At 48.6% G+C, this 222942-nt stretch overlaps 2 protein-coding genes across 4 annotated transcripts; one reads left to right on the top strand and one right to left on the bottom strand.

Annotated features, from left to right (window-relative positions):
- Positions 1-411: 411 nt before the first annotated feature.
- LOC133341281 (ADP-ribose glycohydrolase MACROD2-like) lies at positions 412-183243 on the top strand. Of its 3 annotated transcripts, none has more exons than XM_061549788.1 (13): positions 412-1278; positions 25266-25409; positions 26950-27069; positions 104236-104265; positions 137193-137309; positions 147896-148020; positions 149142-149172; positions 161153-161226; positions 162336-162426; positions 165194-165259; positions 171814-171903; positions 172055-172083; positions 175393-183243. In XM_061549788.1, the coding sequence occupies exons 1-12, from the start codon at positions 579-581 to the stop codon at positions 172078-172080; spliced, it is 1614 nt and encodes a 537-aa protein (XP_061405772.1). In that variant the 5' UTR covers positions 412-578; the 3' UTR covers positions 172081-172083; positions 175393-183243. The 3 variants fall into 3 exon arrangements, with proteins under 3 accessions (XP_061405772.1, XP_061405774.1, XP_061405773.1); XM_061549790.1 differs by having other exon boundaries at positions 26971-27069; XM_061549789.1 differs by lacking the exon at positions 172055-172083.
- LOC133341276 (leucine-rich repeat transmembrane protein FLRT2-like) lies at positions 46461-67068 on the bottom strand. Its single transcript, XM_061549781.1, is given in 3 exon segments — positions 46461-51343; positions 51345-53205; positions 66521-67068. Coding segments are annotated over 2 exon segments (1971 nt in total). The 5' UTR covers positions 53154-53205; positions 66521-67068; the 3' UTR covers positions 46461-51181.
- Positions 183244-222942: the final 39699 nt, after the last annotated feature.

A 222942-nucleotide genomic window follows, 5' to 3' on the forward strand; every position in this document is an offset into this window, starting at 1 on the left:
CCCTAACCCCCACCCCCTCGTCACCCCGCCCCCCCTCGTCACCCCCCCCCTCACTCCCGACCCCCTCCTCACCTCCCCCCTCTCACCCCCCTAACCCCACCCCCTCGTCACCCCCCCCCCACTCACCCCCCCCTCACCCCCGACCCCCTCCTCACCTCCCCCCTTCACCCCACCCCCTCCCTAAGCCCCGCCCCCCCCTCACTCCCGACCCCCTCCTCACCCCCCTAACCCCCGTCCGCCCCGCCCCTTAACCCAACCCCCCCCTCCCTCCCCCCTCCCCACTCGCGCCCTTCCAATGGGCAGGCGCGAGCGCAAAACCATTGGCGCGCGGCTCGCGATTGGCCCCGCGGTGCGCCACGTGACCGCGCGCGCGAGCGACCAATCAGGCGGCGCCCCGCCGCTCATCCGCGTTAGAAAATACAAATCGGGGGTGGGGGCGTGTACAGTGCGGCCAGTCGACAGCGGTACCAACAACAACAACAACAACCACCGCGGCGATTAGCAACAACAACAGCAGCGACAACAGCGGCTCGCGAACGAACTCATTCCTTCGTCTGGTCTGCGCGCTGAGTAAATTAATGATTGCCAATTTGCTGGGGGCTCTGGCAGTGAGACGCGTCCCCTGGCTCCGCGCGACACCCGGCCCGGGCCCGCGACGCCTCCTGCTGCTGCTGCTGCTGCCCCCGCAGCTTCACCGCAGCGCCGGCTACAGCAGCAGAAGCTACAGCAGCTGCAGCAGCTACAGCAGCAGAAGCAGTAACGACGAGGAGAGCTGCAATAGCGGCAGTAAAGGGAGCTACAGCAACAGCAGCAGCAGCTACAGCAGTCGCAGTAACGCGACCGATAACAGCGGAAGCTTCAACAGCAGCAGCAGCAGCAGCAGCAGCAATAACAACAGCAGTAATAGCGATAGCAGCAGTGGTAGTCGATACGACAACGTTAGCTGCGACATTAACAGCTGCAGCAGCAGGAGCAGCTTCGGTGACGACGGCGGCACTGACATCAACAGCAGCAACAGTTGCAGCAGCAGCAGCGGGAGTGGCAGTGACGGCAGAAGCAGCAGCAGTTGCAGCATCAGTAGCAAGAGCATCAGTAGCAGCAGCAGCAGTAACATCATCATCAGCAGTAACATCAGCAGCAGGCGAAGCGGCGTCTCGTTGTCACGACGAGGCGGTCCTGCAGAATCTCCCTCCGTCCCCGTCTGCCGCCGTCAGCTGTTGAGTAGCATGGCCGCGAACCAAAGTAAGATCGACTGGAATTCGTGGGAGAAAGCCAAGGGTGAGTTTTTACGTTGCGGCACCGGCATTTTAATGTTTGTTGGTGATGCCACTGGCTTTTTTGAAGGCCTCTGATTGGTCTGGTTTCTCCTTTTTTTGTGTGCGTTTGGGGAAAGTTGCGAGGGTTTTAAACGCGAAAATGTTCACGAGCCGTTGATGTTACAAAGGCGGAAGTGGTTTTCGCATTTCAGACCCAGTCGCATTGGCCGCATTAGCACCTAAAGAGGAATTGAAAGTGGATATCAACCAAGAGTTTTTGCGTCGCTTGAGTGCGGAGAGTTGGCTATCGCCCATGCGGTACATTTATTACCGCAACATCTGCGTAATTATCGGCTTTTATTGCCATTAACGACGTGACATCATTGGTAGGAAGAAGGTCATCGCGTGCCGCTGTTAAAACAAACAAAAACCCTGAGTCTAGTATCTTGGCACATGCTTTTGCAGCTATCGTGCTGTGACTGTTCCACTTTTATAATTTGAATTTTTTACCTACGTGACTTTACCGAAAAAACCTAAGAATATGAATACATGCTTTTGCATTGCTCACCCAGGACTGGCCGTCAATTCTGCGCGTGTGATTTTTTTGTATATCTCAGCGGGGATGTGACCGCACGTTTAATTTAAGGAAATTGTCCTTCAGTGCTGCACAGGTAAAGCCACTTTAATTAGCGATGAACCGGAGTGGGCATGCATTTGTGTGTGTGTGTGCACGCCACGACTCCACTCTCCAGCAGCGTGGCCCTGCCAGAGATTCGCGTGAACTATAATGGGAATCCCACCCACATCAACGTGCCGTTCTGCGCAAATTACGCAGTTGAATTTTTTTTTACGGTCCGGTAAAACTGCCCCCTCTTTCTCCTTTGACGTATTTTTTCTTCTTCTTCTTCCTATTTTCATTGTGTTCTGTATTGATGATGACACAGCTGACAACAATGTGTTGTTGTTCACTGCGGGTCCCCCCCGGGGGGGGTGGGGATGCAGCGTGGCTAATTAACGCGCGCACTTTAATTGGCGATGTCCACGACACGTAATTGACTGGGCAGTGAACGAGTTAAAGCGATTAAATCTGCCCTCGTGACAAGCGGAGTTTCAATAGTTAACGTCTCTCTCTCTCTCCATCCCTCCGCAGTGTGGGCCTGAACACACAACCTCCCCGACATGATTTAAATTCACGACTAGCTTGTCAAGAAAGCGTGGCTCTCTTTTGAAAGCGCGTATCTTTCGTTTTTACACAAATAAAAAAAAAAGCCTAATGAATGTTGAATGCATTTTCATTGACGGGGGGCCGTTTGCTGCGACTTACCTTTTGACAATGGCTTATTGGATTTGTAGTTCTGTTTGAAAGGAAATGTCAAGGTCACACACTGGCTGTAAAGCACACCCCCCCCACCCAATGAGGTGTTTACCGGAGTGAGAGCGAGCAGCGTTCTGCATTCTCACCAGTTCGGCGTCGAGTTGTGCCAGTTGTATGACAATTACACGACTTAATGTCACGAGTACAATTATACAATCATATACAATCATGGACTGCCAGTGGCTTCCGCCCCGCAAAGAAGTAAAACGCAAGCTGCCTTCTGCTTGCTTGAGAGAGGATTTGTAGTCGAAAGGGTGCGAGTTTAAATCCTGGTTGGGGGCTGACTCGGCCCATCATCACTCCAGGGTTGCTAAAATATGGTACTTGGTGTAAAAGTCAACGGCTGTCAGCCACTGGATAGACTACTTATGTCATCCTTGCCAGAGGATTGTTGAATTTCCACCACTTGTTTAGGGCTGTCATCGGGAAACGGGCAAACCGGCTCAATGAGCCAAGTAATCGCGTTGACAAATCTGACGGAAATAATGCACTTTGATGAAGCTATAAGTCTTTTCCTTTCGTTGGGCGAATTAAATGAAAGACTTTAGGGACTGTGTCAAATTTTTGCACTGCCCCCGCTGTTCCCCGTCTCTCACTGGCAAGAGTGACCTCTGCTTGCTCTTAAGCAATTAATATAATCACGGGCCATGTCAAAAGCATTACTTAAAATTGTGTTTTTAAAGTGGTGATTGCTCTGTGTTTATGGTTCGTGGTCAAGGGTTGCACGAGTGGGCAGAGTGACGGTGCTTTTTTCTTCCCTCATCTGTCATCTTCTGTATCGATACAAACTCTTGGGCATCCTAGGGTGACGGATGGAGCCCGTGATTCCCTGCGCCAAGATCAAGGGCTACGTCATGGCTGATGTCGTTGACGCTACCCGCACCTCTCGCCTTTGGCCCCTTCTGCCAAGATCGGCACAACTCTAGTTATGCCCCATGTGGTTTGATGGCTCTTCCTCTTGGCCGCCCCCTCTTCTGAGTGCGATCCGCACGCCTTTCTAGGTGATCGGCCCTTCGACGCATGTGTTACACTCATCACCCCCCCCCCTCCTCTTCAAGCAAGAGTCAACGATTCGCATTTGCTTCGATTTTGTAATTTAAAACTTTTGTTGCTTACACTCCGTCTTGTCTCAAAATGTACAGTGCATAGCCAAACCGTGCTAATCGTAGGTGCGGGAAATATATCTCGCCCTTCTGCATGCACCTGCATTGAAAGGTCATACGCATATACAAGCTTGTTTAATAGTTTTCTTGATAAGTTGGACTGACACAAGTCACAAAAACCACAGTGTCTAATTGCGGTGTCCAGCCTCGGTATAAATTGTCATTATGCAGGGGACAGTTTTCATTCCAGATAACAGGATGAAATCACTACTTCCAACACCTGCCTCTGAACACACGAAAGTTGACCTTTCTCCTCTGGTGGAGTGGGTCATGTGACCTCGCACCGAGCCTCCCTTCTCATGCAACACACTTCTTAACCCTCTGCTTACGTCCCTAGGTATGACGGACACTTACAACCCAAATGTACAAAGACATCTAATATCTCCGCGTTTTCCCCTCGCTGCAGATGCTCGTGATAGACTTAAGGCGCTGGAGCCCCCCCCCTGGGATTTTTGCTTTCTGTGGTGGGCATCTCCGACTAAGTAAAACAACAAGGAGGAGGTTCTTCACTGCAATAACACAAGCGAGCGTTGAGTTGCCGCTCAAATCTGTTGGGTGGTCTTGAGCCAGTCGTGAACCGTCTTCGTGTGACCGCCACTTGGCTTCCCGCGTCCGGTGCAGCTTCGGCAGGCGCTGCGTGTTTTAATGATGACAACGATACCGAGTTTGACTGATGGCCTCCTGTCCCAAGAACTGGGCCTATACGCTGGCCATTAATTAAACCACAACAGCAGTAATGCGTGAATCGTTTTTACATCGCATCTTTTATGCAACCGCATCGCATACGATCGGTTACCAGTTTACCTGGTGCCGTTTATCAACTCTGGATGAAACAATGGTGCAATTGTATAAATCCCTCCACCTCTGTCCAACGATCAGTATGAGAGGGCCCTTCCACCAGCAGTGGCATGAGCAAGTAATTTCAAGGCTGCACCTTTAGGAATGTATCGGTGCAGTACAATTGAAATTGCTCCAGCTGGGGGAGCATCCAACTGGCAGCAGCTCGGCAGGTTTGACGACAATATGCTACTGACGCTTGGTCAGGTCGGGAGGGGGGTCCCCCTGGCAGGTGGCAGCTTTGCCCCGCAGGCGGGGACTGATACCTGGGCGTATGCACGTGAATTGAGACGGTGAAACTGCCCTCGCGCGTTCCCGCCACAGTGCTGGGCAAGAGTCCAAGCTGGAAAGTGGCCCATGTGGTTGTTTTTTTCTTCTTCTGCACCCGATGGTAGTGTTCAATTAAACGTGCACTTCATTATTCACTCCCCCCGTGTCATGTGAAAACGAATGCGCAGTGCCACGCTTCGCCCCTTAGCAGTATCCGCTTTGATTTCAGAGACATTTCCTCTCAATGCAGACTGCATGAAGGACATTGTTTTGCAGTGAGAGCGGCGATGATGATTGTTTACGGTAGATCTTTTGGTTTTTAATTTTGCATCTAAATATGTCACGTTTCAAAAAGGCGATTGGTGAGTCTCGCTCGATCCTTACCCCGTGGCATTTCCTGGCGTTTGTCTGTATGCGATTGGGTTAAATGTCATTAGAGAACTCGATTATGCATTTATGCGAAAGACATGTTTGGTCACTCTTGTCTTTTGGCAGAATTAGCCTGGGGGAGGTCGCTTCCAATGTATGCACCATGTATGCAGCTGCTCTCTGTTTTGTTGATTCCAGCAGGGAGATGTGGATAAGTGTCTTTTATGAAGTCGAGGCAGCGCTTAAGTAATTGGAACGGCTCCTTGAAGAGAACTAACGGCATGCCACAGTTGGGGAATGTGGGCAAACATCACATTGTATGTATGTATGTACGTTGCACTTCTTGGGCGCCGTACGAAGCCAACCGTGGTAATCACAGGTCCCCGGGGGGGTAAGGAAATCAAAATTCTGAATGAAGTGCGTTTAAAACTGCTCCTTTTAAAACATGCATTGTCTACGCGCTTGTAATTATTTCATGGTGCCGATACCGAATGGTCATGTACAAAGTAGTTTTATTTACCAGCTGTGCTGTCAGCATCTGTGTAAAGTGCAACTTATTTTCCCCCTGTTAGATCCCCCCCCTTACCTGCTCGCCACATTTATGTTTTACATATTTTTTTGAGCACTCATTGCTGAGACCGTTAACGCCACCACACCTGGCCACCTGGATTTGAACCTAGGGTCACCGCTCTGACCCCTGAGCTGCATGGCCTACTTTCCTCGCAGGGCTTTTTATTGCATGGATTCAAGGGCGTCTTCACCCCAATACCGGTCTGAACCTATACCCCGCCGCAGGGATGTACGAATTATTCGGCGCCCCGGTCTGTAAGCCCAGGATGTGCCCTAGGAGAAATGCTAAACAATAATTAACAATGGATATTGGTGACAGGGGCTAAAACCATGAAAGGCAGCACACTTGAAAACTAGTTTTTTGTATTGGCTGGCTGCCCAAAACTTCGGAGAAAGTAGCTCAATTTTATCACAAAGGTGAAATAAATCATTCTGAAGGTGTCTGTTAATCAGCGTCTGGCTAAGAGGCTTCCACTCTGCAGTGGCATCACGGTTGTGCACTCAGAGGCTGCTCTGTGAGCGTGTGTGTGCGCGTGTTAGACACTTCTCGTGGCCTTGAAGTGCACATAGCCTGGCACAAACGCCGTGGTGACGTCAACGCCACTTAGTGGCGAATGGCGGTTGTTTGTTGTGCATGGTGCACCGGTGTGCCGAGCTCTACCAGTGCTGTGTGGGTAGCAGTCGCACGGTCACGAGCGCATTACGAACTCGGCGAACATCGGTGATGAATATCTGGTCCTGTGCCTCCCCTTGGTCGACTCTGCCTTAAATTAGTACTTGGTGCGGTGCGTATACATCAGTGTTCGGGATACGGACGGCTCGGCGTGGTGGCAGAGGTCGCAATCGGGTACCCGATACCCGTACCCTACCCGATACCCGGCTACCCGTACCCGGCTGGGTACGGGTACCCGTTTGCGACCCTGGTGCGGCCGGATACGGGTACGGGTAGGCCGTGAGTCACTGGTGAGTAACCGTTTGTCACTCATTTCCCAACGTCTTGTCTCTTCTCACAATTTAAGTTCCTAGAATCAACCCACCCGTGCCTGCAACATGGCTTCATCCCAGAGGTCGCAATCGGGTACCCGATATCCGTACCCGGCCAGGTACGGGTAGTCTGGTATCGGGTAGGGTATGGGTACCCGTTTGCGACCCTGGTGCGGCCGGGTACGGGTAAGGAATCAAACCCCGTTTGCGACCTCTGCGTGGTGGTGACCACCCAGCGTGCCGTGCCAGCCTTAATAGGTCCTCGCTGACAGCACTCGCCCCAACGGTGTGTTGAGGCTATACGGGGGATCATTGTCTTTCCGCGTGTGTGTAAGTGGAGCTCTGTTCGTGACCTCGCATTGTCATGCATATCTGCCTGATGGGGCAGCTGCATTCATTATGTTCATATATTAATCCTGCAAGTAATTTATCTCTCGGTGTAGGAAATTTCCAGTCCTTTTCAAACATGGTAAAACTAATCCCCCTCCCCAGTTGCTGTGCTTCGGGAGATATGCGGCATTTAAGCGTGAGAGGGTGTGTTGGCTGGCCTGTTTGATGTATCCGAGACTGCTGTAGTTATACAGTGACAGAGTTTATTTAAATTAGGCCAGAAGCCACTGAAGTAAAATTTTTCTGAGGGGGACCCTGGTAATCATAGTTACATGGCGGGTGGCTGTTTTGAACAATTTACTGAAAAAAAATCCGTGAATGACGAGACACAACCCATAGCAACAGAACTTTCGATGGTGACTTAAGACAAGGTGACCACAATGCATTTCGTCAGGAACTCGCAGAATTCTCAGTAGCTCTTTGCACAAAGTGCGCGTTTACGTTTCAACAATTTTATTTTCTTGAGAGGGCTCTTTCAGCAAGTGCCTAATTAAGGCCATCATAGCACAGCAGTGATTTGACCAGAACCGTACACAACTGGCCCACCTCGTATCTTCTCGGTGTCAGTGTTCACACACCAAGGGAGGGTTAGGGTTTGGGGTTCACATACTACGCGAGGTATTTGTTTTTTTAGGAAATTCTGCTGGCAATATCGTGGGACTCCTCTTATCCTGCAGTACCCACCATCCCTGTTGTCCTCATATGCATCCTTCCTGTTCGCCACATTAGGAAGCCACCGAAACTGGGCACTTTTTACAATTTTTAAAAACTCTTTTCTTTAGAACTGCTTTTTGTGTGTTTGTTTGTCTGTCCCCCGCACGTCTGATTAACATTGTTGGCTACGTACGGTGCTAAAGAACTTCAACATACTTACACTCGCGTACGGATAACAGAAGTAACTCAAGTGGTGGAATCGTCATCCTTTTTTACAAATTAATAAATAATACATTTCGATTTAAAGCTTTCGTGACTGCAGGGATTCATCTTCTTGGTTCTTTCGGTAAAGTCACGTAGAAGGGAAAAAATAAAAAAATAACATAAAAATAAGAAATAAATTTTGTGATGTTTTATTTGTTATTATTTTATTATTTCCCTTCTACGTGACTTTACCGAAAGAACCAAGAAGATAATACATAATAATACAGGAAAAAGGATCTGCCCATAATGCCAGCCCCCTCCCCTCCATATCAGCATGGATAATAAGAGGAGCTTCACTCTTGTGTACAGGGTCAGGAATCGAACCTATTTTGGTGGGATCGTAGTGCGGCGTGCAAAACCACCGTCACCATTTCCCGCGTATGCACACGAAGGCACGTTTCCTTCCAGAAGATTTTCCTCGAGTTATGAGTTCATCTCAATCGTTAACATTTTGATGCATTTACCTGCCAGTGTGATAGCAGCTTCAATTTCCCAGCAGCATGCACATTTTACGGTTGATCGTCAGTTACCGCATGGAGTGCGGTGTGCTTATCATTTCCCACTCGAGCCATTGAGCAGGTTTTTTTTTTTGGTCAAATATAGCATGCCAGATTCTAAAATGAAGCGCCAAAGCAAGAGGCAACCGGGATTTACAATCCAACCGTCTGCTTTCTGAGAAAAATGTATATTTAATCCGTATTTAGTTAAAGCCTCTGGGGCTTAATTCACGCGTGTCTCTGCATGTCTTGAGCCGAGCGGTGGCCGAGAGACGCGTGCCCCGGATGACGCGCACGTCACGCACCGGCAAGGCCCTGGGACACTTAAGCCGTGGCGTCTTGCCTCTTTCCGACGGTGTTCAAGAATAAGATTTGTTGTCGGCGTGCAGTCGTGGCAGCGAGCTAGTGTCGAGATGCTCTCCTGCGGTTTAGGATGAATCCGCGGTCGCGGTGAAGACAAGTTTATACTTGCATTGTCAAGCATTACCTCTCTGGCATTTTAATAAGTTTTTTTTGTTTTAACATTGCTGGCTGAGCGCTGCTTGCGGAGTGTAGACCTGTGGTTTGCTCGGTGCCTTTGAATTCCGTGAAGGGGGGCAGGGGGGAGGGAATGTCACGTGCAACTCGAAGGTCATTCACGTAAGGAAGTGTTTTTTTTTTGTGACTAGGTGAGAACTCGCGAGAGCGAGGGGTGGTCTCATTTGCGAGGGTGACCCTGCGGCATTTAGCCCGCCGGTCTGGGGGGGGGGGGGGGGGGTGCTTTCTATAATCTCAATTAAACAGTTTGCAGGTCATTTTCGAATTTGGTAAAAATGTGGACTCTGATTCCGGGACACAAGTGCCCTATTTTTTGTGAATAACGTCAGGGGATCTTTAACATCCAGACATTGCATATCGTTCCGGTTATTGCACCGGCAGTAATAACCAGGGCGTCCTCTGGATTCGAACCACGACTGCTAGGCGTGTCCCCAACCGGCTAGAAGCTGTCATTTGGGAAATGGATATTGTTGCTACATGATCTTAACTTATTTTCTGGTCAGTCTGAACCATTCTCAACCTCATTGTAATTCTAGATTTGTAATTGTATGTCATCATAGCTGCTTGTCTGTAGACCCATTTAAAACCGTGGTCGAATTTTCTGCGTTTCCATGAGCGCTGGCCACCACGAAAAAAAATTAGGTTGCAAAAATGTGTACCCACCGATCGAGAGGGGGGTGGGGGGCGGGGGGCTGTGGCATTCACAAAAGAGTGTCAATTGGGTGATGTGCCATAGACCCAGATTTCTGAGGTACCTGACCTGGTAACCATACTCATTAAAGGTTAACCACTCTTATGTTAAAAAAAATCCCATTCTCCCTTTCGCAATCCGGTAGATTATGAATGTCAATGGACTTCCACCTGGTGAAGTAAAGGACGTTGAATATAAGGGGTTGAATTAATCCGTGAAAACTATTTTGTAACGGTGCTGGCCTCATTTAGTTACGGCCACTCTCTGATGCAGATGAGTTATTACATCTCACGTAGGCTGTAACATCTTTCCTCATGAAATACATCTACTTGAACGTCTAAAACGTGTACGAAAAAAAAGGATTTTTCAAATTGTCGAGCGTAAAAAAAGATGCGTGAAAAATGACACGCGTTACCACAATTTGTTTTTTCACGCGTATGTAGTTTGGGCAAAGACCATGATCCTGGGATTAAAGTGGCTTAGAGAAAATAAATTTTGGTTTACGTGTATCTCAGACTATGAGCTTTATAATAAATCCTAGTGGAATTGGTTATAACGCTAAAAATCTTGCTAATATAAATGCATCTATCCCTATGAACAGCTCAGAATCTGGGACACCCTCCAACAGTTAACAGAAATTATTTAATTATTAATAATTTCCCTTATTCTTTTGTACAGGTATAGCTACTGTTAATTATTCGATTTAAAGCTTTCGTGACTGCAGGGATTCATCTTCTTGGTTCTTTCGGTAAAGTCACGTAGAAGGGAAGTAATAAAATAATAAAAATAAAACATAATAAAACAATTCTCACGACGTTTCGGCCACAACGCAAGCAGCCGTCCTCAGGTGAAGAATGAGACAATGCCAAGCTAGGAGCTTATATATAAGCTGCGTTGGAGGTGGAAGAAAGAGCGCCTTAACAAAAGAATGTGCATATGAAGAGGAATTTAGCATATACATGGAAAATGCGTAGGAGGTGGGCGGGGGGGTTTCAAAGTCATATTATGCCCATGCATTATGCAGGATCAACAGGACCAAGGGGGGGTGCAGGGATTAGCAGTAACAAAGGAAAGGAATGTTAATGATATGTAGCTGCAGTTACTCAACAACCACGTAGAAAACTAAAGTATAAACTATGTAGTTTATATAAACTACGGGGCCACCCAGTGGGATTGTGAAGTACGTACTACGTACTTCACAATCCCACTGGGTGGCCCCGTCGGTTTGAGTGCTTGACTCACAATCTGCAGCGCCAGAGTTCGCATCCACATTGGAGGGGTCGATTCAGCCCCATCATTTCTCAAGAAGTCGATGCAACGGGCAGGCACTGTACCGACTTGTGACGAGTCAAGAAAGGGGTTATCATTTGGAGTGACTGACACCCATGAAAGGAATGTGGAATTACCACGCTTGGCTTAGGACCAGAGAGACTCATTGACGATCTTTTTTTGACTTGACAATTTTACTTTCGGTTTCATTAAACTAAACGTTTCACGACGGAAACTTGCGTTTAATTATTTTAAATTCCATAAGCTGCCTTAGCAAAGTGGCCTTTACCGATTGCCTCTGTTAGAATACTCGCGTATATGTTGCTGTATTTATTGTAATAATGTGAAAGCTACCTTAGGCATGGTACGTACGTTCCCAGAGATGGTCACGTGTATTTTATTAAATCTCACAGCATTTTCATAATGCAGTAATATTGGGGCTGGCTTGGCGCATAAATAATCCCCGTTTATTATACCTGTTCGGTTGAAGAAATGGAAGTGGCTATGATGAAACATTCTACATTCATAAAAGAGAATGTATCAATGCACTTGCTTACATGCACTTTAATCAAGTGACTTGCCAGTGTAAAAATGTACCCATGTGCCAAATGTACATCTCAGCTTGAAAATGATTATCATGTGTAGTGGATTTTGTGGCGGCACTTCTGAGATGGTCTTTTTTGAAAGATAGATCTCTTGTTTCCTTAGATATGTTTTTATGTCTCATGTTTGTGGCTCTGACATGCAGCGGACTACTTAAAATATCTTGCGGTGATGTCTCAAGGACCTTTAACATCTACTTTAGAGCACATTCAGAACACTGTTAATTGTCTGCAAAACATGTGAGCGAGTCCTCCCTTTGACGGTTTTAGTCTCCGCGATGAATGTCGCAGATACCTGGGTCGTAGTCGTTATCATCCATCATCATCAGCCATGATTAATCCACTGCTGGGTGAAGGTTCTCCCCGAGCCCGTCATTATCTGTCAGGGTCCTGCATTGTTAACGATTCACCCGGCACCTCCACACACAGCTGATTTCATCGCTCCATCTACACAGCGAACGTGCTCCGGGGTTCCATGGCTTTCTTGCCGAGTATACCGACGCTTTACGAATCACAACAACCGCCATTCGGCACAAAGTGGCCGTGATGTCACCACGGCGCTTGTGCAGTTTAAGGCCACGTGAAGTGTCGAGTGACCCGCTGGCAGGAGGTCACGGGACAGACTCGGATGCCATGGGTCGACTGAGTGAGATGACTGGTCGATGCGCCACGAATCTCATTACGCGCAGTACGCACACTCGCGCACACAGAGCCACGAAGCGAAAGCCCCGGCGTTGAGTGAAATCTCGGTTCGGGTTGTTAATTTGGAATGCGTGCGCGTGTCCCGTCCTGCGTATGGAGACCCACTCCGCCCCGCCGCCAGTGACGCGATGATCACGCCGCACGACGCGCTTCTCGGCTCGGCAACCTGTACGAGGGCTGAACGATTGATCGATTTCAAATCGAAATTACAGTTTGAAACCATGCGATTAGCAAATCGCAAAGGCTGCGATTTTTTGAGATTTGAAAAGTCCTATTACGTTCGTATTGGAATTGTTTAATTTTATTATAATTATTATAACGTTACTTATTGAACTTGATTGTTTGATTGTTCTATTTCAATAAAAAACATTTTAATGAATACATGTTGGAAGCAATTCATATGTTTGAAGGTCTCATCCTTGCATTAGAATATATAGAGCAGTTCATATTTTGATAGTATCATGTGGTAATGCTCCATCACATGTTTTTAATTTTTTACAGAGTGAATATTGAACTGAAGCTTGACTTACATTTATTTTTTATCGCAAATCAAATGGCAATATCTGTCAGAAAAATCGCAATTAGATATTTTCCCCAAATCGTTCAACCCGAAGGGGCCTTCCATAAATGACGTTACACACCTGGGGGGGGGGGGGGTCAGACATTTGTGACGATGTGTGACGAGGGGGGGGGGGTTGAGAAATGTGACGTCACATAAAAATGCGCAACTTTAAATAAATATAGACACGTTCTACTTAATTAAATAGACGTTTTAATAAATGTTCTCTCCTACAACATCAGAGTGCAGCGCCACATTAAATACGCACTACAATGACAATAGTTTAAAGCGATTTGAAGCATGTTTTTTGGTTTTTTGGGGGGGGGGGGCAGAGCTTTGTAACGTCATATTTGAGGTGGGGTCTGATTTTTTGTGACGCCGTGTGACGAGGAAGGGGGGGGGGGGGGTCAAAATCGTCCAAAATCGCGTGACGTCATTTATGGACGGCCCCTTAACACCTGTACGCGGACGGCTGTGCCATTGCTGTGCCGCTACTGGCTACTGGCTACTGGCTACTGGCTACTGGCTACTGGCTACTGGCTACTGGCTACTGGCTCCTGGCTCCTGGCTCCTGGCTCCTGGCTACTGGCTACTGGCTACTGGCTACTGGCTCCTGGCTACTGGCTACTGGCTACTGGCTACTGGCTCCTGGCTCCTGGCTCCTGGCTCCTGGCTACTGGCTACTGGCTCCTGGCTCCTGGCTCGCGTTACGCTCCTGTTTGTCCTTTGTCTTCTCTTACGATGAGCCAGGCCTACATGGGTTTGATTTCATGGTTTCTTTCAAGGGCATTGCCAAAAAGCCTTTTATGAGAAGAAAAATAATAATAAGAAATACGCTGCAACGTAATTGTAAGTTTCGTAATAGTATGCAGCTCTGTGCTATTTGTTCTGGCACGTGGCAATAAACTTCGGTTACAAAAAAATGCCGGACCGAATCTTCCTTAATGCAGTTCTGCCACGTCAAATTGTTTTCCATGTCGAATTGTACTCGGAACGTTGCCGAGGTTTGACCGGCGAAGTTTATTTTGCTTCTTCACATCTGCAAATGGGGAAACCACTTGATGTCATTTCAAATCTGTTCACATGTTTCACTTTCTGCAAATTCTCCCCCACCCCTCCCGAAGGCATGACCTTTTTCGGCTCCGAGGAGGAAAGGCCATTGGCAGAAAATGTTAGCATATCTCCATCTCCATGTATATGAAAGGCAAAGTTGTGAATATGTGTGTCTGTTCAAAATGTTTAGCGTATCTCCATCTCCATATGTATAAAAGGCAAAGTTGTGAATATGTGTCTGTTCAAAATGTTTAGCGTACTTCCCGACATGCAACAAACTCGAAATTTGCCATGTGGGTACTTTCCAGACTGTACGCCATGCACAAATTATAAAAATACACTTTTGTATTTTTTTAGGGTGGGGGGAGCTCAATAATGCATATTTTTTTTTGTACGGCAAGTGAGCTGTGACGTCAAATCTGTCACGTGACCCGCGCACGTGGAAGCGTAACGCGTTGTAGTGTAGCGGTTAGCTCGCTTCGCTACGAACCCGGCGACCCGAGTTCGATTCCCGCTCACGGCCACCACCTGTGGCGATTATTTTAACTGGTCCTGGGCCTCCCCTAGGTCGACTCAGCCTCAAACGAGTAACTGGTGTGGTGTGTGACTGGGGGGACAAAGGCGGCCGGGCGTGGTGAATCCAATTCCCGGGCGAAGCCGGGTAGTAAAGCTGGTCAATAATATACGTTTCTTTAAGCGAGGCAGCGCTAATGACGTTGATTTATTTGTGGTGCTTTTGATTTACACTTGCACGCTCTACACTAACGACAGTACCTTGAATGTGTTTTTTTATTGTAGTGGTCCCTCTGAAATTATCGTGAATGGGGTATAGTGTTTAAGAGAGCCGTTTCCATAAGCAACGCACAATCCAACATTGAAAATCTAGCAGCCAGTTGCTCTCTAAACGCTCACAAAAGGGCGCCTCCGATTGGCTGAGGTCTGCTGCCGAGTCCACTTAGGAGGGCTCTGATTGGCCGAAATTGTTGGGTCCGCGTGACATCGTCAGAACGTATCGTTAATCGAAACAATGGCGGGATGAGGGCACCCTATGGGATGCGGATCTTTAATCTAAATAGCGTTAATCGATGGTATCGTACACCAAGGGACCACTGCATTTGTATTATTATTAAGTACAGTACGTGTGTTAATTCTTTTTTTTAGTCTTCCCTGAATAATAGATAATTGTGTCTCGGTATGGCTTTCTTCAGGTTTTCCAGTTATTGTTAAAATATGGGGTGATTTTAAAATGTATTTTACCTGACGTAATGGGCCACGATTGCTCGTATGAATATCCTGCGGTGCAATTTAAGCTGGAAATTATGCCGGTGCTGACAAGTTTTGCCTGCATCCCCCCGGTGGGGTGAATATTTAAACGTTTGCCAGAAGCCAGAATAATTGACATTCCCTGTGGAGTGAAACGATCAAAGATCATTGTTGTGGTGCAGATGTGAGAGGGCTCTTGAGTTTGCAGTCAGAAAGTTGAGAAGGTCGAAACCGTGTGTGTTGTTGGCCCAGCATAAACTATTACACGGCATAATACATTTTTGGACTTTAACTTTGGCCGTGTTTTCGATCTTCATAACAGATTCAACACATTCCTACGGAGGGAGCTGTTAGGAACGTTGGGTTGCTCGGTCAATGACCAGGGTCAACGGCGGCGTGGTGTATTCCGCAAATATGCCCGACTGTGAGGGTGGACACAAGCCGGCGTGAGTAGGTTAAACGTTGAGTTTTATAAGGGCACCACGGGGTGACCAGCCCCTCTCCACCCTCCCGTCCCCCCCAGCCCCTCCCCTCCCCTCCCCACCCAGTCCCACCCCTCCCACCCCCCACCCAGCCCCACTCTCCCCACCCAGCCCCACCCAGCCCCACCCATCCCTTCCCCACCCAGCCCCTCCCTGCACGACGGACGGACACAATAATCCCCTGTGGGCTGGTGTAACCAGGAGGTTCATTCCAGTATAAGCATATGCTATACTTTAGGCACATTTGTATGGCTGATGATAATGATGGTCGGTAGTTGTTTTATTGTGCCAGTGATCAGTAACACTGAGCTGGTATGTTCTAGGGGGGGTGGGGAGGCGAGACCATGAAGATGAAGTTTGAAGTTTATTTTTTGTTACCACGCGGCGAGAACTCAAGGAGACCAGGACGAGTTTCATTTTCAAGAGTGACCTGGGTCGCCCAACATTACAAAAGTAAAAAAAAAACATAAAATTAAAGGACAGCAATGAAGTCAATATCAATCGTAACAAAGAAATTGAAAATGTTGCAAAAAACCACGAATCAAAGTTTAAAGAATAAATTGGCTGGAGCGCGAGTCTGTTCGCCCAGGTATCAGGTGTCGACTGTGATGGATCTAGAAAAGTGAAGCAGAATTATTAATTGCGTATTTATGCGCCTCACATACAACCGTCACTCCCCATCATTCAAGGAGCTGAAGAGCGCACAGTTTCGTGGTGGGTTGAAGATGGGCCATTTGAAGGCAAATGTCACAAGCCACCGGCGTCGTCGTTTACGCAACGGGACGTAGATTTAACGACGAGCATGGGCGTGCGTTGCATGCACGTATGTATGAATGTGTTTATTGAGCTACTTTGTGACCGTGCATCGCCAACTGTGATTATCGGAGGTGGGGGGGGGGGACAACAACTAAACGTAAAAATCTGTTCCAAAAAAAGTGAGTTTTTAATCTAGATAGCTATTGTGCGAATGGCGTGTGCAACAGCCTTGTCCACACCACCAGCTCAAAATAACTGAACGTTGTGACCATTTTGTCATCCAAATTACCGACTGAAAAAATTGAGGAAATGTGTGCCAGCCCCATCAGGCAGCAGTGAAACAGACACAACTGTTGACCAGTTTCATTCTCTGTAGGACTCATCGGTACGGCTACCAATCAGTTTAACACGTAGGCTTTTGCGACCAATATTATTCATAATCAACGTTTTTGGGTTAGATCGCGTTATTTATAAATGTATCGTAACCCTCCACCACCCGACACGGCCAATCAGCAAAAAAGTGTCATGTTGACAAAAGACAAATAGTTCACTACTTTAGCCCACCGGTGTGTTGAAGCGTGAAACCACAACATTTACCATTTTTTTTGAGTATGACAGAATTCTGGTGAATTGCCAGATGATGCTGGATGCAATTACCAGCGAAACGTCGTACTCAAAAATTTGTAAATGTTGTGGTTTCACGCTTCAACACACCGGTGGGCTAAAGCAGTGAACTATTTGTCTTTTGTCAACGTGACACTTTTTTCCTGATTGGCCGTGTCGGGTGGTGGAGGGTTACGACACATTTATAAATAACGCGATCTAACCCAGAAACATTTATTATGAACAACTACAAATGTCTGCTGCTGCAATTTTCCTCCTCGTTTACAGATTTGAAGAGTGAGACGCGTCGGGTTTTCTTTCTTTTCTAAAAAAAAAAATCGCAGTTGCTGAGCACAGGTCCATTTACGCTGTAAAATATAAGCATTGATGCATTGCTTGAATTGAGCAAGGTCGTAAGAACGTTTGTGAAAGAGGAGGGAAATGGAGAGTCGAGGAGTACCAGGACGGACGTAGAAGTCACCTGTCAGTCGCTTGAGATTCTGGAATGGGGAGACGTTATTTTTCTGTTTGTCTGTGCCATTCGCACAATTGGTATCGAAGTGGCGAATAATGCGATGTAGACGATTGATAGCGCGACGAGTGGTGCGATATCTTTGGGTGTCGTTTCCCGTCTAAGTCGCGTTACTCATTTTAGCCTCTTGCCCCGTTATTCGCAGCTTTGGCGTCTTTCCACGTCGTGTTGTGCAAATCACCGTCGGGGATGATTTACACCGTGGCACTTGCAAGGAAATTATAGTGAATCATAACTTACATTCACATGCACATAAATCAAAAGGTTAAGATAAGTGCGGCCTGCATTGCCTTGCATGCACAAGCGATCATATTGGTGAACGCAAAGGTTGAACACGAAGGTGTACATTACGGGCTTTGTTATGAAAGGCCCACTTTAATATGAATCGTTGTTGGCAGATGTTATTTTTTGGGGGGCGTGGGTGGGAGCTTTTTCTCAAGTATTGGTTATGGTGGGAGAAATGATTTATGTTAAAACACAATGCCTGTTCATGCCAACAAGCTTGTTTACATCGCTATTATTACCATTTTCTAGTTGGTTTCTGAATGCATTTGTTCAACAGCAGATGTTTTGCAAGTGCCCAGAGGCCCAAATCCAGCAGCTCTGTTGAATATTTACTCGAGAAATTGTTTAATTTACATGTTCGCAGTTGTAAGCTCTTGCATGAATTATTGTAGTGCGCTGCTTTTTTAAATGTTACGCTCTTTTTTTTCACTTCTGAAATGTGTTCTTGTTATATTTTACATTTTAATACATTTTTCCACCCAGATTAATATTTGATTTTACAATTTAAAAAGCCATGAATTAACAAGGCGCTGGTTCGTTGCCATTTGCTGGCGTATACAATCCGAAACATTCTTTTTCTTGGTTCTTTCGGTAAATTCACGTAGAAGGGAAATAATAAAATAATAAAAATAAAACATAATAAAGTAATTCTCACGACGTTTCGGCCACAACACAAGCAGCCGTCCTCAGGTGAAGAACAGGTCTGTCGGAAAGACAGCGTCTGAATGAGACGCTGTCTTTCTGACAGACCTGTTCTTCACAGCGTCTGAATGAGACGCTGTCTTTCCGACAGACCTGTTCTTCACCTGAGGACGGCTGCTTGCGTTGTGGCCGAAACGTCGTGAGAATTATTTTATTATGTTTTATATTTATTATTTCCCTTCTACGTGATGACTTTACCGAAAGAACCAAGAAGATGAATCCCTGCAGTCACAAAAGCTTTAAATCGAAACCGAAACATTCTCTCGATTTTTTAGAATCTACATGGCGTACAATTTTTGTTACTTTGAAATGAGGTGGAAAACACGTTTTGCGATATTGTTTACAAGTGTAGTGCTCATACTCACGTGATCTGAGCGGGAGAGCTACTGAGGCAGAAAAAAAAAATTATTGGATAATTTTTTTTCCTGCCTCGGGTAGATCTCTCCCGCAATTTTTTCACCTGATGACGATTGCTTGTGTTGCGATCGATACGTCGTGATATTTTATTATTTGTTATTATTATTTTTCTATCTACGTAGCTTTACCGAAAGACCCAAAGAATACACCTTTCGGCCTTAATTTTTCACAGGCCAGTTTTTCATTGAATTACCAATAACATAATCACTCTTTACCAGAGGTGTGGACTCGAGTCATGTGACTTGGACTCGAGTCAGACTCGAGTCATGAATTTGATGACTTCAGACTCGACTTGGACTTGCATAACAATGACTTTGTCCCACCTCTGCTCTTTACCCCAAAGTGAAGATGACGTGACGTTATTTGCGAAAAAGTCGGTTTTTGTATCTTTTATGATGCGATATCTAAAATGTAGACATTACCCGCAACGATATTGTCCAAACACCGTATAATTACTGTGCTTCTTTACCATAAAATCAGGAATTGGTCTCACCTGCACAAACACAAAGTTTATGAATATAAGAGCCCTTGCCTGGTTAAATTACAGAATGTTAAACTGCTGTATATACAGTGGTCCAAAAGTCAGGATCTATTGAGACGAAACATAATTTTTGAATGTTCAAATATTGCACCTGTAATCCTAAAAAGTTCTAGATGAATGTTAATGAAGGTTAGTTGGAACATTTTAAATAGATTAAATATCCCTATGTGGTTTGTTATAGTAATTATAATTAACCCTGTGTGCCCTGGCTTTTGTGCCACCCTATACAATAATAACCCGACGTGTCCTGGCTTTTGTGCCACCCTGTACAATGAGACCTCCTGCGCAGAGGTCGCAACCGGGTACCCGATACTCGTACCCTACCCGATACCCGGCTACCCGTACCCGGCGAGGTACGGGTACCCGTTTGCGACCCTAGTGCGGCCGGGTACTGGTACGGGTAGGCCGTGAGTCACTGGTGAGTAACCGTTTGTCACTCATTTCGGGTAGGGTACGGGTAGGGAACGGGTACCCGTACCCAGCCGGGTACGGGTACGGTACCCATTTGCGACCCTGGTGCGGCCGGGAACGGGTAAGAAATCAAAACCCGTTTGCGACCTCTGCTCCTGCGACACTAAAACAATTCTTAACTAGGCTTCCTGGTGCCCTCTCGTGGAGAACTTGGGCACCGATTAGATTTTCTTCCGATTGTATTTTTTTTGGTGTGTGTGGTTACTTTGAGAAGCAAGCAGAGAGAGGAGATGGGGAAAGGCGCCCTTATCAAATTATATATTTATAGAGCGCCATCACTCAATGTGCTTAACGTAGTAAAAAAAACGGTGACAAGATATGATTTTGATTGGCAGGGGCATGCAAGGGCTGAGGAATGACTGACTACGATAGAGGGGGCTTAGGAGTACTGAAAGGGAGGGACGGGAAGGAGTTGGGGGGGGGGGTATGGGGAGAGGCGAGGGGATGGAAGTGGGGAGCGGTGGTGCAGCAGTTAGCGCCGCTGCGCCATGAACCCGGCGACCCTAGTTAGATTTCCGCTCACGGCCAACACCGGTGATAAATATTTTAACCTGTCCTGGGCCTCCCCTAGGTTGACTCGGCCTCAAATTAGTACCTGGTGCCATGTGTAAAGACATTGCCACTGGGGAGACAAAGGCGGCTGGGCATGTTGCTGGCCAACCACAACCCCCTTGTGTGCCTTGGTGACCTTCATAGGTGCTACTCGCTAACAGCACTTACCCCAACAGTTTATTGAGGCTATACGGGGGATCTTTGTCTTTGGGGATGGAAGAGAGACATCCCTTCGGAAGATTGCGACCTTAACTTTTAAACTTTGGAGCTGGAAAGCAATTCCAGGCCAGATAATGTGTCCCATGGACCAGTTATGAGAGTTGTGTGTTACAATTTGTCAAGGGAGAGATTTATCTTGGTGGGGACTAGGGCCGTGGATGTTTCTGGTTGGCAAGAGAGGCCAGCTAATTGGCTGAGTCGGGACACTGAGCTGGTGCCTCAAGAGATTCTGAGCCGAGAGCTTTAGGTCAGACACCGGAGACAGTTTAATAATAATAAGTGCGCACATGCACCTGCATTCCAGTCGATAACCGAAACGGAATTGGCCACTCGTTGAAATATAATCCTTCATTAGGCTCAGACTGAGAAAATTGCAGAAGCTGAAATAACTGACGGACACTTTTTTTTACATTTCTGCTTTAATCTTGCATTGTGGGGGATTGCTGCCAAAGCGGTGTCGTGGTCGGCATACTCGACTTGCAGTCCACAGGTCGCCGGTTCGATTCCATCTCCCCTGGCACGACAGTTGAAATAACGGTGCAAATGTATGAAACTACCCCCTCCCCACCGTCTCTGTCCAACCCGCAGTGTGCATGGGTGCACCACGGTTATTCGAGTGGCAGGTCGCGCGTGGAGGGGTAACGCGTGGGTGCCTCCCGTCTCTTTCAGAATGTCTGACCCAAATGGAAGAGTAGGCCAAATATCCTCTAGATGAGTGGTGGCCAACCTGTAACAGACCCAGAGCCAAAAAGTACCTGTGAGTTCTGCAAAGATCCAAGTGTATATATTATATATCATCCACATCATACAACTTTAATTCATTATCTATTTGCTACTGCTGTGATAGTCGTATGTTCTACGTTATGCCCCTTCGATAGAGCCGCACGGGGTGCCTGGAGACGCCAGTTGGCCACTACGGCTCTAGAAAATCTTCTTACGAGATCCGTCTAGTCGAGGCTCTTTCCCCAGCAGTGGGTAAGCAATTGGGGGGCTGCACCTCTACCTTTGTCCTTGCATTGCGTAGGATGTTGAGTGGTCCGATCAGATGTGCGATATCTGCATGCGGTTGACAACACTGATTTGTTCCTCGCAAGTCGTGGCCTTTCCGCTTGACTACAGCAGAGAATCCGAAAATGTATTGATACTGGAGGAATACTAAGAGCTACAAAGCTATTTTTTTCTCTGATGTCCAGTAGGGGCGGGTCAGAACGTTACAGCAAACAATACAAAAACACGATAGAAGTGGAAAGTATAGGAAAGGTAAACAAATCGCTTAAAAATATACAAATAAAACTAAATAAATGTTTTCATCTTACCAGGTAAAGCCCACCTGAGGTATTAATTTATTTTTCAGAAGAGACCTTGTCACAAACGGTAGAGAGGTAAACGCAACATGGGCCGTTACATTCATGATAAAACTAGAATTTAAAATTACGTGGAACGAAGCAGAGATTTGAACTGAAGAAAAGCTAAACGAAAATTGTTTAACCCAAGACGACAGATGTAAATTAACAGTTTTATTACAACTTAAACTCTGAATCATGTAAAACGTAGATGATGACATGTGTCGCGCGGGTCTAATAAAGCGGCCAAAGAGATCTCATGCCACACTGAAGGCACTTAGCGGCGTGAGACAGTAGTGGTCACTGGTCGCTGCTATGTTGAAACAACTCATACTGGTAGGAACCTCCTGGTTACACCAGCCCACAGGGGATTATTGTGTCCGTCCGTCGTGCAGGGAGGGGCTGGGTGGGGAGGTAGGGGCTGGGTGGGGAGGGGCTGGGTGGGGAGGGTGGAGAGGGGCTGGGTGGGGGGTGGGAGGGGTGGGGCTGGGTGGGGGGTGGGAGGGGTGGGGCTGGGTGGGGAGGGGCTGGTCACCCCGTGGTGCCCTTATAAAACTTAACGTTTAACCTACTCACGCCGGCTTGTGCCCGCCCTCACAGTCGGGCATAATTGCGGAATACACTACGCCGCCGTTGACCCTGGCCATTGACCGAGCAACCCAACGTTCCTACCAGCTCCCTCCGCAGGAATGTGTTAAATTAGTCCATAATAGATGTTTTTGGGTTAGATCGCGTAAATATAAAAGTGTCATTTGAACTCGCCACCACCCGGCACAGCCATTTGGTGATGTTTGTCACGCAAATAGAAGATGCCAATTCGTCACTATTGCAGCACACCGGTGTATTGGAGAGTAAAACCACAACATTTACAATTCGAGTACGACGTTTTGCCAGTAATTACAACCAGCATCATCAGGCGACAGCCAGATTTGTGGGGAAACCCTCCTGTTTCTTTCTTAAATAGAGGGATGAATGTGATGTCATCACTTGTAAATAAATATGAGAGTTCATATTCTTTGTTTCTTTCGGTAAAGTCACGTAGATAGAAAAAAATTAATAAAAAATTAAGTGAATACAAATAAAATAAAATAAAACTAAAAGTGTTCATGTTATGTAACATCTATTTGGCGCGCCTTGCAGCCATCAACCTAAGGAATGTAGTGATTTACCTCCCTACAATTTTTAATGGATATTTTCCCAATCCGTGGTCAATTCTATTCAATAATCAATTATTGTCTGACTCGTATGTGTTGCCAGTGTCTGAATCGTTTAGCCGTGTTTTGTTTACACAGTCTCGCTCAGCTTGCCTAAGTCCACCAGCGTGCAATTGACTTCTTAATTGCATAACTACAAAGAACCAATTCTTGTACGTGTTGCGAGCAAAACAATTGACTGTTATTCATTAATCTATGGATCGTTACATGTGTCGTGACATAGCGCCGACTGCTGTACAGCAGTGCAACTGCGTTTGCCAGTTGGCGCACACGCCGTTGAGCATATACACGGGTGTGCCGGCAGGGCGGAGGAACTGGGGCAAGGGTCACCAAAGACCTTATCGGGAAGCCCCTGGAACCCACTAGTGGGTTAGAGAAGGGAGCCAGGCCGCGCCGAGGAGGATAAAAGCAGCGGAGAGTGAGAGTTCTGGGCTGCCGGTTCTGGGAGGGCACTCATCTCGCCGTCGCTGTCGTCTTAGCCGCCATCGTCGCTGCCACCTTCACTCGATAATTGCACGGCCGGACAGTTGTTGGCTGTCTCGGTCGACGCGTCGGTGTAACGCGGTTAGGGTTTGTGTCTAGGCTGGGCTGTACGACAACGAGAAGGAAGGAGGCGAGCCTGTTGAACCTAAAGAGAGTTATACTCTTTGTTTTTTTCGGTAAAGTCACGTAGGTAAAACAATCAATAAAATAAAATAAATGAAAACAACTAAATTAAATCACGATGTTTCGGAGGCAACACAAGCTTCCTTCATCAGGTGTAAAAAAGGCTACAGTTATTTTGCTGTGCCTTTTTTACACCTGATGAAGGAAGCTTGTGTTGCCTCCGAAACGTCGTGATTTAATTTAGTTGTTTTCATTTATTTTATTTTATTGATTGTTTTACCTACGTGACTTTACCGAAAAAAACAGAGTATGAATCCTTGCAGTCACGAAAGCTTCAAAGCTAGAACTAAAGAGAGTTGTGATAAAGAAGGTGCCTCCTGCAACTACCTCGTCTCCGACTTGTGCTACACTACACATGTATGGCGGTGACAAGTCAACAGATGGCAACCTTTTCACAAGCAGCGATGCAATCTTAATGTCACTGTGTATTTCCGCGTACTTCTACATCGCAGTGAAAAATATTCCCCGCGTTTGAAGCGGTTTGCGTTTCAGTTTTGTCCAGAAACCTCTGTGCATGGTGGCAAGATGTTAACTCCCTCGCCTGGTATGCAGGTGGTCGTGGGCTTAATCTCGACCCAGACGCCTGCTGTATGTTTTGAGTGTGCATGTTCTTTCTGTGGTCGTATGGATTTTTCTCCGGGTCCTCCGGTTTTTCCCTCCAAATTTAGAATCGACGTGCATTTAGAGTTTTTGGCTGCTATGAATTTCCACTGGATGATAAGCCACTTTGTTGAGCTTCTGAAAAAGAGCTTTAGCTTTTAGTGGGCCTAACCTGGTAAAATAACAAAACATCCTTCAATAGTTTTTGTAAGGTCCGCTTATACTTTAGTCCCTAGCGAGTCAGATCTGCGACGTACCTTCCACAAGGCCCTCTACGCTATTAAAATAATCATGAATAATTGACAGCCCTTTGTCAATTCACTTTTCTGTGAAGTTCCCCCCACGTGATGGTGGTGACGGGTGTTGTTTGACCATACTTGGGTGCTGCTCAGTGCGGCTTGGTGAATGTGGTGGAGAGCTGAGATGGCTGGTAAATTCGGGTACAACAATTCCCGCGCCTCCGTTTAGCACGGTTGGCTTCGTGCGGCGCAAAAGGAGTTGAGCATGCGTCTCGCAGTGGATTTGTCTGCAGCACCCCCCTTTAGCCGCTAAAAACCCATGTTTGTGACATCCACAGACCAGCTGACAAAGCTGAAGGACTTGGAGGAGAGGCGGAAGTACTACAAGTGCAGTAGCAACTACATCATGCTCAAGTCTCTGGACAAGTGGTCGGAAAAGGAGCTCCACTCCCAAGACAAACTTACAGAGCTGGAAAAGCCAGGTAAAGTGCCGGTGGTTGTTGAGCGAACGCGAGACTCTGCGTCGGAAGCCATATCCCACAGCTGGGTCACGTGACCAGCGAGGCCCGTTGGCTGGCGTGCATCCAAAGCGTGCAAACTTCAGCGACGGATAATTTGTTAGGTTATTGATTGGGGGCAGAGGAAACTTGGGTAGATTGTAGATTCATTTTTTATTTTTTTGAAACGATTTTTCCATACCGAGAGCTTTGTCAAGCGACCAGATTTAACAAAGCGTTACCGGTATATTCACAACGACAAAGAAACAAAGCTAAGCACACCCCCAAAAAGCCGACAAAATCCCATTTTGTTTCAATGCGATATGTGCGGCGGTTGAAATTAGCCGGCACGCAGCATTGTACGCCACAGTGGAACTTGTCGCAGCGCCAGACACGCATATCTGAACCCTTCAGAACGGCTCCTATTGCTATGCCGCGTTGATTTTTACAGAGGGGGGAAGTGGGCTGCGAACCCGAGCTGTGGGAAGGAACCGGCTTCATGCAGGGAAGACTCCACATTTCCCTCGCGACCACTGACAATAGGCGAATAGAAAAAAACGTTGTGTTGCCTCTCCAATGTACGCTCCAATGTACACACCTGCTGGTTCAAGGATGGTGTGCAACCCAATATGCAAGTAGCTATCTTGTGTATACATAAGCCTCAGGCTGCGTGTGTTCCGGGCTGCCCAGGACACGTTAGAACCCTTAATTCGTGACGAAAAAACACTTTCAAGGTTTGGCCAAGCATTGGATCACAGCGCCCCAGTGGCTTCACTGCATTATCTATATAGAGACAGCTTTCTAACACCGTTTGAGACGAGGCTCAAAAGAAAGCTGTCTCTGGTATGGACCAATCAGTTTCAAGGACAATGCATATATTATCAGTGTTTTTTTTGCATTCTGACCACAAGCATTGTGGTTAATGTAGACATGATTCCTTGTAAAAGGTTTCAGTTTGGTGTTTTAACATCTTAACACCTGTTTTGTTGCCAGATAAAAGGGGAAAAACGTATTATCATATTTTGGTACTGGCAAAGGAGGTCCCATGATGTAGAAACAACAACATGTCACGTTTTTCATGAACGCTGCCTCACAAAAGGAAAATGTTTATCGGAGAGCGCTTCAGGTGAATGACCGTTTTACGGAGGACTTGCCCTAATTTATACTTTTGCTGATTAGAAGTGCCTTTTTACCTGGGATTAATCTTTCGTATAAAATTTTCATGACCTTAATGACGCTTTAGTAACTTAGCTTTAACTCGACTTCCATTCGTCTTCGGTGAAATGAAGTGGTACTCGTTATTTGGGCACTGATGCTCCTGACCGGATGCTGGATCGTTGCTCCCCGCACTGCCACCGATTGGTTAAGGCTCCGTGGTCTGTCTGGGCCTGCCACAGCAGCAGCAGCAGGCCTTGCCTAAACACGTTAACGGATACAGGGGTGGCCGCTCCCACTCTCTGCCCATGCCTGACCACCGGTTTACGCGTGCGCGCGGATTTGATTTCGATGAAATGTGCTCTATCAGAAACGTGTGCTTCAACTGTAGGTGGAAGGGAGTACGAGGTGAACCATCAGATCAACGACAAGGTCTCGCTCTTCAAGGGCGACATCACCCTGCTGGAAATCGACGCCATCGTGAATGCGGGTGAGTGCCGGGGACGCGCTGCCACACGTTTGGGGGCTTCGCGGAACGGTCCACGCTTTTGAGGCTGGTTACCGCGCTCGCGCTCTCGACTGTTTCGTAACCCCCTTTCCCCGTTCTCAGACGTCCGCAAGTTGCAGGGTGGGTGTTGTCCCCCCGTTCACCAGTGGACCTCGGAACGCGCGAGCGGTTCGACCTTAATTTTATTTGGAGAGATGTAGAGCCGTTGTTTTTAAATAAATTGAACTCGCCGCATAGAACTGTAGCGACACGACCGCACACTACGGTAGCTGGTGCAAAACTGCGCCACAGGCCCTCCCGCCTGGCCTCGGCGTGCCGATGAAGTTGTTTCATTGAAAGTTTTCCTTCCGATTCAGTACACGGACGTCATCAGAATGGGAAAGGGTTAATTGTCCGGCGGGTGTCTTGAGGAGGTGGCCGAGTCTGCCGTGTGGCGATAGAGTGGCCGACCGCGTGGCACGACTGTGAGAATGTTCCGTCGCGGTTTTAATTCGCTGTGGCTCTGTGGTGCACCGCGATTACCTGTCAATCCTAGTGACCCCCATGATCCACTGTTGGCCGTTGGGCCCACGTCAGATGTCGCGTCCGTCTCCGTTTGTACCGCCTCGGTTGTGCTGTTCTCATCTGCATTGTCCGTAATGTCTCTGCTTTGTTTTTACTGCCCGCAGCGTCTCGGCTACACCATCTCGCTTTTGCAGTTTGTATTCGCCGTTTTCTCTGTAGCGGCTGGTTTTCGCGTGCGAATTATCTCATTGGTTAAGCGACTCATTTGTGCTGTTATCTCATCCGTCTCCGGCTCAATTGTACCGCCCCGGCCGATCGGTCACGTTTGTCCTGACCATTGGCTTAAGGAGAAACTGCCCGTAAGTCTTGGGTGAATTGAAAATAATCCCTTCTTACACGCATGGTAAGGCAGCATGCATTCCGAGTATAAATAACGTGTAGTAATCGAGGAATTAATCACTGCTTGGGGACTAGCTGTGTGCACAAGACGGGTGGAAATTAAAATGTAAAACTGGCGTGGGCCTCTTCTAGGTAAGTTCAGCCTGAGATGAGCACCTGGTGCCCGTGTGTAAGCATTTGTAGCTGCAGAGACAAAGGCAGCTGGGCTTGGTGTTGATTCTGCTATTGGCGCAAATGTTTAAATTGCAGTAATTTTGTAAGAGATTTTAGGGCCTATTAATGTTGCCCACAAGGTGGCAGCATTTCACTATGAAGGTAACTTATTTGTAATGTTGGTAGATTCTGTTACCATTTAATGTGGTTATTGTATTGATTTAGTTATTAATTCACACACATGGGGTTCATTATGTGTACACTGCTTTTTGTTTCAAGGTTCTCAGAGTCCATGGGTATAATTTCTAAGTTGGTCTAAGCTGAGTTGACTGTTAAAATTATATTTATTTTAACATTCGTCCGCTAATTATATTCAGGACGCAGACACAGTAGCATCTGCGCGTGGATTAGAACTTGTTTCGCTGCTGTTCTGAAACTCCACGTTATAGCAGAGCCATGCTGAAAACAACAAGACGCAGTCTGTCTTGGGGATTGTGTTCCTGACTTTTTGAATCTATACAAATGAATTTGATTAATTTAAATCGGGCCTAGATACGAAAGTTCGCCCGATATGACAGTTTTGGTTTTATTCAGACTGTTCCGAAAGTATGACATCACAGGAAATGACGTTACACAAGTTACATTACTCCCCCCCCCCTTCCAACAGGGGAGCAAGTGGCAACCTGGTGACGTCACGTTTGTTAGCGTGAAACGGCGTTGGATCGTTACGTCGTGCGACTGATCCGACGATACAAAATCGTCGTTAAATATACAAATATCCAAACTTTTCAAATCTGACACTTGCCCTTTGCGTATGATGGCAAAATGTTCATGAGCTGAATGACAACGTCCGTGGTCTGCTCACTACAAGAGGGCTTCAGGAGAGAATTTGCGTAGTTTTTCTACTCCGTTGAAGAAAGCCAGTCAGACTACAGTGCTTCACTGTGTGATCTATCATTGGCGTTACATGGCTGCAGTCGCGCTGCTTGGGGCTTGTGTCTTTAAGTTTTAATTCAAGGAGGAGATTTACGCATCGGGCTGTTGATGTTTTGACGCGGTTGATGGAGCACCATTGTCTTCAAAGCCATGAGGTGCGATGTTTGGGTCCTTTTATTTGGGACGTGACATTGTAGACGGCGAAGACATTTGCCTACAACATCATCTGTCACTGGTCCGTGTTACGCAACCACTGCTGCTCTACCGCCATTGGGACCACCTGAAGGCCAGCGGCCTTTAGACCGTGTCGTCTGAGCTGGGCTTGACACAATTGAATGTGAAACTATTCTTACAACTATGAGGGACAGGAGCATTGCTCAACCACTGGTGACAGAGCTGAGGCTATCAAACTGAATTGTCTCGGTCCAGTCTTATTTATTTTTGGTCGTAGCCTTGTGCACAAATCGTGTCATGTGCTGTGTGAAACGAATACAGCAAAGGATGCACAAACACAGCCATGAAATAATAATTTACTCTATTTATCCAGGGAAATGTCACGGAGTATCGTGGCTTTTTCAGGGGTGGCTCTCACTGGCGGCTGTTTTTCCATTCTATTCGTGAGTGCTTTGCTTGTAATAGGAAACCAGAGAGCCCAGAGAAAGCCCCTTGGATGCAAAGGGTTTGCTCAAATCTCCGTACGGATTGATTCAAGAAAACATTAGCCGCATCTCCGGTCTACAGAACTTCAATGTAAAGGGATGAGACGGATGATGCGTTGCTTAGGTGTGGCACTGAGGTTATTCACTAGAAAAGATATCATCTGGTTTTAAGAGTTACACAAATTAGCAGTGCATATAGGTAGGTAAATTGCTAAATAAATCATGTGGAGTAGCAAAGGACAACAGCTGATGCCTGCAGCCTCTTGACCCAACTCATTGTGCATGTATGTGTGTGCGCGTGAACTTTTTTCACACCGTACGTAGCCAACCGTGCTTAATCGGAGGTGCTGGGGAACGACAACGCAACAAGCAGTTCTAAAGAAATTGGTTTTCAATCGAGATTTAAAAGTGCATGGCTCTAGCGGCTGTGCACTTGAGTTTTCAATCCGCAGAGTGTCCCCTTCGCCTCTCTCGCGATGATGCGGCGGGTAAATAAAGAAAATAATTCTCGAATGACCCTCGGTGGAAAGAACACAAGCGCGTACATCTGAGGCACCAGCTGCATCCTGGAATTACTGAGTCTGCTCAAGAGTTTGGAAAATGTCTTCACTGCCAAAGCAGCCCTCCTACATTCAAAAGAGGGAAAACATTCTTCCATTAGAGTTCTATTGTGTGTTTTTTTGTGTTTGCCTTGCATGAAAAGAACACATGGGGTACATTTTTTACATTTTTTTGAATGCTTGTCTGCGATGTATGATTGTATATGGGAAATGGTCAACATTTATGGTGTTGCAGTTCGTGTGGCTTTTAAATAATAATTTTTTGTTCAAATTGAACGCCTGTGTGCGCTTGTGACGATCTTTTCCACCGCTTGCCATCGCAGGTAATTCACTCTCGCTCCAGAAAATGCAAATACAATATTCACACGGCGGTGAAGGTAGCGTTGGCTTAGCGACCAAAGCTAATTTTGGGTGACTTCAGCGTTTGCTTTGCTATCGTCCGTGCTGGCGACGACTTGATGCGCAATTGAGCCGCGCCGCCGCTGGAGAGAGATGGATCGGTGGTGTTCGTCGAATTGCCACGGCCATCCAGCTGTGAATTTTAAGTGGCTGGAGTGATTTTGTACGTGTGCATTTCGGCGCCGCCACAACTGCTCTACGTGTCGCGGCGGCTGATTGAAAACGCACGCGCATGCGCCGGAGTTACGCCGATCACTTCCCGTTTGTTTCGCCAGACCGAGGAGAGTGGCGCCTTGGCACATGTCATCATCGATACACGCATGTCCCTTGTACTTCTCCTTACGTCTCCGTGGATTGGGTCCAGAATTTGATTACACGATGCTTTTTAGAATATATATACCGACAGGACGATAAGAAATTGGCCTTTTGCTGGGTTGTTATGTACGTATGTAATAAAAAAAAAACTCGAGAATAAACGCGCGCACCTCTCAATCATGCCGAGGATTTTTTGTTTCTAATCCTCGTTTTCAACAGCTCCGAAGTCGGCACGGGTATTTCATTACTCTGTACGAAAGTAACTCTGACAATGAGATGTTAAATTATAATTAAAGTATCGAAGCGATTCTCTAAAAGTGCCTGACAGGCATTACCGGCAGCAGCAGCAGCGGTGTGCCGCTACAGCCCAGCTGGCAGCACAATTATCTTAATTCTTCTTGCTTGGGGGGGGGGGGAGGTTGCTAATTAGGAGCACGCCAAGATAGTTATCATTGCACCTGCACAACACCCAACACATGTCGGTGCATGAGCCCTGAAACGCGCGAGGCCCTGAGGCCCCACACACGAAACCAGCGTTGCGTTGCAGCGTTTGGTCTGGGTTCGGTGCAAAACGTGTGCCTGTTTGTAATGGTGACGCCACGGTGGTGAGATGTTAACTGCCTCTCCTGGTATGCAGGAGGTCGTTGGTTCGATCCCCATCCTGACGCCTGCTCTTTATTTGGAGGTTGCGTCTCTCTCTCTCCCCGTCGTCGCGTGGATTTTTCTCCGGATCCTCTGGTTTTCCCCCCCCCCACATTTAGAAACATGCGTTTGAGAGCATTTGGCTTTGATACATTTCCATGTGGATAAGCCACTTTGTTGAGCTATAATTTGTGGGCAGGTGGCTTATGAAAGATACCTATATAGCTCAGTGGGCCTTACCTGGTAAAAGAAAAGTAGTTTAGTTGAGATATGCGGGGTGATATTGGCAGATCGCTGCTATCTGTCTGTATCCGCATCTGCACAGATGACTACCCTTTGGCTGTGAGGTTTGCTCCCACTTGTGAGTTACTTCTCTTCAGAATAGTTTCTTCTGGATAATCCAGTGATTTACTTATTTTGGAGAAACCACTTTTCGGTCAGATGGTGTCAAAGACAAACCCCCACACCCCCCACCTCCCCCGTCGTGCAGATAAGAGGATAAATGTGCTGTGGCTTCCACTTTTGTTATTATGTGCCTGAGTGCAGATAATAGGATGAGCACGCACGGATAATGGAAGGGGGGCGTATAGGAGGACTTTCACTCTATTCTTTAACGTTCTTGTGACAGCTGAGCCAACACTTTGTGGAAACGTCTGAAAGTTATATCACTCGCCTTCACCTGTCATCTTTGAATGATACGTTTTTTGCCGACCACTAGACTAGTCTTATAGCCTTTATATATATTTGTATAGCGGTGAAACTTTTGCCACTTTTCTGCTGCTTGCCCCTCCGCAAATGGAGTCCTGAGTGCGCGTGACTACGAGCCGTGCATGTTGGGATTTTTGCTCATGCGTGCGCGAATGAAAAGTGCGAACCCCCGTCGTTTTGTCCACGAGAATCGACTTTTACCTTGTGCAGGAAATTGCTACTTTGGGCCCAGCGTCTGGCTGATGCTGACCCCCCCCCTCCGCCCGATATTCTTCATGTGCGACGTCGCGGTAATGGTTCGCAGGGTGGAGCCTGCCTTCATGTTAGTGTTTGGAAGTCATTAGCCCGTATTGATCTACACACGACGACGCCGTGCAGCCATGAACTGCCCGTTTCAATTAAGGGTTGTAACGATGCTTCAATTCGTCAATCGATATCGATTCAATTGGCGTCCGTAGCCTTGGTTGATTTGCTCTTTAGCTGCTGCGTGCAGCGCCGGCCGTGCGTGGGTGCGGGAAAAGGACGGTGCCCACTCCGGCTTCCGCTCGGCTGCCCGCACTCCGTGGGCAGCAGACCTCCCTTCTTGCCCGAGTGCGCCACTTCCTGTGCATTTCAGTGCCAGTTCTGGCTGCGTGGAATCGGTCTGGATCGCCACGCTGCGCTGCTGACACTGCGTGTGTTTAGCTAAGTTAAGCACATTAAAAGCTTAGCGAAACCAGCTTGGCAACAGAGTCGCTGTGGAATTCCATTCCATTGTATGATTCTTCCGTAGCTGTGTTTTTAATGCCAGTCAATTAATTCCAGAATTGGCTCTGGTGGAATCGTCGGGATTGAATATGAATCCTGCAGAATTCACCCGGATTACTTATCCCTCCTCCTGAATCTATCCATGTAAACTCCTATGATTTGCACGTACATTCTTCCTGTTGGCAGTTTTTGAACCGACAGCAGGAGTTTCTCCTCTCCTTCCTACGCGCGTGGGTGGGTATCACAACACTCCCCATGGCTCATTCTTTGCGCGATTCTCAAAAGCCTGCGTCCAAAAGCAGCACCGTTGTGAGGGCACTGAGAACTGCCACGTCGGAGGCCGTCGATTTTCATCGTGCTTTTATTGTTGTTGTTGCTGCAAAACATCGCCGCTGTCTTCCACCACCGTCAACGACAGGGCGAATCGCCAACGGGATGTGTTTCTCTCATTTTCGTCATCATCGTCGTGTGTATCTGGCGCTTGATGAGAAACCTCCAAAGCAAGTCTCCAAACTGGCCGAGCCCCTTCGGCCGCACTGGTTCTCTCAACCTTTTTAGGCGTGGCGGCCCCCCAATCAAGGCCACTGGTACCCGCGTGCCCCCCCCCCACCCCTGGCGCCCTACTCCACCCCGCCCCCCCGTGTTACTAAAACCCAGTTCAAAGAAGATCCCATCCGTGTCCACGCTTCTAGTGAATGCGGCGTTCGTAAGCCGTCCCCTTCACGTTGTGTACGATCGTGTTTTTTTGCGGCCACATCGCGCGGCGCTGACGCTGCCCGCGCAGGTACGAAAATGTCTCCCGCATCGGTGTCCGTGCCGCAGCTAGAATTGTGGGCATGGCAGCCCGGCGTTGCCGTGTGTCGGAGACACACGGCAACGCTGTCAGAGACACGGCAGGAAGCGTCCGAATTGCTTCGTGGTTGGGGGGGGGGAAGGCAGTGCCGTTTCCTCCGCTGGAGGAAAACGAGAGAAGCGGGGTCCTCCTGCAAACTCGTGCGCCGGTCCCAGATTAATCGCGCGGCGTCTGATGCCCATTGGCGGCATGATTCACTTGCAACAGCGGGTGGGGGAAGATCACGTGGCAGCAGCAGCGTCTGTAATGGACACAGAGGCAGGAAGGCTTTAATTGTTTGAGAGTTCCAGGGGGGTCACAAAGACACACCCTGGCCTTCCTGTGTAATTGACTAAAAAACAGGATGTGGCCAGGACATGTTTATTGCCTGTAATTTTGTTCGATGTGCTGTAGCGCACAGCATTACCCATCTACTCCCCTCCCCTCCAAAAATAAATATGACAATGGAGATTTATTTCATTCCTTAGTTAAAAATGGCCATTGCCACTTATTCTGTAATTTGGGGGGTGGTTTTTACAACTCGGTTATTAGTCCATTAGCTCGCGGTTAAGTACTTAGGGCCAATTGCGTTGCTCTTCTTTTTCAATTTGTTTGCTTTTCGCGGGGGCGGGCATGGGTAATGCAGTGGTTGATAGCACACGGCCTCTCTCACAACAGCATGTGTGTCCTTATCGCCGTCTTCAAACTTGCGTGTGACGACGGCCCAAGACAGACGCGGCCTCTCTGGCTATCTGCGAAAAACGAGAGCTATTTTCTTTGTGGGTTGCGTCTTCCTGGTCTTCCTGTACGGAAGGCTTGTGCTGGTCATATCAGGTTAGCGATCCCTTTGGTGTCTACGGTGCAATGGTGGGGGGCAGTCTCGCTTGTTTTGTCTTAAATTTTAACGAACACGGAAAGACTACATTTCCAAATGCGTTATTCCTCCGGGAGTTTTTCTTTCTTTCTTGCAAAGTGAGCACACACTTGAAATTGATACTCTGAACACTGTTGGTTGTTACTTTTATTAACGCTGATGGGTTGGGACATCAGCAGAGATGGACCCACAGGTCTCCCCGCTGTGCCCAGGCAGTGGGTCTGAAACCTGGTCTCCTGAAAGAGTTTCAAGACCCAAGTGACTCCGTGCTCCCTTAACCTCCGCAGTGTTGCATTACCCATGTTGCCCCTCTTTTATAGCACCCGCTCTCTCTTGCGTTCGTGAGAATTTGCACGGGCAAATTGGTGAGCATGATTGCAGTTGGCAATGGGGCTGTGTCTGTGTCCTGTAGCCTCCGTGATGCATAACAGGTGGCGGTGGTGGTGGTGCGAGCGAGTGCAGGCGTTTCTCTCTGTGTAACGCCGGGTGTAGGGAACAACAACAACATAAAAAAACACTCCTCTGGTCACAAGCTCTGTGCCGAACGTGCCACGGATAATTTGCAAAGCCAACGATGGAATTCCGATTCTGAGTAAAAGTGAGAACTGATGGCCCTGCTTATATGGTGTGTCTCATGCTCTCTGCGCAGTGGGGGGGAACTGTACACCTATACACGTAGGCGTTTATTATATTTCAACAACTGTGAATTGTTCGGGCAACCTATATGACCAAGTGTTCTTGCGTGTAATTGGCGAATGGAACGGCATCTGCAACAAATAATGCGGAAAATAATATTCGGCCCTTTGCCAATCCTCTGTTGGATGAAGGCCTCCTCCCAATGAAGTGTGGTTAGTCATGGGTCTCGTTTGACCATGCTTCGACTGTCAGGGTACTCGGGACCGTTTCAGACATTGCTCACCCACTCTCATGGTAGCCGTGGCCGTCAGCAATGGAGCTCGCGTTGTCGGGTTGTACGTATGTTGAACTTCTTTCGCACCGTATGTAGCCAACCGTGCTAATCGGAGGTGCGTGGGAGGGGGGGACAAGAAACTAAACGCACAAAAAAATCAACCACTCTACCACAATGGCTTATGTGTATTTTTTTCTAAATTGAAATGTCTTAAATGAAATCTTGATTTGAAGCTTTCGTGACTGCAGGAATCCTTACTCTTTGGTTCTTTCGGTAAAGTCATGTAGGTAGAAAAAAATAATAGATGACGACGTTTTGATCGCAACACAAGCAGTCGTCATCAGGTGAGACAACTACAGCAGGAAAACTGTAGTTTTAAAAAAAAATTAACTTTGTACTCAATTAAAATCCCACGTGAATCGAAACGATTCACATTCCCACGGATTGATCCTTGGCTGGATAAAGTCTCTTCCCCACGTCGTGTCAGTCATGGGGGTTGTTCGACCATACTTCACACCGTGCTCATCAGTTGGTGAATGGTGTAGGAGAGCCCATGACCCAGTTCAGATATTACTCGCCATAGCTGGGAATGGAACACGCGCTTATGGGTTCACAACGCGCCACTGCTCTGTCTTCATCTGTCAGTCCGTACCGCCAAACCTGTATGCCAAAACAGATTATAATAATGTATTTTTTTGAAAGAAGAAAAAAGTAAATGTTAGTCTTGTAAGTTCAAGAGAAATCTTTCAAGGAAATCGGTATTATTTGTCTAGGGATATAGATATTTCGGAGGCCTGCTGCAGTATGTTGTGACACAAACTCCGGAATGTTTTGTTAAATATCTGCTATTGTAATTTGTCAGTAACCTTATCATGTGATGAAAAAGCAAGCTGGGCAAGACCCAACCATTTTGTGAGCGTACAGATTTGAACAGTATCGCCTACAAAGCACAACGGAACCACATCTCAGAGGCATGAGAATGAAGAATGGGATGGTAATTTAGCGTTTGAAATTACAGTCGGTAACAACGGGGACTAACAAGCACTTAACCGTGTGTAACATCCTCTCCGGATGATATTCCAGCGACTCGATTGGCAGTGGGTGTATACTTTACAACAATTATTCAAAAGTACTGCTTTATATTGTGAACAATATACTGCATAACAAGTTTAATCTATAGGCCGGAGTTGAATAACCGTTACCCAAACAATTACCGTGTTACGATACTTTTCACTTTCAAGAGGCGCTGGGGGAGGAGGGGAGTAGTGGCATAATGGTTCACGCACGGCGCTACACACTCGGCCAGCGGAGTTTGATTCTCGTCCACAGCTAACATCGGTGGCGAGTGATCTGCAACGTTCCAGGGCCCCAATTTTTAGAAACCCCAAACTGAGCGGAACCGTGAAGTTCAGTCAAACAAGCCCCGTGACCACCACGGAATCGGGACGCCTTGATGCAGCATTGGATTGACAAGGAGCTGGACATTATTCACTATTATACTGGTAGGAACCACCTGGTTCCTCCAGCCCACAGGGGATTATTGTGTCCGTCCGTCGTGCATCAAAAAATGGGAGGGGTGGGGCTGGGTCGAGAGGGGAGGGTGGGGTGGGGCTGGGTGGGGAGGGAGGGGCTGATCATCCCGTGGTGCCCTTATAAAACTCAACGTTTAACCTACTCACGCCGGCTTGTGCCCGCCCTCACAGTCGGCCATATTTGCGGAATACACCACGCCGCCGTTGACCCTGGCCATTGACCGAGCAACCCAACGTTCCTACCAGCTCCCTCCGCAGGAATGTGTTTATTCAGAGGGGTTGTTTGTGAACGGTGACTGTAACATTAATGCACAGCTGTACATCCTCGCCGAGCCGTTCTTCTAGAGAGATTTTGATGTACACACGCCGCGTGTGGATCACCCTCTGGCCGTGATTCTCAATCCCCCACTGCTCAGGACGGATTTACCCACGAGCCACGTGTGCACATCCAAAAGAGGGTTCCGCATGACTCCGCGCGTGGCGCTAATACATCCGTGGGCTATGCCTGGTAGGTTGGGGATTGTATCGTTTTATTTGCATGTTTTTGAGTGATTTGTTTTTTCCTGTCCTGTACTTTGCACTGCCTGTCGTGTTTTTGCACTCGTTGTCGTTGTCACGTTCTTACACCGTGACCCTACTGGAGATGTGTGGGAAAAGCGCCTTATAGCTCTTCGGATTCCTCCTGCAGTATATATATATATATAAAACACATACTGATTCTGATAATCATGAGATGTCCACTCGCTGTGCAGTGAATGGATTCACATGTTTTTAAACGCGATAATATAAACCAAACATTCGCACAGACGGACGATTCTTGCACTTTGTTCACCGCTTTCTCCCCATATGGTGCCATGTGCCTGCACCGCACAAAAACGCTGGAATCGCACGTAGGCAAATGAACACTTTAATAACCGCTTTCTACCGGGTCTTGTATGAAAGACAAAATTGTATGATCGGGGATTGTGAGTTTACGTTAAATTTTTGACTTGCCTGTTTGTATTAAAGATAATGTTTTCAGAATGTTACGTAACAAGACTGCCACATTATCTAAAGTTCATTTATATTTGAGTCACCGACTCCTCGTGTGTGCCCAGGGAACACACTGCATGCAGTTTAATTTCAGAATGGAACATGACTTAATTAGGATTCATTATTCATTAGGAGTCATTCATTAGGAGCCATTTACAAACTCGTTAGAACATTTAGGCCTTAATATAGCGTACATTAATTAATGTGTTCTAGTGGCGCGCACACACACACACGCAGGATGCTTTTGGTGTGTGTGTGTTTCCAGCTGCAGTTCTTCATATTAGAAACTAGTTTTTCAAGATTTGGCAGTTTTAAATTGAAGTGTAATTAGTGGTAAAGCACAGATTCTAGATTGGTTCCTGGTATCAGGTGATCATGTTTACACATTCCCAAAAGAGGCCGCATTGATTTCATGGATTTGCATAATGAGTCCCTCCCCCCTCCTGCTTTGATGATAAATATCAAGTTAAGCAAGATTGAGTAGATATTTTTTTTCAGTCACGAAAAGAAAAATTCGACTAATTCCATGCATTTCGTTGCTTTGTAATGCAACATAATTTCCGACGGTGTAAACAATCAAGTATATCGGGTGTGGCATGGCCCTTCTGCCAGGGCATCACACGATGGCACTTCCACGCATCGCCGATCACACAGGCCCAACCTTCCACCAGAACGTGGCAGAGTGTGATGGCCTCCGTCCGTCGCTTCGTAAGTTTTGCTCCCCTTTGATTTGTCAGCCAGGCTGACCTTCGGGGAAGAAGGTGGTGGTACAGAGCGAGGGGGGAGGGTCGGTCGAATGTGCTTGAGTGAGTGAGCGAGAGGGTAGGAGGGGGGGGATGGGCCGTGCTGTGTTGGTCGAACACTAATCGCCGTGCCAGCGCGAGGTTGAAGGCGATGTCATTGGATGGAGGTGAAAGGTTGGAGATGTTATCCATCTTCACCCGACGGGTATCGGAATCCCAGTGCCTGCCGAGGACTGAAAGTTAACGCTCAGGAGTTTAAATATCTAAGACCGATATTATCACAATGGCTGGTTGTGGAAGTTCAATTAGTGGAAATTACCGAGTCAATAGGTGTGTCTAATCGTGTTGACCGTGCATGCATTCCTGCTTACAGTGGGCATGGGTGTACAAACTTAGCAATTCTTCTTTGTTCTGAGACGATGTTTGCTTTGCTCTGCAACCTGCTGTGTTGCGTTCCGAACGTTATTGTTTACGAGGTCTTACCCATTGCGACCGGGAGTGGAGTGGTGAGGCTGTGGTTACAAACCCGATTTAACGGAGTATTTGCTGGCCACAGTTGACATCAGTGGTGAGTGATGGCTGAACTGGTCCTGGGCCCCATTTTCACGGAACCTGCACTGACCTGCGTGACAAAGTATGGCGAAACAACCCCGCCCGTTACCCGGAATGGTGTTGGAAGACCTTCATCCAGCAGCGGAATGTATGTAGGATCCTGTGTTGACTTTCTTTCGCACCGTACGTAGCCAGCCGTGCTAATCGGAGGTGCTGGGGAAGGATTGGGAAAGTGACGCAATTATTAATATATTTTACCCATTGTCATCGTTTAAAATTATTGGTCGCAGGATATCCAGCCCTCGGGGATGAGGTTATGGATAGTAAATAGATATGGGGCTTTGGGTGAGTGGGTATGTATGTGGGCAGACTGACAAACAGATGGATGGACGAACAGGCAGATGAAACGGACAAGAAATCAATTCCCTGACGTATGGAAGCACGCTAACACAATTTTACAATTGTAAAATGTTGTTTAGGACTGGCATGATCGATGGGCCGCTGTTTTACACGGTAGTGTGGAGCCTGGGCCAGATCTGTGCGTCGTAGGTCAGACTTTATCTTTGGAACAAAGTGTGTACTTTCGCTGCACTTTTGACGACTTTAGATTGCTTTATGGCACAGTGAATCCGTTAAGGTCTCTCTGCGGGTTCCTCTAACTGTGGCACTTTAAAAAGGGTCGTGAGGCTCCTAACGAGCAAAGTATGATGATATTGCCCGCACTTGACGCTGGTTTTCGCGTGCATACATCTGGAATGGAACCACTGTGGATGGAGGGTGCTCAGTCCGAGCAATCCCCGTGGCCATGGGGGGGGGGGGACCCCTGCATCGAAGTGAGGGGCATCTTGGTGGTGGCCACCCATCGCCGAGGCTCTCTGCCGGTCTATCCCACGAATCGCTGTGGCCGCCTCGTCCCCTTCATCTTCACACACACACACCCTAATCACAGGTCACCCGGTCATACGTGCATGTCACCCCGGATGTGTCCATCCCTACCCTCCACTCCCTCCACTTACTCTCTCCCTCACCTCCACTCCCTCCACTCCCTCCCTCCCTCCCACTCCACTCCCTCCCTCCCCTGCACTCCGCTCCCTACACTCCCCTCCACTCCGCTCCCTCCCTCCCTCCCCTCCACTCCCTCTCTCCACTCCCTCCCCTCCACTCCCTCTACTCCCTCCCCTCCACTCCCTCCACTCCCTCCACTCCCTCCACTCCCTCCCTCCCCTCCACTCCTCTTACCTCCACCAGAAGTCAATAGCGGCTCCTTTTGCTTGCCACGTTAATTGTGTGCTAATACCATGCTCGGGGTCATTGCTATGGTGCTGCGTGACCTTGTTTTTCAAAGCATGTTTGCGCTGTCGTGAGCATGCTGGAACTGCGCTGGTCAGAAATACTCTTGTGAACCCTCATGCCGTGCCGCCACTGCCTTTTACCCCGACTGCCCTCGGTGACAGTTCCACGATCATCACCTTGTGTGAAAAACGGAGATTTTTCAATCAAAACAAAGCATTAAAAAATGTTGTATCTCAAACCACCTCTCAGGCTACCACTTCGTAGGCGAGATGCCGTGGGTTGGAGGGCCATGGACCTCCAATGCTCGCCCAATCCTCCCCAGGATAATGCGTCGCCCTCCTTCCCGTACATGTGGAGGTTTTTTAAAAGAAAATGTTTGGTCTTTGCACCGTCATCTCGGGTCAGACTCGAATGACACCAAGGCTGCGGGTGGTGAAAGCAGGAGGGATGAGGGGGAGGGGAGTGCGCGGGGGAGTTGGGAAACGCACAGGACGAGGGGTTCATGCGACCGGGCCCGGCTCTGAGTTCGGCGCCGGTACGCGCCCCGGGCCTGGCCTCGATCTTAACCGACCGCTGAAACGTGGGCTAAGCAGCCCCCCCCTCCCCCCCTCATGTTCTCTACGTGTCCGCGCCGATTGGCGATGCAGCCTTCGGCTTGTGACACTTTCTCCGTAGAACCAGTTCTCGTGATGCATCGTCCGTTGGGTTCTCGTCAGAGGTCGCAACCGGGTACCCGATACCTGTACCCTACCCGATACCCGGCTAACCGTACCCGGCCGGGTTCGGGTAGCCGTTTGCGACCCTGGTGCGGCCGGGTACGGGTAGGCCGTGAGTCACTGGTGAGTAACCGTTTGTCACTCATTTCCCAACGTCTTGTCTCTTCTCACAATTCAAGTTCCTAGAATCAATCCACCCGCGCCTGCAATATGGCTTTATCCCAGAGGTCGCAATCGGGTACCCGATACCCGTACCCTACCCGATACCGGTACGGGTAGCCTGGTATCGGGTAGGGTACGGGTACCCGTTTGCGACCCTGGTGCGGCCGGGTACGGGTAAGGAATCAAAACCCGTTTGCGACCTCAGGTTCTCGTGCGTGTGAGAATTGCTAAAGGTGTTTTGAGACTGTAATTCGTGGTTTTCGCGACCCCTGCGGCGGCCACTGGAGGGCGCTACACTCACTGGGACGGAGCGCAAAAGAATCGATTTATTTTCATCGAATCGTGATCCGAATTGGTTGCACTCTTTTCAGCCTATCATCGCTGACAACATGATTAGAATCCTTTTGATCGTTAACTTCTTGTCCATTCTGGCACCCCCAAGAGTTTGGCCTTCTGCATCGATTGACGGCATCAAAACACAATTTTGTGTTGAGTGACACGCACGCGCGATTTGCCAATGCAGTGGGTTTTGAAGACGATCCAAGGGTCTGACATTTTGTTACGCTGCACATGCTTTGGATGGCACATTTTCACGATGCATGCGCGCAGTTAAAGCGTGCTATGCTTGCGTGGCAAATAGCATTCCATGCCATGGCCACACACGGAAATCAATTTGAAAATAATGTGTTTGTTCCCAGTAGAAAAAGAGGCTGCACTTGTTTATCCAAAAGACTGAACTCACTATACATTGTTTAGCAAAATAGAGCCAAAGCCAAATGCATGGCTCTTTGACTAAGTACACTGTGAGTCTCTCTAAAATTTTAATCAGACCAAGCCACAATCTCCCTGGCCCTCTCGTTGCTTGTGGCTTTCGTGTTAAGCCCAACACACTGGCAGCCTTTCCCTGGAACTGCGCACATTACAAATGTATACAACGAACCACATTGAATCTGTAGTAACGATGATAATGATGATGTTCTTTATGTAACCAAGGCAAGCCACACTCACTCTCAAGGCTTTCTCAGAAGGGTTTTAGCTCTGGCGTGTTTTGCCAATTCCACTCTTGAGAAGAATTGCTTTGTGCCACAGTGGCAAGATGTTAACTTCTTCGCCTGGTATACAGAAGGTCATGGGTTCGATCTTGACCCTGATGCCTTCTGTATATTTGGAGTTTGCATCTCTCTCCCTCCCGTGGTCACGGGGATTTTTCTCCGGGTCATCCGTGTTTTTCCTTCCAGATTTCGAATCAATATAATGCGTTTAGAGTATTTGGTTGCGATGAAATGTCCACATTATATACATGTATAGCTCAGTGGGCCTTACCTGGTAAAATAAAAATATTTTAATAGTTTAAAAGAATATTGGTCTCTTCCCCCACTGCCTTTTCTCCTTCACTTTTGTTTCTCTTCCCTCGCCTTTCCTTCCCCATGTAAAACCCTACACTCCTACTTCTCGTAGTCCCTAGATTAGCGGGGTTAGCGAGCCCACGCTTCACCCCTTCCCAGAAGCCAGGAAGCACTGAGTTCGGGTTTCGGCCCGTGGAATTCTGTACCCTCCCTCCCCTCCTGTGGTTCGTGCCTTTTACCGGGCTCTTGTCAAATAAATTAAATAAATACAGAGTATTTTGCACGTGGGAGAAAGGAAGAAGACCGGGAGAAAGCCCACACACACATGGGGGAGTGTGGGGAGGGTTTAATAATTAATTGCTGCAATTCCATTGAAATGGCTTATTGCTAAGTGTACACTCCCTATCTTGGTTTTTGTACATCTCAATGTTATTGCAGTTGTTGAATACGAGTAAGTAATATCTCATCTGGTCCTGGGTGCACCCCCTCCACCAGCCCTTCACCACCCCTTCACCACTCCTTCACCACCCTCTCCACCACCCCTTCACCAGCCCGCACTGACCGGCTTGGTGAAGTATGGTCAAACGACCCCCATGAACCTGCGTGCTGTGGGGGAGGCCTTTATCTAGCAGTGGATTGATTAAAGGTCTGTAATTCAACATTGGACAGTTGCAAATACTTAGTTACTTACAGTTTATCACGTTTCAAAGTCAAAGTGCCACGCTGCTCTAAAGAGCAATGGGGTGGTGGTGGTACACACCGCTCTTGGCAGCCCTTTGAAGCGAAATTCCACATTTCCATGGCGAGGGCCACTCTCGTCGTAAGACAATCGCTGTTGACTTCCCGTGAAGTGGGAACTCATTTTTAAATCCTTTATATTAAGTTCGCTTGCTTGCTTAGGACCGTGCAAATCTTTCGGTCGTTTTTTAACCCACTTCCCGTGATCCAATCGAGCTGACATTTTCCACACAAACTCGTTGTGCGTGACAATTAATGTTCGTGAAAATTTTTTTCCAAAATTTTACACTTTTTAGGACAAAAATATTATATTTAATTACCAATTGCTTAATGGTGCAATGCAATCATCTGACCCATAGGTGGCAGCCATCTCAAGCCAGAGGACGAGAGGACTCTAGCCGCCACGCATATAAAGGATTTATAGTGAAAAACTTTGTTTTTACGGGTTATACTTGTTTTCCCCCCCATCAACCGTCACGCAAGTGAACGTTCGCTCCTATAGCTGCATCTGCAGTGCAAGTATTTCTGGGACTGGCAGCGAGCGTGTTAAAGAGAGAGGAAGGAAATCGGTTGGGCCCCATTCCCTTGGGGCATCTTTGGAATGAACAAGTTTTTAAATAGCCGCTCGTAAGATAATACAATCCGATCTCATTGTTACTTGTGTATTTCGTTGGCTCGCGATTGTGTTATGCTGGGGATGATACTAGCCCGGAGCCTTCGGCGTTTCCATTTAAAGCGTTCTGCCACGGGGGAACACGGTGCCAACGTTTGTGCCCGCGCTTTCTCGAAACTCGGGTCTCGGGGGGGGGGGAGGGGGGGGCGCGGCGTGGGCTCGCAAATGGAGGTGCAGGACTGATTCAGATGTCAACTCGCCACTGATATCAGCCCTGGCCAGGAATTAAACTTGCGTCGGTGGGTTCATAGCGCAGTGCATCAACCACTGCATTGCCCACTCCACCCCAGATGTTATAAGAATATTAATCTAATCTTCAATGTCGTTGCAATGTACAAAAACAAATCTGTACATTTTCAATCAGAAAAATGCCACATTTCTGTGTTTTCTGTAAAGCTAAATTTAAAGCCACTGATGCAGGAAAATATTCCTCTTTCCTCCCCCAGGGCTCTAGAGTCACGTCGAATACCATTTACGGAAGCTCACGAGTTGTATTAAATAAATGCACCTAGTTTTTGGGGATGAATGGAATGTTGTTATTCGGCTCCATATTAATTTGCAATAATAATACATCTCATAAATGGGTGCACACGCACTGTACACAAACAAATCTCAAAAGTGAAATCGTCTTCATAAGCATTGAAGCTTATGTTGATCTCACTTGTGCCACCCTTGAGCTGGTGGTCGAATTTCTTTGTGCCTATGGTGGGTGGGTCGGTGGGGAGATGGGTGTGTGGCTAAGAGAGATGGTTTGGGGATATTAATTATTTGGGTGTTTAATTACTAAATATTTGGGCTTTCTGCCCAGTTGAACTCAGAATATTTTGTACAATGTCGTGATCCGGCTGGTTAATTGGAGGAACACCTGCTGCTTGTGTTGGGTGAATTTTTTTTTTCAATTTGAATTTCGAATGTGGAATTTGGGCCATGGAACAGTCATGCAATGACTTGCGCCGATAGATTAAGTTTGCCGTTTGAGCCAGTTACCCAACCAAATGATTTCGTGGTGTGTTTAACTTCCCTTTGCGACAGCGACCGGCTCTGTAGTTGCAACAGAACGTAGGTGTATTTTAACGTGCCGTGTATAAATGCCGTGTAATTTAAACGACACGTTAAATTGTTCTTGCGTCATTGGTCATGCCTTGTCCGATTTAGGCCAAAGTGTGAAAGCAATTTTCTCTCTGGTACTGAGAGGAGAGGAGCATCTTCATGTGTTTATTTTTATTTCTGGCTACCCATGTTGAGGATCGGTTCTAAGTTTCAGGTAGATTTTTTTGTTGACCCAGGTGAGAACTCAAGAGGGCCAGGGTGTAGTCTGAATTGCAAGAGTAACCTGGGGTAGTAGCGCCTGCCAGTAGTGGACTATGATTGTTACGTATCATCCCAATAAAGCAATTTATGCAAATATCTCAAATCTAAACCCTGATGCTGCTGGTACCCCCCATGGCTTATTCTTGCGACTAATCGCAGGGGGATCTTTAACGTCCGCTGAATCAGACGGCGCGCGCGTGGTTATTACACCGGGCGCTGCCACTCGATTCGAACTGCGCCCTCTGGAACAAGTAGCGGAAGCACTTTTACCGGGATGCCGCATCGCGATAAGTGCTTTTGGGGCAATGCTGTTAGCGAAGTAGCACCTATGACGGTCGGCACTGTGGCACACGAGGGGGTGGGTGGCCAGCACCACGCCCGGCCACCTTTGTCTCCCGATTGGCGATGTTTACACACCGTGCTAGGTACTCATTTGAGGCTGAGTCGACCTAGGTAGTGGAGGCCCAGGGCCAGTTCCGATAATCGTCTCACTTGTGTTGGCTGCGAGCCGGAATCGAACTCGGGTCACCGGATTCGTAGCGCAGCGTACTAACCACAAACACTGAAACGGACATTTTCAACGTCAAGTTATAATTATAAATGCGTTGACGAACAGAAAGTGAGATCGACAAGCAGCCTTTTTGAAAAAGTATTTTTTTATTCTTTTTAAAATGAGCAAACCAAGATTATCCCAACAACCGTCGCTTTAGAATACCGCTGGTACACTGGCCATGGCATCGAGCACGGATGTGTACTAATTCTGAACACACACGTCATTGAATGCATAAACACAACGCGTAAAGCAGAACATGTCACCAAATGAACATGGGAGTACAAAAAGTTAGGGAATGCGTTGGGCTGCGAGTTCCCAGGCAGGTAAGAGGAATTAGCCTTTGATTTGAGTCATTTCAACCGATCTCCTCACTCCACGTTATGTTTTCCATCTTTTCTTTTTATCTTAAACTTTATTCTCAACTCGGTAGGTGATGTGAAAGCGTTGCAGTTTGGCAGAGTGCCCCGTGTGCCCCGAATTTTCGGGCAAGGTGTGACGCGGCCGCAGCGAATTAGATTACGAGTTGGCTTATCTTGGAATTTTGGCATCGTCATTTTTCTCTCCGAAGGCGAAAATGGCTTTCAACGTTTAAACCGTTATCGGATATATCTTTTAAATACACTATGTACAAGTATGTACATCGCGTGTCCACGTGGCATTTGTCCTCTTAAATGCTCCGCAGCAGCGGCTGCCTTTGGACCACGGATTTTGTTCTCGACAAATGTGCGCGCGTTCCGCATCGACACCACAACAAAACGAAAGCGCAGTAACGTCGTTGGCCACGTTTGCTCCAAGGATAAAACATTTTCGGAACATAAATCGGTGAAACAAGCGAGTTGCGTTTTCCAGGGGTTGCTCCGTGCATAGTTTGGCGCGAAGTCCGTCGGTTCACTCAACCTGCCGGCACGAGCTTCTCGAGGAGGACACGAAGCTCCCCCGGCACGTGGACCAAAAACGGGCGGACGAACATTTTGCGACGTACGACCCCGAAAATAACACGCCGGTTGAGAAAAGCCTCGCACGGTACGCCACGCCACGCGACAGCGCCTGGAGAGTTCGTTCTCGGTTTCAATTGCTCCCGGCGGCGGTGGCGGCGGCGGCGGCGGCGAGCGAGAACACCGCGCACAGCGCTTGCTGTCCACGGGGATGCCGCTCGCAACGCCGGAGAACCCTCTCCTGCCTCGTCCACCATTTCGCGGCCGAAGCCTTAAAACGACAAGGAAAGACCAACCGCGTACGAAGCTGCACGAGGGGATGAAGAAATTAAGAGACGGAATGGTGGCAACCAAAGCGGGATTATTGTAGTGTTGGCATCTGCAATGGGATGCTTTTGTCTAGCTGTGAATAGAGAATGGCTGACAATGGCCAGTGGTAATTTTGTGCGGTAGCATTATGCTGGGGTAGCCTTAATTCGCCTGTAGTTTGAAATTGGCTGCTGTGTTTTTTTTTCTTCTTCAGAGACCAGAATTTCATCTCCATGTGAGCGCGTGTAAAACGAGCTGTGGTCATTTGAATTGCGCGTGGTTGGTTTGTTCGCGAGCTTGAATGCTTCTTCTCGGTAGGTTCAAGTTTCACTATTTAGTACTGCGTATTGGCTAGCAGCTGTTCTTAACTGATCCAGCCGGGCTGGTGGGAATGCGGTCAAAGTTAGAGCGCATGCACGCAAAAAGACGTGACGCCCATGGGGAGTTTGTGAGATCACAAAGCCTAACGTGAATCGTGTCTGCAAGCAGATTTGTGGCGTTTTCCAGGATCGGCATTCCGCTGTGGTCATGCAGTGCCGATAATCCCAAAAAGTGTGAACTGGTACAATACATCCACTTTAGCCCATTGTTACAAGTATATATGTGCTCTTGACCCCAGCTGCGAAACGTAATTTGACCCTATAAATGCGGCTTTACTTACACTCTGCGTAATTGGCCCCAGAATCCCCATGATCCCTTGTGGATTCATCGTCTTTTTCGCACGGAACAAATGTGCCTTTTATTTTCATTTTCTCCCTCCTGTCGATGCGAACGTGGACGAACGTCCGTCGGTGAAGTCTAATGGTGGTGCTGCTGGTTGCTTGTGCAAACTCAAGCATGGCGAGCCGCTGATTTTAACTCTCACAAATCCTCGTACTGCGATCAACAATCGGAAGGTCCGGCGTCTGTGGTCTTTTGCCGGATATGTGCGAGCCAGTGAGCGCGTTTACATCTTGTGCCCGCCCCCCCCCCCAAAGCCTAATGATAAGGATAAGCGTGTAAATCCAGCGCCGGTGTTAAGTTACGCCCGTGGGACTGCATTTCGGCCTAAATGTGGCGGGCAGGGGGGAGGGTGCGTGGTAACTGGGCTAGAAGGATATGGAGTGAATTTTACGGGAAAGTTGGTGTGATTCGTGACCTTGTTTCGTGCTTTGAGCACCAGCGACCGATAGCCGCCACGGTGGTGGGATGTTAACGACCTCGCCTGGTATACAGGAAGTCGTTCGTGGGTTCAAGCCCGACCTTGACGCCTATATATTTGGAGTTTGTATGTTCTATCTTTGTATTTTTCTCCGGGTCCTCCGGTTTTTCACTCCACATTTAGAAACCTGCGTTTCGAGCAGTTGGTTGCTATAAATATCCACATAATAATCCAGTTTGTTGATCGATCACTTGTAGCCAGGTAGCTTCTGAAAAAGAGTCTTACCTGGTAAAATAAAAAAAATAGTTAAGTTGAGTTTTATGTTGTCTTGCATTGTCATAAGTAGTTACGAAAAACATATCCGGGGATTGTGCTGAGCAATGAAACATTGACCAATCAGGTTCACTCTACGATGCATCCGTAGTCAAGTCAAGACAAGTGTTTTCCCACTCAAGACACGTTGGGGTACCAGTCGCTTCCTTTTCCACATTCCTGCGGTGGGGGCCTGTCTCTCCACAGGATGACCACTGTCGGCACCGAGGTTAGGGCGCTCGACATCAATACAATTACCAGTTCAAGTTCTGCTCAGGGCTCAACGCTGCCCATCATCCCCTGGGGATGAATAAAATTAGTGCCACGTTGTGATTGATGGCTGTGCAAGCCCGGCGAACGTTCGCACGTTTCGCCCTGCCTCTATATCGGTGGGGATGGTGGCTTACTTGGCTTTTGTTTTACATTATTCTATCCCCGTGGATCAAAAAAATTAACGGAACAGAAACCTGCATCCTCCAATGCATTCAGCCGTGGTTGCCTATCGGTGTGTCCGTCCTCACTTGTCAAGAGTCATTTCAAAAACGGCAGTTCCACTAGGCAGCCGATTAAAATGAATGGCACATTTTTACAGTCGTTACAAAGACAGTATTCACAACCGCTCAAGCTGTGAGCGTTTGATATCGTGTGGTTTTTATTATTTTGGATTTTCTTGACGGGGCCTCTGGGGTTTTGTCCTGTCGTTGCAGAGGTGCAACATCTTCCCATTCTGAAAATTGCAGCCGTATTTCATAATTTAGTCAAAACATTTGGGCCATTGCTCCAAATAGGCAAACGCCCCCCTCCCTCTCTCTCTTTGCAAATGATGTCACAGGACCTTCAATAATAGAGGTTTTTGGATTAGATCGCGTAAATTACAAATGTGTCGTTAAACCCACCACCACCCGACACAGCCAATTAGTAAGGTTTGTCATGTAAACAGAACGTGTGTTGGAGAGTAAACCCACAACATTTACAATTCGAGTACTGTAGATCCGCCGGCAATTGCAACAACCAGCATCATCAGGCGACAGCCAGAGTTGTCCACTTTTAAACCAAGACAGAACGGTGCTGCGCCTTGTCTTCGGTCTCATCGACAGCAACACCTTAGAACGTTTCTTTTGTCATCGCATCAGCCGCAAAAAAACCATAATCGTTGTATAGACATTTCCAAATGCTGCGGAATGACAGAAAAGCGTGCTGATTGTGGGACTCAACGGGAGGGGTCGTTAAAGCAAAGCCCCTATTTGCGGCGAGACGAAACTGCCTTGGGGTTTATTTAATGAGACAATTTGCGAGGTGGGGAGGGGGGCGGGAGAGAAGTAAAATTTTGGGGGGGAAAAGGTCCCAACGACATGAACTGTAAACACTTGCGGGCATTCGGAATCGCTCTTCGCGTTAATAACTCGTGGGGGATGAATGAGAAACCGTTTTAGAATAGTAATAGGAGTTTTAGTGGAAAGGTACGTTTTGTGGAACGTGTAAATGAGGCCTTCACTTTGCAAACAGGCAAAACCAAGCGATTGTCTACTCCTTGGCAACCTTTTGAAATGGTCTTAAATGTACGCTTACAGATGTAAAACATGATTAATGTTGGTGTCTTAAAAAAAAAGTACTATTTACATGTATACAATTTCTTTCGGGAATAGATTTCGCAACTTGAGAAATAGACATTTTCATGTTTTTATTCCTGTCTACATTTTGATTGTTTCGCGTGCGTGAGCAGTAATTATCAGTAATTGGCAGTATCCGCGCCTTCGTCTAGACATGTTTTCATGTATGTACGTACGTTGAACTTCTTGCGCACCGTACGTAGCCAACTGCGCTAATCGGAGGTGCTGTTTTGGTATCGAACATTGCTGTCCCCTCTTTCGATGCCCGCAAGACGACGTCGCGGGTAAGTACAAGTACGCACCGTGGCGTGGCTGCACAAACGCGCGTTGGCGTTCCGCGCTTTCTGCCGTGCGACCCCTCCCCAACGCAAAGCGTTTCCAATCGCAGCCGCGTGTGAAATCTCTCAAGTGCAAATACATTTAAATATTCAGGTAGTCTTTATTATAAATAGCCGTGACACACATCGATGTCGCGGAGCCGCTCGGGCGTGCGCGCGCTCATACGGGAATAAAGTGAGTTTCCAGCAATCTCTCCTCGATGTAGCGCACGTTCTGCGGCCCGTGTCCCGGCTGCAGCTTGTACATGTTACTGGTCCAGTCCGAGTAGCCCGGGTGGATGCCGTAGGGCTCCGGACACAGCGGGTCGTTGCCCGCGCCCATTCGGGTACGAGCTCTCGCTCATCTCCAGGATGGAGTTGTCCTTCTTGGTGCCCGACTCGACGTAGTCCCCCTCTTTCTGCCGCGAGCGGATGAATGCCCACCGCGACACCAGGTACTTGCCCGTCTTGTGCGAGTACCAGCAGAAGCTGCCCAGCAGCACGGCCGCGACCAGGAAGGCGACGGAGCCGCCGACGATCGCCGCCGTCGGGAAGGGCGCCTCCCCTCCGGCGCCGGCCGCGTCGCCGCCGGACGTGACCTTGGCGTTGCGCGACTCGGGCCCGCCTGCCTTGGCGACGGTGCACACGGCGCCGTCGTCGGCGGCGTACTGCCGCTCACCATTGCCCGTGTCGATCGGCTCCAGGCAGACGCGGTAGTTTGCCAGGGGCACCAAGTCGGTGAGCAGGTGGAGGCGCACGTCCCCGGACAGGATCACGGTTTTGGTCGCCCCCCCCGCGGCGCCGCCGGGCCCTTGCCCCTCCAGCACCCAGCTCAGCTTGTACGCCGACACGGACACGGCGTCGTGCCACTTGACCTCGACGATGTCCTTGCTCAGGGACGTGGCTTTGAGGGCGATGTCGAGGTCCCTCGGCTCGTCGGGCACCACCGCGGTGGACGCCGCCGGCCTGGCGGTGGTGAGCCCCTTGCCGCCGGAAAACTCCGTGGGCGGAAATCTCTCCGGCCTGGCGGTTGCCCGTTGGTACCACCTCTTCGTGGACGCGTTCGAAGGATCGCCGTCGGCCGACGCGGTCGGCGTCTGTCCCGAGCACGCAAAATCCCCGTGCTCCAGATCCTTGATGGCTTTGCCCCTGACGCCGCCGGGGCCTCCGCACACGGCGCCGCGCGCCGCCACATTGTTCCTCACTAGCCAGGCCCTCAGCCAGGCGAGGCCGCAGTCGCACCGCCACGGGTTGTTCCTGAGGTTGAGATGCCGCACCGCTTCGAGGCCGTCGAAGGTGCCCGGCGCCAGACGGCTCAGCTGGTTGTGCGACAGGTCGAGGTGGGCGAGCTTTCCGAGCCGCGCGAACGCCGCGACCGGCACGCGCTCTATCTGGTTGTCGTGCAAGAGCAGCTTGCGCAGGCTCGTCCCGGGCAGCTGCGGCGGCGGCGCCCTCAGGGAGTTCTTGGACAGCGAAAGCTCCGTCAGCTCGTCGAGCTCCCGGAAGGCGCCGTTCTCCACGCCGTCGTCGGCTATGAGGTTCCCGTCGAGGTTCAGGAACCTGAGCTTGGTCATGGAGCGGAATGCTCGGGCGGACACGGAGGCGATGCGGTTGTCCTCCAGGCGCAGCTCCTCCAGGCCGGCGGGCAGCTCGTTGGGCACCGAGCTCAGGTGGTTGCGTGAGAAGAAGAGCAGCTTGAGAGCGCCCAGGTAGCGGAAGGCGCCCGCCTCGATGCCCGCCGTGGCAATGGCGTTGTCGTCGAGGTGCAGCTTCTCGAGGGCGGGAACGCTCGCCAGCGCCTGGCGCGACACCGTGCGGATGTTGTTCTCCTGCAGGTGGAGCTCGCGCACGCTGCTCGGCAGGTGGTGCGGGAAATCGTCGAGGCGGTTGCCGAAGAGGTAGACGACGGTGACGGAGAGGAGGGCGCGCGTGCCCGCGGGCACCCCGCCGCTGCCCACGCGGTTATTCTGCAGGTAGAGGACCGTGGCGTCGGCGGGGATGTCTGCGGCGGGCACGGCCGTAAGGTTGCGCTCGTTGCAGTAGACGAAGCCGCGGTCGCAGCGGCACGCGGATGGGCAGCAGCGAGCGGGTGCCGGCAGGCAGGCCGCCAGCGCGGCGCACGCCAGCAGCAGCGGCGCGTGGCAGCGCCGCATCGTCGCCCCGCGGAGGGGGGGGGGGGTTTCTGTTACAGCGCCGTCCGGAGATCTGCAGGCGCACGTACGGCAAGGGAGGGGGGGGGAAGAGAGAGGCTGTCAGAGAGGGCCGCTCGCTGCGGTGTCTGCGCGTCGTGCCGAGGCAGCGCAGACACCGGAGTCGTCGGGTTCGTGTCTCGGTGCCACTCGAGGAGCGCGTTGACGGTGCTCCGCCCGGTGGACTGCGACCGCCCCGCAGCAGCCGCCGCCATCGTCGGGTAACAAAGTTCAGCGGCAATTGCCAATTCTTGTTATGTCTGCTTCACGTGAGCATCTGTCCTGAGTGAACCCTGAAGGAATTCGGTTTGAAACACACTGCGTCTGCTGTAAGTGCAGTTGTGTGGTAGCCTGGTTAAAATAAGGGGAGGGGGGAGGCGATATTTTTTTCTTAAAAAAACCAGAATTCGTTGAAATAAAAATGGCAACATTCACATGTGTGGGAATGTTAAGTGAGAGCATATTATTTCACCTGCAGATGGTATCACTCGTAATAAAATGGACAAAGACGCACTTTGTAGCGTACGATGTAATTTAGTCGTAAAATAAAAACTTGGGATTTTTCTTTTTGTGGAAGTTTAATTCAAAAAGTAATAAGCTTACCGGTAATTGCTCTCCCATAATCAGTGCATGTGTTTCCAGCAATTAGCTTTTAGAGTAAATTGCCGAACGTAAACCCTTCTCTCCACGCCCTAATGTCCGTGTGATGTTTGCTCGGCCGTGCGAGCGGAGTAAAGTCATGGCGCCCGTTGTGAAATTGAAAAAGGGAGAGTGATGCGTGCACTGGTGCACGTGAGTTATTGCATAAAAACTGAAACGCGCGGCGTAACGAGCAAATCCGGTGATGCGTGCGCGAGCGCACTTCATCTCACGAGCTCGCAGAGCGGGAGTGAAATCCTTAATTTGCACTCGCTAAGTTGGTGGAACCGGGGGGCGCGCGTGGTGTCGGGTGTCTCCGCGTTTTATTTCCTTGACTGGCAGCTCGCACGAGCTATGCTAATAAATAGCCCTCGTTTTCGCGTGGCTTCGGTTTTTCTGAAACTTCTATTTATTTACGCAAGCGGTTGACGCCAATTGCCCGGCCCGATAACAGGTGTTCGGTCCCCCCCCCCCTCCCGCCTATTGATTGGAAAACCTTCGTGTTGTGGTTCAAAATCCGAGCACAAGGTGTCTTTGAGACCGATTATTAGTAATATTATTGTAGGGGGGGGGGGGGGGCTATGAATTGTGTGCTGCGGTGTTGATGTTAACTCCCTCGCCTGGCATGCAGGAGGTCGTGAGTTCGATCCCTGACTGATGCCTGTATATTTGGAGTTTCTCCCAGGTCCTCTGGTTTTTCCCTCTACTTTTGGAATCGGCGTGCATTCAGAATATTTGGCTGCTATACATTTCCACGTGATAAGCCACTTTGTTGGTTGAAGGCGGCAGTTTGTGACCAGGTCGCTTCTCGAGCTCGGTGAGTCTTAACTGGTTAAATAAATACAGTTTCATTTAATTGACCGAATCGACTCCAATTGACCCCGTGTGAATTTGTGCACGCGTGTATATCTGTGCAAATGTGTAAACAAAGATCCCCTCTGCTATGAGGGCAAGTGCTGTTACTTGCTTTGGTAATCACAGTTGCATTGTCAGTATTATTTTCATCTTTCCAAACCGTCTTATTCCTGCTCATTTTCTCTTCCAAATGAGCAATTTGGTCGATGAAATTGACAGAGTAATAATACAATTTTGTTCGAGCATGCATTGTGCTTTTTTGATAATAACCTCCCGAAATAACCGGGCAGTGGCGGGAGTTGAACCGTGGACAGACAGAGTTAGTCGTTCGTGTGCTTATCTACCACCGCGCAATACAATTTGAATTCCGTTACCAAGGAACCAATTAAAGTTGCAAAAGTAATATTTCACCTGTGGTACGCTTTCAAACAGTGGTGACATTTCACAGAAATAATTCCGCTTCATTTTTCGTTTAGGAAGTCTCTTCCCCTTTGTCTATGAACGTCTCTGGGGGTCAAGCAAAACTTTGAGCTCAGCTTCCGATTGCATAATTCACTGCGTTTATTTGATACACCATTTATTCACGGTGGCTGGAGCAGCGTCACAGTGGCTCTGGCTCTGCACTATATCTCGGTTCGACTCCCAGCCGTGGTTAACATCGGTGGCGAGCGATGGATGAACTGTGGTCCCCTGCTACCCACCGCTAGCTACCCCTTCATCAACGAACGCCGACCGGCGTGGTGAGGCATGGTCGAACAACCCCCATGTTCCAAACGGTACGGGGGAGATCGTCATCCAGAAGTGGGTTGTCAAAAGGGGTTTAAATTTGAATGAGACCTTTTTATATAACGTAGATAATGAAAGCAGGTGAGCCGAATGTTGAATATATCAGCTCAGTCTCTTATTAAAAAGGCTCTTAGCTTCAATAAATAAAGAGAGGAATAACAGACTGATGGTTATACCAATCGCCAATGAAATTAACTTTTAACATCTTAACAGCTGTATTATGCGAAAAAGTTTTTTATATAAATAAAATGGTAGGCACTTGATGTTTTTTCGCTTGGCTTGGCTCTCCAAATCTTTCAGGGCTACACTTGTATATTATTTTAAGTCACATTTTTTCATCACGTACATTGTGGTGGACTACCCTGTACAGCGTGCATTCGTCTTGTCCATGTTGTAGAAGAAGCCGATTTAAAAAAATATTTAAATTCGGTTTAAATTCATTGTTGGGTCGTCCACAGTTGCGTAATGTATGCTACAGGCTCCCCCAGCGGACCATACACAGTGTATACATTCTATATTAAAATTCCGTGATTTGAATTCGTATATCAGGGGCTGTGTTGGCAGTGGCATGCGACTACATGACAGTTCTTGAGCATCATCGTCATTCACAAACACCACTGCCTTGCTCTCTGAATAAAGTGTAATACGCTATCGACCGAGCGGAGAAAGATGCAGATCATAGTGACTTGAACGTGGAATGCACACCCAAAAAAATTGGCCACAATATTGGCCACGGGCCCTCGTGTTGGCGAGAAAAGGAAAACAAAGTAAAAGTTGCAAGGATGTCGACGCACTAATAAAAGAAAGATTGATCGCTATCGCCCCATGCCTCGTTATCAACACCGGCGTGCAGGCGCGTGCAGCCATTTCCTGGGCACGATGCCGGCCCGTCTCGCCCACAATTCCCACAAAAAAAAGAGGTTATGAGGATGATGCCCCCTCGAGTATTTTTTTCTTCTGATTTTGAACAACCCGCATTGTCAATGGTGTCGAGCCCTCGCACGGCAGAGCGTGGTGAGCTACGACAGCTGATGTCACACGTTTGTGAAACTCGCAAACCCGCTGGGCTGCGAGTTTGCCAGGAGAAGGGGCAGTGCAATAAGCGGGTTTGTGTGAACTTGTCTTTGCGGATTGTTCAGTGTATTCCGCCGTATGGAGGGTGGGTTTGCTGCAGGCAGTGTTTTCCCACAAACCTCCACATGATAAGCAATGCCTAGAAACGACATTGTTCAAATGTACCAACTCCGTAACTCGCAGTCATCAAATGCAGATTGATAGGGGGTGTGTGGGTCACTTGATGAGATGGCTTACAATCCTGAAGAGACCAATATTGAGGAATGATTGTTTTGTAATTGGATTTGCATAATGCTTGTGCCTAATCGGCTGCTGCTGCTGCGTGCGTGTTGTGCTCACTGCATCCGTGTACTGCTGCTAATGTGCCTGGAAGGGAAACATGCTTACAGACGCAAATATAGCCTCGTGTTCATGATACCTTCAGTCAAAAAAGTGACATCATGCAAATTTGTTGATTTAAAAAAATCATGATATTAACCTGCAATCATAGTCCACAGGGTTATGTTTTTTTTGCTGCGTATTTAGATTCGAGAGGGATGGGCAAAATAAGGATGTCAGATTCTGTACGGATGAGCTTGTTAGAGGTCAAACTGTAACCACGTTTCTATTGAAATTGCGCATATTTCAGTTTGGATACGACTGTAATTGTACATTTACGGTCGTTGTGTGAATACCATTTGTCAGAACCCATCAACTGTTGCCATCAACCTCAGTGGGGGAGGGAGGGGTCCTTCGAAGCTGATCTACAAAATGCTAGAATTCGTCCATCGAACAATTGAAGGGAGTTTGCCAAATCTTGGCCATGGTGCCAGCAGACGGGGTTTTCCTTAAATTGTGGCATTGTACAGCCGCTTATCTACGACCGTTTATCCCTCAATGCACCATTGGTTGTTGCCAAATGTCCAACGGTGCCTTTTTGGTTGGTTTATGGATCAGCAATGAATGTATGTATGTGTGTGCAGTCTACACTAATTGGCTGCCATGCCCCAAGCACTTATGCAAAACGATGTATTTGTTGACATAAGGAACAGGCTGTTTTGAATGGCAATGGTAATACGAGCATTTCACACGCTCCGAGCAATAATTACATGCAGTGGCTAAGAGTAAATGTAGTTTATATGCACCTATAATGCATTTTTCCCCAGTTATATAGATATGTGAATATATTGATAGATGATTATTGGTTCTTTACCCTTTTATCTGGCAACAAAACTGACACATTTTTTACGAGGAGTCATGTTTGCATAGACCACAATACCTGCAGTCATAATGCAAACAAAAAACATAACTCCGATAATGTATGCACTGTCCTTGAAGTTGATTGGTCCACACCCGAGACAGCTTTCCTTAGAGCCTAGTCTCACATGGGTTGGACTAGATGACGCCAAAAGGCGCACAACTCAAAGACAATGCACCATCAGAGTATGAGAGCTCGGGGTAAGCATTTACACCATTGGTACCTCATTTGCCAGTAAAAAATATGATAAGTGGTTCTTTACCCTTTTATCTGGAAACAAAACTGACACCTTTTTTACGAGGAGTCATGTTTGCATAGACCACAATACCTGCAGTCGATAGATGTGTACGTAGTAAGGTCTTTGTTCAAGACTTATCCCGATCAGCACGGTTGGCTAACTACGTACATCCATAAATCCCAAATGTGCTCTGTCGACATCGTGTCGGGAGAAACGTGGAGATCTGTCGGTGCAATGCGCCTGTCTGAGTGAGAGTGTTTGCAGAGGATGTCTTTGGCAAGACTTCCCTTGGAGTCAGAGCCCCTTGATCTGTGCACAGTGAGGGTTTACGCTTTTGCATTCAGTCTGCCATGGTCTCAAACCACTATTTCTAATTCTCAGAACCGGAATTTATATCCTGTACATTAATCGCTCAACCGAATTTTTATTGTAATGGGATTTGTGTCTCTTTGTGTGTGTGGTCGTCGTTGTTGACGTCAGTTCAATGTTACAGGGGAGCGGTGGTGCAGCGGTTAGCGCGCTGCGCTACAAACCCGGCGACCCAAGTTGTGGGCCTCCCCCTAGATCGGCTCGGCCTCAAATATGAGTACCTGGTGCAGTGTATAAACATTTCCACTGGGGAGACAATGGCAGCCCGGGCGTGGTACTGGCCACCCCCACCCCCCTCGTGTGCCGTGCCAGCCTTCATAGGTGTTCACTAACAACGCTTGCCCCAGTAGTCTGTTAAGGCTATACGGGGGATCTTTGTCTTTATAGTCGTTGTTGACCGGGCTGAGGAACGTCAGTTTCAGTGTTCGAGTACCAGGGAACCCAGTTTCATCACGGGCTGCATTCCAGCCCAGAAGTTTAGCGATGCCAGCTCGGCCCTCTGACCTCCGGGTTTACTTTTTCTCTGAAGACCTGGTGGCGGGGGGGGGGGGGGGGTGTTGTAAAGGCTTCATGTCAAGGGGAGTATATTAGATCGTAAGTGGAAGCAATCGTTTTCGCAATTTTTGTTTGCAGGGGAGTCCTTGGGTCATGCACCTTTTGGGCGTCCAATATTAGGAAGCGACTGGGAGTAGTGCACTTTTAAATCGAGATTGTAAACCCATTGCTTTAGAAATGCTTTTTCATGCTCCGTTTGTTGTCATTCCCTCGCGTCTCCGATGGGCACGGGTTGATGACGTACGGTGCGAAAGAAGTTCAACGCGCATACGCACACAGTCGGTCGATCGCTACAGATTCCCCGAGTTGACTCGCAGGAACCATCTGGTCTGCCGAGATGGCCAGGAGGTGGCAGCGTGGAGAATTATTTTTTTTTGGATCTGCCCGGCTGTGCGAGGAGGCTGCTTGGAGCCACGGTCTGTTCGCTCGCTCCCGCGCGGGAGGGTACAACGCTTCAGTTTTGTTACCGCAGTGCAAAGGAATTTGCAAAAACATCCCGATTTGAGGGCTTGGAAGAGTCTTGAGACTCGCACGGGCTCTCCTTAATACTCTACACGACTGACAATTGTTCAAAAAGTAAGTTTAAATAATATGTCATGTTTTTTTTTAGCCAAGTCACCAAATTACAGTTTTTGAAAGAACGTGCTTATTACCCACCGTTTTTGCCAACTCTTAGAATTCAAACACATTATTTTATTTTACATGGTATACAGTACTGTCTGACGGCGATGTGAAGCATTTCAAAGATGAAAATAATAATTCACAGGCCCTGTCAGCCCCACTGCTGCATCGTCGAAAATGTAAAGAACGTCCGCAGAAGTAGCGCAAATGTGAACATGCATCGCAGCTTGATAAATTTCGAGGGGTCGCGTAAGAGATTAAAATATAAAAAAAACACGTACAATATAAGTAACGTGCATCTTTTTTTTACAACCGTAGGACATTACGCAAACTTAGAGCAAACACACAGCTTCCATAATTGGTTGTTGTCGTATATATTGAGGTTAAAACGTTTCGTCTACCCACAAGTAATAGGCGTTTTTGTGCCTTAATCACCGAGCTATTACTGGGATTTACTGGCAGTTATCTCGTTCTGCAGTATTTTATGAGCACATTGAATGCTGTCTCCTTGGGTCTGCTGTTGCCAAACCCGAGCACCTGCTTTGGACATTTACGAGCGGATGTGCAAAATGTTGCCATTGAAACATCGGCCAATCCTTCTATTTAAAGCTTTCGTGACTGCAGCGATTCATCTTCTTGGTTCTTTCGGTTAAGTCACGTAGAATGGAAATAATAAAATAATAAAAATAAAACATAATAAAATAATTCTCAGGACGTTTCGGCCACAACGCAAGCAGCCGTCCTCAGGTGGAGAACAGGTCTGTCGAGAAGACAGAATCTGACTCTGAGAATTATTTTATTGTTTTATTTTTATTATTTTATTATTTCCATTCTACGTGACTACCGAAAGAATCAAGAAGATCGCCAATCCTGTGTTACGCAAATGACACAGTTGTGTTTATAGTGTAAGTACATACTCTATGCTGTACTGCTTATAATTTCCGTCGTATTTTCAGCGACGCATCAATGTATTGATCAATATCCATTCAGGAAGCTCACGATATATGGTTTGAATTGTCTGTGTGTATGTGCACGATTCGTTTGTTTGTATGTGATGTGTATGTACGGGCGCCCACGCAGCCACTAGTGGCCACTACATTCATCATGACGTACCCACTATTCCGCGGGCCCTATCGGTGCTTATATATCGAAACAAATAATAAATTGTAGAATCGGATCCGCGTGTTGGATCGCAAATCCATGAGAGCTGAACCGTGACGTTCACCTGTATGTGCTGACAATTTCAGTTAAACTTTCAAACAATCGCTGTCGTATATGCTGAATCTACTTTTGGGGCTTGTGGCCTACTTTCAAGCCTGACCCAACAAATTATTGAGGGGAGGTGGGAGCGGTGGTCCTGGTCTATCATGTGCGTCAGAGGCATGTCCAGATGCAGTCGAATTTGGTTACAATATAACGGGAATGTTTTTTGTAGCTAATGTAGGAAGGTGAATGTAAAAGAAGGAAAAGGCTTTTGGATGATAATACAGGAGGGTGTTAAGGTAATTCAAACACCAAATGGATACCTGTTGCAAGGCACACACACACACACGCTCGTAAAACGTTCACGTTTTTCTCAAATATGCTAAAAAGGGTACGGTTAAAATGTCTATACTGCAGGCTGGAATTTGTCGTCAGCCAGAACTCGGCACGACTAACTGCTGCTGCTGCTGCTGCCAAATGTCGCTACTCCTCGTGGCCTTTCCAATAAAATTGTAGACACCCTTTTTTGCTAACTTCAGGTTGCTCTGTAACAAATTGGTCTGCGGTTTCTAAATGACGGGGGGTATTCATCTTCAAGTGTGGATTGTAAAGGACTCGCTAGTCCTACCCCTGGGGTGGATCTGTTATGTCTCCACAAAGACAAAGATCCCCCGGATAGCCTTAAGCGACTGTTGGGGCAAGTGCTATTAGCGAGCACCTGTGAAGGCCGGCGCGGCACACGGACGGAGTGGGTGGACAACACCATGTCCGGCCGCCTTTGTCTCCCCAGTGGTGATGTTTACACACCGCACCAGGTACTCATTGGAGGCGGAGTCGAGCTAGGAAAGGCCCAGGACCGGTTCAGGTAATCGTCACTGGCGTTGACCGTGAGCGGGAATCGAATTTGTGTGGTCAGGTTCATAGCGCAGCCCCGCTAAGCGCTACACCACTGCTCCCTACAAGTCTCCACACACACACAGACATTCACACATTCCGCAAACTTGAAAACCTCTTTATTATTGCAATCCAACAGAACTTCACAAACAGCTGTAAACGACAATGGTAAATAAATATACCTTGCTCATGGAACGAAAGGTGGGTGCAATTGAAAGCTGTGCAGTAAACCCCCCATCTTCTATTAATGTAATATGCTGTATCTTATAATTGAGCAGCTTTGAATGGTCCATAGTGAACCTGCTGTTTAATGTACTTGCCTATTAATAAGTTACCTTGAGGTTGAATTATTTACGTAGTTTTCGAGATTCGACCATCTCCTCGCTTAATTAGCTTGTCAGCTGGATTCCAAGATAGTCTTCACGTAAATTGCGTTTGTTGGATATTTAATTCAACAATGTTTATTTGGCCACAGTGACAAGAAAATTACATTTTGTAAAATTTATTGATATTTGCATTCCTGTACCTGTAATATATTTGTGTTTTTACTTCCAATAATGTACACAACACTCGGCCACGTATAGATATTTGAATGTCTTTATTAAAAGACGTGGGTTTTTTTAATTAAATTGGTGGTTATTATTACACGTCTTAAATTCTCAAGTGAGATTTTATTCACGATTCAGGTTGCATGTGTTGCATACGATCGAGACTCGGCACTGCGTGACGTTGCTTTTGGCCCACAGAGAGCACAGAGATTTGTCTGACGCAGTACAAACGCACGAGCCGTTACTTTGTGGACAAATCTACTTTGCACATTGCCAAGATGACATTTTGGGCAAGATTACATTATCCATCGCAAGCGTCGCCGATTTTCTTCAACAAAAATCTATTCCCGAAGAAATATTTTGCACACTAGTTTAATGATGCGATGAGGTTCAGTGTACATTATTTAATTGGGGGCGAGAGCTCATTTAAGAGGAACTACAACTGCTTTTTAAGGCTTGCCTCGACATCTTTGCATCCTTTCGTTGCTCGTGGCAGTTCTACATTTAGTAATGTTTTCGTTTCGCCGTGGGAAATTCTCAGTAGGTTCACGTCCGCTTGCGGGAATTCACTTGGGCGGCAGCTGTTGGGTTTACGCCGTCTTCTGTGCGGGAAGAGGCTTCGTGGCGAACACCTACCCATTGAATAGTTGTAATGATCACAGCTGTCTATCATCATCATTATTCTAATAATTATGCTTGTTTAGCCAGGCAAGAACTTAAGACTCTTTCATAAGGGCCACATGAAGTGTTTTGCAGTAGAGGGGTGATGCTGCTGCATGCAATCTCAATCAAGTAATTAGCAGGTGCATTTTTCAGCATCGGGATATTTTGCTAATGGCACTTACATCGTGTGCTTGTTGTTACTATCGAATCCGTACCTCAGTAGGTAAAGTCAGCCGCCGTCACTACAGCATGCTTCCCACTTGCTCCCTGCAGATGGCAGAGGGTTATGTGAGTTTACCAACGTGTGACTCGATAGACTGGTGCACGGGCTCACGGTACAATTTTCCATTCGTAGCAAACACAAAGATAGAGAAGAGACATGCAGGGTTGTAAGCAGTCGTAATTGCATGTCCAGGAGTGCTGAATACACCGCGTTCTAATGCGAGTACAGATGGCCCAATAAATACATATTCACACGCTGTGCTTCCCAAATATAAGCTCTCTGTGGATGCTGAATCATAACCACAAAGGAAGAAGGGAGTACAAATAGACGCAAGACTTCTCACGATTCGTTTTTTTCATTGTTGTCGTTTTTGGGTTTTTCGTCGTTATTCCTGTTATTGCTCGTGCACGCACGGTGGCAGTGGACCCGCACGCCTGTACCGTCCTGATGAGTCCTAGCAAGGGGGAAAACTGGTACACGGATTTCTTATCATCCTGACATGCAAAGCATGCAGTGTTGAGTCCGTCAATTTAAATCTCCCCCGCATGAGCACTGCCGGCCGCAGATTTTGTGCGAAACTCAGGAGGGTACAATTCTACCGAAAAATAAAAGGTTACGTTTACCGTGTCATGGCCATATGAGTTCCTAGGTTATTTTTGCTGTAAATCCATCAGCTCGGGGTGGGAGTGGGGGGGAAGGGCCTCACTTTGCGAATTCGTCGTGTGGCGGTAGTGTCCGTACGGTTTTGCAACGCCGCCGTAATGCTGCAGAGAGCACGCAACGCGCCCGAGCAGGAGGCAATTACCGCGCACGTGCAGCGCGTCAGTCATCGCACAACGCACATTATCATTTAAATGAATTAAGGCGGCGGCCGTGTCTGCCTCGGACGTTTTGTAATTGTCGCTCGGCGCTAAATCCGCACGTGTGTGCTGCGAACGATTCCCCTGCCCTCTGTTCCGCCGCGGAAATGCGGAGGCAGCGGCGGCGAGCGCTTTATCCGCTCGCGGGGTTCGCCTTTGCCGCGTGACCGTCGTGTGCTTCATTAACTGCTAATGCCTTCGCCTTGGCTGGCGTTGACCCCTTCGGAGACCCGCTGGCTCCAGGGAGGCTCGCTGCCAAACGCTGATAAAACCTTCGCCTGTTATTCAATTGCATCCAAAAGGATCTCCCTATCACAGGCTGCCTGCAGGTGTGTGTGTGCGTGCGCTCGTGTGAGTGTGCGCACGCGTGTGTGTGTGAGTGCGCGTGTGTGTGCGCGCGCACGCGTGTGTGTGTGTGCGTCCGCACGCGTGTGTCTGCGTCCGCACGCGTGTGTATGCGTCTGCACACGTGTGTCTGTGTGCGCACGCGTGTGTACGCATGTGGAGTGGTCGCGTTGTGGTTATTATGATGCTGTACCGTAAATCCGGCAGGCCAAGTTTGACTCCCAAACACGGTTAATATGGAGTGGCGAATATCTGAGCCGGTGCTGGCACTCCTCTAAGTCAACTCCGCCTTAAGTGCCTGGTGTGGCAGCCTTTGTCTCCCCAGCACTGGGGAGACAAAGGCTGCCCGCTGTGGGGTACTGTCCACACCGCTTCCTTGTGTGCTGTGCCTGCCTTCGTAAGTATTCACTCACAACATTTTCCCCAACAGTCCATGGATGGAGGGTGGATCTGGGTGTGTGTTTACATTCAAGACAAAGATCCCCTGTAAACCCTAAACAGACTGTCGGGGCCAGTGCTGTTAGCGAGCACTTATGAAGGCCGGTACGGCACATGAGGGGGTGGATGGCCAACACCACGCCCAACCGCCTTTGTCTCCCCAGTGGCAATGCTTACACACTGCACCAGGTACTCATTTGAGGCCGAGTCGACCTACATACACACACACACGCGTATGTGTGATTGAGACCATTTACAACTTTTCAAATGTATTATTTATCTCTGTACACTCCTAAAGTGTCCCCCGATATCTCTTGCGTTGCTATCTCCTCCCCTGACCAGCAGGATCACAGGATTAGTGCCACGGCTTGCGGCCGCCTGAAATAGGACCACGCATTTATTTAGACCATAGCGTGGGATTAAAGAAGTGAAACCGGGCATTGAGAACGATGGACGGATGGGGAACCCGCGGGGGGTGGGGGGGGGGAACAGACCCCACCGAGGACCATGAGTTGAGGATTTAAGGGTTATTCCAGCTTAGTTTAGGATGAAGGATTTGTATTGGAGGGTGTCTGATTCCTTCTTTTATATATGCCTCGCCGTTTGAATCGTGTTTTTATGAGTGGAAGTCATAATACGTTTACACCAGTTTTTTTTCTCGATGTGCACTTTCAATGTAATTATGCCTGCTATATACATTTATTTGAAGTCAACTCAAGTCAAAGTCTCCCCACTTTGAATGAGCAATGGAGCTGCGCTCGTATTCATCGGCCACCTCCCGCCCGGGGCATGTGATGAACCACCATTTGACTTTCTACAAAGCGGCATACATTTTAACAACCTTAGGAGGATAATTGGTTGAATGAACAACCCAACCAGGAGTTCAACTCGCATCCGTCTGATCGTGAGTCCAGTGATTTCAGCACTTGGGATTTTTTTTATTTTCTACTAAAATCATTGAAATCCATGCAATGTCAAAAAGCAGGTTATTTCTTTTACTGACATTCAGCGCGTTTGATTTGTCTGCGCGAGTTGTACCTTGGCTTTAAAGTAAAATAAACGCGTGTTATTTCACTATCCAACCAAGTCATTACAAACTCCAGGGGATAAGAGGTTTTGCGATGGAAGGAACGCGCACTCGCGTGTCTAGAGACGAGGTTTGTTATTTTTATTTGCTCGCGTTCTTGTTTGGGGCCTTTGGCACACTCGGCGCTCAAGTGCGGCTCCCTCTCCGCCGCCGCTCGCTTGCCGCACGCGTAACGAAGCGTCGCGTTCGGCACGCAGCCTTGGGAAGAACATTTCGAAGGCGTCGCAGTTCGACCGGCGGAAAAAAGGGAACCGCTTCTCAGCTCGGACGCGTCACTGTTGTAGTGCGTGTACGGTGTACATAGGTGGCTTTTCGAGGTTGCTACGTGTTTTTTTTTACTGTTTTAATATGCTTACGAGAGCAGGTTTAGCGAGATTTAGAATTCCCTGCATGCTCCTCTTTGCGACCGAGCGACAGCATCGTTGGATATCCCCATGAAGCTGAAGGTATTTTTTTTACAACAAATAGAGCACAGCTTCATCAAAACAAGGAAGACCTCAATAACAAAAAAACGCGAGCCGCTCTTAATTGTAAACTTGAGCGCAAACTGCCCATCGCACGGCATCAAAGTGCCCGGGTGTCGCTTAATGGCAAGCGAAGCTGCCAAGGGTTTCTATCGGGGGCGGCGGTGGGGGGTCATTCTGGCTGCCACTGGGCCAGATGAGTAAGTGTTGACAGTTGAAACGAGGCACTTACCACGTTACACGGGGTGGGAGCGGGTTAGGGGCAGGCCGGTGCCGGCCAGCGCGCGCCTCTCTTACTCCAGCATGGCTCGCCTCGGACGATCCAGCGCAGCGCACTTTCTCAGGGCGTTCATCGGCCCCGTCCGACTTCGAGCGCACACATCGGCCCGCGCTTGGGTTTTTTGTTTTCCCGCAGAAGCCAAGAGTTGTGGGTTTCCCGCCGGCAAGGCTCGCGGCGGCGGTGGGGGGTGGTCGCCGCGTCGTCTCGAAACGTCGGACGTCCGCTACCGCAATCGGGCGTTCATCGCCGGCTCTTGAGATGCAGGCGTCCGCCCTCTGGGCCGCTCAGCTCGTTCAGCTCAGACCCTCTGTCTCGTTGTTTGGCTTGAAGATTCTCCTCCCCGCCAACTCCCGCGGTGGGTGGGCGGGCGGACGGACAGATGCGTGGGCGGGCAGGCGGACGGACGGGTAGGAAAGTAGTGGACTGCTGCGATGGTAGCAGGCAGCAGCGTGGTGGCGGTGTGTGAATGTGCGTGCGCAAAAACGCTCGTGCCTGCGACGGCGGCGGGTGGCTTGTGGCTGCGGCGGCGTTGGAGCGTGCGATAAATTGAGGGTGGGCAGTCCACGCCCTTCTCTCCTCCTGGGATGTGCAGGGGCGGGAGAGCGCGGGACGTGATTGACATTCTCTGGCTACACCCCTTTTGTACATTAAAAGTATCGGCAAATGCTCTGGGCACTCTTGCAATGTATATACGGATGGCTTTGTGCTTTGATGTGAATGTGTTTTGTATGGCTGCACTGTAAGTATTTTTTTTTCATGAGCTTACAATCCCAATGACACAGATTTTTAAAATCCCTGCCATTTGATAACTTAACCGACCTGAATGTCTCGGCATGACCACGAGCACCTGCTAATGTGCAGTGTACGCAATCATTGCTAAGATAGAGAGGCATTTGGGTGTGTTTTCTGGCTATGCCACTTTTGTGTACACGGATTTTTTATTTATTAGATACTCACTTGCAGAACTCGTCCAAGTAGTCTGATATAGTTATTTTTCACTTGGTAAAGATATCGGTGTGTGTGTGTGTTTACAGATATTATTAAGTACATATCTGCACTCATTGTTTGGTGTACACAGCTACCCAATGAGTTCTGTGAGGAGTGACCCAAGATTGCCTTCTGCTGCGATGGGTGAAAGGCAATGTGCTCCTATTTGTCAGAGGTACAGCTAAAATCCAATAAAGTTATTGACCGCTACATTGTAAACTTAATAACGTCACAAAGTTACCTATAGTTTCCTGGTCTCCCGTCATACATGTGTAACAAATCACAGCGCTGCCTTGCTTTATAAAACAATAATAATTATGACGGCAATCATTTTCCCAGGACAGCCCAACTATATCTCAAAACGGTTGTTTTCAGGAGGGCCCTACATTATTGGGATGTTTGGGTGTTTTTGACCCCCCCCCCTGCATAAGAGAGGAGTAACACTCAACACTGCCATCTCCTGGCCACAGCTCACAGTCTCTTGCCCACAACAACGTGGCCGTGCCTGACGTTCACCCATCCAAGAACCTGCAGGCGGTTCCCCGCTCTCACGAAGTCACAGTGCGTTCCTGGTAACCTCGTCCGTCGGATCGTCCTAAATGGGACCCCTATTTTTCCCATAGGCAGTCGAAACAGCAGGTACGTCATCAATAAGAGTGTTTTTTTGGGTTAGATCGCGTAAATATTTACGCGATCTAACCCTGGTTTGTACAAGTTTACGACGGTACAATTTACGGTGATCCACATTTAACCACTTTCATATAACGCCACTCCGTGGATCGTTTTACGACACAGCTTCCCGACACGACCGCCAACACATTTGGACCAAGTCCGTCTGGTTTCCCGAAGTGACTGGGCGTGGAGCTTTTGTTTTTCTCGAGCGTTTCTTGTGGATGTTTAGCTTCTTAAACCGCTGTTAGATACGGCCGATAAAAGGCCCATAACACATTGGCAATTGGCGTTCCTGCTTAACACGTAGACTTTCGCGACCAATATTATCCATAAGAGTGCTTTTTTTTGGTTAGACGGACTTGGTCCAAATGTGTTGGCGGTCGTGTCGGAAGATGCGTCGTAAATCGATCCACGGTGTGGCGTTATATAAAAGTCGTAAATGTGGGTCATCGTAAATTGTACCGTCGTAAACCTGTACAAACCTGGGTGAACCCTACTTGGCTTCCATGAGCTTCCATTAGACGTCAGTATACGAGGCAGCACACGCTACAGTAATTTTACTGGAGCAGTCACACCTGATGACACGGAGGCTTGTGTTGCTTCCGAAACGTCGTGATTTCATTTAGTTATTTTCAATTATTTGTATTTTTACCTACGTGACTTTACCGAAAAAACCTAAGAGTAGGAATCTTGCAGTCACGAAAGCTTCAAATCTAGAGTCCGTATACGAGTTATAATACCTGTGGGTTTGTGTTAAGCATCATATATTTTTTTTAAATAAAAGATAAAACTGCCCTGCATGTGAATAAATCTTCACGCAATGCAAATCCCGGCAATTGAAGTGAGATCTACCCAAACGTATTACTCGACTCTCATGAGATGTGGGCTGCGTATGCAAGGGTTATGTTTGCAAACGCGTGCATTTATATTTTTCGTGGCAAAAGTCTTCAATTTAGACGACACAGTGGGGCGTTGACGTATGCGAAAATATTTGAGGGTGCATTCGACGTAAAGAAAATAACAGTGTGAATCCCGCAGATTCAATTCATGTAAAATTATACCCCAAGAGCAGCTGACATCCCCCACGTCCCGTGTAATGACATGCCATTTGAAAAACACAGCTTGCAGGACAAATGCATTTTTACGTTTACCAATGCCTCTGCCGTGTGTGGTGCAACAGCGCCGTCTCGGTCATTTCAAATTCATCCACGAATTCTGTACCTACGTGTCATAATAACTGGGGTATGTAGCAATGCACAGATTCGTTGAGTCAAAGCCATGCTCGTGCTCCACTCTTATCAAACCGTGCACGTAAGTATCGATTGTAAATTTGTGTGCGTCTGTGTGTCATGGATTCACGTGACCCCTGGTGCCACTAGAGGGCCGCCAAACAACAGTGGCGTGAGAAAGCCGTTTCAGGGGCTGCGCCTTTACAGACTGTGCAGGTACATGGCATGATTGTATAACGACGCATCAGCTTCAGCACGGAACCTCTGACTCATGGTAAACATAGCCTTGAGCAATCTTTAAATACAGCGGTGTAATGCGTAATTGCTATTTTTAAATTAAATGCCGTTGTGTAGAGTTGTACAATACATTCGCGAGGAAAGGCGTGGGGTTTACGAAGGCATTTTCGGTTGCAGTTTTTTTTCCCCCTCCTTAAAGTAGTGTGGATCTCATTAACTTTTTAATCCGAATTGAAATAATCACTCCCAACTGTGAGTTGACTCGATGATGTGTGTGTATTTTTTGTACTTTGGGGGGAGCGGTAACTCTTAGATCGCGTGTGCTAAACCACGGCATGTATGCGTTTTGTTATTTTTTTGTAATTGAACAACTAAGAGCGTCCATAATAACTTGGAAAATGGTAACGCTTCACTTTTGGGTTGAATAATTTCCTGAAAAATTTAAAGTTAAGTTTGTTAAACCAACTTGCTTAGAAAAAATAAGTGCAATTTTTATTCAAATAATTTTTTTACTCTTTATAGGGTCAAATTTTTGGTGCTATAAATTTCCACACGATGATGAGCCCACTTCATTGGACTATCATTTGTGGCCAGGTTGCTTCTGAAAAAGAGCTAAATACCTCTGTGGGCCTTAGCTGGTGGTAAAAAACTAATTAATGGCTTTAAAGAATAATAACTAACATTGTCAACATCAATTGTGTTTAAACCACTGCTGGATGAAGGCCCTCCCATAGACATCTGCATCTCCCACAGTGCTGCATTGTAGCAATCCACCCAGCGCCCGCACATGAACTCGTTCCATCGCAAGGCAGTAAACAACAGCAAGACAGTCGTTAGAGCATTCTCAGGAAGAACGTAATCAACCAGGTAGGGTGTTGACTGTTATGTTATCCGACTCTCTGTTGTATTACATTACATTTCTAAGTATACTAGATTTGTGTTTCTATTTCATTATACCTGATGATGATTGCTTGTGTTGCAATCGAAACGTCGTATGCTCGTATTTAATTTATTATTTTATCTTTATACGTGACTTTACCGAAAGAACCAAAGAGTAATTCCTACAGTCACGAAAGCTCCAAATTAAGTTTTTAATAGTCGTTAGAGACCAAATCCCGCCTTGTTTTTCAGTTGTGTCCCGTAAAACGGTGAAACCTTCGATTGTTTGACCAACTTTTTATCGGCGGCTTTTGCTGCGTTGCGAAGCGCGTGGATTTCACGAAGGCATTCCACGTGCGGACTCTTCATCGGCAGTGTCGCGCACCTTGCCAACCCGGAGACACAATTGATGGAAAACGAATTGGTGCACGGCTCTCGGTTGTCGTCGGTGAGGCGCGAAGGAAAGCGGAGATCTCCGCACTTATTCAACGGTGGCAATCTTCTTCTCCATCACGGTGAGAGAGTTGACAGTAATTATGGAGGAGTGGACGATTTTTTTTTTGGGTCACCACAAATCAAGACGTGTGACTTTTTTTTGGGGGGGGGGTGGTGGGGCGGGGTGGTGGCGGTTTTAAGATTTCACGGGATAGAGTTGCCCAGCTCGCACTCGGGCGCTCTAAACAACCGTAGGTTAAACATAATTTAAATGTACAGGGTGCTTCAAAAAAATGTTAACACTTCCGAGAATTTGCAACAATACCACAAGAAATGTGCCTCCGGGCTCTGGAGACCACCTGGAGAAGATTCTAGGCACGTGTTGACGAAGATGGCGAACAAGTGGATACTCTTTGACTCTTTGAAGGTATTAACACACATTTGTTATCGTGTTACAGTCTTATTATCCCTTCTTTTTCCATTAAAAACGATAGTCCCATAACATTTTGAAGCACACCCTGTATTACACCGACTACAGTCCACGGCGATCGTTGATGCCGACCAACAATGTCGGAGGACCGCTGCAAACCCACTCCTCCCGAGATCTACCGATCGTTGTCCTCCTTGACGTCACCGTGCGCTCTCGGGCTCACAACCCGGGGTGACCACCGCGTTGGGGGGGGGGGGGGGGGGGCGGAGGGGGGCGTTGTCCGCACGGCACGCAAGCTCTGGGATTCCCTGACCTGCCCTTGGAGGGTCAGGAACTTGCAGTCATTGGAGACTCGAGTCCCCGCTGAAAACCTCTCGCCGCCTGTTGGCGTTGCGCGGGGCTTTCAAGATGCGCTTTTGTGGCCGTGCCGGAATGGCGCTCTTCCTTCCGATATAGGAAGCAGCAGGAGCTTTGTACTTTTAAATCATCTCCATTGATAACGAATTTCTTTAGAACCGCTTTGTGTGTTTAGTTTGTCCTTCCACCGTGCCTCCGATGAGCACGGTTGGCTTCGTACGGTGTGACATAAATTCTAGATTTGAAGCTTTCGTGACTGCAAGGATTAATATTCTTGGGTTTTTTCGGTAAAGTCACGTAGGTAAAAAATAAAAATTAATAAAAGTTAAATAAAAATAAAATGAAAATCACGACGTTTCGGAGGCAACACAAGCTTCCGTCTTCAGGTGGAACCATCACAGCACGCTCGCTGTATCAAGTAAATGAGCAATTCCAAAAGATCTGACCCCGTATATATTAATTTTAATTAAAAAAATTTACCTGGGTGTGACATAAGTTCAACATACATAACACGGCCTCCTCTCTCTCTCTACATCTCTATCTTGGGTCTTTTGAAGTCTCCCCCTCTCCCTGGTAACTTCTCGATTATTTTCATCCGTAAACCTGCATGGCGCTCTGAGATCCATTGCTTAAGGGTGCCTTATAAGTCAAAATTATTCTTATTATAAGGCATTGTGTCGTAGTAATGGGTGACTTTAACGCAAAGCTAGGTAAGAGGTGCATAGACGAGAGGATGATGGGAAAGTTTGGCATTTGGAATAAGAAATGAGATATGTGAGCGTGTCCGAGCGTTTGCAGCCAGCAAAAGCCATGAAAATAACGAAAAAAAAATCGAACAAGAATAAATCTAGGAAATGAATGTGAAGAAGCCCAACATGAGGTTGATTTGAACATGGCAAGCTGTCGTAAGCTCGTGCGAGCGACTGTATGTTCGGTCACGCACGAGTGTAGCAAACAGCAGCCATAAAAGGCACGCTAGTTTTTGTCTCAAGAGCAAAGTTGCCTGTGGGTGGTGACATTTAAGAGTGGCTCCTGCGCCTTCCTCTATCATCTGTTGTAATTTCCCGGACCATGGTTTTTCAAATTAGTCTCTTAAAATCCTCGTGAATTACAGTTCAAAAATGAAATGGCGTCGTTATGAAACGCGTCGAAATTTGTCGTACAAAACTCTTTCAAGGCAGGCGCACGTAGTAAGAATTACGAGTTGAAGAATGACACATCTGTTAGTTATTGGAGTAAATACTTCCACTGTTAGCGTTAGGCGAGGACTAATATCGATACAACGTCTATTGCTTTTGACGTGCGTCTTCAGTAAGAAAGGTAATTCTTGTGCTGCATGGTTACATTTGGCTCGGGTAACAACGTCGCAGATCCCAACTCCCTTAGGGCTCAGCTGTGGGCAAATTTGTAAACTTTTGTCGAAATTGTTATTTTAAAACGTGGCAGAATGGGGTTGTGTAAATTAAAAATAAGCATGTGTATGTTCGATGAAGAATACATTTCTTGCATGTGAAAAGTGGCTTTTGTGATCGTCTTATGAAAAAAATTATGCTTGGATATGCGACGTTCTGTAATTTGTAAATTCACATGTAGTGATTGTGCACTGTACGGTATAATTACAAAGTGATATAGTCTAGAATGCAAAATAACTTTCTTTAAACACGAAACAAAACGTCACGGAAATCTATAATGACCATGAATTGTAAATGCAAGTAATTACCAAAACATAATTTGATACAAAGTCTGCCAATTGATTAATAGGAAAAATAGGTCTGGTGGTGCCAATAGCCAAGGTTAAAGCGCCATTGCAGGTAGTTACAGTGAAAGATAACCACAGTTTTAAATGAATGTAAAAAAAATGGCGAATAGACGCATTTTTACTTTTCATTAATTTTGCCTTTGCTGCGGCCCTTGCCTAGCGTGCATGTGAATGTGTGTGTGCGTGTGCGCTGTGAATGCATTAAGTTGTCTCGCTGGAGATAAATCTCATGTGACGCGACTGTAAGTATAACCGTGGCTATTCATCTGTGTTGCGTTAAATCATGGGACGCGCGGCCTAATTGAAGGCATACACGTCCAGTGCCAACCGCTCTCCGCAGATTCCCAACGTTCCACTGACTTTATTCGAAACAACCCGTCTTGAATGTTTTTTTTTTAAACTAATTAGTACATATTTAAGTAATTTCTCCTTGCAAAACCATTTTGGGTTTTGCAGAGTTATGAGTTCCAGTGTCAAAATCGGAATCGCTGTAAAATGTCGCCGCGTGGAAATTGTTTGAGATGCTTGGAGAAAAATTGGAAAATTCCACTATCAAAGTGGCCGAGTTAGAAATGCACACACCCCGAGTTGACGCGCATGTCATTTTTCGAGAAACGTTAAGTCGGTAGAAATCTGAGGAAGCTCTTGATGACTGCCGTTGATTTATTGGAGGTAATTGCGAAACAAAAGCAGTGCCATTTACTTAGCAGCATTTACATTTGGATACTTGCTTAATATTGATAATCAGCAACTATTTCCTGTTCAGCTACAGAGCTTCCGCAGATTTCCTTTGAACTCCTGGAGGGCCTATTTGCATGGTGTCACGCAGGACTTATGGCCTTAAGTGTGAAGGCGGCGGCGGTGGCTGCCTGGCGGCTGGGAGGGTAATGCGTTTAGAAGGAGCCGGAGCCAGCGCCCGCTTGCCCATACCGTGCTCAGATCTGGCAGTCATCCAAGATGAAAGGTGGTTCTCAAGTGCGGCGAGCTTGATGGTCTCGGCCAAATCACTAATGACCGTCGTATAATTTTCACATTTCACTTAATACACGGCACCATTCTCCTGAAATATAAAAGTATCGGTAAATCAGGTGATTGACGGGCAGCGAACTGCTCATCGCAGAATATAAAAGATCGGCGTCCAGCATTATGGATAAGAAATGCCGAGTGAAGTTCGTTTTTTAAAGGTATGCCTGAGGGAAACGACTTGTGTTAGCGTGCTCCTCCAGGGCTGTTCCCTGACACTGTGGCACGCTTTGCTGATTGAAGGGGTTCTGCAGGATATTTATCCACGTTATGACAAGACTGAATAGCACGACTCGAATATAATTGGCATACCAAATATATACGTACACAACAACAACCGCCATTTGCCACTAAGTGGCGGTGACGTCACCACGGCGCTTGTGCCAGGCTATGTGCACTTTAACGTGGCCTTATAAGTACGTACACACACGAAGACTGATTGGTTTTGGGCAAGTAGTGGTGTTTAGCGCGCACTGCGCTACGAATCCACCGCCCTGAGTTGGATTCCCGGCCACGGCTAACATTGGTGATGAGTGATATCTGAATTGGTTCTGGATAAGCCCTTCATCAACCCTCGCTGACCATTCTGGGGAGGTATGTTCTAGCAACCCCACGACCGGCAACAGCATGGAGAGGCCTTCGTCTAAACAAAGGGAGTCTCGAATTATTGCGCCAATGTTTTTTCTGCCCATCAGTGTCACCACCCAAGTATAGTGTTGATGCTTTCTTTTCCTTTTTCTCTCGTAGTAGCTCGTAAGGAAATACCCCGAACCAGCAGCGAGAGTTAATCGTGGTCACCGAGACCCGAGACGTAGATCCATGGCCCCGCCGCTGTCGTCCCATGGCTTGCTTTATGAAGAGGCAAACCAGGCAGCGTCACTCTTAAAAGTTGGTACAGAAATACACCTGCAAGCGCTGCACATTCGCGGGATTCCCCGAGGGCTTCATGCCGGCGTTGCTAAACAATCTATTTATTAACCTCGGGCACTGCGGTGGTCCCATAGGCATCAACATGAACGTACATTTTTAAACACTGTTTGCTTTTTTTAGTGTTTTTTTTTTATAGAATGCACATCTAGTTTGCGTGCGGCCGAATAACCAAGCGCGTTGAATCCGCGTAGAATTTATGTCGAAACACGGTCACAATTCATCGGTCGGAAATCGCATCTCCGCCCAATGACACCACAGGGCATGAACACGGTCCACCTTTTTATACTTTACAACGACAGAAAATGTCAGCCTCCATTGTCACCTATCTCGGTAATAAAGATCATGCCCTTTACCCACGAAAGCCTCGACGAGCCTCGAAAAAAACTCTTGCTCGTACATATGGTATGTACGTGTGTACACTGAACTTCTTTTGCACCGCACCGAGCCAGCCGCGCTAATCGCTTCAGGAGGGCCCTGAACATTGGGTCGTTGAGACAGTTTTATTAACGAGTGTTTTTGGCATTGGGCGGACGTCCGGGACTGCCGAGAGAAGAACCCACACTCTGCGAGGGGCGTAACGTCGACAGCTCCGGACAGACGGAGTGAACAAATCATTGTGGCACCGCCACCTCTTGGCCACCTTCCAGCCCGGGCTGACGAAACTTTGAATTCCCAGGCAATCTGCCGTTCGAGTGCTGAATTGGCTTAAGCTTCAAGGTGATCTCGTCGCAGGAATACAATTAATGGGGCACTGGATAGTTCTCCCCTATGGATACAGTTCTGAGCCAATGGGTGAAATTCTACATTCCTGTGACAATGATCAGTTCATCGGTTAATAAAGCCTGATGATTGCTATTGATTAAATATTGCAACATGGCTTTCCAGAGTAAGCCACCGTCTGTGGTTTTTTGATGTCGTAGCCCATGTGGAATAAAAACAGCACAATTATTAAATTGCGAAAATGTTGATGGGCCCTTCCCTTACGTCCTTGACAATGAAGCAATACCATCAGCTGCTCAGGACCTCTCACTACCTTGCCATTCTCTGTAAAAAAAAAATCCCCTACTGTTTCACCTTTTTACACCATCTCTCACTTGTAGCCTGGCCCTCCCTTCACCCATATAACCACTTATCCTATTCTCAAGGGGGGTCCTTTTGAGGTGGAGAACAGACAGGGAGTGTGCACACAACAAAGACCAAGATTTCCCCGCGTAACACGCCGTTGGGGCGAGTGCTGTTCGCGAGCACTTCTGAAGGCTAACGCGACACAAGAGAGCGTGGTGTGGCTGCCATCACGCCCCAGAAGTGCCTGTTTACGCACCGCACCAGCAAACCGAACGGAGGCCCAGGACCGGGTTCAGATGTTCGTCACCGATGTTAGCCGCGAATGGGAATCCAATTCGGGTCACCCAGGGTCTCGTATCTCGGTGCGCTTACCACTTCACCGCCACTCCCCTTCACGTGGCGCGCACGCGTGCACACTCGCACACACGCACACACCGACAGGTATACAGATGTATGGTACCATTATTTTATATATAACTCCTATTGAGGCGAGGCCATTGCCCGTTGGGCAATTGTCAAACTTGGCGGCTCGGGCAGGTGCGTGATGTATGCGTGTCGCTCTGCGTCGGTGAGCTAATGTAGTCGCGCGCGCTTAACATTACGCTCTGTCATTGCTCTTGCTCAACAGACTAAATTCCCCCCGTGGCTGCACTGACCCCGTTCCGGCTGCAGAAGTGAATCGTGCTTTTGTTGCAAAAAAAAAAAAACTAGACGGGCATGTACCGTGCGAGCAACTGTCCCCGCTCGAAAAACCCCAACAACAGAAAAAAAAATCGGACAACCCGAATCCTCGGCACGCCGCCGTGATTCACCGCAGCGTGACGGGGTCCGCCGCCCCCCCCCCCCCCCCCTCGTACTCGTGTCCCCTCGACCAATCGGCAAGCAGCCGATCGGTAACCGGGGGGGCATCGCGCAGTCGGACGATTTGGGGTGGTTGTCAGGTGATGGCGGCCGACAATGCCAGCGGCTTGGTTATCAGGCTGGCGTGGATCGACGCGTAGGAGGAGAATGCGTCACCTCTGCACTTGCGTAGGATGCTTTGATTTGAAGAGAACTTGAAAATGAACAATGGCTATTTATTTACGTAACTTTACGATGGAAGGGAGGAAACCCGAAGCACAGATTGGTCATCAGGAATCGCCGGAAGTCATATTACTGTTTTACATGAAGAGGTGAAAACTTAACACGTCAGTAACTGAGATTCCATCTCGTTCAAATCGGGGCAGCGTATTCCTGTGAGCCAGTTGCATGGCCTTGTTATTTTTTAATTTAAATTTCCTTGTAAGTAGCTGAGAACTTGGCACGTTCATAGTCGGCGTTTAAAAACGCAGCCCCTGAGGAATTGTAATATATTTGGATCAGGGCTACGGCACAGCTCACAGCAGTCGGTCACTTATTCATTGTTACTTTCTAACAGACCCAAATTGAATTTAAAAGGACATTCAGTCTTTCACGACTACTTCATGTACATAACTCACAATCGTCAGCAGCATTGTGGAGAATGAGTAATATGAGATAAGCAGACAATCTCTTATTCATATAATCTGTCTCTACATATTCCATCAACCCCCTAAGCCTTCTAGATTGAAAACTCCGATCTCTTTAGAACTGATTTGTGTTTAGTTTGTTTGGCTTTTCCCCTGCACCTCCGATTAGCACGGTTGGCTGCGTATGGGTGTGAAAGAAGTTCAACATACATTCGTTCAACATACATACAAGAGTGTAATTCAGCAGCAATAAATACCAAATCAATGCTGCTGAAATGATGCATTCCCAGAAGGCCGTGGGGCTGGTGGGAATTGGCGGCTGCGGAAATGGATCTGTGGCTACCGCCATGCAAAGCAGTCCGGCGGTGGCGGGCGGGCGGGCGGATGGGTGGGCCGGCCAGCCACCGGAGTACCTGGCCGCCCAACTTATCCCGGCATGGGGTTCCTGGGGCCCAGCCACTTAAACGCGGTGTGGGATTAGAGCCGGTTTCATAGCGACAACACCCGCTTGGGTGGCCCACCCTCGCTCTGCTTTCCCGTGCCCGCATCTGACACCACCTTACACACCTTCGCTCAAGAGCTTAAGCCCATTCACTCTGTGTGTTCCTTGGCAGGCCCATTAGAAATTCCTGGCAGCGCAGATTGTCGTTTGCTCTACATCATGTTTTTCCATATTTTGTGGAAATCGTGCCGTCTCAAGCTTACGATACTTTCCCCGGATTAGCACGTGGCGAGACGTTAACTCCCTCGCCTGGTATACAGGAGGGGGTCGTAGGTTCAATCTCGACCCCTGTGACACCTGTTGTATATTTGGAGTTTGCGTGTCTCTCCCCGTGGTCACGTGGATTTTTCTGTGGGTCCTCCGGTTTTTCCCTGCACATTTAGAAAAATCAACATCGTTCGGTTGGAGTACGTGGCTGCGTTGAGCTATCATTTGCAATAGCCGGGTCGCTTCTGAAAAGAAGAGCTTTATAGCTCAGTCGGGCCTTACCTGGTTTCATAAAAAAAAAATTGCGACATAGAATTGTAATGTATGACTTACTGTTAGTAGCTCAGCTTATTGGAGAGTATATTTAGTATATTGATGATATTGATGTAGTTTATATTTTAGTTTTTTACGTGGTGGTTTGGCTGCAGCAGCTCCTTACTATTAAAATTCCTTCCCTTTTATTACTGCTAACTCTACTTCCTCCCTTTGTTGCTGCTAATCCTACATAATGCACGGGCATAATATGACTTTGAGGCCCCCCCCCACCTCCTACGCATCCCACAAGTAGTGACTAATCCCATATCTGCATTTCCCATAAATATGCTAAATTCCTCTGTTGATATGCAAATCCCTTTGTCAAGGCGCCCTTCCTCCCCTAACCCAGCTTAAATATACGCTGCCAAGCCTGGTGGTGTTCATTCAGACGCTGTCTTTCCGACAGACCTGTTCTTCACCTGAGGACGGCTGCTTGCGTTGTGACCGAAACGTCGTGAGAATTGTATTTTATTATGTTTAATTTTTATTAGTTTATTATTTCCCTTCTACGTGACTTTACCGAAAGAACCAAGAAGAAGAAAAAAAAAGTTTTAACAGTAGAGTTTTTTGTGGGTAACATCTCATGTCGGTCCGCACTTCTCCAGGTGATCTTCGCGCTGCTCTGCGCGGGTGCGTCTGTCTGCGCGCTCGGCGCTGCGGTGTAGGATTTTTTATTTTATTTTGTTAATACGACGGTGGGGTTTTTGTTGTGTCGTTCTTCACCCCGACGATGCAAAACTGCGACGTCCACATTTTTTGCGGTGTTTTTCGAGGCGCAGACGGCAGTGGAATGGAATCTGCGTCTCAGATGTCGCGGGTTGTCAGGGAGGTGCGGCTCCCCCGTGAGTCACACTGCAAGTGAGTTGCTATGCAACTAATTAGACGAGGGGGGCCGCATTCGTGAAATTCCAAACTTGCTTGGCTTCATTGTCAAAAGTCAAAGTGTGATTTCTTGCCCAAATGATCGTCAAGGCAGTGTGGTCATCTCTTGTTTACAGCCCTGAGCCAGTGGTTGAAATTTCACATTCCTTCCTATGGCGGGGGCGAGTCGATCTACAGGACAGCCATTATCCATAATCGAGGTTTTTGGGGGTTCAATCGCGTAAATATCAACTTGTCGTTAAACCAGCCACCACCCGACACCGCCGATTAGTAAGGTTTGTCACGCAAGCAAAGACGTGCCAATTCGTTACGATGACAGCACACCGGTGTGTTGGTGAGTAAAGCCACAACATTTACAATTTGAGTACGACTTTTCGCCAGTAATTACAACAAGCATCATCAGGCGGACAGCCAGAGTTCTGGAGAAATCTTCCTGCCTCGGTTTGAAATGGAGTGATAAATGTGACGTCATCACTTGTGAGCCAATCAGGCCAGAGTGGGCGGAGGGGGGTAATGCATGCATATCAATTACCGGTTGGGTTATTCATATGGTAATAAATATACATTATTGTATGCTGACAGCCATTTGCTGACTTCCCCAAGCGGTGGAACACGATTTATTGACACACAACGCTCCCTCTCCGATCGTGAGCCCTTAACTCTGCCGATGAGCCACCTGGTCCGATTGGTTTAATTGAATCGCCTAAAATTTTGCACCGACTCCAACGACACACAATGATGCCGTTCAAATACCAACCAGGGCGATTTACGGAAGATTCCATTTTTACAATTAAAAACAAGCTGCTCGGGCAGTCTGGTAAGCGAGCCTCCACTTGCTCGGGGATTCAACCCTGCCCCGAAGCGGAAGCCCTACGGGATGCGCACATGCACACGCACGGACGTGAGGTGCCCAAGTTGTATATCCGTACCCTCGCGCTCCAGTGCGCACGTCTGCAAATCACCGTGGTGGGAGGCGGTAGTGTAGAGGTTCACGCGCTGCGCTACGAACCTGGCGACCCGGGTTCAATTCCCCGCTCACGGCCAACACCGGTGACGATTATCTGAACCGGTCCTGGGCCTCCTTGGGTCGACTCAGCCTCATGAGTACCTGGTGCGTTGTGTAAACATCGTCACTGGGGAGACAAAGGCGGCCGGGAGTGGTGTTGGTCACCCACCAACCTCATGTGCCGTGCCGGCCTTCATAGGTGCTCGCTAACAGCACTTGCCTCAACAGGTCTGTTCAAGCTATATGGGAGATCTTTGTCTTTTTGGTGCTCGACTTGAGACATTTTATAAGAAAAAAATTGTTACCATTCTTGCCCCAAAACTGCGTGCGTTTGTTGACTCACTTGTGACCACGCAGAGATACAGTGGGTCTGGTGTGGCTCTGACGTCGGCTTTGGACACGTCAAATTTTTTCCTGATGGTTTTTGCATATTTGCAGTCAGGTGACAACACGTCCAGTTAAGAGGTCTATTTGGAAGAGGCTTCCAAATGATGAAGATAAATGACAAACCGAGCTCAATATAATGATTTGTTTTCCTCTCTGAAAGAATAACTCTTGATCCAAAAAAATACACCTTTAAACAATTACATATTTCTCATAAATAGTGAAACAAGATGCATAAAGTGGCAGCAGTTGTGATAAAGTCCCCTTCGTAATAGTGTCAATCTCAATGTCCAAATGATCTGCGTAAAGTACCGCTGTTATCCGCATGGTTATCGGCAAATGAACATAGCTTTGTCGGATACATTTTCCGCTGCTTCTGCTTAACGCGGATAAGGCCAGGGTTAATGTTCCAACATGTCCAGGTGACTCGGGTGACTCCGATTATCCGCATACAGATACAGATAAGAGGAAGGCGTTTTCTGCCGGTCAAGCATTTTCAATTACAGTTGCCAGGCCAAAAATAATGCCCTCTGGTATCTGATTAGTGCAGCTAACATGCTCGCAGTGTTGGTGGGCCGGAATAAAAACGATGGCCCACCTGGGGGGCCCAAGGCTCCCCCCCCCCCACACCCCTGCCATGAAAAATGGAGACCGCACGCATGTTGACTCTGCGCATGCCACCGCACTCGGCCGGAGATCAGGACTCGGCGTTCCTCATCCGTCACGCGACGCCTCCCAATGAATTTATTTGTTGTGGAATCTGTAAACGAGTCACGTAAACGCCACAGGTGAAGGATCCAACTGGCATGGAAATAATCGCGTGGTTTTTTGTATTCATTATTTGGCTGCTATAAGTTTCCACATGATAAGCCACCTTAGTTGAGCTGTCATTTGTGGCCAGGTCGCTTCTGAAATAGAAGCGAAATGCTCCAGTGGGCCTAACCTCGTAAAATAAAGAAAATAGTTTCGTTTTAGATGTGTTTTGCTCTCCTGTCCTGTACTTCTATCGTGTTTTTGTGTTTGTTGTTGTAACTTTATGGTCCGCCCCTTACCGGACATCGGTGATAAAGAGCTTCATAGCTCATCGGATTCCTCTAGTATAAAATGAAAGATTCCGATAAAAACGCATAAACCCGACTCTGCTCACACTTTGCGCGAGTTCATTTTAACGTGCTGCGTGTGCGCGCTGGTAATGCAGCGATTTCCAGGGTCCCAATCGAGGTCACGGTCGCCACTGACGTGAGCCGTGGCCAGAAGTGGAACTCGTGGACGCCGAGGTTCACGTCGCAGTGCGCTAACTAACCGCTGCGTCGCTGCACTCCCCGCTTTACCCCTAGCGGTGATTGAGAGGGGAAATAAACCTTGCACGCATCACCCCCCGGAATACTGAAATGTCTCCTTGTGCAATATCGTTGGAGTATAGGGGGAGAGAGGGAGAGAGAAAGACAAAATACAGCATTTTCAGATGCGAGAAGAGACAAGGAGTGTAATGGTGGGGTGTGGGGCCAGACACGTGAGTGTGTGGGTGCTCGCTAGAGATCATCATTTTAGCCACCGTGTCTCCGGCTCTTGGTGGTTTGCGGGGAGCAGAGTGTGTGGCCTCATGGTGCGATGCTGCCCCTGTGCACTTGCGAGAATGGCAGCTGAATAAGTTATGCCGGCACACACGCTCTGGAGAGCGCTGTGCCATCTCAAGTAAATATCAAAGCGCCGCAGTCACATGTATCGTGGTTTTTTTTTGGTTTATTCCCCCATTCACTAGCAGCGTGTAATGCTCGCAAGGTAGGGCCACCAGTAACCCCAGAACATGAATAAAACATGTAATTGATCGCAATGTAATATTCATGTTATTTTAAACTAAAACTCTGAGCGCAGCACATTTTTGCCACCTTGGTGGCGTTGGGCCACGTGCGTGCGTGCACGTGCGGTGGTGGTGGTTATGTAATGTCGGCGGCTGCCCCGAGCAAGGTGATGGTGTCTGCTGGAGGCGGCCCACACGTTCGGGGCAGCAAGGCCCTGTGCACGTTTATGTAAATTGCCGATCACATTGTCGGTAAATAAACGTGGACTCCTCCGTAGGTTTGCGTTCATGGCACGAACGTTATACTGCAGACGTTATTCTTTTCGTTTCCGAATTGTAATTGCACGTGACTCCTAGTTACCAACTCATTATGCGTTGACTGACCATGGTAATGTAGAGTTTCCATCACTGGCTTGAGGTCATTGAAGGAGATAGCAATACAACTACATTTTATAAAGAACCTTTCAAGTGATTAGCCTCAAAGCGCATCGTTGAGAGCGAGGAGATGCTCCGACCTTCTTGATGCTCGTAAATGGTCTCCGTAATCGGATGTAAAAATCGTTTTCTCACGCGGCGAGCGAACGTCTTTCCACAAAGAAAAGCGCCCGCAAACAACCGCCAAGCGTGGGAGCCGCTGCTCCCACCCCCCCCGCTTAATTAAATGTTGCGCGTTGTTGTCGTCGCTGCGCGAAGGAACCGCGGACGAACGCGGGTTAGAAAGGGAGCAGCTGTTTGTTGTCGGCGTGGAGGGCAAAGGCGGTGTGCAACTTCACCGGGTTTGCTTGAAAATCCCACGACCTCTTGTTTTCGTTGCGTCAGCCGTGGTAAAGCAGAGGTCGCAAACGGGTTTTGATTCCTTACCCGTACCCGTACCCGGCCGCACCAGGGTCGCAAACGGGTACCCGTACCCGGCCGTGTACGGGTACCCGTACGCTACCCGTACCCTACCCGAAATGAGTGACAAACGGTTACTCACCGGTGACTCACTGCCTACCCGTACCCGGCCGCACCAGGGTCGCAAACGGGTACCCGTTCCCTACCCGTACCCTACCCGAAATGAGTGACAAACAGTTACTCACGGCCTACCCGTACCCGGCCGCACCAGGGTCGCAAACGGGTACCCGTACCCGGCTGTACCCTACTCGATACCCGGCTACCCGTACCCGGCTGGGTACGGGTAGCCGGGTATCGGGTAGGGTACGTGTATCGGGTACCCGGTTGCGACCTCTGTGGTAAAGTGGGCTCGTGTGCCAGGTGCTCCCGGCGGGTTAGAGCACCACGAGAGACGGCGACGGCTTACGTGGAGGGCTTTTGTGCTCCAGTGGATTTATCACGGCTGATGATGATGTTTCGTTGACCAGTCCATATATGTCATTGCAATTTAAGGTTGGTAATTCCCAGCAAATAAAAAATATAGGATTACTGCGGAAAGGAAACCGTTGACCGAGTGAATTGGTTCTCTGGTGAGCATGCAGTCCGCTGTGCTGTCCAGCTGAATGTGTCGTCGCTAAGGGAGAGAATATTTATAAAGGGGGTTGACTCAGTGAAAGGTAGTGGCATTGAGGTCACCGATGTGGGTGTAAGACGGATTACAGCAGCATTGGATGTGCAGCCGTGTTATCCAGCATAGGAAGGGCTGAATATTTGGGTGGCGATGACGATGCTAATAATAGCGATGATGTAAATTTGTCGCAGTTGTTTGAGAAACCCTGAATGGATTTAAATGATTCTGGAGTAAAACGCCGATTGTCTGCATCATAGAGTCACGTGGCAGCCCGGTTATCATATTAATAACACGGGAGTTATTTCATGTTGCATATTATTTCATGTTCCCAGATATGTATTTTTTTTTGTAGCTGGAATCACAACTGGGTTTGTTGAGCCAATTTCATTGCTAATGGATCTTCACTTATAAAGAGGGACATTGCAAAATAAAATAAAAACCTCCCTCTATTAACAGTTTGCATTGGTATCTTTTTATATGCAAAAGTAAAATGAGGAAAAGTACTCATTGCTATTACCAGTGTGTTTATTACCATACAGCAATGTCAAGTTATTCTTTGTATCCATTCGTAAAAAGAAATAAATGGGTACGGACAGCTATTGCTAAATAAATTGCAGTGGTTTCAAAATTCTGTGGCCAAATTGCTTTCCTGGCCCCAGTGAAAGTGTTCGTGAATCACACCAATGTTGAGAGACTTAAAATGGTTACGGTGAAACTCGGATTGGAATTTAAAATTCTGGTCATGGCATTTAAAGGTGCGGAATAGGCCGAGCCTCTGTTCGTGCCTTGTGGGATTCTCGCAGCGACAACAAGAAACGGATTCGTGGTATTGTGATCAGTGGAATTGTGTACCCTTTTTGCAGAGATGCATTTTCTTTTAAGGTCAGCTTTTAAGAGGTATTGGTTCCTGCACGTGGTACTATTAACAGTTGTCTGTGTGTGTGTGTGCGTGGGTCGTGATCGTGCAACAGTTAGCGCGCTGTGCTACGAACCCGGTGACCCGACTTCGGTTCCTGCTCACGGCCAACACCAGTGACGATTCTTTGAACCGGTCCTGGTTGACTCAGCCTCAAATGAGTACCCGGTGCGATGTGTAAACATCGCCACTCGGGAGACGACAAAGGCGCCCGGGCGTGGTGTCGGACACCCACCCCCTCATGTGCCGTGCCGACCTTCATAGGTGCTCGCTAACAGCACTTGCCCCAACAGTCTATTGAGGCTAAACGTGTGATCGTTGTCTTTTGGTGCTTGTGATTTTTGTTTTGGTACTTTTTCTAAATATTTATTTATTTGTTTTTCACGGTAGAAGTAGAGTTTTCATTTTTTTGGCAGCGTCCGTATATATGGGATTTGGTCTTTGTGTATAATTAATGTACAGCATTACGCGATGCTATGAGCATGAATGACGCTAATATAAAATGAGGTTGTTATTATCATCTTCCCTTTGGGGGTCGTTAAAATGAGTTCCATTGTGGGAAGTTAACGGTACTCCCTGGTTCTTTCGGAATAGTGACGTAGAAAGAAAATAAATTAAATAATAGAATACGACGTTTCGATTGCAACACAGGCAACCGTCATCAGGTGGAACTACATTTAGAAGAGAGACAAAACACAGACACGGAGACACACAGACAGAAACACAAATTTAGCAAGCTTTGGAGATGGCAGTCAACCAGGGCATGCGTCCACTGTGTGCTAGCCGACTCGCCGTGTTGCATTGCACCACATTTCCAAAAAAATAGCTTGGTCTGCTTTCCCAAACGGCCCATTTCTCTCTCCAAAACTTACCATTCGGACCTATGGGAGCCTTGTAAGTTTTTTAGTAGGAATTGGAACACTTTGACCGTGATGCTGGCATGCGATGTTCGTACTCGTCGCAAACTACGCGAGGGAATATTTTGACGTTCGCTCTGAAGCTGACGACGCGTAATATTTGATGGTTATCGTACGTACAGTACGTTGACCTTCTTTCTCACCCTACGTAGCCGAACGTGCTAATCAAAGGTGCGAGGGAAGGACAGCGAGCTAACACACAGGAAATACACCCCACGCCGCAGTATTAATTGGGGCGGCCTGCCAGATTTGAACCGTGAACCTCTGCGTTGAGCGGCACCGCCAGAGGCGACATTTGAACACTGCCCCAAATTAGGTCGCCCGACACCTTGAGAAGTTTATTTTATTATATCTATAAAAAATGCGCGAGTTAAAATAATGATACGAAAAGCATAAAGCTAACCTACTTAAAATATGCACGATTGCTCGTATGAATTTTTCCCATTGTTTGTTTCTGTCAGCGTCATATATGTAAATTACAGATAATTAAAATCCGATGATGAGACCGATGAACAAAACAACAATCACGCGTAATTGGATACAAACCGCGATACAGAGTGAGAAAGAGACAAATGAGCGATGCGGTGTGTGTGTGTCTAAACGCCTTCTCCAGTGCAGAAACGGCAGCTATAAAACCTGGGCGCCCCTGTCCACACAACCCATGTGTAATTCATAGGCGAGGCTGCACGTGTCATTTTGGATCGGCGGAAGAAAGGGATCGCGACCAAAGCCGCCCCCCCACACACACCACGTGTGAGTTCTGCACGCATAGCTAACTGCTGCGCGTTTGCTAGATTCTCACCCAGTCTTGGGAACCTTCCACATTACTAATTGGATCACCTTGCTTTTGCTATATATTGTCTCCCAATTAAGAGGCACCATTAAGACCTCTGCTGAGCCCCTAAGCTGTGCTATTTACTTAAAAGCTTATCGTGAGTTTTTTCTTTCTTAATTAAATGGTGACACACACAGAGAGGGTTTTGTCAGCAGGCGCTATCGTCAAGGTGGCAAAGTTTCTGCAGAAGCAACCTGCCGTCTTTGCATCAGGACACAGAGAACATTTTTGCATGGAAATATATGTTTAAAAAGAAAAAAAACCCTGCGAGAAGAAAACCGTACGCGTTGTTACAGAAGTGTAATTTGAAACAGAATCTGAATTGAGCCGGAGCGGCCCGTGATGCCCTGTGCCAGGCCACGGAGCCAGTGCGCACGCACACGCCGTGTGCCTCCTGATCGTGAGGTCCGGTCCCAAGGGTGGACGAGCTAAAATGATCGCTGCTTGATCCACCGTGCTCGCCGCCCACCCCAGTACCACCACCACCGGCTCATCTTGGCGTCTTTGTCCTGCGAGCCTGAGAGCTGCAAAAGCTAAAGAAGAAAGAAAGAGGGCAAAGCCAAACAGTCGCGCGGGGATCGGCTTTGAATTTTTACTCCTGTGTGAGATCCGATCGTGTCGTGTTGCATCGCTGACCTGTTATGGGGGGCTGGTTGTGGTGCTTGCACTGATACCATGTGGCCAGTGGCAGGTTGATTTCGTGGCACCTCCATATAGCCTCGCTTAATTTATATTTCCTTCCATGGCTGAGCAATAATATTTACAGGGACGATTCAAGCAGCATTCTCATTGTGGCAAAATGAGAACCGATCAAAAGCGGCATTGTACGTAACGTGTCTGCGATAGAAATTGAAATGTATTTTTTATAAACCTTGATTTTTTTTTTACTTCTCATCGAACCAGTTTAAGTTGTCCCTGGAATGTACGCAAGCTAAAGCCTTTGTTTGTCAGCTGTGCGATAAGTGTTGCGGAATTTAATAAAGGGGCTTTTACGTTAATTGGACAACGCGCGGAAGCGTCCGCACGCCGACCGGGCGGACCCAACGCGTACCACGTGGAGTAAAACCAATAAAGAAGATCCTACAGATCTTCACTTAAAAATGCCCCAGAATTGGTGTTTGCTCTCGGATCGATTGCCGCTCGGCGCTGAAAGTACAAATTGGGCGGCGGTCGTGGAGGGAAATTTAATTTGTCAGCTCGCTCGGTGATCTCCGTCCCGGTTCGGGAGTTGAAGCGCATCGAGGGGTCGATGGTGTTGCACCCAGAGGAGCTGCTCGTGATTTTTCAAAGCCATTTGGCCAACTCTTGAGTAGTCGGGAGGTGAGGATTTCCAGAGTTTTAAGCGATGTCCTGTATTTGATTGGTGCCCCAACCAAATTGGCGTTGTTACAACGATGCCGGCAGTGCATGACAGCCTCCCGGAGCTACTGCCGCCAACCTATCGTCATCCAGAAATGTCATAATCCACCTTAAGTCTGCGCGCACTGGCTGATTTTACTGCCCCATCTCCGCGGTGGAGGTCTTCTCTCGGACGCGGTCCATCTCTTGGCCGACGCTCCTCCGTTATTGCCCCTGATCATCGGCCACCTTCCCCTCCAGAGGCGCGTTGCGTCCAAGACCCCATATATTACAGATGCAAAAAAAAATCCTGTTTAAAAAGAAAAAATCTTCTCAATCAGAAAATATGAAGCGATTTCAATAAGATTTCATTGAACGCATTAATGTATGGTTGTGCAAGTCTACGAGACATGTGCTTTCTGATAACTACGTGACGTCGCAATTTAATGAGCCTTAACGGATGTACTGTTGCTAATTTGATACGAAGTTATAATGACCAATTGTGATTTGGCTTGGAATTTTTTCTTTAATTCAAGGTATATCTCAAAGTACTTCAGCTACTTGTCTTTCTTTGCCATAATATGTACGCTAACATTCCATCACGTTTAAATTCGATGGTATTTTGGATTTCTGGGTTGAAGATCGATTACTAAATTATCTTATTAATGCACACAAACCCACGCCATTCTGGAATAATAATGTATTTTAATTACTCATGCAAGCCTCAAAGAGCCTCAACAATTTCAGGTGGGTCTTGCATTGAGATGTTTGGCCAGTTTTGGATGTGGAAGGAGACTGTAGTACCGAAGTGACAAAGATCCTCCGTGTAACCTTAGCAGACTGTTGGGGCAAGTGCTGTTAGCACTAGCACCTATGAAGGCCAATACGGCACACAAGGGAGGGGGGGGGGGGTGAGTGGCCATCACCACGCTTGGCCGCTTTTGTCTCCCAAGTGGCAATGTTTGCACACCGCACCAGGTACTCGGTTGCAGCTGAGTTGACCTAGGGAAGGCCCAGGACTGGTTAGGATAATCGTCACTGGTGTTGGCCGTGAGCGGGAATCAAACTCGGGTCGTTGGGTTTGTAGCACAGAGCGCTAACTGCTACGCCACCGAAGAAAAAAAACACACAAGCAAGAGGTAATTCTCAGTGCTCTGCACAGATACATTCAGCAATCCAGTTAACGTTCATTGTGACATCATTTAGTTTTTATATATGTTTTTATTTAAGCCCCAGAAAGAGCTAGGGTCTGTGGCCAGGGAAAGGGAGGTCTGGACCAACCCTACTCACTACGCTGATGCCACCGCGACCCTCACCAGGACAAGCGGACTGATGAACGAACGAACGAACACGTATGTGTTCAATCGCAGCGTAAGGGAACCTGTGTTTCCAATTGCCTTCGGACACATTGCAAAGAATTGTATGCATGGCGTGTCGCAAAAAGCAATACACTAAAACGCAATTATGGAGCTTTTAAGAGACGGAACTTGAAGGAGCATCTGGTCAGCAGAGCACAATGTACGCAACGGGTGGTATTCATTGAACTATTCATTAAGACAAGGTGGTGTTCGCGGCCATTCCCCACACACACGGCACGGCACGGCACATGCTCTTATACCTCGGCTTATGCCGCTCGGTTTACCGGTAAACTTTCTTTAAAAAAAAAAGAAAATGGATGGTGTGACGTGAATATAACACCGGAGCACAGCGCAGAAAGTCTTATGTTGAATTTTGAAAAGGGAGCAAGCTTTTAGATGACAGCTGTCCGGGACCTCTGGCGAGCAGAGTTGCACAATAAGCTGACCGAGATCCCACTGCGTCTTGTGCAAGAGAATATTGAGCAACCATGCGGTAGAGATGGAGAGTTATTATGGGGTTTTTTTTGCGTTGCAATCGTGGGTAATTGTCACATTTGATATTTGGGTGATCACAGAGGGTCACATCATCACCACCACCACCATCATCGTCATCAGCAGCAGCCATGGCCAGTCTACTGCTGGATCAAAGCCACCCCATGCCACCACCTACTCTCACTACCCTACGGTGACTGCCCATCATCCCTTGGAGCGACGCGTCCAGCCCTTCCCAACGTCTCTTACGTTTTCGACACCTGTCGGGAACCTGGATACGCTCACTAATTCACGCCTTCCTCTAAAAAGCTTAAAACAAAACTATTATTATTTTACCAGGTAAGGCCCCACTGAGCTGTATAGCTCTTTGTCAGAAGCGACTGGCCACAATTTATAGCTCAACGAAGTGGCTTATCACGTGGGCATTTAAAGCAGCCAAATACTCTGAACGCACGTTGATTCTAAAAACCGGAGGACCCGGAGAAAAATCCACGCCACCACGGAGAAAACATGCAAACCCAAAATATACAGGCGTCAGGGTCGGGATGGAACCCATGACCTCCTGCGTACCATGCGAGCGATTTAACATCTCGCCACCGAGTTCTGCCTCTCGCCGTAATTCCGAGTGTGCGTCTCGGTGAGTGATGTCACGCCCGGTGCTCGCCGTTCGTTTTGCAGCTCCGTGGTAAATCCAACGGGAATTATCGGGCAGCTGCGGCAATCGGACTATTGACTCGGTTAAGACCGGCCCCCGGAGCTTCAGCTTCCGAGGTCACCTCGGTTACTTATCATTGGTGGCGAGATGTTAACTACCTCGCCTGGTATGCAGGTGGTCGTGGGGTTCGATTCCGAGCCTGACGCCTGCTGTATATTTGGAGTTTGCATGACTCTCTCTCCATGGTGGCTTGGATTTTTCTTCGGGCCCTCCAGGTTTTTCCCTTCGCATTTAGAAACATGCGGTTTAGAGTGGTTTGCCGACTGTAAATCTCCACGTGATAATCCACTTTGTTGAGCTATCAATTGTGGCCAGGGTGCTTCTGAAAAAGAGCTAGATAGCTCAGTGGGCCTTATCTGGTAAAAGAAAAAAAGTAGTTTATGGGTTAGTTTATCAGCCCTGATGGCACCAATGAACGTGGGTCGGCGAATGCTCCGCCTCGGACAACGTACGCGTGGTGTCGGGCGGGCGACGCGTCACGGTGCGAGACGGGTCGGTCGTCTTCTCGTTGTCAACGTCTCCTGCGTTTGGGTCGCCTTCTTGTCCGCCCCACCCAGGTCCATCTGGCGCGGCCAGGGAAACAATTGCGGTGTGCAAATCAATGAATCTGCGTAAATAAATCAATGCGCCTGATCATTCGCACTGCAGCGATTTATCGCGGGGGGGGCGGCGGGTGGTGGGGGAAAAAAATTACTCACAGCCTTTGATCGCAAAGCCCGGAATGTTGAATTCCGGAAGGTGTCTCGATTCGTCCGATTCGATTCGAAGAGCCCGAAGAAACCGAAACATGACGGTTTTGGCAGCCGGATAGCGGTGAGCCACGACTTTGAAACGTGCGTGAGGTGTGATTGAGAATTTTCTTTGCTCGCGTTTTAAATCTCAGAGTGGCATTGTGGTGGTGTTTTGGCAACGTGCTTGCGTGCCAGCGTGTACATCACACAGCCACTGTGTGTTCTGACAGTCCAGGTGGTTTCTCCCTTGTTTTTGCGAGGTTCCTGTACATGTGATTATAAATAGATTTTACTCGTAAGTTATTTTTTGCTCTTCCGATGATTTGCTTGGAAATACAACCAGATGTTACATCGGTGATACATTTACAGTGACGAGCCTTGTATTCAAACACTGGAGTCTTCCACAGCCCGAGCATACACAAGGCATGTAAGGGTTCACCCCCTTAACAAGAATAGAAGAATTATGACCTGCACTAATTGTTTGATTCAAGAATCGATCACGTTTAGTTTTGTGTTCACCGTCTCCTTTGTAATCCTTGTTGTTTTTTCTGTCTCGTTCGTTTCATTGGCCTAAATATAGCACGTGCCTTTAACATTCACGAGTCGCGAACAATCGATTCTCACGCTAAACGTGTGCTCCGAGCATAGGTAATGCCTTTCCATTCGTGAATCGACGAATTGTTGGCACGCGTTGGCATATACGCAACCATCGGTACGGTGGCGGTATCTGTGCATGGTGGGGCATTCGTGGGGGTTCTTCGTGACGTGCGGCTCCGCGAACGTTTCCCGGTGTGCGGCGGGGAACGGCGGCGCTCGTTGCGGAGCGTCGTTAGTTAGCCCCTTGCCAGGGCCGTGTTTGTCGTCGACTTCTCTCGGGCTGCGCCCCTCGCCAGAGGTTCAGAGAGCGGTCAAGTCGGGCTGCCTGATCATTCGCGCCAGCCCATAATCTCCATTCCGGCGAGCTGAGTGGAGCTATTAGTGGAGCTGCTTAGAAAGTCCACGTGAGCGCGATTGAGCCGAGAACCCCCTGATGCATTGTGGTCGTTTCTTCTCTGCCCAGGGGCAGGGTCTTGGCACAAGCCTCGTCCATCCAGTACGATCTTTGTGCTGCTGGCTTTTTCATTTCTCAAATGTCTCGCACATTTCTCAAGTCGTCTCGCAGCGCCTTCCTTTTTTACACGCTTTTATATTTATATTTAACTCACTTCGTCTGTTGTGGCCTCAAAAAATCAATCTTGTAACTCACTTTTATACACACTTCTGAATGTGCTATCGACTGCAAACTGCGTATAGGTATGTCATACTGATGACAACACTATATTCTATCATAAAAAAATCCAAAACAAATATTTTTAAACATTTTACACGCTTTTATTTAACTTACTGTGTGTGTTGTCGTATCCAAAAATCTTGTAACTCAATTTCAACCGTATTCCCAATGTCGTATCGACTGCAAACTTCGTATACCTATGTCATACTGATGACAATACTATATTCTATAATAAAATATATATATTTTTTTAAACAATCTTTTTAACGGCTCTTATTGTCCACGCTCAACTGACGTTGCCCGTAAATCACCACGTGGTCCCTTACGTCACGGCAAGCCTCGTAGAGCCACGCCCAGGGGCGGGGGATGTGGAAGGAGGGGAGGGGCGATGGGGTAAGGGGGCAGGGGTGGGGGCAGGGGTAGGGGCAGCCCGGACAGTACATTTCATTAAAGCGTGTTTAAAAAAAAACAAGTATTTATATATATTTTATTCTGCCTTTACGCCACATCCCCCGCATCCTCCCCGCGAGCTTCCTGCAGCAGGCCTCTGCCTCGGACAACGTTCCCTGTCCAGCGATGCGGCCCACTGTGAGTGGTCGTGCTCCGATATCTTGTCTCCTGAACCAAGCACCGTCTCATTAGGTTTCCGTTCTTTACAGCCAAATTTGTTCCACGCGACACCAATCCAATGCCACAATACTCCCCAGTCATCTAATCTCTTCCTTCATATATTTTTCAGCTCTCTGTCAATCCTTGAGAGAAGCTGCATTTAGTTCTAAATTAATCCTGCTTTGCCGATATGTAAATCCTGGGTCTGGTGTCACTCTAGGCTTGTGTCATCGTCTCCTGTCGTGGTTCCTAGACATTTAATTCAGGCTGGCCTGTTGCAGTTCTCTTCCTTGGACACTGATGTTCAGCTTCCTTGGACTCTTCAGTGAGATGTCCATTGCTTTGGTTTCCGCACCGTTCGTTCTGACATCAAACTGTATCACCTGCCGCTTTGCCACGATCACCAAGCTGCTAAAACCACTTCTTTAGAGTTAGACAAGAGGGCTTCTTCATCGGCGAACAGAACCGATGTCACCCTTTAGACGCTCACTTGTGCTCCTTCATCAAGCCTCTTCGTCAAGGATTTACCACTTCCTCCACATAGAAGTGGCGACGGCCTTCCATTCCTGCCGTGACACTAAATTATCCAGTGTCTCTCAGTACCGGGTGGAGTCGAAATGGATGTCTGATGTCCTGTTGTTAGTAAAAAAATATATGAAAAATGGACAGTGACACACAGATGCTGCGTTTCACTGTATACTATGGCATGTCATTCTACTACGCAGATACTGCTGCCTGAATTCCACATCCGAAGTTACCTTGGGCTAAAACTTGCATGAGAGTTTTACGTAAACAAATACCCGTTCCCGGTTGCTAAACATTGATGATTATTCAATCATCCCTTGCAAAGCAAGATTATGAACTGGTTAAATAAAGAAGAGCATTTGCATTATTATTATCACTATGACCTTTAGGTGACGGTAAAATAAAGTATTGCCTCTCACCATGGTTAATGATGGCTGCCAGCGAAATTTTTTGTTACAATAAAATATTTTCACGTGTATATATATAAATAAAAACATGACACGGTTTTGACCGTGCAGTGTTGGCTACGGTCTCTTTGCAAAAAAAAAACGAATCGACAGACTTGTTTATTTAGCTCAATGCATATTGATTACATTTTTTGCCCCCCCCCCCAACCCCCAAAAGCAAAGAAACAGCAGGGTATAAAAAAAAGAGTGTTTGCCCCTGTTAAATTGGGGCAAACACCGTCTCTCCTGTTTTTGTGCCGTGGTGATTGGTTTTGCTGCTTTGAGATGAGCTGCGACGCCGACTCGATTTGGAGCCAGGCTCTTTTCATTTGTGGCTTCCCGCTTGGCGTGCGTGCACGCGTGCGTGCAAGTGAGTCTGCGTGCGTGCGTGTGTGCGTGCAAGTGAGTCTGCGTGCAAGTGAGTCTGCGTGCGTGCGTGTGTGCGTGCAAGTGAGTCTGCGTGCAAGTTAGTCTGCGTGCGTGCGTGCGTGCCCGAACGAGCCTGTGTGTGCGTGCGTGCAAGTGAGTTTGCGTGCGTGCGTGCGTGCGTGCGCGAACGAGCCTGTGTGTGCGTGCGTGCAAGTGAGTCTGCGTGCGTGCGTGCGTGCATGCGCGAACGAGCCTGTGTGTGCGTGCGTGCAAGTGAGTCTGCGTGCGTGCGTGCGTGCGTGCAAGTGAGTCTGCGTGCGTGCACGCGTGCGTGAAAGTGAGTCTCCGTGCGTGCACGCGTGCGTGAAAGTGAGTCTCCGTGCGTGCACGCGTGCGTGCACGCGTGCGTGCAAGTGAGTCTGCGTGCGTGCACGCGTGCATGCAAGTGAGTCTGCGTGCGAGCGTGCAAGTGAGTCTGCGTGCGTGCACGCGTGCGTGCAAGTGAGTCTGCGTGCTTGCGTGCAAGTGAGTCTGCGTGCGTGCACGCGTGCGTGCAAGTGAGTCTGCGTGCGTGCGTGCGTGCGTGCGCGAACGAGCCTGTGTGTGCGTGCGAGCGAGCGAGGCGGATAGAGAGACAGCGAGGGACAACTCACTTTGGGGTCACGCTGTCATTCGCGTTGCTTTATTTCGCGTTGCAATTCCTCCACATTTAGAATCGACATCACGCATTTATGTCATTTGGCTGCCGTAGATTCCCACGCGATAAGCCACGTCGTTGAGCTATCGTTTGTGGCCAGGTCGCTTCTGAAAAATAAGCTATATATCTCAATGGGTTTTATCTGGTACAATAAAACATTTTTATTGAATGTGATTTGCTTACCTTTGCTTTACTTTTCAGCACTCTATTTGTGTTCTTGTACTGTTTGTAACTCTCTGACCTGCCCCTACTGGATATCTGTGAAAAAGAGCTTTACAGCTCATTGGATTCCTCCAGTATAAATACATTTTCTGTTTCGCTTGATCTCGCTTCGCGCGCCCTACAACGGCGGAATAACACGGCCGCGGAAAGCGTCATGTGACAGCCTTTTCAATCTAAATTGAAAACTCATTTCTTTTAGAAACTCATTTCTTTTAGAAATGAGTTTTGAGTTTAGTTTGTTGTCCTTCCCCCGCACCTGCGATGAGCACTTTTGGCGACGTATGAGACAATGGAAGTTCAACAGACACACGTACGTACAGCCTGCAAAAGTCGCGCAATCCCGACGCCTGAATCATGCGGATCATGACGCATCGGCGTTGGTCAATGCCTTTGCGATTAAAACGAAATTGCTCGACAGTAGCAATCTTTGTTGGCAGCTGTGGCCAAGGCTTCCGCGACAGTTTTTTAGAAGTAGAAGACGAAGGAGAACCACCAGTCACCACCCTGCCTTCGATTTGAGTCGCTTTTCGTCGTGTTTATTTTACCTCTTTCTTAATAAGCACGCTGCATCTTCTCCATGCAAAGACACATGGATGTCGATCCATCATCGGAATGACACCGAGAGACAGAGAGAGGAGTACAGGTCATGGATTTGCATTGGGTAAGAAATGCAGTTCAGGGGGCGGGGACATGAGGGTATACGTACGAGTAACGTTGGTTGCTGTGATATCGCACGACTGTGAGCGATGGCAACGACATAGGGAGGAGGCCTTCATCCGGTGGCTAGGAGATGGTAACTACCTCGCCTGGTGTGCAGGAGGTCACGGGTTCAATCCAGACCTTGACGGCTGCTGTACATTTGGAGTTTGCGTGTTCTCTCTCTCCCCGTGGTCGCGTGGATTTTTCTCCGAGTCTTCCGGTTTTTCCCTCCACACTTAGAATCAACATCTGAGTATTTTTGCTGCTATAAATGTCCACATGATGATAAGCTGCTTTGTGGAGCGATCATTTGCAGCCGGTCGCTTCTGAAAAAGAGCTATTATAGCTCAACGGGGCCTTGCCTAGTAAAATGTGTAAACCAAGCGTGGCTGATGATCTTCACGTGACATTTTGACAGGGGTCCAAAAAGGCATCCACAAAGGCGAAGGATACATTTTTGAGCGCAATCCCTCCAACCCATCCCAGCCCAACCAGCATTGTCATCGTTAAAAGGATTCTGTTACTTCCACGTTCATAACAGTGAGATTTCGATTGCAGCAGCTACAATGGGTCCTTAAAAAAACAAAAAAGGGACCGGGACCGTCTGCTAAGCTACCCAGCCATTGACGACATAATATCGTAATACAGAAATGCCTGCTGCAAGTGAGTGCTTTCTGACTGGCATAAACACATTTCATTCATTCGTTTGGTCAAGTTAACGTTCTGCAGAGCGGATGGTTGCAGACGCAGCCCAGACACTGGATTAGTGCTTGGGGCATGTGACCGCCCGCACCACGCTGTGTTGTGGCTACTCAATCACTCATCACTGCCTGCGCCTGTCTGCACCACGCTGCATTGTGGCTGCTTACTCGCTCGCTGACTGCCTGCGTCTGCCCTCACCACATTGTGGCTGCTTACTCGCTCACTGACTGCCTGCGTCTGCCCTCACCACATTGTGACTGCTTACTCGCTCACTGACTGCCTGCGTCTGCCCTCACCACATTGTGGCTGCTTACTCGCTCGCTGACTGCCTGCGTCTGCCCTCACCACATTGTGGCTGCTTACTCGCTCACTGACTGCCTGCGTCTGCCCTCACCACATTGTGGCTGCTTACTCGCTCGCTGACTGCCTGCGTCTGCCCTCACCACATTGTGGCTGCTTACTCGCTCGCTGACTGCCTGCGTCTGCCCTCACCACATTGTGGCTGCTTACTCGCTCACTGACTGCCTGCGTCTGCCCTCACCACATTGTGGCTGCTTACTCGCTCGCTGACTGCCTGCGTCTGCCCTCACCACATTGTGACTGCTTACTCGCTCGCTGACTGCCTGCGTCTGCCCTCACCACATTGTGGCTGCTTACTCGCTCGCTGACTGCCTGCGTCTGCCCTCACCACATTGTGGCTGCTTACTCGCTCACTGACTGCCTGCGTCTGCCCTCACCACATTGTGACTGCTTACTCGCTCACTGACTGCCTGCGTCTGCCCTCACCACATTGTGGCTGCTTACTCGCTCGCTGACTGCCTGCGTCTGCCCTCACCACATTGTGGCTGCTTACTCGCTCACTGACTGCCTGCGTCTGCCCTCACCACATTGTGACTGCTTACTCGCTCACTGACTGCCTGCGTCTGCCCTCACCACATTGTGGCTGCTTACTCGCTCGCTGACTGCCTGCGTCTGCCCTCACCACATTGTGACTGCTTACTCGCTCGCTGACTGCCTGCGTCTGCCCTCACCACATTGTGGCTGCTTACTCGCTCACTGACTGCCTGCGTCTGCCCTCACCACATTGTGGCTGCTTACTCGCTCGCTGACTGCCTGCGTCTGCCCTCACCACATTGTGACTGCTTACTCGCTCACTGACTGCCTGCGTCTGCCCTCACCACATTGTGGCTGCTTACTCGCTCACTGACTGCCTGCGTCTGCCCTCACCACATTGTGACTGCTTACTCGCTCACTGACTGCCTGCGTCTGCCCTCACCACATTGTGGCTGCTTACTCGCTCGCTGACTGCCTGCGTCTGCCCTCACCACATTGTGACTGCTTACTCGCTCACTGACTGCCTGCGTCTGCCCTCACCACATTGTGGCTGCTTACTCGCTCACTGACTGCCTGCGTCTGCCCTCACCACATTGTGACTGCTTACTCGCTCACTGACTGCCTGCGTCTGCCCTCACCACATTGTGGCTGCTTACTCGCTCGCTGACTGCCTGCGTCTGCCCTCACCACATTGTGGCTGCTTACTCGCTCGCTGACTGCCTGCGTCTGCCCTCACCACATTGTGACTGCTTACTCGCTCACTGACTGCCTGCGTCTGCCCTCACCACATTGTGGCTGCTTACTCGCTCGCTGACTGCCTGGGTCTGCCCTCACCACATTGTGGCTGCTTACTCGCTCGCTGACTGCCTGCGTCTGCCCTCACCACATTGTGGCTGCTTACTCGCTCACTGACTGCCTGCGTCTGCCCTCACCACATTGTGGCTGCTTACTCGCTCGCTGACTGCCTGGGTCTGCCCTCACCACATTGTGGCTGCTTACTCGCTCGCTGACTGCCTGCGTCTGCCCTCACCACATTGTGGCTGCTTACTCGCTCGCTGACTGCCTGCGTCTGCCCTCACCACATTGTGGCTGCTTACTCGCTCACTGACTGCCTGCGTCTGCCCTCACCACATTGTGGCTGCTTACTCGCTCACTGACTGCCTGCGTCTGCCCTCACCACATTGTGACTGCTTACTCGCTCACTGACTGCCTGCGTCTGCCCTCACCACATTGTGGCTGCTTACTCGCTCGCTGACTGCCTGCGTCTGCCCTCACCACATTGTGACTGCTTACTCGCTCACTGACTGCCTGCGTCTGCCCTCACCACATTGTGGCTGCTTACTCGCTCGCTGACTGCCTGCGTCTGCCCTCACCACATTGTGACTGCTTACTCGCTCGCTGACTGCCTGCGTCTGCCCTCACCACATTGTGGCTGCTTACTCGCTCGCTGACTGCCTGCGTCTGCCCTCACCACATTGTGGCTGCTTACTCGCTCACTGACTGCCTGCGTCTGCCCTCACCACATTGTGGCTGCTTACTCGCTCACTGACTGCCTGCGTCTGCCTGCGCCACGCTGCGTTGTGGCTGCTCACGCGCTCACTGCCTGCGCTCGGTGCCCGGCTCGCGCGTGGTTGTGCCGTGCACCACAAAGGCATTGTGTGCGTCTGGACTTGTAATGGAATTGCGTAACCGTCAGTGTGCGGGCTTGGCGGCATTTCGTGAGCAATTGCAGAGAAAATTGCATCAAATGCCTGCATTGCTTGCATCAGCACTGCCGTGGATTATCTTGATGCCGCTTTTATTTTCCAATTAACGCCCTATTAGATTGTCACCTACTGCCTAATGTAGCTCCGTAAATAGTTCCTGAACCCAGTCTCGTGGAATATTTTTTTGTACGCATGTATATTGAACTTTTCAATCTCGATGGTTTAACAGTGCATAGCTTGAGTGATTTCAAAATATGGGGGAGGAAGAGCGTTCCAAACGACCGCAGAAGCGCATCTGAAGGCGTGCGCGGTGTGGTCACCACCGTCTTTGTTCGATGGGCAGCCAAAACCCTGCCGCTGCAAGGATGCCCGGAGTTCGCGTGATGATGGCTTTTGTTCCTTGACGAGATCGGCAAGGTATTGTGGTTCATTTGTGGAGAGCACTTGGTGTGTAACCAGTGCGACCTCAGCGTATTTAGCACCCACACTGCAGTTGTTGTGGCTGGGAGCAGCACCCGAGTCTACCTTCGCGAGCTAAGTCTTGCAGTCACAGATTGTAGCGGTATTGCGGTGGGGGATGGGTTCAAAAATTATCCACGAAGGCACACGCTGCAATCGAGCGTCAAGTCCTGATTTGAAGCCCTCATTTGAGGGGCCTGGTCTCGATTTAAATGTTTTAATCGAAAAGAGACCAGGTGGCTCAATGGGCCACTCTGTCTACAGGAAAGCCACCCATACGGATGCCTACCTTAAGACCTGACTCCCACCACCATCCATCCCAGAAAAATTCCCTCATCAAAACTCCATAGAGCTCTATGTATTTCCGACCATCATCACCTAGCCAGTGAACTGGAACATGTACACAAGCCTTCAAGACGAATTGATATTCAGACTACACAATCTGTAAAGCTACCACCCCAACTGTTGGGAAAGAACCGAGGACCCAACCAAAACCATCACCTTGCCATACATAGCAGGGGTCACCAAAAATATTTACAAAATCATGAGCAAACACAAGATCCAGGTTCGATTTAACACAGTACATAAAATTTGTGATCTGATTCCATCTGTGAAGAATGTGATCCCTGACATGCAGTACCCTGGCATCTACAAAGTAAGCTGTGTCTACAGCAGTAGTTAAATTGAGGAAACTAAGCGACATGTCTCGGACCGAGTCTGTGAACATAAGGCGGATCTGAAACACGGTAGGACCAATACCTCGGCCGTGGCTGATCATTGTTTTAATGCGGTGGGCTCACACGAAATAGATTTCTCTAAGACGAAGGTACTTTGCAAACCCACTGGTTATCAACAAAGATTCGTTCATGAAGTCATCCATATATACAGACATAGACACAATTTCCACCGAGAAGATGGGTGAAAACTCAGCAATCACTGGAAGGACGTTATCAACCAGTTTAAGTCATAACTAGCTGTAATGTTGCCATTTCAGACCTGGCAGCCCTTTAATTGGTGGAAGTCCACCACCACGACCATCACTGCCCACTACTACCATCACCACTAGCAGGAGGAACCCTTTATTGGTGGAAACCCACCACCAGTGCTGTGGTTACCCTCTACGAGTACCACCACTCACATTCACATTAGCTTCCCGCCCATGCTGCTGATACTTTGGTACGTCCGTCGTCTTAAAAGACTTCTTCTGACCAGCGTGGAAGAGCAGGCCAATTGCCCTCCGAGAGTGGCTCTTCAGCGCTGCCTTTCACGATGGATGGTCCTTCCGCCAGCAGTGTTGCGAGCAAGCAGTTGCAGGGCTGCACCTTTTTTTTGTTACACTCTTACTTATGACCGAACATCTAATGGCCACGCAGACCCCGATGTGATCAAAGATCTTTGAGTGGGCGGCTGGCAGCTTCCTGCATAGTTTTGCCTGTAAAGTGGAATAGAACGTGGGGGCAGCACTTACAACCCGGAGAGGTCGTGGACGCCAGGGGCGGGATAATATTTTATGGCACGAGGCCGTACCGCTGCGGAGCGGGAAAGTTTAGGGGGCCACCGACAGGCCGTTTGTCATTGGTCGGAGGAGCAACGTCGCGTGTGTAGGGGTGTGAGGGGGGGGGCAGCAATTGTGAACGACACAGGAAGCGCGCCGGTTGTTTTTCACGCCCGCGTGCCCCCCCCCCCGGTTGGGACGGCGTGGCAATGCTGCGCCACGACGGCTCGTGCCGCTTTGTTTATTTTACCGCGTCAAAAATTGAGCAATGCCACGCTGGCCGTTTCAGGAAATGAGAGAGGGAATGGGCAAGTAAAAACAAAAGTAAGGCCTTGAAATGTGAAACACAAAAAAAGGCCCTGTTTCAAAAGCGCGGCCTTCGGGGGGGCCGCCGCCCCCCCCTTCCCCCTTCCCCGCCGTTCACTTCTTGCACCAGGTGGCAAATGACACTCATTGCACCTCGGCAGACACGTTCTAAACCGCTTCCGTTTGTCTCGTTTAAAGGAAAGCGCGTCATTAGCCGGGGGCGGGCGGGGGGGGGGGGGGTGGTTTCGCGACGACGTTGAACTCCGATCGAAGTGCAGCGGCGATCGCTTGAAGGTCCACCACAGGAGGGGGGGGGGTGGGCGGCCGCAGTCCGCTCGCCCGCGGTGCACGGGGGGCAGCGTCCGTCGCTCTCGCAGCGCTTAACCACCGACGGACACAGGCGCTCGACGCAAGTGTCGGCGCGCGTGTGTGTGCGTGTTGGGGGAGCGGTGGTGTGGCGGTCAGCGCTACGCTGTGCGAGGAAGCCGGCCACCCGAGTTCGTTCCCCGCTCATGGTCACCAACGTCGGTGACGATTATCTGAACCTGTCCCGGGCCCTCCCCTAGGTCAACTCGGCCTCAAATGAGTACCTGGTGCGATGTGGGGAAACATCGCCACGAGGGAGACTCAGGTGGCCGGGTGTGGTGCTGGCCACCCACCCCTGGGTGTGCACTTGCCCCAACACTCTGTTAAGGTTATATGGGGGTCTTTGTGGGGAGCGGTGGTGTAGCAGTTGGCACGCTGCGCTACGAGCTCCGTCGCATCTCTATGAGGACATCTCTGGCTTTGTTTGGCCTCGTCGGCCAAATAGACGTTGCGCTTGTCACGGAGCACTTTGATTGGTCTCGCTTCAACGTGCTGCTGCTTCTGCTGCTGTTGTTGTTTACTGCACCGGGTTAGAGCCCCTTCACGGGTTCATTGCAGCTTTTGAAGTAACAACAGATACTTCGCAGAAATGTTCGGGCCTATGATTGTTGGCACTCAGTATTTCTGCGTGGTATTTTTGCCCAAGCGAGCAACCTTCTGCAGAGTGATCATTAAGGCCACATGGCACCCACCCAATAGAGACTTTGAGAGAGACCGTTTCTCCAGTGATAATGGATAAACCCTAACTAACCCTTTGTGAGATAGAGAGAGAGAAAATACACTGGGATGTATCTGTCGTGACCTGGCTAAGTGAGCGACATTGATGCAGCGAAGGGGTTCAGCTGATGAGAGCGTGGTGGTCAGAGCTTGCTTTCTGCCCCCAAGCCACAAAGGTTCGGAGGGGATGAACTGCAGTAACTGTGAGACCTCGTGGATGGCTTGAGCGCGCGAGGATCGGTCAGAACATCAGCCAGGACCACACGCTATTGCGGACAGGCAAAAGTTGAGAACTTCCGGCATTGGCGTGAAAGTTACCGCTGAGCTTGATTGAAAGTGAAAATGAAACGATTCTCTTTAGATGTCGACAACATTAGCGGTTGTTGTAAGGTTGTACGTGACATTGGTGTAGCCATTGGTTAGGCCTTTGTGGCGTGATATTGCTATTTTGTTATTGGTGAAAGACCTTTTGAATGAAAAAGAGAACTTGGCACTAAAGAGGTCGGAGCACACCTCGGAGGCACAAGTTATTAGTGCAAAGATCGCGATATTTGAAGGCGAGAAGCTATCGGTAATTGCTGCTGTGGGCAGTGTTGAAATCCGAGGGTTGAAACTGTGTTTTGATGTTTGCGGTTCGACATTGAGACCATAATTAAAACGTTGCGTGCACGCGTTACATCCCGCTGTTTGAAACCACGGATTATAATTTAGTTGTAAATGGCCATTTATATGCCACATATAATGTGCACGTTTGTTACAGATATCGATTGATCTTCATCAAAAGCTTGCTTTTTTCTCTGTGGATGAGATTATTTTGTTTTAACTGTGTGCCTTTATTTTCTGTCTTTGCAGCTAACTCGACTCTGCTTGGCGGTGGAGGAGGTAATGTTTTGACTTTTATTTTAATGCGCACACAAATGTTTATGCACGCGCGCACACACACACCGCACTAGAATGACACACACACAAGGCACATGGAAAAATTATCCAAGAACAACATCAATACAAAGAAATTTGAACGTTTTTATCTGTAAAGTGACAATGCTTGAAGGGTTATTGTCATCTTGTGCATGTGTTTGTATGTGTGTGTGCGTGGACATGTGTATGTGTGCGTGGGGAGCGGTGGTGCTGCCGTGGTTAGCGCTACGCTGCGCTACTAAACCAGCATCCCAAGTTCAATTCTCGCTCACGGCCAACACCAGTGTGACGATTATCCAAACTGGTCCTGGGCCTCCCGTAGGCCTCAAAAAAGTACCTGGTGCGGCATGTAAACATTCCTTCTGGGGAGACAAAGGCGGCCGGGCGTAGTGCTTGCCACTCACCCCCTCGTGTACTTTTCTTTCATAGGTACTCAGCAGCAGCACTTACCCGAACTCTCCGTAAAGGCCAGACGGGGGGGGGGGCGGGGGGGATCTTTGTCTTTGTGGGAAAAAGTTCCTACAACGGTTTAATTATTGCAATGAACTGCACTGCAATTTCGGGTCACCTGGGTTCGATTCCCGACACTGCGTACCTACGTCAACTCGTCCCTGTGCTCGACGCAGCCAGAATTACAAGCAGCTGCGCTTGTAACAGGCGCAGGCGATGCTCTCTGCACAGGCAGACAAAACGGTCGCTGAGAATTAATGGCGATGGTAAAAAAAAAATCAAAGCTTGAGCTATTTTGGAAGATGTGCTCATTATCAGCACGTGTCTCAACTGCCTACCCGGGGTAAAGTAGGAGGACCCCTTCTGTTATTGTACTTGTAAAATCATTTCAAACTTGAACGGAATTAAATCGCCTTTCTGAAAGTTGACACACGTTGTGAAGTTGTTGCGTTCGAGCCCAGCTCGTTAATTTCCCGCACCAGGAGCAGGCAACTCGGCACAATCCCCGAGATGGAAACGCAGCAGCAGAAGCAGCAGCACCGTCTTAGTCGCGTCACCTCCCGCCTCCGAAATTCTATCGACAGCGACGATGTCGTGCTGTCGATCGTGGTTACCAAGCCGCTGGTTCTCACGGTCGACACTTGCGAACTGTTCTAATTCAACGTGGGGGGGGAGGGGGGGCGGTTGTGGCGCTGCACACACCTGTAATCCAGCAAACTTGGCGATGCAATGCCGGAAACTTGGGATGGCTATCTGCAGGGCGCAGTGAAGTGCCTGCGGTGAGTTTTACAACAAGCGGGTTCATAACATTTATTGATTGTTTGGAGAGTCATCCTCTGGAATGTTGTGAAGTTTTTCTGAGCCCCTCTGGTTTTGTTGTTCTTGAAAATAAACGATAGCGACACCCGCCAGGCCCTCAACGTAGGGCCCTGCTTGCTTGGAGAAAGTGTCGGGTCTCACCGAGGCTCTCCTGAGTGATTAACGTCGGTAAGGAACGGTTGCTAAAGATCTCGCTTCTGTTTGTCTCTCCATTTTCTCTTGCCTGCCTTACGCCCCCCCCTCCCTCCCTCTGCGTTGTTCGTGCTCAATCACCACACGAGCTGCTTCTCCCATTCGTTAAGCGTCTGCTTGTTGGGGGTAGAGATCAGAGTCGGGGCCAATCGCTCTCTCCCTCCGCTTGAGTGTGGTCTGGAATTCCCTTTCAATTGCTCTCGTCCAGGTGATGGACTAATGCATCATCGGTTCGGCCATTCATATTGCTTTGAAAGCAAACGACAGCCGCATCGAAAAGCATGTAATAACAGAAGTTTTTCGATTCGTATACGTCGTCTGTAAATAGGTTAGCGTCTTGCGTGCGGCTACTAAGAGGCATTAGCATTCACTGGGTTTTAACGTGAGTACAAAGCCACGTGTTTTTAATTCCCTAGAAAGATCCACGCCTTTGCCATCGTTTGTGAAAGAGTCTGTTGCTGGCTTTCTCCCCCCCCGCTACGTTGGGATGCTTAATTTTGCGTCCACGGCTGCTCATGCTTTTTATCACCGCCCCTCCCCCCCCTCATTACGCGGCGCTCTACCGCGAATCTGCGCAGTATCTGGAGAGCATCGCTCACACTCTGATCTCCGCGAACAGATGACTTTCCACAAGCGCACGGGGCTTAATTAACTAATGACCGCCTTAATTCTATCCACCCCCCCCCCCGCGCTCATCCAGAGCCGAGCCGCGTGAGTTTGGGGTGCGTCGTTGAGGCTCGACAGCAACACACCACCCCTCCCGCCTCCCAAGCCACCAACAAAACTCCCCAAGCAGCCACCATTCGACTTGGATGCAGCTATCCAAGCTCTCACAAAGTCAGAGCTGAATAAAAACAAAAATGACAATAAAATAATAATACAATTATTTAAAAAAGTGGTGTTACTTTTTTTTCCAAACCATTTACAAAATAGGAATTCAATACACAGGCCTTCATCATTTTGTATATAGGATGTATGCACCGATATCACTGGCTGGCAATCACTGGTTTGATGCATCCTTGCTGCCAGATGTACGCACGCTCGAGCGATATCCCAGGGGGTGTAACTGTGCTCCCGGTTGAACTTTGCAACGCAGCAACTCCACGCGACGAGGCGCGTCTTAAAGAACCTCAACACGGGAACACCCGCACATCGTTGAGCAGAGGGTCAAAGCAGCTTGACCGTGCCGGCAACGGGCGTGACGGGCAGCGCATCATCGTCGTGCGATCGTTGGAATGCAATTTGCATGTGCACTCTGATAAAACTTTAATGGCCACTCCCCGCGTTTTGAGCTCAGAGCCAGAATTTGAGGGATCTGTCACGTTAAAATTAAGGTCTGCCATGTGGTTATTCCATCAAGAGGGGATGTACACTTGATTCTACAGGTAGCTTCTTCCACCTATATCAGGACCAACAATGAGGCTTCTAAAAACTCCCAAGGGCTACAACCGTCTGAAGCGCTTGCTTCAATTTGCCACGCTTTGCACGCAGCGCTATTTCGTTTTCTATACGGACGGCATCAATAATGAAAGGTGTTTCCGGATACTTTGCCACGGCGTCCTTTTTTTATCCCAGCACCCCTCCTCCTCCCCGTCTGGCCGACTAGCCGAACGCAACCGTGCTCAACCGCCGAGCCTGTCCATCCGGGGTCAGTTGCTTCGATTCTGCAACCCGCTCGCCCAATTCCGCCGGGGCGCTAGCTAACCCTGCAGCTTGCCGCGGCTTGCCGCGGCTTGCGCTTCTCAAAGGGGCCACCCCCCGAGTGTGGCCAACGGCAGAGCCCGAACCGATTCCTTGGAAATCGTTCGCACCCGAACGGGCACTGGTCCCCTTCTGATTTCAACGAGCGACGATTGGCTACCGTGGTGGCGAAGATTCTTGTCGCGGAACGGAGCTGCCGTGCTTGCGTCGGGCCGGCCTGAGATGAATCTCCCCGTCTCGGTGGCAGCGCTCGCTGGAAGCGGCGGCGTTTTTGCCGGCGGCACGGACGGGCCGTGCGACCGGCGAGCGAGGCGCGCGCCATCTGCGGGGGTGGGGGAGGGCGTTACTGCGAGCGCCTCCGGGCCGTGTCTGGAAGACGCCGCGACACCGCAGATTGCTCACCGAGGGCCGCGGCGGCGCAGAACGCCGACGGCCACGTGAGTGGGCGAGCGAGTGACGAGCGTGCCGAGCAGAGGCGCCCCAGGGATTTGGCTTGCGCAATGGCGTTAATTTCTATCCGTCACGTCGCTCCGATGGAGTCTCACAGAGTGTAGGAAGCGGCGTGTGTCAACGTGACACTTTTTTGCTGATTGGCCGTGTCGGGTGGTGGAGGGTTACGACACATTTATAAATAACGCACTGCGCTGCAATCCCGGTGACCCGGATTTCGTGGTTTTCTATTCACACGGGTAATGTGGGCGTGCGTTGGGGCTCCACGAGTTTGGGCTTTTGTTGAATGGACACCTGGCGTGGAGTGTTACTATGAACATTGGCACCGGGAAGACAAAGACGGCCAGGCCACTTGTCATGCTGACGTTAACACTTAGCTGCTCCGTGCGTCCCGGCCACTCACGGGCGTGGGTATGCACTGGAGCCTGTTCTAGCCTCGACTAAGCTGACCCAGTATCCATGAAGTCACACCCTGATTTGGGGTGAAATTGAGTCTATTCCAAATTGAGTCAATTCTTGCGATCGCCAATGCATTTCAAGGGCCATTCTTTCCGCGTGGAATTTGCTTGAATCGCCAGTCTGATTGGATGGATTTGGCAATGTGTAGCCAAGCTAAACATAGCCGAAGGTCCGCGAAGCTAGATTAACAAAAACATCGACTAGGAATCTGATCCTAATTCTACGTATAATATTCCATTCAGTCTAACGGAGACTTTTGCCTGGGAAATTGCCTTGAGAAAAACTGCGATTCGCGGATGCGATTGTCTTGGATGGAAATTTAAGAATGGATAATGGTGCCTTCAGGAAACTCACGTGCAAAATTAGGATGTTTATTTGTCCTGTGCACTGTAGATAACTTTAACACAAAAAAACAAAATACCGGCGATTTGCCCCATGGGGGGACCGGCAGATATTCTGAAGGCAGTTGTTTCCAAATTATTCCACAAGCAGTAGCAATTTAGACAATAGGTGATTTCAACAGCCGTGCTATAATCTTCCTCATTTAACTTAAACACTTGTAGTTTCTGCACCCGCAGGTACACCTGAAGCAAACGTTTCTAAACGCAAACGATTAAAAATAAACAACGGTTATTACGGACGTTTTAATTTTCTTGAAGTTACTGCGACAGGCCCGGGCGGTGATTGTTATTAATATTACGGCTACTACGCCAGGCGGATGGTGGTGGCTGTGTGTTCCTGATTAACGACGATAGCGGGCTACGTACGGTGTGTGCGCGCCTCCAGATTAACGCTCGGCCCAGCCGCCTCTCTCTCTGACCCGCTCGCTCGCAGCCTGCGCTGCTGCGGCTGCATCGGCCGCTGCTGTTTTCGTTTTTCCCTAAAAATCGTGCAGGATTAAGGGATCGTTATTGATCTACGTGCCGTCTTCATTCGATTTGAATTTTGGGAAGGAGTTTTATTCCCTCCCCACCCGCATGTATTTTGGCACCGTTGCCCACGTACATGGTGCCAGAAAATGTGTTTAAGGTTTGCCCGTACATTGTCTTCAGTCGCACCCAAGTTGAGCTTTTCCACATTGGTGTAGGCCATTCTGTTGAGCTACCGCTTGTGGCCAGGTCGCTTCTGCAAAAGAGCTAAACAACACAGTGGGCCTTACCTGGTAGAATGGGAATAGTTGGTAAACAAAAAAAAATAAGTCGGTTGATAGTCTTTGGTTCTTTCGGTAAAGTCACGTAGGTATAAAATAAACTAAATTAAATCACGACGTTTCGGGCGCAACACAAGCGTCCGTCATCAGGTGGGACATCCACAGCAATAAACAATTGGCCCACTTTAGCGCATGGATCCCTGCAGTCACGAAAACTTCAAATCTAAGTCAGTTGAGTTGCATGGTCCAGGAAAAGTAGGCGTCCTCGGAGACACCGTGAAAGATCTACGCTCACGTGAGGGCTGCTGCAGAACGGGGGTGGAGCAGTGGTGATTTGGTGGCAGTGGTTTGCGCGCCGCGGATCTGGTGACCCGCGTTTGATTCCCGGTCACAGCTGAATTCCAGTGGTGGAGTGATATTCAAACCGGTCCTTACCCTCACCCTCTCCTGAATCTACCCGCGCAAACGAGCGCCGTGAAGTATTGTCGATCGACTCCCATGACAAATACGTATGGGGGGGGGGAGGCTTTTGTTCAGCGGTAGTTTGAAGGAAAAGTGCGATTTTGTTGGGTCGTTAAATGATTATTATCCGTAAGTATTAAAATACACCGGCATGCTTGCATATGCTTATGTTTCAAAGCTGTTAACTGACATAAACTAATGACACCACTCGCCATAAGTAAAGTTACTACTGAGTGATGGATGCCCTTCCACGCAGCACCCGTGCGGTCATCATTCTGCACCGATGTGACCCATAACAATACTGCCGTAGTAATAATGAGCCACCACTGTGACCAGATGTTAACTACCTCGCCTGCTTTACAAGAGGTCGTGGGTTCAATCCCGACGCTGACGGCTGCTGTATATTTGGAGTTCGCGTGTCTATCGTTCCTCGTGGTCGTGTGGATTTTTCTCCGGCCCCTCTAGTTTTCTCTCCATATTTAGAATCGACGTCACGCGTTTTGAGTATTTAGCTGCTGCTATCCATTTCCACGTGACGGAAAGCCACTTCGTTAAGCCATCATTTGTGATCGCCAGGTCGCTTCTGAAGGAGAGCTACATATTCTTGGTTCTTTCGGTAAAGTCACGTAGAAGGGATTTTTAAAAAATATTTATATAATTTTATTATTTCCCTTCTACGTGACTTTACCGAAAGAACCAAGAATATGAATCCCTGCAGTCACGAAAGCTTTAAATCGAGAGCTAAAACTTAAAAATCGTAGCCATATTCGTAGTAATAACAACAACAATAATCTTTATTGTAGAGTACAGTTGATATTCGCTCCAGTCTCACGGAGCGAGGCTGTTCTCGACGGAATGCGCCTCGTTTCACAGACGCAGTCTCCGCGGTAGTTTGGCCAGAAATCCGAGAGCAGGCCGCGACGCTTGCAGTTCAGTGGCCTAACCACTGCGCCACCACTCTTACCCCCTTTCCCCTCCCCTCGTCCTATGAAGGATCACAGACTCCAGGGGTTTACTGTACGGTCCACAGTTTGGGTTGCATAGCCACAATAACACTACCGTGGTTTATCTTCGATGTATATTTGTGTGTCTCTGTGGGTCTCTGTGAGTCTCGAATGGGTTTATTATTTGGCCCATAGTTTGGGTTTTGTGGCCACAATCACATTTCTCACTTGATGTCAGTGGATCGCTAATGTTTTTCTGAGTCTTTACGTATTTTGTGTCACCCTGCATCTCTATGAGTCTCTACGTATTTCTATGAGTCTCTGTGGATTTGCTATGGTCCTTGTTTTGGATAGCATGGCCACAATCGCGTGACTTGGGCTTGTTTTTAATTTTTCGTTAATGAAGGAGACCTGCACATCAGCCTGTCGATGTTGTCATGGCTAATGATGGTAATGCATGCAAACTAGCAATACGCAGTACACCACAATTTGCAATAAACGATTACACTTATCTCACTTCATACATGTACATATACACACTCGCAACATAACATACTGTGGTAGACAGAGAGAGAAAAAGAGAATTGCTATCCTTTTGAATAATTGATGAGAGAATGGATGAGATTTCGCTGTGCGTATGTGAGTGTGTGTATATATATATATACACTGCTGTGTTTGTTATTCGACATTGCATGCGCCCGCTTAGGTGAGTGTTCCTTAGCACTGCAGCAGCATTTCATTTGAGTCGTCCACAAAATAGGCGCCTAAAGAGTGTGACGCGTTAACTTGTGCAACCATTGATGGAGACCAATCCAAGAGTTGGTGACCTCCTCCAGGGGAGCAACTACCGAGGGGGTGTTTGAGTGGCGGGCGCCAGATCCAAGGCACACTTCCTGCCGAGATGGATCACAGCTGCTTCGAGGCCCAAAGACAAAGATCCCCCATATAGCCTTAACAGACTGTTGGGGCAGGTGCCATGAGCGAGCACTCAGCGCAGCACATGAAGGGGTGGGTGGCCAACACCATGCCCCGCTGCCTTTGTCTTCCCAGTGGTGATGTTTACACATGGCACCAGATACTCATTTAAGGCTGAGTCTACCTAGGGGAGGCCCAGGACCGGTTCAGGTAATTGTCACTGGTGTTGGCCCGTGAGCGGGAATCGAGCTCGGGTCGCCGGGTTGGTGGCGCGGTGCGCTCAACGCAACGCGACCGCACCAACACTGGCACATACCGAGAGTCCTTCATCCAGCGGCAGATAAAGAATGATCGCTCCCCGCCGCACCCCCCCTCCCCGGTGGGATGATACGGCCTTGTTCGGTGGGGTACAGCGGCGTCAAACTGGCCGAGATGTCTCGTAGGCTCGCAGACGTGTTACGCCTTCGTTCATGCAACCAGCGGGGGGTCCGCATTTTGGCATAAAATTAGCGATGCACTACGTAAAGTATGACGGCACGTCTCCACACCACTCGCAGACACGGCGACATTTTACAATACAACGTTTTGTGAGATACCGGGCTGGGCAGTTGTAACCACAAAGAACGTGCCGTGTGTGTGTGTAAATATACGGGGAGCGGTAGTGTAGCGGTTAGCATCCCTGTGTCTCTCCGAGCTATGCTACGAACTCGGTGACCCGAGTTCGATTCCCGCTCACGGCCAACACCAGTGACGATTATCTAAACCGGTTCTGTTACTCCCCGAGTCCGACTCGGCCTCAAATGAGTACCTGGTGCGGTGCGTAAACATCGCCACTGGGGAGACAAAGGCGGTCGGGCGTGGTGCTGGCCACCCACCCCCTCGTTTGCCGTGCCGGCCTTCATAGGTGCTCGTGAACAGCACTTGCCCCAACAGTCTCTTTAGGCTATACGGGGAATCTTTGTCTTTGTCTGTAAAATCCATCTTATTTTGGCCTTTCCATACACAGCACAGATTTCACCGTAATTAAGGCTTGCGTAACCTTTTTTAAATTAATGTTAAATGTAAGCAAGCGGTTATATTTTCTCCCCAGTGACTGCACTGATTGGCCTGCACGAATAGGGCAAAGGTGTGTGTGTGCATGTGCGGATCAATGGCAATACTGGAAGGGCACTGCTTGCTTAACTTTAGTAATGATTCGACTTCAATTTGGGATGCGTCGCCAAGGTTACTGCCGGCCGCAGTAACTTTTTGCGCACTGTCTCGGCGCGGCTAATTGTTACATGCTCGCGTTAAGGGATTTTATTTAGGCCGCACGGCACCATGGGAAAAGCCGCACGGCATCATGGGAAAAGCCGCGCGCAATCTCTAGCGCGCATATATCGAACGTCCTTAATAATAAAGGGAAACATTGCACCATTAAAGCATTTCCGTAATTTTAAAACAAACGTGGCCGGAGGCCTTCATCCGGCAGTGGATAAACAATAGCTGACGACGATTATAACACGTCAGCTGTGTGATGGTTTTATCCCCTTCATTATGCCGAGGTTTGTTGCTTCGATAACTTGCATGGTAGGGGAGCGCTGCCGTGATGATGATTCTTACGAAGGGCGGAACCGCTGTGCGCTTGGCATGTTGATTTACTGCTTCCATAAATAAATTGACTACACTTTCAGTTCATGGTACATCGCATATGCACAATAAACATATATATTTTTTATGTATAATGAACTTCTTTCGCACCGTACGTAGCCAACCGTGCTAATGGGAGGTGCGGGGGAAGGACAACAAACTTAACACAAAAAGCTGAATATTTATTTTACGCGAGAGAAATCCGATGAGCTATGAAGCTGCTTTTTACAGATGTCCAGCAGGTGCGGGTCAGAAAGGTTAATGCCTGCTGTGGCGGTGGCCGGAAACAGGGAAGACGGTGACGATTCGTGAGCGTGCGCCAAGGAGGGACGGGGGGAGACGCACGCCAAGAATTAAGAGGAGAGACCGAAAGGAAAACGGTGAACAAACGCTAATTAGAGGCATCATATTGACTGTTCGTGAAAGCGAGTGGGCTGGAGTAATGAGATGAGCTCGCGTGCGTGGGAGCTGCACGGATTGTTGCTGCGTCGCGAGCTTGTGAGTGATAGCATCCCAACTTGCTGCGGAGGCCTGAACCCAGCAGTGGATGAATCAAAGCTGATGGCGCTAATGAGCAGCGCTGGGCCCTGCCTGTGCCACGGGGCCGTGTTGTTGGTGTTTTTGCTCTTGTTGACGCCAAACTTTGTGCCGCGAGGGCGTATGGGACTTCACAACGCCAAGTTCCCGTCGCAGCCAAAAAATGAGCAAAAGTCGGGGGCGCGCGCGCACCCCCTTTGTTTATTTTTTTCACGATGTGTGAGCCGAGCGGAGATGATGCCCATGGCTGAGATGCTGGGGGCCGCCGGCGGAGGTGGGGCGGGGAATCTTCTCGCCAGCCTAAAGCTCCCTGCCGCAGTCCCGGCTAATGAGCGACCATATGGCCCCCGCTAACAAACCGTCAAATTGGCCGGCTCGCCGTTGCCGGGGGCTTTACTGTTGTTGAGGCACCTGCGGCGGCGTGGAACTCGTGCACACCGCGTGAAGCGCCCCCTCTCTCTCTCGCGCGCGCATCTCTCCCCAACCCCCCACAAAGACAAAAGATCTCTCGTGTCGCCTTAACGGACTGTTGGGGCAAGTGCTGTTAGCGAGCACCTATGAAGGCCGGCACGGCAAACGAGGTGGTGGGTGGCCAGCACCACACCCGGCTGCCTTCGTCTCCTAAGTGGTGATGTCTGCACATTGCACCAGGTACTCATTTGAGGCCGAGTCGAACTAGGCGAGGAGGCCCAGGACCGGTTCAAATAATCGCCGTGAGCGGGAATCAAACTCGAGTCGTGGGGTTTGTAGCACAGCATGCTAACCGTTGCACTACCACTCCACGCACGCTCGCGCACACTCTCGCACACATGCGCGCACACTCAGCGCAAATCCTCTTTTCAGCTTTTCAATGAGATTGTTGTTTGTGCGGCTCGACGGGGATTGTGGCAGGCAGGGTAGGCTTGCTGTGGAAACCTTGCGCGCGGTACGAGAAACGCCTTTTGGACCTCATTACGTCCGCTGTTTTGGGACTTGGCAAAACAAAGACGTTCTTTTTAAACAGTTCAAGGAGAAATCAGAAACTGTCGCAAAGTATTAAGGTGGGGAGAGAGTGCGCAATCAGAGACGACGTTTCCAAATTATTGAGATAACCCTAAAGGTGTCCCTGCAGTAAGCAGCAGCACATCACTGCTCAAGTACCCTATTTTATAAGTGCCCCTTGGCATGTGTAATTTTTTCATTAATTTTAAACTTTGGGTCTCTCCGCAGAGGCGCTGCGATGCTCTGCGGGCTTCAAATACTTAATTCCGCTGCAATCAGGAGTGTGTGGACATTAACGCCAGCCTTCCACTTAATTTGATTACAATACGAGCGGAATTTTTTTTTCAATCGTCCTTCAACTGTCTGAACACCGGGCGCTATCCGACTTTTAATTGTCGTAAGTCTGATGCTCATCAGCGCGCGCTCGTGTTTAATACCGCATATAAAACTAGCAGGGTGCAAACAATTAAAAGTTTCCAAAGCAAGGTTGTGACCACGTAGTAAGCGACACGCGCTCGTTTTACCATAAAAATACTGGAGCCATATGGGTTTTAGCTCGCAGGCCAGATGCCCCATGCGGTGATAGGATTTGCCACTGAAAAGGAGAGCGAGGGGGGGGGGGCAATCAACGAGAGCCCGTTTACCAGGACTGTCATTGCATTCAGCATCTCTTGTGGGGATCTCGAGGATTTGTCCCAACCTCCTCGCGCGCACGGCGATAAGCCCCCCGCACTTTGCGTACACCCGTGGACAGACGAGAAAGGACAAAAGGCAAACAAAAAAAGAAAAAGATTAAAGACTGAAGACATATTGGGCACGACACGCCACGGAAGGGGCAGAGAGACGAGTTGACGCGGTTGTAACGATAACGCGACGCCCGTCGATTTCGCGAGGTTTCCGACTCGATCCGCGAGGTTGTCATCAACTCGGTTGTCATTAACTCGGTTGTCATCAACTCGGTTGTCATCAACTCGGTTGTCATCAACTCCGTTGCTATCAACTCGGTTGTCATCAACTCGGTTGTCATCAACTCGGTTGTCATCAACTCGGTTGCCATCAACTCGGTTGTCATCAACTCGGTTGTCGTCAACTCGGTTGTCGTCAACTCGGTTGTCATCAACTCGGTTGTCATCAACTCCGTTGCTATCAACTCGGTTGCCATCAACTCGGTTGTCATCAACTCGGTTGCCGTCAACTCGGTTGTCGTCAACTCGGTTGTCATCAACTCGGTTGCCGTCAACTCGGTTGTCATCAACTCGGTTGTCGTCAACTCGGTTGTCGTCAACTCGGTTGCCGTCAACTCGGTTGTCATCAACTCGGTTGTCGTCAACTCGGTTGTCGTCAACTCGGTTGTCATCAACTCGGTTGTCGTCAACTCGGTTGTCATCAACTCGGTTGTCATCAACTCGGTTGCCATCAACTCGGTTGTCATCAACTCGGTTGTCGTCAACTCGGTTGTCGTCAACTCGGTTGTCATCAACTCGGTTGTCGTCAACTCGGTTGTCGTCAACTCGGTTGTCATCAACTCGGTTGTCATCAACTCCGTTGCTATCAACTCGGTTGCCATCAACTCGGTTGTCATCAACTCGGTTGTCGTCAACTCGGTTGTCATCAACTCGGTTGTCATCAACTCGGTTGTCATCAACTCGGTTGTCGTCAACTCGGTTGTCGTCAACTCGGTTGTCATCAACTCGGTTGTCATCAACTCGGTTGCCGTCAACTCGGTTGCCGTCAACTCGGTTGTCATCAACTCGGTTGTCGTCAACTCGGTTGTCGTCAACTCGGTTGTCATCAACTCGGTTGTCATCAACTCGGTTGTCGTCAACTCGGTTGCCGTCAACTCGGTTGCCATCAACTCGGTTGCCATCAACTCGGTTGCCATCAACTCGGTTGCCATCAACTCCGTTGTCCCGCTGTGAGCGAGGGGACTGCTGGTCACGAGGAGCTGGCTGTTGCAGTTACCTCTGTTTCCCAGCGTGACGTTAATTGTCGTCCAGTTTGTGCCGACTGCCAAAGAGCGGAACGTAAATACCCGCTCGCTGAGAGTGGAAATTCTAGACACGTGTGCCACGAAGCCTTGCAAGAGATACCTTAAGTTGACTTGCTTTTAATGAATTAATATTGGCCTCGATTTAAAGGCAATCTCGCTACATTTGTTTATTGACACGTAACGTGTCTGCGGTCAATGTGTTTCACCGTTCTAAGGCGGTGTTAATGGCTACCAGGGTGAATTGCTTTAATTTGTCATTGTATACCGCAGTAAAACGCATCCTCTTAATATTTAATTAATATGAATTAATATTGTTTACTTGCTGTTAGTCTCTCTAAATTCATTAGCCGCGTCGCAGGAGAGAGCTCTTGCAGTTTTTCTTTTGGATCTGTGTATGACTCATTGAATCCATTACACCGGCACACAATCTTTTTCCTGCAAATCTTGTCACTGTGCCTTTTTAACATGCAGATTAAAGCAGTCGGCCCACTTTGGTAATTTCCCCACAGAAATGAGTGGTCAGCGATGGCATACGAAACTTTCTAAAAGAAAAAACCGATCGCACCGCTCTCTTATCTGCCACTGGTCAACCTCTGGGTGTGCAGAGTCGTTTATGGCCCAAACCCAGCAGGCCAGAGTTATTGGCGCTATCGTGCAGACATCTGCAGATCATAGTCATGGCCCCTCTGGTCGTTGGAACCCAAGCGGGGAACAACTCCTGCAACCCACAAACAACAAAGATAAAGATCCCCCGTGTAGCCTGTAACAGACTGTTGGGGCAAGTGCTTTTCGCGAGCAGCACCTATGCAGCCCGGCACGGCGCACAAGAGGGGATAGGTGGCCAGCACCACGCACACACACACTCACACACACGACCATATCTCTTGTCCAGAGCGCCTCTAAACACTCGTAACTGATAAATGGCAAAGCACGCGTGAGGTTTGCATTGGATAAGCAATCGCAAGTCGTACGTCGTAAAAGCAGTCGAGACACGAGCCCGCCACCATGATGGCCGGCTTGAAACGTTTCTCCCGCTACTCCCTTGAATTCTCCAACTGGTTGCCTTTGTCTCTTTGAATTTAGCAATTTGCACTGCAATAATAATTAGTAATGGTCATGGTTCTGACTTGTGAAGCTCATAGATATGCAAGGTGCGCACGCGCGCACGCACGGGTTTGGGAAGCTGACTATACTGTAATTGTTTGTTAAAAATACATGTTTTCGTGTTCGGCCGCCTACAATGCGTACGTTACGATCCGCGGGCGCAGCACCAGGGCACCTCCGATTAGCACGGTTGGCTCCGTACGGCGTGAAAGAAGCTCAGCACAGACACTACATGGAGACGTTTAATTTGTCTATTTAAAAGCTATCAGTGCCTTCCTTGCAGCAGTCGATAGAGAATGTTCGGTGAGAGCCTGGCGGGCGGGCGGGGGTGGAGGGGGTAGGGGGGGGATGCAGTCCGGCCTCCAAAGTTTACGTAACGCCTGGCATTTAGGAGGTGTCGGGTGAGACAGAGGCAGATAAGTCCCCGCAATTCCTGGGATTCCGCCCCGCTAAATGGGCCCCCATTGATTCGCTTTCAATTCCCCCTTTTGGCTTGCAAATCCGCCGCGCGCATGTGTGTGTGTGTCTTTGTAGGGCATCTGGCCCCTGGCTTGATGGAGCAAGCACGCACGCGCGTGTCTTGTTTACATACCTTGCTCAGGCCCGCAATGCCTTCTTGAGAGTGTTGGCGCGCTGGTTTAGGGGTCGCTTGAAAGTGTTTTTGGCAGCCTCGTGTAACGCCCCCCCCCCCTCAACACTACCACATTTCGCCAAATACAAATAGAAGTAATTTGGGAAACATGACAGAAAACAACCATAGCCTGTGACAGTCTGTTTGGGGCAAGGCTGTTAGCGAGCACCTGTTAAGGCCACTATGGCTGATTAAGGAGGGTGGTGCTGTGGCTTATACTACTGCTGTTAAACTAAACTAAAACTAAAATAATTAATATTTTACCAGGTCAGGCCCACGTATGTACAGTATGTACTCAGATGCATTGCGGCTCTTGAAATACTGAATTTTGTACCGAATTGGAAAGAAATGGCTCTTCTTGTTATTTTGGTTGCCGACCCCTGACCTAGAGGATGCCCAGACCTGGTTCAGATCAGAGGTCGCAAACGGGTTTTGATTCCTTACCCGTACCGGGCCGCACCAGGGTCGCAAACGGGTACCCGTACCCGTATCCGGCCGGGTATGGGTACCCGTACGCTACCCGTACCCGTACCCTAACCGAAATGAGTGACAAACGGTTACTCACCGGTGACTCACGGTCTACCCGTACCCGTACCCGGCCGCACCAGGGTCGCAAACAGGTACCCGGCTGGGTATGGGTAGCCGGGTATCGGGTAGGGTACGGGTATCGGGTACCCGGTTGCGACCTCTGGTTCAGATATCACTCGGCACTGACGTTCGCCACGGCCAGCAGTGAAAGCGAGGCCCCGCTGGGTTTGGCGTGCAGCAGCAGCAGCAGCAGGCTCGCCCTGCTGTGTCAACGCTCCACCCACATCCGACGAATGCCGATCGAAAAACGTTGATTCTGACAACGCACAATATTGATGCAGGATCAATGGTAATCTGTGCGTCGTCACGTCCGTATTGGACGGATTGTTGAGACAAGTATTGTCAGCAAGTGCCTGCTAACGCCTCAACACACAAGGCACACTCATATATAATCTTCGTGATTACAAGTTGTGTGCTTGTGGGGTGACTGCATACTGCAGAACCCATCACCATTGGTTAGCATGTTCTTTTCTCAGTTTTTTTCCGTATAACTTATAAAATATTTACACTTGTCGGTCAGTTGAAAAGTGTGCATAGCATATATATAGATAGGGTTCGTCACGCTTTATATGACATCAATGCAATAATCCTCATTCTAATCAAGCCATTGGTTATCCACTGCTGGATGAAGGTCTCCCCCACTCCGTCGCTATTTCATCACTGTTGTCAAAATCAATATTTTGCCAATCTCGTCAAGGGGCATTAACCATCACATGAGCTTCGATCATCCTCGCAAACAGCAGCGGATTTTGACTGCTGGCCATCGAACAAAGACGATGTTCACCGCATCGCACGCTTTCAGATGCGCTTCTGCGGCTGTCTGGAACGCGCTCTCCCTTCCGATGCTAGGAAGCCACAGGGGGCTGTGGACTTTCAAATCTAGTTTGAAAACGAATTTGTTTAGAACTGCTTTTTGTGTTGGCAAGGTTACGAAAGAAGTTCTACATATATACACTGTCTTTTGATAGATCAATCCATCTCACATCTGCAGATGCGCTAATCTCAATCTCTGTGGTGGTCGCCCTCCAGGACACGGTTCTCTCTTTTGGCTGCCGTTCCTAAACCGGCCTCGTCCATCGGCCATCAACCACTTGTCATGCCCACGCCCCACGTATTGCCCTCAAAATTCAATACGATGTCTCTAATTTGTGTTTTTATTCCCTGACTAACACGATCCTCTTTCTGCCTCTCAATGCATTTCCAAGCGCACATATCTCAGGATGAAAGTCGTGGTCGATATGATGAAATAAAAGAGGCTAACAAGAGCTGCCTTGGAGTGCCATTGAATTTGAGAATGAAAATCAACGCACCGTTGTAGCTTATGAAGAATGTTTTCACAGCATACGACCCACGGATGGTATTGATCATAAACACGGACACTTGACGAAGAAAATATAAGAAAATCCGAAAGGTGCTCGGAGAGATGCACGCTTGGAATTAAATAATTCATAATGTATAAATGAGCGATCCTACAAATGAGTACCTCTTGGTGAGACGTTCCTAATGGCTGCATTATTATTCATAGATGGGAACCCTCATCGGCCAGGGTCAGTCCGCTGCTAGATGAAGGCGTCCCCAAACAGCAGGCCACCTCTCACGTCCCAGCGATGGAATATTACACCCAGCACCCGCTGCACACTATCCGATTCCATCGCTCCATCTCCCCAACGGCGGTCCGTCCTCTTCGTATGTAGACCCCCCACCACCATAAGAGTGTGGAATTTCCACCAAATTGGCTTTCGGGCCGCCAGCAGGGATGCCCAGGAACCCGGTGCCTGTTATCGCATGGAGGCACTTTGAATATTAACTAGATGAGAGGCGTTTGACCTCCATTATCTCTTTTTTAATAGAAACCCTACTCGCCATCATTATGGACAGCAAATTATTACACTCTTACAGTTATAGTTTTCGTGAGTATAGGATTTGTGATTTGGGCATGAATGCGGTGCCAAGTGCCATGAGCCTGCCTCGAAACTGCCCGTCACGGGGTCTTTGATGTCAACTTTCTGGCGGAGAGCACGCTTTGATCGTCATAAACAGCAGCGACCATGTTCAATCCACTTCTGGATGAAGGCCTCCACCAGGCCGTTGCCATCCCTCATGGTCATGTGATGAACTGCTATCATCGCTCCTCTCACGTCCACCTTGCAGCAGAGAGCGAGCACCCTTGACAACTCCATCGCTCGTGAATGTTACTGACGTAGGCAAGGACACCAACTGCCAACCGTGAGGTTGCTCATCCGTATCTACAGCACGAGCGCAGTGCCATCGTTGTGCGGTGCTGTGCTCCCGACGTCCACGCTGCCCTCCTGCGCTAACCCGCGTGGTTGAGCGTGGCGAAGTATGGTGGACTCCCCCCCCCCCACCACCAACGACCTTGCGTGGTGTTGGGGTAGGCCCTTGTCGAGGAAAGGGCCGTGCGTGTTTGCATGTTCCCTCCGGCACCATTCGCCGCGATAGAGAAGAGTCGACATAAAATGGAAGAGAAAAAAACCCAACAACTGACTTCCAGAAGAGGCAGCCTTGTCACGTGACCGACCAGAAGGTTTCACTCGACTTGTTTGCACCGACTGCTCAGCAGCAGCAGCAGCAGAGCGTGTCTCCGTAGTTCCGTTGTGCATCGTTAGATTTGGAGCTCGGCCGGATTTGTCGGTTACATTTCTGAGTGGACTAAGATTTATAATCAACGAGTTTTCGTGGTCACTTATTCAGGTCACTTTAAAGGTGGTAGCCACCCTACGTCCTGCCTCCCGAAGCGGGCAACCCCTGTACGAGCCTCGCCCATCACGACCCGGCTGGCGATGCCGATAACCCTTACCCTACCCTAAGCCCTAACCTACCATCGAGCGGCACACGTGGGAACATAAGTGCGACTTTGTCCCCAAATATGTTGTATTAAATCCGATTTGTTGGGCAATCAAACCGATAATCGTTAGAGTAATCTAACTTATTTGGGTTGCCCAGCTTTAACAATAATAACAATTATAGCATAATAAAGTGACAGAGAGAATAATTGAGAGGTTCAGCAAGCCACAGGCAAGCTTGAAAAAGCAGACGGCAATGGCGCTAACATTTTCCCAAGCTCTGCGATCCTCTTGAGATGTTTGGACAACGCTGGCGAGATTGGTGGAGTCTGGCGGGCGCTAAACCGACTGCGGTGGCAGGGCCCGCAGACGGTGCTGGCATTTGCGTGTCATGGCACGTCAGTCTTCCTCCACCACAGTGGTTCAAGGCTGTGACCCACAGATTCGGTCCGGTCCATTCAAACATCTCATTCATCTGTGGCCCACATTGCTCGTATGTCGAGTGGATCATTTTTCTTTATTTCCCCCCCCCCCCCCGAAGTGTGCATCCTTTAAGCTGCATCTCCACACGTCCTTCGGTGGCATGCTATCGTGCGCGTTTACACTTGGACATCTGTGAGAAAGGGCTTCCTAGCTCATCGCATTCCTCCAGTTCCGAATAAAGATTCTGATTCTGACGTTGAGAAACCAGCTTGGGTAAACAAGCGGCTCGATTTATATGCGTGGGTCGTGTGTGAAGTTACAGTGTACATTTAAAAGATTGGCTTTGACTAAATGCCTAGGATTAAGTATTCCACACAAGTCTTGATCTCAAGACAGGATTTTGAAATACCCTCGTGAACCTTCAACTTATTGGACTTTTAAGTTTGGAATGTGAATTATTACTTGACATGTCATAGTGTACTTAAACCTGGTAAGGGGATTTATAACGGCGCTGCAAATGCCGCGATATGAACTCGAGTGTAAATCTCGTACAGTCTCTGTTTATACACGGCGCGTATTTGTCTTTCGCCCCACTCGTCCAGCTCCACTCGTCCAGCTCCGCTCGCTGGTTCGCGAAAGACGAAGATCCCCCCCCCCCCCATATAGCCTTCAAAACACGCTGTTTGGGGGCAAGTGCCCTTAGCGAGCGAGGCACCCGATGCCGAGTGTCGTCTCTCTCTCCACGCGGCGGGAAGCTTCTCCCGGTGTGACCGAGCGACGTGCGTGGCCCGGCAGCAACGCGGTGCGAGAAGCTGCTGCTGCTGCGGCGGCGGCGGCGTTGGCGTTCGATCGCTGGTGGCCGTCGCGCCGAGGTCGCCGAACGTTCCGCACGCGAGAACCTGCTCGGGGTTGTCGTACGGAGGCGTGCGGTTTGAGCGCTCCGTGTTCGGCGCGGCTGCCCCCATTGTTCTGGCGTAAATATAAATGTAGGGTTTTATTTGGGCTCCCCCCCCAACCCCGTGAGTCAGCCAGCCACCACCTGCGAGCGCTGCAATGCGGTTCACGTCTCCTGCAGCTTCACTCGGCGTGCCAGACATGGCCTTTATGAGCGCTAATAACGATAATCGCGAGCGCCGCACGCTCGGGCAGCATTACCGTGGCCATTAAACGCGAATCGACATCGTAATTTTTTCGAACAGCTAATCGTGCAATTCGACTCGAGTGCTGCATCCAAGAGCAAAGGCAAAAATACAAAGGCGACCCTCCCCTGTGTTGCCCTACGTAGATAGCGAGCGGCACCCACGAAGGCCGGCACGGCGCACGAGGGGGGGACGTGGTCAGCAAAGCACCCGGCCGCATTTGTCTCCCGAGCGGCGATATTTTACACACCGCACGAGGTGCTCGTCGAGAGCTTAGTCGCCCTCGGAGAGGCCCAAGAGCCGTTCAAATACTAGTCTGATGTTGGCCCCGAGCGGGAATCCAACCCAGGTGGTTGGCTTCATAGCGCGGTGCGATAACAACTGCGCTATCCCCCCCTACACAAATCGAAGGCACTCGCACGCACCGTGCACGCGCGCGCGCATATGCACGCACGCGTGTGCCTTGGCTGTTTCAAAGCTTGGAGGGGTGGGGGGGATATGGAGCGGGGCTACCGGAGAGGCCAGGATAGTTTTGTAATTGACACATGGGTTGACATCAGTTGAGCTGCAAGCAAACGCAGCCCGCAGGCATCGCAACCGAGCAGTGAGCCGCAGCAGCTGCCGCGTGATCGTAGATGCCTGCCAGCGTCACGTCGCCAGCGTCACGTTCGCGGAGGCGGTATTAATGTGGCTGCTCGCGATGATAATTGTACGGTTTACACGTGCACCCCCGCATATGGGTGTAATCTCGGGACGCAATATCGAACGATGGCAGAAATGAAAAAGAAATGGGGTGAGCAAGTGGAATGAATGTGTAAGGTAGAAGGAACACGCGCATTTACAGCGGTAATATTAATCGCCATGGATTAGCACATGTGAAGAAAATGGGGATTAAGATTTGTTAAAAAAATCTAGATTTTGCGATTAAAATTGATTTGTTACGCTCGCAACCGCATCAATTCACGCATGTACTTCCAGGGTGTTGTACTTTGTGTGTTTATACTGCTGTAGGTTCTATATATTCACGCCACTGTAGATTCTATCTGCGCCGCAATTTAATTCTTGAATGGAATCGTGAACCGAATTTTGACAGTTCATCAAACCGTGGAGGGGGGAGTGAATTGTTACCTAGTTACGTTAGAATTCCCCGCTGATTACTGGGATCACGGGAGAGATTTAGCAACAGATTGGCAGAGTGATCGCGAGAGAGCGACGCCGGCAAGAGAGAAATCTTGTGAGAGAGAGTGAGAGAGCGAGTGCGAACAGGGGGAGATACAGATCGGGAACAACGGGGGAGGTCGCTGGAGAGATTGCGAGAGGGAACAAAAAGAGGGGGGGGGGGGGGGGGAGAAAGTGAGAGAGAGCAACGGATCTCAAGAGAAAATGAACAGAGAGAGAGCGAGCGAGAGAGTGAGAGCGAGCTGTAAAGAATTAAATGAAGAGACTTTATCACAAAAGACTGGGTAAGACCACTGCCAAGCCCAATAACAGTTGGGTCAAAACGCGCTAATGAGAGCCACTCGTCTCTCTGTCAGAACAGGGTTGCCACCTTTGAATTGAATAACGTTTGTACAAAGATCGCGTGGAGTATATGACACGAGATGGACGGTCCCAACGATACGGACGGTGCGATGTAAATAAGACTCACGGCAAAAGAACAAAGATTAAAATTATCTGTTTTTGAAGTCAAATCGTGGCACCTCTTCGTGACCAATCAAATCGCTGCCTGGGTGAATTTGTAACACGGCGGCATAAATAACGCGTCTTGAGGCACGCCCGATTGGCTCGCATCGAAGACGCCGTTGCGCTTCGTGTTAACAAAACGCTTCCAAACCGGTCACGGTGAAACGGGGCGCGCTTCTGCTGAAGGCGATGTGGCCCGTTGGTCGCGCCATCATCACTTGGCATTGTTGCCCCCGGAGCTATTGTTTACACGTTAATTACCGGGGCCCCCCGAGAGGAAAGAAGAGAGATCCTTTAAAAGGGATCACGACCCGAGCTGGTAAGAAGCAGGGCGATTATAGGCCTGACACCGGCTCCAAGAGAGAACGCAGGTCTCATTCCACACGAGGGCCCGGTTAAGTGGACATTCAGCCGCTGTTATTTCTCCCCTCTCTCTCTCCCTTGTCGGCTTTATCCACCCTTCCAGAAGTAATAAACTCCCCGTGGTCACCTGCGTGCGCGGCTATCTCTTGTAGGAGATCATCCTGCGGCTGTGCGCGCGCTTGTGTGTGTGCATGTGTGTGTGCGCACTGCGCAGCGGAGAGACAGCCGAGGAGGAGCCGGCGCTGGCCGGCGCTGCGACTCGCTGCCGCTGGCCGGCGCGGGCAGCGCCACTGAGCTATATAGCTACAGGGGTGGGACGGTGGGCATGCTGGGTAGGCTGGGCATGCTGGGTAGGCTGGGCATGCTGGGTAGGCTGGCCATGGTGGGCACGCGGTGGCAGCAGTGGGATCGGTGGGAGCTTGAGCCATCGACGTGCCAGTGAGTGCAGGAATTCGGAAGCGCGCACGCCCAGATCACCACGTAGACCGCATTGAGCGTGCATGTTCATTTCATGACTGTTCTGCCTTAAATCTCCCATGATAAATATATGATGAAGCACAATTGGTGAGACAAATGAACCTGCTTGTTGTTCCCAAAAGCTTTCCTAAAAATAATGGCGGTTACGTTTTTTGACGTTTGTACACCGTAACAGCGGAGAGTTTGGCGTAGGGGATTGCACGCTGTGCCACGTACTCCGCGACATGAGTTTAATTCCCGGTCATGACCAGCGTCGGTATCCAGCGACCCCATCACCCACCCGAACCGACCAGCATGGCGAATTATGGTCAGATAGCCTCCATGACCAACACGGCGTGGGGGAAAGGCTTCAGAAATGGATTGACAGAAAGGGGCTGTACACGAATATTGTTCAATTTCGAGGCTGTTGCCTAAGTGAATGACCCAAAGTGGGGAAAGCTGCGTTCTCGTCTTCCCAGGGAAGATCATACGAACCCGTTCACGAGATGTATAACCAAACACGGACCGGAAGCAACAGGAGAGCTTCTTCATTCTTGCCTGATGAAGCCGATTGTAATTATCAGCTAAACGTCGTACTCAAATTTCTCTCTTCAGCACACCGGTGGGCTAAAGAAGTGAATTATTTTGTCCTTTGAAAAACGTGACACATTTTTTACTGTTTGGCCGTGTCGGGTGGTGGAGGGTTACGACTCATTTATAAATAAAGCGATCTGACCCAAAACTTATATTATGAATAATATTGGTCGCGAAAGCCTGCCACGTGTTAAATTGACAATCGCCCTGTTTTTTCTATCAAAGGTTCATGTGCACCAGGGCCACGATCCCAAAACTCCAAGCGGGCAGCACAAAAAAAATTCTTAGGAACTGGCCGAGATGATTTTGACCTTAATTTCACGACGGTTGCTGTCCCCCCACGTTTGTGAAATATGGGGGCAGTGGGTAGCTGTGAATCCGACATTGCATTGTAATCCGAGACTGGCGTTCAGCCTCAATGTTCGGGCCTTTATTCAAATCCCAAAGGCACCGCCGGTATTATTAGGGTTCAGGGCTAATGCCTGTGCTCTCATTTATTTCCATTCACCTCTCCTAGGAATACTTGCTTCGTTTTTTTTCTTTTCTCTGTCGAAAAGCGAGGCAATTTTTTTTTTCTTTTTTAGGCAAATTAAAAAATTTGAGCGAGACCGCCCAGTTTCAAACTTTATGGAAAAATAAAAAATAATTGGCGGCCACGGTTAACGTGGGGGTTGTGTGCGGGGCAGGAGCCTGCACGGGGACAGGGCGCTGTTTGAAGCGATGCCCTGGGTACCCAACCCTATCCAGAACCTATAGGGTACCACAGCTATAGGGTACCGCGACCCTATTTAGAACCTATAGGGCACCACACCTATAGGGCACCAACCCTATCCAGAACCTATAGGGTACCAACCCTATCCAGAACCTATAGGGTACCAACCCTATAGGGTACCAACCCTATCCAGAACCTATAGGGTACAATCCCTATCCAGAACCTATAGGGCACCACACCTATAGGGTACCAACCCTATCCAGAACCTATATGGCACCAACCCTATCCAGAACCTATAGGGCACCACACCTATAGGGTACCAACCCTATCTAGAACCTATAGGGCACCAACCCTTTCCAGAACCTATAGGGCACCACACCTATAGGGTACCAACCCTATCTCGAGCCTAGATTGGCAATGGTGACACTTGGAACCCGTTATTGCCCTAACCCTCATTGGTGTCAAATAAGGCCCTTGCAGCAGAATTTAAATCAAGGAAACACACAGAAATGCCATTTGTGGGTGTTCGATGGGGTAAAGCTACCTTTGTAAGACGTAAAAAAATAATGCATTTAGTTAATTCTTACGAGTAAATTCAAGCCTCTAGCTCGGTGATGATCATGTTAATATTGACTCGGGCAAATACGAGTTGCTGAACAGTGACTGTAAAAGGTTGTTCCAGCGGCGAGCTGTAAACCGATAAGGCAAGTAAATATTTGTCAATTGCCGCTCAACGAACGCGTGGACTTGGACGGCCGCCGCCGCCGCCGTGTACCGACGCTTTGTGCTCTTGAACCCGGGGCGCACACACAGCGCTCACGTTTCATGGAAGACCGCCGGCGGTGGCGGGGAGGGGGGGGGAGAGAAGGTATTTATGGGGAGAAAAAAAATCATGCGGGCACAGCTGCTCGCGAGGGCGGCAAGGCCTACCTGATCACGTATTTAAGTGCAGCGTGTTTGGGATTAGCCGCTTGGTACCTGGGATCACGTGTGATCATCGTGTTTAATTTAACGGAGCCACTCTAAATGCGGTGATCACAAAACGAAATAGTGCGTCCGTTTCACCGACAACGACAGCAACAACTTAATTTGTAATCCTTGCTATTAGCCACAATAAATATAATTATAGGTGGGGTGTGTTTCATGGAAAACACATTTACCCATGTCTGGGTACCTCGCTAATAGGCAGATAGATCTATGGTGCGTCGTCATGCTTAAAAGTCTTACCATTTATGTTAGGTACATTCGCCAATTTTTTATTTGTCTCATTATTTAGAGTGGACGCACATTACGACGAGCGATGCTTGAAGCTAGATGCGACGGCCTTGTTCAAGTGAAGTTATTACAAAGCCTTGATTACAAATGGATTTGCCTCCATTAAATGTGGATGCAGAGCACGCACTTTGTAGCCGTTTTGTGTTCGCCTCACATGTATACATTCTAGTGTGGCAGGGTGATGGAATGGTGGCACACTTGCCTCACAGCAGGGAGTCCTGGGTTTGATTCCTGACTCGGGGTGCCTTTTTGCGTGGAGCTTGTTCCTTTGCTCTTCTTGGGATGGGTTTCCTCCTGGTTCTCCGAATTCTTTCCATCGAACTAAAAAAAAACTTAAAATGTAACTTCCTACTGGCCAAGGAATCCCAATGCTGATTTCTCAAATTTGTAATTGCGCACAGCAAGACCGCCGCGCTCCCTCCTGGGAAAAAAAATATTTTCAGGACCTTCCTGGAAGAGTCTTGGGAGTGGTGAGGCTTTCGTGATGAACTAGCGTGACAGTGATTTATTCTACGCTCTTTGCTCGATGAAATGCATTCTTTTCTCTTTCAGTACTGCACTTTTTTTTAATTTCAGGCCCACTGAGTTACTATACATCTCTTTTTCAGAAGTGACCACAAATGATAGCCCAACGACATGGCTTATCATGTGGAAATGTATAGCAGCCAAATACTCTGAACATACGTCGATTCTTAATGCGGAAGAAAAAAACCCAGAGGACCCTGAGAAAAATCCACATGACCACGGAGAGAGAGAGACACGCAAACTCTAAATATACAGCAGGGGTCGGGGTTGGGATCAAACCCACCACCTCCTGTATACCAGATGAGGTAGTTAACATCTCCTAGCCACCATGGCGCCACATGGCAGGAGCCATTCTCTGTACAACAACTGGCTGGCGGGCTGCGGACGGGCTACCAGTGAAGCGGTACTCGGCGTATTGTCCTCCAAGGGATTATAAGCCCAATTGAACCCCCGCCCCCCACTGGGATTCAAACTCGCAATCATCCAATTACGAGTCTGGTGTTCTAATCAAAGGGCCCAGGTAACAATGAGCTCCACTAATTATTCCCATGCACCGAGCACTCGCTGCCAAATTGTCCGTCTCAATTTACTCGCCGGCTGATAGAGACCGCGGCGGCGCGTCTAGAGGAATGTCCTTCGAAAGCCCCCGGTCTCGAGGAGCGGCGGCGTGTGGAGCAACGCGTTGGCCGGGCGGGCGGGCGTTCTGCGACAAGGCACCGTCGATTCGTCAGGCTGCAATCGATTCCGTTCACGTTCGTGATGCGTGCATTTATGATAACGCCGCGGGGTAGTTCAAGTTCATTTATTAGGTATAGCCCTGTGAGCCATTCGGCTCTTGAATCGGGTGCAACCGCAACAAACATGAAACAAAAACATGAACAAAAAAACATCTTAAAGTGAATATGTGACCGAGTGCAAACAGAAAATCCAAGAAAAGACAGCAAAATATTGCAGAAAAAAACACCGTACACCAACGCAGTGTGCAAAAATCCCAGTGGGATGCAAATCAAATAACCAACAACAACCACAAGACAACTTAGATTAAGGCCATCAGTCTAACTGTGTACTACAACAAACAAACATGGCTAAACCAATACACTTTTCGAAATCAGTTAGCTGAAATCAGTTAGCTGGGTGTTGGATTTGGGTGAGCGTACTGCTCCGTGAACCCGGCAACCACTCGCATCAGTGGTGAGGCGATATCTCAAGCGGTCCCTGGCCTACCCTTCACCAACCCCCATTGACCAGCGTGGTGAAGTATGGTCGAACAAATTTCGCCATGGGCATAGCACGGGGGAAGCCGTCATCCAGTAGAGGATTGACAAAGGGCTGTAAATTATTATTATCATTAAACACGTAGGCATTCGTGACCAATATTATCCATAATATAGGTGTTTGGGTTAGATATATAATGAGTTAAAAAATGTTCATTCGATGAACTAGTAACGAATTGGCACGTTTTGTCTACGTGACAAATCTTTACCAATTGGCTGTGACCGGTGGTGCCGAGTTTAACGACGCATTATTAATTTACCCGACTTAACCCAACAAAAACCTCATGGATTATCATTGTTATATTTTAGACTCTACGTGGAATTCATTCATGTGACCCTCACGGCCACAATTCACCACTGTTCAACAACAACAAGTGATTGTTGGGTGAAATTGTGGCCCTGAATCGCGGGGGGGGGCGGTGGCGACGGTGGGCCCACATCCCTCTACTCGCTCACCACAGAACAACAACAACAGCAGCAGCAGCGCAGTTGCCGTGGTCGCACTTGAGAAGTATCGCGGCAATCGCCAAATAAATATAAAGACTTTAAATAAACACACAGCTGCCAGTTTAAAGCCTCGGTATATTGACCGTGTCTTGTATGCATGTAGCGCTACTCGGTGTGCGTGCGTGTGTGTGTGTGCGCGTGCGTGCTTGCTTGCGTTTTTCACCTGAGAAAGCTCCCGTGCGTGCGTCTTGTACATAACGTGGACATCCAGACCCGTGTCAGAATTAGGAAATGTATTTATACTGGAGGAATCCCGATGAGCTTATGAAGCTCTTTGGTTCACAGATGTTCAGTTGGGTCGGGCCAGAACATTATAACAACCAACAATACAAACAAAAACATGATGGGAGTGCACAGTACAGGAAAGGCAACAAATCACCCAAAGACATACTAATGAAACTAAACCATCACCATCCCACCAGGCAAAGCCCCCTGAGGCATCGTACAGCCCTTGCTCAATCCGCTGCTGGATTAAAGCCTCTCGGCGCCGCTCGTGGCCGTAGTTTGACCGTGCTCGACACTCGTCGCCGGGAGTCGGTGAACGACGGATCCCGGTGGTGGCAAGCGGCACCGCTTCAGATTGCCGCTCGCCCACTGATCAGCGATTAGCAGCCGTGGCCGCTCGCCGCACTCGGGTCAAAGACGGTCACCGCGTCACGCGCTTTCAGACGCGCCCCTGCGGCCGTCTGGAATGCTCTTCCATACGATATTAGGAAGCCGCTGGGAAGGTGTGCGCTTTTAAAGCTAGATCGAAAACAAATTTCTTTCGAACTGCTCTTTGTGTGTGTTTAGTTTGTTGTTCTTCCCCCGCACCTCCGATTAGTGCGGTTAGCTACGTATGACGCGAAAGAAGTTGAACATACATCCTTACATTGCCGGGTTCACAGCTTGGTGCATGGACCACTGTGCTTCCACTGCAACCTTATGTACATGCGAGCGCGCACGCGTGTGTGTGTGTGTGTGAGATTCATTTCAATTTGGAGCTCATCCACATCGTGGTCAACTTTTGCAAACGATGCCAAGGCTCCTGGACATCCACTTTGCAGGGGGGTATTAAGTGCTTTGGTATACAACATAAATTACGAGGCATGGACAAGCATGCATACTGGGCCAGTGGGGAGCTTACCAACGGCTCGGCTGTTATAAAAGGTAAAAAAGAACACCACGAGTTAATAGTTTGGTTCTACGATTGCTTGCTGCACTGGAGGAAGGTCTCGCCAGGCCCATCTCGGTGGTATCTTCACCTCCTCTTCCACACTGGTCAGACATCCGGGGAGATGGAGGAGTACCCACACTTTGCCTCACCGCACTTGACCCGCCAATCTACGAACCGCGCCGCCGCCGCCATTATACCGCCGAGTTGGCAGTGGCGTATCGGATTCGACAAACCTGCCCATCGCTTCAGCTGCCTCGCCGCGAGATTGAACCAACGGCATCTGGATTGCAAGCCCAGCGTGATGGCCATTCCATCACGGCAGCACATCCCCCAGGCTGTTATAAACGAAGCGTTAATTCATGACCACAAGGCTTCACAGCTGCTTACTTGTATATTAACGGTTCCGTAGGAAGAGGAGGCCAACTTGTTCGGGTCAGAGCACTGGGCCAGCATCAAGACCTTGAGTTTGAATCCGGGGGCTTCAGCCGCCAGTGATAAAAGCAAATTCTCTCCGAGGAGAAGATTTGTTGATGTCAGACCAGTCCTCAGTGGCTGGCCAAAGTAGCCACCGCATTAAATCTGGTTTCCCCTCACTTCATCTTATTCCAGCTCTCGAGGCTTCAAAATGTCTGTTTGATTGACATGCCATTAGCAATCTCTTATAGGGCATTAAACTAGCTGTCCCGAGCCCGAGCGTGGTTAAAACGCCGCTCGAAGCGACTTTAAGTAGTCGTTGCGTGACTTCACCTTGCCGGGCCGTTTTCCCCACACACCGTTTATCTAGAGTTCCCCCGTGTTCATGTGTTAATCTCAAGACATAATTGGAATATGAAAAATAAATATAAACTTGCTAAATACATATATTCCCACGCATATATCGGTTCTCCCTTGCTACCAAAGGGCAGCGATGCATTCTTTCTTTTACACCACACCCAGAGAGCAAGGGGAATACATTGATCTTGGATCAGGCGAAAGTGGGTTTGTTGACATCTACCAGTAAGCAGGCGACGTGGCCTTTGATGCTTAGCTAGCGGCAAGGCTCGGACCACTTAAGATGGGGGGGGGGGGGGGGGGGCAACTTGGGAATGTTGGACCAAGGGCATTAGAGATTCCACAAACGTTCACGAAACTTTTCGTGCCCCGAAAAAATCCTGGCTGTGTTTCCAACCTTTTCGCTGAATTAGGGTAGACACTGTGCATTGCCAGACTCCATTGGGAGTTCAGAACCAGTGGTGGGAATTACATTTTCTTACGGTTTGGGACCGCACCGAGGGATGATTTGTGTGCTCGATGCAAAGCGTTTGGGCTGCCGAGTTCGCTGTTCGGATGTTTTGCAGAGGCAGATTTGTTGAAAATTCCTTCTAAACTTGGAGACGGATGCAATTTTATTTTTAGCGATTCTATCCCGGCTGAAACGACCGTGAGAGAGCGGTGCTCATCTCGCTGCTGGGAAATTTCACACGGCTGTGCCAGTTGCGGAAATTCCACATTGTATGATGGTGGAAGTCTTATCTGTAGAATGACTGCGATTGAGTTCCCGTGAAGTGGTGTTACGTTTCTGCCGTTAAAGCCTCGTAGTGATTCTTTTGGCCGGTGTCGGGATTTAGTTTCCCAAGCCACGTGCCGGGGCGCCACGCTGACGAGATGTTAACTACCTCGCCTGGTATACAGGAGGTCATGGGTTCGATCCTGACCTGAACGCGTGGCTATTTGGAGTTTGCATGTTCTCCCCGTGGTCACGTGGATTTTTCTTCAGGTCCTCTGGTTTTTCCCTCCACATTTAGACTCAACATCACTCGTTTAGAGTATTTGACTGCTATAAATTTCCACACGATAAGCCGCCACATCGTTGAAACTCGGTGGGCCTTACCTGGTAAAATAAATCTAGTTTTCGTTTAGTTCCCTGTGACGCAGCACAAGATGTTTGCGTTTGATTGAGTCTCGCTTTAACGAGGCTCCAGATATAGAGGATATTTGCTTCACGGACTGTATATTATTTTTCAGGGAGGATGGGTTTTTTTATTTGCATTGAAGATTAAAGCTTTGACAAATGGCTCGTCTGATCGTTTCACAAGGTCTTACGATCAAAAGAAATGTTACGTGTATTATGTATGACGGGATTTGGGGTTTTATATGTATCGTTGTAATTCTGCTGCTAAAAAGGTTCGCATTGATGCAAAGCCTAGTTTTATTTTTGTTCAGAGTTTCCACATTGTTTGAAAGGCTCACTCTTAATAAAGTTTTGTTCGTATATATTTTGTTTTATTCGCCCCTATTTATTGCCCAAAATTATTAGAACTGTTTGGTGCTAAGCCCAGTGGTAGAGGCCCCTAAATATTCTCCTCCCAGAGGCCACTCGTGGAGAATGACATTTTTCGGTCGTATTTTATTTTCTTCATTTGCCGCAGAAAATATTGCCCCTCATTGTAAAGCATAGGCAATAAACAAGCAGGAAGCGAGCATTCTACCGCATCAATTCCCACGGTGCTCTCTGACCCGTCCGCCTCTGGGTTTTTCTGTGATATTAATATTTTTTTGATTGCCGTCGGTCGTCCGCGTGGCTACGATTCGTGACGAACAGCTACCCGTTGTAGTTCCACTTTGATGTCAGCTGCCGGATAAAAGCTGTCATTACATCTGTGTGTGCGTGTGACTTTGCGCGCGTGCACACACACACACGTCACGTTTATGCGAAGTCGTGTGTCGAAGGCCTTCGACGCTTCACGTGGCCTCAAAGTGCACCTGGCCTGGCGCACGCGCCGCGGTGACGTCACCGTCAGCGGCGAATGGCGGGGTGTTGTTGTTGCATCGTGTGGATTTGTCGTGGCCTATCGCGCAGCCCAACCGTATGCTGCGGAACGCGTGTGAGCAAAGCCGCCGCGCTTGGCGTGCGGGAGACGATTTTACACGGGGATGCCGCTTTGGTAGTGGGGGCACAGATAACGGAATTCAGCACGGCGCTTGCACTTTCCACGCGAGTCAAATTTGAAGAAGGAAAAAAAACGCGGCACGTTCGTCAAAAAACACCGCGGCCTTGAATTTAAATATGCGCACAACGGGGTCACGTTTTGGGCAATGGGCCCCTCTTAATGATACACAAGTGATTCGTGTGCTGTAGGTCGACTTAGCCTTAAATGGTTACCTGGTGTGGTGCCATGTGTAAGAGTCGGCGCTTGCAAGACTTTGAAAGTGTGCGTATCAGTGGCCATACACCACCCCGTTACGTGCAATGCTGGCTTTAGCAGGTGCTCACTGAACAGCATTTCCCCCCCAACAGTCGATGAGGATACTTGCTAGCAAGGTGCACCTAGCCCGGCACCGATACGCCCAATGGGAAATTGCTGGCATCTTGGTTTTCATGTAGCGGTAGGATGGTGCGACGGCTAGCGCACAAGTCGTACGATCTCAGCAAGACTCATTTGATTTCTGCCCACGCGCAAACAACAACATTGGAAATTCGTACAGGGAACCTTGCATCGGGGGGGGGGGGGGGGGGGGCTCCCCTTAGGGGTGTCGGCGTGAAATGAATTCCTGCTGCTGCGTTGTGCCCGTGGCCATCGTCAGCAACCCGGAGACGGACGTGGACGTGTGTGAACATGCCGCCGGCCATTCCCATCTCCCTTGTGTGAGCCGCACAAGGGCCTTTTCCAGGCGCTCGCCGCGTAATCGCGCCACGGTGGCTAGGAGATGTTAACTCCCTCGCCTGGTATACAGGAGGTTCATTGGTTTTGATCCCGACAGTGACGCTTGCTGCTGTATATTTGGAGTGTGCGTGCCTCTCTCTCTTTCTCTGCCCGTGTTTGTGTGAATTTTTCTCCGGGTCCTCCGCATTTTTTCCTCGCATTAAGAATCGACGTACATTCAGAGTATTTGGCTGCTATACATTTCCATATGATAAGCCACTAAGTTGAGCTATCCTTTGTGTGGGAAGGTCGCTTCTGAAAAAGAGCTGTATAGCTCAGTGGGCCTTACCTGGTAAAATAAAAATTGTTTAGTTTAGTCTGAGGAGCCAAGAGAAGTACGTCAGAATCAGAATCTTTAATTTGACTGCAGGAGGAATCCGATGCGCAACGAAACTCTTGTTCACAGATGGCCAGTAGTTGTCCAATTGTCCTTGGATGGGATACGCTGACGCAAGGGGCCGTGATGTATGAGCCACATTGGCATTGGAATGGCAGCTCTAGAGAGACTGAGTGAGGTCCTTCCTGGTAGTCTGGGACCACGGGAAAAGGCGACGACTGCACGCAGAGGTCTTCATCCGGCAGTGAATAAACGATGATTATAATTATAAAATGTAGGCTGTCAGAGCTCGGACGTAATTTTGATGCTTGTTTATTGGCTTGGGTTGGGTCATGTGCTGCCAGTTGTGCCAAAGTTGTTTTCATTAACCCTCCACCATCCTACAAACGTGACGAATCTCCATATAAAACGTGCCAAAACAAATATGGATGGATGAATGATTGTGATGCCATTGGTGACGATCGTGTTTGTGCATGTGTGTGTGTGTGTGCGCACGCATATTTACATGGTGCATCTGCCAGCCATCTCGGTCAGTCAACCCATGGCACCTCGGTCTGTTCCGTGACGTCCTACCAGCGAGCCTTCGACACTACACGTGGTCTCAAAGTGCACCTAGCGTGGCACAGGCGCCGTGGTGACGTCGCCGCCACTTAGTTATGAACGGAGGTTGTTATATGTACATGTAGCCCATGATGTTGATCGACTCCCGATTCACTTGAGTGCCGAGCTATGTGTGCTTGTGAATGCCTGTATGCGTGGCATACCACCCAGCACTACTTCCACCACTGTGCGGCAGTGCGCAAGTATGTATGTTGAACTTCTTTCGCACCGTACGTAGCCAACCGTGCTAATCGGAGGTGCGGAGAGTGAGAACGCAGTGCGCTTCGGTGAGCCGCGTGCGTTCCGCTCGTACCGCCGTGAAGACTGACGCTCTTTGCTGCCGCCCTGTTCTTGGCAGTGGACGGATGCATCCACAGGTCGGCGGGGTCCCTGCTGAAGGAAGAGTGTCGCTCCCTCGGAGGATGCAGCACCGGCAAGGCCAAAATCACCTGCGGATACCGCTTGCCTTCCAAGTGTGAGTTGCGCTGCACTCGCCACTGGACCGCTCTGCTCTTATGCTTACTCGCTCATCCAAGCACTCGCTCACCTATTTATTCACTCGCGCACCCACTCACCTACTTGTTTACTCACGCACCCACTCACCTACTTATTTACTCACGCACCCACTCACCTACTCATTCACTCACGCACCCACTCACCTACTTATTCACTCACGTACCCACTCGCCTACTTATTCACTCACGCACCCACTCGCCTACTTATTCACTCATGCACCCACTCGCCTACTTATTCATTCACGCACCCACTCGCCTACTTATTCACTCACGCACCCACTCGCCTACTTATTCACTCACTCACGCACCCACTCGCCTACTTATTCACTTACGCACCCACTCGCCTACTTATTCACTCACGCACCCACTCACCTACTTATTCACTCACGCACCCACTCGCCTACTTATTCACTCACGCACCCACTCACCTACTTATTCACTCATGCACCCACTCACCTACTTATTCACTCACTCACGCACCCACTCGCCTACTTATTTACTCACGCACCCACTCACCTACTTATTTACTCACGCACCCACTCACCTACTTATTCACTCGTGCACCCACTCATCTACTTATTCACTCGTGCACCCACTCGCCTACTTATTCACTCACGCACCCACTCGCCTATTTATTCACTCACGCACCCACTCGCCTACTTATTCACTTACGCATCCACTCACCTACTTATTCACTCACTCACGCACCCACTCACCTACTTATTCACTCGTGCACCCACTCACCTACTTATTCACTCGTGCACCCACTCGCCTACTTATTCACTCACGCACCCACTCGCCTATTTATTCACTCACGCACCCACTCGCCTATTTATTCACTCACGCACCCACTCGCCTACTTATTCACTTACGCATCCACTCACCTACTTATTCACTCACTCACGCACCCACTCACCTACTTATTCACTCATGCACCTACTCGCCTACTTATTCACTCACGCACCCACTCACCTACTTATTCACTCACGCACCCACTCACACTGCTGCACTTGTGAATTCCCTCTCCAATCATCGCCGTCTCTTTTCCCAAGCTCTCATCATAACCTTGCTCAATTCTAGAAACGTAATTCTCTTATTTGTTACAACTTTGATAGTGATGTTTGTTGCTGGCATCTTGAGGTTTTCGGGGCCTTTAGTCCTGTGCTGAGCAATTTTGTGTAAAAAGTAAATAAAAGTATTCTCCCATGCTGGCCCAGATGGAGTGCCGTCGTGGCAAGATGTTAACTACCTCACCTTTTTGAGATGATAAATTCTTCCAAATCTCCAAATTCTGCTTCTTTCTCCTCCAGTCGTGAATTAAAATTCCCAGTTCCTCGTACGTTATCGTGACGGGGCAATCGTGGTTATTTTCAAGCCACTCCGCCAATCTTATGGAATTAAGTTATTGCTGCGCGTTATTGATTCTGGGAACACGCCTGTGTTGCGAGGGTATAAATATATGTACACATTAGCTCTGCCTTCTTGATGCTAAGCTAATGCATCTCGTGTCATTGTACATCTCCCCAGGTGAGCGCTGCGATTTTTTTACGTTATTAAATGGAATCTATTACATCAATGCAGAGTTAATGATAACTACATTTATCTGACAAGCGCATCCACGTGTGGTCTCTTGGAAATCGCCTGGTTGACATCAACCCCTGCGGAGTCGTGATTACATCAGTGTCATCTCCAGCTGACTCCAAATGCTTTTGGGACACAAGCCGAGCTTGTAATGGAGCTGGCTGCTCACTAAACAATGTGAAAATAAATTTAAACCAAGCAAAATACCAAGTGCTGCGACTTGATTTAGATTACCCTGCCACTACTCGGTGGCGAGGAGATGTTAACTGCCTCGCCTGGTATACAGCAGGTCGTGGGTTCAATCCCGACCCTTGCCGCCTGTATTTTGAGTTTGCACGTCCACTCTTCCTGTGGTCGTGTGGTATTTTTCTCCGGGTCCTCTGGCTTTTCCCTCCACATTTAGAAACATACGTCTACATTTCCACATTATAAGCCACTTCATTGATGGCCAGATCGTTTATGAAAAAGAGCAATATAGTTGAGTGGGCCTTACCTGGAATTAGCTGCATCAAGCATGATGACGGAGACTTGTGTTGCCTCCGAAACGTCGTGATTTTTGTTTTATTTTATTTTATTTTCATTAATTTTGATGTTTTACCTACGTGACTTTACCGAAAAAACCTAAGAATATGAATCCTTGCAGTCACGAAAGCTTCAAATCTAGAGTTAAGATCATGTTTTATAGGATTTTAACAGATTGCACGTTATTTGCAGATGCTATGAGCTCTTCCACACATCCCTCACAAAATGTTATCGTTTTGGAAGTCGTATAACTCACACACGTGAAGTGTCGCTCTATTCATAGTGCGGGCTACTCGCACATGTTCCAAGATGCCCTGGTCAGATTGGTGGAAGAATAGGCCAAGTACGCTGTCGTGGGGTTTTCCTGGGCCTCCCTCTGGTGCAGGCCCTTCCGCCAGCAGTAGCGGCATGAGTGAGTGATTGCACAGCTGCGCCTTTATCTTGTGGTCATACAAACGCATGCCCCATGTGCAGGATTGAACTGCGTCAAATTTACTCTCCAACGGAATGACCATCATAACGTTGTAAGGGGGATAACCTCTTAAGACTTTGTCCAATTTAAATATCGTTGTTTTTGGAACGCACGAAAGTTAACCAACTTAAAGGATTTCAAGCAAAATCCTTTACATCACCCCCAATGTCACAATCCGAAATAATTAATTGTTGTAACATTTATTTTCTCACGTGTCGGTTTACATTGTAGCTCGTGTGTGCAAGGTGTCTTGTCAGAAGGGCTACATATCCATGCACACGTCTCGGTACTGTATTCGATGTGACCTATGAAATCTGCTCGCTTACCCCGCACTGAATTTCGATTTAAAGCTTTCGTGACTGCCGGGACTTCATCTTCTTGGTTCTTTCGGTAAAGTCACGTAGAAGGGAAATAATAAAATAATGAAAATAAAACATAATAAAATACAATTCTCACGACGTTTCGGCCACAACACAAGCAGCCGTCCTCAGGTGAGGAACAGGGCTGTCGGAAAGACAGCCCTGTTCCTCACCTGAGGACGGCTGCTTGCGTTGTGGCCGAAACGTCGTGAGAATTGTATTTTATTATGTTTTATTTTCATTTTTATTATTTCCCTTCTACGTGACTTTACCGAAAGAACCAAGAAAATGTACCCCGCACTGCATAGCAGTTTTGATATCCTGTGGAATATTAATGAACGCTGTTGTTCATTAGCATGGGGCAGGTGGCCAAAACCTGTAACTCTTTCTTCCCTGCCTCGCCAGAAATAAATTTCCCCTGTTATCTCTTTCATTTCATGTCATCCCTGAAGCAGCAGTGATTTCATGTATTCCTATTACAGGTGCATCAAACAAAAATGACTGTGTGCGCGTGTGCGTGTTTGTAAGTGTACACGTGTACATCCAGCCAGTTGGCACAGCGGTGGAGTGAGCGGCGTGGTATCGCAAGGTTGCAAGTTCAAATTCAGGTCCATCCCCCCCCCCCCCCCTCCCTTGTGGGTATACTTTCCCCTGCCATAGTAATGAGCAGAAAATCACCTGGACTTTGAGTGCTGCAGTTAAAGCAATTTATTTGTAAGCGGTTGCTTGCAAGTCCAAATCCCGGTTGCCGGGTAGAATCATTTCATCATTTCTTTGGCTCAGCAAAAACAAGTACCGCTTTCTTGGGGATTCATCCGTGCTTGTCCTCTTTATATATATTGGGCCTTCCACAGGAACGTGGAGTTTCCACCATTGGATCACAGCTGCTGACAGATGACTAACCATCCTGTGGCATGCTTGAAACAAAGGGGGGGTGACACTTTGACTTGGCTTGACAAACACATAATTGACTTCATATACCCTCGCATACCTGTATATGTACGTTCATTTCCCATCATTATCCACACGTAAAGTAATGTAGGAATAATAATCTACTCTCTATTTTTCGATGTAAAGCTTTCGTGACTGCAGGGATTCATCTTCTTGGTTCTTTCGGTAAAGTCACGTAGAAGGGAAGTAATAAAATAATAAAAATAAAACATAACAAAATAATTCTCACGACGTTTCGGCCACAACGCAAGTAGCCGTCTTCAGGTGAAAACCAGGTCTGTTGAGGCGACAGCGTCGTGAGAATTATTTTATTGTTTTATTTTTATTATTTTATTACTTCCCTTCTACGTGACTTTACCGAAAGAACCAAGAAGATGAATCTACTCTCTGTTTATGGGCCACATGGAAGTTTGTCTTCTAAGGATCCTGTCCAAGCTTGGCACCAGAAGCTTTTATCCGGCGAGCAGCCTTGTGGCGCAGGAAGGCGCAATCTGATAAGTCGCCTGTTTGTGGTTAATACTGAGAATCCAAGCCGCTGTGCGGGACGCCGCGGCTGCTCATGCGAACGTTGTTGTGGGCGGGGTTTTTCTTTACTGCCAAAGCAGCAGCAGCAGCGCATGACCTGAACACCCACGAACTTGCCAAAGTTGTCACTTTCCCATGGCTGAAAGTAAATAAAAAAAAGTATTCAAAGGCTTTGAAAAAATAAACAGGTTTTTTATTTGGGTGGTTAAATAGTAAACTAATCATACACTTGTCGTGAATTTATACAGAGTGGCTGTAAACGGTGACATCCTTGGAATATTTTGGTTAAGGGCCGGCTGGCTGGCTGGCTGGCCGGATGCTGGGCGAGTGCTTGTGGGAAGTGCTCCAGAAATGGAATATCACACGCCGCGATGGAAGTCGCAGTCATTTTCAGTGCATTCCTAATAAGGTAACGTCACACGCGGTAAAACTAAACAAAAAAACGCCCAACATCTGAAGTCTGAGACCTGGTAACCAACCCTTCTCTCTCGGTCCTGGCAAACGTGTCACTTAATATCGCCGTGTTTGCAACAAGTCTACGGTAGAAATGACATTCTCCCTTCACTGTGAAGAAGAATGTTAAAGATTTACTGCGCATTTATTTTTGCAGAATTCGTTCAATTGGGCCTCTTTTGTAAGACTAACTACGCGGGTATCACTCGACAGGGAATTACAGCGGCCGTCGTTTATGGGCGGATGTACACTAATAAATAGTGCATGCTTCTCTTATGCACGTGTCAGTGGGAGGTCACAGGTCAATGTGGTGTAGAGGGTTACCGTTCTGCGCTATGAAACCAGCCACCCAAGTTTGATTCGCGCTCACGGCCAACACCGGTGACGACTATTTGAACCGGTCCTGGGCCTCCCCGAGGTCAACTCTGCCTCAAATGAGTACCTGGTGCGGTGTGTCAAAACATCGCCACTGGGGAGACAAAGGCGGCCCGGCGTGGTGCTGGCCACCCACTCCCTCGTGTGCCGTGCCAGCCTTCATAGGTGCTCGCTAACAGCACTTGGTCCTACAGTCTGGGGGAATCTTTGTCTAAAAAAGGCCATCTCACAGCACTAAACGCTTCCAGGCCAACCACAGTTCGGTAGGTAGCCAAACGCACTTAAAGCCTGGCTCTCCCCTGCGTTGAATCCACCTACGATGAACACTGAGCGCTTTGCACGTGAGCACTAGCGAGGGGGGTGAAGACTGCCTCCAGCATTCACTTGCTTGCTTTGTGGCACTGGTTGGTTGACTGGCTGACTGCGAAGAGCTAATTCTGTATCGGGTCACCGAGTCAGGAGAGTTGAGATCCCGAGTTCGAATCTTGGGCAACCACCCGTGGTGTTCTCAATTGAGTTTTATGTCCTTATTATGGGCACTTAATGGCTGGACAAAAGGGCCATCGTGTTAAATTTTGTTCCGGCTTAACGACGTCGTATATTCAGCTCTTCGGGCCAATTTCTTTCGCGTGGTTAAATTGGTTAGATGGCCACACGACAAATGCTTCTGTCGCAAGGCGGTTTTGAGGCGGTGCGCTTGCTGCCTTGGTGGGTTCAAGAGGCAGTTAAAGGGCTCTCAGAAGTAGTGCTACGTTGTCCCCTTCCACAGGCCATTCTCCAGCATGTGTGCGAGAGATCACAATCGAAGATGATTTGCCTCCTGGCTTGCACCGATGAGCACGGATCGGAATACGCTTGGGACACAAATGAATGCGCGCATTGTTGAGCAAGTGTTCCCTGCCAACATTTTCCCCAGCATTCTCCGCTGGGCGGGGAGGGGGTGGGGAGGTGGAAAAACAAGACAGATTTTCGCGAGTACATGGATTCTATATTTGTAACATTTCACATACTTTCTGGGCAATAAAGCCTGATATGACAATGTTGCTCACGGTGCATGAAGCCGGGGTCCCGCTGGGTAATGTAGTGTAACGCTCAGCTTGCTCAGCCCACATCCCCGGTCTCGACCTGACCAAAAATAACACGCGCGATAGGGGACCCTTATGGGACGGTGCTTCTATTAATCTGCTGCCTACCACAGCGACACGGCACGTTTGCCAAAGTCCGCAAAGGCCTGCGTGCTCGGAGCGAGCACGTACGTTAATCTTCTTTCGCGCCGTACGTAGCCAAGCGTGCTAATCGGAGGTGCGGGGGAAGGACAACAAACGAAACACAAAAAGCAGCTCTGAAGAAATTCGTCTTCAATCTAGATGATTTAAAAGTGCTTATTGGCGTCCTAATATAGGAAGAAAGAAGAGTGTTTCAGACGACCGCAGAAGCACATAAATTGTTCCGTTCCAGGAAGTAACGTTTCTCTATTCACGTGTGCAGTGTTGTTGTGTTCTTTACTGAAAAGTAACGCAAAGGCCTGGTGTTTTTGTTACACAATCCGATAGGGAACGTATTTGATCATCCGTCATGAAGGGAGGTCACATAGATGCCACGGATGTTGTTTGGTTATGCGAAGCTTGCATCTTTACGCTACAAGCAGGAAGCAAAAAACCCACGATGAGGATTTTTTTAAATGTCACGGCAGCTGTGCTTTTTTAATTTGGTTGTCAGCGTATTTGTAAAATCACCACTTTTTGCGACAAACATAGCGAAGTACACAACTCGCGTGACATTGCCGCAGACCTTTGTAAATTAACTTTCTATTCAAACACAAAAGCACCCGGCAATATACATAGATCAACATGATAGCAAAGGGGCTGAATATTCTTCCCCACCGCCATCATAAAAAAAACTTGTCTCATCACTGAAAATGAGTCGGGCTAACATTGTAGAGTGAATTCACGAATTGGGTATTATTAATAGTGGTTCGATGGCAATCCGTAATACCTGCAAATGAAAATGATTCACACCGTTTCTCCAAAGTTCACAGTTTATTTTTGCAAGCCCCATAGTTGGAGAATGTCGTCTCGTCTAACATCGTAGGTACAATAATTTTGCCTTCTCGTCTGTGACATTGGCGATTGCGATGATTTTGGTGAATGATTTTCCTGTGGTACTTATACCACCCCTGGCATTGCAGTCCGTGAAATTTTCCTTGGTTGATCACGTTCCTTTTTTTCTTTTTTGCAGTTTACCATACGAGCCTCTTCTTTTTACATTCCTGCTCTTAAAAGTATTTTCGATTTCCCCTGCACAGACGGGGGGTCAACGTCAGCGGGGTCAATTTGAGTCTATTCATCTATTCATGGCTCGTAACCTTTTACTGTTTGTCTTACGTGCGCACGCACCGTATCTGTAGCACGAACGATTTGTGCAAAATGAAATCGCAATAGCCGGTAATGAGAGCACCACATGCTGAAAGCTAAAACCTACACCCCCCCCCCCTCCCCCCGCTTTAAAAGAGAGAAATTGTGCAATGTTATTCGACTTTAAACCAGAGCCTTCAATAATCCAATGAACTGTTTGTGTTGTAACTGAAGACGGCCTCAATGTGCTTGGCTTGGAAAAACACCGAGTCAATCCATCAGTTTAACTCCCAGAGCCACACTCGATGTGGGCACTCAGAAAAACGTGGCCTGGCCTGTGACGAAAATTGAAATGCACACTAATTTTCCTGCCCATTCCTCCGTTAAAACACCCCTCCCTCCCTCCCCCCTCCTCCTCCACCCTTACCTTCCCCGCCACTGCCTACGTGTCAGAGGCACATAAATTAGAAAACGTATTAAAGGAATGGATAAAGTGCAGGCGTAATTGACTGCACGCGTTTAAATAATTGGTCGCCCGTGGCGGCGGCGGCGGTTGTTGCCGTCGCTCTGTGCGGCGTTGGGCACCTGCCCGCCATAGGAATTTGCCGTTTCCTGCACCGACCCCGAGCCATACGGTGTCGCCGAGTCGACCGTGCATTCACTAGAGGCGTCCGTCGGTGGCGATGACCAACTCGGCCTCGAGCTCGTTTGAGACGTTTGCAGTTGCGCAATGAGAATTCCGATTTGGATTTGCGTTGCGTCTCGGTGCAACCGCAGCTCAAGGGGCGTCGGCCGGAAGGCAGGCTTGATGTTGACGCGATGCAGAACGGAGCCTCTATTTAACCAGGTGAGAATGAAAATAAACAATAACGTTTCTCGCAAACGAGACCTGGAAACCCAGTTGTACTGTGGGTGTGTGACGTACAGTACGTACACTGAAGCACGGTGTTCGGTGTCGTTGTCGGTGGCGCGCGGGAACGGAAGCTTCCAGGCGTTGAGTGGCTCCGATCCGACCGCCAGAGTTGGACGGAATGCGACGAGGGTGACGTTAAAGATGGCATGGAATCCCTCGCGAAAACAAGACGGTCATCACTAGGAAACGTGCTCGATTAAGAAACCTAGTCGATAAGGAGTTTCTGACGGTGGGATGGGCCTGAAAACTCCATAATGTCTCGGAAGAGTTGCGTTTCACATGGTGCACATTTTTTCTTCTTCTTGAAAAAAAACACCATTGTTCTGCCATTATGTATGTTGAACTTCTTTGACAGCATGCGTAGCCAACCGTGCTAATCGGCGGTGTGGGGGAAGGACAACAAACTAGACACAAAAATCAGTTTTAAAGAAATGTGTTTTCAATCTAGATGATTTAAAAGGGCATAGGTGTCCAGTGGCTTCCTAATATCGGAAGGAAGAGCATTCCAGACGGCCGCAGAAGCGTGTCTGAAAGCGCCACGCGATGGGTTGACCGTCTTTGTTCGATGGACAGCCAAAAGCCGCTGCTGCTGCGAGGATGACCGGAGTTTGCGTGATGGATTGTGTTTCTTTATTTTGTTTGTTGTTGTCGATATTCATAGAAAAATGTGAAGCGGCTGGCACGTCGACCAAGGTACTTCAGTCCCTTGTTCGGGCGCTTTGCGGTTTGAGCAACGGCTGACACGGTCGCTGTGCCGTCAATTGCGGTCCATGCGGGAGGTAACAATGGGGGGGTGATTCATGGCAACGCGTAATTCGTTTTGGGACGTCATTTGTTATGTGTAAGCGGTCTCTTCATTTCAAGTCTATTCTCAATTGATTTTAAACAATATAGTCCTGTTATGCATGATGTTGGCCACGTCTTCATTTGTGTACTTTCTCTCTCCATTATTTTAACGCTACTACATTGTTTTGGGTTTTTTTTTTTCTTCCAATCTGTTTGCAACTATTTTTGATTGCGCGATATATTTGGCCTTGGGTATTTCAGCATATTGAGTTTTTTTTTTATCCACAAATTATTCGTGCATTTTCCCCAGAATCTCTCATATTCCCCTCTACCCTTAACCCTGACCCTAGCCAAAGAGGTCAAGGCAAAGGTGCAGCACTGCAACTTATTACTCACGCCACTGCCGGCAGAAGGGCCCGTTGCACTCGTGGGAGCTCCGGAAGTACCCTAGAGGGTATTTTTGGCCCACCCTTCCACATTGGCCAAACACCTCGGAAGAGATGGGTGTACCCACACTTTAGCCCGCCACGTGTGTTCTTGCTGATCAACTAACTGCGGCGTAACCCGTGTCCACTGCTGGATGGATAGAGGCGGAGGGATTTGTAATTAATTTGCCCCATTGCATCAACTGCCAACGCGCCCTTTGGATCGCAAGTCCAGTGTCCAGCCGATGCACCACACCGGCATCCGGAGACTTGTTGCCTGCATGGCCAGTCACCTCGCTGTGTGTGGCCAGTCACCTCGTTATGCCTGGCCAGTCAGCTAGTTAAGTGTGGCCAGTCACCTCGTTATATACATGGCTTACTTGGTTAGGATTCGCGAGTTCGGGGAATCCGACGGGGGGGGGGGCCGCGACGTGAACGCTCCGGCTCAGGGAGGTCGGAAGCAGAGCAGGCGGAAGCGGTGCCTCTCTTAACGGCGCTGGCACACGAGACCGCGGCGAAACGCACAAACGCAAGAACTTTCAGTGCACCTCGGAGTGAAGGGCCTAGCCAGGGCCACGCCACCGGGCCACTCACCGGGCCACTCACCGGGCCACTCACCGGGCCACTCACCGGGCCACGCCACCGGGCCACTCACCGGGCCACTCACCGGGCCAATACCTCCGCGTGCCCCATACTGGAAACGGCTGCGACTGCGGTGTGCGGGGGTATGAGAAGAGGGATAATGCCCCGGGCCTTGTATACCTCGTGCGTCCCGTAACGTTGGCCGGCCTCGTGTCCCCCCCCCCCACCCGCCCGTCTCGTGCGAGCAGACGTGATCCACACGGTGGGGCCGCGCGTGTTGGACAGCGTGCCCACGCCCGAGGAGCGCAAGCAGCTGGATGGCTGCTACAGCGAGTGCCTGCACATCGTGGAGGACAAGGAGCTGCGGTCCGTGGTGAGGAGGGGAGGGGGGGGAGGGGATTTGGTGGAAGGGAAATGCTCGAAGAGGGAGCTTCCGTCGATTGCTGCGGCACAAACCCCTCGGTGGAGGCTCATCGATGCGAGAGAGGCCACTTGAGGAGACGTCACAAGGAGACCTCTCCCGTCTCTTCTGGGTCGTTTGGCCAATGTGATGGTGAGGCCCCTCGATCGGTGTTGAGGTTAGGGAAATGTGATTTTTTTGGGGGGCACTGATGCCAATTGAACAGTTAAAAACACTTTGGCAGATAAAATCCAGATACATGAAAACAAATGATTCAGATAAATGAAACTGAGAAAAAAAGTGCATGTTTGTGTTTAGCATTGATTCAATCTTGGCTACAATGGTTATGGAAATTGCTATTTTTGAAGCAACGTGGATAATAATAACACGAGAGATTTGCAACAGAGGTTGGGTGGGTGCATTTGCCAACTCCCTGAATTTGGGTGTTAAGGCAGTCGGTTATTTGGGTGTAAGGCAATCAGTCAGTCAGATGCACGACAGCGAAACTTGCCTCGCTAATGCAAAGAAGTTACGCGCAGTGAGTGCTTATTAAATGTACTCACTTATAATAATCTAAACCCCAGGGTAATGATTATGGTGTTAGGGCAATTTAGTTATAAATTAAAATTCCCATTTTTTTTTATAACTTTCATTTTCATTGAAATCCTTGAAAGGTTACTTTGTCACGGCGTGAATGTATTGTAATATTTATAATTTATGGTTTATTAAGTTCATTAACACTTTTCAGTATTCACGAGTACATTTGGCGTGCAATATAAATTTATTAGCGATCGTGGTAGAGACGTCAGATTGACTTGTACGGTAAAGTGAACTCGGGCAGGACAACGTGGCTTTGAAGAGGTATTGTGTCAGTCGTGATGACAGAGTGGCAGCCAACGGAGGGGGGAAGGCACCCCAACACCGCGCCCAGCATGGAGATGGAGCGATGACATCGGCCGTTTTCCATGAGCCAGATTGGATAGATGCATCGCGCGAGACCGTGATGGACGGTGACAGCTGCGTGGAAGCCTGTTATTGTTGATGATGATAGTGGTGGTCATGATGATATATTGATGTTTTGTCTTCCCATTTAGGCGTTTCCATGCATTTCTACAGGGATTTATGGTAAGCTTGCACCAATGCATCATTCCAAAAGTGTAAACGGCCTACGCGTTAACATCTTGCCCCACGGCGGCGAGAAGTGAACTACCTCACTCGGTACACAGGAGGTCGTGGGTTCGATCCCAACCCTTGACGCCTGCTGCTGTATATTTGGATTTTTCACCCTGGATTTTTCTCCGGGTCCCCCGGTTTTCCCCTCCACATTTAGAATCAACGGCACGCGTTTACAGTATTTGGCTGCTGTGCATTTGCACGTGATGGGCCACTTTGTTGAGCCATCATTTGTGGCCACGTCGTTTATGAAAAATTGCTATAAAGCTCAATGTGGGCCTTACCTGGTAAAATAAAAATAGGTTTAGTTTTTTTTTACACCAGTGTTGCAGTCCCACAGAAATGATTTTGATACACCAGGGACATAAAAAGCTACTGCAGTGTTCTTCGGGATGCTTACTTTTGTCAGCTGTTATTGTGCGTCAATATTCGTTTTCTCACACGTGAAATAACATGCGATAATCCACTAAGTAAACGAAAAAGGAGTAATCAAAGAGTTGTCAAGATTACGTAGACTTAAGCCGATTCCTTTTTGACTCCGTCTTTCACACAATTAGATGTTTTCACGTAACGTTGTTATATTCAAAAAGTTTAAATGTGTTTTCCCAACCCCAACTTTTAGACTTTTTTTTTAAAGTTACTTATTTTTTTTGTCCACGAACATTTTTTTCAAGGATCCGCTTTTCAATCGGGGCCAATCTGTCGATGCTTTCCCGAGATTCAAACGCTCGTTTTGTTGTATTCATACACGTTCAGATTGCGTGTCCGCTTTGTACCCCGGCAAACAGAGCAGATCCATCAAATCCACCTCGGACATTCTGGACGTCCGAAAAAGAAAACGGCGTTGCACAGCCGGTGGAAACGGCCCTTTTGTTCCCCGGGCAGAAAATATTAATCTTTCGCGTTTCATCTCCCAAGGGGACTTGAACCCTGGATCAAAGAGGCGCTGGCTCCGTACCCTGACTCACAGTACATTAGCTCTCTGCGCCACCCACCACTTCTAAACACAACATGCAGAAGCGTTTGTCCTTAGCGTTTCCATCGCGCCGTAATGTTGCACATTCACCAGGATTTTCCCCGTCGGTATTATTTTTTTTTGGGCCAATATAAGTAACGAAGGAAAGATTAACTGAAATAAGCCTTTAAAGGAACCTGCCAAAGGAATGGCAAACGTGAGCACGAAACATAATAAATCAAATCCGAGGAAGGCGAGCGCGTGCCCAGTTTTGTGTAGGCATCGTGTGCGGGGCTGCGGATTCACTAGAACGCACTTGAAGTGTGGTGGTGGTTTAATTGGGGAGCTGTGGCACGCAGTGGTCGGTGCGCACTGCACTACGAAACTGGTGAGCCGAGTTTCATTCCCGCTCGAGCAAGCGAGAGTGAGCACGAGCAGGAGAGAGCGAGAGAGAAAGTTCATCTGGCATTGGGGGGGGGGGGGGGGGAGACGTTGGGAGGGCGCTCAGAATCTCACGACGTGCAAGCCACGTGGGCCCTCAGCCGGAGGATGCCAGCACATCTTCTTGGTTCTTTCGGTAAAGTCACGTAGAAGGGAAGTAATAAAATAATAAAAATAAAACATAATAAAATAAAATAATTCTCACGACGTTTCGGCTATAACGCAAGCAAGCCGTCTTCACCTGAAGACGGCTGCTTGCGTTGTAGCCGAAACGTCTTCACCTGAAGACGGCTGCTTGCATTGTAGCCGAAATGTTGTGAGAATTATTTTATTTTATTATGTTTTATTTTAATTATTTTATTACTTCCCTTCTACGTGACTTTACCGAAAGAACCAAGAAGATGAATCCCTGCAGTCACGAAAGCTTTAAATCGAAAGATGCCAGCACAATTATCACATTTCCCTTTTTGCGAGAGCGACGTACGGCTGCAACGGCGGCTGTGAACGACGCTTGTGACAAGATTAACGATCCCCTCCCCCGCCTGACCGTATCGCTGCGCAGAGTCCGACGGCCGTTGTATTTTCACAGGCCGGAGTGTTTTATTATCTCGCGATTGAGGTTATTTTTACGCTGCCACGTGTGTGCGCTGGCCGTGCGTCGTGCTGCAAAATTCAGGGCCCCGCTCGCGTCCCGCTTTTTGCCGTGCGCGACTCTGGCCGACGAATGAACGGCGGCTCGCGTTCCAGGTCGTGCTTTCGCAAACGTTACTTGTGCGTCGCCGCAGTTGTGGTTGTACATAAAAACTAATTTCTCATTATAACAACAAAAAATCCCTCCCCCCCCCCCCCCCCCCCCCCCCACAATTGTATATCTGGATCGGATTTTCGGTGTCGTCGCGTCACGGGACAAGGCCCCCCCCCCCCCCCCTTGTCCCGTGAGCAGTTCGTAGCGACCCTTGGTGAGCAGCTACATCGTGGGACTTCCCTTGCAAGTGTCAAAAAATAAGAATAGGTTTTACCCTTGTGTTGATGTTAAAAACACCAAACAGAAACCTATTGCAAGGAATTGTGTCTCGGTGCTGTTCGCCTTTTGGCATCCTCTGGTCTAACACTGTTTGAGACTAGGCTCTAAAGAAAGCTGTCTCTGGTGTGGACCAATCGGTTCAAGAGACAATGCATATACAACCAGAGCATGCTTTTTGTGTTTGCATGTTCACCACAAGTGTACATGTGGTTAATGCAGACATGATTCCTTGCAAAAGGTTTCAGTTTGGTATTTTAACATCTTACCACAACTATTTTATTGCCAGAAAGGGTGAAACCTATTCTTTTAGACTCTTGGTGTGTTCGGGAAGGAACGGCCCACGAGATATCACAGATCTACTTCTCGGTTTCCCTTCAATTGGACTCTGGTTCACGCCGTAGGACTGCGGAGTTCTGCAACTGCCACAGGCAGCGACGTTTTGTCCAGCGACAGTAAAACAAAATACTTGTTTAAATTCTCCAACCTCAAATTAATGCCAAATTAAGTGCAGAACCAAATTGAATGTGATGGGGTTTTTTTCTTCCGTAGTCAGGTTTACCTCGCTCTACGCGGCGGTAGTAAAAATAGTAGATGCACGATGAGACGGCTTGCCTGACGAGTAGTACACACAGCACACACACAAGTGCGGTGTCTTTGTATCTGTCTGTGTGTATGTATCTCTGTGTGTCTCTATGTATTTCTCCGTGTGTATATCTGTCTGTGTCTCTGTGTATCTCTGTATGTAAGACAGCTGCCTGCTGAGTAGCAAAGCGTACACAGTGTGGTGTCTTTGTATCTGTCTGTGTGTATGTATCTCTGTGTATCTCTATGTATTTCTCCGTGTGTATATCGGTCTGTATCTCTGTGTATCTCTGTATGTAGCTGCCTGCTGAGTAGCGCAGAGTACACAGTGTGGTGTCTTTGTATCTATCTGTCTGTATGTATCTCTGTGTGCATCTCTGTGTGCATCTCTGTGCAACTCTGCGTCTCCATACTGAAGAGTCGCGCTCGTCCCCCCCCCCCCCCCCCGTGCTTCCCCACACTCGAGAGTCGATGTGTTTACAGCTTCCGGCCTCCACCGCAGCCCTCCACGCTGTTGATCGTCGGCTTGTAATTGCCGTTTGGATTTGTCACCGTGCGTTGCTTCGATGCACGCGTACCTGCGCACGTTTGTGTTGCTGTGTTTTTTGTGTGTTGCTGAGGGATGGATGGTATGTGTGCATCCACGCACGCCTTTGGGGGGTGGGGGTGTTTATTCATTTTCTCCTTTTTTTCCATAAATTATCTTTTGATAAACAAAACGTGTGAACAATTTTTTTACACAAATGCTAATGCTTCTCACAAAGAAAAGGAAAGTAGTTGAAAATACCTTTTTTATTATCAACCTGGGATAATGAGTATTAAATTTGATGGCTAGAAAATATTTGCGGGGGGATTAAGCCTTATTAAATAGTCAGGCATTTTTCTGGCGACAAAATGTGTGCCTTAAGGACGACCCCTGGGTCCTAAAGATGGGAGCTGAGAAATCCCGATGGCGGGCTCCGTGAGTTGTCTGTCCAGGGGGGGAGAGGAAGCAGATTAAAGGTTTAATTGTAGCATGACAGTATCCATGCACATGCCGGCAGCATGCCCCCCACATCTGCTGCCTTACAGATACGGGTAGGCGGGTGCCTCTGAAACAACCCTGTATTTTTAACACGCGTGTGTGTTTGCGCGCGCGTGTGCGTGCGTGCGCGCACGCATGCTGGAAGGGGGTTGTGTAGCGGGGTTAGCGCGCTGCGATACGAACCTGGCGAACCGACTTTCATTCCCGCTCACGACCAATAACAGTGGCGGATATCTGAACAGGTATTTGGTCTCCCCCTAGGTCAACGCAGCTTAAAATTAGTACCTAGTGCTGTGTGTAACCATCGGCACTAGGGAGACAAAGGCAGCCAGGCGTGGTGCTGGCAACCCACCTCCCCATGTGCCGTGCCGGACTTCCTCGGTGCTCGCTGGCAGCACTTTCCCCAACAGCCTGTTAAGGCTATACGGGGGCTCTTTGTCTTGTGTGTGTGTATATGCATCCTGCAATCTTGGTCACCAGGTTCGAGTCCTGGCTATGCGACAAAAGCAGTGGCGTATGGTATGCACATGAATCCTGTGCTTCTGTGTAGGCTCAGCCTTATATAAAAAGTACCCGGTCAATTGCGTGAACATCATTGTTGGGCTGGTGCTTGCCTCGCCCATAATCCCCCTGTGTGCCGTGCCGGCCTTAATAGACGCTCGCTAACATCGCTGCCCCAACACACATCGTACCCTCTGCAGGTTTGTGCGTCGATTTTTCAGCATTCTGCCACCGCCGGTTTTAATATATTCTTATCGCCTGTGACCATCACCCTTGTCCGGTTAAACTCGTCAGAGGGATCACGCGTGAGATGAATGTAGCCACCTCCCATGTTGAAGCGTTCCTGTGGTCTGTGAGCCAGGGCAGAATTCATTACTTGCTACAGGCGAACAAATATTTATGCCGGTGATACTCGCTCTCCCGGATGTGGCTAATACCGCTGGATTGTGTGATCACATACTTCTAAAATAAGGTTATCGCATGATTCACATGTATTTGCCGATTTAAGGACGTCGGTACGAAGCAAGCGGGTTCGGTCTCGGGTTGACACCAACGAGTAAAATATTTGTCCCTGGCCCACGGACTGTTATCGTTTACAATCGCGATGCACGGCATCGTCCTACACCTGCCCCCTAGTTCTGCGCAGTTAACGTTGCGTTGAAACAGGGACTTTTATCCCCTGCAAGCGGGGAAACAACACCAAACTCTTGGGCTTTTTCTTTTAAAATATGTATCGCTGCATTGGGCTGTTGTCAGCCATGATCCGTCACGGCGCGCATGATTTTATATCGTACATGGCTATGCCATTTAACCATAAGAGTTTTATGAACGTGCAAGCACTTGAAAGAACCTCGAGTTTTCATTTTTGTTTGTGCCAGCTGTCTTAACCTTTTCCCATTTCGATGACGTACGTGTACACGTACGTCATCGGAATGGGAAATAAATACATTTTTAGCCTTACGTCTTCAGGTCGGAAGACGTGTACCGAGGCTCTCGCAAGGGCATGAGGAGGAGGGCGTTGCGGCACAGTCTGGCGCCAGCAGAGCGCGGTCACGTCGCTACGGTTCTCCGCGGTGAACACGGCGTCTTTAAAAACAACGGCGGCGCTACTGCACCTCCCTGAACAAAATCGGCGCCGAACCGCTCGCGGCTTGCCGAGATTGGGCGGTGGACGGGGACCCCCCCCACCCCACCACCACCACCAGACACCCTTAGAACTCGCAGACGACGTCTCGCGAGCGGGAAAGGGGTTAAGAAGACCCCTGGCTGCGCATTCAGCGGTCGCTGCAGCTGAGACGTCTCTCGGATTGCACCTCACGCCCACGCCGCCACCCCCCCCCAACTCCTGTGACGCGCGGCGCTTGCGAAAGCTATTTCGTCGAGTTTCCAGGTTGTTTCATGCAGCGCACGGGTGGCCTGGAGGGGGAGGTGTGAACTCGGTTGAGTCTCATTTGCATGGGCGACGTGGGTCGCCAGAATGACAAAGGCAATAACGTTAAAGAAACCAAAAAAACTATTTAAGTTCCAACGATCATTAAAATTTAAATCGGAGGCAACGTTTTTAAAATTATTTTTTTAAGATATATTCGTGCTATAAACGACCATGTCACGGGATACGTTTCAAACGGTCCACTAAAATGTAATCAACATTAAAAAAACAATTCCACTAACAAAATTTGGCTTCGACAAATTATATATGTAAAAAAACAACATTCATGTGCAGGCTTGAGTTACAGAAACGTCAACATAGATTAATGGTAATTATTTCACGGGTATATAAACAGGCAGGAATATGTCAAGCACAACGCACTCCGGAGCATAAGACGCAGCCAACCTGGGGTTCGGTGTCAATACGAGTACTCGACACAAATTTGGTACTGAACACACAGGGCAAAGATCCCCCGTATAGCCATAACAGACCGTTGGGGCAAGTGCCGTTAGCGAGTGGCACCTATGAAGGTCGGCACGGCACACGAGGGGGTGGGGTGGCCAGCCCCACGCCTTGGTCTCCCCGGTGGTGATGTTCACACATCGCACCAGGTGCTCATTTGAGGCCGAGTCGATCTCGGGGAGGCCCCGGACCGGTTCAGGTAATTGTCTGATGTTGGTGGCTGTGAGCGGTAATCGAACTCGGCTCGCCGGGTTCATAGCGCAGCGTAGCGCTGACCGCCGTACCACCGCTCTCCACAGTAACGCACGCGCGCACACACACCGACTGCACAAGACGTTAAATTTCGATTTAAAGCTTTCGTGACTGCAGGAATTCATCTTCTTGGTTCTTTCGGTAAAGTCACGTAGAAGAGAAATAATAAAATAATAAAAATACAACATAATGAAATCATTCTCACGACGTTTCGGCCACAACGCAAGCAGCCGTCCTCAGGTGAAGAACAGGGCCTCAGGTGAAAAACAGGTCCTCAGGTGAAGAACAGGGCTGTCGGAAAGACAGCGTCTGAATGACAGGTCTGTCTTTCCGACAGCCCTGTTCTTCACCTGAGGATGGCTGCTTGCGTTGTGGCCGAAACGTCGTGAGAATTGTATTTTATGATGTTTTATTTTTATTAATTTTATTATTTCCCTTCTACGTGACTTTACCGAAAGAACCAAGAAGATGCACAAGACGTTATTGTGAAGAGTCGACAGCTTACTGATTCTTCACCGATGTTGTGTTGTGGGCGCTCCGTAGCCTGAGTAACTCATAATCTCACGGAAGCCACGCACACCTGTGCAGCTCACACGGGGAATTGGCGAATCGCACGTGTGAAGAGATGATGGGCTCACAATAACGCATACCTGTGAGGGCAATGAGATGCCTGGAAGAGGCAGTAAAGCAGATAGGTTTCTCACCCATTCCACGCATGTTTGTGGGTTTTCTCCAGCCTCTTCTGTTACCCCGCACACGTAAAAAAGTATGCGTGGAAGTCGCCAAGTAAAAATAATCACACACCTGTCCGGCACATTCATTCATTGAGGCTTACCTGGGAAAATTAAACTGTCATCATTACACTCACGAGTGCTGCAATACATAAAAAAAAAATGGGAGTCTAATCAGGGAATGGAACATGTTAATCGGTTTAACCGTACTCTTTGATTCTTTCGGTAAAGTCACGTAGATAGAAAATTAATAGATCACGACGTGACTTTGCCGAAAGAACCAAAGAGTATGGATTCCTGCAGTCACGAAAGCTTCAAATCATGGTTTAACCACGATTTACATTCCGTCAGCTTTGTGATAACGACGCCGGCCGTTTGTAGTGAGAGCGGTTCTGCTTTCCATCGATGTGCACACTTTGTCATGCAGGGTAGCGGCGTTTCGCCCTGATAATGATGAAGCCGGTTTAAAATTGCTGTTTTTAATCACTTCTGTGAAACTCGCTGTGGAATTTTTGCCCGGTCGCTTTCCATATATGTGATGTGCAAAGCAACCTCGTATGACCAAGGTGCTTGCTTGTACGGCTCTCTGGCAAAGCTTGCATAGAGCTGAGGGCATTTCCCATGATTCATGGCAGCCTGGCCACCTTTTAACATTTCGTGCGTTTGATTGTATTCTCCGTGGCTTGTGTGGCATTAGCTCACGTGCACTGCCAATCAACGACTTTGTTTAATCACCAACGCATTTAACATTTACCGTATTCTCCCGATTATAAGACGCCCTTCTGTTTCTCACTGTATTTTAGAACCACAAGTTGAGGGTGTGCAGTAATTTAATCGGGCAGCTGCGTGTGTGAGACCAAAGGCGGCCGTGCGCGTTGTCCACACCACCACCTCGTGTGCCGTGGCCGGCCTTCATAGGTGCTGCTCGCTGAGAGCACTTGCCCCTGCAGTCCGTTTCAGGCTGTACACGGGTGATCTTTGTGTTATGAGACCAAATCTGCATGTCGTTGATTGACACCGGGTACAAGTTTGCGGCGGCGCATCTAACTATCCTGGGGATTTTATAATGTGGAGAAATTTGCTTTGTCATGAGCACATGCGGTTTGTCTAAATATCAGAATTGAAGTGCCGCGCGATTGACTTTGGGGGATGGGTGGGAGGGGAGGGATGTGTCGTGGGTTACGTGAACACAGGAGTCAGTGTCCCCCATGCACACCACACACACACGTCCACGCACACGTACGTCCACACACACACGTCTACACACGTACGTCCACACACACACATACGTACACACACACACACGCAGATCACTCTACTTGCCCGCACTGTGCCAGAACATGTAGTTTGAACCGAAGCGTAATTAGTAGCATTAACCATAGCCCGTCAAGTCTTTTGTAAAGAGTTATTTGGTGAACTTTGGCAACTACTTTTTGAAATAAATTTTGGGTTGCGAACGTTGCTTATTTAGACTTCATATGGTGTGAACTTTGCTGGGGGTTTTAAGCTCGTTTCTCTTATTTGCCGGTGTAGGCTCTATTAATGTATTCAGACATAACAGAGACTATCATTTTTCATGCTTTGTAATGGGTGGCGGGGCGAATAAGGGAGCGGAGAGAGGAAAATCACCACAATGTCCCAGAGCGTTATTAGATATGGTGATTTGGAATAGTTTTTTTTCCTCTCCCTCTTTTTGTACTCGCAGAAGTCCTTGTGCGGGTACACCCGGTGCTTGTCGCACGCGCGGTCCCCCGTTGAGTGGCTGGCCAAGCTGTCGGCGCGCCGTGTCCCCTAAACCCACACGGCCTGAACACCGGATAGAGCCGTTGCCGGCAGCACGTTTTGAGCAGCTGTTGTGGTGTCAACCTGCTGAGCAGAACATTACCATCCACATGAGCCATGCTTTATACGCTGCTGGACAAAGGCCTCCCACCCCCCACGGTTTCTTCTCGCTCCTGCACGTCAGCTGATCTCATGACTCTTGTCGCGAAGACGGGGTCGCCCTCCCGGACGGCGCGTGTCTTCCCTGCTTCGACTGCCATGCCATCGCCGGCCTTGTCCCCCTCGGCCATCGTCTCATCGAGCGATGTGTCCTGCCCAAGTTCGCTTGCACTCATCGTCAGTGGTGTCTCATTGTCAGCGGTGTCTCAAGCCGGTGGTGTCTCGTCTAATTCTTTGTTTTCAACCTCCGATCCTTGTGATTTTCATGAGCTCATTGCACTTTCAAGCACGCTTCTCTCTCTGCCTCTCGTGGTGCAGCGTTTTGACTGTTTGATTTCATCCTCCTGCGTCCATGTGTCCAATCCCATACCTCAGAGCAGATTTTATTCGCCCCGATTGAACACTTTCCTCGTCCAGGTTCATTGGCACGTCGCTCATCGTCGAGTGCTCAGTTTTACAAACGCGCACTCTCGCCTCGTCATTTCGTCATTTTCATCCAAGTCTACTTTGAACAGTAGCCCTCGGTTTAGATGCTATGTATTTACCTTAGTGTCTTTTTTTGTGTCGTCTTATTTACGTTTTGGTTTCCATCAAACCACTCTGCTCACGATCGCTCTTGGCCAACGTTCTCCGGGGGCATTTCTGAACAAGAGCTATATTGCTCGGCGGGCCTGACCTGGTAAAATAAAAATAGCTTCATAGTTTTTAATAATTTTAATGAAGGCCGGCACGCCACGGCACGGCACGGCGGGATGTGGGTGGCGAGCACCACGCCCTCTCTTGCGGTGATGTTTACACACCGCACGAGGCACTTATTTGAGGCTGAGTTGACCTCGGGGAGGCCCAGGACCGATGCAGATAATCATCGCTGGTGTTACAATGAAGCCGCTCCGTCGTGGCCGAGTGAGGAGAGCAGGAGAGCTGGACTGAAGCACGCCCGCCCGCCCTTGCGCGTGTCTCGCCGTGCACAACACGCTGACGCACGCACCCATCACCCGCCACAGCCCTGCTTAGAGCAGATCCGCGTGCCCCCAGGTGTGTTGGTCAGATAAAGAAGGGGGCTTTAGCGCTCCGAGATTAACCAGCGCGCTGGAGTTAAAGAGGCCAGGAGGTGACGAGTGGCAGAATCTCAAACATGGCACGGCCGTTTAAAACGAGGTTGGGGGGAATCGATTTTCGATTCGGCGCGTCTTCCCGTGCCACTATTCACTCTCCCCCCCCCCCCCCACCATTCTCCTCGTTGTGCAGCTTTACCTGGGAACACTCTTGACTCGGCCGTATTCACCTCCCGCACCCATCAGGGAGGGTATTGGGTCACTGCCCTGAGAGCACGCGCTGTCCCGTTTGACAAATGTGCTCGTGTGGTTTACGTATTAGCACGGTCGTCGCCCTACGTCTGTTTAATGTTTGTGTAACTTTAATTGCAATTGTTGCGTTGATCAGTCTAGGAATAATTGTCCCGAGCTGACTTGTGCTACCGGGGAATATATTATTTAACGCTGATTTATGTTCGTGCAATATTTTACATTTCTCACATGACATGGTCGTTTTTAGGCTGATTTATGTTTGTTTCATTGATGTCATGTTGGTCACTCAGATGACTCTTGCAAATGAGACTCCTATCCTGGTCCCTTTAGATCTCACCTGGTTACACAAAATCAACTTGACTTTCAAGTTCAAGTTTCATTTATTAGGTCTAGCCCTGTGAGCCATGCGGCTCTTGAGTCGGGTGCAACCGCAACAAACAGAGAACTTCTTGAAGCGACGACGCGCAACTTGACGAGGACTTGGTAGTAAATTTATCTTCGGATGACACTCACCAAAAAATATTTGCAAAAACGCTTCTGATTTAAAGCTTTCGTGACTGCAGGGATTCATATTCTTGGTTCTTTCGGTAAAGTCACGTAGAATGGAAAAAATAAAATAATAAATTATAAAACAAGATTATTTTTATTATTTTATTATTTCCCTTCTACGTGACTTTACCGAAAGAACCAACAATATAAAAACGCTTCTCTAATTGCGACTGGTTTAGGTGTCAAATGGCAACACGTAACCTATTGGCAAGCCTTCCAATTAAATGTAAATGGCTAATTGCTAGACAATACAATTATAATTATTTCTTCAATGTGCTTTACCGAATAGGTAAGCAAGAAATGAAAATAAATAGCAATTAATTAAATCTTTAACACCCACACTGCCATTGCATGTGCTCTATAATCTGGAAAACAACTGCATGAGTCCTTTTTTAATAATTCGTTTTATTGTTCATATTACTATCAATGGGTTCTTCACCATAAGTGACATGGATCCGATGAGCTACGAATCCGATGATCTTATGAAGCTCTGTTTCAGAGATGTCCATGTACACGCATCGGTCGTTTCGACTAGCCATCGATCGCCCCCCGAAACAGCTTGGGGTGAAATTTACTTTGCAATTAACGCGAACAAAAAAATTAAGGAGGCTCGCTCTGTACTCGCCCGTGGCTCTTTGCTTTTCACGATAAACCAAATAGTTTTTCACGAAAACGATCTGGCGTCTGGCGAAACGACGGCGCGGCTCGACGGAATCGTCTTCGTGCCTTTTCAGGTTTCCCCAACGAGCCGGCGGCCAGGATCGCGTTGGAGACGACCAGAAACTGGCTCGAGAAATACCACAGCAAGGTCAAGGCTCAATTTCGCGTTTCGCCACGCCCGCTGTCGTGGAAATAACACGATATGGAGGTTTTAAAATGATAGGGTATCGTACACTCTTCATGTGTATGTACACATGCATACGTAAATGCATGTGTATGTACACATGCATGCGTAACTGCATTTATACATTAAAATGTGTGGTTCGACATATGCATTTTTTAATATGTACGCAAGCTTAATGTTACACGTGTTTGTGTGCGCTGTACATTTAAATTACGCGTGTTTATCGTGAGATGCAGCTTCATGGATTATAAATCAAAATGTGATTGCGCACTACAAGTATATGCAGAGCAAATTGTATCTAAACCGAGCGTTATTACTTTATTCGAGTAAATATTGGATTCAGAGCTTGGCCCACAATATATGTCTCTATTTATCTTACTGCAAAACATTCAAAACCGTTTTGCGTGGCCTACCCTTTGGTGTTCTGCAGCGAGTGATGGAAATTACACATTGCTATGGCAGGGGTTGTCTCGTCCTCAAGACAACTGCTATTGACTTCTCGGCAAGTGGTGCAAAATTATCCTGAAAGGAATGATGATGATGATGATGATAACGATGGTGGCCATGACAATGAATTTGAACTGACAATCCTATTATTGTGACTTCCTTTTTCTCAGCTGAGATATGTCGCAGTTAGTATGAACACATTCGCAATATAAGCATCAAAACTCCCTGTATTGTATATTGACGATCGTGTTGATATATATTATATGGGGAGTGGTAGTGCAGAGGTTGGCGCGCCGTGCTACGAACCCGACGACCTGAGTTAGATTCCCACTCAAGGCCAACCAGTGACGATTATCTGCACTGGTCATTAGCCTCCCCTAGGTTGACTTAGCCTTAAATGAGCCACTGGGGAGACGAATGCTTGGTGTGGGCCACCCACCCCCTCGTGTACCGTTTCGGCCTTAATTCGTGATCGCTAAAATAACTTGCCCAAACAGTCTGTTAAAGGCTATATGGGGGGGGGATCTTTGTCTTTATACATATACACACAGATGTATTGAATCCTCGGATGTCTGTACGTGTTAAAACATTTAACTCTCTTGCCGTCGCTGCGCGAATCGATCCAGGTGGACAGAATCATCTTCTGCCTCTTCCTGCCGATCGACGTGGAGCTCTACGACACCCTCATGCCCGTCTATTTCCCGCGTGCTCCCAAAGGTAAAGGTGCCGGTGGCGTCAGTGACCGCCAAGGGGCGTCTAGCCAGGGGTCGTCCCCGTGGCGTCTTGCGAGCGGCCGAGTGACACCGAAACAACCGGGGGGAGTCTTCGGGCCCTCCTCAATCCTCTCGCTTCTCTCTCCCTTGTCGCTCAAGCTGCCATTCTTCGCAGCGGCGGCGGTGGCTTCTGTGCAAGCCGTCGAACAAAGATGATCACCGATTTCCGTCTGGAACTCGGCGCTTCCTTCCGATATTAGGAAGCCGCTGGAGCTATGCGCTTTTAAATCGTCTACATTGAAAACTCATTTCTTGAGAACTGATTTTCGTGTTTAGTTTGTTTGTCCCCCCCCGCCCCACACCTCCGATTGAGTATGGTGCGAAAGAAGTTCAACATCCGTACATTCCGGATGATTCGCCACCCCCCGCGCTGTTGCCCCGCCCCCCAATTGAACGCACGCTTTTACGACCAACGCCTCGTCGGTTATTCTAACTCCTTTGGCCTCGCGGTGCGCTGCGCAAATCACTCGCGACGTTTACAATTAAGTCGAAATTATCGCTGCGCCGCTCTTTATCCAGACGTGAGAATAAGAAGAGAGGGCAACGTGTAACGGCGCTACTTGGCGAGCATCGCGGTGTTCCCGTGTGCCGTAAGCATTCATTTCTGACTTGTTATTATTGGCCGTAAATCAAAGTGTTGGAATGGCCTTTCACCAACGCACCTTGTTGAGCTGATGGATTCTTCCAAACCCCCAAATTCTGCTTTTTTCCGCTCCAGTGGTGAATTAAAATTCCCGGTTCCTCGTACGTTATCGTGACGGGGTAATCGTGGTTATTTTCAAGCAACTCCGCCAATCTTATGGAATGAAGTTATTGCTGCGCGTTATTGATTCTGGGAACACGCCTGTGTTGCGAGGGTATAAATATATGTACACATTAGCTCTGCCTTCTTGATGCTAAGCTAATGCATCTAGTGTCATTGTACATCTCCCCAGGTGAGCGCTGCGATTTTTTTACGTTATTAAATGGAATCTATTACATCAATGCAGAGTTAATGATAACTACATTTATCTGACAAGCGCATCCACGTGTGGTCTCTTGGAAATCGCCTGGTTGACATCTACCCCCGCGGAGTCGTGATTACATCAGTGTCATCTCCAGCTGACTCCAAATGCTTTTGGGACACAAGCCGAGCTTGTAATGGAGCTGGCTCCTGACTAAACAATGTGAAAATACATTTAAACCAAGCAAAATACCAAGTGCTGCTACTCGATTTATATTACCCTGCCAATACTCGGTGGCAAGATGTTAACTACCTCGCCTGGTATACAGCAGGTCGTGGGTTCGATCCCGACCCTTGCCGCCTGTATTTTGAGTTTGCACGTCCGCTCTTCCTGTGGTCGTGTGGTATTTTTCTCCGGGTCCTCTGGCTTTTCCCTCCACATTTAGAATCAACATCATGCGTTAAGGGTACGTGGTTGCTATCAAATTTGTGGCCAGGTCACTTCTGAAAAAGAGCTACATAGCTGAGTGGGCCTTACCTGGTGAAAAAAAAGGTTAGTTGTAGTTGAATTTTTGTTCGGTGTAATCGCATCCAGCGTCGTGATTCGCGGGGGGGACGTTGCTTCGTCGCACGCTGTCCAAATTAGAGACGACGTCCATTCAATTTTCGGAAGGGGCACGGCGGTAATGAAGACGCGGGTCACGCAAACACCGCGGCGGTGATGCGGGCGCGCACGTGTGGCTTGCGGACACACAGGGAGCGGAGTAAGAGAAGTTAGTCGCCTCCCCGTCGTGCACAGAGTGGGAGGGAGTGGGACAAGAGGAGATTGAGAGAGGCGCACGCTCGCGTTGTCCCTGACTTGCCAGAGTGAGCAAGAGGCTGATATGAAATCGCTGGAGGTAAGTGGGGAGGGGGCAAAGCCGTGAAGGGTCTTGCAGCACACCGGAGAAGATTTTGAGGATGAGAAATAGGTAAAGTGGAATTTCCTGGAGGGACATGAGGTTGAATGTAATGTGTGGCCCTTTTGAAGATTCGAGGGTGGTGACTATGGGAGTGAGATAGTGGGCCCTCATTAAACAGTTGCCACTGGAAGTCCTTTACAACCAAACCAACACTTTACCCACAATCATTGGCATTCGTGCAGAGTATATAAGTGACAAAATAAATAAGCGGACAATGAATCTCCTTTACCAAGAGATGCTTCGTCGTTGCTGGACTCCGCGTGCCTTGCATGTGCATCGCTGCCGAACACGCGTCATTGCACGGGCTTCTGGGATTGTTTTTTACCCACAATTCCCCCCCCCCCTACCCGGCCCTGTCCCCCCTCCTGAGTGATTTGATGAATTGTCACAATTTCGGCTCTCACTATTCGATGATTCAATTATTTTTGTCTCATTGACATTGTCTTGTGAGTGTTGTCATTCTCGTTTGTAGCATCTCACTTGTTGCATTTACGAGGCTTGAAGCAACAATCTAAAATTATAATAAATAATGTTTTTAGGCTCGAGATTCGATTATTTTTCTCAGCATGAAACTCACTTGAAATTTACGAGGTTACTCATCGCTACATTCCTGCAAATCACAAGATGTTATATTTACGATTTCCGTGAGCATTTTATTTAAGCCTCTTGGTGATTGATTTGTCTTTTCCTTGTGATCTTAAGGGGATGTCTAAAAATACCGCTTTTGTGAAGTTTCTTAAGAACATTTTGTCTTCCATGCTGATTGATGGAAGGATGTTTTCTCTCTCTTTCTTTCTTTATAACAGAGAGTTCAGAAGGTGTGGCAGATGGTCCTGCGGTCGCTGGCACTGAAAATGAAAGTGACGATAAAGGTTTGTAATCCTATTAAGTTTGTGCAAATAGGACCTGGAAACAATGTTCTTGGACTTAAGGGGTTAAATATAAAAACATCAATCCCCCGATGAAGTCGGCACATGCCGTTTTTGTTTACAGCGACGTTTTGAGGTTGGAACCGAGATGCCTTCAACAGATAAAATAAAAATGCACTCACGCAACACTTTCAGTCTCCCTGCGATCGAAAAGCCGCTCGCTGCTCTGAGAGCGCGGCAAAATCTTTTAACGCTCGCTGCGCATAAATACTTTAAAATTTAATCCAGCGTGTCTAAGCTATGAAATTGCTTGAGCGTAATAATATCCTGTGAAATGTAAAAAAAAAATGCGTGTAACGTTCTGACGCGCAGCAATATCGACTCGTGACCCCCAGCGCACGCGTGGGGGTCACGTTAAACCCGAATCGTATATTCACCTCCGGCCGGGAGTCAACTTTAAAAAGACAGATGCCTCAGAGACTTAAGAATCTTGATTCTCCCCTTGCACCCCCCCCCCTTCTCCCCTATTCCCCTTCATCCCCAGGTTTCTCTCATTAGGTTATCAAACCCCAAATAAAATTTTAATTCTCTGACGTGATGTTCTCCCTCCCCATTTGGCTGGGTATGCGGGGGGGGAGGCGGGGAGTTCTTTTCCCACCAGTTTGTGTCGGGCACCGTCCTCCGTGAATTTAGACACCCGGCTAGTGGTGCGCTGCGCCGAGCTCGCGTTTTTTTTTTTGTTATTGATTCTCAGCACCACCCGCGTCCTCTTTGGGGTCACCGTGTCAAGTCGCGCGATGCGCGTAGCCGGTCTGCGGCCGGAGCTCCCTCGTGAAGCTGCGACGCCAAATGCATCCTTCCCCCCCCCCCCTCCTCGGCGCTTGATCTAGAGACGTTGGCGGCGTGGTGGTGGTGGTGGGGGGGGGGGGGGGGGGCGGTTGGCCCCCCGTTGACGGGTAGCGCCTACGCAACGCGCGAGTTGGGCGGTAGCGGACATTTTTTTCACCTGTCGGTAAATCCAAGCCTCGCGCTCCTCGGCGCTGCGCGGTAAACACAATCGGTCAGCCGCTACTGAGGGGTGGAAAAATAGAAGCATAAAACACCCCCCCCCCCCCCGCCGCCTAATAACTGTGCCCTAAGAGCCTGGCGCTGCGGTAATTGATTTGACCGTCCGTGCATGTGCCCCTGTACCGCGTGAAGCCAGCGCTCGGAACTAAATGCACACCCCCCTACCCACCCCGCCTTGCACACATGTATGTGAAATGACCTATTTAGACACGTGTGTCTGTTCAAATGAGGAGCGGTATGGTGTAACGGTTGGCGCGCTGCGCTACGAACCCGACGACCCGGGTTCGATTCCCGTTCACGGCTAACACCGGTGACGATTATCTGAACCGGTCATGGTGCTTCTTCTAGCTTGACTCGGCCTCAAACGAGTACCTGGTGTGGTGTGCAAACATCGCCCCCTGGGGAGACAAAGACGGCCGGGCGTGGTTCTGCCCACCCACCCCCTCGTGTGCTGTGCCGGCCTTCATAGGCGCTCGCTAACAGCACTTGCCCCAGCAGTCTGTGCGGGCTATAAGGGGGATCTTTGTTTTTGAAATGCTTGCTTATGTTTGCATGTACGTACACCGTTAACAACCATTAGACACCTCGTTTGTTAGCTATGCAATATTCCTTAAGGACCCGGTACTCGTTCAGTGCAATGTTGACCTTTTTTATCTTTGCTGCTGTTGCTGTAGCTTTGCTGACACAATACCACGGATTTCCTCGTGTAAAATAGCCGGGCCATACTGCTTTAACGGGACCATCCGTGTCACAAATCAAATCAGCTTAAATCATTGCCGAAAACCCAACAGTCCTTTGAGTTTACGCTCTTTCGTCTGCACGCTTGTCCGATGCATATATATTGTTGTTGTAGTTTCTGCCGGGTTATTGATTGATGTATTCCAATGTTTCACCTGGAAAATTCCTTCAGGTGGAAACATCTCATTTGCAAGCGTGTCCAGTGTGTCCATCGATGCGTACCCAGCAAACACGGAATGACACGTGCGCACAAATTTTAAATATGTAGCTTGTACACACACCACATATACAGTGGACATTCTAGCCCCCTCTATCTTGTGTTCTGCTGTGCCCACAGTCTAAAGTAGCCCGTTTATTGTTTATATAATACGAAATTTTACGCGTAAATATGGTTCCTTAATGATGGTAACCGTCCTTTTTATTCACATCCATTTATTTTACTTGTGCCTGCTCGAAGCGATGTATTATGATGCACGTGTGTATTTAAATACTCCACATTGTCCGTTATTTGCACATCCCAGGGGGATTTATTGAACATAAAATTGGCTGAAAATATCTAAATATACATACAGACAGTCCCTGGGTTGCGGAAGGACCCGACTTACGGAAATACGAGTAAACGAAAATGCTCCGATAAATCATGTAAAACAAATTCGATACGCAGAATTGTTCGCGTCAGTTATGCGAGCACAAGCAGTACAGCGCGTTGAGCTTGCAGGTGAATACCATGGAGCGAGGCGTAAGGCGGGGGCAGCCTCTACGCCTTCCCCCAACTTCACCAGGATTCATGTAAATGGAATTTATTGTTGATTTTGGGAGGAAATTGTTCAATTTCTGACACATGGAAAATTCGGGTTACGGATCGTTATCGGGAACCAAGTCCTTCCGTAACTCGGGGACTGTCTGTATAGCATTGCAGAGCTTGGGCAATTGTTGGTTGCGCCAGCTCCCCCCCCCCCCCCCCCCGGCTTCTGCTTTCCAGCTTTATCTGTGATTCCTTGGCGATTGCGAGAGATGCAATTTTCACGTAGGACGGTGCTACATAAAGCTAACATATTATTCTATAAATTAAATTTTTGTTCTCGTTATGAACAAAAACACCGGCTTCAATGCGGACATTGGTCAAGGTGCGTTAAACATGTCGAGCTTGCTCGTGCACATGTAAAGTCTTGGGATGTAAAGTGTGCGGATGTCAAGTATGGCGATGCGTAGGCGTTTGTGGGATTGCAGCGGCGATGGGGAAGATGCATCATTAACAAGAGTACACTTTGTCAGCAAGAGCGCCGCAGTTTGTGGATATAATTGTCTCGGCGATGACATTATGAAATGTCTGCTATCGTTCATTAAGTCAACATTTGGCTTCCGTCATACCAACTCTCATCTTCAAACAAATGGATAGCGAAATGTCCTCAGAAAATAATATCGCAGAGACATTTAGATACTGCTGACAGGCCTGTACCGTGGTAGGAAACTAATTGCGTCCAGCGGTGGTGTATGACGCAACACTTTGTTTCAATACGGCAAGCTGGTGTCGTGTGTTATCTTTCTTAGTAGTGCAGAAGTCGTGGTCCTCAAGTTGTGAGCTCAAATTCGTTTTGGATACTAATAGGGTTTTTCCCCTCTTTTCTGGCAACAAAACTGACACCTTTTGCAAGGCATCATTCTTACATTAACCACAAGACTTGCAGTCAAATGCAAACAAAAAACAATACTCTGATAATTTATGCATTGTCTTTGAAAATGATTGGTCCACACCAGAGACAGCTTTCTTTAGAGCCTAGTCTCATATGGTGTTCGACCAGATGACGCCAAAAGGCGTACAGTTCGTTTTGGATGTTGAGGCCCGGCCTCTCTTCTATCCGGGCTTGTTTGTAAGAGTACCGCCCCGTGCGGAATCAGCAGTGTTTGTCCTCGAGGGTGGCTCGGAGATGTTAACTCCCTCGCTTGGTATGCTGGAGGTCGGCGGGTTTGATCCCGACCCTGATTCCTGCTGTATATTTGGAGTTTGCGTTTTCTCTCTCTCTCTCCATTGGTCGTGTGGATTTTGTCTGCGCAGGTCCTCCGGTTTTTCCCTCCACATTTAGAAACTTGTGTTTAGATTATTTAGATTCTTTGGCTACTGCTATAAATTGCCATGCGATAAGCCACTTCGATGAGCTATTTTTTTTGCGGTGGGAGGGGGTTTCTTCTGAAAAAGAAGCTAAAATCACTTTATAGCTCAATGGGCTTTTCCTCGTAAAATAGTATTTTTGTTTCGTGATTTCTTTACCTTTTCCTTTATGCTGCCCTCCTGGTAGGATGCGGATGGTTTAGTTTTATTTGTATGTTTTTGGGTGATTTCTTTACTTTTCTTGTACTTTGCACTGCTATAGTGTTTTGTACTGTTTGTTGTAGCTTTCTTACCCGCTTAACACGTAGGCTTTCGCGACCAATATCATCCATAATAGAGGTTTTTGGGTTAGATCGCGTAAATATATAAATGTGTCGTTAAAACTCGCCACCACCCGACACAGCCAACTAGTAAGGGTTGTCACGTAAACAGAACGTGGACAATTCGTCACTAGAACAGCACACAGGTGTGTTGGAGAGCCAACTAGCTTCATCAGGAAACAGCCAGATTTGTGTAGAAGTCTTCCTGTTTCGTTCCTTGTATAGAGGCGTAGATGTGTTGACCACCCTTCTTCCTGTCTATTGTATTTATTAAAATAGCCCTACGAACGGTAATCCCTATTGAAGTACGCTGTCCTTTGCAGGCATCAATTTAAGTAATGTATTATTTGATGATTCGCTTCCACGCAGCACGAAGACGGGAGCTATCCGAACGGTGAAAGTTATTTTGATTTCTTTCAGTTTCGATAGATTCTCTAATTATCTAAATCAATTGAGTGTCCTTGTTGGCACGCATATTCTGCTACTGCTGACAGTTGCATTTGGGAGAATTTAATATTTCTCTGATGTTCTTTTGGTCTCGTGCTGATCATTCATTCTGTTTGCCCAACATAACATTTACCACACGTGCAGTTAGTCCTGTACACACCGTCGGTTGATCGCTTCGGTAATACATCGGATATTTTGTTTTTCCAAACATCTGGCTAGTTTATCAGTTACTCCCGCAATGTACGGTATTTTGATCGTTTTAATTACTTGGGCAGTTTCAATGCTCTTGTTAGTTGATTTGTTTTTGGTATTCAATGACCTGTTGATTGTCACCATCCGACACTTTCTTAGCTCGATGAATGAGCGTCTTGATAAGAGCAGATTTCTGTGCGGGGTGATGGCGTGTGACTGCATTCAGATAGGCGTCAGTATGAACTTTCTTTCGGTAAGCACTGTGTGTTCTTACCCGCCCCTACTGAACATCTGTGATGAAGAGCTTCATAGCTCATTTGATTCCTCCAGTATAAATACACATTCTTATTCTGAGCTAAGCCCCAGAAATGTGGAATTTCCTCCGGGGGCTCGGGGTGAACCCAGACACGAGCACTGCCCTGCGCTCATTTAATTCGAGAAACATTGGGGCTTTAAAAACAATTAAACGTAGAGACTGCAATCGTGATTGCAAAGTTTAATGTGATGCAAGAAATAGGCACTCAAGACGAATCTCGAGTGTCTAGACCGGGGGGGTCGGCAACCACAATAACCAGAAGAGCCAATTTTTTTCGAATTCGGTGGAAAAAAAAATACAACTGAATATTTCAAGAGCCGCAATGCACCGTGCGGTGAATACGAGACGGTGGTGGTCCTTCATAAATAACGGTCACGAAGCAGTCCTTGAAGAGCCGCAGGGTGCCGACCCCTCGTCTAGACAAATGGTCACGGCGCAGGTGGAATCGAAGAATGCCCCCATGGCTGCGCTTTGAGCAAGCGCGCGAGCGTCGCATAGAATCTGGGTGTGGTAATTCGAACATCTACCGAAGATTAATGCAGAGATAATGGTGTTCGTCAGCCTGGTCGCCAAAGTCGTCGAACACGCACACGAAAACACGTTAAAATAGATTAAGTTTGGCCAAGAACTGATCTGAACACACAAATGTTTCCGCTATATTGAACGACTGAATTTTGCAACGAGTCAATTTTTACGCAGTGCATATGGAGGATAACAACCCAGCTTCCGGTACTCGTAATAAAGGCCGTGTAGAGTGACTGTTAACACGACCCCCAGGTGTCACGGTGATGAGATGTTAACTACCTTGCCTGGTATACAGGAGGTTGTAGGTTCAATTCCGACCCTGATGCCTGCTGTACATCTGGAGTTTGCGTGTTCTCTCACCCCCCCCCCCCCCCCCCCCCCCATGGGCGTGTGGATTTTTGTCCGGGTCCTTTGGTTTTTCCCTCCACATTTAAAATCAGTGTGTGTGTAGAGTGTTTTCCTGTTCTGAATTTCCACGTGAAAATCCACTTGTGATGGCCATGTTGCTTCTGTAAAAGGAGCTACGTAGCGAGGTGGGCCTTACCAGGTCAAATAAATTATCAACAGTCTGTTAAGGTAAAGTCACGTAGGTGAAATAATAACAATAAAGTAATAAAAATAAAATGGAAATAACTTAATGTAATAATTAATAATATATTACATCGCGTGAAAATGATAATACAAATGTTTTTTAATTTATATATATTTTTTTACCTTCGTGACTTTACCGAAAGAACCAAAGAGTATGGATCATTGCAGTCACGAAAACCTCAAATCTAGAATTAGTCTGTTAAGGCTCCAACGTGGCGGGGCGGGGGGTGTCTTTGTCTTGTGTGCACAGACAGAGACCCTGAGGTTGCAGATAAAGACGAGTTGAAGGACGAGGACATGCCCAGCCAGGACCAGGACAGCGCCCCCAACAAGACGAGCGGTACAACGCCTGCTGCTGCTGCTGCTAACCTTGCTTGCTTCCACGCCTGACAACGCGCAAGCGTAGGGACGCTTCGCTTGGCAAGCGCGCGCCTACCGTTGTGTATTTTGCGCAAACCTAACGTGATGATTGTTGTTGTTTTTTTCTGCAGCACCAAAATACGTTTCGAAGATTTAAACGGTATTACATTTTTTTTCTTTTAATTTTGTGGGGTTTCTTTTTGTTGGCGTTTAATCAATTGGTGCTTTTTTAAGTGACGAAGTGTAGGTAGTGCTCCCCTCACCGAAGCCCAGCGTGATCCTTTGCCTGAGTTCCACGGAAGCTTCTAGGGGCCTAGCATTCCCATCAATTGACCGATTAACATAAGATACGCTGTTGGGAATAATTTAATATCAATACAATCTGTGTGTAACTATCTCCCGCAATTCGGTCCGGTTAATGCTTCGTTAAACATGGATATAATGTTCGCCGGTGCAGGTTAATCACGCTTGTAAAAAAAAAAAATCTCTTAAAACGTCTTTACATGGTGGCTGCTGGTTGACTCCTTCGCTGCTCCTTACTCGTCGAGGGTCAGGGACTCGGTTTTCCACGTGAGCACGAAGACTTCGCCGAGCAATCCGATTACTTGAAGGAGCAAAAAAGACAGATGACGTATTCCAAGTCTTCACCCCCCCCCCCTCCCCCCCCCCAATTCTACGCGGGTAAACAATGAATGCGTTAATTCGTAATAGATTTTTGGGGTAAGTCACGTAACGATCTGGCCAGGTTTCTGTTGTAAGGCCCTCCACCACCCGTCTCGGCCGAACAAATGAACTTGTTACGTGGACAAGTGTCTGTTATTGTTTCAGCTCGTACGTCGCTAAGTTGAAGAATTCTTTCAATCGAATTTATCAGTTAGATGCGATGCTTTCCTTGAATTGAAGCCAAGCACCTTCAGGAAAATCCATTAAGTCGGCATGAATTCCAGGAAGTCCAAATAACCATGTCACTTGAACCCAGCTTATTAAATAGGTGTCAGTCACGACCTCAGAGCAACAACCAATCTGATTGAACCCACGCTAGAAAATTAACCATTCTTAAAATCGAGAGGTTGACCACATCGACGTGGTCGCATTGCTGGCTCAATAACATCGATGATAATTCCGTTGCTAATATTGCCGCGTCCGTTGTGTCGCGATCGCGGACCGACCCGCGAGAATCGGCAGCTCGTGGTCTGTGAGTCGGTCGACCGCCCGCCCGTCAGCGCAGCAGCCGCCTGCTGGGTTCAACTCGGGTTCAGCGTGTGACCTGCCCCGCCGCGTGGAATGCGAGCCATCGGCATTGCGACGACGGCGGCGGTGGCAGTCAGCCGTCTCGATTGTTAACCCCCCCCCCACCCTCGTCACTCGGCAAGTCTACCGGAACTGAAATGCCAAATTAAGCGCCAATGCCACTCATCACCCGCAGTGAATGTAGGCGGAGGTTTGCTCAGTGCGATTTGAGGGAGTGACTGCTTAGCGTTTGTGTCCGTGTCTTTGTGTCCATGTAGGCCGGGCGTAGTGCTGCCCTTCCCCCCACCCCGCTTGTCTGTCGTGCCGGCATTCGTAGGTGCTCGCTAACAGCACTTGCCCCAAAAGCCTGTTAAGGCTACACGGGGGATGTTTGTCTTTGTCTATGTAAGTGTTTACCACACCTCGCCCCTTTGGGTGCTGCGCTGGTCTTATTAGGTTTTCGCGAACAGCACCTGTGCCTGTTGTCTGCAGGACTAAAATGAGAGGTGGTTGAATTTTAAATGCGTATGCATTGTGTGTGTACATACTGTGTGTGGGGTGCGGTAATGTATGTAAATAATTTGTGTGGGGAGCGGTAGTGCAGTGGTCGGTGCAGTGGGCAGCGCACTACTCTGTGAACCCGGCGACCCGACCTCAATTCCCACTCACAGCCATCATCGGTGACGAATGTCTGAACCGGCCCAGGGCCTTTCCTAAGTTGACTCAGCCTTAAATGGGTACCTGGTACGGTCTGTATAAATCACTGGCGATGCAGAGATAGAGGCGGCCGCGCTTGGTGCTGGCCACCCACACCGTCATGTGTCCTGCCGGCTTTAATAGGTGCTCGCTTAACAGCATTTGTCCCAACAATCTATTACAGTCTACATGGGGGAGTTTTGTCTTTGTAGACATTTGTCTGCATTGAGGTAGATCACCCCTTACCATTTACTCCTTGGACAGGCTGAAGCAGCTTTACTCTTGCCAGACTTTGTAGTGATTTTTGTATATCATGAAAAGTGTCCAATTAATACAGAAGCTTACTTTTATCTATGCCTACATAAACGCATTTACAAATATGGGATCGTACGTTCCCTTCACACATACATACGGTGTGAGCTTTGTAATGTGTGCTATGTGCGCTATGCGATTTGTACGTAACCTACATGGGCATGAGCACACCTCGCAGTCTTTCTTAAGATGAGTTAATGCTCTCGGCAGCTGATGAGAACATCGGTCAGCTGGAAAGAAATGTGAGCAGGTGAAACAAAACTAAGGTGGAAGGTGTGCGTGTATATATGTCACGATGTCATCGGCAAGTCCGCACGCAACAACGATGGCAGTGGTGGGGGGAGGTCCGACATCGTCCAGACGATGACGAGAATGTGTGAAGCCGCCAAAGTTGTTGCGTGTTGCTTTCTTGTTGTGGAATTTGAAATGACTAAAATGTCAGTGAAATAGGATGTATCCATTTGTTGCGTGACGTGCATTGCATTGAGGGCCATTATTGACACGATTGCACAAAGCTTGTGTGTATCTCAGGTTTGCGTCATTATTTGTCTCTGGGTGGAACGGTGGCATCGCGGTTAGCACATTGCACTACGAGCCTGGCCGCCTGAGTTTGATTCCCGGCTAACGCGAGTGGCGTCTGAACCAGTCCTGGGTTCTCCCCCACCCCTAACCCAATGCGCACTGACCAGCATGGTGAAGTATAGTCAAACGATTCCCGTGACCGACACAGCATAGGAAGGCCTTCTTCATTCAACAATGGATTGACAAAAGGGCCATGCATTATTATTGTTTCATGGTCTAATAGTAAGAGTACCGTCATTTATTGACAGCAAAGCTTCGTTGAGTCCCAAAGACCCTTTTATTTGTAGGATTCTGTATGGAGTTGTTGGTCATTTCCCTGTTTTAAGTCGTGAGAGAAGTTGTGTTCACGTGAGTGAAAATCCCGAGCAGCGCCCAGTAGAACACGAACAATTACAGGGAGACTACAATCAAAGGTCCACACAGATGGGTTTACGAACCCTCGTTTGTACCGCTCTCTACTCAGTGGCTACCTTGCGGCAGCCGAGGGGAATGGAGAGTTTCACAAGCTCTCCTTGATCCAGCAACCTTTGGACGATGGATGGCAACGCTTGCTTGTCTTTCATGTGGTATCCACTGCGCTGGACCTGTCGTTGGATCTCTGTGTTTAATTCGATATCTCTGTTGTGTTTCCTTGACCCCTGCCCTGCAGATTAATCAAGGAAAGAGGGACGTTTTCCACGGCTACAGCAAAGCAAATGTGATAGGCAGACTGTGCACAATTATAATCCAGCACAGGTAACATGGGTCACATGCTCACTCGTCTAAGCAGTGAACATACGTACATAGGCTTGGGATATGTATATTGGTTGCACTGTTATGAATTAAAGTAAATTCAAGCCTGACTATGTTGTTTACCCTAAAGTAAAACAAAAAATAGGAATTTTCCACAACATTTGGTTTCTCTTTTTCAATCACTTCCAGTTTTTCTTTGGCAACGTTCCATTGTGCTCTTAGTTTCCCGGCTACATTCCTGATGTTCGCAAAATCTCGCACGGTACATTCAGCTGACAAGTTTGGCGGGTTTGCCGTGACCAGCGACGTTGGGTAGAGATCGTAAATGCAACCTTTGGCGGGTTCGCTCTGTCGAAGATGTGAAATCTGTTCCCTGGACGTTTACCGGTCTGATGTGACACCAAGACCCGTTTTGTGACATTTATTCGGCGATGGAAAAATATTGAGGACCTTGATGGACTTGGGTTTAAAACTTAAATTAAAGAGAAAAAATTCTGGTTCCAGTTCCGTAAACTTGGTTGTTGTTCCAAGTTTAGTTTTGCGTAACTTGAATAATAACCGCTGCCAGCTATTCTATATTTTATTTCAGATTAGGTTAATATGCCGGTAAAAAAAAAGGAATAAAACGCGTGCAATTAGTTATTTTAACGGATTGAATGATGACAAAAATAAACGATGTTTTAAATGATGAGTATGACCGATGCAAAGTGACTGGCGGGCAAACCCACACAGACTTGAATCACAGGACAAAGTGGAAACCACTTCAAAGTGCAAACATGTTACGTTCATGTTAATTTAACTGCTTGTAAAATGGCAAATTTGTACCAGGCAATGAACGGGCTTGGACAAATAGTACCGTTAGAATGGATTAACGTTTGATTCATCTGCTCCAAATATTCACATCGAGTTTTACACGTACAATTAGATTCGTGAGCCTGAAAAAATAACATTTCCATCTGCTTGTACGTGTACAACTCGTGCTCGTGACATGCGCTTCCCCACTGTTGCGTCTGTTTGCAACACAAAGGCAAATCAACTCTCCCGGTGGCGACTCGAAACAAATGGGTCGCATCGTGCGGAGGTGAATAGCCACAGTGGCGTTGTTGACGGATCAAAAAAAAGAAAAGGGTGGTGGTTTGATATTGTCTGAAACGACCTCGAGATTGTGGGAAGCCCCCTTTGATAATGCCTCTCACTTTACATTCGTGGCGACATAATCTTTCCGGAAAGCGAGTCCGTGCATACCAGCGGTCGGCAGCTTTTCTTCTGGAACTGAAATTGGAGCGAATTAACCCTTTTCCATTCCGATGACGTACGTGTACGTCATCAGTTTCTCTTCTGAGTCCGTTCTGATGAAGAGCTTTATCGGTACCGAGGCTCCCACAAGGCCATGCGGGAGGGCGTGTGGCACAGTTTGGCGCCAGCTACCGTGCGGTATCGCTACAGTTCTTTGCGGCGAGTGCAGCATCTTTAAAAAAACAACAGCGTCACCGCCTCAATTAAATTAACGCTGAACCGTTTTTGCGCATTCCGAAATTCATCGGTGAACGGGGGACCCACGCTGCAACTTGCAGTCATCTCCAAATTGGAAAGGGTTGATGGGCAATTGATCGTTGCCTTGCCACCAAGCGTACATTTCTGCCCCTCAATGGAAAAAAAACAAATGAGCGAAGTAAATTGTTTGCGCATTCCAAAATGCCATTCACACGAACGTACTGCGCGGTGTTCTCCACATGTTAACGTGTGAATGTGCTTGGCAAGCATCTTGGATACCGTCAACCAAATTGAATTGCGGGACTCTGATGGGTTTGGGGGGCTGCTCTCTGGAGCGATCGGCGTGCCCAGCGCAGCGCAGCGGGAATGAGGAATCGCTGCACAACGAGTCGCGGAGAGAAACCGCGCTCGCAGCTGCTCGTCCCGTCCAATGAAATGGGCGGCGGGCGGTGCAATTCGTGGAGAGGCGGGCAGAAGACTCGCACGTGAACACGCGCTCACATCTTGTGAAGCTGCAGAGGGGGGCTTGCCCTTGGAAATTTCGCTCAATTGCCAATAAGCCGTACCCTGCGGAACGCATTTATTTAAACGCGGTCATCATAGGACATGAACTACGCACACCCAAAGCTGGATAAAAGGGGGGGTGGTGGCATTTAATCGTTGGAGAAATTCTTACAAACACGGGGGCAGCCATGCTGAGTACATGAATTCAAACGTTTAATGTTTTCACGAAACCTATTATTTTTTTCTGTGTCGCTCCAAAGCGCGTAAGTCGCACATTACTGATCCATTCATCCATCCATCCACACGTGTCTGTGCCTATTCCAAAAGTGTAACCTCTTTATATTTTGTGTAAAGTAATTCCAGGCCCTTCGGGAGCTTATGGAATCGTGTTTTGCTTTGACAAGTCGCGTGATCTTTGATGAGAACCACGAACAAGCAGATGCGTCGTGTCAAAGATATACGGAGGCTGCCTTAAAAAAACAACAACAAAAACCCATCGTCAACTCGAATTTGCGAGCGGCCGTTCGCTTGCGATGAGCACTGAACATTTGACCCGGAGTTGTGCACAAGCGAAGGGCCGTGCGCTCAGTGCGTGGCGAGGCGGCGGAGTCTGTCGTTTGGCGTGGTTTTAATCATCCGTTCAGTGGAAGGCATCGCTCTGCTCATTCGGCAGAATATTTATTTATGGTTTATTTCGATTGCATTGCTTTTTGGCTTCTCTTAGGTTTTAATTTTCTTGATTTTTTTTGTGGTTTGGTGTTTTTCTAACGACGAGACGGACGATAGTGCCAAACTTCCTGCCCGTGTGGGGGGGGCGTGCGTTTCAAACGGTGCGGACAACTCAATAGGTGACTTGCAAGCACGCGGACTCGATTTGTTTCAATATCGCATCCTGTTGAGATGTAGCCTGATAGCTAATATTTAATGGTGGGGCACCAGTCGACTTTATCAGATGTAATATATATACATAATTACATACAAATACCAATTATGTAGACTATATTTAAATCTTACCCCCTGCATCCCAGCGCTGAAACACTACACGAGCATCAAAAACACTAAAGTGCTTATCAATTTTAAAACAAAGTAAAGTGAAGCAATGAAACATTAAACGAATATTAAACGTGGATGAAAAAAAGGCAATTTACTCCTAGGATAAAAAGTAGTTGTGATACGGCGCTCATCTGCGAAAAGCTTGCCGCTGTTCTTTGTTCTCACCCCGTGCGCGTTTTTGAAGCCGGCGTTAGAAGGTTAAAAAAAAACAGCAACGACGAAAGCGACTTGGAAAAAGTTTGCTCGGAGATTCGGTCGCGCGGCAAACGGCGCGAGCGAGCTTCATCGGCGGGGGGGGGGGGGGCCTACGTGGATGACGACGTCGACGACGCTGCGGCGTTCGCGTCGTTTGCCGCGCCTACCTCATCGGCTTCTTCCGCGCGTTTCATCGCAGCGAGCGGCGGGCGGCGACGCAAACGTCTCCGCACCCCGGAGCCCTTGAAGGCCCAGGGCGACGAGAGAGAGAGAGCGAGGCGCTCGCTTCATTTTAATTTCACATTTCTCGAGTTAGGATTTATCCGGCGATTCGTGGTGGCGGTGAGGGCGCGGGGTTTGTTTGGTTCACATTAAGACTTTAAATGTCGTTGGGAGTTTCTTGTTGTTTCTTGCGGAAATAAGTTTTGTTAAAACCTGACCTGGCTAAATGTAGAAACTAAAATGTTATCAAATTATTTGGGGGAGGGGGGGGGGGTATCGGGTTAACCCTTGCTTGACAGTGAGCGGACGAACACAGCTTCGCTTGTGAGCATCACTCCTGGAAGGCTGTTAATTTTGGGGGGAGGGGGGGTGTAAAATAAACTTCCAATAAATAAACTTATACGCAAAAGCATTTCTTCCAACGGGGCTCAGTGCAACCTGGGTTTGTGTGATGAGGTCCGTGCACCCCGTGTTTGTTCATCAGTCTTATCTTGAGCCGAGGGCTTTAGGTATCCACAATAACTAAAAAAAAATTCCTGCAGATAAATGCTCTATATTTGTTCGTGCTGTTTAAGTTAAACGTTTTACCCAGCGGTCCGTAAAAAAATAATTTAGTTTTGTTTTTGTTTTGTTCGGTTGTAAGCCTTAATCATCGTGGTTTAGCGTGCATTGGTAAAGAAAAAACACAAATCGAAAGAGCGATCAAAACAGTTGCCCTCTGCAGTCATTGTGGATTTATGTTCTGTGACTTGTTGTTTTGCTGTGATTGCATTCGTTCGAATACTGCGGGCTTGGTTTGGGTCTCAGTTTCTGTCTCCGTGCGCCTTTGGTCATTCGTTATTGTCTGCGATTTGTGTTTGTACTCGTGTAGTTTTCATCACGAGAAGCGCTGTCTCTGTACTACAATCCTCACGCTTTCAAATTAACAGAACAAACCGCGTCTCACTGTGTTAGACCATTGATGCACTGCCTCGTTTAGGTTCTAGCTCTTGTTGTTGTTCTTCTTTAAGACTTCTCTGGCAATCCGTTGGTGGTAGGTTTTGTTCTCCTTAGCCCAATGGTGCCTCGTTTGAACGTGTAAAATAAAGACTGAGCCGTGTTTAAAAAAAAAAAAGTCGATGCGAAACAAAGTTAGCGAGAAAAAAAACCGTGCGGGCTCAACAACCCCCATCTCGTAACGTATCGCTTAGAAAATTACTTTGACATGTAATTAGTCGGAGGGGGGGGGGGGGCCCCCTCCTACCTTACCTTCATTTAAAAGTGAAACCTAGTCATCCGAGCAGTGTTCTCCTAACCAGTGCGGTTTCAACGAGAGGGAGACGCGCGTCCTGCGATGCGGTTGATTGTGAGCGTGTGGGTGTTGTCTGGGGCGCACCGAACCGATGGCACCGTGGGGTCGCGGCGCGATTCTTCGTTCATGACCCGGTGGCTTTGAGATGCCGTTTCGGGAGCAGGGGTGGTGGGACAGTGTGCCAGGTGTCGTAACTACTTTTGTGAATACATGGGGGGGGGGGGGGGGGGTGGTTGTTGTTGTTGTGAAGTCACCAGGAGCTGTGGCCTGCCTTTGGTCAGTGGCATTTCAGGGATTGAATCGTGATTAAAAACTAAAAGTTGAGAAAAAAAATCACGACGGCATCCGTGGTGTGGTCTGATGTGGCGTGTACTTCAACGATACTCAAACAACCTCGAGAGAGAGAGAGAGTATAGAGAGATAACATGGAAATGCGGTGAATCATTTACGTAAAATTTATATTTCAACCAACGTCAAATTAAAGCAAAAAAATGCATTAGAATTTTCGTAAACGCACACCTTTTCAAGATTTCAAATGACGAATTCAAATGCACCTCGCTGTTGAAGCACTTCATCCTCTCGTTACGTATGGGACATTAACGAACATCTGAAATGGCCCGTTGCGTGATTTGGCCCGCCGACGCCATGACGATTCCCCGCCGTGCCCCAAGGCCACGGCCTGGACCCTGGATGATCCTCGGGTGAAGTTTTAAATCTGCCAAGTGGCTCCTTGTTGTCGCAGCCTGTCCCGCGGAGTGTTTTCACTTGGGGGAGAGACTAACTTGAGCACTTGGATTGTCAGGAGTAGTCCCGTCTGCAAGCGGCGGGATGAGGGCATTCGCGGCGGGATGAGGGCATTCGCGGCTGGCCAACACGAACCCTGCTTGTTCTCGGGACGGCGTGAACCGCGGTCGCACGCAAATGCGCATCGTGATGGTCACACCCGGGTGTGCCTGCCCCCTCCCCTCCTCCCCCCGATCTGTCAGGGGTGGCTGTTTTTGTACCTCCGGTACCCTAATGGCGCTAATCGCGTCGGGTGTAAGCATCGTATATACCACGCTGTCTGGGTGTTTTTTTCTCGGTAAAAACAAGGCGAAGTGATACAGCCGGGGAAGACGTGTTTGTTAAGCGCAGTGTTTCGAGTGTGCCAGTGCACACGTTAAGCAATACGCAAGGAAACACAAAGTAACGCGTTTTAATTAAACGAACAAGCAGGCTTTGTAGTGGTATATGATGTAATCCTTTATAGGATATATCAGACGCGTTACTCATCTCGAGTCTGGTTAGGTAATGACCCGAATCCGACCAGGTGCCACGGCGATTAGAGAGTGCGGCTCCCAATTAGAAGGTGGCAGCTTTGCATTCCGGTTGGGGGGCCGACTGCTCTCCCCCCCCCCCCCCCCCCCGCTATTCCTCCGGGTTCCATAAAAATGCTTGCCACCTTGTGGAAAGTCATCGGCATGTTGTCCGCCGCACAAAACCCACGATTGCCATAGGAATGTGGAATTTCCACAGTCTCAAGCACCACCGCACCATTACGTCCGTTTGGTGAAAAGCCCCCACGTCGATGGCAGGTGCCTGAAATGTCACGCGCGTTTATTAAATTCGGAGCGGATTATTTGAAGGTAAAAAAAAGCAAGTGCTAAAGTAAGTACCCTTGGCCCAAGTGACACACTCCTGGATGCCAGTGAATTGTAAAGCAATCTTCCGTCGACTCAACTCCCCCACCTCCCAGCCTCTGATTATATTTTAATATTCTTGGTGTGAAACGTTATTACCGTCGTGCTCTTCAATTGACCGCAATAACTGGCCACAGTTAACTTTTTAACGGATCCACCTTTATCCAGTTGGAGGAGTCGAGACGTGGTGACTTGTTTATCCCCTAAGCCCTGGAAACGCACCCAGACCACTCGTCTTGAGCTCTCCTTTGAAATGTCATTCCAAGAGACCGGTTTTCAGGCCACTTTTTAAACAGATTCCAATTGTGTTCGGCTCTTGGCTTTGTTTGAAGGCGGCTGGTGATTAAGCCAAAAAATAAAAGTTCGAGAATTCAGTTCGCACGGGTTGTCTTGTTAAAAAAAAATGCACCTGGCCTCTAAAGTGGACTTAACAAAACAAACTCTGTCCAGCCGCAGTGGCTAATTCAACAGGCAGCAAGATGCATGCAGACCAGAAACAATATAAACAAAAAAGATGTGTTAAACGACAAAGTATAGCGACAATCCCAGCAGCTACTGCACGTCAAGATGACTTAACAATTGGTGCACGTCACGATGCACGTAGAGCCACGTGTGATGGCTACAGTGTGCTCTCACGAGTCGTGCTGGGGATGACGCCCGTGCACATTTTGCCTCGCTGTGTTTTCCCACCGCTTCCGAAATTAACGAGAAGGGAAAGAAAAAAACGCCGAAACCTCGGGCTCGTTTAAAGAGCTCTCGTGGCCATCACAAAGTTATGATCGTAGTCCTCTTGACACACAGTATGCTCGGCGTTTCACATTACATTTTTGCAGCTCGTGACACCTTTTGCATATGTATTCTTATCGAACTGGCGTCGAGAAAAGGTGGCTTTGTCAGAGTTCTTATTGCTATTATTGATCTGAAATGTTCAAATGTGGATATTTGTCGCAGCCGTTGCTGCACGCAAAGTCGCCGCGCGGGTCTTCGAATATTCACACCTGAAACACGCACTGTTTCTGTTCTTTTGGGATGGTGTAAAACAAACAAGTTTCCTCGTCGTGTCCATGCCGCAAATCCTAAATTTTGGTCTCCTGGAGGCGATGTTTCAAGTCCGAGAGGGAGGTGGGGGGGGGGCTCTGGTGTTGCTCCTCTGTCACGACCGAAGTTATCCGCAGCGAACTGTTGGCAACCCTCCCACCAGTGACGCTAAATATTGCTCGCGAGCTCGACTTTCCGCACGCGTGAGCTTCGGACTTGCTTTGCATGCATGTGGCTTATTTACGACCTTGTTTGGTGATTGTTATAAAAAAAATAAATGTTGGGAGATGGATGCGTGGTCATTCCCCCCCCACACACACACACCATTCGTGTAAACAAATGTCGTCCGCCGAATGTTTTGATGTTATTTCTCCGCTAAGTTATCGGTGTTCTAACCAATGTTTGTGATCGTCGTTGATGATTCTGTTGGTCAGGGGGGGGGGGGTGAAGATGTCTACTTGCAGTGAAGATGTCGGTGATGTTCTTGCGATGGTGACGGGCTCGCGATGATGTGCATCGCCACCACAAGTAATGGGCCTCGTCCCGCGTGATTTTGAACAGACTGCATCTCATGTCACATTAGTTTCGCTGGATGCTTCATTTGGTGGTGGTGGGGGGGGGGGGGTGCTCTCTCGAGCGCGACCGTGCAACGCGCTCATTGCCCAGGGTCTTTTTCCACCCCCCCCCCCCCCCCCCGTGCATGAATGTTACGTGCCCTCTGCAGTCACTGATGCGCTGAGCGAATGGTGAGCGTATGTGAAGAGAAAGAAAAACGAAAGTTGGTGGGTGCTTTTGTGTGACGTGAACCAACAACTAAAGGCGCATTGAAACTCCTGCTCAAGACGAAACGCGCTGAGCGGTTTATATCACCAAGATAGCAAACAAACAAACAAAACAACAACAACCCCAAACTTTCACCGATCGGCTTAGGAAGCTGCGTGGTTAATGTTTCCCAGGAGCACGAGACGACTCGGCGAGCGAGCGATTTTTTGACGAGCGAGCGAGAGAGAGAGCGAGCGCCTCTCCTCGTCTCTCCTCGTCTCTAGCGGTGGGACGTCGAGAGAGCCCTGCGCTTGGTGACGCGTCGCCGTCTCGCGCACACGGCAGATGGGAACACACGGGCACACACACTTGAACACACGGGAACACATGGGTACCAAGACAAAGGTTCCCCCCCCCCACCGCATGTTAGCCTTGACAGACTGTTGGGGCAAGTGCACGGCATACGAGGGGGTTGGTGGACAGCATCATGCCCGGCCGCCTTTGTCTCTCCAGTGGCGATATTTACACACCGCACCATGTACTAATTTGAGGCTGAATCGACCCAGGGGAGGTCCAGAACCGGTTCAGGTAATTGTCACCGGTGTTGGCCGTGAGCGGGACTCGAACTTGGGTCGCCGGGTTCGTAGCGCGGCGTAGCGCTAACCACTGCACCACGGCTCCCCACAGGCACACGCCCGGAGATGGGTGGGGGTCCAGGACCGGTCCAAATATCACTCGCCACTGATGTGAGCTGTGGCTGGGAATTGAACTCGGGTCACTGGGTTCAAAGTGCAGCGTGCTTACAACTGCAACAACGTTCCATCCCCTGTTATTAATGTGTCTCCAAACAGGAGATTAGAGTGGCCAAGCTCAACCTTTTGGGAAATGAAATATGCTGACATTGCGCTTCGCTCATACATCTTTCTCCACGTGGAAAAATACAAGCAATTTCCCACATCCCATCGCCTCCCACGGCCTTCTGGGAGTTCTTAATTTCGGCAGTATTACTTCAGCACGTGCAAAACTTTGGACCGGTTTTCACATTCATAATCAACGTTTTTTGGTTTAGATCGCGTTATTTATAAATGTGTCGTAACCCTCCACCACCCGACACGGCCAATCAGTAAAAAAGTGTCACGTTGACAAAAGACAAATAGTTCACTGCTTTAGCCCACCGGTGTGTTGAAGCGTGAAACCACAACATTAAAAAAAATTAGTACGACGTTTCGCTGGTAATTGCATCCAGCATCATCGGGCAATTCGCCAGGTTACGACACATTTATAAATAACGCGATCTAAACCCAAAAACGTTGATTATGAATAATATTGGTCGCGAAAGCCTGCTTGTTAAACGCTTTTCACATTCATTGTCTCATCAGCAGTCCGGCTCGCTTGACACCAATACTGGTGATATGGAAAAACAAACCGATCGTGTCACTGGTGTTCCCCCCCTCACTTTCCCTTTTTTAGTCTCCAAACATTAAAGAGAGGGGGCGGTTAAGAGCACGTGATTTTCCACGACGCTTGAGATCATAATACAGCGTGCGCACTGTGCTCAACCGCAATGCATTAATAATTTTTCAAAAAATTCAAGAACAAGAGAGACGCCGCGTGACTGGTGTGTGTGCTTCAAAGACTCGGCTTGCCACAAGCTACTTCAACCGATTGCAACGCAGCGTGACTCAGAAACCACACGGCGGCCAATGATACGGACATTTACAAAAGTCACGTTGCCGCGGGAGACGGCGGCGGCTCGGGGTAGGCCTTCATCCAGCAGTGGGTAGATCGTGGCTGATGAAAGTCGAGGGAGAGAGGGCACGAATGCATCGTTGCTTTATCTGATTTTGTCCCGCAGTGCCGAGTGGTTATTCATTCACAGGATCGCCTTCCGAGATCAGCACCTCTCGCCAAGGGCCCATCATCTTCTGCCGAGGGTCAATAAAATGGGTACCAATTTCTCTGCATGTCTGTGTAGAGACACCGACTTCGCGTTCACCGGAGTCGGGTGATGTGCATGGTGAGGCCTTGTTTGGTTTCACTCGAGTACATTCCCGGTCTGCCTCTTGCTGTCGGTACAACACATTTTTCGGCCAGTGTGTCATGTGACGTTCTTCATGTGCTTGTGTGTGTATATATGTGTACGGCGTATTTGCCTTTTACCCTCTTAATTCCTATTTGTCATCAACTATCGTGGCACGAGACGGATGCGTTTGTAACTTGGCAGCTTGTACGGCATCACGCCGTGTCTTGAGAATGGAAGCTGACATGGCAGAACGACGTCTTAGAACTCTTTTCTATATCCCTCGGTCTACACTCGGAGGCACGTCTATGAACGCTCGACAAAGGTCGTTTATCACATGTGAAGTAGGACCACAGTTATTGGGGGTTTTTTCAGAGCGAGAATTCGCCAAGATGCCAAATTGTGAACGTGCCACCGAATGTCGTGCGACTTTCAGTGTGGTCATTGGTGTCCGGGCTGGCATCCGATAAACCTCTGCACTTGAGCTGCCGGTTTAATAAACGGGTGGCTGAAACATCGCTTCCCAAACCTCGGCTTTCCGCAGTGTCAGCTCGCAACTCTGACCTTTGAGGCACCCGTGGTCATGTCAAGTTGCACGTCTCATTCCCAATGTAAAACGATGACAACACTGGTCAACACACTTTTTTTTGGCATAAGGTATTCCAACGGTTTTAAGGTAAGTTTGGGGTGCTGATTCCAAATCTGGCATCAGTTTTTGTTTATCACATCAGGTTTTTGAGATATGAAATATTGCATTTTCAATAAAAACTGCAGAAGAAAAATATTAAATAAATGTGGATATCTACATAAAATTATATTATAAACACACTATCCTAAAAATACAGCACAATATTTTACCACTAAAGCAGCCACTGACTCGCAACAACTTGCAATCATAAGTGACAGTTAATTTCGGGTCAAATCAATGAAAATGGGGTATGCCGATAGCATAAAAATGGGATGTGAAAGAGCAAATCTGAGATCAGATTTGGAATCTGCACCCTGAAATTAGTCTAAAACAGCTGCAAAAGTCCAGGCCGGAAAAAAATGTTTTTTGTTGTTGATCAGTGCAATGTTTTTAAGTCAAACTACAAAGGAAACGGTGCCGCCTGGAAGCTTTATTAACATGAAAGTGTGTCTACATTTGAATGCAAAATGTAAAAAACACGGTATGCATTCAAATTTACTCCTTGACGTCTGCTATTTCGAGTCCATTTATCTTTTTAGATGTACGGCCCATTGTGTCATTGTAAATCATGGGCGAACACTGCGATTAGCATCTTCGTAAAGGAATAATGGGAAATAGTAAAAATGAAAAAGCAGTTGATGATGTTTGCAGATCTTAACGCGACGCACGTGTGCGGTGTTGTGGAAACAGACGATCGTGCGGCAGATGAGACGCGGTGCGTGGTGTCCAGGAGGAGGAGGAGTGGTGACAGTGACGTTCATTACATAAATACGCTGCCAGACGTGATGGGGAAATAATAGTCATGAAGCAGGCAGGGTGACAAACGTTCCTCCCAACATCTCATTTCATTCTCAGACCGGTTTTGTGTTTTTTTATTTTACGTTTTGCTTTTTTGTAATGCTGCTTCCGGTTGTAATTGGCCGTTTCGACCATTGCGATGGCCTTTTCATCCGTCGCGTCATTGTGTTTTTTTGTTTTTGGCACGGACAGTGGTGAAACGACACGTGGTACACTCGACAGCAGGAACACTGCGCAAGGCGTTCACTCGCCATGCGATTGGCGCCACAAGATCCCCACTCGCATCACGCAATCGGTTGCTGCGCTGAACAGGATTGCAACAGGATTTATACCTGCGTTGAACAGGATTTATATCTGCGTTGAACAGGATTGAACCCGTGTTAAACAGGATTGCAACACGATTGAACAGGATTGCATCCGCGTTGAACAGAATTGCAACAGGATTGCAACAGAATTGCACCTGCGTTGAACACAATTGCAACAGGATTGCAACAGAATTGCACCCGCGTTGAACAGGATTTCAACAGAATTGCACCCGCGTTGAGCAGGCCCTCGGATGTTTAAAGAGAATCTGCGTGGCCCAAAACATGCAGCAGAATGATAAGAATAGTTCCACTCTGCACGACCAAAATACATCATTAAAATAACCAACGCGAAATGTTTTAAAGCTGCGAAGGCGCCAACAACAGGCGTCTGGGCGAGCCTAGGGCGCCGTACAATTTCCATCTTGGGCCTCGTTTTGTTTGTTCGCTCCCCCGTCTCTGTCTTGCAGGCAAAGTAAACTTCCCACTTTGATTTATCTCCAGCTCCACCTCATTAACGAGGTGGCCAGCCCGGTGGGAGGGGCGCCTGGTAATGAGGCGGGGAGGTTTACAGGCCGAGCCGGCTGTGGCTTTTTTTATATCTACACTTTTAATAAACGCAAGGTCATTTGCAAACCGTGGAAGCACTTAACGGCGCTTAACGCAGCAAGAGAGGTGCTTACTGAAGCAAAATTGTTAGCTCGCCGATTATGTATTTTTCTGGGGGGGGGGGGGGGGTGGGTTATCGTCAATTTGTTTAGGAATTTTATTTTAGTTTTTATCACCACTTGTGCCCCAGCAGTGCTTCCGAGAGCGACGTCACGAGACGTAGAGGCGGGACGACCTTGAGGATGAGGAGTAGCAGGAACACACCAAGTCCTCGGGCACCGTCGCCTCGTGTGATGGGGCGTCTGCGAAGGCTCCCACAAGATCACACGGCGAAGGCTTTTTGCGCAGGCCCCGATCCCGAACCCACACATCGGCAGCCGCTCATCACTCCGCTCTGTGACGAGCGCTTCACCGGACGTTCAATTTGATAATAGCTAAATACGTAAATAACCTTGCAAGGTTTGAGCTCGGTGAAACGAAGTGAAATAACACTGGTCAACAAAAAAAAAACTTTCTTTTTCTGGCCTGGACTTTTGCAGCTGTTTTAGGACTAATTTCAGGGTGCTGATTCCAAATCTGATCTCAGATTTGCTCTATCACATCTCATTTTTATGCTATCGGCATACCCGATTTTCATTGATTTTACCCGAAATTAACTCTGTCACTTATGATTGCAAGTTGTTGCGAGTCAGTGACTGCTTTAGTGTTAAAATATGGTGCTGTATTTTTAGGATAGTGTGTTTATAATATCATTTTATGTAGATATCCACATTTATTTAATATTTTTCTTTTGCAGTTTTTATTGAAAATGCTATATTTTATATCTCAAAAACCTGATGTGATAGACAAAAACTGATGCCAGATTTGGAATCAGCACCCCAAACTTACCTTAAAACCGTTGGAATACCTTATGCCAGAAAAAGTGTGTTGACCAGTGTTATCAATTATTCGATGCGGGGTTTTTTTCCCCTTTATAATGTCAACAATCATTGGTGCACGCAGGGCGTGGCACCCTAACATCGCAAAACTCAACAACCTCGCCCAATATCTCGCAGTTTCCTGCAGAAGCTTCTGACTGCGCAGAGCGAAACGTCGGACATCGTGCAAAACGACAGCGCCTCGCGGGCCGAAAACACGTAGGGGCACCGTACAGCAACAATCCTTGAACGCCACTGCGCAGTGCACGATGGTAAACTTATACTGGACATCCGTGAAATACTGGACATCCGTGCACAGTATCAATACATTCCGATTATGAACGGATCGTCGCGGGTGGCTGCAGGACAGATTGCAACCAGGATCCTCGGCATCGCGGGCTATTTTCTCCAATGTGGGGTAATATCGAGAGCGAGTTCAGCCAGCCCGATACCAGTAGTGGTATCATCATCATCGTCGTCGTCCTCGTCGTCATGCGAGATGTGCGTAATTTCCCCACTCCGAAATCGACCCGCGCGAGCCCCCTTTGGTAATTCACCTGCGGGTGTGTACGGGGGCGGCGGGGCGTTTATTAAACGAGCGAAGCGTCTTGGGTAATTTGTGTGGACATTAAAGATCCCCCACCACCACCACCTCCTCCTCCGCATCCCCGTGACTTTGACCGCAGGCTCAGGCCACGTGCGAGTGCCGATGTTGACGCGATTCCCTGCAGCTACTGAGATCGCGCGATTGTCCTCGGCGAGAGTTTAGTCAAGGCCAAAGAGAGAGAGAGAGAGACAGGGGGGAGACGTCTTTGCGGTGCTTATGGGGGAGAGAGAGAGGGAGCGAGAGAGAGAGAGAGGTTGAGGTTTCCCCTGGGCCAGAACAACGCGAGTCTCCTTGAAGGAGGCAGCCCCTGGCGTACGCGAGTGAATGATGCTGGTGCTGCTGATGACGTCGATGATTATACTCCACCGGGAGCCATCAATTGTTTTAGAAATGTGGTTGGTGGGGGGGGGTTTAATATTTTTTTGGTAGCGACGCTTACATTAGGATTCTAAAGGACGCGCTAAAGGTGGTGAATTGCGACAATGAATATTACTGGCAGGTGTTTAATTTGCAAGTGTTTATACCGGCAGGCATTTCATTCATTTGCAATGTCCTTTAGCGATGCAGGCGAGAGCCCATGAAGAGGCCTCTTGTAACGGAGAGCAAGGAATGTCAATAGCCATGCCAAGTCAAAGTGTCTCCCTGATCGAAAGAGTAATTGCGCCAGCACTCATCTCTGTTGGACGCCCCAAGGCCAATTGTGGAATTTCCACATTCCTATGACAATTCAGTCTAGCCGTAGTGAAATTACTGCTGATTTCCCACAAAGTGGCACTCAATTTATCGCCCCTGGAGGAGTGATGAGCCGGATTCACCACCACCACGTCTTGCAAATCGAGACCAGTGCCGCCTCAACCTGAACTTGCGAAATGATATCACGTGGCCTTTGCTTGAATATCCGCGTGGCCACAGCAATTGCTCCACTGCAGAAATTATATTTTTTCTCAGCAAAGGCTCGGGCCACGGGTCAACAAGAGGGCCCATGGTGACCACGACCACCGATACCACCAGATGTTGCCATCGCTTCCTTCCCTGCCGTGAGAGAATTCTGCAAACACCGCGCACAATCGCTTGCTTCACCCTTGCCCCGGTTCCACTCGGGGCATTTTCTGTCGCTGCGCGGTTGCGTTACAGCACCGCGCGCGGTTGATATTAATGCGGAACTCCCAAGCGTTTATCCTCGGTGCGCGCGGTGGAGGTGGGTTTGGAGCGTCACAGGGGTGATGTCCGTCAGCCGAGGGCCGCGTGGCACGCGGTGGAATTAAAAGTCGGTTTATTTATTTTGCTGGGGGGGGGGTGGTGTGTGGGGAGGGAGGGGGGTGGTGGAAATGCAGAGGAGAGGCTGTCACCGCTCGGCAATAAGCCCCCCCCACCCCACCCCCGCCTTGGTGATCCCTTCGCTCACCCCAACTAACCTGCCACGGCACCTTATGGGCAAGTGGTGACGACTTGTAAGTCGCCGGTGACAAGGCGGTGTGATGGGGGGTGGGCTCTTAAGTCGGGGTTAGGCTGTGGAATTGCGATCAGGTCAGAGACCTCCGCCGCCGCAGTTGCCTCCTTAATGCAATGCACACGGATAACGATGATGATGATGATGTGTCTATGCTAATGCCCGTGAGATATCGTTGTCGATGTCTCCAAGAGATGTTTTGCTTCGGTCTGGAATCGGTGTGGCTGTACGGTTGGGCGACGTTTAGCGAAAACCTTCCGTTCTGTTCTTCGGGGTCGGACCGCGCCTCGGTCGGCTTGGTCTACCACGTTTCGCCTCGCCTTCTGGTGAGATTATCCGGGAATTTATCGGACCGCGAAGCGCTACGGCTCATGCGCGTTACTCAAGCTGTCGTCTCTCTCTCGCACTTAACTCCAAAATGCATTTCGCGTTTCAGCAAGTCAGCAGTGCTGCTTCTGCGAACAGACTGAGCATGGGCGCATGTTACTTTCCCCAGCGGTTTAGGGCATCCCACAGAACAGACCGATTGGTCATGACGTTCATATTGGTGTACAGAGTCGTATTACGGTGCAGTATATTTATTTAGTTGCCTCGGTGTGGCCAGGAACTTGTGGCCGAAGAGACCGAGTCTTCATGTGACAGAGATTCAGCACGTGGTTACGTTAAGGTGAACAGGGTGCAAGTAGGATGCAGTACAGCAAGTAGTCTTGTCGTCTCTCTGAGTTTTCGTTCTTGATTCCACGCACTCATGCATGGAATTGGCCAAGCATCCCGAGCCAGGCATCTGAAAATGAGCTTTGAGACTCGGAAAGGATTTCCCCGCATTTATAAATACATGTTTTAGTTATTATCATTACACACATATCCTAGGTTATATACAGGCGGGTTTCGCTGAGATTCGTGCATATCAAACACGGAGACAAAGATCCCCCGTATAGCCTTTTATCAGAGTTGTTGGACAAGTGCTGCTAGCGAGCACCTGTGAAGGCCGGCACGGCACACGAGGGGGTGGGTGACCAACACCACGCCCGGCCGCCTTTGTCTCCCAAGCGGCGAAGATTACTACACACCGCACCAGGTACTCTTTTGAGGCTTAGTCGACGGGCAGTAGAGCCGCTGTGTGATGGGTCACTGTCAACAGCGAGTGTCCGCTAAGGAGAGTGAACGTGGCTGAACTACCGGGCCCACCCCAGCACCCTTCTCGTATCCCCTGCCGAGCTTTGTCAAAATCCCACGTTTGTAAACGACATTACAGGGGCTCCCTTGTTGTGTATTTTATCAGCGTGCGGGGGTCTTTATTTACGCCTCGCCAAATTCACGACGCGAGTCGGAACAAACGACTGGTCTCCCTGGCATGTTTATGAAGGTGTGTGATCTTATATAACGCAATTTGGATTGATATAGGATCTCAGTAGTAGCGCGCGCCCCGACACCCTGATATGCAGCTGTACGGCCGAGTTCCCAAGTGCAATGTCAAGCGTTCATTCGTGTTCACTCGATTCCCCGCAGCCGCACTATTATTGCCGACTCTATCCACAATGCGCCATCGGCATCGTGTCTCGAGGTGACGGAATGTGTCTGCTGCTGCTGCTGTAGCTGCAGGAAGTTGTTATCCCCCCCCCCCCCCCCCCAATGCCTTGGTACTGGGCTCTTGAAGGTGACACTACAGAACTACGTTTGAAGTCCGTTCAATCGACCTCTCTCAAACGCGGCAAGGCCTCGACATTCGCGATGGCTACGTTCTTGAAAATCTGCCCCAAGGCAGAAATCGCGAATGTAGAGACCGCGCTTATGTGGGAAATGTCGGGGGTTTGGTTTCCGTGTCCGACTGAACATTCCGGAGATAATGTTTGCCAACAGAAAGTCCATACACGTAATTACATTGTACAATGATACAACTAGACGATCAAAACAAATAACACAGCAAAATAGAATATCTCAAATAAAACGTCAATACAATAATATTGTGAATTTGAAAGTTGTATTCACCCCAATGCAAAACGTCACGGCCACTTCAACGTTCATCACGCGACATCGTGGCGTCCGTATGGCAACGTGCCCCACGCGTGGACGGGTCGATGCCCACGGCGATGCGCTGCGCGTGGCCTGTTCGTGTCACACGACGACGCTCGCACACGGGGACCCCACACTCCACCACTAAAGCAAGTCACCCCTCCGGTACCCATGACGCCAAGTTGCCAAATCCGCGAATAGTCAAGGGGTGGGTAGGAGGGGGAAGACAGGCGCGAAACTTTAACTGGTGTGCAAGGCTGAACTCACCAAGGCTGCTTGGGTGCAAATTCTCTCTCTCCTTATACTCTTAGGTTTTTTCGGTAAAGTCACGTAGGTAAAAATAATAATCATAATAAAATAATAAATGAAAATAGCTAAATTAAATCACGACGTTTCGGAGGTAACACAAGTGAGGTGGGACCGTCACAGCCAAATTTACTGTATCAAATTTCGATTTAAAGCTTTCGTGACTGTAGGGATTCATCTTCTTGGTTCTTTCGGTAAAGTCACGTAGAAGGGAAAGAATAAAATAAATAAATAAACAAATATTTTTACATTTTATTTAATTATCTTGTTTTATTATATTATTTTATCATGTTTACATTTTATTATTTTATTATTTCCCTTTTACTGTATCAAGTTAAGGGAAATCCAAGAGACAAGATCTTAAATACTGGTGAAGGGGAGGGGGGAGGAGCTTATCTAGATGTGGCAGTTGGGGACTGGGAGGGTGGGCGGGGCTAGAAGGGGAAGGTAACAGCTGTTAAGCACCTCCGCAAGAATTACGGCCGGTGTTGGCTTCCAAAACCAAAAAATAGCAGCAACCTCTCTCTCTCTGTCTCTCTCTCTCTCTCGAGTGGAGCCGTGACGAGGTGACAGCGATAAACGGCCGCGTTGCCCCCGTAGCTTGAGGACAAACTGGACATTGAATGTGTTGGCAGCACTCACCCCTCGCGCCTTCGTGTCGGGCGTGAAGTCAGATCGACTTTGGGGGTCGCGCCGAGGATGTCACCGGCGTGGGGGTGACCTCGATCAAGCAAGGGTGGGTGGGGGGCGCGTTATGCGACTTGTCACATTTTTTGATTAAATGTTCTCGTTCAAATTTTTTTTTGTACATCAAAATTCAAGTGCACTACTTCGACTTTCCGTTTTGACAAAAGCCTCCACGAAAACCGTTTCGCTTAACTCCCATCTCCTAATGTCACCGCGTCGCCGTGATGTGACGGAGTGATGTTGCTGCTGCTGCTGCAAGACACCTCTCTAATGGTTTGTGTCAATGTCCAGAGGGCTTGGGAGCCAGGTATGGCGGTGGCCTCTCTTTGGAGCGGCTCTGCTTGAACGCAACTGCTCCCCGCGCCTTGTCGTGTCAGCCTTATTTCTCAGCCAACTCAGACGCCACCCGAGACAAAATATAACCCCGTGCGATACGGACATGGATCACGATGCAACGATACACACAACACAGGGACGCGATGAATACACTGAGCAAAACTTAACACGGAAATATTCTTGGGGGAGAAAAAAACACACTTAGGGCGGTATCCATTTGTTTAAATTCAGAGTCTAATAACGATAGTGATTGGAATCACTTCTCAATCCGCTGCTGGATGAAACCCTCAAGACGCCGTGTCGGCCACGTGGGTGTTGTTTGTCCATACTGCACCACCATTGTGCCACCGGGTCCGCCTGTGTTGTGAACAACACTCTGACTGTCTCGCAGATGCCCACTCTTAACAATGTCCTCGCTGAGCCGATCGTCGTTAGCACTGAACCCGAACCGTGGCTAAGTGTGCCTCGTGCTCGTCTCCATCTTGCCACCGTGGCGAGATGTCATCTGCCTCGCCTGGTGTACAGGAGGTCGTGGGTTTAAACCGGACCCCAACGCCTGCTGCTGCTGCTGATTTGGACTTTGCGTGTCTCTTCCCGTGGTCGCGTGGATTCTTCTCCGGGTCCTCCGGGTTTTCTCCTCCACATTTTGGAATCGACATCACGCGTTTAGAGTTTTTGGGGCCGATATAAAGTTCCGCATGATAAGCCACTTCGTTGAGCTATCATTTGTGATGGCTAGGCCGCTAATGAATAATATCTATATAGCTCAGTGGGCCTTACCTGGTAAAATAAAAATGAAAAGATTAAATGCAGTATTTTGTCACTCACTGTACGGCAGTAGACAGTTGCACCATGAACCACGTTCGAACTCACATTAGATTCACCGAGTACTTACATGTCTTTCCTTGGCATATTAATTTCTGTTTCAAATGAACACTACTTTAAAACGATTAAGTTTTGAGAATTAAATGGCGGGGGGGGGGGGGGGTCACAAGATATCTGGACCACACTGGACACTTCAAGTCCATGGCGCTTAGCAACAGACTCATGCATACTTCCTCTCTTAACTACATTTACATGTAGTTTAAGATGCACGTGGCCACAATGCGGACTAAATGGTCCCCGATACTCGTCTGTAAGGGTTACAAACAACTAAACTTGGTCACATTTTCTTGGTTATATTATTATATTATAATGTTTTATTTTTATTATTTTATTATTTCCCTTCTACGTGACTTTACCGAAAGAACCAAGAAGATGAATCCCTGCAGTCACGAAAGCTTTAAATCGAAATTTGGTCACATTTATTTACAACGGCAATCAACTAACTTCGGTGTTTCAAGACTCGCGGCTCCTGGGCTGGCAACCTGCAGCCAATTCATTCAACACCACCCGGACGTCGCTTCTTCTTCTGCAGCTGTTTTGAAAATGTTGATTTTGTAAATGGGCCTTTCTGGGCCAGAGATGACACGTGGGAGACGGAGGGGGGTTCAGACCTTGGGTCACGTGGCGTTAACAGAGTTTCCTATTCAGCGGGATTAATGAAGCGTCCAGAAGTTTCACTATTTGCTCTGTCGTGAGCACAACACACACACACACATACGTGCGCGTGTTCACTACGAAGATAAAGATCCCCCCCCGTGCAGCCTTACCAAACGATCGGGGCAAGTTCTGTTAGCGAGCAAATATGAAGGCCGGAACGGCACACGAGGGGGTGGGTGGCCAGCACCACGCCCGGCGGCGTTTGTCGAGGCTGAGTCGATCGAGGAGAGCCCCAGAACTCATTCAGCTAGTCGTCACTGGTGTTGGCCGTGAGCGGGAATCGAACTCGGGCAGCCAGGTTCGTAGCGCAGCGCGCGAACCGCTACAAATGTAAAAAGATAAACGTTATGTGCTGCTGTTGTCGATTAATACGCGTAAAAGCAAAACATTCATTTGTCTCTGCATATGAAAATGCAGTCATTGTCACACATGATCTATCCGCTGTTGGAATGAAGGCCGAAGCACACCGCCAACCATCGCCCCGTCTTCGCCAGCGGCTGCCCCCCTCCATAATAGAGGTGTTTTGGGTTAGTTCGCGTAAATATATAAATGTGTCGTTAAACCCGCCACCACCCGATACAGCCAACTAGTAAGGTTTGTCACGTAAATAGAACGTGGCTAATTCGTCACTAGTTCAGCACGCCGGTTGTGTGTTGGGAGAGCCAAGCCGCAACATTTACAATCTGAGTACGACGTTTCGCCAGTAATTACAGCTCGCTTCATCAGGCGACAGCCAAATGTAAAAACACACCGGCGTGCTGTACTAGTGATGAAGTGGCCACGTTCTGTTCACGTGACAACCCTTACGAGTTGGCTGTGTCGGGTGGTGTCGGGTTTTAACGACACATTTATATATTGACGCGATCTAACCCAAAAAAAACACATCTATTATGGATTAGTGTTAAACTGGCTGCCCTCCTGCGCCTCCCCTCTCCCCATCATTCCGCGCTGAATATCCTGTCGCCCGACGCCGCCTCTCATCCTCATTCTCGCTCCGTGTGCGCGTCCCGATTCCGTCGCGAGCAGTCGAGTTCCAAGCATCGCACCTCGCTGCAAAGCGGAAAACTTCTTCCCATACTATTCTTTTCTTTCAATTTGCGAGTTTCCTGCAACAGGAAACACATTCTCGGTGCAACGCTTCTCTGCGCTCTCTTTTTCAGCCTCTTTGTTTCCCCATATTCGGTGTCATTGTCCCCCCGTGTGCCGTTTGTCACCGTCGAAGAACCGTGTATTGTCACAGTGAGTAATAGTCGCTGATCGTTTTCTCTCTTTCTCTCTCTCTTTCACAATAGGCGAAGAATATACCGTGCTTTTCATGTGCATGATTGAATGGAGGTTCTGTTTATTCGTTGTGAATTTAATTATCCTGTATTTACCCAGGAGGCTTTCGCCTGGTTGTTGTTGGTTTGTTGTGTCCTTTGTTTAACTGGAAGATTAAATAAACCCAATTGAGACCCGTGAACCGCCAACGCCTCTTGCAAGGGCGAACTGGAAACACATAAAGCCTTCAGTTCTCATTATTTTCCCTCCATAACCAAAACTAGACGAGGCTCAAAGCCTATTTTTAAAGAGGGGGGCCTTGCTTTGAACCACGGCAAATATTTGAGAATTTGTTTCCTGTTGCAGGAAACTAGAAAATTGACAGAAAGGAATAGTATGAGAATCGGTTTTCCCCTTTTTTCTGGCAACAAAACAGGTGTTGAGATGTTAAAACACCAAACTGAAACCTTTTGCAAGGAATCATGTGTGCATTAACCACAATACTTGTGGTCAGAATGCAAACAAAAACACTGCTAATATATGCATTGTCCTTGAAACTGATTGGTCCACACCAGAGACAGCTTTCTTTTGAGCCTCGTCTCAAACGGTGTTAGACCAGAGGACGCCAAAAGGCGTACAGCAGAAAGACCATGCCACTATCAGAGTAATGAGAGCTCGGGATGAGCATCTGCATCATGGGACCTCCTTTGCCACACGAACACACTAGACTCTTATTCAAGAGGATGCAGAATCGAGATGCTTTGGTCAAATTTTTAAGTGGTACTTTTTTTCTTGTGGGGTGTGGATGACATTGAGAAATATGTATCAATAGATCAGCAACCTATTTGCTGTACTGTCACTGACCTGCCAGGTAATTCCAGTGCCTAGAATTACGATGGAATGAGGGAGGTTTCCTGGAAGAAAAACAACCCGCATGGATAAATAATTATGTTAAGACATCCCATGCGAGCTTCATTGGAACACTTCACAATCCGCTGTCGGCACATTGCCGCGCACAAATTAACTTCATCATCCACTCGGCTCCATCCACGCGATCCGCCTACTGGCAACGAACGCCAACAATTAGCACAATTGTGGGTTATCGTGTGTTTTTTCAGGACACCGCTTTAATCCGCACGGTCCAACCCACAGTGTGCACCTCACAGAGCTGCATCAGAGTCGTGTACGTATTATACTGGTAGGAACCTCCTGGTTACACCGGCCCACAGGAGATTATTGTGTCCGTCCGTCGTGCATCCAAAAATGGGAGGGGTGGAGCTGGGTGGAGAGGGGAGGGTGGGGCTGGGTGGGGGGTGGGAGGGGTGGGGCTGGGTGGGGAGGGGCTGGTCACCCCGTGGTGCCCTTATAAAACTCAACGTTTAACCTACTCACGCCGGCTTGTGCCCGCCCTCACAGTCGGCCATATTTGCGGAATACACCACGCCGCCGTTGACCCTGGCCATTGACCGAGCAACCCAACGTTCCTACCAGCTCCCTCCGCAGGAATGTGTGTGTGTGGGGTGCCATCGTGGCGAAATGTTAACTAACTTGCCTGGTATGCAGGAAGTCGTGGGTTCGATCCTGACCCTGACGCTTCAATAAAGATTCAGAATATTCAGATTTTGATATTTGGAGTTTGCATGTTTGCTCTCCCCGTGGTCGCGTGGATTTTTCTCCGGGTCCCTCCGGTTTTTGGCCCCTCCACATTTGTCTTACTATAAATGTCCACGTGATAAGCCACTTCGTTGAGCTATCATTTGTGGCCAGGTCGCCTCTGAAAAAGAGCCACATTGCTCAGTGGGCCTTACGTGGTAAAATACATTTTTGTCAGAGTTAAAAGTCTGTTAAAACTTCTTTCGCACCGTACGCAGCCAACCGTGCTAATCGGAGGAGCCGGGGGAAGCAGAACATCCTAGACACAGGACGCAAACTAGGCCTTGCCACCACCAACTGAGAAACGTTTGAGAAACGATGACAAAAACACCAAACTCTTAAACGTTATGTGCGAGTTGATCGTTATTGCCGCTTTTAAGAGAGGGTTGTTTCTTTTTTTTTTACTGCGCATCTGTTCGCAAAAGCAATTCCCTTCAGTCAGAGTGTAAATGTGTGCTTAAGCATTCGTCACGCGAGGAGGTGCCAGCGCACACGTTTAATGGGCACACGGAACGCGATCGAAACGGGGTTTAAGCTCATTATATTGTAACCCGGTGAGATGAATTCGCTTATTTGGAAGATAAACTTTAATAAATCTACAGTCACTGCTGACGGACAGATTTTAATGGGGTTTTTTGTGTTGCACTTTTAAAGTCAAGAAGTGATCACGGCCAGTGCGGTTGATTTCATCACGGGTCGCCACCACTTTCATCCTTCTGTCAGATCCGTCGGCTGTTGCACAGTCGACAACCGACCTCAAAAGTCTGCTCTTACAGTCTCATCATCATCATCAGCAGCAGCACCAAAGACAAATATACCCCGTGTAGCCTTAACAGACTGTAGGAGCAAGTGCTGTTAGCGAGTAGCACCTACGAAGGCCGGCACGGCACACGAGGGGGTTAGTGACCAGCATCACGCCCGACCGCATTTGTCTCCCCCAGTGGCGTTGTTTTTACACATTGAAACCAAGTACGTATTTGAGGCTGAGTCGACCTAGAGGAGGCCCAGAGCCGGTTAAGATAATCGTCACCACCACCATCACCAGCAGAACCGCCGGCGTGGCTTTGGGTCTTCCCCTGGTGACCTCCACCTTTGGGTGACCCCCACCGCCCACCTTGGTGGATCAGCCCCCTCCCTCCACCCCTGCACGCCACGCGTCCCACCCATCGGCGAGACGACGAACACGCGAACGTGTTCGTCAGCTCGCACTCGTTTAAGAACACAAAGCGCTCGCCACAAACGAACCCCAATGTCTCGCCGATCTCGCCGGGGGGAACATAGGCCCACCATCACGCGAAGATTTTCGAAAAGTTTTTCGGTTTGGTCCATGTTTGTTTGTTGTAGTACAGAGTTAAAATGATGGCCTTCATCTAAGTTGTCTTGTGGTTGTTGTTGTTGTTTGACTTGCATCCCACTGGGATATTTGCACAGTGTTGGTGTACGGTGATTTTTCTGCAATATTTTGCTGCCTTTTCTTGGATTTTCTGTTTGCACATAGTCACTTTAAGATGTTTTCTTGTTCATGTTTTTGTTTTTTGTTTGTTGCGGTTCCACCCGATTAAAGAGCCGAATGGCTCACAGGGCTATACCTAATAAATGAACAAACTTTGAACTTTGAAAAAAATAAAACTCCGCTCGTCCTCCCAGCAGCAGGAGCAGCAGCAGCATGAGCAACAGCAGGAGCAGCAGCATCGGTTGATTTTGTTTGGCCACCGAACACACAAAGACGACGGCGGTCAGCGCATCGCGCGGCGCTTTCAGATGCGCTTCTGCGGCCGTCTGGAACGCTCTTCCTTCCGATATTAGGCAGCCACCGGAGCCACGCCCCTTTCAATCTTCTCGTTTGAAAAGATTTTCTTTCGAACTGCTTCTAGCGTCTAGTTTGTTGTCCTTCCCCCAGCACCTCCGATTTGCACGGTTGGCTACGTAGGGTATCGGAATAAGTTCAACACGCAGACAATCTTCGCGATGCTTCTCGTTTCACCACACATCTACGCGGCTTTCTTGGCAACCGCTGCTCTGAACTCCCGAGTCGCTGTACCCTTCCCTGCCGTGGACACACGCGCCGTAAGTTGAACTGCGAAGGGCACGAGTCTCTACTCCACTTTACTTTGTCAAAGTCTCACTCTCTGACCTGTAATGTAACGCAGACAACTATACTTGCACCCCCCCCCACCCCCACCACCTCCTTCAAGCGGCCAATCTTTTAACGCTGAAGTTGACCTCTTCGCTCTTCCAAAGCAGCTCGCTGCAAAGTGGATACTAATGACCGTGGAGAGTCATTAGTCACAAGCTGCAAGGTTAACTTTACTCTCTTGGCCGCCTCATTGCAGCCAGCGGCGCGGAGCGGTGGCCGAGCGGTTGGCGCACCGCGCCGCGCCGGTAGTCACGGACTCGTCGAGCAGACGACGCGGAGATTTCTGGGCAGTGAAGCCAACTGCGGGATGAAGGGCCTCGCCACGCCGATGTCAGTTATGCGGACTCTTTGACCGTGCCATAATCGAGGTTTTTTTTGGGGGGTTAGATCGCTGTAAATATATAAATGTGTCGTTAAACCCGCCACCACCCGACACAGCCAACTAGTAAGAGTTGTCACAGAAACAGAACGTGGCCAATTCGTCACTAGTACAGCACACCGGTTGTGTGTTGGAGAGCCAAGCCACAACATTTACAATCTGAGTACGACGTTTCGCCAGTAATTACAACCAGCTTCATCAGGCGACAGCCAGATTTGTGAAGTCCACCTGTTTCTTTTGGTAAAGTCACGTAGGTATAAAATAAAATAATTAAATGTATTTCATTTTATACCAACGTGACTTTACCGAAAGAACCAAAGAGTATGGATTCCTGCAGTCACGAAAACTTCAAATCTAGATTCCACCTGTTTCGTTCCTTTGACCATGCTTCACCACGCCTGGTCAGTGCGGGTTGGTAGGGGGAAGGGTTAGACTCAGGTCAGATGTCACTCACCACGTGGTAAATATCGATGGCGAGCAGGTCAGAGGGACGGGAAGGAGTGGTGGCAAAGTGGTTAGCGAGCTGGGCCCATGCAGACAGCGACCTGAGTTCAATTCGGGGCCACGGCGCGCGATACCCGAACCGTTTCTCGGGTCGCCCTCTTCACCAACCCTCACTGACCAGCGCGGTGAAGTATGGTCAACTCCCCCCCCCCCATCACCAACATGGAGTGGGGAAGGCAATCATCCAGTGGTGGATTGACAAAGGCCTGCGCATTACTCGCGTTGCCAAATGTACAATTGTACGTGTCATGAGCAAAGTGACGTAATTGTTATTTATTATTTTATTTTATTTCTATTATTACTTTTATAAATTTTTATTTTATTTTTTACCTACGTGACTTTACCGAAAAAACCTGAGAGTACGTAATTGCCCTTTGGTGCTGTCAGAATCCACGGCGTTATTGTTGCTGCTGCTGCAGACTCGGACACCCGGTGTAGGTGTGATCATTCCCTGGACTTCCGATAATTATCATCGGCCTGCCGCTCACATTCTGACCATCACCCCACCGAGGCTCGCGTCACGCTGACCCCTGCAGCCTTCCTTGATCCTGTTCGTGTTGTTGTTACCGTGGGCCTTCCGATACCATATTTGATGTTTCAAAGGGCGCCACGGTGGCGAGATGTTAACGACATCGCCTGGTATGCAGGAGGTCGTGGGTCCGATCACGACCCTGACGCCTGCTGTATATTTTGAGTTTGCGTGTCTCTCTCATCATCGTCACGGTTGCTAGGAAATGTTAACTACCTCGCCTGGTACGCAGGAGGTCGTGGGTTCGATCCCGACCCTGACGATGCCTTTGAGCTTGCGGTGTCTCTCTCCCCGTGGTCGCGTGGATTTGTCTCCGGTTCCCTGCACATTCAGAATCAACATCACGCGTTGTCCAGTGTTTCGAGATGTGTCTACACGAATGAGACAATGTTATAGAGTACTGTACACATTATGGTTACACGTGTTTCTCTTGCAAAGAAGTACAGTACTGTGTACTCAAATCAACCAGTTTTCGATGTTAATTCATTCGCTTACCTAGGAAAGACACTCGTTAATGTTTGTTTAGTTTGTTTTTGTGTTTGTTTACTGTCTTGTCCTACCCCCGCAGCTCCGATTAGCACGGTCGGCTACGTACGGTGCGAAAGAAGTTCAACATTCATGTAATACAATGTGGGGGGGGGGGGGGGCAGCTTCCTGTTGGTTTAGCGGCCAGTTCCGTACATTGAGTCGAGACCACGTCGTGAGTAGAGACCACGTGCCACCGGGAGGTCCAGCATACCACGTGGAAGACCACGTGACGCAATAGGTGAACCACCTGGGCACGTGGTTGCTCTCCTAGTTTTTTTTATATTAACGCTCCTAAAAAGGAAATATTTTCTCGAAGTACCTAAATTCATATTTCATTTAATAAACAATAATAGTGATGATAACAAAAAATGTGTTAATACAGACATAAAGCTTGCCCAAAATGCTATTTTCACTCGCCACCTATGCTGAGCAGTGGACTGAAATTGGCTCCTTTGGCTGGACGACAAATCTCAGACTCTGAATCTTCAGGCTGGTAGGAGGAATAACTCCGGTGAGCTGCGAAGCTCTTGTTCCACAGATCTCCAAGTGCGGGAGCTGCTGCGTCATTTGCTCACTCATCGCCGACGATTATGCCGGGAGGGGGGGGGGCGGTGAAAAAAGAAAGAAGCCCCCCCCCCTCCCCCCTCCCCCCGCCGCTACCGACGCACAAATCAGTATCTCTACGCTCAATTCTTCACGCTGGATCGCTCTGACACTGATCGAAACGGACAGCGGAAAGGTCGCGACGTCTGCGCCGCCCGGGGTCACCGCGTCTGCACATTTCTCTGTGGGCCACAGGCGCTCGACAGGGGCGAGCCTTGTACTTCTCTCGACGCGGCCCATAACTCTCCCACGCGTCTAAGCAAACCGAAAATGCCTACCCCGTGTATACCGCCAACCCCCCCTCCCCCCCACAAGAACTGTTGTTGGCTGTGTAATGTCAAAATACTATAGCCGCGTTTTACAATTAGATTTTTTGTGGGGGGGGGGGGGGGGGTGGGAGGTGGCAGTTGACGGTGGTGGTGGTGGTAGGAGATGGTGGTGTTGATTTTATCACCAAAAAAGTCCTGCGAGCGGAAGGTCCACCGACTGGCCCCTGCCCGCCATAGGAACGTGGAATTTCTCCCTTGAGCCCAGGGCCACCGAGAGAGAGAGAGAGAGATGAGCGCCACCCCATAGAGTTTCGTTGGAGCGTTTGTGACAACTCGGCTTCATCCGTTTTTTCTCTTCTTTTTCTTCGTATCCAGATTGTGCTCCCGGAGATGACCGGTGGAGAGAGACGGCAGAATCTGTGTATCCGGGACAGACGTTGACTCAAGTGTCGGCGGATTTGTGTTTGCCACGGTTGGACGCTTGAACATCGACAGATCAGGACGTTTCCACCGTTGAACAATTACAGTTCTGAGTGTGGCCAGATCATTGACCACGACGATGGTTTGATATGCGGCGTGTGCACTGTGCACAATTGTGAACGTTTTTTTGTAGCTCGTCGAGCGAGGAGATCGACACATCACTGTAAAAAATGTGACACATTGTTACTTTAAAAAATTATGGCAACAAAGTGACACGTGATATAATTGAGTAGATTTTAAGCACTACAACTTTGAATAAAAAGTATTGAATAAATTAACTAAAAAATAATAATAAAAAATAAGTACATGGTAATAAAAGCAACAGTTAAAATGTGTGGGATTTAGTAATAGGATGCCAAATGATGAGTTATATAGCCTAAAAAAATTGTGTAAAGCCAAATAGATTTTACAAGGAAAAGTGATTTATATTTACTGAATATCTGAGCAATGGTAATTTAGATTTACTAAATATCTGGTGGAATCTGATTAATATTTATTAATGATCTGGGTGAAATTGATTTACATTTACTAATTGTCTGGGTGAAATTGATATAAGCTTACTAAATATCTGGATCTAAATGATTTGGATTTACTAATAAAATACTTATATTGAACAAACCTGCAGGCGAATGTAGCGGCCTCTAGTGGCTGCAGGGGTTACAGTTAACCTATTACGCATGACATGCAGAAATGATTAAACAGGTTACCTCTTGAACATACAATTGGAAGCATGCGTAGTGAACTATACGACACATGTTAAAATATGCATCGTTATACTGTGCCCATAATTTCCATGTTATGATTTTATTTTATTTTGGGCTTTTAATGAGCTATTTCATAGACATCGTATTTAAGTAAAGTCACGTAGGTATAAAATAAAATAAATCACGACGTTTCGGGCGTAACACAAGCATCGCTTGTGTTGCACGTTTCGCCCAAAACGTCGTGAATTTTTTTATTTTCTACCCACGTGACTTTACCGAAAGAACCAACGAATGTGGATTCCTGCAGTCACGAAAGCTTCAAATCAAGATCGTGTTTAAGGCTGGAAGAACCCAATGAGCTTTGTATGAATGTTGAACTTATTTCGCAACGTACGTAGCCAACCGCGCTAATCGGAGGTGCGGGGGAAGGACTACAAACTTGACACAAAAAGCAGTTCCAAAGGAATTAGTTTTCAATCGAGATGATTTAAAAGTGCCCTGCCCTAGCGGCTTCCTAAAGCTTCCTAGCGACTTCCTAAAAGCGTCACGAAGCTCCAAGGTGGGGGGGATGTCTACGGCAGGAAAAAGACGGAAGACGTTACGTAGATAAGTTCAATAATCACGATCCAAAATCTCAGCCGTGCATCGACTCAATCGGATATTAAATTCAAACATTACATAAACTCGAACACAACAAGACAAAATGAACGATTGGGAACGTGGCTGTAGTTGGACATTAGGGGGCATTTCTGAGAAATGTATTCGAGTGAACATTATTTTATTCAATTAAAAAAAGTATCAACCTTTCATACGTATATTTGTTTTAACGAAACATCGCTTTTTTTTTTCTTTCCCCAAAAGTATTTTTTTTTACGAACACAAACGATACCAGGTACACGACCACGGATGGTTATGAAAAGGGGTTTGACAGTGCCACGTGAGACCTGGCGAAACCACTTTGTTTCAACACAGCGCAACAACCTCCCGGTGTCTCCCTAAGCTCTGATAGCTTCGCAGTAGGAGAAGATACAAAAAGTAGAGCTGGCAGCGCCTACATTCCCTAATGAACGATCTGAGAATCGATGCCTGCAGGAGGAGAGGCAGCGAAGAGGTTCCCTGTTTGGCGGTAAGCTCCCTCCGTGGCCCTGAGTTTTGCACTTTAGACGCTCTAGAACGGCACATGTAAAGCAAAATTATAAACATGTATTTAATAAATAAACATGTATTTAATAAATCAACATTAATTTAATAGATTAAACATGTATTTAATAAATACAAAAATATGTAATCAATAAACATGGATTTAATAAATAAACACGTATTAATAACTAAACATTTTTTCAATATATAAACATGTATTTGATAAATAAACATTTATTTAATAAATAAACATGTATCAATAACTAAACATTGATTTAATACATAAACATGTTTTTAATAAATAAGCATTTATTTAATAAATACACATTTATTTAATAAATAAACATTTATTCAAGAAACATTTCGATGCGTTGGGTGGAGCGATTGAACCGCAACCCAGCTGGGAAACCTGGCGACCAGGAGCCGACTCCCGGCGCACGGCTAACATCAGTGGCGAGTGATATCGGAACCAGACTCGGGTGCCCCCCCCCCCAGCTCACCTCCACCTTTCGCCAAACTCGCAGTGACCAGCGTGGTGAAGTATGGTCAAACGAACCCCCACCGCAGCAGCGGATAGCCCCCCCCCCCCCCCCCCCCCCACACACAAACTTGTTTTTGTAATTAAAATTTTCACGTAACAAAAACAACAACAACCGAACCCGAAATTCATAACAAACCAAAAAAATCTGCAAGAACAATTTTTTTTTTTCTTTTTTGTTCGCGTATAATTGCTTGTTTTCATGCGAGAACAAGAGGCGGCGGCGGTGACAGCCGACGGACGGCGCACGAGACGAGTCGTGACTCAAGGGCACCGCTCGCGGACGCGGCCGGTCTCGTTGCCGCCTGCACCGAGGCGCGCGCTGATTGCGTGCGGGTGTAGCGCCCTAATTACAGCGCGATTAGTGACTTTATATCGTGGGCTGCTTCTCGACGGAGAAAAAAGTTGAGCAGCCGAAAGTTCGAACCCAATGACACGGAACGTGGTTTAGTTTCTGTCACCTCCCACCCCCAAGTAAACTGAGTTTGAAATCGCCCCGACTTTGTTTTCAATAGTGGCAGGAAATGTCTCCTTATTCTTCTTTCGTACGGCCGCTGCTGATGTAGACGCAGAGCGACGATCAGGCTGGTCAAACCAGCAGAGATAACCGCCGTCAGGAGTAGTAGCGGGTTGTATCGCTATGATGTCTATGTGGGTCTCTGTGAGTCTCTATGGGTCTCTGTGAGTCTATATAGGTCTCTGTGAGTCTCTATGGGTTTCTGTGAGTGTATATGGGTCTCTGTGAGTTGGTATGGGTCTATTTCAGTCTATATGGGTCTCTGTGAGTCTATATGGGGCTCTGTGAGTCTCTATGGGTCTCTGTGAGTCTATATGGGTCTCTGTAAGTCAATATGGGTCTCTATGAGTCTCTGTGAGTCTCTATGGGTCTTTGTGAGTCTATATGTGTCAATGTAAGTCTATATGGGTTTATGTGAGTCTCTATGGGTCTCTTTCAGTCTCTATTGGTATCTGTGAGTCTATATGGGTCTCTGTGAGTCTCTATGATCATAGTCTCTGTGAGTCTCTATGGATCTATGTAAGTCTATATGGGTCTTTGTGAGTTGTTATGAGTCTATTTCAGTCTTTATTGGTATCTGTGAGTCTCTATGGGTCTCTGTGAGTCTATATGGGTCTCTGTGAGTCTCTATGATCATAGTCTCTGTGAGTCTCTATGGATCTATGTAAGTCTATATGGGTATTTGTGAGTTGTTATGAGTCTATTTCAGTCTTTATTGGTATCTGTGAGTCTTTATGGGTCTCTGTGAGTCTCTATGGGTTTCTGTGAGTCTCTATGGGTCTCTGTGAGTCTCTATGAGTCTCTGTGAGTCGCTATGGGTGGCCATGAGCAGGAGACTTGTGTGCCCACCCACCCACCCACCACACCCGCCACGATCTTCGACGTTCCGCTCCACCTGCCGAGAGCTTGTTCAGGAGACTGAACTGAAGAAATTGTCTTGTGTGTGGTGAAGCTAAAACTCTGCACAGCTAAGCGCACACACTCTCCGTTATCTATTAAAGTTTCGTTTGGGTCAGATCGCGTAAATATAGATGCGTCGTTACCTCACCTCCACTCGACACAGCCAATTAGTAAGGTTGGTCACGTGAACAATACGTGCCAAAGCCACAAGATTTACAATTTGAGTACCATGACATTTTGCTGTGTCGGGTAGTGGCGGGTTTGACGACACATTTATATTGACGCGATCTAACCCCCCAAAAATACCGCTTTATCATGGATAATATTGGTCGTGAAAGCATACTACTATTATACCATGGTAAACTCTCCAATTATCTGGGGTAATGGGGCCGGAGGTAGGAGTAGGGGTGGCGTGGCCCAGATGAAACAAAGCACACGCTTACATTCTGATGCACAAACGCACGCGTTGTTTACGTGCGTACAATGTGAGGGTGACGACGTCGAAAGCGTCGTCTCGACAAAGTCACACGGAAGCTACGCCGGTCAACACTTACAGCGGGCATGCTGGCACATTGTCACCAAGCAGATGGGTGCATCACAGAGGCTCCCATCTCCGTGTGGTCCACCAACCCTTACCTCCAAGTCCCTGCGATCCACCAACCAGCATCTGTAAGGCTTCGACTTCCTCGCACGCAGTGATGTCTGGACTTCAAGTTCGAGTTTGGGAGGATGGGGCCAGGAGACTGGCTGGTGCAATCGGGGATCCAAGCGGCAGAGGAGATGGGACGCCATCACCCCCCCCTCCCCCCACTACTTTGGGACCCCAGAAGTCAGTATTTTATTGATATAAAAATATATTTTTTTAATTTTTGTTAAACAATCTTTAAATTCCAGTCACCACCACCACCCCCAACCTCCTCCTTGCGAATTGCAAATGTCTAGATCCGCCTCTAGACTGGCTCCTGCCACATGAATGTGGAATTGACTCTGCTGTCTCATCGCGTCTCCAAGTGGAGATGGGCTCACGTCTCTTGGCTCGTCCATTCGACTGCGACTGGCATACGCAGGGGAGCCCGGGGGTGCTGATATTGAACGATGTTAAATTGAAAACTTGTTTAGCCAGGAACGACTCACCGGGTGTCAAGGCGTCTTTCTTCTCAGGAGGATCCGGCCAAGTTTTTTTTTAATCGGGGGCCGCCGCTGCTGCTGCTGCTGCTCTGTGTAATCCCAATTGAGTGCAGCCTGTTCTCCTATAACGCCGCGCGGTTTTCATAACGCGAATTGGATATATATATCACGCGATGAACACATTTTTTTTACATGACGTGGATGCGAATTGGATAGAACGCGATTTGAGTGAACGGAACTACGTCGTGCGAGTAGCAATAAGCGGCCGTGCTGCTGCCTCGGCGTTGCATCACGCAAGGCAGCGGGATGCTGCTGGATGCTGCTGGATGCTGCTTCTGGACGCTACCCACGCGACTCCGTCTTTGCTCAGCCTGTGTACGCATCTCGCTGTGCTTTACCCCCCCCCCTCCTCCCATATTAGATATTGTTCATTAGAACGCGATTTTACCATAACGCGATGTTCTTCAGGAACGCAACTAATACCGCGTTATAGGAGAACAGCCTGTAATTAGCAGGGTAATCTTTCGGCATTGGGGTGTTTGACGAATAACATTGACAGTGGATGCTTTGGCTTCGCTGTGCGAGGAACCCGGAGAGCCCGAAGGACACCCATTGCAGAACTGGGGGAGGGAGAGAGAGAACACACAGACTCATCACACAGAGAGAGAACACACAAACTCATCACACAGAGAGAGAACACACAAACTCATCACACAGAGAGAGAGAGAGAGTGAACACACAAACTCATCACACAGAGAGAACACACATACTCATCACAGAGAGAGAGAGAGAACACACAAACTCATCACACAGAGAGAGAACACACAAACTCATCACACAGGGAGAGAGAGAACACACAAACTCATCACACACACAGAGAGAGATAACACACAAACTCATCACACAGAGAGAGAGAGAACACACAAACTCATCACACAGAGAGAGAGAACACACAAACTCATCACACAGAGAGAGAACACACAAACTCATCACACACACAGAGAGAGAGAACACAAAAACTCATCACAGAGAGAGAGAGAGAACACACAGACTCATCACACACACAGAGAGAGAGAACACACAGACTCATCACACACACAGAGAGAGAGAACACAAACTCATCACACACAGAGAGAGAGAACACAAACTCATCACACACACAGAGAGAGAGAACACACAGACTCATCACACACAGAGAGAGAGAACACACCGACTCATCACACACAGAGAGAGAGAACACACAAACTCATCACACACAGAGAGAGAACACACAAACTCATCACACAGAGAGAGAGAGAACACACAAACTCATCACACAGGGAGAGAGAGAACACACAAACTCATCACACAGAGAGAGAGAACACACAGACTCATCACACACACAGAGAGAACACACAGACTCATCACAGAGAGAGAGAGAGAGAGAACACACAAACTCATCACACAGAGAGAGAGAGAACACACAAACTCATCACACAGGGAGAGAGAGAACACACAAACTCATCACACAGAGAGAGAGAACACACAGAGTCATCACACACACAGAGAGAGAGAACACACAAACTCATCACACAGCGAGAGAGAGAACACACAAACTCATCACACAGGGAGAGAGAGGCACCCCGAGTCGGGAATCGAACCCGGGCCCTTCTTGCATCGAGGCGCTGTCATCCTACCACCCGTGCAGTGTCAGCGTGTGCTGACGGGTTGCTTATATAAGGTGTCCTTATATCCAGCTTGTCCTGCACTATAATTAAAAAGTGCAGAATGCTCGGATCAATCGTGATCATTACCAATCCCTTATTATTACCAATGCTGATCATTAGCGGAATGTTTTGTTTTTATATATATCGTGTTTGTGTATATACAGGAAGATGAATGTGCCGTGTCGCTGAGTGAAAATCGATGGCGTGTCAGAGCATCCATTGTGTCGCTCCTCGCGGCCTTGAGAGGAGTGATGTTTCAAATCCCACGTCACCCTCGAGTTGGATTTTGCCTCAATCGAGTCGCCCGTTGCGTCGTTCATTAAACAATTAAAAATACTCCACGGCACGAGTGTGGTGAGAGAGGGGAGGGGGGGAGTTACATAAAGCAAAGCATAGAAAAAAACGAAATGATGAACGAAGCAAAGTGCCGACTACACCGAGCATCTTCTTGTTTCCTCTGATAGTAAAACAAGAGAGAGGGGCGAGGGGGGGATGTGGGGCGGAGTGGACGCCTCGCTCTCCCTTGGCGCCGGGGAAACGCTTCACGAGAGAGTTGACGGAAACTTTCGCTCGTCGCAAACCGCGCGGTAGTGATGGCGGTGGTGGTGGCATTGGTGATGGCGGTGGTGGTGTTGGTGGTGGTGGCGGTGGTGTTGGCGGTGGTGGCGGTGGTGGTGGCGGTGGTGGTGGCGGTGGTGTTGGTGGTGGTGGCGGTGGTGGTGGCGGCGGTGGTGGTGGCGGTGGTGGCGGCGGTGTTGGTGGTGGTGGCGGCGGTGGCGGTGGTGGCGGCGGTGGTGTTGGTGGTGGTGGCGGTGGTGGTGGCGGTGGTGGTGGTGGCGGTGGTGGTGGCGGTGGTGGCGGCGGTGTTGGTGGTGGTGGCGGTGGTGGCGGTGGTGGCGGCGGTGGTGGTGGTGGCGATGGTGGCGGCGGTGGTGGTGGTGGTGGTGGCGGTGGTGGTGGTGGCGATGGTGGCGGCGGTGGTGGCGGTGGTGGTGGTGGCGGTGGTGGTGGCGGTGGTGGCGGCGGTGTTGGTGGTGGTGGCGGTGGTGGCGGTGGTGGCGGCGGTGGTGGTGGTGGCGATGGTGGCGGTGGTGGTGGTGGCGGTGGTGCAGCAGCGCTGTCTTTAATCTCCCGTGACGGGAGACGCCGCCGCTGCCACCGTCACCCAAGGTTCGGGCGACACGAGAGGGAGTCACCCACCTTGTTGACTTTCCATTCATTGTGTGTGTGTGGGGGTGTTTAGGAAGAATGAGCTTTTCGGCTGGGGAGAGAGAGAGTGAGTGAGAGCACTTGTGGGGGACATGTGCTGGCGAGTGGAAAGGGGTTAAGGTCAGGGTACATATTGAGTGAGCCCACTGTAAAAGCACACGGAGGCCCAATTTACGCCGCCGCTGTTTGATATTTGTTCCGCATGAACCAAAGATTTGTTCCCCATGAACCAAAGATTTGTTCCCCATGAACCAAAGATTTGGTCTCCATGAACCAAAGATTTGTTCCCCATGAACCAAAGATTTGTTCCCCATGAACCAAAGTTTGGTCCCCATGAACCAAAGATTTGTTCCCCATGAACCAAAGATTTGTTCCCCATGAACCCAAAGTTTGGTCCCCATGAACCAACGATTTGTTCCCCATGAACCAAAGATTTGTTCCCCATGAACCAAAGATTTGTTCCCCATGAACCAAAGATTGTCCCCATGAACCAAAGATTGTCCCCATGAACCAAAGTTTGGTCCCCATGAACCAAAGATTTGTTCCCCATGAACCAAAGATTTGTTCCCCATGAACCAAAGATTGTCCCCATGAACCAAAGATTGTCCCCATGAACCAAAGTTTGGTCCCCATGAACCAAAGTTTGGTCCCCATGAACCAAAGATTTGTTCCCCATGAACCAAAGATTTGTTCCCCATGAACCAAAGATTTGTTCCCCATGAACCAAAGATTTGTTCCCCATGAACCAAATATTTGGTCCCCATGAACCAAAGATTTGTTCCCCATGAACCAAAGATTTGTTCCCCATGAACCAAAGTTTGGTCCCCATGAACCAAAGATTTGTTCTCCATGAACCAAAGATTTGTTCCCCATGAACCAAAGATTTGTTCCCCATGAACCAAAGTTTGGTCCCCATGAACCAAAGATTTGTTCCCCATGAACCAAAGATTTGTTCCCCATGAACCAAAGATTTGTTCCCCATGAACCAAAGATTTGTTCCCCATGAACCAAAGATTGTCCCCATGAACCAAAGATTGTCCCCATGAACCAAAGTTTGGTCCCCATGAACCAAAGATTTGTTCCCCATGAACCAAAGATTTGTTCCCCATGAACCAAAGATTTGTTCCCCATGAACCAAAGATTGTCCCCATGAACCAAAGATTGTCCCCATGAACCAAAGATTTGTTCCCCATGAACCAAAGATTGTCCCCATGAACCAAAGATTGTCCCCATGAACCAAAGTTTGGTCCCCATGAACCAAAGTTTGGTCCCCATGAACCAAAGATTTGTTCCCCATGAACCAAAGATTTGTTCCCCATGAACCAAAGATTTGTTCCCCATGAACCAAAGATTGTCCCCATGAACCAAAGATTGTCCCCATGAACCAAAGTTTGGTCCCCATGAACCAAAGAAGTCGCAGCAGTCCGCGACTCGGGCGACTCGCGATGGCCCTGTCGAAGCACAGAGCCGACGATTGGATTGTGACAGATGTGACAAGTGGCGTGTGTGTGTGCGTGTGTTTGCGTGTGTGTGCGTGTGTGTGTGTGTGCGTGTGTGTGTGTGCGTGCGTGTGTGTGCGTGTGTGTGTGTGCGTGTGTGTGTGCGTGTGTGTGTGTGCGTGCGTGTGTGTGCGTGTGTGTGTGTGCGTGTGTGTGTGCGTGTGTTTGCGTGTGTGCGTGTGTGTGTGTGCGTGTGTGTGTGCGTGTGCGTGTGTGTGCGTGTGTGTGTGTGCGTGTGTGTGTGCGTGTGTGCGTGCGTGTGCGTGTGTGTGCGTGTGTGTGTGTGCGTGTGTGCGTGCGTGTGCGTGTGTGTGCGTGTGTGTGCGTGTGTGTGTGTGCGTGTGTGTGTGTGTCTGTGCGTGTGTGCGTGCGTGTGCGTGTGTCTGTGCGTGTGTGTGTCTGTGCGCGTGTGTGTGTGCGTGTGTGTGTCTGTGCGTGTGTGTGTGTGCGTGTGTGTGTGTCTGTGTGTGTGTGTGCGTGTGTGTGTGTCTGTGCGTGTGTGTGTCTGTGTCTGTGTGCGCGTGTGTGTGCGTGTGTCCCGGGCATGACGCTGGTCGCCCACCGCCGCGTGTGCCATGCCGGATTTCACAGCACTTGCTCCTACAGTCTGTTCAGGCTATACGGGGGAGCTTTGTCTTGTCTTTGTGCGTCAATGTGGGGAGTGGTGGTGTCGCGGTTAGCGCGCTGCGCTACGAACCCGGAAATCCGAGTTGGATTCCCGCTCACGGCAAACACCCAGTGACGATTATCTGAACCGGTCTTGGGCCTCCCCTAGGTCGAATCAGTCTCAAATGAGTACCTGGTGCTGTGTCCAAACATCGCCACTGGGGAGACAAAGGCAGCCGGGCGTGGTGCTGGCCACGCACCCCCTCGTGTGCCGTGGGAGCTAATTCATAAAAAAACCAGTTGAATGAATTTAGAAAGAGCTACTGAAGCAACCGGATTGAAACCGATTAATTTCCTGAAGAAGCTCCCGGCATGTGGAGCGAAACGTCGGGCTTCGTACCAAACAACCCGCAAACACCTTGGAGAGCCAGAGGGCACAGCAACTGCGAAACCCAACGTGGCAAGAGACCAATTAAATGTACTCTGTGTGGTATCATCTTCCATGGCTGTTACTTGTGGCGACATTTACGCTCTGCAGACTGAAGTCACAACAGCGATCTACATACGGTCGATGTCTCCTGCCTCGCTCTTCACGGCTTTGGCAACAACAGGACGGCTGGAACGACAAATTTGCTAATAAGGTACAAAGAACTTTAGACGGAGAAAAGTTTACAATCGGGCAAACAAAATAGTTCATCACGCGCAGCACGCTACAGCAGTTTGTGTTGCTGCTGCTGCTGTTGCTGCTGCCGCTCTTGCTGTGTTATAGAAAACAAAATCACTGCCCAGAACGCCACATCTGAAATTCACCGCCACGTCTGACTATTCAGCAATAAGGCTGCCACGGTGGCTCGGAGATGTTAACGACCTCGCTTCGGATGCAGGAGGACGTGGATTCGATCCCGACTCCGACGGCCACTGCTGTATATTTGGAGTTTGCGTGTTTCTCTCTCTCTCACCGTGGTCGCGTGGATTTTTCTCCGGGTTCTCCCCCTCCACATTTAGAATCAACATCGCGTGTTGCGAGTATTTGGCTGCTACAAATGTCCACGTGATAAGCCACTTCGTTGAGCCTTCATTTGTGATGGCCAGGTCGCTTCTGAAAAAGAGCTCTATCGCTCAGTGGGGCCTTACCTGGTAAAATAAAAAAAACACGCAGTTGACTAAGTAGTAGAGTATTCATTACAACTCAATGTACCTGCAATTGGGGTCGCGTGCATTATCCCGTCCCTGTTAGGGCAATGGGACACTTTTACGCGTTCAGTTTTTTTAGCAACGATATGGGGGTGGGTGGTGTGTGGGTGGGTGGTGGGTGGTTAGATGGTGGGTGGGTGGGTGAGTGGTGGGTGGGGGGTGGTGGGTGGGTGGTAGGTGAGTGGTGGGTGAGTGGTGGGTGGGTGGGTGAGTGGTGGGTGGGTGGTGTGTGGTGGGAGCGTGGTGGGTGGGTGGTGTGTGGGTGGTGGGTGTCCCCCAACGATTTCCCCACGGACGGCCTTTCGTCGCAAGATGCGACCCCAAGTGTTCGGGCCAAGGTGACACGGGCGAGTAAATAAAAACGTCTCCGCGGAAGAATTCCGCGAGGCTTTGTGTTTGACTTTCAGATGAAATATGGGGCCTAGCTTGTCCGCCCGTGCTTGCGCGGATTGTCTTTGTGTTCGCAGCCAAATCGGTCGTCAGTGGCGAGGTTTATAGACGGAGCGGTTTGGAAGGGCGGCAGGGGTCACGCGGTGGATCTTAACGATTGTGACTCACAGCAGGGATGGCCTGGGTTCGAGTCCTCGCTCGGGGCGGCCTCTGTGTGTCTGTGTGTGTGTGTGTGCGGGAGTTGTGCGTTAGCTCCGTGTGGCTTGCATGTTTTTAAATCCTTTATATTAAGTTCGCTTGGTTGCTTGCTTGCGTGCTTGCTTACGACCGTGCAAACCTTTCGGTCGCTTTTTAACCCACTTCCCGTGATCCAATCGAGCTGACATTTTGCACACAGACTCGTTGTGCGAGACAATTAATGTTCGTGAAATTTTTTCCCCAAAATTTTACACTGTTTAGGGAAAACAAATTTAATATTTAATTACCAATTGCTTAATACTGGCAGACAATCATCTGACCCATAGGTGGCAGCCATCTCAAGCCAGAGGACGAGAGGACTCTAGCCGCCACGCATATAAAGGATTTATAGTGAAAAACTTTGTTTTTACGGGTTATACTTGTTTTATGGTTTTCCCCAGAGATCTCTGGTTTCCTCCCATTGCTAAACACAACAACAACCGCCATTCGCCACTCAGTGGCGGTGACGTCGTATCTCTCTATGTATCTCTGTGTATATCTCTGTTTGCAAGGCAGCTGCCTGCCGGGTAGCACACACAATCCACACACACAGTACACACACGGTACACACACACAGTACACACATGGTACACACACAGTAACCCACACCATGTTGTCCCACGTCTGGCCGCATGGAGTGAATTCAAACCGCACAATCGAACGAATTTTGTATAGAAATTGGATAGCCGCATATAGAGTACGCGAAATCGCACAAACCGAGCCCGCGTAGAGCGAGGGAAACCTGCAGGAGCCCGCGTAGAGCGAGGTAAACCTACAGGAGCCCGCGGAGAGCGAGGGAAACCTGTACAGTACTTTACTCGATGTTGCTCACCTGGTACCTCGTGCCCTCCCCGGTTAGCGTGGACTCGTCGTACCAGCCGGTGCACTGTGAGTCCTCGTTTAACGCGGTGGTAGATGCGTTCCTGAGAAGCGCCGCGTTAAGCGAAAAACGCGTTGAACGAAAACAATTTCCCCGTAAATAATGCAACGAAAAAGTTTGTGCGAGATACGACTTACTACGATGCACACGTACAGTCAGATGGCGGGACACATAACTGAATTTTTTAAATCACAGTTGCTGAGCAGAGGCCCAAAGCGCGCAATGGCTAGCACCAAACTATAAACTAAACTTATTTTTTTACCAGGGAAGTCCCACTGAGGCATACTGTAAAGCTCTTTTTCAGAAGCGACCTGGACATCACAAATGATAGCTCAACTCAAGTTCAAGTTCATTTATTAGGTATAGCCCTGTGAGCCATTCGGCTCTTGAATCGGGTGCAACCGCAACAAACAAAAAACAAAAACATGAACAAGAAAACATCTTAAAGTGACTATGTGACTAAGTGCAAACAGAAAATCCAAGAAAAGACAGCAAAATATTGCAGAAAAAGCACCGTACACCAACGCTGTGTGCAAAAATCCCAGTGGGATGCAAGTCAAACAACAACAACAACAACTAAGTGACTTGTCACATGGCAATGTATAGCAGCCCAGCAACGTTGGCTGTCCCGTGAACAGCGACTGCTCCCATATATCTTTGCCATCGGACTGTGGTAATCCGGCCGACACAATGCGCGCCACTGAGACGATGTGCAACTAGGACTTCTGAACGATCGTTATCAATTTTTTGTCGGCCGTGGTCAATCCCACTGCCGTTGAATGTACACTCACGGCCACTTGCAGAGACAAAATAAAGTCACCACACGGAGCGTTGATGGGCTGGGTTAACCCGCTTATCTTTGCTCAAATTGAGTGGTGCTGCAGATCAGCGTCCCGCATCAGACCTGTCAAGGGACCCTCACGCCAAAGGTGCTTGAGTTGCTGGAATGCAGCGGAGATTAACAGGCAACGTTTCGTCTCTCTATCTCTCTCTCTCGTGGTGTGCTGGTGGTGGCTGAGGTGGGGGTGAGGTGGGGGTGAGGTTCAGACGCTCCTTGAACTAGTGACGTGGTATAAAGATAAAAATAAATTAATGTTACCAGGTAAGGCCCACTGAGCTGTTTAGCTCTTTTTCATAAGCGACCTGGCCACAAATGATAGCTCAACTTATTGGCTGATCACGTGGGTGGAGTTTGAAGGGGGGGGGGGCACGGAGGGCAATGCCCCCCCCCACCACAAACTGGGCACCTTCGTTAATACATTATCAGAAGTTTACAATTAAGATTAAAAATAAATGAATTGTATGCACTCGCGATAAATAATGGTGATGCACACAAAGTGAACCCCTGCGCCCTCCCCCAAATTGGAAGTCAAACTCCGCCCATGGATTGTAACCCGTGGGAGCGGAGTTTGATGATAATTAATATCGTCACGTGGACATTTATAGCAGCTGCCAAACGCGTGATGTTGATTCTAAATGAGGAGGGAAAAACCCGGAGGACCCGGAGAAAAATCTACGCGACCACGAGGAGAGAGAGAGACACGCAGACTCCAAATATACAGCAGTAGGCGTCGGGGTCGGGATCTAACCCACGACCTCCTGTACACCAGGCGAGGTAGTTAACATCTCCTAGCCACCGTGATGATGACAGAGAGAGAGAGGGACATGCAAACTCCAAATATACAACAGCAGGCGTCGGGATCTGACCCACGACCCCCCTGTACACCAGGCGAGGTAGTTAACATCTCCTAGCCACCGTGATGATAACAGAGAGAGAGGGAGACACGTAAACTCCAAATATACAGCAGGTGTCAGGGTCGGGATCGGACTCCACGACCTCCTCTCCTGCATTCCAGGCGAGGTAGTTAACATCTCCTAGCCACCGTGATGATGACAGAGAGAGGGAGACACGTAAACTCCAAATATACAGCAGGTGTCAGGGTCGGGATCGGACTCCACGACCTCCTCTCCTGCATTCCAGGCGAGCTAGCCACCCAGCAGACGATATGCCTCTACTTTCGGGCAAACGGTCCGGCCGGTTGTGTTTTTTGTTTGTTATTTTGCTCGTAATTGGGGAGGCGGTCGGGGAAGAATCCCTCCCCCCCTCTGCCCCATCGCTGCCCGCTGGGATCGCCACTTCGTGCCGCCACCACTTCGCCCTTTACGTGACCTTGCTGAGGACAAACCCACCACCGGCTGTTGTGCTCAGCAGGGGCACCGCGGTGGCTGGGAGATGTTAACTACCTCGCCTGGTGTGCAGGAGGCCGTGGGTTCGATCCTGACCCTGACGCCTGCTGTGCATTTGAAGTTTGCGTGTCTCTCTCATCATCATCACGGTGGCTGGGAGATGTTAACTACCTCGCCTGGTATACAGGAGGTCGTGGGTTCGATCCCGACCCTGACGCCTGCTGTCTATTTGGAGTGTGCATGTCTCTCTCTCTCTCATCATCACGGTGGCTAGGAGATGTTAACTACCTCGGCTGGTATACAAGAGGCCGTGGGTTCGATCCCGACCCTGACGCCTGCTGTATATTTGGAGTTTGCGTGTCTCTCTACCCCCGTGGTCGTGTGGATTTAGCTCCGGGTCCTTCGATTTCCCCCTCCACATTTAGAATGAACGTCACACGTTTAGAGTATTCGGCTGCTCTACATTTCCACGTGATGAGCCGCTACTTCGTTGAGCTCTCATTTGTGATAGCCACGTCACTTCTGCAAAAAGCTACTATATAGCTCAGTGGAGGCCTTACCTGGTAAAATACAAAATAAAGGGGCCCTAAATTAAAAAAAACACATTAATATTAAAACACACATTTATTTACTTGCATAGCAAAGTAAATGTGTTATTTCATTTGCTATCCAGCCCAGATAATACGACAAATCGCTAACCTTAAACACCCAGTCGTTCATAAAAGTTGAAGGCAGTATAGTACTACAGTAATAGAGCAAGTGCAGAATCACTGAACCGGAACTGACAGCTTGAAAAAAATTAGCGCGGGGCCCTTGAAAGTGCGGGGCCCAGTAGCTACATATGTAGCTACTTTCGCTACTACGATAATCCGGCACTGCCCCCCCCCCCACTCCCGGTCCAATAAGCGATGAAAGTTTGACTCAGTGGCAATAAATGCACCGACGCAATATTCGCGCACGCGTGGTCTAAACGAGCGACGGGGCACGTGCGTCATCGTTCCAACAACCAACGTGTGCATCATCCGCTGGTATTTTGACCCTTCGACCACGAATCGAACCCCACGGCCAACAACAACATCCAGCAGTGGATTGACGTAGGGCTCTAGATTATTTATTGTTATATTTATTATTTACATGATGCTTTTTTTTCTTCACAAGAGCAGGACCCATCCCAGTAATGGCTCTTGAGAGTGAGACATATCTTGGCAGACACATATATTCGGTGTTATTGTGATTATGATTCATGTTATAATAATAGAAATGACAACATCATCATGATAGTGATTGTCTCACGGTCGACACGCAGTGAATTGCATAATTAGTCGCAACCAAATTCAGTTCATAATAATCATCATCATCCTTCGAGCGACGTTTAAAATAGGTACCACTTTGTGGGATGTCAGCAGTGATTGTCTTCTGGAGAGACTGACATCCCACCACAAGAATGTGGAATTTCCACTCCTGGCTTACAACCAGCACTGTAGGTAGGCACTATGCCGGTGATTGTTTGAGCAGAGAGATTTCTGACTTTTGCCCTTAGCCCGACGCTTGCCCGTAGAGAATTCGCCTTCAAAAGATACTGGCTTAACAATTCACAATTTTTTTTTCTACTTTACAAAAAAACGCCATTCGTTCAAATACAACTCTTTATAAAATCGATACGTACGATGGATGACTATGTGAAGGTCCTTCCAAAGACAAACGCATCCCCGCGAAGGAGAATAACAATGTACGCGTGCTTTATATTTTGTCGGCTACAATGTTCTTCCCTCGGGGAACATTGGTACGTTGCTTTGCATAATTAAGTTCCCTTTAAAAAAAAAAAGAAAAACCACTCCCCAAGCTTCCGTGTAGTCGGTACACCTCTGCCCACTCAGGGCCGAAAATGTTCGCGACCGTGGCTGCGGGCACGTGCGTGGGTGGGGTAAAGTGTGGGTAACCCTCCCCCACCACCCACCTCTCCCTTCCTCTTCAAAGATCCTCTGGCCAGCGTGGAAGAGTAGGCCAAGAGTTCCCGAGTTCCCTCCTCCCACCCCCTCTAGTGAGGGGCTATCTCGAGCCCCCCCACAGTGGAGGCCCTTCTGCCGGCAGGACCGTGAGCAAGCGGTTGCAGGGCTGCTCCTTTATCTTTTTGGTTCTGTCGGTAAAGTCACGTAGAAGGGAAGTAATAAAATAATAAAAATAAAACATAATAAAATAATTCTCACGACGTTTCGGCCACAACGCAAGCAGCCGTCTTCACCTGAATTGTTTTATTATGTTTTATTTTTATTATTTTATTATTTCCCTTCTACGTGACTTTACCGAAAGAACCAAGAAGATGAATCCCTGCAGTCACGAAGAAGCTTTAAATCGAAATTTGCTCCTTTATTTTGTATACCTTTTACTTTTCTAGATCACAGCAATATATGAGCACTTTTTCGTGGGCCACTGTGGAGTTGTGGGCCTTAGACTGTGTTGTTTGCACCCCCCCCCCCCCCCCATACATCTATCCCTGGGTATGATGCGTTGTGATTAAAAAAAAACTCCCCACAAAGAACGCTTCACGACAGCGGTCGCTGAGGTTTTCTCTTGAACGCTAAAGCGGTGAAATGTTGAAATAAAATGTTGAAAAGAAAAAAAAATGATTTGACAAGCTGTAATTTAGGTGCGTTTAGGGTAACATCCATAGATGTCGGCATTATCAGTGGCTGAAGCGCGCGTGTGGGCCAGCTGTGATTCAGCAGGCCTGCACCTGCAGCTGAAATCTAATCTCAAAGCTCAGAGAAACCAAATTGACTTCAAACAAGAGTTGTTTGGCCCAGTTTTATCACGTCGCAAATGGTTAACTGAGCTGTCAAGCGGCTGAAAGTAAAGAAAAAGAGAGAGAGTCTCCCTGCTTTAGCAATCAAGCGTGGTGCAGTTGCTCAAGTCAGTCCGATTGCGGTGGTGGAAATTCCGCATTCCTATGCCAGGGTCAGTAGGTTAACTATTATTGACTCCCCACAAAGTGGTACTAATTTTTGTTTGTATCGTACCCACGGTGATGATGGGCTCTTCTTTCGCAGCGTATGCAGCCAGCCGTGCTAATCGGAGGTGACTGTGAGTGGGGCATTTCTGGCACAGAAAACCACGGACCTGTCGCTAAAGGCGTAGCCCCATGCGACTGCTTGCTCCAGCCACCGCTGGATGAAGGTGCCTCTCCAGAAGAGGAAGCTCTTCCAAACCTGCCGGGCAATCTCGGAAGAGGTTGGGAGTGCCCACCACTTTAACGCCCGTCACACGCGACCTGCCCGTCAACTGGGGTCAAACCGCGTGAGTAAAACGCCAATTGTGTGTCGTATACCCTCCTCCACCCGACACTGCCAAATGAAGAAAACAAAATGTGTCACGTGCCGAACAAACCGCGCCGATGTTTATCGCTTCGGCACGCTTAACGATTGGGTAACGGACGTTTGGCGCTGGTAGTTGCAACCAGCCTCCTCAGGTAAGTTGCCAAAATTGTGAGCGATTCCTCCAGGTGGCGTGATGTCATCAACACGCGCCCCGCGGGTAGTGCTGCCCGTAGGTTAATGAATTCGCATAACTGATAATATGTTAGATTACAATCAATTGTTCGCTTGGTACGAAGGTACACATACACGCACGTGGCGATACAGGTTTAGCGGAAGTTAATTGTGCTAAATCGCAATGTTACAATAATGCCGAGTATTATTTTTCTTTTTCGATTTAAAGCTTTCGTGACTGCAGGGATTCATCTTCTTGGTTTTTTCGGTAAAGTCTCTTAGAAGGAAAAAA

Source organism: Lethenteron reissneri, chromosome 11 (assembly GCF_015708825.2).
Source record: "Lethenteron reissneri isolate LAM-NWPU_2019-01 chromosome 11, ASM1570882v1, whole genome shotgun sequence".
Lineage (NCBI taxonomy): Eukaryota > Metazoa > Chordata > Hyperoartia > Petromyzontiformes > Petromyzontidae > Lethenteron > Lethenteron reissneri.

Bases quoted from the DNA above. Each gene is read 5' to 3' on its own strand.
- LOC133341281 (XM_061549788.1), top strand. From the start codon at position 579: ATGATTGCCAATTTGCTGGGGGCTCTGGCAGTGAGACGCGTCCCCTGG. The intron at 25,410-26,949 runs GTAAAGTGCCGG...GTGCTCTATCAG, and splicing joins TACAGAGCTGGAAAAGCCAG to AAACGTGTGCTTCAACTGTA. The intron at 165,260-171,813 runs GTTTGTAATCCT...TTGTGTGCACAG, and splicing joins AAATGAAAGTGACGATAAAG to ACAGAGACCCTGAGGTTGCA.